Source organism: Haliotis rubra, unplaced genomic scaffold, assembly GCF_003918875.1.
Source record: "Haliotis rubra isolate DU_JTF1 unplaced genomic scaffold, ASM391887v1 Scf472, whole genome shotgun sequence".
Lineage (NCBI taxonomy): Eukaryota > Metazoa > Mollusca > Gastropoda > Lepetellida > Haliotidae > Haliotis > Haliotis rubra.
The window spans coordinates 111,310-396,925 of NW_025767160.1; the positions used below are offsets into that span (position 1 = coordinate 111,310).

The 285,616-nt window shown below is 39.6% G+C and overlaps 3 protein-coding genes and 1 long non-coding RNA gene across 5 annotated transcripts; 2 read left to right on the forward strand and 2 right to left on the reverse strand.

Annotated features, from left to right (window-relative positions):
- Window positions 1–3,781: 3,781 nt before the first annotated feature.
- On the reverse strand, window positions 3,782–4,600 carry LOC124290740 (G patch domain and ankyrin repeat-containing protein 1-like). The gene has a single exon (XM_046727545.1). The coding sequence runs from the start codon at window positions 4,590–4,592 to the stop codon at window positions 3,813–3,815; it is 780 nt and encodes a 259-aa protein (XP_046583501.1). The 5' UTR covers window positions 4,593–4,600; the 3' UTR covers window positions 3,782–3,812.
- A 1,907-nt stretch (window positions 4,601–6,507) lies between these two features.
- On the forward strand, window positions 6,508–32,357 carry LOC124290739 (testis-expressed protein 47-like). 2 transcript variants are annotated; one of them, XM_046727544.1, is made up of 8 exons: window positions 6,508–6,638; window positions 24,882–24,954; window positions 28,087–28,190; window positions 28,583–28,687; window positions 29,424–29,582; window positions 30,055–30,118; window positions 31,463–31,564; window positions 32,190–32,357. In XM_046727544.1, the coding sequence occupies exons 1-8, from the start codon at window positions 6,540–6,542 to the stop codon at window positions 32,231–32,233; spliced, it is 750 nt and encodes a 249-aa protein (XP_046583500.1). In that variant the 5' UTR covers window positions 6,508–6,539; the 3' UTR covers window positions 32,234–32,357. The 2 variants fall into 2 exon arrangements, with proteins under 2 accessions (XP_046583500.1, XP_046583499.1); XM_046727543.1 differs by lacking the exon at window positions 6,508–6,638 and adding an exon at window positions 24,386–24,613.
- Window positions 32,358–33,751: 1,394 nt separating this feature from the next.
- LOC124290743 lies at window positions 33,752–34,598 on the forward strand. Its single transcript, XR_006902022.1, has 2 exons — window positions 33,752–33,805; window positions 34,431–34,598. It is a non-coding gene; the product is annotated as an uncharacterized LOC124290743 (long non-coding RNA).
- A 43,701-nt stretch (window positions 34,599–78,299) lies between these two features.
- LOC124290738 lies at window positions 78,300–180,111 on the reverse strand. Its single transcript, XM_046727542.1, has 2 exons — window positions 179,788–180,111; window positions 78,300–80,463 (listed from the first exon to the last, which is right to left on the reverse strand). The coding sequence occupies exon 2, from the start codon at window positions 80,423–80,425 to the stop codon at window positions 79,472–79,474; it is 954 nt and encodes a 317-aa protein (XP_046583498.1). The 5' UTR covers window positions 80,426–80,463; window positions 179,788–180,111; the 3' UTR covers window positions 78,300–79,471.
- Window positions 180,112–285,616: the final 105,505 nt, after the last annotated feature.

The following is a 285,616-nucleotide window of genomic DNA, read 5'->3' on the forward strand; positions in this document are numbered from 1 at the left end:
TAATGATGATAGTTTGTTAAACAACTTTTTCTGTGATGCATGACAATTCCTGAAATAACTGAAAAGGTGTTTGGGTATAGGTTATTCATGACCATCTTACCTCAAAATATTTATTAACTACCTTTCTAAACTGATATATTTAGCAATTCATTGGGACACTTTCGAGTCAAACAGACTGTAATCATGGGTAAATGTTCATGTTTGCAGCGTAAACTGATCAACATGCAGTTGAATGATGGGCATCTAGAAGTTGGACTGACTGACTGACTGAGTTTGGTTTTACGCTGCTTTTAGCAATATTCCAGCAATATCACGGCGGGGACCACCAGAAACCGGCTTCACACATTGTGCCCATGTGTGTATTCGAACCCGGGTCTTCAGCGTGATGAGCCAACGCTTTAACCATTAGGCTCTAGAAGTTGGAAGGTAACATAAAAACGTTTGGTATGGATTTACAACTTCTTTATTATTTACAACACAACGTTTCTGTGCTGCTTCTTGTCCCATTACCTGACGAATGGGCATGATGTAGCCCAGAAATGTCGTGTATTTATGATATTGAATATCTGCTTGATTTTATGTAGTATGGAAAGGCAAATCTAAGTACATTGTACTTACGGTTGCTTGTGCGATCTTTTAATTAGCATGATTATTTTCTCCAATTATATATGGGGTAATGGAAATAGAGGAGAGATGAGAGGTATCTGTTCAAGGCGTTAATACCTCCAAATAACCTGCAGGGTTGCTTGCAATACTAAACTGGGCTCGATTTGAAGACATGAAACCTACTTGCACCCAGTGCAACCTTAGGTAGAAACCTTGTTGCATCAGATAAAACAGGTTGCACCTGCTGCTCAGTATAAAATCTTCTATAAAATAGGATGCTTGAGGTTTGGTAATGATAGTTTAGAACATCATAACAAAAGAAATCTGGGACTGATAAGATTAGTTAGAGTCACTCTTCCAAGTCAGTTCCTCATCATTCTGTATTCCAGCTGAAGTCTCAAAAATACTTTGTAATATTGGGTTGCACCAGTGCAAGTAACAAAGCACTAAATCGAGCCCTGCTAAATCAATACATTTGAAAACAAGCTTACCTCAAAGAACTTTGAAAAGTAAAACAAGTACCTGTGAGTTATGCAGCTTTAAGCAGGTTCCCATCATAAGTATTTTACAGATGTTTTGTTATTGACTGAAAGCATGAATAATGAATCAAGAACTGCATTGTATAATGCATGGATGCGAAACATGTCACAGTTTACAACCAATAAACATGATAAACGAGGAGAGAGTAATAAGAGATTGCATAGCCTAAACAACTATCAAACCTGACAATGGGTTGAAGTGAAGTGATTAAGCTGATGAACTTATGAAACCTGTCTGTTTGCATAACAATGTTTTGCTTAGCCAGGTATGGTATGGGCCTTGATTTCAAACGCTTCAGCATATGTGTATAACACAATGTGAACCAAGTTTTTCTGTGACCAATTTGTTTTAGTACTGGTAACATGAGTATATAAAAAGTGTTCAAATACCTACCGAAATATCCAGAATAATACACAAGCTTTTAAGCCATGAAAACATTTGAAAATTTACAAGTTTACAAATGTTTCCCCAACTAAGGAAATATTTATATTTCGAACCCAAGTAAACTTAATACCCTGTTCGCATGCACATGATTTACATATGTGAGTATATTTACACATATGTAAATACACGCACACGTGTTGATGTAAATTTACTATGTTTTCGCATGCTGATTAAGCAAGGTGCGTAAATAGGGTATGTAAATATTGGTATCCTCCTATTTGTTACACACCCCAATACACATAAGGTCACAGACCACTGCACACACCTATTACCTATTAGTGAAGAATGGGATAGTACATACTCGTTACAGACATAGAAAGAGAACGCAACACAATTGATAAGCACTACATATCATTTTATTGCATTTGTTTGCAAATCCATGTATATGAAGTTAATCATTCTTCGATGTCTTTTATCATTTATTTCTAAACCACTGATTCAACTCAGCACACAGATTTCACATAACAAGAGTCTCGACCAAGCTTAATCAAATGTCCGTGACATCAAGGAAGTCAAGTGGTGTCCTGGTACCCTGGTGAAGCTGGTCCTTCAGTCTCTGGATTCTGTTCTCCAACTCCCTGTACACTCGCTTTCTGGACCCGATCTTGCGGATCACGATCTAGCTCTTTTCCTAAGACTGCTGATAAACTTAGCCCTAGTGACATTTTCTGGTGGATGACTGTGGTCAGAAACATTCCTGACAAGATCTCCAACTGTTGTGCATTTGCCCTTGTAGGTCTTAACAAGATAAAAACAACTGAATGTAAATATTAAATGTAAACTATAAAAACATCTTTAATCAAACAAACATTTCTTGAGTAAAAAACCCATCAAAACTGCTTGCTCTTAATCCCTTTGATACATTTGACAGTTAAGCTGCTTTACTATAGCAACTTCCTAGTAACATTACACTACTAGTATTTTAAAACTACACTGTTACACCAACTATAGCTGTTAGTAATTTATTATCTAATTTTAACTTTCTGTTTTTAAATGCAATATAGAATCTCATAGGCTGTGGCCGGATGTTGTACTCTATTTTATGATGCTTTTATGATGTACAACTTGTGACACTTTAATAAACAATCTTCTTCTTAAAAAACTATAAATCCTTCTACTGAGCAGTTTGGGCTAGTCCATTATTGTTGTAGGTATAGCAGTAATGACCCCCCAACCTGACTGTGTAACAACTGGCAATATCAGAGTGTGCAACAACTGGCATGTGTAACAAATGGGAGACAACAGTAAATATTATTTTCATTTAAGTATTAATTCATGATCTAGTCATAAGCTTGATGTTATAGTGGACAGACTGCAGTGGTATCGGAGAGAAAAGTTCCCTACCAAGACAGGTAATCGCCATGGTGGGATGATATGATTAGATCAGACGACAAAGATCGGTATGACAATTTCAAAATGATTAAAGATAGATTTGAGTTGGTTCATACCAAAGTGGAAGAGTGTCCCAAAAGAAATCTATGTACTTTTTCCGTTGGATACAAGAAAAAGGTTGCTATTAATTTGTATTGGCTTGCCTCAACCGCAGAATACAGAATAGTTGGATCATGGCTTCTATATTCTCTAATATTGTAGAATTGGTCCTCAGCAACCTGTTCTTGTCAAAAAGGGGACTAATGGGATCGGGTGGTCAGGCTTGCCGAATTGGTGTTCAGAGAAGGTTTCATGGGGGGTTTGTCACATTCCACAAATCACTTCTCAACAATGAGTGTAACTCATTGTCAGTGGGCCACTTCTACTTGTGGTTTGCCTGTCATCTCTTTAAAGGAGGAATCATTTCACTCTCATCACGGTTTTACACAACGCACAACAACAAATGTAGAGAATGAACTCAGAAAGCCCAAAATACAGCGTCTAGGGAGACACAAAACTACTGAGAGCGTACCGACAGTGTATCAAGAGATGTTATGTGTGTGTCTGTTATTTCCCCAATCAGTCCTGACCACTGTCTTCATGATCACTGATTCATTCCAAGCAATGAAGTCATTATCTGAGCATACAGTACACTACATCATTTCAATACTTTACAGGACCCTCGTACTACCAGCAAGGACCCTTAAAATCTATTGATGGGGTTCCCTTGACCCCTCTCTTTTGTAAGTCAAGGTAAAACCCTGCTTTCACTTCATTCAAAAATAACATCACACACCACACACCATAGAGAAAACAGAAACAGGGACAAGGGGAGTTTTTATCGAGACCAGTTAATCAGAGTTCATATAACGCCTTAAGTTTCTCTCCCACTCTTTATCTTTCCTTTCTTTCCTCTTGATGGCTCGGCGTGACTGTGACCTCAACGACTCTCTCCTCTCCCCCCTCGGCTTCACAGTTGCAACAGCTCGAACATCACGGGGTGGGAAGTGAGTCACTCTAGGTGTGCTCTTTCGTTCACCCCCAAGGCCCTCTCGATTCCTCTTCAACACAGTTTTTACTGGGTACTTTTGTCCCTCTTCTTGAGGTCCAAGACCCCGATCTGCATTCCAGCCACTCCTTAGCATCATCTGATATCCAATATTGGACTCCGAAATCAGGTAGCTAGTTTGCTTAGGTTTTAATTGGCAGTTGAACAAATGGACAGTGGAGGTTCTGTGAGAGAGTTCTGTCCCTTCAGAAAAATGTCTTTTACAAATTTCACAGAAGAAACTTTCCTCATTTGTGACTTGTTGGTTGGAACTTGATCCATCATTGGAAGACTGTAAATGAGCTATGGTAGCATCAATGAGCTTCACAATACTGCCATGACCAACCTTAGAAGCCAGATCCCTGGCAGTCCTCCCCTTCCTCTCACACAGATCCCAGTCTGCTCCAAGGCCAAGGAGGGTCTGAACAACACCCACGTGACCAGCATAGGCAGAACACATAAGAGGCATCCACCCATACAGGTCCTGAACATTGACATCAGCCCCGGATATTACAGCCTTTTCCACACTCTGTAAATCACCTTCCTGACTCCTGTGCAACAGCTGCATCTCTAGCTGTCTCATCTTCTTGTGATCATTTCGAGATGTTTGAGATGGATGTGTGTTGAACATGAGAGACTGAATGGGTCTCCCTAACATTACATTGGTCATCAGATGTCTCCCAAGAATCACCATTTGCTTCAGAATGGCTCTTAGTATTTGTCAGCTTAGCTTTTGAATTGCACATTTTTCCTCTCTTAGCCTTCTCTGATGATGTCTGTGGGGCACTAGCAGTCGTCTCAGAAATGAGAGTTTCATAAAAGCCTCGCACATCCTCCCCACGCAATGGTTTGTATCTCTCTCTCATCTTGGCTCTTCTACTCCAGTCTCTGGGTGAAGCGTCTCTCTCATTACTATTCACAAACTCAATAAGAGGCTCAAATCTTGGTTTTGCCATGTTGCAGTAAAGATGATTCTGTAAAAGTACCAGTAATATACATGTTTTTGATATCATGTTGATGATCAAGAAGATTGTACGTGAGAAATTACCATAGAGTTATACAGGGTTACAGGGCATAAAATAAATCATATTGCCAAGGGTGACCAAGAAATGTTGTGCTGTTTTGATTAATGAAACTAATGAAAATTGAACTGTATGTCAAACATAACTGATATACTCAAGGAATGAATACACAATGCAATCTAGAAAGTGGTCAAATGTAACACATCTTATATTTGAGATTACACTTTCTCATTAAGGAACAGATTCTAGTACTTTTGTTGGGTTGAGTTCCATCCGGATTCAGAGTCAGGCACCAAATTGCCAGCACACAAAGTTTGTCAATCAAACAATAAAATTCCTATAAGGAGTGGGATAAAGACTTCATATGAAATTGAGAATGATATGATATTCAGTCACATTCTTGAAAATGGGCCCCCTAAGGCTAAAAACACCCTGAGCATCCATGCTATACCTGGTCAACAGTAGTTCATACCTACATCGAGCACACCTTGGTATAGTGCAAAGTCGTCTAGTTATATGCTTGACAAGGTCAACAGCTGAGCAGGACATGGTTATAGGACACAATAAGGGGTTAAATGTGCAAAGTAAATGGATCAAATGGTGATATGACTCTATGACGCTGAGTTTCAAAATGTATACTCTGAGTTGTCTTGACCTGCTTACAGCAATAGTTCAAATACACAAATTGCCCCCCACATGCCCTAAAGAAGAGAACTACCTATATCAATTCAATGGAATCTGTAGTCGTTATTCAGTAGTCTGTATATTTCAGTTTAGTGAGAACATGGTATGAGTTCCGCCCGTAACCCCCGCTTGGAATGTATTCTGTTTATTATGATTATTTCAAGGGGTTAGGGTTTAGGTTTAGGGTTCAGATTCAGCATTATGTTAGGTTTAGGGTTACGGTAGGCTTTCTATAAAAAAAGCATCTATTCTTACTATAAATCTTTGGCATAGAATGATAAAAAAAACCGGGGTTACGGGCGGAAATCTTTCCGGTATGTTATATTAACCTTATACGATACACCGTCATCCACGTGATCTAGGTACACTTAAACTATTACAGAGCGAAAGACCCGAGAGTTCGAATAATCGATCTTTGTGTAGTGTACATCATCATACCAAACGGTTTCGAGAAATATGTTATGTCACCGTCTTCTCGGACCACTCGATGATAGCGACAACCGATGATAGGTATTCGTCTTTTGACTGGGCTCCTAGTTCAAGTAACCGCGGGAACCAGCGTACTATGCGAAAGTTTAAGCGCTGAGTTTGTGGCGCTTACCTACAACACAACTAGTATAATGCGTTTGAAATAATATGAGTTACCCCCCTTTTCAAAATATAAACTTTTTGGCAATTGTTTTTATATGCATATACTAGTTATGTTTATTAAAACATTTTGAAACCTCAGGGAAACGTTATATATAGGGGCACATATAATTTTTCATTATAATTTGAACTTCATTTCAGGGGTAAGCGAGCGTCACTATGGTGATCATAACAAGATGGCGTCCGAGATAGACGAACGTGAGGATTCGATGCTCGATAATCACAGAACATCTCTTTTAGATTATATAGAAGAGAGAAATAGAACTCTTAATAAGGTAAAAGTTTGTCTTTTTATACTTTTTATCATTTTCGTGTGAAATCTGTCAGAACAGACAACTTGAAAATCGATAGATTGTTTGAGCAGCTTGCAGGCTAACAGTGTTGATGCTGAGTGAATAGGGGCTGCTTCACCCAAAACCTATTCTTACAAAGTAACAGGTATACACAGTTTGCACAGCTTGTAGATGTGGACAAAATACTGGGTCAATTTAAAGTTTTGTGTAAAAATTAAGTTTGGATATTATGAGCATAGAGCGGTGTTGGGTATTACCGAACAGCTAACTAAAGGTGCTCCCGGCTAATTAAAGGTGAGGTGAAATTGGGTTGCCGAGTTTTTTTCAGGCGCATATTTTCTTAAAGAACCACTAAACTTTGTTTTTTGTTACTCTTTTAACCATTACATATGAAAGATTTGTGGTTAGTCTTATGCGGAACACCAAATTTATTCTTTAAAAACTTGTGGTTAATTAATACCGAGCGATTAAAAGTGGCCAAAAAGTCGCCTGCTTCCCTCTCGCCCGCCAACGAAACCACAGACAGGTTACGTAACTCTGTCGCCAGAGCACTGCAGTGACGTCATATGAGGAACGATTTTCAGTTACTTGTATAGAAAGTGTGTAGCACGCTCATCATTTTGATGATTTCGACATGAACGGCGACATGCCGAATCGTTGCTTTGTCGTCAATTGCTCCTAGGGGTCGGGTGATGGTGTCACCATGCACAGATTTCCACAGGACCCCGCAGTTAGTGCTAAATGGGTTATGTTTGTGAGTGCGAGAAGCGTTGTGGAAGCCTGAAAGCGATATCTTACTTGTGTTCAGATCGCTTCACTGAAGTTAAAGAATCAAAACTACTTACTAGTTATAGTAAAATATGTATATGATTGATGACCGTAAAGATTTTCCATAACACAACTTGTAACATAGCGATTTCTTCCTCGAAGTGAGGTTGTGGTCGAGTAACAATAATATTGTAAGTAGTATTATATTGACACCCACCTCGCTGCCAGGAGAGAAATTGTTATGTTATACATATGTCATGCAAAATCCTATTGGCCATCAATAAAATACATATTTTACTACCAGTAGAAAGTAGTTTTGATTTTCTAATTCGGTGAAAACAAACCTAAATAGCATTTCTCCACAGACTTGCGGATGTTCCGACAGAGGCATTCGCCATTTTGAAAATCAGTAAAGTCTGTTAGAATTAATGAGATTATAGTTTGTTTTCATCAAGTTAGAAAATCAAAACTACTTTCTACACTGTGAGTTAAATATGTATTGGAATCATAACCAAAAGGATTTTGCATGACACAACTTATAACATAGCGATTTCTTCCCGCAGGCGAGGTGGGGGTCGAGAAGTCACAATACTTGCGATAAATTTCTTTGCTACATTCACATGGTTAATGTCCACTCACCAGTATGTAGATACTAGTCAATGTGCGTCTTTATATTTGGTCTTATAATCATAATTAGTTTATTATCATACTTTTATGCATTTTGAAACTAAATAAAAAGCTGACGATCTGCTGATACTTATAGTGAATTTATAACAGAACTGTAATATCTAGACATTTTATAGTTTGCCAATGTGAATCATAATTCACACATACCCTAGTGTATGTTGTCTGTCTCATTACACTTCAAAAGCGAAAACAATGATTCTGTTGAATGCTACACGACAAATGAATAAAAAACAAAATGCAAATATTAAAATTAAAACAGATTAAAGTTATAGGAACAATATCAGGCCATTACCTTGTTTGAGGAATGTATCCATCAATATCCACAAAACTGTTCCAAATGATGTGTCTTTTTAACAGTTTAATATACTAAAAAGGTGATAAATCTTTTCAGGTATTGGTGTATAGTCTCACTGGTCACCCAAGATAGCACACCTGGCAACTAATTGCATAATGTCCGCCTTTCATAAAAAAAAAAAACAGTAATTTAGTTAGCCAATAATGGGCAATCAATCAATGTATTGCCGGTTAATCCTTTGAAAGAAGGGCGTTGTTTTTACGCGAACGTACCGACACGGCAGAGTGTATTCAGTATAGATTAGTAGATCTACATACATAAACACTACCTTTTGACAAATCCGGCTGTGTAAGATAAAAGTAATTAATCAATCAGCGTGTTATCGGTTAATCCTTTGATCGATGTTTATAATGTTGAATATTTACTCCAGACACAAGAAATGCCAAATGGGAACCTTTGTCGGGGGTAATCTAAGTGTGTTACCACTAATTATACCTGTTACAAATTCATTAACTGACCATCAAGTGAATGATGACAAATAACATGTGTAGGTTTATACCACCTAACACGGGTTACAACAAGGGAGTATTAATTGCTGTATTGCATGTGAAAACTTATGAGCCGACACTGTTTTGAGAATACAAACAGATTTTTACATGACATGATTAAATATCGAGGTAAAAACACAGAAATGGGATCAATTTGGATCAGTCATTATACAAATAGGGCCTAACGACACCAATCAATTGTGACAGAAGCGTCTATGAAAACAAGTTGTAACTTCGGAAACTAGGCAAAGCAGGAGACAAAAGTAAATGCCAGTAGATTGTGAGAACATATAGCTTTCATTTTCCACAACAATTGTCCGCGATTTCAGGTTTATACAAGCCTGTAAACAAGATAATATACCCCTAAAATGTAGATGAATTCTGCATCGGCCCTCAAAGCTATTCCTCATATGACGTCACAGAATCGCGCCGCTCTGATTGGTTGAAATTTCGTTCGCTGGTGAGAATTGTGCACTGTTGTCAAAAAGGTCGATTTAAGTCAATTAAAGGTCGAAATGAGTAGTTTTAATGACGGGGTTTCATTTATAAGGATGCCAGTTAGTGATTTATGTATTTTTACCCCCTAGGGTTTATGTGACCTTTAAGGTTTGAAAAGTGAGAGAATGCGAGAATTGCGCTCACGTGATGCAGGATCTGCATATGGCTATAAAATTACACAGAAATGTAGAATATTACATTTCCTATCCGTTGGTATAAATATAAGAGCAAATACCATGGCGGTTTGAGAAATAGACATTGCTAAATGTTGTCCAAAATTTTGTTTTGCATTAAAAAACAGTAAATTTCTCCGCTTTATATCGTGCACCGATATATTACAGAATACCGGATACCTTCTGCCATCTTTGAAAGCATGCGAGTTTACTTTTGGTTTGGGTTAGGTTAGGGTTAACATTAGCGTTAGGGTCAGGGTGACGTGACACTAAACAATATGGCTGGTAGGTATCCGGTATTCTGTAGGTGTACCAAAAACTGTGCAACGATTTTTGTTATTTGGTATCTTTACGTAAAGTGTGAGCGAAGAAAAAACAGCCTGATACCTGAACGACGTAAGTATATATGAAATGGGTTTGTGTGCTTATGCATAAAATTATATGCTCAATCTTACAAATGACTTGCAATAAATGTCGAAAAATGAATGTTCTTCTATGACATCAAACGACGACAGAGAGGTCATACACATATAAAGGTAAGGGGGCTTAACTCTGCTATGATTAACTTTAGATTAATGTAACTGAGATCACTTGGAGAGAATTTGTTGTGGATGCGGACACTATATTATGTTTTGTTCACGGTGAACCAAACTATTCCAATACAAAGTTCCCCAATGTGAGCAGATATGTTTTGGTAGTTTCACAATTTATAAGAAAAGATGACTATGTGCTACATGAGAAAGCATGTATTAGCAATTTGGATGGCCATATCCAATATGTAAATTAGTCCTTAGATTCCCATATTCTCCTGTTTGTGTAAGATGTATTTTGACTAATCTTGCATCATTATTAACAGAGTACTAGCCATATTTTCAAATGTAATGAAATTGCTTAAAAAAATTCAAAATTTTAGCTGACATCATTGCTTGTTTTATGTATTTTGCGACGTTGGAAAAAGACGACATATGTATGCTGATTAGTATATATCTCACCTAATTTCCATTAATTGTATAAAAGGTCTTGGCTTCTATGTCAGATTTAACACTCTTCAGACAAAACATAAAATGACTGACATCACCATTTGAATAGTGTCCTGAATATATCAACAATTTGATGGTTGACTGTGTATCTTATTATGAGCAGCACGTGCACCTGTTTGGCTGGCATCAATTTAACGTAAATGAAACATAATATTTCACAACATCCGAATATTTTTTTTTAGGATGAAAATTTTCTTTGTTTATGATTATGTACTAGTTTCTCTTCATAAGTATGCAATGAAAGATGCAAAAAGAAAGCTTTTGGTATGGAACTATTAGAATATGGATGTCTGGTTTGTCCAAATAAAGATATGACATGGTTTATATATTCTTAAACAATTTTTGTTGAAGTATAGTTACAGTTTGATATCCTGTCATCACAATATTTTTTAATCAAATATGAATTGATTATATTATGGAAAACAATGATAGTGAATCATAAAACATTTCTGACAAACACGCACCTGGTCAATCAATATTCATCATTGTTTTGTATATATAACGACACAAACATATTCATTGAACAAGACAATTCCTTTAAACATGTGTGCATATACATTTTATACAATGTAATAATAATTTTCATGAATATTATCAGTTTTACTTATAAGGTTTAATTAAATATACATCATAATTCTGCAAGTGTTATCAGATTGATAGGGCGATTGTGTTTACTCTTGTTCAACCGACCGTCACCTCAAAGAAATTGCCTAATATGTACAACAATGTTGACGGATGACATGGCTACCAATGACTGATTTCTTATAAAATGGCGGCTTCACTGACAAGGGAACACAGGATTTTGCGAGGACCTTTCCCTTGATTCAGGGATTGTTTGTACATAAATATGAGATGTAAGTAATCAGAATGATTCTGACTATATGTGTATTGTTGTTTTTATTGTTTTCATTGTCACTAAGAGAAGAAGCCAGAAATGCAGATAACTGCCGTTGTCGTTTTGCGTGATTTTGCGTCAGTCATGGCGTCACACTGCACGGAAACTTTGGCAATTTTCTTATAAATTATCAAACCTTGCAATGGATCTATTTTTAATTTCCTATTTCTTGCTACAAAACTCTTTCCATGCATATTCTAAAGGTATTGAGCCATTGCAAGCAATGAATAGATGACTGGATGTCGGAAAAGTTAAGAAAATGGAGCCTACGCAGTGTAAAATTTTTCTTTGTTTACATTTCAAACAAGCGCAGTCTTTTCAGCACAGTGTTCATTTTCACACCCAATATCTTTCGATTCATTTTATCTAGACCGTTGGTATAAGTGACAAAGAACATTGAAATTTGGTTCTAAAATGTATGGGGAATTCAGTAATGCATTTGTCGCCAGCTGAATATGAAATAGATGTGATGTAATTGGCATCTCAATACCGGCCTTTGTGAAATTTGTTTTGTAAACACTATTCAATATTGCGAAAACGCACTTCAGCGTTTGTTTAACTGTATTTTCAGAAACATCCCAGCCAATTCTAGGTTCATCGGCAAAGTTTTAGAATTATAAGTGATTTAACGAAAAACTGATATCAGTGATCATTAATATGCTATTTTTGCAATTCAGTACTCTTAGTAATTATCAGATTTTCACATTTCAAAACATACAGCAAATAACGCTGTGAATCGCGATTTCGTATTGTGTCAAAAATGGCGACATTTACGATGAAGCCAATTTTTACGGTTTTTTTAAGCACTTTAGCTTTATCTGAGATAATTCTGAATGGTATCAAGCAACAAGGAATTTCCCGCAGAATTCGGAACTGAAGTGTATTTGTGTGTGTGATATATTTAGGAGATAAACATCATGTGTTGGCGAATTTCCGGGTGTTATTTGAAGCACGGGAGTATTTGAAGCACGGAGGAATTCATTTGGAACCAAATATGGCATCAGCCGGAGGTTTCAAATGAAATATTCCGCGCGTCAGCTTCAAATACAAATAACACCCGTCAAATACTCAAAATTCGCCAACACATGATGTTTATCGACATTGTAAACACAAAAGTAAACCGAAAGGCCCACGCACGTTTTTTGCTGCTCTCATTGACATCGAGTACGGGTACAGCAGTGAAATGTCATCAGCCGGCCGTTTCAGCTGTCTCCCATGGTAGCATCTGGAACTGCTCATTTGTGACGTCATTCGGACTTTACGTCACAATATGATTTTAATGACGTCATCACAGCTGACGACGTAACAATACAATGGTGTGAGCGATGTTTGTATGTATTAATACCAGAGCTACAGATAACTTTTTGGGCCATTGAGTTTTGTGCTCACTTGTGTTCATCTCAATTGGGTGTCCTAATTTGCCTTTGAATAACCAAATATATTGCACTCACCTCACTCAAACTCAAATGGGTATTTTGCCATTTTCCATGAGTTTTGAAAATATAATAAAGTTTCAATCTTAGTGTTTGTTATTTATAATTGATCTGTAATATGAAAAACGATAAGAAAGACTGCAAGTTGTCAAGTTCATGTCCTGAAATAGAATATCTCAGTATACCTCAGTTATTTTGTCTATCCACCGGTACGCAAGCTACGATTTGACAGTTTTGAGTGTATGCATGTAAGATCACATTTATTGAGTATTTACAAAAATTCAAGCGTACTTGTACGCAATAGACTTAATAGAAATATAGTTTTCACATAAATATTTGCGTAATTTACGCAGATACGCAGCTTATCTGTACCTCTGAATACGCAGAGAATTTCCAGGAATCAAATACCATTTGATCACGTTTTTCAACCAATCAGATTAAAGAACACAGTGACTTTTGGTTTACAATTAGAATTTTATTGGCCTTCAAAGTGAAGGTTGAATAGGAAGGACATATATGTCCCTCTGGCACCCAGGGGGTTAACGTCATACTTAAGATCATTTCACTCATGACAGCGTGCATGTGTGTGTATGTGTGTGTGTGGCTGCTTGTACTAGCTGCAGTATGCATGACTATTCCACTCAGACACATTATACTGACTCTGAGCCGACCAGTCCTTGTTGTACCCATTAACGCCAAGTGCCAGGCAGGGACCAACAAGTACCATATTTTAACGTCTTTTGGTATGACACGACCGGCGGACACGATTGGACCGGCGACCTTCCACTCTCCCGGTGGACGCTCTAAGCACTACACCATCGAGGCGGTTCGGGTAATTAAAAATTCCTGCTGTGTTTTATCAGTTGAAACAATTTTTTATACAACAACCCTTTCAATTGGAATGGTATTCACGTATAATAACGAGTTACTCTCGTACAGCAAACCATTTGGAGATATTTGTCATCTTTACTGTCTTATATTATTCATTTTAGTACAGTTACAGAATACCGGATACCTACCAGCCATATATAGTGTCACATGCACTTCTTTTATTGGGAAGCATGAGCTATAAATTTCAAAAATAGAAAATAACCATAAAAATTGGATTATTTGGGACGACTTCCGGCTAGTAAAACTACCCAACGATTTTGAAAATGAAAGGTGAGTTATCACAAATAAAAAATATATGCGTTTTTGAAAAATAGGAACTACGGAATTCTGGGAGTTGGAGCGAATGAGCATGGGAAAGTTGCCTAACCCTAACCATATTCGTTAAACTAAACCTAAAGAAGATAGTAATGGGTATCCAAGGGCTAAAACAAGATAGTAACAGGTATCCAAGGGCTACAAGAAGATAGTAATGGGTATCCAAGGGCTACAAGAAGATAGTAACGGGTATCCAAGGGCTAAAAGAAGATAGTAACGGGTATCCAAGGGCTACAAGAAGATAGCAACGGGTATCCACGGGCTACAAGAAGATAGTAACAGGTATCCAAGGGCTAAAAGAAGATAGTAACGGGTATCCAAGGGCTACTAGAAGATAGTAACGGGTATCCGAGGGCTACAAGAAGATAGTAATGGGTACCCAGGGGCTACAAAAGATAGTAATGGGTATCCAAGGGCTACAAGAAGATAGTAACGGGTATCCAAGGGCTAAAAGAAGATAGTAACGGGTATCCAAGGTCTACAAGAAGATAGTAACGGGTATCCAGGGGCTACAAGAAGATAGTAACTTTTATTACCCACGTGGTCAACGTATGGGTAGTTGCATATTAATCTCAGACGTGACACACGAAAGTGTCGTGTCAGTAACGCTGACCTGAGATTCTAACGATTTGATTGGATAACCGATGACCTCTCAGTGAGGTCAAATTCTGACGTAACTATTTTTTCATTCTTAACAAACACGTGAATTCATTCATTCTACAACTTAAATGCATTGTGGGAATGTAAACATTGCGAACGTTGCCGTGTCGCTGTTTAATTGTGAGTCGAACTGAGACATTATATCCGCCGAAAAACATAAACGCAATGTTTCCACCAGTGATGTTAGCCTAATGAAGCAACTGGAAACCAAGAAACGAGGTGCAACGGAGTAGTTTACTGTAGGAGGCTGTACGAGGCGATGACAACTGACATGCATCGCGGACGCCGGTTACTATGGCAGTGACGCCATTAGTGTGACGCCATGCAAATATTGTACTACAGTACAAAACTCTTCCGCGAACCTCTTTATGAAACCGGTTTCGTTTGAAACCAAAAACATAACAAAAATACGCCTATTTTGTCAATTTAAATGCATGTAAGACGTCGGGTAATAAATAAATACACATCAGTTCATATACATACGAATTATACGAACTGCGGATCTTTCTATCTATCTTATTCGACTTCTCGCTTAAACGGTCAGATACATATAGGAAGGACACTCGCTTTCGCATAATTCGTATGTAATGAGACCTCGGTAGTATTCTACGGGTATCCAAGGGCTAAAAAGAAGATAGTAACGGGTATCCATGGGCTACAAAAAGATAGTAATGGGTATCCAAGGGCTATAATAAGATAGTAATGGGTATCCAGGGGCTACAAGAAGATATTAACTGGTATCCACGGGCTACAAGAAGATAGTAACGGGTATCCATGGGCTACAAGAAGATAGTAACGGGTATCCAGGGGCTACAAGAACATAGTAATGGGTATCCAGGGTTACAAGAAGATAGTAACCGGTATCCAAGGGCTAAAAGAAGATAGTAACGGGTATCAAGGGCTACAAGAAGATAGTAACAGTTATCCAAGGGCTACAAGAAGATAGTAACGGGTATCCAAGGGCTACAAGAAGATAGTAACGGGTATCCAAGGGCTAAAAGAAGATAGTAACGGGTATCCAAGGGCTAAAAGAAGATAGTAACGGGTATCAAGGGCTACAAGAAGATAGTAACAGTTATCCAAGGGTTACAAGAAGATAGTAACGGGTATCCAAGGGCTAAAAGAAGATAGTAACGGGTATCAAGGGCTACAAGAAGATAGTAACAGTTATCCAAGGGCTACAAGAAGATAGTAACTGGTATCCAAGGGCTACAAGAAGATAGTAACTGGTATCCAAGGGCTAAAAGAAGATAGTAACGGGTATCCAAGGGCTAAAAGAAGATAGTAGCGGGTATCCAAGGGCTACAAGAAGATAGTAAACGGTTATCCAAGGGCTACAAGAAGATAGTAATGGGTATCCAAGGGCTACAAGAAGACAGTAACGGGTACCCAGGGGCTACAGAAGATAGTAATGGGTATCCAAGGGCTACAAGAAGATAGTAACAGGTATCCAAGGGCTACAATAAGATAGTAACGGGAATCCCAGGGCTACAAGAAGATAGTAACGGGTATCCAAGGTCTACAATAAGATAGTAACGGGTATCCAGGGGCTACAAGAAGATAGTAACGGGTATCCAAGGGCTACAAGAAGATAGTAACGGGTATCCAAGAGCAAAATAAGATAGTAACGGGTATCCAAGGGCTAAAAGAACATAGTAATGGGTATCCAAGGGCTAAAAGAACATAGTAACAGTTATCTAAGGGCTACAAGAAGATAGTAACGGGTATCCAAGGGCTAAAAGAAGATAGAAACGGCTATCCAAGGGCTACAAGAAGATAGTAATGGGTATCTAGGGCTACAAGAAGATAGTAATGGGTATCCAGGGGCTACAAGAAGATAGTAATGGGTATCCATTGTATAATAAGATGGTAACGGGTATCCAGGGGCTACAAGAAGATAGTAACGGGTATCCAAGGGCTACAAGAAGATAGTAACGGGTATCCAAGGGCTACAAGAAGATAGTAACGGGTATCCAAGGGCTACAAGAAGATATTAACGGGTATCCAAGGGCTGCAAGAAGATAGTAACGGGTATCCAAGGGCTACAAGAAGATAGTAACGGGTATCAAGGGCTACAAGAAGATAGTAACAGTTATCCAAGGGCTACAAGAAGATAGTAACGGGTATCCAAGGGCTACAAGAAGATAGTAACGGGTATCCAAGGGCTAAAAGAAGATAGTAACGGGTATCCAAGGGCTAAAAGAAGATAGTAACGGGTATCAAGGGCTACAAGAAGATAGTAACAGTTATCCAAGGGCTACAAGAAGATAGTAACGGGTATCCAAGGGCTAAAAGAAAATAGTAACGGGTATCAAGGGCTATAATAAGATAGTAAAAGGTATCCAAGGGCTACAAGAAAGATAGTAAAGGGTATCCAAGGGCTACAAGAAGATAGTAACGGGTATCCAGGGCTACAAGAAGATAGTAACGGGTATCCAAGGGCTAAAAGAAGATAGTAACGGGTATCAAGGGCTACAAGAAGATAGTAACGGTTATCCAAGGGCTACAAGAAGATAGTAACGGGTATCCAAGGGCTACAAGAAGATAGTAACGGGTATCCAAGGGCTAAAAGAAGATAGTAACGGGTATCCAAGGGCTAAAAGAAGATAGTAACGGGTATCAAGGGCTACAAGAAGATAGTAACAGTTATCCAAGGGTGACAAGAAGATAGTAACGGGTATCCAAGGGCTAAAAGAAGATAGTAACGGGTATCAAGGGCTACAAGAAGATAGTAACAGTTATCCAAGGGCTACAAGAAGATAGTAACGGGTATCCAAGGGCTACAAGAAGATAGTAACGGGTATCCAAGGGCTAAAAGAAGATAGTAACGGGTATCCAAGGGCTACAAGAAGATAGTAACGGGTATCCAAGGGCTAAAAGAAGATAGTAACGGGTATCCAAGGGCTAAAAGAACATAGTAATGGGTATCCAAGGGCTAAAAGAAGATAGTAACAGTTATCTAAGGGCTAAAAGAACATAGAAACGGCTATCCAAGGGCTACAAGAAGATAGTAATGGGTATCCAAGGGCTAAAAGAAGATAGTAACGGGTATCCAAGGGCTAAAAGAAGATAGTAACGGGTATCCAAGGGCTACAAGAAGATAGTAACGGGTATCCAAGAGCAAAATAAGATAGTAACGGGTATCCAAGGGCTAAAAGAACATAGTAATGGGTATCCAAGGGCTAAAAGAAGATAGTAACGGGTATCCAAGGGCTAAAAGAACATAGAATCGGCTATCCAAGGGCTACAAGAAGATAGTAATGGGTATCCAGGGGCTACAAGAAGATAGTAATGGGTATCCAGGGGCTACAATAAGATAGTAATGGGTATCCATTGTATAATAAGATGGAAAACGGTATCCAGGGGGCTACAAGAGAAGATGGTAACGGGCATCCAAGGGCTACAAGAAGATAGTAACGGGTATCCAAGGGCTACAAGAAGATAGTAACGGGTATCCAGGGGCTACAAGAAGATATTAACTGGTATCCAAGGGCTGCAAGACAATAGTAACGGGTATCCAGGGGCTACAAGAAGATAGTAACGGGTATCCAAGGGCTATAATAAGATAGTAAAAGGTATCCAAGGGCTACAAGAAAGATAGTAAAGGGTACCCAAGGGCTACAAAAGAAGATAGTAAGAGGGTATCCAAGGGCTAAAAAGAAGATAGTAACGGGTATCCAAGGGCTACAAGAAGATAGTAACAGTTTCCCAGGGCTACAAAGAAGATAGAAACGGGTATCCAAGGGCTACAAAGAAGATAGTAACGGGTATCCAAGGGCTAAAAGAAGATAGTAACGGGTATATCAAGGGCTAAAAGAAGATAAACGGTATCAAGGGCTACAAGAAGATAGTAACAGTTATCCAAGGGTTACAAGAAGATAGTAACGGGTATCCAAAGGCTAAAAGAAGATAGTAACGGGTATCAAGGGCTACAAGAAGATAGTAACAGGTATCCAAGGGCTACAAGAAGATAGTAACAGGGTCCCCAAGGGCTACAAGAAGATAGTACTAACGGGTATCCAAGGGCTAAAAGAAGATAGTAACGGGTATCCAAGGGCTAAAAGAAGATAGTAATGGGTATCCAAGGGCTACAAGAAGATAGTAACGGGTATCCAAGGGCTACAAGAAGATAGTAATGGGTATCCAAGGGCTACAAGAAGACAGTAACAGGTATCCAAGGGCTACAATAAGATAGTAACGGGAATCCCAGGGCTACAAGAAGATAGTAACGGTATCCAAGGGCTACAAGAAGATAGTAACGGGTATCCAAGGGCTAAAAGAAGATAGTAACGGGTATCCAAGGTCTACAATAAGATAGTAACGGGTATCCAGGGGCTACAAGAAGATAGTAACGGGTATCCAAGGGCTACAAGAAGATAGTAACGGGTATCCAAGAGCAAAATAAGATAGTAACGGGTATCCAAGGGCTAAAAGAACATAGTAATGGGTATCCAAGGGCTAAAAGAAGATAGTAACAGTTATCTAAGGGCTACAAGAAGATAGTAACGGGTATCGAAGGGCTAAAAGAAGATAGAAACGGCTATCCAAGGGCTACAAGAAGATAGTAATGGGTATCTAGGGCTACAAGAAGATAGTAATGGGTATCCAGGGGCTACAATAAGATAGTAATGGGTATCCATTGTATAATAAGATGGTAACGGGTATCCAGGGGCTACAAGAAGATGGTAACGGGTATCCAAGGGCTACAAGAAGATAGTAACGGGTATCCAAGGGCTACAAGAAGATAGTAACGGGTATCCAAGGGCTACAAGAAGATATTAACTGGTATCCAAGGGCTGCAAGACAATAGTAATGGGTATCCAGGGGCTACAAGAAGATAGTAACTGGTATCCAAGGGCTATAATAAGATAGTAAAAGGTATCCAAGGGCTACAAGAAAGATAGTAAAGGGTACCCAAAGGCTACAAGAAGATAGTAACGGGTATCCAAGGGCTAAAAGAAGATAGTAACGGGTATCCAACGGCTACAAGAAGATAGTAACGGGTATCCGAGGGCTACAAGAAGATAGTAATGGGTATCCAAGGGCTACAAGAAGATAGTAATGGGTAGCCAGGGGCTACAGAAGATAGTAATGGGTATCCAAGGGCTACAAGAAGATAGTAACGGGTATCCAAGGGTAAAAGAAGATAGTAACGGTTATCCAAGGGCTAAAAGAAGATAGTAACGGGTATCCAAGGTCTACAATAAGATAGTAACGGGTATCCAAGAGCAAAATAAGATAGTAACGGGTATCCAAGGGCTAAAATAAGATAGTAACGGGTATCCAAGGGCTAAAAGAAGATAGTAACGGGTATCCAAGGGCTAAAAGAAGATAGTAACGAGTATCCAAGGGCTACAAGAAGATAGTAACGGGTATCCAAGGGCTAAAAGAAGATAGAAACGGCTATCCAAGGGCTACAAGAAGATAGTAACGGGTATCCAAGGGCTAAAAGAAGATAGAAACGGCTATCCAAGGGCTACAAGAAGATAGTAATGGGTATCCAGGGGCTACAATAAGATAGTAATGAGTATCCAAGGGCTATAATAAGATAGTAACGGGTATCCAGGGGCTACAAGAAGATGGTAACGGGTATCCAAGGGCTACAAGACGATAGTAACGGGTATCCAGGGGCTACAAGAAGATAGAAATGGGTATCCAAGGGCTATAATAAGATAGTATCAGGTATCCAAGGGCTACAAGAAAGATAGTAACGGGTATCCAAAGGCTACAAGAACATAGTAATGCGTATCCAGGGTTACAAAAAGATCAGGCAGGCAGGCAGACACACAGGTGTCAATAAAACAAGACATTGAGTTTTGTCTGTGACAACGACATATCTATATCACAGTTAGAAATTGTGTCAACGCTAAATAATGACATTGCTTTTAAGTATCGAACTGAGAAAGTGACTCGGTAAGAAGAACGTGTGGTGAAATAGACAAATGAAATTATATAAACAGTTTATTTACTGTCATAACATATAAAAAGCTCGCGCCTGTGAGATATCAACAAAACATTATGAAAATAGCTCACACCAAAGCCTTCACCGGAGTATTCACCAGACAGCCCGCTTCCAAGTTGCGAACCTATTTCACTGGCAAACAAATGTAGCCCAGTAATGTATTGAGTGATTTTATTGAAAAGATTGATTCAACACCTTTTTATCATCCTTGTTTTTCCCATTCACCCACAGGTTGTATCGCCAATCAAGATTAATGATAACAGCTCTAGGCAGCAAATAAGGTGACTGCAAAATCCCCCTGCTTGGAAATTATGAAAAGGTCATGTTTAAATGTTTAGTGAACTTTTGTTCCTTCAGGTTTGGGGACCCAAATATCATAATGCAGTCTACCAATGCTGGACTGTTCACCCTGATGAGCAGACAGAATAAACATATGTTTAGAACCATAAATATAAAATAGTCAGCTCATATATATATGTATAATACCAATTTGTAAAACTAGTAAATAGTTCTGGTATCAGTTGAGCAAAGAAGATACCATAACTTAGTGCTTCATCTGGTTTACAAGTTTCTTAAAATTAGTTCAGTTATATATTTTTCTATTTGTAGCTCCATGATATGCTGTGTTAATTGTTGTAAATGGTGATACAAGGGACAGAAAACAATGCCCTGTTATCATGGTAATGTCAGCCTCACAGCAAGTGTGCTGGTTCATCAACATGATCAAGTGTGCAGTAGCTCGTCTCAACAGTGTCATTATCCCCCAGCGCGTTTAGCGCGAAGCGGGGGATATAGTATTAAGCTCCGTCCATCCGTTCGTACGTACGAATTGGGATAACTTAAGAACCGTTGACTAGATTCTTTTCTTATTTGGTACCTAGGTTCACACAGTATAAGAAAGGTCCCTGTTAGGTTTGGTGACCTTGACCTTCATTTCAAGGTCACAAGGGGACGTTAACGTTTTACTGTTGTCAGCGAGATATCTCAAGAACCGTTGACTAAATTTTCTTCATATTCTACACCAAGCTTTATCTAGGGAAGGCGCAGGGCCCAGTCGATTTTGGTGACCTTCATATAATTTTCAAGGTCTTGGTGACACTTTGAAGATTTCAGCATGTTAAATTGCATGTTAAGATAGTCAGCAAGATATCGCAAAAACCATTTGCTGGATTGTTTTCATATTTGACACCAAGCTTCATCTACTGTAGGGGCAGGTCCCAGTCAATTTTGGTGACCTTCATATAATTTTCAAGGTCATAGTGACACTTTGATGATTTCAGCATGTAAAATTGCATGTTAAGATAGTCAGCAAGATATCGCTAAAAACATTCACTGGATTGTTTTCATATTTGACACCAAGCTTCATCTAATGAAGGTGCAGGGCCCAATCAATTTTGGTGACTTTCACATAGTTTTCAAGGTAACTGCGACACTTTGAAGATGTTAACCTGAATTCACTGGATTTTCTTCATAGACTTTCAAGACTTCCCTTGAATGTTTTTCAATAAGCAATTTCTTTAGTACCACTTTTGCATATTTCAAACACTATGACATTCATGTCAAGGCCAAAATCAGTCTTGAAAATATTTGTGTGTTTGAACAACTAAAGAGCAAGATATCAAGAGAGGTTGACTGGTCATGTTTTTGTTGACATTTAACTTCATCTTAAACTTTCATTACTTTTTAAGTTTGATTTGATAATTTGCGGCGGGGGATTATGTCACCTTAAGTGACAATGCTTGTTGAATAATGTTTTGAATTTGTAGTATTTTTAAGTGAAAGTAGTTATGACAGTTCATAAGTATACACTGTAGTATAAAACAATCCATAAAACCAGCTTATTGTTATCACACAGTATTTTTTCTTCAACATGAAAGTAATAAATACAAATCTCGTTAAATGTGTCCATAAGTTGCCCATAGATATGCCAACACACATATGCCTAGGTCACATATAGCTAAAAGTCCCCGGCCGATGCGTGAGCATCGATGGATTTCTATCATGTTACGGCATGCGACAGATTTTTGCCACAAAACCAAGGATGATTGAAAGATAACCTTCCAGTCCACGTTGTTTAATGAAGTAGTTGTTTTGTTGAAAACAAAACTGGATAACTAACAACATAGCAGGAATGTGTAAAATGGATACACCAAAACTGAAGCATCACAGATAATTGCTCACGAACCCTAGAATTGTATGAATCTTTTATAGAATTACCTAATAAACCCCTTTGTCCCCTCACACTGAGCAGAACTACTACAGATAGAACACATATAGTTATTCAGAATGTCATATTAACACAGACACATTTAGACGAAAAACAAAATGCTTGCTCAACAGAAATTCACTTGTTCCACCTTGTAATGTTTCACTATTTATTGTGTGTGGTTTCTTCCCCTAATGAGTTCAATTACATTGTCGGAATCCCATCAAATTAGTACAGTAGTAGACCATTCTGGTTCTCCATTTCATTATTGTGGCAAATTTCCCAACACAATAAATTTAGGGATTTTTATACAAATTAATGTGAACAACTAATAACACAGTAGTAATGTAACACACTCCAGAACTGAATTGTCAGAGACAGTGGTACAAAAGATTTGATATGCATAAATGTCCTATAAATCCCATGTGCCCAAACACCTTTTACAGTACACTATTACAAATAGAACACAGTGGATGATGCTGTATGATGAATTGTTTCGAAAGCTTTTGTCTTATCTGTTTTGGCTAAATCAACTGCATGGTGTGAGCATCTGATTATGCCATTGGCAGTCTGATACAAGGAATTTGCAGCTGGGGATGGTAGCATTCATATTTACTAAAGTGTTTTGCCTAAGTCAGTAACCATCTTTGTAACAGTCAGTTTGCTTGCATACATATATGTAACTTACCATGTTTAGCATGGCTCCTGTTTTGCCATTATATTGGTAGACTATCACCTCAGTGGTCTGGCTTTCATAATCACCACCTTACACTAACATTGCTGTGTTGAGAACTGTTGTTGAGTGTAGATCTGGGACTGTTGTGGAGTGTCGTGTCTTGACTGTTGTGTGGCTCCATCAGACCCTCCATGGTCACCTGGCTCTGCCTGGAGCGTTACCCTTATCTCTCTCATTCCCTACATGGTTGCTGGGAAAGGGCTGAACATGAGGGTACTGGAACATACATGACTGTGTTTAGAGAAGGGGGGAGGCCTACAGTGGGGGAGGGGTGTGTAATCTGAGAGGGGGGGGAACAGAAGTGAGCAAAGGGCAGGAGCCACAGTATTTGGTGGGGTGGGGGGAGGTGCCCTGCTATTGTGTGACAATCAATCAGCACCTGCCAGGACAATTTGATCGCTATGTTGATCTAGCAGGTGATAGCTTTGTTTAGAAAGCAATAGTCCTGTCACTGCCACTAACAACACATACTTAAATGGTGAGAAATTATCCTAGTTCCAGTTGCAACTAAATACCAGTAAGTAGCTAGCCAGGGGGTATGTTCCTACAGGTGAGTGGTAGTTGCTATGGGAGTTACAGTGACCCCCCCCAGCAGTAGCATTACACCATTAGGTTACAGGACCTTCTACAGATTGCTATGTCTGGCGTGAAGAAGGATGACGGGGTACAGGAAGGGGCTGACCTACCTCAGCCCTGGGATCAGGAAAATGCTGATGGTAGTGCTAGGGCTAATCCAGCTCTGAGTGACAAGAAAAAAAGGAAGGGCAAGAAGACTGAACGGGTGTTTGACTGGCCTAAGAAAAATTACTTTGAAGTTACACGACATGATTCAACAGACACAGAGAGAATGGTGATTTGCTTTAACGCTAGTTGCTAGCTAGCAAGGTTTTGTTCTCACTTTGTCCTGAAAGGTACTAATCATGCTAATGTCATGGTTGTGGATTATAAAGGGTGTCAGGCACATTTACCTCCTCAGTATTATGCGCACTGGCTTTTTGTCATATCCTTGCATGATTACTGCATCCACGATATTATGTGCACCTACCTTTTCCAAATTCCGGATTAGTCTCTACAATGTGACATTTTACGTCTAAATATAACTGTCTCTCTTGTTACAGAAAAGCCTAATCCATCGTGTTGTCTACATTTCCAAACTACGAGATGAGGACATTGACCGGGTGGAGGCTGGAAGTGAGTACAGGACACTGTGTCGTGTTATGAGAGATAGTGATCATCATGAACATATTCAGTAGTAATGTCACTATTATTGTTTTGAGTTTGCACTAATGTCTCATATAAAACTCCATTATTAATCCTGTTTATAACCTATTTGGTTCTATGACAAATGCGAGATAGCACTGATTTTCAACACATTTTCCCTGAATTATTAAAACAGTGAACATAACACATTTGTCTCTTGTAATTTTCTCATACAGAAGGGGCGGTGGGGTAGCCTATCGGTTAAAGCTTTCGCTTTTCATGGGTTTGATTCCTCAATGGATACATTGTGTGAAGCCCATTTCTGGTGTGCCAGGATATTTGTGGAATATTGCTTGAAGCAGTGTAAAACCATACGCTCATTCAATCACTCTTAGTCTTATACAGAACACCAGATATGACTTGACTTGGTGAGTGTGTTTGATGGGGGCTGATGGTCAGTTCTCTTTTCTCTGGTAATCCTTATCTATAAACAAAATGACTTAGATTAACTGTTACCAGATATTTGGTGACCCGAGTATCAAGATACATGTGGTACCATGACCTCAGTAACATCCCCAATATTCAGCTTGTGTATTTACCTAATTACCTCACTGGTAGTAGACATTACTTATATGTATTTTTACATCTTTTGTTTGGAGCTGTACATCTTGAACATTCCTTTACAGGGTATGATTTCACTATTTAAAACCTGTCCTGGTGCATGTTAAAAATGGCTGGTGCAGGTTACCTTTAAAGTACTCGCGAAATAGAAATATAATGTTTTTTGGCGTTTATTTGTTTATTACTTCATTACAATAGGTAGTTTTAACAAATATTAAGATAACTATGTTTTTCCCAACTATGCCTTTTAATTTGGTCCTCTAATCATCATCCAAAATAACATTTTACAGGTAAAAATAACAACAATTTGTATAGTATCAACAAATTTAGAAACATATCATAACTTACGTCACAATCAACAATGGGTGGTAGCAGCTACCTGCAGCACTGTTTAGACGGTAAGATGCATTTGCACGTGTGTTGCCATAGCGATTGTACAATTGACAATCAAAGCTATGAATGAACTCGTAAAAATAGTAAACTTTCAGCAAGAGAAAATCCCTAAATCAATTATTTTGTATATCAATTGGGATAAAAGAAATAAAGGATGAATGGCATATGACGTTTTTCATAAAATATATTATTTAACCACGTGGTCAACATATGGGTAGTTGCATATTAATCTAGTAAGTCACACGAGTGTCGTATCGCATTGACCTGTGTCGTAACGACTTGACCTGAGATTCTAACGATTTGATTGGATAACCGATGACCTCTCAGTTAGGTCATGTTGTGGCGGAACTACATTCATAACAAACACGAGAATTCATTCATTCTACAACTTATATGCATTGTGGGAATGTAAACATTGCGATTGTTGCCGTATCGCTGTTTAATTGTGAGTCGAATTGAGACCTTATATCCGTCGAAAAACATAAACGCAATGTTTCCACCAGTGATGTTAGCCGAGTGAAGCAATTGCAAACCAAGAAACGGGGTGCTACGGAGTAGTTTACTGTAGGAAGATGTACGAGGCGATGACAACTGACATGCATCGTGACGTCGGTTACCAAAGGTGTGATGTCATGCAAAAGTGTACTACAGAACAAAATTCTTCCGCAACCTCTTTATGAAACAGGTTTCGGGTTGAAAGCCTGAAAATAACAAAAACTACGCTATTTTGTCAACTTTATGCAGGTGAGAGGTGGGTAATAAATAAAATACCACACTCGGTCTCATTACATTACATTTGGCTCTGTCAGATACCATAGGAAGGACACTTGTTTCGTATAATTCGTATGTAATGAGACCTCATGTAGTATTCTCTATTTATGTACCGATGGAGAGTACATCTAATTTGCATACTATGATGCAATTTGAACGGGTAAAAATGACAATTTGCTCTCCTGTAAACTCATCTATATTGGATGATTTTACAAAGGTGTTAAAAATAAACGTTGGGAAAAACGATAGTCATAGAATATTTAACAATCAAACTTTAGTTATGTTCAAAACTACGAAACAAACACCAAAACCATTTTATTTCTATTTCCGTGAGTACTTTAGTAATGGGTTACACACGGTGCAGGTAACAATAAATCCTCCAACATCTTGGAGCTGGCATCGTGTGTCTTAATTGGGAAGTAAGGAACTGCAAGTAATACGTTTCTCTACGCATGACTTGTTACAAGCAGAAACATTTGTGCACTCATCAATCAGTTATGTAGTCGTAATCATATAATTGAGATTCAGAATCATCCATAATTTATCATCATTGGGTCAGATTCTGTTGAATGTATCTCATACTTAGTACTTGTTATGAAAATTGCTAAACAAGTATTTATGTTACTGTTTAGAACCAGTGACATTATTTAATGGTGCAACCCAAATTTTGATGGTGCAGCCAAACCTACAAGCCAAGTTGCACTCAGTGCAGGTACTGAAAAAAAACCCCGAAACCACACCCTGCTTTGAATAGTGTCTAAAACAAATGCCATATTTATAATATTTTCTTACAAATTATTTCTGAAAAAGAAAACTTAAAAATACATATGAAATAAATGGTAATTTAGCATGATCAGTGCAGACAGTATGTAAGCCTCCATCCTTGCGACATGTTCAGTTCAACATATCACTGTGCATCCAAACTGTGTTTGTGTGTGTCTGTGTATATGAGTATATGTCATTTCTCTGACATATAGCATTCAGCTTTTTGTGCAACATGATTATATGACTGTCAATTTCATAGGCACTTTTACCATGTCTGCAGGCATGAAACTTTATGTTTACACATTTCTGTTGAATTTCTCAAAGACTTGGGTAATTGTTATACCCTGAGAGGTCTGGATTAAGGTCTAGGTCTTGGAGTAATGTTTTTGAACTGGAAATATATTGTGGTGCATTAAGGCTTTACGGTTTTGTCTTTGTCAACAAATGCAAACACCTCCAGTTATATCATCTGTGATTTGATAGTTTCTTCAAAGATGAGGTCACAGATGTGGACATATTCTGTCAATCTGAACTCATCTGTTGTGAGATTGACAGTGATAATGTATTTTTCAGATTACTATGAGAGACAGCTGAAGAACCTTCAGAATGTCCACCAGAGTGAGTCAGTGACTGGCTTGATGCTGATATACATGAAGCACATCGTACATGTAGTGGAGGTGAGCTACAAACTACAGATATATCATGATAAATGGAAACATTTGGAACTGACATAATATGAGTCCTTTTCATTTTTATGTCTGTGTTTATTTGACCAGCCTGACTTTTGTATGTATTTGTTTACCTTTAATCTCTATATGGAGCTTCCTCATTAAGGAGACTCTGTGTGTTTGCTTGAGTTTTACTACAACTTCTCTTCACGAGACAGATGTTAGACAATTCATAGAAGGTAGAATATTTCAATAAAGAAGAATATTTGTCATGATTGGATAGATTATGCACCTGCAAGAGATATGACAGTTGTACTGTGATGGAACTTCAATACTGGTCATGGCAGCAGTAAGCCCAAGTGTCATATTGATACAGAATGAACTGATATTGGCTGTTGCAGACTTCCTCAGACATGTTGCTAGAGATAGTGAAGGAGTTGCATCACAGTGAAACGTCAGATGAGGGATTCATCTCCAAGGCCAAGATACTTGTCATCTCTCATGATATATCCTTTTGTTTGAAGCCAGGTGGTTAATACACCAGAACTGGTGCTAGCAATATGACAATAGAATATTACACCATCCAGATGTTCAATAACAACAGCATTGTGACATTAAAGACAGCTTGGTAATATAGCTGAATGTTGTGTCATTGGTTTGGGAGAGTGTCTTGTGAAGTTCATTGATGATATCATGTGTTTTTGTCCAAAATGTAACCACAAGTTAACATAGTCTGTTTTTGCTGTAGAGCCATGTTACCTGTAGACAAGTTTAATTTGGAATCTGACATAATTTCTGTCCGAAATATATTGGAACATATGCTTTAGGACTTTTTCGAGGAACAAACATTTGCCATCCAGTGACCTACATGTACAAATATTATTTTGAAACTGAGAAGTAATTTCCCCATTTCTGATACCTCTGATTAATTTCACTCATAACGCAACTGACTAATTTCACTCATAATGCAACTGACAAATCCTCACAGATAATCAGAGGCTGGAGTTTTGAAGCCATGTAATAAACAATCAGAATTAAGTATTCTGCAAGGCCGTGATTGATAATGTTTTGATCTACTCACAATGTTATAGTTTTGTCTCTTGTCTGGCAACATTTATCTGATGGTACTGTGGAAGATGGTCATGTAACTGACTTGGTGTCTGTGTTCTGATGATCTGGGAAAGGAAGAGTTCTGATTCCAGACTGTATGGTACGGTGATGTTTTCCTTAATGTTCCGCCACATTCCCCAGCGCCTTTATCAGCAATGGTCATTCCGGACACTGGACATAGAAGCTCACCGTCTGGAGGCTTTTGAGCCGTCAGAAACCACAGACAAACTCATTGTTGATGTCCTCACCCAACTGCTAAAACTGGGCAAGTTTATCAGCAAAACTCCCAAGGTTGGTGCAAAACCTGAGCCATGGAACATTTCAGTATTTAACTTATCCTAATTTTCAGTGCACTCATAATGAAGTCATCTGACTCTCATGGAATAGTTAGTACCACAATTAATTATAGCAGCTGCTCTTTATGGGAGTATTTTGAAATACACACTTGCAGTTTGGGCAATTTCAAGCCAGAGCAAATATGATATTGACTTGAAACAGCCTGTTCCTCAAGGCCTGGAATGATACATAATCTGTCACAAAGTTACAGCTTACTTGTGGTGTTGGTTTCACACCAAGTTCTCTTACACACTAATTCCCAGTTAACATTTTAGTTTTCAACTTGGGAATTAACACTAACAAAGTAAATTTAGAGAAACAGGACACAAAAATAATTTATGAATATAACAAATCAAGATGCACTGCCCAACAGTCAATGTATATGATGTTTGTGTAAAGATCTTCAGTTGATTGTGTCTTCTTTCAGCTCAATTTCAAGAATGCCATGGACTCTCTGCACCAGAATGTGCCTGAGTTTCTACCACAACAAGGTAATATATTAAAGATACATAAATCACTGTAGATTAAAAAAGACGTTACAAAGACTTTTGGTAGAGTATGTCAAATGTACTTGATTATGTGCTGCTAGTCTCTTGGATAACCTCCCTTGGAGTAGTGCTCCCAGAAGATTCAGCACCAATCTGATTGTCACACAATTCTCAAATAAGGATTGTTGTGATTGTATGAACCACCACTGGCGACTAGGGGTGGGTATTGCAGAGAATTTTCATATTGCGATATATTGCGATGCGGAAGCACATATTGCGATATGTATTGCAATATATTGCAAGGATTATTTTTTTAACAAAAACTACTTATAATCAAGTTAATGCTTGATTATAAAGCAAAAACACAACAAAATCACTATGATTGATTAACCTTTTATAAAAACTTTTAATCATGACAAAATAAAAATGTAAGTAACATTTGGCACTAATGAAACCGGGAAAAGAACAATTAAAAAAACGGAAATATCCAAAGATTTCCGAATGTTGCGAAGTTTTCCGAATGCATGTCAAAATACCGGTTTTCGATCAGCGTATCGCAATACGTATCATTTTCATGTCTGAACCGGTAAATACCGGTAAACCGGTTGTATTGCGCAGCCCTACTGGCGATCCCAGTCTCCTTCATACTAGTAATCAAGCGTAGAATTCTAAACATGGGAATCCTCAGGTATACCTCATGGAGTGCCTGCATCACCTGCACATCTTCAACTGGGCCTAGATTTTCGATGCTCTCTTAGCACTAAGATAGTCGTAAGTTAATGTTAATGTATGGTACTTACAACTATCTTGGCTCTAAGAGAGCTTCGAAAATCTAGGTCCTGGGTGCCGTTGTACAAAGCAACCTTAGAGCTAAGAGTACCTTAAGTCTATGTTAAGGTATGGGAGTTAAGGTCACCTTAGCGCTAAAATCGTTTTGTACAACGGCGCTCTGGAGGATATGACTTGAGGCAAATGTATGATGTTGGTCCATGTTGACATTACCTGCTGACTCCCCTGTGCAATGGCAGTCGAACATTGCTGTCCTTAATCAAGTCATTCATTACTTCTCGTCTGATGTTTCAGTGGTTTTATATTCCAGGTTGTTGTTGGAGGCTGTTCTAAGTGTTACAGAATGTTGTTGTCTCCATGTGACTGTGTGATTACTCGTTGCGCCAAACAGGCTGCATCAGTTGAATATTCCCCAGGGAGTTGAGTTGGTTAAAACAATGCCAGAAAAAAAAGATATCCTTTGATAAAGGGAACATGTACTAGTTGTGTGGATATGTGCGCTATATAAATATCCTATAATAATAATAAATAATATTTATGAATGGTGTCTGGCTGCAGCTGCAATCCACTACCTCCTGGAGGAGGACGACAACTGTATGATGCTACCCCGTGAGTACATCAACACCTACACCAAGCCCTTCGACACAGCACTGGACAGTGGTGAGTTGACCCTTTCAGCAAGGAGGTATCACACAAGTGCCATGTTTTTGTGAAGATATTGTGATTATTAGCAGGCAGGTCATAAGATTTAAGCAAAACAATTGAACAAAATGACGGGTCATGTTGTGAAGATTTTAGATCTTTGAAACTGAAAGTTGTAATCTAGTTTTGAATCTTATTGTAATTTTTGAAACAAAACATATGGCTCCTATATATTAGTGATATGTATCCAGACGCATAATGTACCTGTAAGTATTCATCACTCATTCAGATTTCAGGCATGTTAAATAGTCTGATGAATCACTGATTAATCACTATCAATCATCGTACAGTATATTGCTAGTCTGCATAATTCATAAACATTTGCAGTAAGCTTGTGCTTGCACACACAGATCCAGTTGAAACCTGCTGGCAGCTGGTAGTAGCACACCTCTGAACACTCAGTAATAGTACACCATATATCAGCTATCCCTAGGATGACAAGCCCAGCCATTTGGGAGTCTTCCTCCCACATGAAGCCGACATGCTATAATCTAAATAGATTAGGTGTCAAACACATTTAAATAACAGATATGGGAGCAATCTTATCTCAGTTGTTGTCTTAAATTAGCCCTTCTCCTTGCAGACAAAGTGTGGCCTCTACCTACTCGACTCTTTCCCTACAACTGATGCTCAGCCCAGAACATAGAAACAGACAGATTCCCACAGCAACAGCTGCAGTCACCTGGAATACTGACAGCCAGGGTGAACCATGTACATATGTATGTTTACAAATAAACTGTGATATCTATTATAGTGCAGTTACTGTTTTATATCTTTGCATCATTTCATAAGTATAGTGAGAGAGTGAGTGTAGTTTCACGCTGCACTCAGCAATGTTCCAGCTTGTGCTGCTAGTCTCTTGGATAACCTCCCTTGGAGTAGTGCTCCCAGAAGATTCAGCACCAATCTGATTGTCACACAATTCTCAAATAAAGGATTGTTGTGATTGTATGAACCACCACTGGCGACTAGGGGTGGGTATTGCAGAGAATTTTCATATTGCGATATATTGCGATCGGAAGCACATATTGCGATATGTATTGCAATATATTGCAAAGGATTATTTTTAACAAAACTACTTATAATCAAGTTAATGCTTGATTATAAAGCAAAAAACACAACAAAATCACTATGATTGATTAACCTTTTATAAAACTTTTAATCATGACAAAATAAAAATGTAAGTAACATTTGGCACTAATGAAACCGAGGAAAAGAACAATTAAAAACGGAAATATCCGAAGATTTCCGAATGTTCTGAAGTTTTCGAATGCATGTCAAAATACGGTTTCGATCCAGTATGCGCAATGCGTATCGTTTTCATGTCTGAACGGTAAATACCGGTAAACCGGTTGTATTGCGCAGCCCTACTGGCGATCAGTCTCCTTCATACTAGTAATCAAGCGTGGAATTCTAAACATGGGAATCCTCAGGTATACCTCATGGAGTGCCTGCATCACCTGCACATCTTCAACTGGGCCTAGATTTTCGATGCTCTCTAAAGCTAAGATAAGTAAGTAAAGTTAATGTTAATGTATGGTACTTACAACTATCTTGGCTCTAAGAAAGAAACGAAATCTAGGTCTAAGGCTACCGTTAATACAAAGCAACCTTAAGCTAAAGAGTACCTTAAGTCTATGTTAAGGTATGGGAGTTAAAGGTCACCTTAAGCTAAAATCGTTTTGTACAAGCTGACGCTCTGGAAGAGATATGACTTGAGGCAAATGTATGATGTTGGTCCATGTTGACATTACCTGCTGACTCCCTGTGCAATGGCAGTCGAACATTGCTGTCCTTAATCAAGTCATTCATTACTTCTCGTCTGATGTTTCAGTGGTTTTATATTCCAGGTTGTTGTTGGAGGCTGTTCTAAGTGTTACAGAATGTTGTTGTCTCCATGTGACTGTGTGATTACTCGTTGCGCCAAACAGGCTGCATCAGTTGAATATTCCCCAGGGAGTTGAGTTGGTTAAAACAATGCCAGAAAAAAAAGATATCCTTTGATAAAGGGAACATGTACTAGTTGTGTTGATATGTGCGCTATATAAATATCCTATAATAATAATAAATAATATTTATGAATGGTGTCTGGCTGCAGCTGCAATCCACTACCTCCTGGAGGAGGACGACAACTGTATGATGCTACCCGTGAGTACATCAACACCTACACCAAGCCCTTCGACACAGCACTGGACAGTGGTGAGTTGACCCTTTCAGCAAGGAGGTATCACACAAGTGCCATGTTTTTGTGAAGATATTGTGATTATTAGCAGGCAGGTCATAAGATTTAAGCAAAACAATTGAACAAAATGACGGGTCATGTTGTGAAGATTTTAGATCTTTGAAACTGAAAGTTGTAATCTAGTTTTGAATCTTATTGTAATTTTTGAAACAAAACATATGGCTCCTATATATTAGTGATATGTATCCAGACGCATAATGTACCTGTAAGTATTCATCACTCATTCAGATTTCAGGCATGTTAAATAGTCTGATGAATCACTGATTAATCACTATCAATCATCGTACAGTATATTGCTAGTCTGCATAATTCATAAACATTTGCAGTAAGCTTGTGCTTACACACACAGATCCAGTTGAAACCTGCTGGCAGCTGGTAGTAGCACACCTCTGAACACTCAGTAATAGTACACCATATATCAGCTATCCCTAGGATGACAAGCCCAGCCATTTGGGAGTCTTCCTCCCACATGAAGCCGACATGCTATAATCTAAATAGATTAGGTGTCAAACACATTTAAATAACAGATATGGGAGCAATCTTATCTCAGTTGTTGTCTTAAATTAGCCCTTCTCCTTGCAGACAAAGTGTGGCCTCTACCTACTCGACTCTTTCCCTACAACTGATGCTCAGCCCAGAACATAGAAACAGACAGATTCCCACAGCAACAGCTGCAGTCACCTGGAATACTGACAGCCAGGGTGAACCATGTACATATGTATGTTTACAAATAAACTGTGATATCTATTATAGTGCAGTTACTGTTTTATATCTTTGCATCATTTCATAAGTATAGTGAGAGAGTGAGTGTAGTTTTACGCGCACTCAGCAATGTTCCAGCTATATGGCGGCGGTCTGTAAATAATCAAGTCTGACCAGACAATCCAGTGATCAACAACATGAGCATTGGTCTACGCATTTGGGAACCGATGACATGCGTCAACCAAGTCAGCGAGTCTGACCACCTGATCCTTTTAGTCGCCTCTTATGACAAGCATGGCTTATAAAGATCAATTCTAACCCAGATCTTCACGGGTTCATAAATATAGACATAATGATTTAGTGACATAGTGACTGACACTGTTCTTTGTGGTGTTAAACCCAAATCACTTGCTATAAGGGAAGGTTATGAATGCATTATCATACTGGTACACTTCATGTAATATGAGTAATATAGAGCGATATAAAGGGACACCTGTCTAAAACAAGTACATAGAGCGATATAAAGGAACACCTGTCTAAAACAAGTACATAGAGAGATATAAAGGGACACCTGTCTAAAACAAGTACATAGAGAGATATAAAGGGACACCTGTCTAAAACAAGTACATAGAACTAGTATAGTACTAGTATAAAAACACGTACAAATAGAGGCATTATGGGACATCTGCTTAATGTGTCCTTTGTTCGACTAGTATAAACCTGCATTACAAATAGTGGGATGATGGGACATCTGTCTAATGTGTCCTTTGTTCAACTAGTATAAAAACACTTACAAATAGTGGGATGATGGGACATCTGTCTAATGTGTCCTTTGTTCGACTAGTATAAAAACACGTACAAATAGTGGGATGATGGGACATCTGTCTAATGTGTCCTTTGTTCAACTAGTATAAAAACACGTACAAATAGTGGGATGATGGGACATCTGTCTAATGTGTCCTTTGTTCGACTAGTATAAAAACACGTACAAATAGTGGGATGATGGGACATCTGTCTAATGTGTCCTTTGTTGGAGCTAGTATAAAAACACATTACAAATAGTGGGATGATGGGACATCTGTCTAATGTGTCCTTTGTTGGATTAGTATAAAAACGCATTACAAATAGTGGGATGATGGGACATCTGTCTAATGTGTCCTTTGTTCAACTAGTATAAAAATGTGTCCCTTTGCATTACAAATAGTGGGATGATGGGACATCTGTCTAATGTGTCCTTTGTTGGATTAGTTTAGAAACACGCATTACAAATTGTGGGATGATGGGACATCTGTCTAATGTGTCCTTTGTTCGACTAGTATAAAACTGTCTAATCGTGTCCTTTGCACGTACAAATAGTGGGATGATGGGACATCTGTCTAATGTGTCCTTTGTTAGAGTATAAAAACATTACTAGTATAAAAACACTTACAAATAGTGGGATGATGGGACATCTGTCTAATGTGTCCTTTGTTCGACTAGTATAAAAACACGTACAAATAGTGGGATGATGGGACATCTGTCTAATGTGTCCTTTGTTGGATTAGTTTAGAAACACGTACAAATAGTGGGATGATGGGACATCTGTCTAATGTGTCCTTTGTTCGACTAGTATAAAAACACGTACAAATAGTGGGATGATGGGACATCTGTCTAATGTGTCCTTTGTTGGATTAGTATAAAAACACGTACAAATAGTGGGATGATGGGACATCTGTCTAATGTGTCCTTTGTTGGATATGTATAAAAACACGTACAAATAGTGGGATGATGGGACATCTGTCTAATGTGTCCTTTGTTGGATTAGTTTAGGAACAAACTGAGTGGGGTCAGAGACCATATTATATGGTCTCTGGTGGGGTGCATATGTAGTTGTGTAAATGTTTCCTTTGTAGAATTATCATAAAAACAAGGACACAGGGGGTGACGGAAGGAAACTAAAGGAAGGGACCCTTGTACCGTCAGTAGAAATGCACGGATTGCATGCTAATCTTTGACGCATGAAAGAAATAGACAATAGACGTGTTTGTGGGCAGAAATTATCCCCGTGTCATTAGGTCGTTAGCGACAATGATCCAGTTGCAAGGTTATTGACAGATGATGGACCCAGGAGTCTGCTAATTGTTCTCAAGCACAACTAAGTAATGACCAGCACGTTGCCATGGCGATGAACGGCATGAGAAATAGCATGCAGCGACTCTTCATAACGTCAGCCATCTAAGACACGGACGGAAGCACCTTTTACGACTGGCTACAAATGCTGTAAAATGTTGATCTGCGTGCACTGGGTGTAGACAAGATCACTTTACTTGCTGAAGATGTTAATGGAAGAGGAACGTTGTACGAGGTATACCAACTGACGAGAGCGAGCGGACAGGAACGTCATCACCACAGCATCGTACATGACCAGCCTTGCAAGACACAGTCGGTAAGTACAATGGTGCCAGACGATAACAATGTTGGTGTTAACTCATATGATGTAAGGATTATGTTGCCATTAGCAATGTTCCAGACATACCATGGCGGGGACCCCAAACCATTGGTAGGAACATTCGGCCTTACGTTGTATCAAGGTTTGTTACTAAATTGCGGCGGTCTGTAAATAATCGAGTCTGGAACAGACAATCCTGTGATCAGCAGCATGAGCATCAGTCTACGCAGATGGGATTCAATGACATGTGTCATCCAAGTCAAACCCCTGACCATCCGATCCCGTTATTACTTCAAGCATGGGTTGCTGAAGACCAATTCTAACCGGATCGTCACGGGCCGTTGTATCAAGATACACAACAGCAAAATTAATATTGTCAAAATAATCTCCCAAACATCAAACCAACCTCATCCTGATTATTAGACAGATACTTCAACTCCACCATTGAATATCATGGACGACGAATGATGCATTTTAAATGTGGGAATGAGATTTGAAAGGTGATAATCGGAAGATAACACCCAATAATACTTGGTTATGTAAGTTCCAAACAATGGTTCTCTTTCGATCTCAAATGACGCCGTTTGCAAGGTTCCGCTCAGGAACAATCAAAACAATAGGTGTGACCAAGCATGATGTAACACGTATATTTCCCAGTGATCAAGTCACGCACGAATGTCTGTATAAGTCCTAGTTGAATACCGTGAATGAGGCCATGTGCTGACTTCTGAATTCCAGGAATTGCAAATAAACTGTGTCTTCCAGTAGGTATTCGTACAGCGAATTGTGATTAATTGTGACAGAACGAAATATCGTATTTAGATTATATGCTTTCTACGTTTAACATGTGCTATCAAAATAACTTTAACCGGTATTGGGACATTTCAGACAGAGCTGTCTTCACGTCAAACACAGAACGTTATCTGCTGCATTGGTGTCTTATGGAAGTCGATAAGGACGTGAAGAAGGACTAACGCTGGATGAACCTTGACTGAAACTGAAGGCGGTTCCCGCTGTACCGTCTGGAGGCTGGTATCCATCTTCGGTCGTGGTACTGTCATATCGGAACACACATGGGTTGCAGTGCCAGCACGCCCATCAGACCTCAGACCACACAGCCGGGAAGCAGCGGTGAGTCGTTTGGTCCGAGTCGTCTACTGTCTGAGCTCATTCACATCCATTCGTCCCTTATTCTGTCCGAGACGCCGCCCACAGTGGCAGGGGGGAGGAAGGATAGAAATCTGTACTTCCGCTTAGGGACCCATGTTGGGGCTGACGTTGTGAACGACGAGAATCCCAAGCATTCAACGACATCCTGAGGTACTTCCGATGAGGCTCGCAGAGGGAGGGGGCTTCTCGATCTCTAAAATGTTTGCAAGCACCAATAAGAAAGGAAATTCTCAAGTCAACTGTCATCACCTGGTCTACGTCTCTTCATTGGCACTTGCACTGTCACGTGGATTATTTACATTAAATCAGGTTTAATACATACACATAACTAAGAGCTCCACCCAGACCACAGCCATGCGACCACACATCATGTCAGTTTACTAAATGAAACATCAAAAGGACAAAATAGGAGATTGTTACAGTCCCAGGATAGAGTCGGCTTGAGGTTGACAACCAGACGCTTCAGAACATGACGACTAGCTGGCGAGAGCGCCCTCTGGGTAACTGCAACACTCGTGTTGTCCGAATGTTTTGAAATTTTGAGTTTACGGAAAGAAAATGTGACTATTGCAATCAGAACTATTTCTTATATGAAGTAGTTGTGAACAACGCATTTTTCTGTATACAGAAATGTACCCTAGCCAAAATCAGAATACAGAAACGTACCCTTTGACGATTCCATTCTGCATTGTGGAGTTTTCTCCATCGGAACGGTCATACTGTTGTATTAGATGCATTTGATATCGTTATATAAGAGCATACACAGTAACAAATATGTCACGGTGCACAACGTACACCACTCGCAATCAGCTGAACGGGAACAACTACATACGGTTTTGGTTTTTTGGTTGCGGAATATGGACTCGTCCGTCGTTTAGGGTACCGGGTACGTTTCTGTAGTTTGTCTTCGTTTAAGGTACATGTCTGTATACAGAAACGTACCTGGGGTACATATTTGTAGTACCTGTGCCGAAAGTATTTTGATATCTCTTTGAAATTATTGAAAAATCACCAGCTCAAATTCGTTGGTTTCACATTACTTTTCAACTCGCTGTGCGCATGCGAAGAGCGTGTGAAAACTATCCACTGTCATGCTTCCGGTTTGGTCGTATTTTTATCGATTGCGTAAACACCCCTAGGGAAACACCTGTTATAAATGTTAATATTGACCCATGTGACTGGGTCAAACATTTTTCCTCTCTGTTGACTTGTAATCAAGACTTACAGTTATCTTCATGTGACACTCCAGGTGCAGTGTGTGATACTTTGTGTGATGATGACTAAAATGATGTCATAACTGAACGCGAGGTGAACTGTAACATTGACAAGCAATGAACAGTTGTCACAACGTAAATAATTTTCATAATAACTTTTATTTAGCGTGCATTTACACTATCGATAAACATACGACCAAACCGGAAGCATGACAGTGGATAGTTTTCACACGCTCTGCGCATGCGCACAGCGAGTTGAAAAGTAATGTGAAACCAACGAATGTGCTTTGTTATCAATATTTGATAATTATCTGATGTGATTTTACACGTTTGTATATGTGTTATTTATTTATCTGTCTAAATTATGTGCTTAAATTTGAATACATCTTTAATAAAGGAATAAAGAATTATTGTTTATTTGGGTACGAGTTCGTTTTGGGTACGAATTCGGAATGGAGACGAGTACGTATATAACCATATAACGTGGAGTGGTCACTCCTCGAAAAGCCTCGGCTCGTCACGTGACCAGTGTAGCCAATATGGCGGCGGCGTAGTTTTTAAGATTGAGCCCGGTTTATTTTCAACAGCTGATTACATTCGCTGAGTGTTGTGACAACTGTAGAAGATAAGTTACCTATTCTGTCACTTCATTTTAAGTCAAATAATTGTTATTAGTGTCAGTATTAGTACAGTAGATTTGTAGTAAAGTTTCAAGTCGCCATGTTGCAGCTCACTGGCTTCAATTCTCGGTACCTTTAATTTTTATGAGGGGAATATACCATCAGGTGAAAGGTGATTGCGAGTAATACTGATAGTTTTATAGTTAAATCAAATGTTAGGGTGTATTCGAGGTGTGTGAAAAATATGACACATCGCCGATCTGTTCTGATCCGCCGCCATTGATGCTTGTGATGCTTGAGTGTTATAGTTCTAAAACTTCTTTCTTTCTTGTTGATCTTAGTATTTGACAAAACTGGAAAGGTGTTTACAACGCTTTGTGATAGTTCTAAACTTTCTGTTTTTGAGGGGTGTGTGACAGTGTCAGTTAACATTCTTTCAATGTCCATGCCATTCCACTCATGCAATAAGATATCTGAATCAATTACTAATGTAAAAAATGTCTCAAAGTAGATTTTTTTTTAAAAGGACAGCTGATGTGGTTTAAACATATTTTGTTCTATTCAAGAAGAAAGAAAAGGATTGGCAAACAAGCCTAAATGGCTTATATTAATGCCGCTCCATAATACATGTGGAGGTTCACATTTGTGCAAAATACATATATATTTTTGTTTGAGTGTTTCTAGTTATTGTTCTAAAACATCTTTCACATACACCTTTATTTTTAATGAGGGGAATATACCATCAGGTCAAAGGTGTTTGCAAGTAATAGTGATAGTTTTGTAATTTAAAAAAATTGTTAGGGTGTATTTGAGGTGTGTGAAAAATATGACATATCGCCGATCTGCCATTAAAATACTACAGGGCGTTGTTTGAGTGTTTCTAGTTATTGTTCTAAAACATCTTTCACATACACCTTTAATTTTTATGAGGGGAATATACTATCAGGTGAAAGGTGTTTGCAAGTAATAGTGATAGTTTTATAATATAATTTTTTTTGTTAGGGTGTATTTGAGGTGTGTAAAAAATATGACATATCCTCGATCTGTTCTGATCCGCCATTGATGCTTGTGATGCTAGTTTTAAAACTGCTTTCTTTCTTGTTGATCTTAGTATTTGACAAAACTGGAAAGGTGTTTACAACGCTTTGTGATAGTTCTAAACTTTCTGTTTTGAGGGGTGTGTGACAGTGTCACTTAATATTCTGTCAATATCCATGCCATTCCACACATGCAATAAGATATCTGAATTCATTATTAATGAAAAAAAATGTCTCAAAGTAGATTTTTTTTAAAAAGGACAGGTGATGTTAACACATGTGTTCCAGCGATAGTTTTGCGTTCTTTAACATGTTTGGGGAGGGATTCATTCACATATGTATTTGTTTGTTTTGTTGTTTTTCTTTCTTTATTTCTTTCATTCATTCACATATAACTCTTGCTCTTAATTAATTCATTTATTCATTGTAAAATTCCGACTGATACAATAAACTGGCTGAAGTACTGTTAAACGCAGCCGAAGTTGCGCAGGCAGACAGACAGACAGACAGATATTTTATTTAAGTCTCACCTCATGTAAAAGTACAGATATATACAGACATATACATGTACAAAAATGAGCCACCCTTTAAGGGTTATGAGAGACTATTACATAGAAGTGACATATGTGATAAAAGTAACAATATGAAATTAGCCGTATAAAAGATGTTTTCTTCTTTGAAGTATATAAAAGCAGGTTTTGGCTGTAAAATAAACATGTTCTTTAAATAGTAAAATCATTTTTTCATTATCACATAAATCTAGGAAGTTGGGACAGCTGAAACACATATGGCCATATAAACTTTCACGTAGATCATCGCACAGCGGACATTCCAACAGTACATGACGGTCATCCTCAATCTTATCACTACATTGAAAACACACCCTTTCATTTACATTCATATTTGAATATCTGCCTGTTTCCAACTTTAGAGGTGCAATACCGGATCTAAACTTGGAAAGGGCAGATCGATAGGAGCGCGGCATTTGCATACTTACATAGCTTTCGCAACCATACACATTTTTAAACATTCTATACGTCCGCAACTTATTGCTACCCACTCTGCCTTCTTGTTTATACAATGCTTCATACCACTCAGACATATACTTTCCCATACAAGTAATCTGTACCCGCTCACATACATTCTTCACACTCACACCCTCTTCCATGTTCAGGCCCCATTCTTTCAGTTTGGCTTTCACACGGTAGTTCTAATTTTTCATGTCCACCCGCGCACTCATCCGACCATATAAAAACATATTTATTTAATCTACATTGCATTTTGTTAAAGCGGCAGTATTGCCTAATAATACATACCCACTGTCTGACAAACGGAGGAATCCAGCGCATGTTTCCATTAACCGCAACATTTGGAGCTTATTTACCCACCCCTAACAAAAACCTCAAAGCACGATGGTGGACGGCATTTACACATGAAATATCTCCCTGACCCCAAATGGAAGCCCCATAACTCAGAACCGACCAGACCATCGTATCGTACAGTTTTGTATAAGTAGAGTACTGCATACCTCCGACTGCCTTATATTTGCAAATAAGAAGTCCTAATGCTCTACTAGCAGACTTAGCCGCTGCCTTCGCCATAGCGTAATAATCTAAATGTTCAGCGAGCAATAGGCCCAAATTATTACAACAATCCACAACATCTAAAAAGGAACTCCCAACATTAAAAACAGCACACGTTCTGTTGACACTTGCGTTCCTAAAATGTACAATTTTAGATTTTTCATTATTTATACAAATGCCATTATCTATACACCAGGCATTTAAAACCTCTAATAGACTGTTCAGATCATCTGTAGAATCTGCAAGTAAAACTAAATCATCAGCATACGCTAAAGCTGCAATCACTGTGTCCTTGACATGAATACCAATCCCCACTTCTCCAAGTTTATCAAGTAGATCATTAATAAAAAAGTTAAACAGAATTGGAGAAACTAAACAACCTTGCTTCAGGCCCCGATTTACACCAAACCACGGGGTTAAAATACCATTAATACAAACACTACATTTTACATTCGTATACAAAGATTGAAGAGCTAAAAACATTTTACCATTTACACCAATATTTCTCACTTTGTCCCATAGCACACCTTATTAATACAATCATACGCCTTCTTAAATCTATAAAAACAGCAAAAGTTTCCTTTTTAGTACATTTTCTTGTTTTGATGATGGAACAAATAGAATGAATATGATCTGTAGTACATCTCTGTTTACGAAACCCGTTTTGCATATCGTTAATAACACCATTTGCATCAGCCCATGGCTGCAATAGCTTATTTAAAACATTACAATATAGTTTATACATGGTATTGGTTATAGTTAATCCTCTATATGACATAGGATCCATAGGATCTAGAGTGGAACACTTGGGTATGGGGTTAATGATGCCCTTAGACCAAATTGCAGGGATGGTCCCTGTATTAAAACAAACATTGAAAATATAATGCATAGCAGTGACAATGCTTTTTGATTTAAGACATTCAACGGGAATGCCATCAACACCCGAAGCCTTACCAACGTGGCTTCTATCCAGAGCTGCAGTTATCTCAAAAAGAGTAACGTTAGCGTCAAACAACACATGTACGTCACCAGGCATGCTCTCCCCTTCAACGTCACCATTCAGCACTTCACAGTAATCAGTCTTCCATTTCTCTAACACATCACTCCAGTTATCAGACACACTTCCATCCATTAAGACCACTTTCATAGGAATCTGTTTTCGTCTCTCTCCCCCCACACCAATCTTACCGATCTTCTTCCAAGTCATTCCTTTCACTCATTTCATCCAAACGCTTACTTTCTTCCAAACGCGCAGGGAACGAATCAAGTCACTGTGCGCGTTGGAGCATGACGAGGCACACGCTAATTAGTACAAATGGTAAAGAAAGCAAGCGAGTGACCTATCCCTGTTGTAGATTATCCCTGATCGTAGGCACTTTGATAGGGTATGGGTTTATCAGGGAAATATAGACACGTTTGTATATTCTCTGAGTTAAGTTAAAGTTGTGTTATCTAAATCACAGTGCTGACAATATAAATGAAATATCATCATACATGAAACGATTAATGTATACAATAACCTAGACAGTGATATTACGCTACAGGAAATATGTTATGCAATTTATGATATGCAGTGTGGCAAATCTCCAGGATACTCTGGAATGCCGATACTTTATTTAATTTGATCCTGTCAACTGGTTTTTACCCGAAAGAATGGACTTTGGGAGTAATTATTCCAGTTTACAAAAAGGGTAGTGCAGCGGATCCTACTAACTACAGACCTATATCTCTATTAGAGGTTTCTGGTAAGATTTTTTCCAAAATATTGTGTAGAAGGTTAAATGATTGGGCATCGGAAGAACAGTTCCTATCACCTGAACAAGCTGGATTTCGGAAGGGTTTTCGTACAAGTGATAACTTATATACTATAAATGTCTTGATTGAAAAATATTTTTTATTACACAAATCCCGTTTTTACTGTGCATTTATAGACTTAAAGTCAGCATTCGACTCGGTGTGTCGAGATAGTCTCTTGTTCAAACTTTGACAGGGAACGTTAAAGGTAGAATATTTAGGATTCTAAAGAATATGTATGAAGATGTCAAAGCTTGTATTTCTCTTAATTATGGGTATACTCCATTATTTGAGTGTTCATCAGGTGTTCGCCAAGGCTGCCAGTTGTCTCCCTTTCTGTTTTCTTTTTTTGATTAACGATATTGTCGATTTCATGGGTTCAGATGGTCAGCCATGTGTCAACTTAGGTGTCATAGAGTTGTTTATTTTGCTTTTTGCGGATGATATCGCTCTATTCGATATGACTGTCAACGGGTTACAGAAACATCCTGATAAACTATTTTTATATTGTAATAGATGGAAACTTAAAATAAACACTGACAAAAGTAAGATAATTGTGTTCAGGAAGGCCGGGCGACTTCGTAAATATGAACGTTTCAGTTTAGATGGTTCACCTCTTGACATTGTACCCACTTATAAATATCTTGGTATTCATTTGTCATCATCTGGAAGCTAGTTTGTAACCTTAAAAGATTTTGTCGCAGCAAGCTTTGAAAACTTTGTTTTCTTTAAAAAGTGGAATCAATATGTTTACTAATTTGCCATTAGATGTGCTATTAAAACTTTTCGATGTTAAGATATTACCTATATTGATGTATGCTACGGAAATTTGGGGGTTCCATCCTTCTCAAGATATTCTTAATGTACATGATAAATTCTTAAAGGAAATATTGCATCTTCCAAGAAGAGTTCCAAATATTTTAGCTCGTGGTGAATTAGGTCGTTATTCAGTGAAAGTACGGGTACGGTTGATTCAACAGAATGACAATATAATCTTATCAAATGCTTATCTTTATCAATATAGACTAGCAGAAATTGGAATACCTTGTTTGGCGTTACAAGTAAAACAGCTATTAGACAAGTATGGTTTTGGATATGTATGGAAAAACCAACTAGACTTAGACCTTTCATCTTTTATAGGAATCTTTAGAAAAAGATGTATTGATATAGATACACAAACTTGGTTTACACGTATTCATTCCTATCCTAAACTGAATTTATATTGTGACATTAAACTTTCTTTTGAGAGAGAGGTGTATTTAACTTGTCTGGATGTACCAGCTTATCGTAAGGCTCTTAGTATATTTCGCTGTTCAGGCCACCAGTTAATGATAGCGTCTGGAAGAAAATCTGGTCTGACAAGAAATTCTAGATTATGTCCATTTTGTGTTATACCTGTAATTGAGACAGAATATCACATGTGTTTGGAATGTCCTTTTTACTCTAATCTCAGACATACAATTTTGCCTGAGTTCTATTGTACTCATCCTTCTTATGATAAACTGGTATTACTTTGCACATTACACGATTCAGGTACTTTAAATCGTTCAGCGAAGTTTTTGTTCCTTGCATTCAAACAACGTAACAATTACCTTAACAAAACTATTACAACCCATTAAGTGTATGTTTATTGATGTATCTTGTACAGTGCTATGGCGCTCCAGATTTTCCACTTTCATGATATGACTCATGTAACTGTATAATGGGCCTGTGGCCCCTTTATTAAATAAACCAATTACTTAAAGGTCACATGCAACCAAAAAATCAAACATAATTAAAACACAATTATCACTTATTCATGACATATAATATACATTGCTGGTTATGAAAAAACATATAAACAAAATTATAAGCGTACAATCGCAAATCAAAAGTGCAATATTGTGTACTTCGGTTTACTTCCCAAGAAACGAAGCAGCCGGGATACCGAACCCAGTCAGAGCGGGTGGGTGTTCACTCAAGTGTAACGGCTGGTTCATTTGCAGATGCCCTCACGGCTAATTGTGTGTGTATATATAGAGATGTTGGGTTTTGTAAATACATGCTCATTTTTTGTGTATAAGATTTTGCAATCAACAGACATCATAACATGTGATGTGTTCAAGTATCACGCCTGCCTGTCTGTGTAATTACATAATGTGACAGAGACCGAACTCGGGCCATAAATCAATGCATTTTGTTTATGGTGTATAGCCTGATTGGTGTTAAGTTCAAATTGCATGTGGTCAGTGATAGCAGCTGTGTATTGAATATTGTCATTAGCAGACAGGCAGGCAGACACACAGGTGTCAATAAAACAAGACATTGAGTTTAGTCTGTGACAACGACATATCTATATCACAGTTGGAAATTCTGTCAACGCTAAATAATGACATTGCTTTTAAGTATCGAACTGAGAAAGTGACTCGGTAAGAAGAACGTGTGGTGAAATAGACAAATGAAATTATATAAACAGTTAGTTTACTGTCATAACATATAAAAAGTTCGCGCCTGTGAGATATCAAGAAAATATTAGAAAAATAGCTCACACCAAAGCCTTCACCGAGTATTCACCGGACAACCGCTTCCAAGCTGCGCGAACCTACTTCACTGCGCACGTGCTATAAGCGCAGCCCAGCTGTTGAAACCCGTTTTCCCCAGAAAAGTCTGGGGAAAATTAGTGAAACGTTTGAACTCCGATTTCGCGCGGTTTTTTTCATCGCGTTATTTTTCAACTTTATAAGTTGAATTTGCATTTTTGACGATTTGTTTCGGTAAGTCCATACCGAAAGGTATCAGAATCTGCAAAGTTGTGTTTTGCGTTGCATGTGACCTTTAATTACTTAAATCAGCTTATTATCATGACCATCAGCACAGCCATGTACAGGTCAGCTGCCTGCGTGTAATTAACCCTAATTAACCTTAGGGTATATGGCCGGTTGGCCACGGAAGTTTAACATTGTGGACGAGATGCTTGCTGGAAACTGCAGGTTGACCATACATGTATCGTAATACGATGCAGGGCAGCCTGACAGTCAGTAGTATATAGACAATGAATTCTTAATGTGACGGGACTTGACCCTCGGACAGCGGCTAGGCAGGTGGGCTGACGATCGCCTCTGTGATGCTGCCTGGCCGTTGCTGCACTATCATGTAATTGCATACTTAGCAGACGAATAAAGTGTTGTGGACTCACTGATGGACTTATGTGTTTGAAGAGACAGATATCACCAAAACTCTACGTAAATCTTTCAAGAAGACTTTTAACAGCAAACGAAGAGCATACTTCGATGTACAAAAAGAGAAACTTATTGCAGCAAGAGACAACCCAAAGGAATTCTGGAAAACATTAAAGCAATCAGGTTCAACCTCAACATGTGACACTACGTACGATATAAGCTGTGAAGACTGGTTCAGTTACTTCTCAGGGCTTCTAACTGAGAATTCTGGTAATGAGTATGACAGTGATATCAATTCAGAGTCCATCAAGGATGAAGAGCTAAAAACATTAAATTGTGACATTACTGAAAACGAAGTCTTACTTCACATTGATAAACTGGCAAAAAACAAGTCTCCTAGACCAGATGGTATTGCAATTAACTTTATTAAAGCTTCTAAGACTTTTATCAGCAATTATTTTACAGTGTTGTTTAACAAGATTTTCCAAGACAGTATTTTTCCGGTGCTTTGGGGTAAAAGCATTATCTGTCCTTTTTACAAATCTGGTGTAAAAAGTAACCCCAATAATTATAGAGGTATCTCTCTTATTGATTCTGTGTGTAAAATATTCACTTCCATTCTCAACAGTAGGTTACAGGTTTGGTGTGAGGAGAAGAATATTATTCATGAAGCTCAGGCAGGATTCAGGAGTAATTATTCTACTACTGACCACATTTTCTCACTTCAAGCCAAGGTACAGAAATATTCATGTAAGAAGAAAGGAAGGTTCTATTGTCTGTTTATAGATTTCTCAAAGGCCTTTGATACAGTTAATCATAAAATTCTTCTGTCAAGTCTAAAAAAAGTTGGTGTTGGTGGTAAATTCTATAACATCCTTGAATCAATGTATGGTAGGTTGTCAGTTTGTGTCAGAACATCTCAAGGTCTTTCAAGCTATTTTGATTGTAGTATAGGTACTAGGCAGGGTTGCATCCTCAGTCCCCAATTGTTTATTATCTTTATTAATCAGCTTATGGAAAGTATGGAGCAATTTGGTGGCCGTGGTATATTTATTACACCTGATGTTAATAATCTATATGCTCTAATGTTTGCTGATGATGTTTCCTCAGTCTCGGATACTGCTCTCCAGCTTCAGAAGAAGATTCATGGGCTTGAAAATTTTTTGTCATCTCACCGGTGTGATGGTCAATATTAATAAGACTAAAGTTATTGTTTTCAGGAATAGCGGGCCCCTTAGACAGTATGAAAAGTGGTTTCTTAATGGGCAAAGGCTGGAAGTTGTCTCATACTACAGGTACTTGGGTATTGTGTTCACTCCTAGGCTAGTTTGGACTAAAGCTCACACTACTCTTGCTTCTCAAGCCAATAAAGCCCTTATGGCTATCTATAGATATAAAAAAAGAGTAGGTTATCTGTCATGTGCGGATCTTTTTTAAAGTATTTGATGCTATGGTTAAACCTATTCTTTGTTACGGTTCAGAAATTTGGGGTGTTACCCATTGTAAAATCATTGAACAAATCCAGATAAAGACATGTAAATATTTCTTAAAAGTTGGTAAAAATACATGCAACAATATGGTTCTTGGTGAATGAGGCAGATTCCCTCTTCAACTTACTTATATGTCAAGGGCAGTTAAATATTGGTGTAGACTTTTAACTCTTCCAAGTTGTAGATTACCTCATCAGTTTTATTTAATGCTTAAGTCTTTGGATGAATCTGGACGGACGACATGGGCATCTCATATCAAGAATATTTTATTTAGATTTGGCTTTGGCTTTGCTTGGATTTCACAGGATATTGGAGATATTGATGGTTTCATTTCTGTTTTTAAGCAAAGATTGTCTGATAATCTTTCACAAGATTGGTACTCATCCCTACATAGTACAACCAAGTGTTCTAATTATATTCTTTTCAAGTCCCTCCTGAATGTTGAAACTTATCTCAGTTTAGGTATTGCCCCATATTTAAGAAATTGTTTAACAAAATTTAGATGCGGTAAATTTAAACTTAGCTCTGAGACCGGTAGATATAACAATGTCCCTTATTATTCAAGATTCTGTCATTTTTGCTACAAAAATAATCTTAATTTAATTGAAGATGAAATACATGTTTTACTTTATTGTAAAGCCTACCTAGATATAAGGAATAAGTTTCTGGGTAAATATTTGAAACATTCTATTGCACAACACAGTTTTATAAACATAATGACTTCAAAAAACATAAATGTTATAAATAATTTGTGCCTATTTTTATATAATGTTGGGAAAATAAGAGATTCTGATGTTTTTATGTAAAACCAGGGAAAATCTACAACATTATATAGTCTCCCTGGTAAAACGCATGTAACTTTTTATTATATTTATGAATGTATTTTGGGCCAGTGGCCTATTACTGAATAAATATCTGTCTGTCTGTCTGATATCACCAAAACGCTCTAAACAGCCCGGGATACATGTATTATCGCGAATGTATTCTTGTAGTTCTTGCCAAGTAAATGCATAATGTGGAAGTCATGTTATTATTCCTGAGGATGTGCATGGGTATGCGTAGGGTTGATTGCCACACTCGAGCCCACACCAAGGATTGACATCACACGTGCAAAGTAGGAATCGCTTTCACCGTTACGCTACCAGTCAGCCTCACATTCTGAAGACGTTTCCAAAACTTTCTTGGTGATTCAGAACGTGTACTTTGAAATGCTACTATGGTAAGCTGGGGGATAAGTAAGTGCGTGGCCATGGGTTCATACCTCTTTCAGAAACATTCCACCAATATCAGCGTTGGTCACACCAGAAATATGTTCACAAATTGTAGCTCTATGAGATATCGAACGCACAAGCTTTGACTACTAGGCTCCTCTAAGGCAACATAAACATGTAATAGCCATGGTGTTAGAAATTAGGAAATTGAACCTGGGTCTGCTGCATGACAATTCAACGCTTTAACCACAAGCTGCCCATCAGCCCTTATTTACACCATGTTACCTATGTTGACTTACTGTTATATGTAACCAATGTAGGTGTAGGCGAAAACTGCATTTTTCAACCGCAGTCTTGAACATTTAGACATTCCCACTCACATGAATATAATTCGGCAAATGGGTCTGATCGGCATACATTGGCGACAGCTGCACTGGTCTCTTCTTGTGACTTGAGATAAGAGTCAGACCCCCTACACTAAGGCACATCATTCTGGAATCATCTTTCAAGATCTTTCAGATTATTTGAACAGCAAGCAAGCAAAAGCCTGTGCCACAAAAATAGAAACATCCATGAAATGTATTGTCTTTACTGTCCCGTAGGCGCGCGAATTCCTATATTCGTCGGTTCGTTTCAGGAATTTGGGAATATGAGCAACACATCCGCCCTTTTCAGATTGAGCCAGATCTGTCTTTTCAGATTGACCTGTAGCATGTGCTTCCCACAAGCGGACTGTTCACAGCGGATTAACACATCTGAATAACGTTCACAATAGCGTTGTTGGGATACATGTTGCCTCTTTATAAGTGAATATTAATTATTTTACATAAATTAATCAGGTAATACTCTATCAAATATGTCACAGTTTTAATACTCCAATATTATGACGGTCAGTAACTCTGTCCGGGAAGGCGCCCTCTACAGACAGACAGTTTTATTCAGTAAAAGGCCACTGACCCATAATACAGTCAAATGCGTGATCACACATCACATTACACCATGGTTGGTCACTTTGTCCGGGCAGGCGCCTGTTGTGACCTTAAATGTAGAATGGGCTTAAGTGTAGGAAAAAGTTTGTAGTGCCCTGGGTACCGTTCCACTAACCGATCTTATCTTAGCAAGTTACGCCAATTTTAAAATCGTCTTAGCTAAAAGTTACACCCGTTCCACTACCCGATCTTAGGCCGATCGTCGCCGGTCCCGATCTCACGATCCGATCCAAGTTTAGATCGAGACTCTTTCGTGCGAGAGATAGAGGGATGCGAGGCACGAGTTATCTCTCTTCGCATAGTCTGGCAAATGATGGAAGTAGTTTACGAACCAACTGAGTGAGTGAGTGAGTTTAGATTTACGCCGCACTCAGCAATAGTCCAGCTACTGGCGGCGGTCTGTAAATAATCGAGTCTGGACCAGACAATCCAGTGATCAACAGCATGAGCATCGATCTGCGCAGTTGGGAACCGTTGACATGTGTCAACCAAGTCAGCGAGCCTGACCCCCCGATCCCGTTAGTGGCCTCTTACGACAAGCATGGGTTATTGAAGTTCAATATTCTAACCCGGGCCTTCATGGGTAGTTTTCCAACCAAGTGTAAACGTGGAGAAAAAACCTAGAGCAAAATATTAGGGTAGTGAGCACCTTGGTTTCAATTGCAAGTGCGTGTGAACGCTGGGTATCAGGCATAATATAATAATAATAAATGCATAGTTATAGTGCGCCTATTCCACATCCTGGGGCATGCTCAAAGCGCTATGTACAGATAATTTACACGAGAGTATTTACAGCCGAGATTATATGTAATATACTGAGAACAGGTTTTAGTCTGGAATTTAAAAATGTCAATTGTGTCAGAGCTTTCAATATGTGCCTGAACCTTGTCAATCAGAATAACGTATGTAGAATCTGTCAGTGGTCTTGAATAACACGCGGCCTGCCTTTAAAATCCTCCACCAAATAAGCACGTGAAATCAAACATATTTGTATCTTTTTGTTTCAGAACATTATTCACTTCATGACCCGTCCTTATACTTAACCATGACGTTGCAATATTGTTGTACAAATGTGTTACACCGACTCGCTCGGTTGTGTTCCCATGACGACAGTGGTCAGACTGGCTTGACATTTGTAAGGCTTCAGTGCAGTGTTTGTTTACATCACAGAAATATACAAATTCATTTCAAGGGGGATTTTAGGGGACGCTCACAGTGAAATGCTCGCTCTTATTTTTCACATAGAATAGGAAAGCCACCATTTTGGTTTCTCTACGATTGGTTTTAGCTATCCTAAGTTGGTCATGAGCAACTTTGACTTTGAATCTTAACTTTACGATTGACTTAGGTAAGATTGGTTAGTGGAACGGTATGCCGATCGTAACGTCACGTTAAGATTGGGAGTTTAGGGGTTTACGATTGGCGTAGGGCTAAGATCGGTAAGTGGAACGGCACCCTGAGAGCCAGAGGGTAGCATTACTTTGGCCTGAGTAAACTTTCCTACACTCTAGGCGCACTATTAGAATTGACCCACTTTTTACGTACGGTGAACTTAATTACATTTGGCAGTATGTATGTAAATATGTATTGCTTACGTATTTAGTTGGTTGACAAGAGATGTTACTGTGTTTGGTCGGATTGCTATACAAAGTTACGCTTGAGCAAAGGCATGTCAATGTTTTGATAGCAGCGCTACCAAACAGTACTGCAGTACCTCTCCGAAATTGCATCTCAAACGTCAGTACAGCACATTAAATAGGATAAACGGCACAAATACTACATGTTTACATATACCTCATATGCATGTTGTGGCTGAGACATTGTGTCAGGCAATGAAAGTCGATGAGGCGTGTTGTTTGGACCTGCATATCCTTTCGCTTGTTCTCCGGAAGATACTTGGCCGTGTATGTTACGTAGCAAATTAGCTCCGCCCACTGATGAATATTCATGATTATTCTACACTAAGCCCATTCTACATTTAAGGTCACAACAAACGTTGCCGTGTCGCTGAAAACTTGTGAGTCGAATTGAGACATTTTAACCGTCGGAAAACAAAAACGCAATGAATCCACCAGTGATGTTATCTGCGTGAAGCAGCTGCATACCAAGAAACGGGATGCAACGGAGTAGTTTACTGTAGGAGGCCGTACGAGGCGATGACAACTGACATCTATCGTGACGTCGCTTATATTGTGACGTAATGCAAAAGTGTTCGATTACGAGGGGGCAGACTAGAATGGCGCAGTGACGCCGATACATTGTGACGTAATGCAAAAAGTTCACATTATTTAAGGATTGACTGTGTATTTCTTTCGTTGCATTGAGGTATGAAACTAAAAACCAATGTGCAAACTGTATGAATCTGCGTAGCGGATTCTTACAAAAGTTTGCACATTGGTTTTTAGTTTCATACCTCAATGCAACGAAAGTAATACACAGTCAATCCTTATAATTAAATTCAACAACAAATACTATAGGCTTTCAACAATATTTTATTTAAACACAATCAAATTCATCGAAACAGATATCTTTGTTACCACCGATTTACGGATTAACATTTTCGGTGTAAGAATTCGGTAATGGCGTGACATGACTCAGGTGACTTATTTACATAAAATGACACGCCTACCAAACCATTAGCCAATCAGTATAGAGCACCCCCCAAACAGCTGTCAATCAACCAAGCTAACATCGGGGTTGCGAATCAGAGCGGAACAAGACAACGTGACGCATGCCGGTAACGGCAAAGTTTCAAGTTCAAACATTTGAATTATTACCAGCGAACTGAAAGACACAGTTTGAAAAGTGAGAATTGGAAATGAAGCCCGATGACATGAAGTTAGTGGAACTGAGATTGTTAGTGGCAGCAGTATTTGCGCAAGTGGAAAGGGGCTGTGATGTGACTGGGATTGCGATGCCATGAACTGATGTTCCAACGTGCGCATGCTCTTGTCGAGGCGTTACAATGGCGGAAAGCGTCTCGCTAATTCTTAGGTTTTGAGTAGTCGTTGTGTGGCGACTATAACTACGCACGGAACTTTCATTCCTATGGCCACTCATAAACATTATGTGACGAAGTTCAAAGCCAGCGTCACTCATGGCTTGGATTGCTGTGGCGCGAAGGCAATGAGCAGTGTATGACTGACTACATTGGGCATTGCGACATATGTCAGACATGAAACGAGTGAACTGGTATTTTTTTGACTGGGGTTGCTGTATACCAAATGTTGTGTGCGTCTGGAAAACTAAGTGCATCTTTATTACAGTGCGAAAAAAGTGATCCGGCATTTGGGTCACTTTTGTCAAGGAGCTGGCGAAGTGCATTGACGGGACATTGGTTTATATCATTCGTCGCGTACATTCGTTTGTCGCTTTGCGCTTCATCGCTGCTGAGACCACCCTGGATGTTTTTTTTTTTGTTTCGTTTCGTGGGACAGTGGGACATATTCAACATTGCTATCATCTACCGCAAATTCAAAGAATGTGGGCGTAAGCTGCTGGTGAAATTCAATACCACGACTTACAAAATGGATGGCCAAGTCGTACCATACTTTGTACCGGAGGATAACAGGATTGGATGCCGAATGCAGCACAGGGGTTTGTATTGCTGAAAATAATACGTCCTGGGTCCTACAAGCGTACACTGATATCCATATACATATAAAGAAGGAAAGGGATGTAACGCACACAAACTTGTCAAACACCCCCCTCTCGTAAATGGGCGAAATCTGGTTGGGAAATTGTGAAATACACAGCCGGGATTCTTACTGAAATAAAGCCAGATGAATTCCCTTTCGATTAAATCCAAAATTATCAAAATCGGTGCACTATTGACCGAGTAACTTTGCTTGGAACTCGGGAAAAGACAACTTTTTCATTTGTACGCCAAAAAACCTGCCTACTGTGGTGATCGGAGCTGTCAGCCGGAAGTTGGGGACCCGACGGAAAGTGCCGGAGACAGCCGATCGCCACAGCGAGTTCGTGGAAGCCATTTTGTAAGTATGAATTGCCTGTTTCAAGGGTCTACCCTAAACCGTAGATTTGGGCGCTAATACTTGCAAGGTGCGAGCCACGGCTTACTCCACGGTGGTCTAGTATCGTAGTGGACACGGTGATCACTACAGTGGTGCTGCGAACAGGATTCTGAGTGAGGAATTCCATTTTTCTCGCTCGGGGCATCGCTCGCTACTGTTCTGTTTCCCGCGCTTGGGAGACCGCATGGTCTTCCACCCAAAGTGGGTGTAACAGGAATTCAGTGGGGTGTAGTATAGATATAAGGGTTTTCTAGTATCTCCGTATCTATATCGGAGAGGGGAGGAATAGTTATCGTCCTAAAAGTAGCTTAGTGGAGCTTTTTAGGGTAGTTTAGGTTACCCGCGTGGGGGAGCACGCGGGCCCGGGGGGGGGGGGGACTTACTGGTCACCCAGCTTTCTCAGCTCGGCACTGTGGTGGGGTTGCAGTGCGGGCGAGATTGCATAGCGTAGATAGAATTTATTTAGGGGTTTTCGGTGCTAGGTAGGGTAATTTGAGGGATTTAGTGTGTTTTGGTGTATTTCCAATGTTATGCTCTGTGCCGCCTGAGGGTTACCACTGCGCATGACCGGGGGGAAATTCAGTGTTTACTTCCGGAGGCTGTGTTGACATTTGACTTGGGACAATTCGCAGTGAACTTGTTTCGCGAAGGACGGTGTTTTGCCGCAGACTGTGTTTATTCATGGATATATTCGTGTGTGAGATGATTCATGGATTGTGTATTTCTATGGAGGACTATTCATGGAATTTTCTTGGGAGAAAAGTCACGGTAAGTGATGTGGAACTCATAACTTCCAAGTAGGATAGATGTCAGTGAACTTTGTAGCATGCATGGATGGAACTGAACATATATATTATATAACGCATGTGTTGTTGCTAGGAAAGGGGTATTACTGTAATTGGGGATAAATGACTCAACACCCCCTCCACCAGTACTAGTACGGTGGGATAGTGACATTGATATCTAATCTCAACCGCTACTCGGTGGGATAGTGACATTTATCCATAAGCCCAGCCGCTACTCGGTGGGATAGTGACATTGATACCTAATCTCAACCGCTACTCGGTGAGATAGTGACATGGATATCTAATCTCAACCGCTACTCGGTGGGATAGTGACATTGATACCTAATCTCAACCGCTACTCGGTGAGATAGTGACATTGATATCTAATCTCAACCGCTACTCGGTGGGATAGTGACATTTATCCATAAGCTCAACCGCTACTCGGTGGGATAGTGACATTGATACCTAATCTCAACCGCTACTCGGTGAGATAGTGACACTGATATCTAATCTCAACCGCTACTCGGTGGGATAGTGACGTTTATCCATAAGCTCAACCGCTACTCGGTGGGATAGTGACATTGATATCTAATCTCAACCGCTACTCGGGGGGATAGTGACATTGATACCTAACCTCAACCGCTACTCGGTGGGATAGTGGCATTTGCCTAGCATTCTGACCGCGGCTCGGGAGGGATTTGGACTCTGCTATCCCCGATCTCTACTAGAGGGGAGAATAGCGACAGCTATCGGAGACACTTTGAGGTGAGGGGACCGTTCTGTGCGTTGACTTTTCATCATGGCTGCCAATGTGGTACACGTGAACTTTGTGAACCCCACAGAGTTAAAACATATTGGGCTCTCCAGAGACCAGGTGGATAGGCTCATGTCAATTAGGAGCCAGGGGTATAACATCACCAGGGAAGAGGTGGAGAATATGGAGCAGTTCCGTATGGACGAGGACGCTATGTCATTACTCTCATTTACATTCAATGGGTTATTGAAGGGAGTGGCCCCACCGCCAAATGAGGACGGGGAAAATCACGAGGTAGCCAGTGCGCTCAATGTTGAGGGTTCGACTCAGGGTGGCGACTCCGGAGGCGAGAGTGACCCCCCAGAGGAAGCCCAAGCGGGGACTGATGGTACTGGCCGGGACACGGGAGTGTCAATGGATGAGCTCAGGCAGTTGATGAGCCAGATGATGTACACCCTGGAGGGAATAACCCGAAAGAGTGCTGCTAGGAATGAGGAGAGTGCGCAAAAAATGATGCGCACCCTGGAGGGAATAAGCCAAAAGAGTGCACACGAAATGATACAGGCTCTAGAGGGGGTGAACCAGAGGAGTGCACACGAAATGATACAGGCTCTAGAGGGGGTGAACCAGAGGAGTGCACACGAAATGATACAGGCTCTGGAAGAAGTACACCAGAGGAGTGCCATTCGAAATGAGGATAATGCCTCAAAAATATTGTGGACAGTGACCGAGATAGACAAAAAATCCGAAGACAGGCTGGATAGGGTGTTAGGCCGTATGGACAACTTTGGGACCCCGGAGGGACACCTTAGAGGTGGGCCATATGACACGGCCTCACCTAGGGCTTCCATGGAGGGGAGAGAGGACATGTTTAGGAGAGATAATATGCCTTGTTGGGGACACCAAGAGTTGAAGCGGGAGCCTATAACACCCGTTCGAGTGGAGGATGGTCACTGGGGAGTGACAACCACTCCGGATCGAGATAAAGCAACACCACTTGATGTCCGCCCGAAGAGTGGTGCGGGGCACACTAATGTGCAGCGCTATGAGATGGGCAACATCAGCGAGATGGTGGATGAGAAGAATGCCAAGAGGTCAGCTTCTTATACACCTCCGGCAGGGACCCCGGAGCCAGAGGCGGGTCTGCCCCACCGGGATATGAAACAGGAGCAGACGCCCCGAAAAGGGGAGCACGGGGAAACGCCAGGTTCCGTGCAAAACCCCAGACGACGGGAGCCCCAGCCTGTAAGGGGACGAGTACCACAGGAGGAGAGAGATCAAGGTCCACCTAGGGGTAGACGGAACCAAGGCCCAAGGGCCAACGACCATACAGGACCTCGCGTTGTCACAACCCTGGTTAGCTACGACGGGAAGGAGGCGTGGGCGCCGTTCAAGCTCAAGTTCGAGAAGCTGGCAGATAGAGAGGGATGGACGGAGGAGGACAAACTCTTTCAGTTATGCTTTTGCATGCGTGGGGAAGCGAGTTCCTTCTTTACCACGTGTCAAATGAGGGACCTGTACATGCCATATGAGCAAATGATGGAGAAATTCCAAAAGAGGTTTGGCATCGTGGAACCTGCCCAGGCGGCAAGAATGCGTTCCCGTCCTTGAAACAGGAGCCCGGGGAGACACTGGAGGCCTGGGCTGAACGTCTGGTGGCAACCTCGTCACGAGCATATCCAGGTCTGCCAGAGGACTTTGTGGAGCAAGAGACCATAACCAGGTTTTGCATGGGCTGTGAGAACCGGGATGCGGGGAACCTGGTGTACAATCTGAAACCAACTTCCCTGGAAAGAGCCATGGATGCCGTGAGGCACTACCAACACAACTCGCACTTGCAGTACAGTAGGCCGAGGCGGGAGTTGCGGGCAATGACAGTGAGTGATACCGAGGAGCAACCGAGGGAAGTGCGAGCCTCCTCGAAGATAGAGGCGAACCCAATAAATCGTTCACCCTCGGTCACTGATCTGGCGAGAAGGATGACCCTGATGGAGACTGACCTAGGAACAGTACAGAAAGAGGTCAAAGGCATCAGGTCGGAGGTGACACAACTAGTACGTTCAGTGCAAGAACTCACCGAAACAGTAAAGAAATTGGGAAACACGAGGTCGAGGTCCCGCTCACCCAGCCCTGGGAGGTCGTCGGGGTGTTTCCACTGTGGAGACCTTAACCATTTCAAGGCGGCATGCCCGAAACTGGCAGGTAATGCCCCTGCAGCTAAAAGTGTTTCCTTTGAGATGGGATCCACAGAGAAGCCTTTAAACAGCCAGGGGGCGGGTTTGTAGACCCGCAGGCTCGTCCCCTGCTTGCTGAGGAGACTGTCAAGGGTCTACCGCAATGGCCGCCAGATAATCCGATTGGTATAGACTGTCGGAAGAGTACCGTGTCAGCGACTGCGCCTCACAATAACTCTGGGTTAGATATCCAGGGTTTGCCCCCATGGCCGCCTGATAACTGCATAGACTGTCGGATGGGCGCAGTGTTGGAGACTGCGTCTCACAACAACTCTGGATTGGATAACCAGGGTTTGCCGCCATGGCCACCAGACGGTAGAGACCAGAGTAGCACTAACGGGAGTGCTACATGGCCAGGTGGTGGGGAAGAGGGAGAGATGGATAGAGAGACGGGATTGCCCATAGTAACCATTAATGCTCTGGATGAAGGAACCTCCTACTTGATACCGGTGACTTTCCAAGGAACAGAGACCCAGGGGGTAGTGGATACAGCGGCCCAGAACACTATTGTGTCTGACATCTTCTTTGAACAACTGCGTGATAAGTTGCCCATATCCAGACCGGTGATAGTGAACAATGCAGGTCGGGATATGAGAATGAAGGGATGGATAACAGACATGGCCCGTATTCGAATTAATGGAGTGACATACCGACAAGAAGTGTTGGTAGCCCCAATAAATGACCAACTCATCCTGGGCCTGGACTTTATAGACAGACATTGTACCAATATCAATGTGCAGCAAAGAACCATCACCATCGGCGGATGTGAGGTTCCCATGACGTTGAAGCTCAAGAAGTCTGGGACATGCAAGGTGACAGTAGCTCAAACACGGTCGTTAGCACCTCACACTGCCACCCGGGTATCCTGCTGTATCGGATGGAACTTAAACCAATATTTAGTAGAGCCAGTGCAGGGAGTACAGCGATATGCTCTTATGCCGAGGACTTTACACAAGGGACAAGAATCCCCGGTGGTGTGTCTGGTGAACACGTCCGACCACACTGTGAAGTTGCACAAGGGACAACACATCGGCAATGCGTCCGAGGCAGAAGTAGTAGACCCTGGCCGAGGGAGAAACGAGGCTGCTGGAAACCCCGAATGCAGGGCGTCTTCCACTGAAGGGGTGGGAGAAGACGACCTGGAGATTCAAGTTCCGGATCACCTGAAGGGACTATTCACCAGGTCGAAACGGGAACTAGGACCAACAGACCAAAATGAACTGGCTAAATTGTTAGTCGAATTTCAGGATGTCTTCGCACGACATGACTTGGACTTAGGGGACTTCACAGCCATTGAACATACTATCGTCACTGGCGGGGAGCCACCAGTTAAACAACGTATGCGTAGAACGCCGCTGGGGTTTGCAGAGGAGGAGGAAGCTCACTTAAAGAAAATGTTGGAGGCTGGGGTGATTAGACCTTCGGTGTCGGAATGGGCGTCAGCTCCGGTGCTGATACGCATGGGTGACGGAGGGGTACGCTATTGTGTGGACTACCGAGCGGTGAACGAAAAATGTCAGAAGGACGTTTTCCCCCTACCCTTGATAGATGAGTGTTTGGACACCTTGGCCGCGAGCCGGTGGTTCTCCAAATTAGATGCCAACTCCGCGTACTGGCAAGTCCGCATCAGGGAGGAGGATTGTAAGAAAACGGCCTTTGTTACCCGATATGGACTCTTTGAACATGTAAGAATGGCGTTTGGTTTGTGCAACGCCCCAGCAACGTACGCTAGAGTAATGTCTCTTATACTCGCGGGCCTCAGCTGGGAGATTGCTCTCGCATTCTTGGATGATGCCGTGGTAACTGGCCTGGCCGTTCCGGACCATTTTCAGAACCTACGTGCAGTTCTGCAGCGGTTCAGGAAATACAATTTGAAGCTGAAGCCCAGAAAATGTGAACTGTTTCAGCGGGAGATTGAATTCCTTGGGAGGGTAGTCAGCGGCGAGGGGATCCGCGTGAACCCAACTAGCTTGGGACCAGTAGAGAACTGGCCCAGACCAACCACTACACGCGAGGTGGAAAGGTTCCTGGGTTTCGCCAACTACCACCGGGGCTTTATCAAAGACTACGCCAAGACGGCAGCACCCTTGTATGCTATTACGGGGAAAAAACCATATGAGTGGGGTGAGGAGCAGGAGCAAGGTTTCCTGGACTTGAAACAGGCGTTGTTGACAACACCGGTGTTGGGCATGCCAAACAAGGAGGACATGTTCGTCGTGGACACAGATGCCTCAGACGTGGCCATAGGGGCTGAACTCCTGCAGATACAAAAAGGTCGGGAGCGAGTGATCAGCTACGGCAGCTTCGCCTTGACTCCAGAACAACGGCGGTACTGTACAACCCGCAAGGAGCTTTTGGCAGTGGTACGTTTCACAAGGCAGTACCGCCACTATCTTCTGGGGAGGCATTTCCGGGTACGGACGGACCATAACAGCTTAAGATGGCTAATGAATTTCAGGGCACCTGAAGGGCAGCTGGCTCGCTGGTTAGAGGAACTGAGCCAATACGACTTAAGGGTGGAGCACCGTCCAGGAGCCAAACACCAGAATGCAGACGGCTTGTCCCGGCTGGCCGACGAAGTGGAGTGTGACAACTACCGGCGATTCGTGGAGCTCCAGGAACTCCCATGTGGGGGGTGCCGATACTGCCAGAAGGCACACCAACAGTGGGGACAGTTCCATGAAGAGGTAGACTATGTGATCCCATTGGCGGGCCGACCTAGGACGGTCAGGGCTTTGACAGTGGTGGAAGAGAGCAACCACCTGACAGAGGTCCCCACCGGAGAGGATGCCGGTGGAGAGGGCGGGAGTCGGACAGAGAATCAGGCACATACCCTCGAAGTGAGTAGGGCCGAGACAACCTTCTCAGTAAGGACTCTCACAGTACCAGAGTGCCCACAGAAGGGGGACAGGGACTCTTGGGACGGCTCCCTGACTGCACTGAAGGTCGCTCAAGAGGAGGATAGCGACCTCAGGCACCTACATAGATGGGTGGACGGGGGTGAAGCACCATCAGACTCAGAACTATATTTGTCTAGCCCGGCCGCCAAGTCTTATTGGGTGGATAGAGAACTATTCGAACGAAATGAGGAGGGAGTACTGGTGAGGAAGGGAATTCCAGCAGTGAATGACACCGAAAAACTGCTGATACCCAGGACTCTACAGCGAATGGTGCTTTATCAGATGCATGACATCCCATCAAGCGGACACCTGGGAGTGACTAAAACCAAGGAGAGGATAAAGGAGAGATACCATTGGTACCGGTGCGGGCAAGACACCAGGGACTACGTATCGGAATGCTCCGCTTGCAACCGGAATAAGAAACCATCACGGAAGGCCCGGTCAAGGATGACCCCATTCCATGCGGGAGCTCCAATGGAGAGGGTGCACCTGGACTTTGTTGGCCCATTGCCCACAAGCAGAGAAGGGAATCAGTATATTCTCATGATGGTTGACCAGTTCACCAAATGGGTGGAGTGTGTGCCTCTCCCGAGCCAAAAGGCAGAAGTGACAGCAAGGGCAGCGGTGAATGAATTCTTTGCACGGTTTGGGTTTCCACTTCAAATCCATACGGACCAAGGCAGGAACTTTGAGAGTCGACTGTTCCATGAAATCTGCCAGCTATTGCAGATAACAAAGACGAGGACGACCCCATACCGTCCCTCTTCAAATGGACAGGTAGAGAGATTCAACCGGACACTGATGCAGATGATCCGCTGTTATCTATCCAAATCTCAAACCACGTGGGATGAATACCTGCCCCAGCTGGCGGGAGCCATGAGGTCCGCAGTAAACCGCCATACCGGATACACGGCCAACCGCCTGATGCTTGGCCGGGAAGTAAATGTTCCGGCTGACTTGATGTTCGGGGGGTCAGAGACTTCCCCGCAAGAAGGTGACACCAGTGAGTACGTGGCCGGGCTTCGAGCAGCGATGGAGAGTGCCCATGCAGCAGCTCGGAAGAATCTACAAACTTCAGTGGAAAGGATGAAGAGGGATTACGATCTGCGTGCTCGATCTCAGCGTTTGGACCAAGGACAACCTGTGTATGTGTTAGACTTAGGGGCCACACCAGGGCGGTGCAAAAAGCTGTGCCCCGTGTGGAAGGGACCTTACCTTATTGAGAAAAGGCTCTCTTCTACCCTGTTTGTGGTGGCTGGGCAGCGGAGGAAGTTCACAGCCCATCATGACCGGATGAAGTTGTGCCGGGATCGGACCGTACCTCGCTGGATGGAGAGAAGGAAGAAACGGGAGGAGGTCCCCGCTCTAGAGGGGGAGTGGGATCTCACGACAAAGACAGAGGACGGGGAGGAAACAGAGCCCGTCTACTGCCACTGCCGTCAGCCGGATGACGGGGGTTTTATGATTGCCTGTGATGGCTGCGATGAGTGGTTCCATGGAGCCTGTGTGGGTGTGACAGAGACCATGGCGGAGGCCATGGAGGAATACCACTGTCCCACCTGTGGGTCAGGAGCAGTGGGACTCTCAGGCATCACAGAGGCGTCTTGATCTTTTGGGGCAGTTCGGTAATATGTTCTCTGTTCTTGTTTGCAGGAATCCGCAAAATACTCACCTTGAATTGATGGAGAGAACGAATCGAGCTGAGAAGGAGGGGGGTTGGAGAGAGAGACCCAACCCAGGAGCTGCTATTAGGCAGTGTTTGATGGAGGAGAGGGAAGTGACGGTGCGCTCGGGTGGGACCCGGGTGATGGTGCGCCGAGAGTGCACGGAGAGGAGGGAGGAGACTAGAGCGGTGGAGCGCCCGGAAGTGATTCGGGTGACGAGGCGCCCGGATGAGATCCGGGTGACAAGGCGCCCCGAGGAGAGAAGGTTGGAGCGTCCTTCACGGAAAAGGCGCAGGAGTGGAGAGGAACTAGAGGTGCTCCGACCCACGGTGGAGGGTATGCCGGCGACCGTGGTGGTTAGACGCCGTCATCGGACGCCCAGCCCATGGTCCCCTCCAAGACGACGACAGGCAGGAGCAGTTCGGTCAGTGCCGCAGCTCCAACCAGGTCGTGGGAGGATGACGCGACTCAAGAGGGATTTCCCCCGGGAAGGAGACTGGGGTGGGCGTGGGATCAAGCGACCCAGGGAGGAGAGCCGTCCCGTGGACTGGGGCCGCCTGGGACGTGTGGAAACCGGGAGGGGAAGGTACTTGGAGGAGGCCGCAGCTAGAGCCCCTTCCCGACCGGGACCATCCGCAACAATTACCTCGGCAACAGTTCAATCGACAACTTTTACACCAGGGTCAAGGAAAATCCATTCAAGACCGGGACCCTCGGCAACAGAAACCTCAACGGAAGTGAGACGGGCTCATAGGGGGAAGAAGAGCCGAGGCTCTTTATGTCCAGTGAAGGGGTGTGGCACCGTGACTAGGAAGCTACAGGATCACGCCTTCCTGGCGCATCTCCCACGTTATTTTGGGGCGAGATACCCCCAGGGGAAGTCCCCCGAACAGGAAGTTTTGGAGAAGGTGGACCAGGGACTACGTCGGCTGGCGACGTGGATTCTGGGACCTGGGGCCACCTTGGAGGATCTGTACCATTTTTTCAATAGGAAGGTGAGGTTGTCAAGCGACTGTACCATTCACGAGAGTGCGATAGCGGGAATGCGGCATTTGTGTCGGGCCCAGGGCTGGCAGATGCCAGCGAAGTTTGCTCTGAGACCACTTAATTCCCCGGCCTGCTTGAAGCCTGGAGGGTGCTGCTGCACCTCCTGAACTTTGTGACTCCGGACAGGCAAAGGGAGTTCCGGCTGTTCCTGGTGGCTGTGCCGTCCCACCCGCGCTGGACTGCCCAAAGCCAGGCCCCTCAGGAATGGGACCGGGACCTCTTGGAGGTGGACGCTCCGGAGGCTATGTGGTTGCCCGAGGATCGGGAGCCCCCTCAGGGAGGAAGGGAGCTGACGTGGGAGCCAGAGACAGACCAGGAGCCAAGGGACCAGAGAGTCGTCGTGGAGGCGGAGCAGTGGCCACAAGAGGGCGCCGTTGGAGGGGAGGTATCGGCAGAGGGGCCGATGCGAGAAGGGATCGTCCAGGAGCCCACCCAGTTGGACCACCTGTTCGACGCTCACTTTCATTTGGATCGTACCTGGGCGGCCATGTTTGGCAGGGCACCGCAAGGAACCACCCCGGACCTGTTGGAGACAGGTCAGGAAGTTGACCACCCCTTGGGACAATTGCCAGTGTGGGGGGTGGAAGTGTACTGCGATCCCCCCACCTATCCGGACCAGGTCAGCGCCGACACCAGGTACCCCACAGCCGTGGGGCTCCACCCCAAGAAAGCCTCTTGTCTGTGTGACAAGGTCTTCCGGCAGCTGCTGGGGTTGTGGGGAGATGCCAAGTGTCTAGTGGGGGAGGTTGGCTTGGACCATTCCGTACCGGCCTGGGAGTGGAGGAAACAGGAGCTAGTCTTGAAGGAGTTGCTGCCACACGTTCCCGCGGGGAGGGCAGTGATAATCCACGTCAGGGGGCCCGCAGGAGATGTAGAGGCCAGTTCGACCCACGCTCGTCTCATCCAGATACTACGGGGGTTCCTGCCTCAAGACCAGCCCATTCATGTGCATTGCTTCTCCGGGGGGGAGGAGGTGGTGGAGGAGTGGCTGGGGGCGTTCCCAGGAGCTTACTTCGGTTTCACGGGGCGTGTCAAGGGATTCAACCCGGAACAAGTGGCGGGATTGAAGGCAGTACCCTGGGATAGGATACTGCTTGAGACTGACTCCCCGTACATGCCACCCGAGGGGTACCGGGTGAACTCCCCGGCCTTGTTGTGTTATGTGGCTGACCTGGTGGCAGTGGCCAGAGGGGTCACCACTGAAGAGCTGCTCGTGTCCACCAACGACAATGCAGCTCGGCTGTTCTTCCGGTAGTGGGGCCGGAACACCGCTCCTCGACGACGAGGAAGCGGCATAAACATTGGAACGTAGTGGGTTCCGCCTAATAGGAAGGCGGGAAGGGAAGTCCCTAGTTAGGGGTTTGGAGGGTTCCGCCTCAGGGAGGGGGTGGAAGACCGGACACTTATGGGAAATCCTGGGTGCCCCATCTTATAGGAAGATAAAAAAAAAAGATATACACGAAAAATTGAAGTGCAAGGGACTGCCTGACCACCGGAGGCGCGGGCGGAAAATAACTTTAGTGAGCAAGGAATTGTTGGCCCCAAAGAACTGTGTGATGCGGGGTCTGACTCTGGGATTTGGGGGAATAGGAAGTGTTTCCCCCAAATTGGACATTCATTAAGGAACCCCTCAGTGAAGAATCCTACGAGAGAGGGGTGATGGCATTCATTCCGCGGGAAGGAGCCTATAAAACAGGGAGGGATGTGGTGATCGGAGCTGTCAGCCGGAAGTTGGGGACCCGACGGAAAGTGCCGGAGACAGCCGATCGCCACAGCGAGTTCGTGGAAGCCATTTTGTAAGTATGAATTGCCTGTTTCAAGGGTCTACCCTAAACCGTAGATTTGGACGCTAATACTTGCAAGGTGCGAGCCACGGCTTACTCCACGGTGGTCTAGTATCGTAGTGGACACGGTGATCACTACACTACGGAAATCATCGCCTCTCGGCGAAGAAATTCTAAGTATTTCAATGGAAAACACGCAATCGGTGAAAAGACATAACCTTTTCGTAATCGCTAGATATTCCGCTTTCGCATGACAACATCTCAAATGAAATGAGTTACTGATTTTACCTGCCATACACGACTTTATTGGAAAATTAGCTGTATCGAGTGATCGAGGCCACCATGTTTGTCCTTCACTTCAAAGACTCGCACCAACGACGAGCTACACTCTGATTGGTTAAAAATACAATACCAGTATTATTTTTATTTCGTGGCGCGATATTTAGGAAATAAAGTTCGCCCTCGTGCTTTAATTATAATAGTTAAGGGCAAAACTATACTTTATTACAAAACACATTGGGGTAGAGAGAACTTTATTTCCTACATAGAGTAGCTCGTCGTTGGTGCGAGTCTATTGAAGGTGAAGGACAAACATGGTGGCCTCGATCACTCGATACCGCTAGTTTTCCAATAAAGTCGTGTATGGCAGGTAAAATCAGTAACTCATTTCATTTGAGATGTTGTCATGCGAAAGCGGAATATCTAGCGATTACGAAAAGGTTATGTCTTTTCACCGATTGCGTGTTTTCCATTGAAATACTTAGAATTTCTTCGCCGAGAGGCGATGATTTCCGTAGGCAGGTTTTTGGCGTACAAATGAAAAAGTTGTCTTTTCCCAAGTTCCAAGCAAAGTTACTCGGTCAATAGTGCACCGATTTTGATAATTTTGGATTTAATCGAAAGGGAATTCATCTGGCTTTATTTCAGTAAGAATCCCGGCTGTGTATTTCACAATTTCCCACCCAGATTTCGCCCATTTACGAGAGGGGGGTGTTTGACAAGTTTGTGTGCGTTACATCCCTTTCCTTCTTTATATGTATATGGATATCCGTGTACGCTTGTAGGACCCAGGACGTATTATTTTCAGCAATACAAGCCCCTGTGGAATGCAGATAAGTGCTAATTTTCATCAGATCACTTGTTTCAATGATTGATTTATGTTGTGTGGGACGTGACAAGCCATGTTGTACATTGTACTTTAATTTGGCATCAAGCATATCATTTGCAGACTTAAACTGCTTATCTCTTACAATGTCAATATCTCTCCCGATATCATTTAAGTGTCTTTTCAGGGCAGAACGAACATTTTTTAAAGTGTTCTTGTGATACTCGGCAGCATGTGCAGCCGGCATATTTTCACATCTTGTTTCCTGGTTTTTAGGCTGTGCCTCAGTGTAGAAAAATCTCAACTTTGTGTTAAGTTCCTCTGGTGTAATTGTTGAAAAATCCACAGTCCTCCCCTCGCTCTCGAACGACCAATCTAAATAAACAGAACGAAAACAATATCTAGAAACCTGACTATGACAGACCCAACTATGTAAACTTTGAACTAGGTAACTTTATAGCAAATCATTTTTCTCGGTTAGATCTACATAATTTAATCTCATTCTGATAATTGTTCCATTTTTAAAAATACAACTTTGTGCTGATGAACGGTCTTTCGTTTTGAGCAAATATACGTAGGATGGAATTTGAAAATAATATTTATATGAATTGTGTATATCTACCTTGGAATAGTTTAACACCCCATTTTGTGTTTCTTTTTGTGGATGTTGATTGTCTGTAGTCGTCCATTCGAAGTAAATCATTATTTGATAAACGTTTGAAACGATGTGTTTGGGATGGCTTATCATCGACTTGCATTGCACTAGTCATCATCGTGATTTGCCGATGTTTTGTAGATCTGGTTGATGCTGTTATCTCTAACAAACTTTCAATTTCTTCCAGGTCTAAATCATCCGGAAAATCAATGTTATCCGTGCTAAGAGTTGCAACGTTTCCGGTAGATTGATCTTCGAAAATCGACTCAAAATTCCCCAGATCGAAACTTCCGTACTTGGAATCGGCCATCTTGTTGGAATGTAAACAAGACAAGTTGCAGACGACCGTTCGCTGACTGCACGTGGTAACCACAGTAACCAGTAAAATAATGTATTATGACAAACACTTTTTATTAAATAAACACTTTATTAACGTTCACGGATAATTTTGAGTTATTTGTTTATGTTAACCACAATGTATCACCTCAATGTTTATCCAAAGTTCATTAAGGTACCCGAGTGCAAGGGAATTCCCTCGCTGTGTAAAGGTATTCCCCGACATTCCTCAGGTCCGAAAGTGTTCCGGTTCGGTGGGCGTGGCTTATTTTTTTTTAGATTCATTGGGAAATGAAATCAAAAGAAATGTTCCCAGTTAACCAATCAGATTGCCAGAATTTTAATGAACACAATAAAAATTTAATTATTGTCTCATAAGTACTGTCGGCGCCTTTGATCTTTCACCGAAGCATCTTAGAATTCGTTTTAACCCCCCTGGATGCCACAGGGTTCCCCTTCAACCCTCAATTTGAAGTCGAATAAAAATCAAAATATCCCACGCACACAAATACACTTCACAGTTTCGAATTCTGCGGGAAATTCCCTGTTTCTTGATACCATCCACTATTATTTTAAACAAAGCTCAAGTGCTGAAAATGACCTTACAAAATAGGCTTCATCGAAAATGGCGACATTTTTTACACAGTATGAAATCGCGATTCACAGCGTTATTTGCTGTATGTTTTGAAATGTGAAAATCGGATAATTACTGTGAGTATTGAATTTCAAAAATAACATATTTATGATCACTGATATCAGTTTTACATGACCTCACTAATTATAATTCTGAAACGTTGCCGATGAATCTAGAATCGGTTGGGATGTTTTCGAAAATGCACTTACACGAACGCCGTAGAGCGCTTTCCGCCATATTGGATAGTGTTTACAAAATCACGTTTCGCGAAGGCCGGTATTGAGACGCCTATTACATCACGTATATTTCATATTCAGCTTCGAAAAATGCATCACTGAATTCCCCATACATTTAAGAATCAATTTGAAACTGGTCTGTGTCACCAATAATAACTGTCTAGATAAAATGAGACGAAACATATTGGGTGTGAAAACGAACGCTGTGCTTGAAAGACTGCGTTTGTGTGAAATGTAAACAAAGACAAATTCCGATTTTACACTGCGTAGCATTTTCTGAAATTTTTTCAACATTCATCCGTCTATTCATTGCTTGCGATTGGCTCAATACCTTTAGATTATACATGGAAAGAGTATCGTAACAAGAAATAGGAAATTATAAATAGATACAATGCAATGATTTGATAATTCATAAGAAATTGTCAAAGTTTCCGTGCAGCGTGACGCCATGACTGACGCCAAATCACGCAGAACGACAACGGTAATTATCTGCATTTCTGTCCTTTTCTCTTACGTATAGTGAAAAAGATAAAAACATATAACAATACACAGATAGTCAGAATCATTCTGATTACTTACATCTCATATTTATGTACAAACGATCCCTGAATCAGTGGAAGGGTCCTCGCAAAATCCTGTGTACCCTTGTCAGCAAAGCCGCCATTTTGTAAGAAATCGGTCAGCGGTAGTGATGTCATACGTCAACATTGTTGTACATATTAGGCAATTTCTTTGAGGTGAAGGTCGGTTGAACAAGAGTAAACACAATCGTCATATCCTTCCGATTACACTGTCAGTATTATGATGTATATTTTGCGCATAGTTCGGATACTTTTCATGAAACTGACTTCAGTATCTACATTTAGCCTTGTTCAATATCATATCATACATGCATATAGGGTTTACGGTGTTTTATTCTTTGAAAGTTTTTGATTGTTTGAATCATATTTACATAAGAAAGTGACATATTTATTGCAATACACCATATTTTAAACCTTTACACAAGTGTTAGAAGATCAAACGTAGCCATAACTGCAATTACTTTAGTTCCTATGATGTACAATATTCAATTTATTTGGACTAATATTGCAATTTCATATGAACAGGTTAATGAACGGTGATATGATTCAACCTTATACGCAAAACTGATAATATTATTGACAATTATTTATATATGGTATGAAATGTACATGCACACATATTTAAAGGAATTGTCTTGCTCATTGCATAATTTTGTGTCGTTTTATAGACAAAAGAATGATGCATATAGATCGGCAAGGTGCGCGTTTGTTGGCAACGTTTTATGATTCTCTATCATTGTTTTCGATAATATATTCAATTCATATTCGATTAAATAATATTGTGATGACAGGATATCAAACTCTAACTACTCATAGGAAAATTGTTGAAAAATATATATACCATCTCATGTGTTAATTCGGACAAATCTTATATCCATATTCTAATATATAGTTCCATATATCAAAAGCTATCTTTATGCATCTGTCATTGCATACGTATGAAGAGAAATAGCTTCATAATCATAAACAAACAAAATTCTTATCCCAAACAAAATGTTCGGGTGTTGTGAAATATTATTTTATTTACGTTAAATTGATGCCAAACAGGTGCGCGTGTTGGTCACAATAAGATACACTGTCAAACTGTCTAATTGTTGATATATTCAGGACACTATTTAAATGGAAAAATCAGTCATTTTATGTTTTGTCTAAAGAGTGTAAAATTCTGAAATAGAAGTCTAGACCTTTATACAATTAATGGAAATTAAGTGAGATATATACTAATCAGCATACCAATGTCGTCGTTTTCCGACGTCGCAAAATGCATAAAACAAGCGATGACGTCAAGTAAAATGTTGTATTATTTTCAGCAATTTCGTTACATTTGAAGATATGGCTAGTACTCTGGTAATAACGATGCAAAATTAGTCAAATTACATCTACACAAACAGGAGAATATGGGAATCTAAGAACTAACTTATATATCGGATAGGGCCATTCAAATCGCTATTACGTGCTTTCAAATGTAATACGTTGTCATCTTTTCTTATAAATTGTGAAACTACCAAAGCGCATCCGTTCTCATTGGGGAACTTTGAATTGGAATAGTGAGGTTCACCAGAATATAAAATAACGAAAATATAGCGTCCGTATCCACAACACATTTTCTCCAAGTGATCTGAGTTACATTGACCTAGTGTTACGCATAACGGAGTTATGCCCCCTTATCATTATACGTGTATGACCTCTCTTTCGTCGTTTGACGTCATAGAAGAAAATACATTTTTGACATTTGGGGAAGGCTACCGGTAAAGGGACCACATGGTCGATCACAGATTCAGAGATACTGACAGAAACGTGAACCGATGAATAAAACTCTTAAATTTCACGATCTTTGTTTTTGTGTTTTAATGGTTTAAAAACCCTCATTTGTTACGTGTTGACTGTTGGAATTACAGATTGTTTACAATAAAAGCCTCAAAACTTAAAATATTAAGAGGTTCCATAAAAGGTACCACATGGTCGGCGCAACCTTTTATGCAGTATAAAACTTTCAAACGAGGCAGAGAAAGGCTTCACTAGGCAATATTTTACGTGCGCTTCTTTGGACACCTTTCATTTAAACCTCACAGCGTAACCCAGTTCTTGATCGCAACTAATTTGACTGGCATTTGACCTGACCCTGCTTCCGGTGGAGGGTACGTTTACACGAGCCCGCGTTTGAACATTGATAATACAATATGATTTATAGCTACATGGTTGCAAAGTTGTATTTTACATTGGTAAATTATACAAAGAAGGTGTGACTACTCAATTATTGTCCAAAATTGTCTTAATTATATTTTTTTCGTAGACATATTGTTTAGCTAAAAATCAACGTGCTTATTACGACCACCTGGTCCTTTATTTATAAAGATGTTTTGGTTATTTTTTTGGTGTATCTCCTAGAAAAGATCCTCTTCAGTAAACAACTATTATGAACTGAATTCAAAATATTGAAAACAAAATGTAAGTGAAATTTAGTAGATTAATTTTTCCTTTCAGGTTTCAAAATCCTGACGGTAGTAATGTACATTCACTATGGACAGTAGACTATACAAACCCGTTAAACCCTAATATTTTGGTGGCTTGAAACCACAAAGCTCGAATTCAATGAATTACTTTAGACTTATATAACTTTGTACCAAGAAATGAAGGTACATATGGATGGGAAACGTACCAATATGACCTTGATCATTTTGATTTGTGCACTGAGCCTTTGCACAACTCTCACATTCACCTTATACATTTGCAGTCAGAACCAGACTTACGTTTTACACAGGGCCTGCGTTACCCACCAATTCCCTGTGTGATGATCATTGTCTCGGTCTTTTTTCCCATCATAACTTTGTCGATTTCATTCACCATACCACGACATGTTATTCCAGAAAAGAATTATCATCCACAATTTGCCAAATATGTGGCGAATCATTTGATAATCATCCTTATCAGCATATGGAATTATGGGAAATGACACCTCCGATTATCAAAGTGTAGAGGGTAGGAGCAATCAATATCCCTATCCCGTCATCAATTGAAAGTTTGTCAACCTATTCAAATAAAAGACTAGATTTGTTGAAGAATCTACAAGCAGTAGTTCTGATCAGGCTGAGATTGAAATCATCAATAAAGAGGTATGTTAAATGTATTAATAGAAGGGCCATCGGTTCAAGAATGTACGTAGAATCAGGGGTTTTGCGATGTTTGTATATGGTTTTTTTTGCAGCGATTTTTTTTTACTTTTTTATACATGTATCCCAAAATGACCTTTGAAGAAATACTGAACACTTGTAAGTGTTCTCTTTGGAAGGTATATCTTGCTTTTTTCAGAATGTCTGCTCCCCCAAACAGTCCAGCAAGTGACAGTTCTGTCGAGGCAGAAATATGGGTCTGCTACGAGTGTCAGCTATCAGCTATTGACCCCTCAAAACTCTGAAACAGAACTAGTTTGTAGTGATAACACTGTTTTGACTGACGCAGATCTGGAACACTCTGGCTATACTGTGCATCATGCCACAGACAGTTCCATTTATTCTGTGTTGAAATCTGTCAGATAGTACAACCGTCCATGACAAATTCTGATGGTGGTTTTACTGAATTGTTCGCACTGTGGTTTGGTATAAGTAACTGAGCAATATGGCCGAGGAACAGTTGTTAGATTTTGGCAAAGAGCATTGCCGATGTACCAAGCACTGGATGTTATTTCTGAATACCTTTTTTGTACTGATGATAATAATGCAAGCAATAATGAGTGTACTTCGAAGACTTTGCTGGAAACATGCATAGATTCTAGCCTCTGTACACCACAGAATACGAGAGGATACTGTTAATGTGTCTAATTAGATGTTGACCGCGATGTTGTTGAAAAGTGACTCTTACTCTGTCTATACCCTTATCCCATTCTGATTGTGAACTGGAGGTGCAATCCTTTATTGAAAGTGCGGTGTTGTGCATGGAATTGCAAACAGTTTCCACTTGATATGATTCAGGAGTCAAGACTGGATTGTTTAATTTGATTTTTATTGTGCAGTTGTTAATCAACAGATCCTCGGGGCAGAAAACCGCCGGATGAACCAGCATAACTGCGAAGGTCATTAAACTCCTGTGAAAGGAGACCAGAACAACGTACATGTTCAGAGGTGTCACAGTTTGGTCGAGAATTTTTCATGTTTGTTTATTGGGTCGGGTATAAAAGCGTCTTAAAAACGTCAAAGAGCATATGTTGGTTTTCTGGAATAAATGCCAAGAAACATGGCAGGGCAGATAAAACCAATCAATCAACATGTCTCACATTAGAACAGCGAAAAAGGCTGTACAGTTCATCGAAAACTATGGTGAGCAGAGATGCCTTGTAGTGATGCCTGCAATCGCATTTCGGGAAGGAAAAACACTGACTTAAAACTTTTGCCTTCTCACATGACCAAAAAGCTTACGGAAAATACGAAGGTGCGTGTCATTTACTGACGAGGAACCCGTGTCAGTTCACACATGGTATGTAACATGGAAACGTTCTACACATTGTTATCCAAGACCAAGAACAGATCTGTGTGCTGTTTGTCAGCAGAACAGTATGACCATGTCGAAACTCACCAAGACTTTCTGCGACAATAAAAACGAGAACTTGCCAAAGAGTTGTAGAACATATTGACCAAGTGACGTCTGAACGTGGATTCTACATTTCGATAATTGACGAATGTCGTCAAGACGTTGAACTGTTGACACCCGAACTGACCCTTTCGCCCCATCAGCTACTGACATACAAAGGTAAAATGCATCAGAGTTTTGATTTTGCTCCAGCAAGTGTTTTGCCACAGGATTCTCAACAAGTTGGACCTTTATACTTTCTATGTGGCTACAAGGTTGGACTCTTTGGAATTGCCGTAGAACCACTCAGGAAATTTGTCCTTTACATTATACCTGGAAGCAGCTCATTGTGGGAAAGGATCAAATGTGGTTATCTCACTTCTTCACCACTTCTACACAAACTTTAGTGTAGGAGAAACCGACTCGCTGTGTCATGCTGACAATTGCTGTGGTCAGAACAAGAACAATTTCATGATGCAATACTGTCTTTGGCGTACAGCTACAGGTCAGAACCAGTCATTTCCAGATCGGCTTTATGCCTGTTGGACACACCAAGTTTTGGCCAGATCTGTTGTTTTGATTGTTTAAGAAGCGATGGCGACGTGAACAGGCTTCATCAGTGGCAGATGTACAGAGAATACCAAGAGAGTGTTGCCCAGGGAACGTCTTTCCCTGTTGCTGTCGGGGATGAAGCTGGCCACACACTTTTCGTGCCGATCTATGAGCTGGCAGTCTAAGTTCAAGGCACATGGATTCCACAAAATATTTGACCGTACCTGTCAGAGGATGTTCCTGGACTCAAAGAACCGTGTGATCATATGTACCACCTGAATCAACTGACCACTGTCTCTCCCAAAGTCTTTGTAACCTCAAACACCAGAATGCATGTAATCAAAGACAATCAAATTAATATAACTGGACCTGTTTTGCATTCTAGGTCGTTTGACGTCATAGAAGAAAATAACCATTTCATGTTTTACGGTGTTTTAACGGTTTCATGACTCGTTATCTACCAGGTGTATTCGAGTCTGGACCGCAGACAATAAATAAAATATTCATGCAATAATCATAAAACTTAAGCTACTGAAAAATTCCTAACCCGGATCGTCATGGGTAAATTCAGTGGGAAGGCTTGACCACCTGCTTCGACCATTACGCATGCGCGCGCGTTTGATCAAAAATTTGTAACAGATGAAAATAAAATTATAACTTTGTTTTTTTAGGCTTTATCAACCCTTATCAGATGAAAATAAAATTCGTTTTTATCAACCTTATCTGTTAACAACACACATTTTTGACATTTATTGCGAGTCATTTTAATGTTGAGCGTATAACGCTATGCACAAGCACATTAACCCAATTCATATACACTTATGTCGTTCAGATATCAGGCTGTATTTCCTTCGCTCACACTTTCCGTAAAGATGGCCCATTAAAAAATTCGTAGCACAGTGCTTTTATCGGTGCGCGATAAAAAGCGGAGAAATTTACTGTTTTTTAACGCATAACAAAAATTTGGACAACATTTAGCAAGGTCTATTTCTCAAACCGCCAAGGTAGTTGCACTTATATTTATACCAACGGATAGGAAATTTAATATTCTACATTTCTGTGTAATTTTATAGCCTTACGTAGATCCAGGACCACGCGAGAGCAATTCTCGCACAACGTTCACTTTTCAAACTGTATGAAAATGTGCGCCTGAAAAAAAACTCGGCAGCCAGGGGGTTAAGAAAGGGTCGAGAAAATAACTTATCTTTAAAATGTCAGTTACATCTTTTCGATGTTATGGTAGTACCAGTTCTATTGTATGGCTGTGAAATATGGGGTCTTGAAAACCTTAATATGATAGAAAATGTACACTTACTCTTTCTTAGAAAACTTTTACCTTTAAAGAAATCCACTCCATCATACATGATATATGGTGAGTTGAGACGAAAACCGCTGTACATATCGGTATATACACGAATGGTTAAGTTTTGGGCATGAACGTCTTCTGACTGGTAAAGAAAACAAATTATCTGTTGCGTTTTTTCAACTCATGTATGCTGATCATTACTTGAGAATTCATCCACATAAATTGATAAAATGTCTGGATTCTATTTTCACAGAGACAGGTTGTTTGTACATATGGTATAACCAGGACCATGTTTCATTGTCATTTCTTACAAACATTATCAGAGCAAGGCTAGAGGTTCAGTATATACAGACTTGGTTCTCAGATATGTTTAATTCCCCAAAGACCAAAACTTACCGGATCTTTAAGACACAGTTTGGATTTGAAAATTATTTAAGCAATTTACCACAACACAGCTGGATTAAACTGCTGCTTTGTCGTACATCTAATCACCGTCTACCAGTTGAGGTCGGCCGTTGGAAATGTGTACCTCTACACGAGCGTATATGTACTCTCTGTTATACCGCTATCGGTGATGAATACCATGCAATTTTAGAATGTCCCTTTTTTGTTGATTCGAGAACCAATTTATTAAACCTTACTTTTACAAAAGTCCAAACTCTGTTAAATTCTGTCAATTGTTCCAAAATGAAAAAGTTGACGAACTACGAAAACTTTGTACTTTTTGTAACACTGTCATGTCCGGGTACAAGTCACTGGGAAAATGATTTTTTTCTGTAAAATTTATGTGAAAATCTAGATGTAAGTCCTCTGTGTATAAGGAAGTACATGTACTATGTACTACTATTTATTATGTGTAGCTTATATGCCTCATACTCAGACTACCAGTCCTGTCACCAAAATGTATACATTTGTATAATCACTGTGATCTTCATATACAGTGAGACCTCGGATACCCGGATCCCAGATATCCGGAAACCTCGCCTTCCGGTCAATTTTTAGACAAAACCATTCTCTTACGTTATAAACGTGACTGTCTATAACGGATATTCGGTTTCCGTTTCCGGACGGTACATTTTACAAACAAACCGGCTAAATCAACACAAAATTGACTCACCTATCCGCACGAAGCTTTGATCTACCGCTAACCGTGTGAAGGGAAGTGCGAGAGTCCCACGTGTTTTGACACGAGACGTGGTGTCATATATATTATTGTGTCTACTCACGTACCGTTGTCTCACGGCCTGAAAAGCAATAAAGTTCTGTTCTGTGCGGTGTGTGATGTGCGGTGTGCGGTGTGTAAGGAATTAATGGTTAGGTTTGTGTTCTGTAGTGTATATGGGGTTATTCTACATAGCTGTGGTGTGTGGTGTGGAGGGGGTTAATGCTCAGGGCTGTGTTCTGTAGTGTATATGGGGTTAATGTACATAGCTGTGGTGTGTGTGGGAATCAAGTCACAAAGCACGTGGATTCCGTGCAGTTAACATTAAAGAACCTCTGCAGTGTCGTGTTTTGGTGCACCCGTAAAACGTTAACTTGTGTTTCTCTTTACACCCTTTTCACTACGTTATGAAATTCATATCTCCGGTCATGAGCAGCTTTAATGAAAATACTCGGGTGATGCGTTTCTAAAGTAGTTCAGTATATATATATAAAAAAGAAGGGGACATTTTGGGCTGATATTATTTAGGAACCACTTTGTATTATTGTAAATGGATATTTCAAGATATGGTGAGGGTTAAGTTCATAATGTACAGTGAAACGTGTCAATGATAGTTGTTCTGCTATTGTATTGAACACAATTCATAAAACGTTTTTAGCATGCCTGTGACGGCAGGTACCTCTACGTGCAACTGGCATGTTCGAAGTTGGAACAAGACAGGGCATTGAGATATTCTTTATTCCCTTGTTGAATGAAAATTACAATATGCAGTCATACTATAATATAATTTTAAGTTATATTATATGATTAACATGGATTATTGACATATAGTTAAGAATGTTCATATACATGTATATACATACAAGCGTCTTAGCAGGTATCGCCATTTCCTTATAATATGGCTTACGTTAATAATTCCTTTTGTCCACACATCTCTTTCTAGTTCTATAAATACATTCTTTTGGACATCGACCAAGTAAAATGCAAGAATAACATTATCACTCTCCCAGAACTTAACAAAAGTATTTACATCCAGAGTATCACATGTGGTATTGAAGAGTACATGTTGGTCATTCATATTGATCAAACAAACATAAACACGTGCTTACAATGTTATTGACAACAGTTTGACAATACAGTTCTCTGGAAACAATTTCAGCTGATCCATAGAATACAAATCGTGCAATATCAGTTAACTGGTACTTCTTCTCTGCCGCTAGCATCGAGAGATAGTGTTCATTACTGGATCTTATACTGACATATCTTGACAGAAGTCATGAAATAAGATGAACATAGAATAAATTGTCTCGATGAGATTAATAGCATCATTTACGGCCTTGGACCAGCATTTCTTAATAAGACAATTGTTGACATAGTTATACTGGCTAAGGTTATACTGATGTACAAGTTGCAGCATATCATATATCGGATCTTCTACTACATACGTTGTATGTAGAAGTATCTGTACACATAGATGACCCAGGCGAACTAGAAACATTACTTTATACTTTCGTTTAACGTTTCACAGTCAATAATAAGGAGAGTACAATCACAATATCGAAAGACAAATACCGTCGATCTGGTCAACCAAAGGCGATAACTGGCGAACACGACCGTTTCAGAACGAAACCATGGTCAAAGTGCCTTTCAAAATGGAGATGAGCTTCACAGATCTAGGGGTGTTGGAGTTGGTGGACACAAGCTACATAGATGGAACCTGGTTAAGGGTATTATTATGATGGAGATTTGATCATTTATATCAATATTTAATTATCTTAGCATACATATTTATTTTCTATGAATGCCTTTAAATTCGGTACAGACCTACCAAGATGCATACATTCTTTACAAAATTCCATGGGCAGTTTAGATAAGAGATGATTGGGTGCTGGTGCTCAAACGTTTACTTTTTTCCAAAGGACATCAAGATATTTCCAGTTTTGGAATCGATCAAGGTCGAGTTTCTTGCCTCCAATAGTTGGTTCGTATGCAGAATAACCCCAATTTGATAATAAAGCTACTAGGTGTTTACCATTGACATCGTTTTTCTTGAATACCCATTCCATTAGAATCGCAGGCACCTCTATCTCCTCGAAAAACTTTCCAGCACCTTTGAGAACAAAATATTCATAATTTTCTACGTCAATTTTTAGAACAGCTTTTTTAAATGGCAGGTAGGGTAATGTATTGTCAAGGGTTATCGTATACGTGTCGGTGGGTTCATGGCATGGTGACGGAGAAGAAGACCCAGACGATGCCACCACCTTTGTACCTCCCAAATTACCTTCTTCTGGGCGTTCAAAATTCACCAGGGAATGGTTTGCACCAAGAGGATTAAAAAAGATTGTCATCCTGTCCGTGAAACCCCCTTTCTGGATCGACTTACATAGCCTCAGGACATTCTCTACGAGAGGATCCACAGACACGACCTTCCTCCCGAACTTGGCCACAGACAAGGAGAAGGCGCCAACATGAGCCCCTACATCCATGAACCCAAGTTCAGGGTCTTTCTTTAATTCGGATAAGACAAGGTCGATGTTTTCAGATTCCCATGTTCCTTTCAGTTTAATGTCCTTAGACACCGAATGGTCAATCACAATGTCATGTATGTGAATTGGCGTCTTTCCGGACGCGGTCTTCAGAAGAACACAATCAGTGCGGACTGTCCAAGTACAAAACTCATGAAGTTGCTGCATCTGCCTTCCATTGAATCTGTATACTCTTGTCTTGCCAAGACTCGGACTGGACTGAGATAAGGTCGAGGTAAAGTAAGGCAAAACGATGCGGTCAAATGTGAACATGATCAAGGCACCGGTGGCTAGTGAATGGTATCGACGCAAGGATCTCATGGTGGGTGGTGACGTCACCTGAGGTTTCAAGGATAAATCTGAAACATGGACATAGACATCGTATCATCATATTGCCACACATGTATGCAGCCTCGCATCAATTTACAAATCATTGATTCTCCTAAATTCTGAATAATGCGCTCATGTTTGAGACGACATTTTATGCTAACATCTTTGTTCCTGATACTTAAATAGAAGCAACAAAACCCTTTCCGCATCCACAAGAAATCCCTGCTGAAAGCAGAGTCGATTGTACAATTGTGACTTTATCATGAGTAAATATTTCTTTCAACAGTATTACAGCTGTACGATGTTGTTTGTAAACAAATCGAGTCTGGACCAGACAATCCAGTGAGTGTCACCATGCGATACGATGACAGAGCCTACACTGTTTCACCATCTGTATGAAATGACTCCGAACATGAATCAACCGTGACCAAGGCCTCATACCTCCTGCAAACTATCAACCCATCAAAGATCCACATCAGGCATGATTCCTTTGTTTATAATGCAGGCTTCACTATTCCATTGTTTATACCACAGGCTTCACTATCCCTTTGTTAATACCACAGGCTTCACTATCCCTTGGTTTATACCACAGGCTTCACTATCCCATTGTTTATACCACAGGATTCACTATCCCATTGTTTATACCACAGGATTCACTATCCCTTTGTTTATACCACAGGCTTCACTATCTTTTTGTTTATACCACAGGCTTCACTATCTCTTTGTTTTTACCACAGGCTTCACTATCCCATTGTTTTTACCACAGGCTTCACTATCCCATTGTTTATACCACAGGCTTCACTATCCCATTGTTTATACCACAGGCTTCACTATCCCATTGTTTATACCACAGGCTTCATTATCCCATTGTTTATACCACAGGCTTCACGTGTTAACAACGCTTCTGTCTATAAGGCCGGGTGGGACAACTTGGGAATGGCCAGCGAGTCCTAACTTGACACATAGAAGGAAGCGAGCTACAAATGGGATCAAGAGCGTTCTCTGCTGCAGCCCCCTATCTCTGGAACATTCTACCACTCACCCTAAAAGAAATAGAATCTGCTGATGCTTTCAAAACTGCCCTCAAAACTCATCTGTTCAAACTCTCTTTTCCATAGACATTGTCTACAATCTTTTCTCTTCATAGCGCCATTGAGCAATATCTTTTGGAAATAGGCGCTCTATAAATCAATTATTATTATTATTATTATTAAGACTACAGCAACCAGTTCAACACATTGCTTAAGATACTAGAAGGCCGGGTGGGACAACTTAGGAATGGCCAGCGAGTCCTAACTTGACACACAGAAGGAAGCGAGCTACAAAGACATAATTTATATCATTGGAAAGATCTCGAGGAGATGAACTCAAAAAGTTCATGTGCCAGTGCTCGCACGTGTTCATAAGCTCACAAATGGGCTCTGAAAATACATTTCTGCAGAAATTACTGGCAGAATTAATTTTTTCCGCAGAAATTTCTGGCAGATTTTTTTTTTACCGCAGAAATTTCTGGCAGAATTTTTTTTTCCGCAGAAATTTCTGGCAGAATTTTTTATTTCACTACCAGAATTATCTTAATTGAAAAATATTAGACACCATTTTAGGATAATTCAATATGGACTTTATTTAAATGATGTTACTTTCTCCTGTAAACAACTTCAAGTTGGAGGGGATAATGGTTCCCAGAAGTAGATCGCCGCACAAATCTTACAAGGCATATTTTAACATCTTATCAAGACGAAATGAAAATAAAAATAATATGGTGATTTTTTTATACATCTTTTATTCACGTTCTGTATAACATGAGTTTCACTGGATGAAGTTACAGTCATTTCATGTTAGACATGAGCCCTGTTGCCAAATGTTTCAGAGATAGATCCTCTCGGAGAAATATGTGTCCTATATATATATATAAATATTTGTCAGGGTTGAGATTGCGATCTGATCGGAGATTCTACCAGTAGAGACTTCGCAGTCTTTACCAGTATCCTACTAGTAGAGATTGAAATCGGATCCTACCTGTCAGATCCGATTCTACCAGTACAATTTCCAATTCAACTGGTAGAAACCCTGATTGTTCTGTAGGCAAACAACACTTTATTTGCTGAACAATAATATTCATTTGTTATGCATGTTATTTTAATATGTGAAAAATGTAAAGAAATTCAAATAATTCCATATCAATGTATCTCACTTTAATACAAATTGCATTAATTGATAATGTCCTAATCATGACCATTTTGTTGATACAAACTATGGTTTCACATATGAAAAAATCATATGTAGGATCAGAATGGAGCTTCCACTGGTAGAGATTGCAATTGCATAGGTTATTCTATATAATAAGTTTCTACCAGTACAGACTCCGCTTGCAATCTCTACCCTGGCATATATATCATCTCTCTATATATACATTGTATATAGTTTAGGTGAATTAATTCATGTATTCAAATCATTGAACGCTTATTATTAGCATATATTCTGAACAACATGTGAAAAATGTAAAGAAATTCAAATAATTCCATATCAATGTATCTCACTTTAATACAAATTGCATTAATTGATAATGTCCTAATCATGACCATTTTGTTGATACAAACTATGGTTTCACATATAAAAAAAATCATATGTAGGATCAGAATGGAGCTTCCACTGGTAGAGATTGCAATTGCATAGGTTATTCCTACCAGTACAGACTCGCTTGCAATCTCTACCCTGGCATATATATCATCTCTCTATATATACATTGTATATAGTTTAGGTGAATTAATTCATGTATTCAAATCATTGAACGCTTATTATTAGCATATATTCTGAACAACATGTGAAAAATGTAAAGAAATTCAAATAATTCCATATCAATGTATCTCACTTTAATACAAATTGCATTAATTGATAATGTCCTAATCATGACCATTTTGTTGATACAAACTATGGTTTCACATATGAAAAAATCATATGTAGGATCAGAATGGAGCTTCCACTGGTAGAGATTGCAATTGCATAGGTTATTCTATATAATAAGTTTCTACCAGTACAGACTCCGCTTGCAATCTCTACCCTGGCATATATATCATCTCTCTATATATACATTGTATATAGTTTAGGTGAATTAATTCATGTATTCAAATCATTGAACGCTTATTATTAGCATATATTCTGAACAACATGAAAAACCCTCAGTCTTTTCCTATAAATATAAATGCATTCAATATGTTTGGACACATACTAGATACATAATAACAATATTTGATCATTTACATATTCCTAGAAATGCCTCCATCAACACGCTCAACATGACCAGCGTACCGAACTGAGATGATAAACAATACCTAAGCGACAATGTATCACTGTTCAAAGTGACAATACCCGAGAAAATCTAATTGTTTTCACACCTGATAATTTGTTGTTTATGGGGATGTCCCTACAAGCGGCCACCGTCCCGGTTCGGTTGTCCCTGGTGTCCACAGCAATTAACAATTGCGTAATCCAGAGAGCGGCCACTCAGGGGAAAACACCAAAACAATGTCGGGTGGTGCCGCATGGACAATACACGTCTTTTGGGTTCTATCCAGTAGGTTTTATCGGTTCAGTTAAACACCAGATGATGATATTTTGTTGATTGTAGGAAGACATTAACAGAGAACTTTGTAATGAAACATACATTTGGTCCGCACAATTAAATTTCACAAGATATAACTTTATAAATATTCTCTTTCATGTATTCAAAATACTTTTTTTCTAAACGATGCATAGTTTGATAGTTTATGCATGTATATTGTGGTATTACACAAATATGATATTAAGCAGCATGCGCAAACATATTTAAGTCATATGTCTGCACCCCCAAGTACTTACAATGTCGTATCGGAAATATTCATTGTCCTGCAGCAACAACAGGTGTGCACGGTCTGCCGATTTCAAATAACAATATCAACCGGCATACCATGCAGATTTTATGTGGTACAGGAAAAGGTAGGCAACGGCTCAGTGTCCAAGCAAACATATGTTGCTGGGTAATCTACGATAAGGGTAACTATAATTCATTGCAAATGACAAAACTCTATTAGAGAGGGGGTAATCATAATTATCAAAAGGAGCAGGTGCCCACTCTTTGCACAGATCAGACTTTACAGGGAATAAGTAAAACAACATGTAGGCGTGCATCAAAGGGATTAACAGCAACAACTATAGGATAGGGTAATAAAGCAGTGACAACAGGGGGAAGTCAAATGTGCAAGAGGTAGAAAATATACATGGCTGGAATGCTCTGCTAAGTTGTTGCTATCAGTTCATTGTATGCAGATGGGATGAGATATCCTTCATCTCTGTTGATGGAGGGCTTGTGTCCGCGGATTTGAACTGCTTAATCCATGTTGATGTATATATAAGTCTGCTACAGCACCTCAGTCTCGCTTGACAACGGTATAATAATCCAGACTGAAACGCCGCATCCTATATAATATAGACGTTGTCATCCATGAAGCGAAAATGTGTTGAAGGAATGATATGAATGTAAGTCACTAACGTGAGGCTCTAAAATCATATGGTGGTGTGCAAATCATATGCGTTTAATTCGTGATTGGTATATTTTCTCATGATATTATTGTATGAATAATCGTTTCCTTTCACACTCGTATTACAACACAAATCATAAAATAGATAAGATCTATATATTATGATCTCGGTAGCAACAGCATGGAGCGTGTTGTTCAGCCACAAAACAATGTGAAAATTCATCGAGGAGATACTTTGTCCTTAACCACCTCAGCATATATACTATACTTCACGGCAATGACGATTTATCTCCTTTAGACAATGAAAACCTTATAAAATCCGTTCAGAATTATATAACTGAAACTAACCGCTTTACGGAATTCAAGTAACAACCTATAAACATAAAATGCACTTAATAATATAATAATAATAATAACGAACTATATGCGGAGAAGCATTGACATAGGCCATATGGCCTGTTTGCTAATCCTATTTTCATTTTGTTATGTCGTGTATTATGAAAAATGTAAACATTAATGGAAATTTTTAAAAATACTGTTTAAATCACAATACTGTATAAATCTCGAACAACCTCTGCGTTTGCAGGTATATATCGTAGCTCTTTCCAAACGTATTCATCAAGTTTCATTCACCATTTTATCCAAGAAAATTTTGATACCTTTTCGATAGAACGTAGACATTATAGCTTGTTGGACCACTGACTTCAAAATACTGACTTTATGCATTTCATTTGTGCAATGGTACATTATGTTTAGCACTATCTATGTGCACAAACCAGCCGTTTCAACACATTACCTGAAGAGATATTTTCATAAGCAAGTTTTGCTCTTTTACTGATCCAATGTATAGGTTGTTTATTGCAACGGCAGTGTTAGGTAAACAAGAGATGTGGATGAATGAATCATTAGGACTGGTATATTTTCAAACAATTTAACACGATATTTTGTAGGAATCCTGGGTGACTAACATCATTTAAAAAAATCAGTGGTGACTCGACATTCACAATTGTCTCTAATTTCCCAGGAATGCGACAGCAAAATTTCTAATAAAAGCATACGGTCTTTTTGATAGCAACTTCTTGTTAATTGCATAGAGCAACGTTTCTGTGTAGGTTCTCACACCATGTTCAAGCTAACGGTGACAAAAACCAAGTGATTAGAATGATCGAATGCTGTGACAAACATCGTGTACTTGAATAACAAGGGGTAGATAATTGGACGAGGCCAGGTGGGAAGTAAGAACAATAAATAGCACAGCCATGAAGCCGATAAGCAGGACGGATTAAGTTGTAAAAACAGTCATAAAAAAACGGGTGCTGATTGAAGTCTATAGCTTGGTCAGCTCTTGGTAGGCTATGGTATGTAGTACCCTTCGTCAGTCACTACATTCACAGCGCTCGTCACACGTTGCTTTATGCAAAGAACAAGAAGTTGCTATTAAGAAGCCGCATGCTAGAATGCTAATGAAACATACAATCATAATTGCTGTTCATGACGTTGTTGTATAATTTGTATATATATATACAACCTACTTTATCTGACCTCGTACACCTGAAACATAGTGTATCGAATAGGTCCAACACAGAACTGAACCAAAACATCTAATGTCATGATGATATGAATTGCTTAAATTCCTCAAACCGGTCTTTGAGGTAATAACAGAAGTGTATATACTTTTAGTTTCCTGATCATGAATCAGTTATTGTCATTCTGATGCAAATACCCCAAACCCAACAAGATCAGATCCAGATCAGTTGATCACTATGTTTAGCACTATCTATGTGCACAAACCAGCCGTTTCAACACATTACCTGAAGAGATATTTTCATAAGCAAGTTTTGCTCTTTTACTGATCCAATGTATAGGTTGTTTATTGCAACGGCAGTGTTAGGTAAACAAGAGATGTGGATGAATGAATCATTAGGACTGGTATATTTTCAAACAATTTAACACGATATTTTGTAGGAATCCTGGGTGACTAACATCATTTCAAAAAATCAGTGGTGACTCGACATTCACAATTGTCTCTAATTTCCCAGGAATGCGACAGCAAAATTTCTAATAAAAGCATACGGTCTTTTTGATAGCAACTTCTTGTTAATTGCATAGAGCAACGTTTCTGTGTAGGTTCTCACACCATGTTCAAGCTAACGGTGACAAAAACCAAGTGATTAGAATGATCGAATGCTGTGACAAACATCGTGTACTTGAATAACAAGGGGTAGATAATTGGACGAGGCCAGGTGGGAAGTAAGAACAATAAATAGCACAGCCATGAAGCCGATAAGCAGGACGGATTAAGTTGTAAAAACAGTCATAAAAAACGGGTGCTGATTGAAGTCTATAGCTTGGTCAGCTCTTCGTAGGCTATGGTATGTAGTACCCTTCGTCAGTCACTACATTCACAGCGCTCGTCACACGTTGCTTTATGCAAAGAACAAGAAGTTGCTATTAAGAAGCCGCATGCTAGAATGCCAATGAAACATACAATCATAATTGCTGTTCATGACGTTGTTGTATAATTTGTATATATATATACAACCTACTTTATCTGACCTCGTACACCTGAAACATAGTGTATCGAATAGGTCCAACACAGAACTGAACCAAAACATCTAATGTCATGATGATATGAATTGCTTAAATTCCTCAAACCGGTCTTTGAGGTAATAACAGAAGTGTATATAGTTTTAGTTTCCTGATCATGAATCAGTTATTGTCATTCTGATGCAAATACCCCAAACCCAACAAGATCAGATCCAGATCAGTTGATCACACTGATTGCTAATTACCTAGAATAAACAAGAAGTGGCCCACACGCAGGTGTCTCATAAATTATCTGATACAGGTGAAAGGACGGTCAAATACACACTCTCCCAAATAATTAGCCATTACGAGTATTTACTTCTGGGAACCATTTCCCCTCCCACTTGAAGTTGTTTACAGGAGAAAACAACATCATTTGAAGAAAGTCCATATTGAATTATCCAAAGATGGTGTCTAATCATTTTCAATGAAGACATTTCTGGTAGTGAAATGAAAATTTCTGCCAGAAATTTCTGCGGGAAAAAAAAATTCTGCCAGAAATTTCTGCGGTAAAAAAAAAATCTGCCAGAAATTTCTGCGGATCTTTCCAAAAAAATTAATTCTGCCAGTAATTTCTGCAGAAATGCATTTTCAGAGCCCATTTGTGAGCTTATGAACACGTGAGCGCACTGGCACATGAACTTTTTGGGTTCATCTCCTCGAGATCTTTCCAATGATATAAATTATGTCTTTGTAGCTCGCTTCCTTCTGTGTGTCAAGTTAGGACTCGCTGGCCATTCCTAAGTTGTCCCACCCGGCCTTATTGAATTATGCTTGATACAGGAAGCCAGTGAAGAGTTTGGAGGATAGGTGTCACAGTTTGGTAGCGTGGTGCACGGGCAACAACACGGGCGGCTGAATTCTGAATCCGTTGGAGTTGTGAAAGGAGCTGTTGAGGAATGTTGTAACAGAGGGAGTTGCAGTAATCAAGTTTAGAGAGAACAAGGCTGGTCGTTAGAAGCTGGGCGGTGTTGAAGTCTAAGAGGGTTCGGATCTTGCTAATATTGAAGATATGGTAGAAACATCCTTTGCTGAGTGATTTGATTTGATACCAGTGTACTGTGCAAACACTCCCTCACACTTATTTTTGCCACTTGAACCTCATTTAGTTCATAACTTACTTGGCAACTTTGTTAGCGCCAACACCGAAACGTCGCTGTCACTGTATGAAAGAGGTTATTAATCAGTATATTGACATCCCCCCCTTCACACTTTAATAGATATTCTAATAATTTAATTGTTTATAAATAGTTTCGATCAGCAATCTATACATATTTGAGAGTTACTCACAATCAAAATGAAGATACGTAATCAGGACTACCTGTTGTCCAACTGGGAATTTGATTTAAACATATTCTATTCACATATGTGAGAGGGACTGGGGACATGTTATCCAACTACAAATACCCGCTCCCCTAATATTTACATACATGCATTTTCAATTTAGTGCAAACATATACTATCCCAAAATAGAAACGCATAGGCGACAGGCAGACCTCGAGTTACCACTGCAGCCCAAGATCGGTACACCCGGGTACTACATTTGCATGATCGTACTGTCACGGATGAGAGCACAGCAGCTAGGATGCCTGGACTTCGGAGGATAGCCGTTCAACTGTACGGAACAGGTTGAGAAAGATTGGGCTGAGAGCCAGAAGACCCGACGTCGTGACCGTGCTACGCCGTCACCATCGCGCTCAACCTCTCGGTTATCTAAAGTTATCCACTTGGTTGTATAGGCATTTACTTCTTCTAAACTGATGTAACAATTCATGTACTAAAGTCTATTTGCGGACGAGTTATACATCTTGGAAAATACAACATTTTCGCAACAGATTTCTAGGTTATGCGTTTCTTTTTTGGAATAGTATATTTTATTCAAAACAAATTGAACAAGGATTGGTAAACAAGCCGTAACGGGTTACTTAAATACCTCTCCATTACATTAATACATGAATGCAACAAATATTAATTAATATACAGCATGATAGAACAGAACAGAACAGAACAGAATTTTATTTCAGTAACAGGCCTCCGGCCCAAAATACATGTACATAAATTGATGATAAGTAGAGCACATATATATTTCATTTAGATTTGTGTTTCATGTCAACAAAGTATAAAAATAGACATACATCCTTGATAATATTAACATTTTTACTCTGTAATATTGATATAAGATTAATAATTGATGGACATTTACTAAAATATTTTGATATGTACTTATTTCTGATATGAGAATATGCATCACAGATATAAAACACATGCCATTCATCTTCAACAACAAAGATACCATTTAATTTACGAAACAGGCAATGCCTTTCATTATATGCAACATCAGTGTATCTGCCCGTTTCAACTGCTAGTTTAAAATTACAGCACCGAAATCGGGCATATATAGTTTTTAAATATTGAGGGATATCATTATTTATCAAGTAGCTCTCAACATTTAACAAAGATTTGAATTGCTTATAGTAAAGACATTTACGGTTACTGTCCAAAGATGAATGCCAAGATTAAAAAAAATTTATCACGTAGTCTCTGTTTAAATGATTCCATAAATATTTTGTGATCACCAATTACCTGACTTATCCAAACAAATCCAAAGCCAAATTGAAAAAGAATATTTTTAATTCTAGTTGCCCATGAGTTTCGTCCTACCCTGTCTAAAGATAATAGCATAAAATAACATTGTTTTGGTAATCTATAGTCAGGCATGTTTAGAAGTCTGCACCAGTATTTCACTGCATTGGTTGTATAAGTAAACTGTAAAGGCACTCTTCCACATTCACCCAAGACCATATTGTTACAGGTGGATTTCCCAAGTTTCAAGATATATTTACAGAATTTAATATGGACAGATTCAATGGTATTACAGTAGGATGTGCCCCAGATTTCAGACCCATAACAGAGAATGGGTGATATCATACAATCAAAGATTTTAAAGAAATCTTTACAATTAATGCTGCCAAGTTTCCTTTGGAAATTTTTAACAGAGAATATTGCCTTACTAGCTTGTGATGCAAGGCAAGATGTAGCTTTACTCCAGGATAATTTAGGAGTGAACATAATTCCAAGGTGCTTGTAAAAAGATACAGTGTCAATAACATTGCCATTATAAAACCAAGTTTCATATGAGCGCAAGGGACCACCATTTCTAAAAACAATAATCTTAGTTTTCTTTAGATTTACGCTCATACCAGTTTGCTCACAAAATTAAGCATGTACATTGATCTTTTTTTGCAGCTGTGCACAAGTGTCAGCTATTGCTGACACATCATCAGCAAACATAAGAGAGCAGAGATTGCTAATAGAAGAAGAAACTGTAATACCTTGACCTCCTTCCAACTCCATAAGACTGCATAGCTTATTTATGAAGATAATAAAAATCTGAGGGCTCAAAACACAGCCTTGGCGAGTACCGATGTTACAATAAAAACTATTTGATATACCCTTAGATGTCCTGACTGAAGCTGATAAAGAACTATACATAGAAGTTAACAGCATAAGAAATTTACCTCGTATACCAGCTTCATAAAGTGACTTTAGAAGAACATCATGCCTTAGAGTATCAAAAGCCTTGGCAAAATCTACAAAGAGACAATAAAATCTACCCCTTTTTTTGCTAATATATTTTTGAATTAACGACTGCAATGAAAATATTTGGTCAATTGTTGAATAATCAGCCCTGAAACCGGCCTGTGATTCACTGATAATATCATGAACTTCACACCATCGCTGGAGGCGGCGATTAAGAATTGACATAAACACTTTACAAGTGGAATCTGTGAGAGAAATTCCTCTGTAATTATTAGTATCATCTCTACAACCAGACTTATGAACAGGACAAAGAATGCTTTTACCCCAACAAGATGGAAATTTACCACTATCAAGAATATGATTAAAAAGCTGAGTAAGATATGGTACAATGAGATGACTAGAAGCCTTTAAGAATTCAGCAGCAACACCATTAGTCTCTCGTACAGACCCTGAAGCAAATATATCCAAGAAAGCCCACACAAGTCTAGAAAATGTGGCAAGTCTAGATTTCCTCAGCTGAAAATGAAGAAGGTCTCAGGGCTCCTTTTCATTATATTTTATATTTTTTTACTATGAACTTTTTTCAGTAAAATATGTTCATTTCAGAGACTAGTTGTTAGTCTACAACACCATCTGGCTCTGGAGATATACAGCATGATAGGAAAACAAGCAACCTGCGAATTGAACATCATTAATCATTTATGAAATTTATGCGGATTTATTGTAAAAGTATTGACAGATTTTAGTATAAAAGAATTTATAAGTTTATCCTTTTTTTCAATTTTCAATTTTTATCTCTTTTAAGAAGGGATAGAGAGAAAGTATAGGGAAGTTAAAGAGAGAAGATAGAAAGGGACACAACTTATGTGATTACTCAAAATGTTTTGATTGATAAATAAAAGTTTGCACTCATTTGAAAACGAGTTCATTCTGTTGAATAGTCATATCTAGACTTCCAAGTAACATTAATGACAGTGTGCCTGGAGAGTCACGTTTTATAGTACTTTTCAAATCTAACATGAATGTCTCTCTTTGAATGTTGTACAATTTACATTCTGAAAGGAAGTGATGTACATTTTCACAAGCATTTCCACAGTGACAAGAAGCAGAATCTTTCATGTTGAAAGGATACAGATCATAATATAGTTGACTAGTCATATATCTCAACTTTGTGTGTACAATATTGAATTTTCTTATTCCATAAGAGTAATATGATAGAGCTACAGGCTGCTCACACTTTAAGTATGATTTGAAACTTTGTAATGAAGGCCAATTTCTTTCGGCATCAGAAATACCATTCCTTAATCTTGTCATAGAGTAAACCATTTCAATAAGTTTCCGTAAAACTTCATATATTCAAACAACATAATTGTTTCCATATAAATCCAAAGTGCACCGAAATTCTATCCCCTTTGTCTGTTTAATGTATTCAGCAATCATTCGGTGTAGCCCTTTTATCATAAACCCTCCTCAGGGCAGGACCCTTAATTCTCAATGCCATCAGTAAATGTCAATTAACATCTCCCCACGTCGGCGGATCTCATATATGTACATGTGCATAGGTCAGTGACCTTGCACAAGGTGGCGTAATGTCCCTATGCATAAAACCGGACTCACATGGTCAAGCAGGGAGACCAAGCAGGGAGACAAGTCAGAGACGAGGCGAGGAAACGGGCCCAGATCATCCACGAAGCGGACGGACTGTGCGGCTAGTCGGGGCGTCGGCCAAGGCCGTCGCCTCACCAACGACTACGTCGACGATGAAGAATCGCCGTCCGAATTCTGAATGTGTGTAAGTGACAGAGCGGGTCTCCACATCGGGAACATTGGCCACTCGATCCCGATGTGCGTTTTGTCACGTGATTTCCATCTTATGTACCATTTCTACCATTATTATCCAACCATAATAAACATGGCTGCTGCTGTCTTCAACTATACTGCTGACTTTTGTCTTCCGCCTCTTGAACTACCATCCGAGAGTAACACCAACGAACGCTCTTGGACAATCTTATAGTTGATGGAAAATATTAATCATACGAAAGTCTTAACCTTGCAGAAGGTAAGATAATATTGCTAGCATTCTGAAGGTTATTAGGTCTTGATCTCACACTATCTGGAGTTATATCTTTTAAGTATACAGGAGCTAAATCATTTTGAATTTTATAAAATAGACAAAGCTTTCTTATTTTTTCAAGTCTCATAATATAGAATGTGTCGTGAGGTGTATCTAGGAACTATTCTAGCAGCTTGTAACTGAAGTTTCTCTATGTTTTCCTTCTGTTGTACGGTACAACCGCCCCAAAGTTCACAAGCATATTCAAAGCGCGGTCTGACAAATATCTTATAAATACTGTTGATTGTATTTCTATTCAGTAAATATTCAAATTTTCTCATTGGTGAAATCATTTTAGAGCAAGACTTGATAATGTGAGTAGTGTGATAAGACCATTTGCCGTTAGCTTCAAACGTTATTCCCAGATATTTATGATTGTTTACCGATTTGATTTGCTTTCCGTCAAAAAATAATTTCAATTCTTCAGTTTCATCAAACATTGAAAACAAAGCTGCTTCAGTTTTGTCAGGATTATATGAGACCAACCAGTCTTTGCTCAAGCTATATAAAAATTCTAGATTGACATTAAGAGAAATTTCGATTTCATTAATACATTTCGATGATTTTCCAAGCGAAGTGTCATCAGGAAAAAATCTTGTTACACAATCTAATTTATTAGCAACATCGTTAACATAGACCACGAATCAAAAGGGTCCAAATATTGACGCCAGCTGTTAAATATCTGGGCTTGGATATACCTCCATTTACAAAGACTCGTTGACTGCGATCACTTATGTAAGTCGATATCCATTGTAAAAGCTGGCCTCTAACACCATACATCTCTAGTTTACGTATAAGCCCTTTGTGCTACACACGATCATAAGCTTTGGATACATGGCAAAATATCTTACAATACTTTTCTTTACTGTCGGGAGATATACACATGTTATGATAAAATTCAATTAATTGATGGAATTACCTGCTTGAAAGCCTGATTGTTACTTATATGATAACTTGTTTGAGTGGCATTTAGAAGCTGGTGTGATGAACAACGAGGATATACAACTTGTTTAATATAATCATCATTTGCTTGATAACGGTGTTAGCAGCTACACCGAAACGTCACTCATATTATATAAAGAAGTTGTATATCCATATCACTTATATGGTTTGTTAACATGGAAATGGTTATACAAGTGTTTATATGCAACTCTTTCAAATAGTTTTCCTGTGCAACTTAAAAGAGAAATAGGTCTATAATTGGAAACAATAGAGTGATCTCCTTTTTCATACTTACACGAAACGACTTTGAGAAATAAATATAAAGAACCATGCAGAAAATATAAGAGCAAAACAAGAGATCTCCGACTGAAAAAATTAAGCACTTTCATTCAACATTCTGGTAAATTTTGGCGAGAGATTTGTTCATTGAAAATTAAAGATAATGTAGCTTATAATATAACAGCAGATCAGTGGTCAGCACACTTCCGTTCTGTCTTTTCACATTCTTATGAAGATCTTGAATGTAATGATACAGCTAGGTTGCTGGAAACTAAGGCTAGTTTGGAGACCAGTGGTTATACAGAACTTGATGCCGAAATCCTTCATTCAATATAACCGAAACCGAAATTGTCGATGCCATAGGAAATCTTAAAAGCGGAAAATCACCGGGACCGGACAAGACTTTAATGAGTGAAGATGTTAAAAGCTTCCAAAGACCTTATATTGCCATTTTTTGTATAAATGTTTTAACTATGTTTTTAATACTGGAAATTTTCCAAGAACATGGGCGCAGTCTATTATAGTACCTCTACACAAGAAGGGTGGCATAAATAACCCTGATAGTTACAGAGGCATATCTCTGTAGTATTGGTAAATTGTTTACATCTATCCTCAACAAAAGAATAAACATGTGATCAAATATTAGAGATAAAATTCCTGAATCACAAGCTGGCTTCAGGAAAGGTTATTCTACATCTGACCATATTTTTACATTGTATGCAATTGTGCAAAACATACTTAATGAGAAGAACACGTAAATTATATGTAGCATTTATTGACTTTAGGAAAGCCTTTGACTCTGTAAATCGACAAAAATGATGGTCTTTAAGAAAATGCTATTTATGTTACAAGGTATTTATGCCAGCGTAAAGGCTTGTGTGCGCAGCAATGGCGGATTCACTGACTATTTTGAGTGCCCATTGGGTGTGAAGCAAGGGTGTTTATTAAGCCCCATTCTGTTTTCCTTCTTCATTAGCGAATTAGAAAATGAAATAATTCATAAAGGCAAACGTGGTGTACAACTAAATCCTGATATTTTGGAGATTTTAATGTTACTGTTTGCTGACGACGTGCCATTAGTATCAGACTCAGTGGTAGGTCTACAGAACCAATTGGACATTTTGGAGAACTACTCGAAAGAATGGAAATTAGATCGGAACCTTGATACGTCAAATATTGTTGTACTTTGAAGGGGTGGACCACTCGCTAATGGCAAAAAATGGTCTTATTATGGCATTTCAATGCTAATAGTTTCTGAATACAAATGTCTTGGAGTACTTTTTAATTATACATTGAATATGGGTAAAACTGCTGTTGTCAGCAAAAGCGAAAAAAACCAACAACACAAAACTCTGGTGTATTTACTTTTATCACTCTATCCATTAGCGCCAATAACACCTAAGATGTGGTTTTTTAACTTTTCGATGCACAGATTCAACCAATGCTTTTGTAAAGGACAGAACTATGGGGTTTTCAGACTTTTGAACCGATAGAAAAAATGCATCTATTGACCTGTAAGAAGTTCTTGAATGTTAACGTTACAACACCAAACTATATGGTATATGGAGAATGTGGAAGAAACCCACTTTATATTAACTCTCACCTTCGTTGCATGAAATATTGGTACAAAATGCAGTATCTACCCAAAAAGTCTTATAACATGCTGCTTAATTTAGATAATCTTTGTTATGTGACATGGGCATCAAATATAAAATATCTGGGTTTTTTTCGTATGGATTTGGATATGTATGGTGTTGGTAACGAGTGGTTGTTTATGAACGAATTTCGTCAAAGAGCCGTTGATGTGTTTCGTCAGAATTGGATGGATACCCTAAGATTAAGTTCTAGATTTGATGTATATAGATCCTTTAAAACAATGATTGAACCTGAGAGATACCTATCAAACATTACAAGCTAGAAACTTAGAAATACAGTTATTAGATTTAGACTTGGCTAGACAGATATAATGATCGATACTGGCCGTAAACAATCATTGGCCAAACATCTAAGATTTTGCCCTGTTTGTATGGCGGATATCGAAGACGAATATCATCTGTTATTTATATGTGGTGCTTATGCTGATAAAAGAAAGGAGTATATTCCACAGAAATATTTGTGTCACCCTACAAGGGAAACACTGTAAAAATTTTATCATCAGAAGACGAATCTGTCCATGTAAAATTAGCCCTGCTTTTAACACATTCGCTGTCGTGTTTAATTTCTCCGGTCAACTAATTTAACAATGTTATGATGCTTTCCACTATTTACAATGTCCATAATTTGCCTGTCATTACAACACTATGTATACGGGCCAGAGGCCTTATGTACAATAAACAATCTTGATCTTGATCTATACAGGGGCATGACATGTGCACCTTTCCACATACATGATTTGGATACACACTAGATTGCAATGATAAGTTGGAACAGTAAACATAGGGGCTCAGATATGGAATCAACAGTGTACTTTAATACCTTATGACTTATTCTATCCGGCCCTGGGGCTTTGTTTAGATGCAAACATGCATATGTTATGATATTTCCTTTCTGAAAATTACAATTTTATCTAACTGCGTGTTGGCCCTTGAAGGTAAATATGGTACATCTTCATCATTCAAACGAGATATTGATTCGAAATATATATTAAGTTTTTCAGCTGTTTCCTAAATCAGAAAATAGCGTTGGAAATTCATCATCAATATTCTGTTTGAGAGGAGGAATGTGCGAAGTAGAACCCGAGTTTTTAACAATATATCGTAATAATTTCCATTATGAAGATTTATTTTCAGCATATAATTCCAAAAGTAGGCCATCAATATTCAAATAAAGTTTTCTTTCGCATAATATTTCATGTTGTTTACTCCATTTATCTGATGTTTAAAAGCCTCTTTATCGCTATCTTTATTAGTTTTCTTGGCTTTTCTCTGTAATATGTCTCTTTTTCGGGATTCCCTCCTCATGTTGGATAAGATATTTTAAATATCAAAGGACCAATAATAGACGACATATCAAGAGCTCTTTCAACGCTATTATCTAAGCGAGCCGAAAAATCCAATGAATTATACTCTGGACGGTATACAGTACATAGCAACAGTGAATTTTGCGGTAAGTATATCTGAATCGAGATTGTTTCATCATAGCTGTTTTCAAGTTCTGGAATTCTCTTAAAAGACAAGCTTTTATTAACATAAATTAGTAAATCATCTCCAAATATATTTCTGTCCTTGCGTACTCCTGGCTCGTGAACATTTTCCCAGATTTCCAGCGTTTCAGGTTTAAAACTGTCCGTAAACCAGATATTGTAATCTGATAAGAATTCACTCAATAGGAAAGCTTGTTACGTATGCTTCTAGTATTTAGATGGAAAATGGACATCGAATGGTCACATGCAGTGTTGACATGAGTCAGTGGCCCTGGGTTGGGTTGCACGTCGACAGCAATGAACAATAACAATAGTAACACAATGATTACGTCAACATTACCATGTGATTGAAGACTACAAACACTAAAAAACACTGTTCATGCTTTCCATTCCTTACAGAAAATCTTAATTCACGTACAAAGAAAGTTGCACTATCATATGAAAGACGTGCATGAAGGGCGTTCTGAAAGTCAACCTGTATTCTAAAGTTACACAATTAAATACTCCAGTCACCACACGATGTTACATGATATCATTACCCCTTTAAAAGTTGGGAGTATAGTATATACTCAGACAATATTAGATGAAGATATGACATTATGAGAGTAAATAACCATTGTGTTATTGTTTCATGTTGCCGTGGTCACAACAAATCGAATTTGAGTGTGGTCACAACATAGGAAAACAGAACGAATATAAATAGGAAAAGAAAGAATATAAATAGAGATGTCAGAGAACAAAGAAACTTGTACAGTTTGATAGGCTGTAGGGACCTGATCAAATATAATTTATCTTGTTAGTTTTCTTGAGCGAACAAGTTAACATCTTGAGCGCACGAGTTAGTATGTTGAGTGCACAAGTTAATATATTGAGCGCACGAGTTAGTATGTTGAGTGCACAAGTTAATATCTTGAGCGCACAAGTTAGTATGTTAGTTAGTATGTTGAGTGCACAAGTTAATATATTGAGCGCGAGTTAGTATGTTGAGTGCACAAGTTAATATCTTGAGCGCACAAGTTAGTTTTCTTGAGCGCACAAGTTAACATCTTGAGCGCACAAGTTAGTATGTTGAGTGCACAGAAGTTAATATCTTGAGCGCACAAGTTAAATATCTTGAGCGCACAAAAGTTAGTTGTTGAGTGCACAAGTTAATATCTTGAGCGCACAAGTTAGTATGTTAATATCTTATGTTGAGCGCACAATGTTGAGCGCACAAGTTAATATCTTGAGCGCACGAGTTAGTATGTTGAGTGCACAAGTTAATATGAGCGCACAAGTTAGTATGTTGAGCGCACAAGTTAATATCTTGAGCGCGCACAAGTTAGTATGTTGAGCGCACAAGTTAATATCTTGAGCGCACGAGTTAGTATGTTGAGTGCACAAGTTAATATCGCTTGAGCGCACAAGTTAGTATCTTGAGCGCACAAGTTAATATCTTGAGCGCACAAGTTAGTATCTTGAGCGCACAAGTTAATATCTTGAGCGCACAAGTTAACATCTTGAGCGCACGAGTTAGTATGTTGAGTGCACAAGTTAGTATGTTGAGTGCACCTAGTATGTTGAGTGCACGAGTTAACATATTGAGCGCTCAACTTAGCTTTTCTTGAGCGCACAATTTAATATATTGAGCGAGTTAGGAGATAAACCAGTGTGGAAAATCAGAGACGCATGCTTTACTGAATTGATGGCGACTAAATTTCAATTGAAATATTAAGTCGCCATCAATTCAATTAAGCATATCTCTGAGCATGTCTCAAACTTACACTGGAATTATCTCCATTCTACCATGGCCCATTTAAAATCGAACTTCCTCGCTTTGCGGAAGACACTGCGTAATCCGGCATGGGACGAGAGGCGAATTGAACTCGTCTGTGAAGGCAGCGGTAGGTGCCGTTCGTATTTTTTTAACATTACAACATAACAATATTCTGTCCAAAGAAATCAAACTACTGTTTATTCAATGCAATTATGTAATACCCGAGATCTTGGGGTTTTTTTCATCCCAACTCCACACGACTAAAACCAGCCTATTGTTTTGTGTTCCGTGAAACGGTACCCCCCTGGCCTGGCCACACTATAATGGAATCGTCTGACCTACTTATTTTCTTCGAAGTAGACAGTTACGCAACAGTTTGAAATGACGGACGAGCCAGTGTTTACATTTTGCGAAAGGTTGAAATTTGAAGGACAGTGGACAATACTTGACTGACTGTTGAATCTGAACCCTGCAGAATCGAAGAATAGATTCTTTCCTGATCAACCTACGACCTGTAAATCATCAAAGACTGTTGATTTTTATGACCGGCCGATCATGATTTCACGTACTGCCTCCACCCCGGCATGCGACAAAAGGGTGACAGTGCTGCTGCTTAGTGCTTAGTGTACATGCCACTAACTTGTGATTCCTTGGAACTTTGTTTTCATCGTTTGGGACTGGACTGTGTCCAAGCGTTTTCAAAGTAGATGAACATAACAGTGACAACCTTGCGGGGAAGCTGGCAGAGAGCAGAATTATTTTGTGAAACTGCCACAACTTTAACGCGCACGGTTGGTGAGTTGTATTTTTTGCTTGTCGCTTGATTTCAATATTGTTTATTTGACTTGCTTAGCTATGGCTGTAAGGAGAATGGTGTATGATGATTTGTATGAGTTGTGTAGAGATGAGAGAAAGTTGATGGATTGGTTGGAAGGCGTTTGGTTTGATTGGAAATTTCAGTGGGAAGTGTGTGAAGTGTGACAGTGGGAGTATAGGAAAGCGCAAGGATTCGAGTCGGAGTGAGGGTTATGTGTGGCGTTGTTCAAATAAAAATGCAATCATAAAATTGTAGCAAGGCGTGATTCTTGGTTTTTAAGTCTCATTTGTCCGTTAGTTGAAATTATGAAATTGACATTTTATTGGGTTTATCAAGTGAGAGAGAATTTTGTGAGGGAAGTGCAGTTGCGTCAGGGTCTGATCACACTTTGGTTGACTGGTTTAATTATTGCAGAGATGTGTATTTTGTTTGTGATGGAAGAGGAGAATATGAGATGATAGGTGGGCCAGGGATTGAAGTTGAGATTGATGAGAGTAAGTTTGGGAAGCGTAAGTTTCACCGAGGAAGGCGAGTGGATGGTGTGTGGGTGTTTGGGGGTATCGAGGAAGAAATTAATAGGATGTTTTTGGAAGTTGTGGAGAAGCGTGATGCAGATACCCTTTTGAGTGTGCTGAGAAAGTGGGTGCGACCGGGATCGATAATTCATTCTGATTGTTGGAAGGCGTATGCTAGGCTGAATGAGATGGGATACGAGCATGTGACAGTGAATCATAGTAAGGAATTTGTGAATGCAGAGAATGGTGCGTGCACTAATAAAATTGAGAGTACGTGGAGAGCGGTGAAAGCGTCCCTGCCCAGGTATGGAACTACGAAAGGATTGTATGATAGTTATTTTGTGGAGTACATTGTGAGGAAGAAATATTTACGTTGTTCTGATGATCCTTTCGTTACATTTCTTACTTTTATCCGCCGTGTATTTGACCCCCAAAAAACCCATCAATATTTTAAAATGGTTGAAACTGAAAATAAAAGAAAATGCCATCCAAAATGAAAACACAGATGATGAATTTAATTCAAGTGCGGATTTGTTCTTGTGAGGTAAGTCAATTCAATTCAGGCGCAGATTTGTTCTTGTAATATAAGGTAAGTGAAGCGTTTCGATATTTGTTTTCTTGCTGTGCTACACATCATGTAAACTTACCTGTTTTGTTTATTGTAAATGAAAATGGAAAAAGAAGGATACATTGAAGCATCTAAGGGCTAAAATGTTTCATTTCAACGAAACAATACATTAACGGGGTATTTTTATGTCAGCGTCTTCTTAAAATATGAATAAACATTGCAATTGACAAAACCCAGAAAAAATACAAACCGTAAAAACATTGTTGAGGAACGAAGGGCTAGAGAAGATTATCGATTAGTATCCAAGGGTAATTTAATGGGCCCAAACAAGGCCAAAACAGCGATGTTGTTATTCGCTGGAGCAAACAAAAAATGGCGTCAGCGTTAGTGCTCGCTTCGATGTAAATATGGCTTCTGCGCATGTCTGTAGCGAAACTTCCGGGGACCCGTAAAGTGCAGTCTACCCGATCTATCTTGCAAATTTCCCATTCTAAACGGAATTAACTATACCATTTACCAGGTAGGTAAATGTTTGCTGATGTTTTGCTGCATATTTTGTATAGATAGGGATGTATTTTTTACAGAGCTTTCTGATTTATATGTTAGATATTGTTTTGTTTATGTTTGGGGCTGTGTATTGTAATTGAGTTTGAATATTTTTATAATAGAAGGTAATATGATAGTGAGGTTCCCTCATTATTGTGTGGGGGAAATCATATAATTGTATTTTCGAGTTTAAATAAATGTTTTATCAGCATTTCCATCACGTCTGTTGTGTTGATATTAGTCATGTTGGTGGTCAAGCTGAAGTAGTGCGGCAGTGTTCTATACGTGCGCAGTGAAGCGCAATGAAATCAAACGCATTTGTTTTAATCCAAAAATTTCCAATTGCCTATGTGGAAAATTCGAAAGTCAGCGTCAAAATCCATGGAGTTGTTGTTATGATCCGCCATCATTGTGGTCAAACGGAAGTAGTTCTCACAATAAGATTTGTTAATGCGCGGTGAAGCGGCCTTACAATCAGATGAGCGTCAATCCACAATTGATGCCGTCTGATTTTTCTGAACAACCAATCAGAATCTAGTATTTTCTTGATTCATGGTAGAATTAATTATATTGAGCGCACAAGTTAACATCTTGAGTGTTAGTTCAATCTTTAAGAATGTAATTTTTTTCTGTATGTGGTAGCGTAATGGATGTACATAGATAATCTTTCTGAGAATACTTTTACTTGAATTGGTTAAAGGGATATGAATTTATATGCGTCAGGATGTACAAAGTAATAGCTCTTACTATACTTATTTGTCAACATAGACTTGACATATACAAAGAAAATGATAATCGTCTCCAATTACATTCAGATTACACATTTTACATATCCTATGTTCTTTTATTTAGCCTAAATATCCACCAGTTTCTATTAGCAAATCATGAGATGAACAGCAGAATTGAGCAAGTCTTATTTTGAAATTTCTTACATTGAACACAGACAGATACTGTTCTTTGTGGATAGATTGTTTAATCATTTTGTAAAAACATTTGCCAGAAAGAAAGTTTTCATTCCAGTTTTGCATGTACATATCTTTAAGTCGTTCTTTAACAGACAACGGGAATAATGAGTGAGATTTTATATGCTGTCTATTTACATACACCCGCTTCGGGGCATATATTCAAATTGTGACAAGGGCTAAGAACCACTTTAATGTTTGCACTGACAATTCAGAGACCATTTAATCCTTTAATCTAATGAATCAATTGATTACCTTGCCGCTGTAATACTGGTCTTTATTTGCTGCTCTGAAACACTTTTGCAGGGATTGATATAGTGAAACTTTGACATGGCACAGATGAAATATTTTTCAATGTGCCACTAAAATGTTAAGATAATACCAACGGTATTTCATGGAAAATGTGATAAATTTGACCAACTCAAATGCTTCAAAACCTCTTTTGCACCCAGTTTATCTGTTTAACGTTTTATCCATGGGCATGGATATTTTGTAAGAGTTTTGGAAGACATTAAAGAAAGTTATACGTGGAAATGTTTTCAAGTTATTCGATGTCTCCTGATACTTGGTACGATTATTTCAATAATTTGTTAAATCCGAATGACAATGTTGCTTTAGAAATTAAGACATATTATAAGTATTTAGGATTAGTTATATCTTTTAGATTATCATGGTCAGTATCTTGTAAACAATTAGCATGTCAAGCCTCTAAAGCTGTCATTCCAGTTTATACATTTTTCAAAAAACTTGTAAATGTTCCGTTTTCCACAGCATGTTCTATTTTTGATGGTAAAATTGCGCCGATTTTGTTATATGGGGCAGAGATATGGGGCACAAAATATAATGAGGCAATAGAGAAAATCCAATCATCTTATTTTAAATGCTTTTTTACGGGTTGGGAAGTTTGCTTCAAATAAGGCCATTTTAGGCGATACAGGGCGTTATACTCTTTTTATTCTCAGCAAAGTTAGAGTGGTTAAATATTGGTGTAAATTACTAAAGATGGAACGACAACGATATCCTTATCAATGCTATAATTTGTTAAAAACTCTTGAAGACCAGTTGTAACTGTTATAGATCTTTGCTGTTTACTTGTAGGTATTCTTTTGTTTGGATTGCGCAAGATTTTGGTGATGAAGAGTTATTTCTATTTTCATTAAAACAAAGATTACAAGATATGTATTATCAAACCTGGCACAATAGTATTTCATCTTCATCCTTTTTATGTCATTATAATTCGATTAAGTCAGCTATAGAACCAGAGAAGTATTTAACATCATTAGAAAATAAGGATATGATAAGAGCCATGTGTAAATTTAGACTTTCCCTACACAATTTTAATGTCAATTTTTCGAGAAGGTATAAACAAGACAATATTGACCTAATTAAATGTGCAAACTGTAAATTGGGTTTTTTATTGAAGATGAATTCCATGTATTATTAGTTTGTGATAAATATAAAGATTTGAGAGAAATATCTTCCACACATTAAACATGTCCATAAAAACAATATGTTAATGGTAAATTTATTAAACTCTCACAATCCTCTTGTTATACATGCAGTTGCAACATTGTTAAAACATATTTATTGCTAGATAACTATTTCAATTTGTGCTCACGTGACATTAAAAATACATTATATATTAACTGTAAAATGGGCCATAAGGCCTTATATTACTGAATAAAGTGTCTGTCTGTCTGTCTGATATTTTGAATGCCAAAGTGCATAATGCATAACGGGAAGTCCCGCTTTGGATGATATCAGTTTGTGGGTCCCGGACAATAACATGATTAATTTGATACATGTCTACAGTAAATTTAGTCTTTATTCATTCCGAATCACTTTGCGATGTGAGGAGGTTTGCAAATAGCAAAGCATTAAATACTTTGTCACAACAGAAGGGTATTTTTGCATCAGTGACTGGCCTATGAGAAGGACTCACACAGTCCTGTGACCAGTACACACGCTCATACTAACACAGCCAAGCACTAAAACGTCAATGGGTGGCCTTTTCTGTAGCAGCACCAGCTCTATGGAACAATCTTCCAGTCACCCTGGGACGAACTGAGTCCCAGTCATCTTTTAAGAACCTACTTCTTCAAGATAGCTTTTGAATATAACTCTCATTCTTACTCTTACTGTCTTTTTACTATGTATTCAGCGCCGTTGAGTATCTGGCCTGGAAACAAGGTGCAATACAAGCCAATTATTATGTATTACAGATTAAAGATAGTATGCAACAGAGAGGGTTAGGGTGATCCTGGCACATTCAGGTTGGTAACCCACCAAGAAGTTTCCGGAGAATAAGAAGGCTCCCCAACACTACAGCCTTTTGCATTACCCAGAGAGTCAGAAGGGCTGTGCTCGGAGGACCTGGACACTCTCCTGATCTGCGCCAAGAGATCAGGAGGTACCAAACCAAGGGCACCCAGAACAATGGGAGCCTGACGACAGTGTACTTTGGGATGAACGCAGAGACATTTCAAAGGCGAGGTCCGCATATTTAGCATGCTTTTCCTGAATCTTGCCAATCATGTTGCTGTCAAAGGGACAGAAAATTCAATGATATAGATAAATTCATTGGCGTTATCAAAAAGTGAGTGAGTGAGTTTAGTTTTACGCCGCATTCAGCAATATTCCAGCTATATGGCGGCGGTCTGTAAATAATCGAGTCTGAACCAGACAGTCCAGTGATCAACAGCATGAGCATCGATCTGCGCAGTGGGAACCGATGACATGTGTCAACCACGTCCAGCGAGCCTGACTACCCGATCCGTTAGTCGCCTCTTACGACAAGCATAGTCGCCTTTTGTGGCAAGCATGGGTTGCTGAAGACCTATTCTACCCCGGATCTTCACGGGTCGTTATCAAAAAGGACAAGATCAGGTTTGTTGGTTGAATTCTTCTGGGGCTATATATGGGCCTATTCCAAACGTATCCTTTTCCATAGTGTCCTGTACATGTTCAGGGTCGAGCCATGGCATCATGTCTTTTAAGATATGCAGTTTGTGCCAAGGAAGGGCATGCACTGACAAGATATTGGACAGTCTCTCTAAATCCATTGCAATTTCGACATTTTATATTGATATTTTCTTTAAGAATCACATTTTGGTGATTTCGATTGGGAAGTGAGTAGTCCTGAGCTACAAAACGGCTGGCTTCAGTTTCACATTTAAGACCAGCCGACTTCATCAAGGCGAAGGAGTCGGTGGATTGCTATTCTGTTCCACACACTGCATGTACACACGATGCAATGGCTTCTCAGAACGTTCTCCACAAATTACCGAATTTGGATAGACTTGGTGAAGGACTTCCCTGGTTTGCTCCCAACACTGTACTGTCCAGAAGTACATCGTCAAAACGAAATCCACCTCAAGTTTCAGATTCCGTCAAACCACCCTGGTTCGCTTAAAATAGCTGTAGAATTCCTTGCTTTCATCATGAGTCTTGACATGCATCACCAGAGGATCATATGATAAATAAATATGTGCAAAAGTACACAATACAATTCTGTAATGAAGAGCCACCACATTAATCAAACCCCAACCTCCCGAACTGATTGGCATATATAAACGATTAAGAGAGGAACGAGGGTGGTGGGCTCTGTTATCAGACATGATCCTTCTGGTCAGACGGATATCTTGTTTTGTCCAAGGAATAGGAAAGGACTTGCACAGCAAAAGTATTGGTGGCTTTAACCTTGTTTCGAGCATTTAGTCCTGAGATCCAGATTTTATACTCGGCCCGAAGTTTGTCTTGAATCTTGGCATTCTGGAGCTTGTCTCGAACTTGCATTCCAAGATAGGTGTAGGCCTGATCTTCCACAAGATGCTCAATAGCTCCTCCCCTTGTAACTTGACCGATCAAAAAATTAATTATCGTGCCACGTTTCAAATGAAGAGTATGACATTTGTCGAGTCCAAATGTCATCCTATTATTATTATTAGCAATGCCATGTGATCGTGCAGCTTTATTTCTTTTGAAGGATTTAGAATTTTAGAGAGACATTTAGAGAATGGCTTTACCATGAACACCATGAACCAAAGGATTCAGAACTTGGAACAGTAAACTTTTGTGTGTATATGTTACCATCAATAAGGAAACTCCGTCAGTAGCGTTACTGGCTACTCAACAAGGTACTGCCTAGTCAGTAGCGTTACTGACTAAAACGACTAGACAGTAAGTTTACTGACTGAAATATATTTTCATTTTTCCGCTTATAGCCTAAGTCAGTAGTGTTACTGACTACAACATTTCCAAAATATTGAGATTTAAATAGATATTTCTTTATTTCTCCATTGATGGTGTAAGAGTGAAATACAGTGAACAAAATAAAGGTTTAAAGTTATATTAGTACCGACATTCAATGTGACAATGCACAGCGCACAGGTTGATAATTGATAGGCGAATCACTACTCACTCATGATGAGTCGGCTGGTGATTGTCAGCTGTGAGCTGAGTGTGCAAGCCAGCTTGAATAACCAAGATTATACAATTGTAATTAGCAGAGTTTGCTTTTCAGTTAGTTTTAAGTTCCTATTTGAGTGAGTGAGTAAGTGAGTTTAGTTTTACGCCGATTTTAGCCATATTCCAGCAATATCACGGCGGGGACACCAGAAATGGGCTTCACACACTGTACCCATGTGGGGAATCGAACCCAGGTATTTGGCGTGACGAGCGAACGCTTTAACCACTAGGCTACCCCACCAACCCAGTTCCTATTGAAAAGATGTCTGAAATTGAGAGAAAATTTACACAGGATATTTTGTCAAAGACCTATGAAGGAAAAACAAGAAGACTGTTTAACCGGGACCAGTTCAACAAAATCATTCAAGAACTTAAACTCAACAGCCAGAGAAGAAATCAACATACAGATTGAAGAAGAAGTTCAGAAGATCTGCAGAAGGCTTTAGATACAGTCAGTGAATACAGTTCAGTGTCAGATGTTGTAGTAGTATACACTGGTGGTACTGCCGCAATACCGAAATAAGCGTTATTTACATAAAATAATGCCCCCACCGATGGTTGAAAAATACAAAAAACAGCGTCGACCATCGTTCGATGTCCCCTATATTTTTATGTATTTTTTCTAATTTTATTGGGAGTCTTAAAATCTTTTGGGGCACCGTTGAGTTTCAACAAGCAAGATAGAGACAAAAACACGCATGCAAACATACATACGAAAACACATACATTTGTTCGAGTCCATGTAGAAGGGGCGCCCAGGGTTGGCCGTAAAAACTGGTTTGGGCGTTTCTGTCTTCTCGTCGGCCTGTCTGTCGACTGGTGTGTCGGCCGGTGTGTCGGCCTGTCTGTCGGACGGTGTGCAGTGTTTCCAGGTCGTGTGGACGACCTTCCAGACAAACACGGTGGCTAGCGAAAGGTAGGTCCACTTTTGGGCAGATGTTAGAATCAGCCCCTTCCTCTGGATATCCAGACGGGTCTCTTCTTGTTCCTCCTCTACACTTTCTATTTCCTCCTGGAGTTCATCGAGAGTAGCATCATTGTCGTCGTTTTCTAGGTTAGACAAGATGTCGACCAACATAGCCGTGGTTTTCTCCGCACGAGCCAACAACATTATAAGAATCTCATTTTCGCTAATGCAACCCATTTTTCAGCAACCACAAACCCCATTTTCGACCCGATACCAAGACAGGTATACGAAAAAATGGCACCAAGGTTGCTCGAACTTCAATTAGGCATATGTTGTTGCTACAGTATACAGGATACACTCCGACAACAACAACTATGGCAAAGCAAATCGGAGCAACTTTGCAAGAACAGGGTATTCGGTGCAGCAAATCGATCGCACACCACCGTCTACTGGAAAGCATGCACGACAACAACCTCGTGTCCGATATCTCGATAGTAGATTAGTTCGTAGTTTCTGCCTAGTTTGCCTAGTTTCTGCCTAGTTTGCCTAGTTTCTGCCTAGTTTGCCTAGTTTCTGCTTAGTTTGCCTAGTTTGCACCTAGTTTGTTCTATCTATGTCGAAACGCCGCCTATATAGAATAAAGAAGTTGTATATCCATAAAAATAGTCCTCATTCTTCATCTGCCCAACTTCTAGAATTCCAATCAAAGAAACCAGCAAGCTGGTGCTGATATTTACTCATGTTTATTTTGTTACATATGTATTTGTCACTCTCAGCGAGGAATACAGTCAGTTCCATGATTTTGAATGTGTTTTGGGGAGCATGTGTACGAAGACCTACAATAAAACGCTGAAGTTTTCTCAAAAGTCTATCACATCAAAAATAAATTCTTTGAGGATACGCTACATAAAAGGTATAATGCCAGTTAACCCCCCAAGGTGGTACCGACCACCCTACATGGCCCATGGACTAATAGACGGGAATAGTCACCTGACTGCAGCACCGGCCAAGTTTCCCAACTGGGCGGCGTATCCAGAGTAAGAATGATCACAATTGCTGGTCTTCCTGTGACTTGAAATGTGATGTGAAATGAGTGGCAAATGTTAGTTCCCGAGAAAAAGACTCCAGAGACTCGCTAGTTCAGAATATACCGGAAGGCCCCATGGGGTTGTACCTTCCTGCAGACGTTTGTGTAAACAGAGCACACCGCTGACTATCAACATGTGCAATGTATTACACCTGGTGCACAATGAATAATACCGCCACATATCTGCGTGCACTGCTGACATGCATATACACGTAACAGTCTCCTAGCCTTACACCACATGGCGCACGAGTAACTTATTTGGATGGAAAGCTATATACGGAACGCAAATATGTTTTACTATGACACATAGGATAAATAATAAACAAAAATGATTATTAAATTATTATATGGTGAAACATATTTTGTGCTCCATGCTGCCTTCCATCGTAATGGAGGCACCTATTTCTACAAATTGTGTCACAAGTTCGAGTGGAGTTAGGCACCTATTTCTACAAATTGTGTCACAAGTTCGAGTGGAGTTAGGCACCTATTTCTACTAATTGTGTGGCAAGTCTGGGCGGAGTTAGGCACCTATTTCTACTAATTGTGTGACGAGTTCGGATGGGGTCAGGCACCTATTTCTACTAATTGTGTGGCAAGACTGGGCGGAGTTAGGCACCTATTTCTACTAATTGTGTGACGAGTTCGAGTGGAGTTAGGCACCTATTTCTACTAATCGTCTGACAAGTCCGGGCGGAGTTAGGCACCTATTTCTACTAATTGTGTGACAAGTTCGAGTGGAGTTAGGCACCTATTTCTACTAATTGTGTGACAAGTTCGAGTGGTGTTAGGCACTTATTTCTACTAATTGTGTGACAAGTCTGGGCGGAATACAGTGCAGGACATATCTATCCTTTTCGTGTAGGACCGCCTCCGTGGTGTAGTGGTTAAAGCGTCCGTCCAGAGAGCGTAAGGTAGCGGGTTCGATCCCCGGCCGCATCATACCTAAAGACGTTAAAATATGGTACTTGTTGGTTCCTGCCTGGCGCTCGGCATGAATGGGTACAACAAGGACTGGTCGGCTCGGAGTCAGTATACTGTGTCTGAGTGGGGTATTCATGCTTCACTGCGGCATGGCACTATAAAACCAAGTCTAGGCTAGTACAAGCAGCACACATACACACGCATGCACGTCGTCATATTAGCGAAATATTCTTAAGTGCGACGTTAAACCCCACTTCACCTCACCTTTTCGTGAACACCCGGTGTCGGCACTTATACAGTTTGGTGTCGTACTGACGCATCGTGTCATCACGTGTAGTTGACAGGGTGGGAGTAGATACTCCTTTTGGGAGACCAGGGAGAGCAAAGATTGAAAAAATACGAGAACTGATGAATATGGTAATGGATGCAGGACACCACAGGTCAGCAAGATAAATCAACTCGTAGTTGTTCGAGTGCACGCTTTAAGGAAACCTTTCATGAATCGAAAACAAAGCACAGTTGATATGATGCGCGCAATGACGAGGTAGTCATGTCACCCTGAATTGTATATAACGCTGAATGCACCCGGATTTTTATAAAAACCGCGCTCGCCAGAGCGTGCGACACACATTTTGGAATAAAGATAACTTTCTATTCAAAATGTCAATGGAGGGTGCTGCGACTTGAAAGTTTATAATAGCGCAATGTTGACTAAAGTACGGAACCGTAGAAGGGACATTGAATACGAATCCATCCAACCATCCATCCATCCCATTCTCTTCCCACAGAGGTTACTTCTCATATCTTCCTACGTAACCTCTGTTCTAATACGGCCATTTCATGGTGTGAGCGTTCAAGACTCGTGATTGGAGGCAATCAGATTTAGTTGTGCAATCAGCGACGCTGTTTCAAAAGTGATCATTCGCAAGGCCTCGGTAATTTCCGTATGCTTCGAGAAAACTAAACCTCTTCCCTGCGCGATGCGCAGACGTTTCTTCTAGACAGAACTCCAGTCATGTTATGGCGGATCAGTGGCGTCTCCATCGCCCTCGTTGACAACGGACAAGCTAGCCATTAAACGTCTTGTGTGTAACATCAACACAAGTCCCCGGCAGATGGGGGATATTTGTGGCCCCACATTTGCTTGTGTTAGTCAAGTTGAATCTAAGTCGATGTAACACGTGTTCTGATTGGATAGAAAGAAGGGAGATAATTCGTGTTGCGATCTTTTGCCGCTAGGGATTTTACGAGAACCGGGAAAAGTGGCCGTATTAGAACAGAGGTTACGTATGAAGATATGAAGTAACCTCTGAGGGGAAAAATGCCATCCCATCCATCCCATCCATCCCATCCAACCATCCCTCCATCCCATCCCATCCCATCCCATCCCATCCATCCATCCCATCCCATCCCATCCATCCCATCCATCCCATCCATCCATCCATCCATCCATCCATCCATCCATCCATCCCATCCCATCCCATCCATCCATCCATCCATCCATCCATCCATCCATCCATCCATCCATCCCATCCCATCCCATCCCATCCCATCCATCCATCCCATCCATCCATCCATCCATCCATCCATCCAATCCATCCATCCATCCTAATCCATCCATCCATCCATCCAATGCATCCATCCATCCATCCAATCCAATCCTTTTTATTATACATCTTATGGATGCATCTTGCCAATTCAGATTGGATGCATTCAGTGACCATCATCCATTTATATACTCTCCCAAAAACGCATCATGAAAATAGCAATTTCATGTAGCAATGAATTAAAACGTGATTCATTTTTTCAAAGGTTTTGCTCTGTTTATGAGTCCTATGGTGTTTATGTTTTGAAACATCACAACAAAACGCACCATCCGTAATATACCCGTATTCAACAGCATGATTTTCAATTTCGGCGTGTAGTGTCACAGAATACACAATTCACATGCAATACACGTGAAAGTTGGGGATCAGATAGTCTCAATGATGGGTATAAAGATTGATCGCTGTCTGTCGATTATTCACTGTATTTGGAATATTGTTGACAAACGCCAAATGCCACGTCTAAGTGAAGCCAACCGTCATATCGCCATAGGTTTGCTTGAAGCTGGCCAGTCTCAACGTGCAGTTGCCCGACGCATGAATGTTCACCAAAGCACCATTTCACGGCTCTGGGGAGAGATATCGCCGGCAGAATGCGGTAGCAGATGTCCCTCGTAGTGGACGACCTCGAGCGACCACCTGCCGTAGGAGAAGTGATTTGGTGATGATCCAGGGCAACCTGACAGCTCAACGGTACTGTGACGAAATCCTACGCCCATACCTCCTTCCAATCATTGATCGCCAGGACAATGCCAGGCCCCACACTGCACGTCACACTAAAGACTTCCTCCAGAACAACAACATCAATGTGCTCCCTTGGCCCTTAAGATCACCGGACTTAAACCCGATCGAACATCTGCGGGATGCCCTGGACAGACGGGTGCGACGCCGTAACCCTCAGCCCCAGACACTTCAGCAACTCGCACAGGCACTACAGGCAGAGTGGGCTGCGATTGGGCAACACGAGATTCTGAGACTTATTCGTTCGATGCCGAGGCGATTCCGTGCACTTCTGGATGACCACGGTGGTCACACGAGGTATTGACTTCAGCGCCACCACACGTCTCTATGTGACACTCAAACTGACTTTCCTCGAGTTGGTGCCAAAGACGGATAAGTCTGCATTCCCAGTGTGCAATTTCGCTATATTTCATTGACTCGTAACGCCTACAAGATGTTTCAAAATAAACATAAATATACAGTTGAAATTCCTATATGCGTTTCTCTTTTGGGAGAGTATATTTATCCATCACGGATAATCCACAAAAATTGGGGAAATGAGTATTACATATATCAAATGAATAATTCCTTAAATCATTATAAAATTCACATAGTACTACAAAATGCACTTCATCTTCTATCATCTGTTTATTACAAAGTTGACAGAGTCTATCTTCTAAGGGGGTCACAGGCTTGGTATATCTGCCACTCTCTATACCGAGGGGAAGGTTTTCACAGTGCAGTGATGCTAAAAGGCTTCTTTGTTGTCTCGGGAGAGACATTTTCACATAGTGAGATGTTTGGATGTCGTGCTTATGTGTCCTATATGTTCTTAGTTTGTTTCCATTTTGGTTACCTTAATCGTTGAACATATTAGAGTGCCACTTTTGCCTGTCTCTAATATCCAACACTTCAAAGGCATGACTTGAGAAGTTCAACACGGTTAGTGTGGGCACAATAATCTAAAACTTCCTTATTTCCATGAATATTTAATCTTTCAACAAATTCACACACCCAATAATCCCATGAGGATTTCCTTTTATATGACCACTATGAACTATGGAACACACAGATGTCTCATTGAGGTGAGGATTTTATGGAAACTTCGAAGAACTTCAATTTTTATCTTCGTGTCTTGGTTTCTCCACCCCATTTCTCCTCTTACAGCCGGATTAGACGCATTTCTTCTCACCCTAAGAAGAATCTGGACGCGTTATTCTGGATATAACTTATTTCTTTATACATATTAATACCCCACACACTTGCACTATAGTTATGAACTGGTTGCCCATAACTTTCAAAGGGTTTTGTGTACACTGCATGACTCAAACCTCCAAGATGATTAAATTTGCTGAGAATAACTCCAAGTGCTCTGCTCGCTGCTTTAAATTTTCTTTCACTGTTTTCTTGTAGTCGCAAAATTCGAACCAGTCAGTTTTTTTCGGTATTTACTTTGACAAAGCATTGCACATCCTGATACAGAGACTGAATTGCTTTAAAAATATATCCTTTGATTCCAAACAGATGCTGTAGTTTATACCATAACATATTTCTTTGTATAGAGTCAAATGCCTTACGCATGTCCACAAAACAAACATAAGTAGATAGTTTTGACATCTTTCGGTTGTATAATATTTTGGTAAACTATATTTTGGTAAGTGTCTCCAGGTGATCCTGGCATGATCTTCCTTTCGAAATCCATTCTGGAAAGGTGTAAGGTGATTATTGGTCTCCAAGCAGCTACTGATTCTGTTGTTGAGAACTTTGGCACATGCTTTGTATGTGACTCATAGAATAGTAATAGATTACACTGTCACTTGTGATACTGTCATTTGTCACACTTTAGAACATCACAGCCGATTACGCTGTCACTTGTGATACTGTCATTTGTCGCACTTAAGAACATCACAACCGATTACGCTGTCACTTGTGATACTGTCATTTGTCACACTTTAGAACATCACAGCCGATTACACTGTCACTTGTGATACTGTCATTTGTCACACTTTAGAACATCACAGCCGATTACACTGTCACTTGTGATACTGTCATTTGTCACACTTGGGTCACACTGGTTGTCTACACAAGGATTATATATATCTCTAAAATCATTCTTCCACTTGTTCATTACCTGTGCATGGTCTGTACTGGTTTCATTGCTATCAGGATAACTTCCTTTGGGATGATCGGCTTGCGTTCATTTTGTACTCCTAATTTTCAATATCTTTCCAAAATATTGAAGTGTTCGTAAGTGATTCAGTGAGCTTATCCTGCTTAAACTTTTGGTGCATTCGCCTATGTCGTCTATGAAGTCGATCAAACTGTTTTCTAGCATCACAGAATTGCTTCTTTAATTTTCTCCTTTCTTGTCTGGAGCTGTTTCTGCTTTTAATCCACAATCGTCCCCTATCTTCCTAGGCTTTCTTCTGGGGTTATCATTTCTCCTGTAGGAGTGTTGTTGACAAGTTTATGAGGTAAGGTGTTCTTCATTTCATCCTTCACCTGCCCAACAAAAGTGTCATACATTTCATCTAACTCTGTTGTAACATTTCATGTTCTACACTTTTGATCAATCATTCAGCACTGTTAGGTTTTCATTACACACTAAAAACTATGGTGGGATAGTTGATGCATCATATATTGTGCTGTATCGTGGTTGCTGGGTTGAGAGATGGTTTGACTTTTGTAATCTCTTTCATAGTCTAAGAAGTGCAAGTCGACATCAATGACACATGTTACAACAGAGTGGTCAGGTATACTACTTGGTACTTTCAGGTTGTTCACGTTGATCAACTCAGTCATCCGGTGTACATGGAAATCCCTCACAAATGGTAGTTGTTCATGTGGTGTCACAATGTAGTCAATCACAGATGTGCCAAAGATTGCTGATATATGTATGATCATGTTTACCTATTCCATGAATTAACATGCACAATTCACAGGCAGACAAGAAAGCCTATGAAAGATTCTCCATTATTATTGATGTCATCACTGTCTACTACTTGTCTCAGCTGTACTTCATCACCACCCTCGATGATATCCTGGAGAAGACCGCATTGTGCATTGAAGTCCCCACAGAGATATATTAAGCCTTTACTTTGATAGGTGTAGATGGTGTTTCTGAAATTCAGAGAAGAAGAGCTCACTGTCAATCATTCTGCTATTTCCATCTGGTGGGAGATACCACACACATAAATATATGTCCTCAATCTGTTTGCGGTTTATTCTTATCCATAAAAGGAGCCTTCATGGTTAAAATCTTCCAATTTATCCCACACGTGGGGGAGTAATTGGTTTTAATAAAATCCTATTCCTCCAGATCCTCATTTGGCCTTTTTTATGTAGATTTGATCTGGTTTCCAAACCATTTGTAGTTTCTATGTTTATTGTATCATCTTTATGTAAAAAAGTCTCACTTACAATCCTAAAATATCACAATCAAAATATCAACAACATCCATCTAAAATTAAAATTGTCTCTGTTTTGTCATTTTTCTTTTTAACCTCTCGAATTCCATACACCAAGCCGAAGGCCCCTATCTATGTTTTAACTGTTTTTACCCTCATTTGCTGTTCCTAAGCTTTCAATTTCTGGTTAGTCTAAGATGATCTCCTTATCCAGTGTTTTGCAACATCAGTCTGAATTGACATCTTTTGACAATCTGTCCTCCGAGTCTCCTATCTGTTCAATAATCTCTGCTTTCATGTCCTCCTAGTTCCCTACTGGGAGGCCCAGGGTTTAGTTCTACGTCTCCGGCTCTTAATAACCTTGAGGAAAATCACAAACTCACTAGGTAGAGTACTTTACGTTCATGTTGTGACGACTGTCCCTGTTTTCGAAATGTAAACATTGTCACTGACGTCACAGATGTTGAGAGAACATCCACAAAAATTATCTGTAGCACAGGCTGAAGCCGGCGGAGTAGTGGTGAGGGTTTGAATCCTTGATATAACCACCTCTAGGATTATCCCAGCGCTCAAAAATAGCAAGTATGGGGATCCACATAGGAGGAGTCGATATGCTAAGTGTCCATACCTGGCGTCCATTTACATGTCGGCTGGTAGGGTAGCACGTTTTCAATCTGATTTACACAATGAACAATAACAATAGTAACACAATGATTACGTCAACATTACCATGTGATTGAAGACTACAAACACTAAAAAACACTGTGCATGCTTTCCATTCCTTACAGAAAATATTAATTCACGTACAAAGAAAGTTGCACTATCATATGAAAGACGTGCATGAAGGGCGTTCTGAAAGTCAACCTGTATTCTAAATTTTACACAATTAAATACTCCAATCACCACACGGTGTTACAAGATATCATTACCCCTTTAAAAGTTGGGAGTATAGTATATACTCAGACAATATTAGATGAAGATATGACATTATGAGAGTAAATAACCATTGTGTTATTGTTTCATGTTGCCGTGAACAAATGTCGAATTTGAGTGTGGTCACAACATAGGGAAATCAGAACGAATATAAATAGGAAAAGAAAGAATATAAATAGAGATGTCAGAGAACAAAGAAACTTGTACAGTTTGATAGTACTGAAGTACGGAAGCGCTGTAGGGACCTGATCAAATATAATTTATCTTGAGTGCACAAGTTAATATATTAAGCGCACAAGTTAGTTTTCTTGAGCGAACAAGTTAACATCTTGAGCGCACAAGTTAGTATGTTGAGTGCACAAGTTAATATCTTGAGCGCACGAGTTAGTATGTTGAGCGCACAAGTTAACATCTTGAGCGCACAAGTTAGTATGTTGAGTGCACAAGTTAATATCTTGAGCGCACAAGTTAGTATGTTGAGCGCACAAGTTAATATCTTGAGCGCACGAGTTAGTATGTTGAGTGCACAAGTTAACATATTGAGCGCTCAACTTAGTTTTCTTGAGCGTACAATTTAATATATTGAGCGTTCAAGTTAGGAGATAAACCTAGTGTGTTTGAAAATCAGAGACATGCTTTACTGAATTGATGGCGACTAAATTTCAATTGGAACCGAACGCGTAGCTCGAGGTTTTAATTGAAATATTTAGTCGCCATCAATTCAGTAAAGCATGTCTCTGATTTTCAAACACACTTGGGTTATCTCCATTCTACCATGGCCCATTTAAAATCGAACTTCCTCGCTTTGCGGAAGACACTGCGTAATCCGGCATGGGACGAGAGGCGAATTGAACTCGTCTGTGAAGGCAGCGGTAGGTGCCGTTCGTATTTTTTTAACATTACAACATAACAATATTCTGTCCAAAGAAATCAAACTACTGTTTATTCAATGCAATTATGTAATACCCGAGATCTTGGGGTTTTTTCCATCCCAACTCCACACGACTAAAACCAGCCTATTGTTTTGTGTTCCGTGAAACGGTACCCCCCTGGCCTGGCCACACTATAATGGAATCGTCTGACCTACTTATTTTCTTCGAAGTAGACAGTTACGCAACAGTTTGAAATGACGGACGAGCCAGTGTTTACATTTTGCGAAAGGACAGTGGACAATACTTGACTGACTGTTGAATCTGAACCCTGCAGAATCGAAGAATAGATTCTTTCCTGATCAACCTACGACCTGTAAATCATCAAAGACTGTTGATTTTTATGACCGGCCGATCATGATTTCACGTACTGCCTCCACCCCGGCATGCGACAAAAGGGTGACAGTGCTGCTGCTTAGTCACTTAGTGTACATGCCACTAACTTGTGATTCCTTGGAACTTTGTTTTCATCGTTTGGGACTGGACTGTGTCCAAGCGTTTTTCAAAGTAGATGAACATAACAGTGACAACCTTGCGGGGAAGCTGGCAGAGTGCAGAATTATTTTGTGAACGATGCAACGGGATATGATGGAGTGTGTGGTGTTTCGCCAGACCGTTCGATCTATCTTGCAAATTTCCCATTCTAAACGGAATTAAATATACCATTTACCAGGTAGGTAAATGTTTACTGATGTTTTGCTGCATATTTTGTATAGATAGGGATGTATTTTTACAAGGCTTTCTGATTTATATGTTAGATATTGTTTTGTTTATGTTTGGGGCTGTGTATTGTAATTGAGTTTGAATATTTTTATAATAGAAGGTAATACGATAGTGAGGTTCCCTCATTATTGTGTGTGGGAAATCATATAATTGTATTTTTCGAGTTTAAATAAATGTTTTATCAGCATTTCCATCACGTCTGTTGTGTTGATATTAGTCATGTTGGTGGTCAAGCTGAAGTAGTGCGGCAGTGTTCTATACGTGCGCAGTGAAGCGCAATGAAATCAAACGCATTTGTTTTAATCCAAAAATTTCCAATTGCCTATGTGGAAAATTCGAAAGTCAGCGTCAAAATCCATGGAGTTGTTGTTATGATCCGCCATCATTGTGGTCAAACGGCAGTAGTTCTCACAATAAGATTTGTTAATGCGCGGTGAAGCGGCCTTACAATCAGATGAGCGTCAATCCACAATATTGATGCCGTCTGATTTTTCTGAACAACCAATCAGAATCTAGTATTTTCTTGATTCATGGTAGAATTAATTATATTGAGCGCACAAGTTAACATCTTGAGTGTTAGTTTAATCTTTAAGAATGTAATTTTTCTGTATGTGGTAGCGTAATAGATGTACATAGATAATCTTTCTGAGAATACTTTACTTGAATTGGTTAAAAGGGATATGAATTTATATGCGTCAGGATGTACAAAGTAGTAGCTCTTAATATACTTATTTGTCAACATAGACTGGACATATACAAAGAAAATGATAATCGTCTCCAATTACATTCAGATTACACATTTTACATATCCTATGTTCTTTTATTTAGCCTAAATACCCACCAGTTTCTATTAGCAAATCATGAGATGAACAGCAGAATTGAGCAAGTCTTATTTTGAAATTTCTTACATTGAACACAGACAGATACTGTTCTTTGTGGATAGATTGTTTAATCATTTTGTAAAAACATTTGCCAGAAAGAGAAAGTTTTCATTCCAGTTTTGCATGTACATATCTTTAAGTCGTTGTTTAACAGACAACGGGAATAATGAGTGAGATTTTATATCATATTGTATATGCTGTCTATTTACATACACCCGCTTCAGGGGCATATATTCAAATTGTGACAAGGGCTAAGAACCACTTTAATGTTTGCATTGACAATTCAGAGACCATTTAATCCTTTAATCTAATGAATCAATTGATTACCTTGCCGCTGTAATACTGGTCTTTATTTGCTCTGAATCACTTTGCAGGGATTGATATAGTGAAACTTTGACATGGCACAGATGAAATATTTTAGATATAAATGATCTTTTATCAGAATGTCAAGCCGGTTTCCGCCAAAATTACTCAACAGTTGATAATCTATTCATATTGCAAGCATTGTGTTCAAAATATTTATGTAAGCCGAAAGGTAGATTCTATTGTGCTTTTATCGATTTTACAAAAAGCTTTTGATTACGTTGATAGAAAGAAATTGTTGTATGTACTGCTTACTAAAGGTTGTCATGGAAACTTGTTTAACGTCATTCGTAATATGTACTCTTCTGTAAAGGCTTGTATTAAAACTTCATCTGGTAGAACAGAAGAGTTTTCCACTTCTAGTGGTGTGAGACAGGGTTGCATATTAAGCCCAGCTTTAGTTGTCTTCTTCATTAATGAACTTGTAACAGGAGTATATAAAGAGTGTAGTTATGGTGTATTTGTGACACAGGATATTGTTGATTTAAAGGTCACATGCAACGTAAAACACAACTTTGCAGATTCTGATACCTTTCAGTATGGACGTACCGAAACAAATCATCAAAAATGCAAATTCAAGTTATAAAGTTGAAAAATAACGCGATGAGAAAAACCACGCGAAATCGGAGTTCAAACGATTCACTAATTTTCCCCCCGAAAATTTCTGGGGGAAAACGGGTTTCAACAGCTGGGCTGCGCTCATAGCATGTGCGCAGTGAAATAGGTTCGCGCAACTTGGAAGCGGGCTGTCTGGTGAATACTCGGTGAAGGCTTTGGTGTGAGCTATTTTCATAATGTTTTGTTGATATCTCACAGGCGCGAGCTTTTTATATGTTATGACAGTAAATAAACTGTTTATATAATTTCATTTGTCTATTTCACCACACGTTCTTCTTACCCAGTCACTTTCTCAGTTCGATACTTAAAAGCTATGTCATTATTTAGCGTTGACAGAATTTCTAACTGTGATATAGATATGTCGTTGTCACAGACAAAACTTAATGTCTTGTTTTATTGACACCTGTGTGTCTGCCTGCCTGTCTGCTAATGGCAATATTCAATACACAACTTCGATCACTGACCACATGCAATTTGAACTTAACACATCAGGCTATACACCATAAACAAAACGCATTGATTTATGGCCCGAGTTCTGTCTCTGTCACATTATGTAATTACACAGACAGGCAGGTGTGATACTTGTACACATGACATGTTATGATGTCTGTTGATTGCAAAATGTTATACACAAAAAATTAGCATGTATTTACAAAACCCAACATCTCTATATATACACACACAATGAGCTGTGAGGGCGGCATCTGCAAATGAACCAGCCGTTACACTTGAGTGCACACCCACCCACTCTGACTGGGTTCGGTATCCCGGCTGCTTCGTTTCGAGGGAGGTAAACCCAAGTACAAAATATTGCACTTTTGATTTGCGATTATACGCTTATAGTTTTGTTTATTTGTTTTTTCATAATCAGCAATGCATATTATATGTCATGAAGAAGTGATAATTGTGTTTTAATTATGTTTGATTTTTTGGTTGCATGTGACCTTTAATGTTACTTCTTTTTGCTGATGATGTTGTCATGTTTTCATATACTGTTAATGGCCTGCAGAAACAATTAAATGTACTGTCTTCCTTTTGTAAGAAATGGGGTTTAGAAGTCAACTTACAAAAAACAAATGTCATTGTATTCAGAAATGGAGGTAAAATTGCTAAGCATGAACACTGGGCACATGACAATGTTGCTTTAGAAATCAAGACATATTATAAGTATTTAGGATTAGTTATATCTTTTAGATTATCATGGTCAGTATCTTGTAAACAATTAGCATGTCAAGCCTCTAAAGCTGTTATTCCAGTTTATACATTTTTCAAAAAACTTGTAAATGTTCCGTTTTCCACAGCATGTTCTATTTTTCATGGTAAAATTGCGCCGATTTTGTTATATGGGGCAGAGATATGGGGCACAAAATATAATGAGGCAATAGAGAAAATCCAATCATCTTATTTTAAATGCTTTTTACGGGTTGGGAAGTTTGCTTCAAATAAGGCCATTTTAGGCGATACAGGGCGTTATACTCTTTTTATTCTCAGCAAAGTTAGAGTGGTTAAATATTGGTGTAAATTACTAAAGATGGAACGACAACGATATCCTTATCAATGCTATAATTTGTTAAAAACTCTTGAAGACCAGTTGTAACTGTTATAGATCTTTGCTGTTTACTTGTAGGTATTCTTTGGTATTGGTATTGTAGGTATTGTTTGGATTGCGCAAGATTTTGGTGATGAAGAGTTATTTCTATTTTCATTAAAACAAAGATTACAAGATATGTATTATCAAACCTGGCACAATAGTATTTCATCTTCATCCTTTTTATGTCATTATAATTCGATTAAGTCAGCTATAGAACCAGAGAAGTATTTAACATCATTAGAAAATAAGGATATGATAAGAGCCATGTGTAAATTTAGACTTTCCCTACACAATTTTAATGTCAATTTTTCGAGAAGGTATAAACAAGACGATATTGACCTAATTAAATGTGCAAACTGTAAATTGGGTTTTATTGAAGATGAATTCCATGTATATTAGTTTGTGATAAATATAAAGATTTGAGAGAGAAATATCTTCCACACATTAAACATGTCCATAAAAACAATATGTTAATGGTAAATTTATTAAACTCTCACAATCCTCTTGTTATACATGCAGTTGCAACATTGTTAAAACATATTTATTGCTAGATAACTATTTCAATTTGTGCTCACGTGACATTAAAAAAATACATTATATATTAACTGTAAAAGGCCTTATATTACTGAATAAAGTGTCTGTCTGTCTGTCTGATATTTTGAATGCCAAAGTGCATAATGCATAACGGGAAGTCCCGCTTTGGATGATATCAGTTTGTGGGTCCCGGACAATAACATGATTAATTTGATACATGTCTACAGTAAATTTAGTCTTTATTCATTCCGAATCACTTTGCGATGTGAGGAGGTTTGCAAATAGCACAGCATTAAATACTTTGTCACAACAGAAGGGTATTTTGCATCAGTGACTGGCCTATGACTCACACAGTCCTGTGACCAGTACACACGCTCATACTAACACAGCCAAGCACTAAAACGTCAATGGGTGGCCTTTTCTGTAGCAGCACCAGCTCTATGGAACAATCTTCCAGTCACCCTGGGACGAACTGAGTCCCAGTCATCTTTTAAGAACCTACTTCTTCAAGATAGCTTTTGAATATAACTCTCATTCTTACTCTTACTGTCTTTTTACTATGTATTCAGCGCCGTTGAGTATCTGGCCTGGAAACAAGGTGCAATACAAGCCAATTATTATGTATTACAGATTAAAGATAGTATGCAACAGAGAGGGTTAGGGTGATCCTGGCACATTCAGGTTGGTAACCCACCAAGAAGTTTCCGGAGAATAAGAAGGCTCCCCAACACTACAGCCTTTTGCATTACCCAGAGAGTCAGAAGGGCTGTGCTCGGAGAACCCGGACACTCTCCTGATCTGCGCCAAGAGATCAGGAGGTACCAAACCAAGGGCACCGAGAACAATGGGGAGCCTGACGACAGTGTACTTGGGATGAACGCGAGACATTTCAAAGGCGAGGTCCGCATTTTTAGCATGCTTTTCCTGAATCTTGCCAATCATGTTGCTGTCAAAAGGGACAGAAAATTCAATGATATAGATAAATTCATTGGCGTTATCAAAAAGTGAGTGAGTGAGTTTAGTTTTACGCCGCATTCAGCAATATTCCAGCTATATGGCGGCGGTCTGTAAATAATCGAGTCTGAACCAGACATTCCAGTGATCAACAGCATGAGCATCGATCTGCGCAATTGGGAACCGATGACATGTGTCAACCACGTCAGCGAGCCTGACTACCCGATCCCGTTAGTCGCCTCTTACGACAAGCATAGTCGCCTTTTGTGGCATACATGGGTTGCTGAAGACCTATTCTACCCCGGATCTTCACGGGTCGTTATCAAAAAGGACAAGATCAGGTTTGTTGGTTGAATTCTTCTGGGGCTATATATGGGCCTATTCCAAACGTATCCTTTTCCATAGTGTCCTGTACATGTTCAGGGTCGAGCCATGGCATCATGTCTTTTAAGATATGCAGTTTGTGCCAAGGAAGGGCATGCACTGACAAGATATTGGACAGTCTCTCTAAATCCATTGCAATTTCGACATTTTATATTGATATTTTCTTTAAGAATCACATTTTGGTGATTTCGATTGGGAAGTGAGTAGTCCTGAGCTACAAAACGGCTGGCTTCAGTTTCACATTTAAGACCAGCCGACTTCATCAAGGCGAAGGAGTCGGTGGGATTGCTATTCTGCTCCACACACTGCATGTACACACGATGCAATGGCTTCTCAGAAAGTTCTCCACAAATTACCGAATTTGGATAGACTTGGTGAAGGACTTCCCCTGGTTTGCTCCCAACACTGTACTGTCCAGAAGTACATCGTCAAAAACGAAATCCACCTCAAGTTTCAGATTCCGTCAAACCACCCTGGTTCGCTTAAAATAGCTGTAGAATTCCTTGCTTTCATCATGAATCTTGTCATGCATCTCCAGAGTATCATATGATAAATAAATATGTGCAAAAGTACACAATACAATTCTGTAATGAAGAGCCACCACATTAATCAAACCCCAACCTCCCGAACTGATTGGCATATATAAACGATTAAGAGAGGAACGGGGGTGCTGGGCTCTGTTATCAGACATGATCCTTCTGGTCAGACGGATATCTTGTTTTGTCCAATCAACTACTCCAAAGGAATAGGAAAGGACTTACACAGCAAAAGTATTGGTGGCTTTAACCTTGTTTCGAGCATTTAGTCCTGAGATCCAGATTTTATACTCGGCCCGAAGTTTGTCTTGAATCTGGGCATTCTGGAGCTTGTCTCGAACTTGCATTCCAAGATAGGTGTAGGCCGGATCTTCCACAAGATGCTCAATAGCTCCTCCCCCTTGTAACTTGACCGATCAAAAATTAATTATCGTGCCACGTTTCAAATGAAGAGTATGACATTTGTCGAGTCCAAATGTCATCCTATTATTACTATTAGCAATGACATGTGATCGTGCAGCTTTATTTCTTTTGAAGGGATTTAGAATTTTAGAGAGACATTTAGAGAATGGCTTTACCATGAACACCATGAACAAAAGGATTCAGAACTTGGAACAGTAAACTTTTGTGTGTATATGTTACCATCAATAAGGAAACTCCGTCAGTAGCGTTACTGGCTAGTCAACAAGGTACTGCCTAGTCAGTAGCGTTACTGACTAAAACGACTAGACAGTAAGTTTACTGACTGAAATATATTTTCATTTTTCCGCTTATAGCCTAAGTCAGTAGTGTTACTGACTACAACATTTCCAAAATATTGAGATTTAAATAGATATTTCTTTATTTCTCCATTGATGGTGTAAGAGTGAAATACAGTGAACAAAATAAGTGTTTAAAGTTAGTACCGACATTCAATGTGACAATGCACAGCGCACAGGTTGATAATTGATAGGCGAATCACTACTCAATCATGATGAGTCGTCTGGTGATTGTCAGCTGTGAGCTGAGTGTGCAAACCAGCTTGGGTAATCAAGATTATAAAATTGTAATTAGCAGAGTTTGCTTTTCAGTTAGTTTTTAAGTTCCTATTTGAGTGAGTGAGTAAGTGAGTTTAGTTTTACGCCGCTTTTAGCCATATTCCAGCAATATCACGGCGGGGGACACCAGAAATGGGCTTCACACACTGTACCCATGTGGGGAATCGAACCCAGGTATTTGGCGTGACGAGCGAACGCTTTAACCACTAGGCTACCCCACCACCCCAGTTCCTATTTGAAAAGATGTCTGAAATTGAGAGAAAATTTACACAGGATATTTTGTCAAAGACCTATGAAGGAAAAACAAGAAGACTGTTTAACCGGGACAAGTACAACAAAATCATTCAAGAACTTAAAGTCAACAGCCAGTCTGAGAGAAGAAATCAACATACAGATTGAAGAAGAAGTTCAGAAGACCTGCAGAAGGCTTTAGATACAGGCAGTGAATCCAGTTCAGTGTGAGATGTTGTCGTAGTATACACTGGTGGTACTGCCGCAATACCGAAATAAGCGTTATTTACATAAAATAATGCCCCCACCGATGGTTGAAAAATACAAAAAACAGCGTCGACCATCGTTCGATGTCCCCTATATTTTTATGTATTTTTTCTAATTTTATTGGGAGTCTTAAAATCTTTTGGGGCACCGTTGAGTTTCAACAAGCAAGATAGAGACAAAAACACGCATGCAAACATACATACGAAAACACATACATTTGTTCGAGTCCATGTAGAAGGGGCGCCCAGGGTTGGCCGTAAAAACTGGTTTGGGCGTTTCTGTCTTCTCGTCGGCCTGTCTGTCGACTGGTGTGTCGGCCGGTGTGTCGGCCTGTCTGTCGACTGGTGTGTCGGCCGGTGTGTCGGCCTGTCTGTCGACTGGTATGTCGGCCGGTGTGTCGGCCTGTCTGTCGACTGGTGTGTCGGCCGGAGTGTCGGCCGGTGTGTCGGACGGTGTGTCGGCTGGTGTGTCGGCCTGTCTGTCGGACGGTGTGCAGTGTTTCCAGGTCGTGTGGACGACCTTCCAGACAAACACGGTGGCTAGCGAAAGGTAGGTCCACTTTTGGGCAGACGCTAGAATCAGCCCCTTCCTCTGGATATTCATACGGGTCTCTTCTTGTTCCTCCTCTACACTTTCTATTTCCTCCTGGAGTTCATCGAGAGTAGCATCATTGTCGTCGTTGTCTAGGTTAGACAAGATGTCGACCAACATAGCCGTGGTTTTCTCCGCACGAGCCAACAACATTATAAGAATCTCATTTTCGCTAATGCAACCCATTTTTTCAGCAACCACAAACCCCATTTTTCGACCCGATACCAAGACAGGTATACGAAAAAACTGGCACCAAGGTTGCTCGAACTTACAATTAGACATATGTAGTTGCTACAGTATACAGGATACACTCCGACAACAACAACTATGGCAAAGCAAATCGGAGCAACTTTGCAAGAACAGGGTATTCGGTGCAGCAAATCGATCGCACACCACCGTCTACTGGAAAGCATGCACGACAACAACCTCGTGTCCGATATCTCGATAGTAGATTAGTTCGTAGTTTCTGCCTAGTTTGCCTAGTTTCTGCCTAGTTTGCCTAGTTTCTGCCTAGTTTGCCTAGTTTCTGCTTAGTTTGCCTAGTTTGCACCTAGTTTGTTCTATCTATGTCGAAACGCCGCCTATATAGAATAAAGAAGTTGTATATCCATCAAAATAGTCCTCATTCTTCATCTGCCCAACTTCTAGAATTCCAATCAAAGAAACCAGCAAGCTGGTATTTACTCATGTTTATTTTGTTACATATGTATTTGTCACTCTCAGCGAGGAATACAGTCAGTTCCATGATTTTGAATGTGGGGAGCATGTGTACGAAGACCTACAATAAAACGCTGAAGTTTTCTCAAAAGTCTATCACATCAAAAATAAATTCTTTGAGGATACGCTACATAAAAGGTATAATATAATGCCAGTTAACCCCCCAAGGTGGTACCGACCACCCTACATGGCCCATGGACTAATAGACAGGAATAGTCACCTGACTGCAGCACCGGCCAAGTTTCCCAACTGGGCGGCGTATCCAGAGTAAGAATGATCACAATTGCTGGTCTTCCTGTGACTTGAAATGTGATGTGAAATGAGTGGCAAATGTTAGTTCCCGAGAAAAAGACTCCAGAGTATTCAGACTCGCTAGTTCAGAATATACCGGAAGGCCCCATGGGGTTGTACCTTCCTGCAGACGTTTGTGTAAACAGAGCACACCGCTGCTCCTCGCTGACTATCAACATGTGCAATGTATTACACCTGGTGCACAATGAATAATACCGCCACATATCTGCGTGCACTGCTGACATGCATATACACGTAACAGTCTCCTAGCCTTACACCACATGGCGCACGAGTAACTTATTTGGATGGAAAGCTATATACGGAACGCAAATATGTTTTACTATGACACATAGGATAAATAATAAACAAAAATGATTATTAAATTATTATATGGTGAAACATATTTTGTGCTCCATGCTGCCTTCCATCGTAATGGAGGCACCTATTTCTACAAATTGTGTCACAAGTTCGAGTGGAGTTAGGCACCTATTTCTACAAATTGTGTCACAAGTTCTAATTATGTGACGAGTTCGGAGTTAGGCACCTATTTCTACAAATTGTGTCACAAGTTCGAGTGGAGTTAGGCACCTATTTCTACTAATTGTGTGGCAAGTCTGGGCGGAGTTAGGCACCTATTTCTACTAATTGTGTGACGAGTTCGGATGGGGTCAGGCACCTATTTCTACTAATTGTGTGGCAAGACTGGGCGGAGTTAGGCACCTATTTCTACTAATTGTGTGACGAGTTCGAGTGGAGTTAGGCACCTATTTCTACTAATCGTCTGACAAGTCCGGGCGGAGTTAGGCACCTATTTCTACTAATTGTGTGACAAGTTCGAGTGGTGTTAGGCACTTATTTCTACTAACTGTGTGACAAGTCTGGGCGGAATACAGTGCAGGACATATCTATCCTTTTCGTGTAGGACCGCCTCCGTGGTGTAGTGGTTAAAGCGTCCGTCCAGAGAGCGTAAGGTAGCGGGTTCGATCCCCGGCCGCATCATACCTAAAGACGTTAAAATATGGTACTTGTTGGTTCCTGCCTGGCGCTCGGCATGAATGGGTACAACAAGGACTGGTCGGCTCGGAGTCAGTATACTGTGTCTGAGTGGGGTATTCATGCTTCACTGCGGCATGGCACTATAAAACCAAGTCTAGGCTAGTACAAGCAGCCACACATACACACGCATGCACGTCGTCATATTAGCGAAATATTCTTAAGTGCGACGTTAAACCCCACTTCACCTCACCTTTTCGTGAACACCCGGTGTCGGCACTTATACAGTTTGGTGTCGTACTGACGCATCGTGTCATCACGTGTAGTTGACTGGGTGGGAGTAGATACTCCTTTTGGGAGACCAGGGAGAGCAAAGATTGAAAAATACACGAGAACTGATGAATATGGTAATGGATGCAGGACACCACAGGTCAGCAAGATAAATCAACTCGTAGTTGTTCGAGTGCACGCTTTAAGGAAACCTTTCATGAATCGAAAACAAAGCACCGTTGATATGATGCGCGCAATGACGAGGTAGTCATGTCACCCTGAATTGTATATAACGCTGAATGCACCCGGATTTTTAAAAAAACCGCGCTCGCCAGAGCGTGCGACACACATTTTGGAATAAAGATAACTTTCTATTCAAAATGTCAATGGAGGGTGCTGCGACTTGAAAGTTTATAATAGCGCAATGTTGACTAAAGTACGGAACCGTAGAAGGGACATTGAATACGAATCCATCCAACCATCCATCCATCCCATTCTCTTCCCACAGAGGTTACTTCTCATATCTTCCTACGTAACCTCTGTTCTAATACGGCCATTTCATGGTGTGAGCGTTCAAGACTCGTGATTGGAGGCAATCAGATTTAGTTGTGCAATCAGCGACGCTGTTTCAAAAGTGATCATTCGCAAGGCCTCGGTAATTTCCGTATGCTTCGAGAAAACTAAACCTCTTCCCCTGCGCGATGCGCAGACGTTTCTTCTAGACAGAACTCAGTCATGTTATGGCGGATCAGTGGCGTCTCCATCGCCCTCGTTGACAAGCTAGCCATTAAACGTCTTGTGTGTAACATCAACACAAGTCCCCGGCAGATGGGGGGTATTTGTGGCCCCACATTTGCTTGTGTTAGTCAAGTTGAATCTAAGTCGATGTAACACGTGTTCTGATTGGATAGAAAGAAGGGAGATAATTCGTGTTGCGATCTTTTGCCGCTAGGGGATTTTACGAGAACCGGGAAAAGTGGCCGTATTAGAACAGAGGTTACGTATGAAGATATGAGAAGTAACCTCTGAGGGAAGAAAATGCCATCCATCCATCCCATCCATCCCATCCATCCCATCCAACCATCCCTCCATCCATCCCTCCATCCATCCATCCATCCCATCCCATCCATCCATCCATCCATCCATCCCATCCATCCATCCATCCATCCCATCCATCCATCCATCCATCCATCCATCCATCCATCCATCCATCCATCCATCCATCCATCCATCCATCCATCCATCCATCCATCCATCCATCCATCCATCCATCCATCCATCCCATCCCATCCATCCCATCCATCCATCCATCCATCCATCCATCCATCCATCCATCCATCCATCCATCCATCCATCCATCCCATCCCATCCATCCATCCATCCATCCATCCATCCATCCCATCCCATCCATCCATCCATCCATCCATCCATCCATCCATCCATCCATCCATCCATCCATCCATCCATCCATCCATCCATCCATCCATCCATCCATCCATCCATCCAATCCATCCATCCATCCATCCATCTAATCCATCCATCCATCCATCCAATGCATCCATCCATCCATCCAATCCAATCCTTTTATTATACATCTTATGGATGCATCTTGCCAATTCAGATTGGATGCATTCAGTGACCATCATCCATTTATATACTCTCCCAAAAAAGAAACGCATCATGAAAATAGCAATTTCATGTAGCAATGAATTAAAACGTGATTCATTTTTCAAAAGGTTTTGCTCTGTTTATGAGTCCTATGGTGTTTATGTTTTGAAACATCACAACATAACGCACCATCCGTAATATACCCGTATTTAACAGCATGATTTTCAATTTCGGCGTGTAGTGTCACAGAATACACAATTCACATGCAATACACGTGAAAGTTGGGGATCAGATAGTCTCAATGATGGGTATAAAAGATTGATCGCTGTCTGTCGATTATTCACTGTATTTGGAATATTGTTGACAAACGCAAAATGCCACGTCTAAGTGAAGCCAACCGTCATATCGCCATAGGTTTGCTTGAAGCTGGCCAGTCTCAACGTGCAGTTGCCCGACGCATGAATGTTCACCAAAGCACCATTTCACGGCTCTGGGAGAGATATCGCCGGCAGAATGCGGTAGCAGATGTCCCTCGTAGTGGACGACCTCGAGCGACCACCTGCCGTAGGAGAAGTGATTTGGTGATGATCCAGGGCAACCTGACAGCTCAACGGTACTGTGACGAAATCCTACGCCCATACCTCCTTCCAATCATTGATCGCCAGAGGGAGTTGTTTCAACACACACTGCACGTCACACTAGAGACTTCCTCCAGAACCACAACATCAATGTGCTCCCTTGGCCCTTAAGATCACCGGACTTAAACCCGATCGAACATCTGCGGGATGCCCTGGACAGACGGGTGCGACGCCGTAACCCTCAGCCCCAGACACTTCAGCAACTCGCACAGGCACTACAGGCAGAGTGGGCTGCGATTGGGCAACACGAGATTCTGAGACTTATTCGTTCGATGCCGATGCGATTCCGTGCAGTTCTGGATGCCCACGGTGGTCACACGAGGTATTGACTTCAGCGCCACCACACGTCTCCATGTGACACTCAAACTGACTTTCCTCGAGTTGGTGCCAAAGACGGATAAGTCTGCATTCCCAGTGTGCAATTTCGCTATATTTCATTGACTCGTAACGCCTACAAGATGTTTCAAAATAAACATAAATATACAGTTGAAATTCCTATATGCGTTTCTCTTTTGGGAGAGTATATTTATCCATCACGGATAATCCACAAAAATTGGGGAAATGAGTATTACATATATCAAATGAATAATTCCTTAAATCATTATAAAATTCACATAGTACTACAAAATGCACTTCATCTTCTATCATCTGTTTATTACAAAGTTGACAGAGTCTATCTTCTAAGGGGGTCACAGGCTTGGTATATCTGCCACTCTCTATACCGAGGGGAAGGTTTTCACAGTGCAGTGATGCTAAAAGGCTTCTTTGTTGTCTCGGGAGAGACATTTTCACATAGTGAGATGTTTGGATGTCGTGCTTATGTGTCCTATATGTTCTTAGTTTGTTTCCATTTTGGTTACCTTAATCGTTGAACATATTAGAGTGCCACTTTTGCCTGTCTCTAATATCCAACACTTCAAGGCATGACTTGAGAAGTTCAACACGGTTAGTGTGGGCACAATAATCTAAAACTTCCTTATTTCCATGAATATTTAATCTTTCAACAAATTCACACACCCAATAATCCCATGAGGATTTCCTTTTATATGACCACTATGAACTATGGAACACACAGATGTCTCACTGGAGCTGAGGATTTTATGGAAACTTCGAAGAACTTCAATTTTTATCTTCGTGTCTTGGTTTCTCCACCCCATTTCTCCTCTTACAGCCGGATTGGACGCATTTCTTCTCACTCCTAAGAAGAATCTGGACGCGTTATTCTGGATATAACTTATTTCTTCATACATATTAATACCACACACACTTGCACTATAGTTATGAACTGGTTGCCCATAACTTTCAAAGAGTTTTGTGTACACTGCATGGCTCAAACCTCCAAGATGATTAAATTTGCTGAGAATAACTCCAAGTGCTCTGCTCGCTGCTTTACATATTTCTTTCACTGTTTTCTTGTAGTCGCAAAATTCGAACCAGTCAGTTTTGTCGGTATTTACTTTGACAAAGCATTGCACATCCTGATACAGAGACTGAATTGCTTTAAAAATATATCCTTTGATTCCAAACAGATGCTGTAGTTTATACCATAACATATTTCTTTGTATAGAGTCAAATGCCTTACGCATGTCCACAAAACAAACATAAGTAGATAGTTTTGACATCTTTCGGTTGTATAATATTTTGGTAAACTATATTTTGGTAAGTGTCTCCAGGTGATCCTGGCATGATCTTCCTTTCCGAAATCCATTCTGGAAAGGTGTAAGGTGATTATTGGTCTCCAAGCAGCTACTGATTCTGTTGTTGAGAACTTTGGCACATGTTTTGTATGTGACTCATAGAATAGTAATAGATTACACTGTCACTTGTGATACTGTCATTTGTCACACTTTAGAACATCACAGCCGATTACGCTGTCACTTGTGATACTGTCATTTGTCGCACTTTAGAACATCACAACCGATTACGCTGTCACTTGTGATACTGTCATTTGTCACACTTTAGAACATCACAGCCGATTACGCTGTCACTTGTGATACTGTCATTTGTCACACTTTAGAACATCACAGCCGATTACGCTGTCACTTGTGATACTGTCATTTGTCACACTTTAGAACATCACAGCCGATTACACTGTCACTTGTGATACTGTCATTTGTCACACTTTAGAACATCACAGCCGATTACACTGTCACTTGTGATACTGTCATTTGTCACACTTGGGTCACACTGGTTGTCTACACAAGGATTATATATATCTCTAAAATCATTCTTCCACTTGTTCATTACCTGTGCATGGTCTGTACTGGTTTCATTGCTATCCAGGATAACTTCCTTTGGGATGATCGGCTTGCGTTCATTTTGTACTCCTAATTTTCAATATCTTTCCAAAATATTGAAGTGTTCGTAAGTGATTCAGTGAGCTTATCCTGCTTAAACTTTTGGTGCATTCGCCTATGTCGTCTATGAAGTCGATCAAACTGTTTTCTAGCATCACAGAATTGCTTCTTTAATTTTCTCCTTTCTTGTCTGGAGCTGTTTCTGCTTTTAATCCACAATCGTCCCCTATCTTCCTAGGCTTTCTTCTGGGGTTATCATTTCTCCTGTAGGGAGTGTTGGTGACAAGTTTATGAGGTAAGGTGTTCTTCATTTCATCCTTCACCTGCCCAACAAAAGTGTCATACATTTCATCTAACTCTGTTGTAACATTTCATGTTCTACACTTTGGATCCAATCATTCAGCACTGTTAGGTTTTCATTACACACTAAAAACTATGGTGGGATAGTTGATGCATCATATATTGTGCTGTATCGTGGTTGCTGGGTTGAGAGATGGTTTGACTTTGTGTCTCTTTCATAGTCTAAGTGCAAGTCGACATCAATGACACATGTTACAACAGAGTGGTCAGGTATACTACTTGGTACTTTCAGGTTGTTCACGTTGATCAACTCAGTCATCCGGTGTACATGGAAATCCCTCACAAATGGTGGTTGTTCATGTGGTGTCACAATGTAGTCAATCACAGATGTGCCAAGATTGCTGACATATGTATGATCATGTTTACCTATTCGCCCATTTAACATGCACAATTCACAGGCAGACAGAAAGCCTATGAAAGATTCTCCATTATTATTGATGTCACTGTCTACTACTTGTTTCAGCTGTACTTCATCACCACCCTCGATGATATCCTGGAGAAGACCGCATTGTGCATTGAAGTCCCCACAGAGATATATTAAGCCTTTACTTTGATAGGTGTAGAATTGTTTCTGAAATTCAGAGAAGAAGAGCTCACTGTCAATCATTCTGCTATTTCCATCTGGTGGGAGATACCACACACATAAATATATGTCCTCAATCTGTTTGCGGTTTATTCTTATCCATAAAAGGCCTTCATGGTTAAAATCTTCCAATTTATCCACACGTGGGAGTAATTGGTTTTTAACTTAAAATCCTATTCCTCCAGATCCTCATTTGGCCTTTTTTTATGTAGATTTGATCTGGTTTCCAAACCATTTGTAGTTTTCTATGTTTATTGTATCATCTTTATGTAAAAAGTCTCACACAATCCTAAAATATCACAATCCAAAATATCAACAACATCCCATCTAAAATTAAAATTGTCTCTGTTTTTGTCATTTTTCTTTTAACCTCTCGAATTCCATACACCAAGCCGAAGGCCCTATCTATGTTTTAACTGTTTTTACCTCATTTGCTGTTCTAAGCTTTCCATTTCTGGTTAGTCTAAGATGATCTCCTTATCTAGTGTTTTCAACATCAGTCGAATTGACATCTTTTGACAATCTGTCCTCCGAGTCTCTTATCTGTTTAATAATCTCTGCTTTCATGTCCTCTAGTTCCCTACTGGGAGGCCCAGGGTTTAGTTCTACGTCTCCGGCTCTTAACAACCTTGAGAAAATCACAAATCCACTAGGTAGAGTACTTACGTTCATGTTGTGACGACTGTCCTGTTTTCGAAATGTAAACATTGTCACTGACGTCACAGATGTTGAGAGAACATCACAAAAATTATCTGTAGCACAGGCTGAAGCCGGCGGAGTAATGGTGAGGTTTGAATCCTTGATATAACCCTCTAGGATTATCCCAGCGCTCAAAATAGCAAGTATGAGGGATCCACATAGGAGGAGTCGATATGCTATGTCCATACCTGGCGTCCATTTACATGTCGGCTGGTAGGGTAGCACGTTTTCAATCTGATTTACACCTCTAGGATGCACACACTTTCCGATTCTTGCACGCCACAGCTCTATAGATATCCCCATAAAGGAGTATATCTAGCTCCCAAACAATTTTGGTGTTGTTTTGAGGGATAATTATATATTTTTCTGACGAGCCAAATGAGTGCGACTTGACTACTCAAGGGCGATAATCTACTTCTATAAGAAAATGTTAAAGTGTGTGTAAAAGGAATCAGCATGAATTATCTGAACCTTTCATTAGCGAACTAGGTGTTAGACAAGGCTGTATTTTAAGCCCTTTCCTTTTACGTTTTTCATTAATGAATTAGCAATACAAATATGTGACACATGTACGAATGGGATTCAACTACACCCAGATACAATACAACTATTTCTGCTACTCTTTGCCGATGATATTGTACTATTCTCTAGTACTGTTAGCGGTTTACAGAAACAAATAGATGAATTAGACAAATTTTCTAACCAATATAAATTGTGTGTAAACAGAGACAAAACCAAAATTATCGTCTTTTAAGAAGGTGGAAAGCTCTCTAAATTAGAAAAATGGTATTATAAAGGGCAACTACTCAAAACTACCAGTGTTTATAAGTATCTTGGTGTATATTTTTGTAATAGCCTTTCCTGGTCCAAACACACAAAACAAGCGTCAGCACAAGCCTTGAAAATCTTAATCGGTGTTTGTAAAAATATGAGATCGTTGGGTGAAATGTCCTTTAACACATTCTTTAAAATATTCGATATGAAAATAAGTCCAATACTTCTATATGACTCTGAAATATGGGGATTACAACAATATGACAGTATTGAAAGAGTTCATTTATATGCATGCAAAAAGTTTCTTGGTGTAAAACCGAACACATGTAATGGTTTACGGAGAATTAGGTAGATTCCCCTTGTTTATATACTCTTCCATTAAAGCCATAAAGTATTGGGTAAGATTACTGCATATGCCATGCCATAGGTTTCTGAAATATGTTATGATATGATGAAATTGTATGACGAAAATGGGAAAAGAAATTGAGTGAGTGATATTAGGGAGTTGTTGTACAAAAGTGGTTATGGTTATGTGTGGTGTGATCACAATGTTCAGTTGCATACCAATTTTATCATATCATTTACACAAAGAATGAAAGATATCTTTTTCCAGTCTTGGTCGGAATCACTACTTCTATCCACAAAATGTTTATACTATAATCAATGGAAATCGGACATACGTTTTGAAGACTATTTAGCAAAAATCGGCGTAAAGAAGTTCCGTATATCTCTCTCTCGTTTTTGTTGCTCTTCCCATGAATTATTTATTGAAACTGGCAGGTATGCAGGTATACAAAGAGAAAACAGAATATGTCAGTTATGTATTATGAATACTGTTGAGGATGAACTACATTTCCTTCTAATCTGTCCTGTTAATACGACTCTACGAACGAACTACTTAAAGCCATAATATTATAAGCATCCAAGTGTCAGAACATTAGTTTCACTATTAACAGATACTACCACATCACTATTACAGAATCTGGCAATTCACATCTATTTAGCTATGAGATTAAGAAAAAGTATTGTTGCAGAAAAGAATTTATAAATGACTTCTATCTACTCATGTGAACTCTAAATGTACTACAGGCTTGTGGCCTTTTTAAGTACCGAAATAAACGTTGATTGATTGAACATCAGTCTCATATTGCTTTCTATTTTCAATGCCTCCATTGATTTAAAGGGGTCAATGTAGACTTTGTTCATATTTTTATGGTTTTAGTTTTTGTTTGGTTTTCAGGACTTTGACCTTTTGTTCCCAATTTTCTACTTCACACATGATATGCCCAGGGAATACCGCCCAGGATTGTCACCTCTGGGGTCATCTTTCCTGCTGCATTCACAACTTCACGCCCTTTGAGTCAAGTGTCTTGTGAATGAGGTCTTCTTCTTGCATTAGCTATTGTTGTGTTTCACTTGCCTCCGCAGGTTTTAATCCTTTTATGACAATGGCATTACTTTCGTTCACTTACCCATGTTTCTTCACGTTTTCTGCATACGACTTTTCAATGTTATCAATTCTCCCTTGTATCTTGTCAAAGTCTCTTTTGAATTCTTCTGTAACTTTCAATAGTGTTAACCGTCTCCGTGGTGTAGTGGTTAGAGCGTCCGCCCGGAGAGCGGAAGGTCGCGGGTTCGATCCCCGACCGCGTCATACCAAAAGACGTTAAAATATGGTACTTGTTGGTCCCTGCCTGGCGCTCGGCATTATTGGGTACAACAAGGACTGGTCGGCTCGGAGTCAGTATACTGTGTCTGAGTGGGATATTCATGCTTCACTGCGGCATGGTATCTCAGTGAGCTAGCACTATAAAACCAGCTTCAGTCTGGGCTAGTACAAGCAGCCGCACCTACACATACACACGCATGCACGTCGTCATATGAGCGAAATATTCTCAAGCACGACGTTAAGCCCAATTTCACCTCACCTCAATAGTGTTACTTATCAGAGTCACCAACCCTTGTTTCCAGGTTAATTTCAAGATCATCCATACGGTAGTTGAGAGAATGAACTGCCCCTTTAAAGTCTTTCGATAGTTCAGCAACAGTATTTAATATCAGAAGTTCATTATTCTGCTTTGAGTTGTTCACTGTTGAGAGATTTAGGCACCTATTTCAATCTGAAGTCTAGGCGGAGTTAGGCACCTATTTCTACCTGAAGTCCAGGCGGAGTTAAGCACCTATTTCTATTAACTGTGTGACAAGTCCAGGCGGAGTTAGGCACCTATTTCTACTTACTGTGTGACAAGTCCAGGCGGAGTTAGGCACCTATTTCTACTTACTGTGTGACAAGTCCGGCGGACTTAGGCGGAGTTAGGTCCACCGGGAGTTTCTATTTCTGACTGTGTGACAACGGAGTTAGCAGTCCCAGTGGAGTTAGGCACCTATTTCTTTCTACAAGTCCAGAGTGGAGTTAGTGACATTACTGTGTGACAAGTCCAGAGTGGAGTTAGGCACCTATTTCTACTAGGCGGAGTTTCTACTTACTGTGTGACAAGTCTAACTGTTAACTGTGTGACAAGTCCAGACGGAGTTAGGCACCTATTTTTCTACTACTGTGTGACAAGTCCAGGCGGAGTTAGGCACCTATTTCTACTATTTCTACTTACTGTGTGACAAATCCAGGCGGAGTTAGGCACCTATTTATTTACTTACTGTGTGACAAGTCCAGGCGGAGTTAGGCACCTATTTCTACTTACTGTGTGACGAGTCCAGGCGGAGTTAGGCACCTATTTCTACTTACTGTGTGACAAGTCCGAGTGGAGTTAGGCACCTATTTCTACTACTTACTGTGTGACAAGTCCCGAGTGGAGTTAGCCACCTATTTCTATTTACTGTGTGACAAGTCCAGGCCGAGTTAGGCACCTATTTTACTTAGGCACCTATTTCTAGTGGGACAAGTCGAAGTGGAGTCAGAGGCGGCACCTATTTCTACTCTACTGTGTGACAAGTCCGAGTGGAGTTGGGCATCTATTTCTACTTACAGACGGAGTTGTGACAAGTCCAGGCGGAGTTAGGCACCTATTTCTACTTACTGTGTGACAAGTCCAGGCGGAGTTAGGCACCTATTTCTACTTACTGTGTGACAAGTCCGAGTGGAGTTAGGCACCTATTTCTACTTACTGTGTGACAAGTCCGAGTGGAGTTAGGCACCTATTTCTACTTACTGTGTGACAAGTCCGAGGCCTGTGTGAGTTAGGCAGCTGTGACAAGTCCAGGCCTATTTTTGACAACTTACTGTGTTGACAAGTCCAGGCGGAGTTATTACTACACCTATTTCTACCTAACTGTGTGACAAGTCCAGGAGGAGTTAGGCACCTATTTCTACTAACTGTGTGACAAGTCCAGGCGGAGTTAGGCACCTATGAGATAATAAGGCATGGTAATGAGTTAAGTCACAGATTTTGATGGAGGATTTCAAGCAGAGTGTTCATTCTGATCTCAAGACTTATTTGGATGAACATAAGGTTGATGACCAACATGAGCCAGCGATGTACGCAGATGATTATTGTTTGACTCACAAGAGTTATATTAGGTCTCCGGGTAATACAACGTTTTCTGGCCAAAAGGGCTTTTCCGGGTAAGACTTTAGGACGTGCAGTTTACAATGGTGTTAGAACAGATTCAAATTCTTGTGACAAGCAGTCACATTCTTTTCAGTCTAAGCCTAAGACTTCTGATCCTGTTTGTGCATATTGTAAGAAGCCAGGTCATCTGATTTCTGCATGTTACAAACTCCAGTTTAAAAACCAGGCTGCAGGTTCCCCAAATGCTTTTGTGTCTATTGCACCTAAACCGTTCTTTCCAGTTGGTTCTGAGGAGAGTTTTATTTGTGAGAGTAAGTGCCCAGAATTTGTGAGAGTAAGTCCCCAGATTCTGTAGTTTGGAAGGAGTTTTGCCCTTTGTTTCTAAGGGTTCTGTGTCGCTTATGGGAGATAATTCTACCCCACGGCCCATTATTATCTTGAGGGATACTGGAGCTTTCAATCTCTGAGTTTGAAGGATAGTTTGCATTTTTCTGATGAGTCTTCAGCGAACTCAAATGTTTTGCTTCAGGGTATAGGTGTCAATTCTTCTGCTAATCTCCATTTTGTGAATTTGACTTCAGATCTGATTTCTGATAAGGTAAAAGTTGGAGTTCTTGACTCTCTCCCAGTTCCGGGTGTCGATTTGTTGATCGGTAATGATCTTACGGGGGCCAAAGTTGGTGCTGATCCCATTGTCACTGTTTCTCCGGAGAGTTCAGTTAGTACAGAAAAGTATGAGGATGAATTTCCGGGTATTTTTCCATCTTGTGCAGTCGAGAGGCATTTCTTCCAAGACTTCTTTGCCGAATAATACCATTTATGATTTGTCAGGCACTTTCATGGATCACTCTTTTTGTGAGGTAAAGGGTGGTGACTTATCATCAAAGAGTAGTAACTCTTCAGGTCTTCTTGATAAGTCCGATCGTTTGTCAGGTGGTGATTACATTCTTTCCAGAGAGCAGCTTGTTAGTGCACAGGGTGAGGATGTTGAATTGCAGAAGTTGGCTAGTAATGCTGGTTCTTTTAGGAGGTTGGCAAGGTTCCAGTTTCTTATTACTTAAAGGATGGTGTTCTGATGAGGAAATATAGGTCGCTGGACGTTCCCGCGGAGGATGAATGGAAATTGTATCATCAAATTAGGGTAGCAAAATTTTTCGAAAGCATGTCCCATGGCAGCTCATCTGGGTGTAAACAAAACTTGTGAGAAAATATTTGGCACATTTCTTTTGGCCCAGTTTGAGACAAGATGTGGCTGAATTTTGCAAAATCTGTCATGCATGCAAGTTGTTGGGAAACCAAATCAGAAAATTCCTGCCGCTCCTTTAAAACCTATACTGGCGTTTGAGGAACCATTCCGTAGAGTTATTATTGACTGAGGAGTGAGTGAGTGAGTGAGTTAAGATTTAAAGTCACATCTGCTATATTTCAGCCATATCGTGACTAAAACTAGTTCTAAATTCATAATACATACATGTAATATATAAAACCCTGTCAACGAAGGACAGTAAAACCACTAGAGTATCACAGATTGAATTAAAACTAGCTAGCATATATCCTTAAAAGTAGAAAATTATATTTGGACAATACAATGTAAAAATGGGCTATTTATCGCCAACAACTGAAGGTAGAACACCATACTAGGTCCATGGGGACTTACATTACTTTTGCTACCTGCATGGACCCTAGCTGAATTGACATCATCCCTTCAGCCATTGGCGTGTGTGCTGAGATTTAGCCATACATTAAAATGACAAAAATACTACTGTTAAAAACCTAGTAGACTTAAATTTAGATCAAATGTTTTGGGACTTACGTACCCTCTCAGGAGGACAATAATTTTACGATACTTCAACCCCCTTTAAGGGTACAGCCACTAACAAATTGAGTTACTAATTTAAACTTACAAATCATTTTACAAATCTAATTCTTTTAAAAATGCAATAATTAAATGAGAACTGATATTATTGAAAAGATCCTTCAAAGTAAGTGATTTAAAATAGTTACCCCTTGTGATGGAGTATTCAACACAGTCAAGCAAGACATGCTTGATCGTGATTCTTTCATCACAAGGGATACAAAACGGAGGATCCTCACCTTTCAATAGGTATTCATGAGTAATCTTGTGTGACCAATACGACCTCATCGCATGTTGACCTCTTCAAATCTGGACTGACAACCCAAGTAGGTGTAACCAATATAGGGTTTTATTTCATGTAATTTATTAATACCTACTTGAGTGTCCCATTTCTTCTGCATCAGTTTACGGATGTAAGTTCTAATGCTAGCTTTGTAATCAGAGTAAGGAAGAAAAAGTGGTGTCACAGATTTGTTGACTGCTGCCTTGGCAGCAAGATCGGCCATTGTATTCCCATAAATGCCAACGTGGCTGGGTAACCAACAGAGGACGATGTCGTATTGGCCAGTTGCAAGATCATTATATAATTCTGTAATTTCTATTGAAAGTTGATGTTTGCAAGAAAGATTGTTAAGAGCCTGAAGGCAAGAAAGAGAGTCGGAAAAGATTATATATTGTTTATATTTAGGGTGTCTATTTATATATTTAAGAGTATTGCGTTTGCTTCTGCTGTGAAAATTGAACTGTCATTGGGTAATCTGGAAGAAATTGTTTTGGACCCAGTGACAGTGGCACAAGCCACTGCGCCACCATCCTTGGACCCATCTGTAAATAAGGATTTAAATGTATAATATTTACTTTTTAACTGATTATATTCTTGTTTATATTGTAAGTCATTAGTTTCTGATTTTTGAAATATAGTTAATGTTAGGTCGACTTGTGGCCTAACCAATTGCCAAGGAGGAGAAGAAAGAAGTCGGCAAGGAGCTATATTTTCCAGCTCAATGCCGGCAGCAGCAATAAATGTCTTAATTCTGAGCCTAAGAGGCCGAACATGAGAAGATTTTTTGTTATACAAGTCCTCATGAAGAAGATTAAAGACACGGGTAAATGCAGGATTAGTCTCGTTAGAATATAATTTTGTAATATATTGAAAAGATAGTTTTATACGGCGTTGGTTAAGAGAAGGTTCATCGGCCTCGACGTAAAGACTGTCAACAGGAGAAGTTCTGAAGGACCCAAGACAAAGTCTCAGACCTTGATGGTGGACTGAATCTAATAGGTTTAGGCTGCTTTTACAGGCTAAGCCATATACGATGGAGCCATAATCAAGCTTCGAGCGGTGTAGGAGTAGGAGAGTAGCTTGATCCCCTCCCCACTTTGAATTAGACACGACTTTCAATAAATCGAGTGCCTTCAGGCATTTAGTTTTAGGGATTTGATATGCAGAAGAAAAGTTAAATGGGAGTCGAAAATGAAACCTAAGAACTTGGCCTCCTTGACAACTTTGATTGGGGTGCCATTTAAAAACAGTTCTGGGTCTTTATGAAGCTTATATTTTCTACAGAAGTGTAGACAATTAATTTTTTATTTAGAAAACTTAAAGCCGTTTTCAAGACACCATTTATTTATTTTGTTTAAACACAACTGCAGTTGCGGTTCAATAGTATGCATATTCTTACCGCGACAAGAAATATTAAAATCATCCACAAAAAGTGATCCATCAATTGAATCGTTTAAAACCTTTGATAAACTGTTGATCTTTATGCTAAATAAAGTGACAGTGTGGGACACTCTGATCCTGATTGTAATGGTCAGACAGGGTTGAAAACACTCGGACTTGAAATTGCCTGTTTGATAAAAACTGTGATATAAAAAGAGGTAAACGACCCCTCAAACCAAAATCATGTAAATCCTTTAATATGCCATGCTTCCAGGTGGTATTGTATGCTTTCTCGAGATCAAAGAATATCGATACATCATGTTTTTTTTTTACTATAGCATTTTTAACAAAGGATTCTAAACGTACCAAATGATCAATGGTACTACGATTTTTCCTGAAACCACATTGAATATTTGTTATAAGGTTATTGGTTTCAAGATACCATGTTAATCTATTGTTTACCATTCGTTCCATGGTTTTACAGACACAACTCGTTAAAGAGATTGGTCTGTAAGTAGACGGATCAGTAAGATCCCGGCCAGGCTTTGGAATAGGGACTACAATGGCATTACGCCACAAAGTTGGTAAATTCCCTGAAGTCCATATTGTAGCAAAAATATTTAGAAGAGTTTCCAAACATGATTCTGGTAAATGCTTCAAGAAGAGCTGATAGTGTAATAACAATGGAATGAAGTCTGATAAATGTTGTTTCAGAGAACTGGCTTAAATTGGTCACTTCCTCTTATGTTTGATTTCGTTGGGCAGGTACTCATTGTGGTATGTCAATGAACATGGTGTTTATTAAGATGGTCTATTAAGATGGTCAGCGCTATTATTATTTAAATAAATTGCTGATTTCCTGCTACCTTCTTTAAAGTTTGGAATCCAGCGGCCGGCTATTGGTGGCGGTGTTCCCAGCAATCGCTTTTGACTGGTATAGGACACAATATTAGATTGGTATGAACTGTAGCACAAGTATCAACTGCACAACTGCATTATGTGCATGGTGATTTACATTTGTGAAGTATGTGCTATTCCCTCGCGTCATGGGTTTCCGTGGTATTAAGAAATTTACGACTATGAATATGATCGCTCATATTGCCAAGTCATATAAACATAATATAGTGTTAGACGACATACCTTTGTATCATTTAATGTCAATAAAACCCTTTTTGTCATTCTGAAGTTCATTGTTGTCCGTATCGGACGACAGGCGGCCATTGTACACAACTTAGTGACGTCATATGTTTCCGTGGTATTTCCTTCAGATCAAATTACGGGCGCACAGTACATGTCACAATCTTACACATTGTCAACAGCCGATCCGGGAGCGTCAATGTAGGTTTACAGTAATATCGAAGTTGTTAAATTGTAATACAGTAAAGGATTTTGTAGAATTAACACAATAGTCACATTTCTTCAGCATAAATAGACATAAAGTTGCATTAGGTTTAATAGTAGATGACTGTACGTACGCAAATTGATGAAAGTCTGAACATATTTTGCTCAGAGCTGTGCCGATCAACTGATGAACGTAAACAATCGATAGGTGGCGCGATTTGGCGAGTGGCTCGTGAGAAATTATGTCATTAGAAAATATCACGGAAACCGAAGTACCACGGAATCATATGACGGCATGGTTACATATGCTATTTAATGTTATAAAATACATTGTATTGATGTGGGAATAAAAAAAAGATTTGTTGGTATTCTATTACATCTCTTCATTGAGGACCTTTTGTCCTACCCATTGAGGGCTTTTTGTCATGGGGGCATTTAGCCTAGGGGTGTTTTGTCTGAGGGTGTTATGTCCTTGAGGGCCTATTGTCCTACCACCCGTATTACAACACAAATCATAAAATAGATAAGATCTATATTATGATCTCGGTAGCAACAGCATGGAGAGTGTTGTTCAGTGACAAAACAATGTGAAAATACATCGAGGACACTTACGCAATGGATTGATAATATATCTAAACGATATCAAATACAGAACATCATATAACATATAGTGTAGTAGTTATGTACTAAGCATGTGTTTCAAGAGGAGGTGCTGCTTAAAAACTAAATCCATGTCTACATCTATTAGCCATTGTCAGACAGGCTTTGTCGCCACTGTAGTAGTCAGGCTGTCGAAGACGAAGTCCATTTCTTAGTTAGCTGTCCTTATTATTCTGATCTTCGGTATGATCTGTTTAGAAAAACTAGTATCTTGTACCCAAATTTTGCTCAGTTATCAAACACTGAACAAGTTACACTCCTCTTACAAACAGAAATTATTGTTAATCCACTGGCCGCTTTAGTTAGCCGTATGTACCGGCGTAAGCTATCATCCCTATAAATTTCTTTCTTTTTCCTTAGGTCTTTCATATGAGTGATACTCCTTAATGTTTTAATCTTATATTTTATACATTTTATGCACATATTGTCTAGTGTGTCTCATTGGCCATCTGGCCTGGTGTCCGTATTTTTCTATGTCTTTTTACCGTTGCCATTTTTTTGACATGTACATTCACGTGACACAAAAATAAACTATTTTGTCTTGCCTGTCTATAAATATTTTAACTACCAGTCCTACGTTCATTGAAATATATTTGGACTTTGGACCGTAGCCTGGGATGTTGATACGCTTTACAACAGATTACGTGAACACCCAGTGGGGCGTGGAGGGAGGTGTGGGTGGTCGTGTACACCATTGTGTTTGTTTTGCAACGCCAATAACCTTTCTCAAAAAGATGTGCAAAAATGGTGTGTGTATGGTGTAGTGTGCAGGTTAGCCAAGAAGAACGCGTTGTTCATCCTGCAAGACCGTTCAGGCAGACGGTGAAAATATCTCTATTCGTTAAGTCGGCAAATCACAGATACATGTTATTTCGAGTACTTGATAACTGAAGCAACGTTTCTGTGTAGGTTCTCACACCATGTTCGAGCTAACGATGACAAAAACCAAGTGATTAGAATGATCGAATGCTGTGACAAACATCGTGTACTTGAATAGCAGGGGGTAGATAATTGGACGAGGCCAGGTGGGAAGTAAGAACAATAAATAGCACAGCCATGAAGCCGATAAGCAGGACGGATTAAGTTGTAAAAAGAGTCATAGAAAACGGGTGCTGATTGATAAAGTCTATAGTGTGGTCAGCCATTCGTAGACTATGGTATGTAGTACCCTTCGTCAGTCACTACATTCGCAGCGCTCGTCACACGTTGCTTTATGCAATGAACAAGAAGTTGCTATTAACAACATGATTAAGAAGCCGCATGCTAGAATGCCAATGAAACATACAATCATAATTGCTGTTCATAACGTTGTTGTATAATTTGTATATATATACAACCTACTTTAACCGACCTTGTACACCTGAAACATAGTGTATCGAATATATCTAACACAGAACTGAACCAAAACATATAATGTATTGTCTAGTGTCATGATGATATGAATTGTTTAAATTCCTCAAACCGGCCTTAACAGAAGTGTATATAGTTTTAGTTTCCTGATCATGAATCAGTTATTGTCATTCGGATGCAAATACCCCAAGCCCAACAAGATCAGATCCAGATCAGTTGATCACACTGATTGCTAATTACCTAAAATAAACAAGAAGTGGCCCACACGCAGGTGTCTCATAAGTTATCTGATACAGGTGAAAGGACGGTCAAATACACACTCTCCCAAATAATGAGTCATTACGAGTATTTACACAGGATGGTATTTGTTGGGATAGTTTATTACTACTGTCTAGAACACATATTTTCTACCCGCATTACGTTATTACACAAACTTTTCACAACATAATGCAGGATTTGAAGAAGTGAAACATTTCAAGTTTTATACAATATGTATATACATGCATCCCTGTCTCAATTCACAACATAATAATATTGTAATCAGAACCCTTGACCTGAACACTCACCACTTGCCTACTACCTATGGAAGATTCGTTCTGTTAGTTCATTCCCGGGAAGACGACAACTGTGATGTTTGAAACAACAAATCAGTGGAGCATGCAAGGATTTTCAAGTCGACTGTCTCTGGAGAACAACGGAGGTTCTGTGTGATTTTATGTACATGGATGATTCTAAATTGTTAACCGGTAAATAAATGAAATACTCCCTCGAACCATTATTTACACCCCCTTAAAATACATATGACATTTTTATCCGTGACCATTTTATCGATAACAAATAATTTATATACATTTGAATGTCATTATTCAACTGTAGAAATATATAGTTTAAGTGCAGTTCTTATCTAGGCACATCCATGATATCCGCGATGCAGCATTGCGTTTGTGACTCACTCTAAGCATGTATCCATCTATACAGAGATACCTTCCTCCACGTGAGGTTGGAATGAACTTGTACTCTAACTGCTGATTTGCCATTTCGAAAGTAATGCATTGGATTGCGCGGATAAGCAGGATATATACCCATGATAATTAGTGAGTGAATATCAACAAATAATTAGTGAATTAAAATCAGTGTCAAAGGCAATCAGTAGTAGTGAATCAATGTCAATCAGTTAGTCATTTTTTTGAAATAAATCAATGTCAATTAATAAGCAGAGAGCTGAAATCATGTTCATATTACAATGTGAGTTGATATCATGAAAATGAACACCGATTTCGTTATGCAGTTCAGTTTATAGTATAACCCACCTCACTAATCCATTAAAACAACATGAGTCTACCTCGGCGAAACATTTTCACTGTAATACCAAATGTCGTCTTAAGGGGAAGACACCTAATCCTGATTCGATTATTGTAAGACTGTTTGAAAAATAGCTTCATTGTGGTTTCTAGAGTACACATCTGCCATATACAATGCAGTGTTCCATTGTACAGTTCGAGTGACTATACAAACAATAGAGATACATAAACCATTCCAAAGGGACAACGGGACTCATGTCAGAGATGAAATGAATGCAACTTAGCCCAATGAAACTCATGTAATACAGAGTGTGAATAAACGATGTATAAAGAAATCATCAAATTATTATTATTTTCATTTCGTCTTGATAATATGTTAAAACATGCCTTATAAGATTTGTGCGGCGATCTACTTCTGGGAACCATTATCCCCTCCCACTTGAAGTTGTTTACAAGAGAAAACAACATCATTTGAAGAAAGTCCATACTGAATTATCCAAAGATGGTGTCTAATGTTTTTCAATTAAGATAATTCTGGTAGTGAAATAAAAAATTCTGCCAGAAATTTCTGTGGGAAAAACTATTTCTGCCAGAAATATCTGCGGTAAAAAAAAATTCTGCCAGAAATTTCTGCGGAAAAAATAAATTCTGCCAGAAGCCAATTTGTGAGCATATGAACACGTGAGCGCACTGGCACATGAACCTTTTGGGTTCATCTCCTCGAGATCTTTTCAATGATATAGATTATGTCTTTGTAGCTCGCTTCCTTCAGTGTGTCAAGTTAGGACTCGCTGGCCATTCCTAAGTTGTCCCACCCGGCCTTACACACTATCAGCTCTTCTTGAAGCATTTACCAGAATCATGTTTGGAAACTCTTCTAAATATTTTTGCTACAATATGGACTTCAGGGAATTTACCAACTTTGTGGCGTAATGCCATTGTAGTCCCTATTCCAAAGCCTGGCCGGGATCATACTGATCCGTCTACTTACAGACCAATCTCTTTAACGAGTTGTGTCTGTAAAGCCATGGAACGAATGGTAAACAATAGATTAACATGGTATCTTGAAACCAATAACCTTATAACAAATATTCAATGTGGTTTCAGGAAAATCGTAGTACCATTGATCATTTGGTACGTTTAGAATCCTTTGTTAAAAATGCTATAGTGAAAAAACAACATGCTGTATCGATATTCTTTGATCTCGAGAAAGCATACGATACCACCTGAAAGCATGGCATTTTAAAGGATTTACATGATTTTGGTTTGAGGGGTCGTTTACCTCTTTTTATATCACAGTTTTTATCAAACAGGCAATTTCAAGTCCGAGTGTTTTCAACCCTGTCTGACCATTACAATCAGGATCAGAGTGTCCCACACTGTCACTTTATTTAGCATAAAGATCAACAGTTTATCAAAGGTTTTAAACGATTCAATTGATGGATCACTTTTTGTGGATGATTTTAATATTTCTTGTCGCGGTAAGAATATGCATACTATTGAACCGCAACTGCAGTTGTGTTTAAACAAAATAAATAAATGGTGTCTTGAAAACGGCTTTAAGTTTTCTAAATAAAAAATTAATTGTCTACACTTCTGTAGAAAATATAAGCTTCATAAAGACCCAGAACTGTTTTTAAATGGCACCCCAATCAAAGTTGTCAAGGAGGCCAAGTTCTTAGGTTTCATTTTCGACTCCCATTTAACTTTTCTTCTGCATATCAAATCCCTAAAAACTAAATGCCTGAAGGCACTCGATTTATTGAAAGTCGTGTCTAATTCAAAGTGGGAGGGGATCAAGCTGCTCTCCTACTCCTACACCGCTCGAAGCTTGATTATGGCTCCATCGTATATGGCTTTGCCTGTAAAAGCAGCCTAAACCTATTAGATTCAGTCCACCATCAAGGTCTGAGACTTTGTCTTGGGTCCTTCAGAACTTCTCCTGTTGACAGTCTTTACGTCGAGGCCGATGAACCTTCTCTTAACCAACGCCGTATAAAACTATCTTTTCAATATATTACAAAATTATATTCTAACGAGACTAATCCTGCATTTACCCGTGTCTTTAATCATCTTCATGAGGACTTGTATAACAAAAAATCTTCTCATGTTCGGCCTCTTTAATCATCTTCATGAGGACTTGTATAACAAAAAATCTTCTCATGTTCGGCCTCTTGGGCTCAGAATTAAGACATTTATTGCTGCTGCCGGCATTGAGCTGGAAAATATAGCTCCTTCCCGACTTCTTTCTTCTCCTCCTTGGCAATTGGTTAGGCCACAAGTAGACCTAACATTAACTATATTTCAAAAATCAGAAACTAATGACTTACAATATAAACAAGAATATAATCAGTTAAAAAGTAAATATTATACATTTAAATCCTTATTTACAGATGGGTCCAAGGATGGTGGCGCAGTGGCTTGTGCCACTGTCACTGGGTCCAAAACAATTTCTTCCAGATTACCCAATGACAGTTCAATTTTCACAGCAGAAGCAAACGCAATACTCTCTTAAATATATAAATAACAAGATCAACTTTCCTAAATATAAACAATATATAATCTTTTCCGACTACTCTTTCTTGCCTTCAGGCTCTTAACAATCTTTCTTGCAAACATCAACTTTCAATAGAAATTACAGAATTATATATTATATTATATTTTATACAGTTCTCATTTAATTATTGCATTTTTAAAAGAATTAGATTTGTAAAATAATTTGTAAGTTTAAATTAGTAACTCAATTTGTTAGTGGCTGTACCCTTAAAGGGGGTTAAAGTATCGTAAAATTATTGTCCTCCTGAGAGGGTACGTAAGTCCCAAAACATTTGATCTAAATTTAAGTCTACCAGGTTTTAAACAGTAGTATTTTTGTCATTTTAATGTATGGTTAAATCTCAGCACAAACGCCAATGGCTGAAGGGATGGTGTGAATTCAGCTAGGGTCCATGCAGGTAGCAAAAGTAATGTAAGTCCCCATGGACCTAGTATGGTGTTCTACCTTCAGTTGTTGGCGATAAATAGCCCATTTTTACATTGTATTGTCCAAATATAATTTTCTACTTTTAAGGATATATCCTAGGTAGTTTTAACTCAATCTGTGATACTCTAGTGGTTTTACTGTCCTTCGTTGACAGGGTTTTATATATTACATGTATGTATTATGAATTTAGAACTAGTTTTAGTCACGATATGGCTGAAATATAGCAGATGTGACTTTAAATCTTAACTCACTCACTCACTCACTCACTCACTCCCTCAGTCAATAATAACTCTACGGAATGGTTCCTCAAACGCCAGTATAGGTTTTAAAGGAGCGGCAGGAATTTTCTGATTTGGTTTCCCAACAACTTGCATGCATGACAGATTTTGCAAAATTCAGCCACATCTTGTCTCAAACTTGGCCAAAAGAAATGTGCCAAATATTTTCTCACAAGTTTTGTTTACACCCAGATGAGCTGACATGGGACATGGTTTTGAAAAATTTTGCTACCCTAATTTGATGATACAATTTCCATTCATCCTCCGCGGGAACGTCCAGCGACCTATATTTCCTCATCAGAACACCATCCTTTAAGTAATAAGAAACTGGAACCTTGCTAACCTCCTAAAAGAACCAGCATTACTAGCCAACTTCTGCAATTCAACATCCTCACCCTGTGCACTAACAAGCTGCTCTCTGGAAAGAATGTAATCACCACCTGACAAACGATCGGACTTATCAAGAAGACCTGAAGAGTTACTACTCTTTGAAGGTAAGTCACCACCCTTTTCTCACAACTTTTGTTTACACCCAGATGAGCTGCCATGGGACATGCTTTTGAAAAATTTTGCTACCCTAATTTGATGATACAATTTCCATTCATCCTCCGCGGGAACGTCCAGCAACCTATATTTCCTCATCAGAACACCATCCTTTAAGTAATAAGAAAAATACCCGGAAATTCATCCTCCAACTTTTCCGTACTAACTGAACTCTCCGGAGAAACAGTGACAATGGGATCAGCACCAACTTTGGCCCCCGTAAGATCATTACCGATCAACAAATCGACACCCGGAACTGGGAGAGAGTCAGGAACTCCAACTTTTACCTTATCAGAAATCAGATCTGAAGTCAAATTCACAAAATGGAGATTAGCAGAAGAATTGACACCTATACCCTGAAGCAAAACATTTGAGTTCGCTGAAGACTCATCAGAAAAATGCAAACTATCCTTCAAACTCAGAGATTGAAGAGCTCCAGTATCCCTCAAGATAATAACGGGCCGTGGGGTAGAATTATCTCCCATAAGCGACACAGAACCCTTAGAAACAAAGGGCAAAACTCCTTCCAAACTACAGAATCTGGGGACTTACTCTCACAAATTCTGGGCACTTACTCTCACAAATAAAACTCTCCCCAGAACCAACAGGAAAGAACGGTTTAGGTGCAATAGACACAAAAGCATTTGGGGAACCTGCAGCCTGGTTTTAAACTGGAGTTTGTAACATGCAGAAATCAGATGACCTGGCTTCTTACAATATGCACAAACAGGATCAGAAGTCTTAGGCTTAGACTGAAAAGAATGTGACTGCTTGTCACAAGAATTTGAATCTGTTCTAACACCATTGTAAACTGCACGTCCTAAAGTCTTACCCGGAAGAGCCCTTTTGGCCAGAAAACGTTGAATTACCCGGAGACCTAATATAACTCTTGTGAGTCAAACAATAATCATCTGCGTACATCGCTGGCTCATGTTGGTCATCAACCTTATGTTGATCCAAATAAGTCTTGAGATCAGAATGAACACTCTGCTTGAAATCCTCCATCAAAACTAACTGCCTCAAACCATCAAAATCTGTGACTTAACTCATTACCATGCCTTATTATCTCATAGGTGCCTAACTCCGCCTGGACTTGTCACACAGTAAGTAGAAATAGGTGCCTAACTCCGCCTGGACTCGTCACACAGTAAGTAGAAATAGGTGCCTAACTCCACTCGGACTTGTCACACAGTAAGTAGAAATAGGTGCCTAACTCCACTCGGACTTGTCACACAGTAAGTAGAAATAGATGCCTAACTCCACTCGGACTTGTCACACAGTAAGTAGAAATAGGTGCCTAACTCCGCCTGGACTCGTCACACAGTAAATAGAAATAGGTGCCTAACTCCGCCTGGACTCGTCACACAGTAAGTAGAAATAGGTGCCTAACTCCACTCGGACGTGTCACGCAGTAAGTAGAAATAGGCGCCTGACTCCGCATGGACTTGTCACACAGTAAGTAGAAATAGGTGCCTAACTCCGCCTGGACTTGTCACACAGTTAGTAGAAATAGGTGCCTAACTCCGCCTGGACTTGTCACACAGTTAGTAGAAATAGGTGCCTAACTCCGCCTGGACTTGTCACACAGTTAGTAGAAATAGGTGCCTAACTCCGCCTGGATTTGTCACACAGTAAGTAGAAATAGGTGCCTAACTCGGCCCTGACTTGTCACACAGTAAGTAGAAATAGGTGCCTAACCACACTCGGACTTGTCACACAGTAAGTAGAAATAGGTGCCTAACTCGGCCTGGACTTGTCACACAGTAAGTAGAAATAGGTGCCTAACTCGGCCTGGACTTGTCACACAGTAAGTAGAAATAGGTGCCTAACTCCGCCTGGACTTGTCACACAGTTAGTAGAAATAGGTGCTTAACTCCGCCTGGACTTCAGATTGAAATAGGTGCCTAACTCCGCCTAGACTTCAGATAGAAATAGGTGCCTAAATCTCTCTTCAACAGTGAACAACTCAAAGCAGAATAATGAACTTCTGATATTAAATACTATTGCTGAACTATCGAAAGACTTTAAAGTGGCAGTTCATTCTCTCAACTACCGTATGGATGATCTTGAAATTAACCTGGAAACAAGGGTTGGTGACTCTGATAAGTAACACTATTGAAAGTTACAGAAGAATTCAAAAGAGACTTTGACAAGATACAAGGGAGAATTGATAACATTGAAAAGTCGTATGCAGAAAACGTGAAGAAACATGGGTAAGTGAACGAAAGTAATGCCATTGTCATAAAAGGATTAAAACCTGCGGAGGCAAGTGAAACACAACAATAGCTAATGCAAGAAGAAGACCTCATTCACAAGACATTTGACTCAAAGGGCGTGAAGTTGTGAATGCAGCAGGAAAGATGACCCCAGAGGTGACAATCCTGGGCGGTATTCCCTGGGCATATCATGTGTGAAGTAGAAAATTGGGAACAAAAGGTCAAAGTCCTGAAAACCAAACAAAAACTAAAAACCATAAAAAATATGAACAAAGTCTACATTGACCCCTTTAAATCAATGGAGGCATTGAAAATAGAAAGCAATATGAGACTGATGTTCAATCAATCAACGTTTATTTCGGTACTTAAAAAGGCCACAAGCCTGTAGTACATTTAGAGTTCACATGAGTAGATAGAAGTCATTTATAAATTCTTTTCTGCAACAATACTTTTTCTTAATCTCATAGCTAAATAGATGTGAATTGCCAGATTCTGTAATATTGATGTGGTAGTATCTGTTAATAGTGAAACTAATGTTCTGACACTTGGATGCTTATAATATTATGGCTTTAAGTAGTTCGTTCGTAGAGTCGTATTAACAGGACAGATTAGAAGGAAATGTAGTTCATCCTCAACAGTATTCATAATACATAACTGACATATTCTGTTTTCTCTTTGTATACCTGCATACCTGCCAGTTTCAATAAATAATTCATGGGAAGAGCAACAAAAACGAGAGAGAGATATACGGAACTTCTTTACGCCGATTTTTGCTAAATAGTGTTCAAAACGTATGTCCGATTTCCATTGATTATAGTATAAACATTTTGTGGATAGAAGTAGTGATTCCGACCAAGACTGGAAAAAGATATCTTTCATTCTTTGTGTAAATGATATGATAAAATTGGTATGCAACTGAACATTGTGATCACACCACACATAACCATAACCACTTTTTGTACAACAACTCCCTAATATCACTCACTCAATTTCTTTTCCCATTTTCGTCATACAATTTCATCATATCATAACATATTTCAGAAACCTATGGCATGGCATATGCAGTAATCTTACCCAATACTTTATGGCTTTAATGGAAGAGTATATAAACAAGGGGAATCTACCTAATTCTCCGTAAACCATTACATGTGTTCGGTTTTACACCAAGAAACTTTTTGCATGCATATATCAATCAATCTTTATTCAGAACTGAAGGCCACAGGCCCATAGTACAGGTATATACAAAGTTCAAAAGCAGAGTGGGTTTCTCTTCAATATCGCATGGTATATGAACAAAGCAATATTTTCAATCAATATACGATTAGAAGTTGACAACAGTTTGATAAATTTATGTTTTGACGGTTGTTTCGTAAAGTAACTGGGTATATATTTGCTTCTAATGTTTCTATAATAGTCACAAATTAGCAGTACATGGTATTCATCTTCCAAGACATTCATTTTACAATATCTGCACACAGTAGATTTCTTGTGAAATTTTCCCTTATAACAACTTAAATCATAATAAACAGAACGAAACTGTGATAAGGCTTGTCTTACTTTCTTGATATTGATACAACGTACATATGGTTCACACAAGAAGTCTTCTTTTAATAGGGAATAAGTAAATGTACAGGGACTATTTTGGAGTTTTGCATGCCACTCCTGTATAAAGCAATCTTTGCTTCTTCTTACAAGTAAATTTAAGAATTGGTGCTTATTTCCAACTCCCTGCCATATCCACGCATAACCTAGTCCAAATCTAAATAAAACTGTTTTTACATGCGTAGCCCAATTAAACCTATTACGCTCGGCGCTTGCGTTTAAATCTAGATTACATAACATTTTGTAAGCTTTAAATGGGTAGCGTGAACAGGGCATGGAGAGGAGCTTAAGCCAGTAAGCAATACAGCGTTTTAGCGTGTACACATGAATAGGATATCTACCAGTTTCTCCAAGGACAATTGTATTTGGTGTAGACATTCGCACACCAAGGAATCGTTTACATGCATAAAGCAATACCCTTTCCAGACAATCATGTTTGTGAAAGCCCCATAATTCTGACCCATACAATAATATGGGTAGTATCTTACAGTCGAATATTTTGAAATAGACATCATATGACAAGTCTTTAAAGCTACAAAGGCATTTTGTAATACACACTAAAGCTTTCTTTGCCTTAAGTGAAATGTGTTTGGCAGAGAGGGACCAATTTAGAGTTCTATTAAATGATACTCCAAGGTACTGGTACGATGTAACGACTTCAAGCATAGCTGATTTATATGTCCATTTTTCTGATTTTGATAGTTTAGGTCCTTTTTTTAAAAATCATAATTTTAGTTTTATCAAGGTTAACATTTAAGGACCATTTATTACAGTAGGTTTCTAAAGCATTAATTTGCCTCTGTAGACCAATCACTGACTCTGAGAAAAACACCACATCATCGGCAAACATCAACATAAATATTTCAATAAGATCTGGATATAATTGGACGCCAGTGGAACATGAATGGTTAATCTCAGACACTAGATCGTTGATAAAAAAACGAAAATAGGAAAGGGCTTAGGACACAACCTTGCCTAACACCAACAGGACAGTCAAATACGTCTGTAAGAACATTGTTGTTTGTGCGGACACAGGCTTTAACATTTTCATAAATACTTTTTAGTGTTTTATCCATTTTTGAATGGAGACCGTGTTTATTAAAGACATACCATAATTTGTGTCTCTGTACTGAATCAAATGCCTTGGAAAAATCTACAAAACATGCATACAGTTTGCCACCTTTCTTAGAGACATATTTACAAATTATTGATTGGAAAACAAATATATTATCTGTTGTAGTATAGCCTGCTCTAAAACCTGCTTGTTCTTCATTTATCATATCCAAACTGTCTGACCAGAATACCAGGCGGTTATTTAAAATGTTTGTATATATTTTACCAAAAATACTTAAAAGGGAAATGGCGCGATAATTTTCCGGATTGTTAATATCGCCTTTTTTATGTATTGGCACAATTATTGCTTTTGCCCATTTTATAGGGAATGATCCATTATCAAACAATGTGTTAAATATGATTTCGAGGTAAGGTATGATGATATGACAAGACGACTTAAAGAACTCGCAAATTACGAGGTCTTCCCCAGCAGTTTTATTATTTATAAGTTTGTTAATACTTGACTGGATTTCCTCACGGCTAATGGGTGCACTGAATATATCGTTAGTTATGTCATGTGCCTGGCTTTCAGGTATAAATATGCTGTCACCATCATCTACGAAGTCACTAGGAATCACACTGGAGTCCCAATCAAAGAGATTCTTAAAGTAGTCGTGCCAGGAATTTACTGTGATGGTATTTTCAATTTTTTGCGAACATGAAATGTACTTTAGCTTTCGCCAAAATAATTGGGGATTGGTAATTGAGTCCGAAAGCTCACCCATATTTCTGTTTTCAAATTTACGCTTCGCATCTCTACACGCAGTTTTGTAGATATTTCTTGACGAAATATATAAATCCCGAGAAAGCGTGTCCTTATGCTTTCTAAATCTGTTAAGGTAATGACATCGCTGATGTTTAAGTCCTTGACATGTGTTGTTAAACCAATCTGGGTTTCGTTTGGACGATGTAATTGTCCGCTTCATGCACTCCGCTGACTTAACTATTACATCACTAAACATTTGTATACCAAGCTCACAATCGGAACACATTACTTCTGTTGCATTCTCCAACTCGCTTGACAAGCTCAAGAGGTTTGAAACAAATTCGCCTTCCTTTTCGGGTTTCCAAATGTACTTAACAATAGGTATATTTATAGACATTTCATTTATAGCTAGCTGTTTGCCATGTTTCGACAACAGAGCAAACGATATCGGAAGATGTTGTGATTCACAACGGGAGATAATATCAAATCTTGACATCTGATTAAGTACTGTAGCTGACCCGATCACATAGTCAATCACACTACATCCTGCCTGACTTATAAAAGTAAAATCACCTTTACCCTTGTCTGTACCATATCTTCCATTTACAATGTGGATGTTAAGCAGGCGACACATTTCTAAAAGACTTTTCCCAAATGTATTTATATGGGTATCGCAAGATATTCGTGTAGATGAGAATCCATCGTTTATAAAGTCATTCAAATCTTCGCAATCATCCGATATGTACTCATAGTTGTCATTGCTAAAATCTGCTTGTTGGCCAGTTCTCTCATTTAAATCACCCACCAGAATGACATCACTGAGCGCAACATTCGCAGAGTAATCGCAATAGTCATTGAATAGTATATCGATACCATTATTGGAATAGATGCGTGAAGAATACCAGTTTGATCTTTCTGGTTGTATGTAAGCAAATATGAACATTCTATCGTTTACAGTGGAAAACATACTTTTGTCAAACAGGGCAAATATCGCATTTACTCCTTTATGAATGTGTTTAACATATGACTGGTAACATTCTTTGACACAAAGCAGGATACCTCCAGATAATCTGCCTGACTCTGACAGTCGTACACCTGGGATATGGTAACACTTGTATAAAGGAAACGATGACACTATAGTACTGAGATCACAATCAGCAACCCATGTCTCTGTTAAATGAACAATGCCATATCCTTTAAGAAAGTTCATAAAGTCATGGTCATGTAATTTATTGGACAGTCCAGATACGTTCCATGTTATGATTGAAACGTCACTACCTGCATCAGTCAATTTCTCTGACAGATCCTCATGGGTATGGGTTGCTTTGACTTGGGCCCGGCCGCACCCCTATCTGTACTCCCGATCCTTTCTCGTACGCCTCCTAGAGCTAGCCTGTATGGTGCTGGATCTGGGTGCTTTGCGTCTAGCCTCTTGGGGTCCGTCGATCTCGTGGCTGCTAGGGGCACTGGCACTGGCTACGACAATAAGTTTACCGTTTTTGTAGTATCCTTTCTTTCCCGTATCTGATAGCTCCTTTAGTCTCTCTCTCTGTTTAATGGTTAGATCGTTTGCTATACCAATTTTATTTTCCTTAAGTTGATTTCGTTTTTTCAGAGCCCATATTTTGATTTCGGTATCCCAAAATGCAACTATAAGGGGTCTAGGTTTCCTGGCCTGTTCACCACCAATCCGGTGGGCACGTTTAATGTCGCTGGGTTGTATGCAGTCCTCAGGCTCATTACAGACAGAGTTCAACACCTGCACTGCCTTGTCTCTGCAGTCACTATACGAATCATGTTGTTCAGTCTCAGGGATCCCAAATAACACAATATTGTCTCTACGGCTGAATATTTCCAGTCGTTCCAGTCTGTTTTCAAACTGGTCAAATTGATCACTTTGGGATGCATACTTATCTTCAATATTGTCGTTAAGAGAGTCAATATCTAATCGCAGGACATGCAGATCCTCACTCAACCTACTAACATCACTCTTCAGCTCAGTTATTGAATTCGTAAGAGACTTCACGTGTTCCTGCATATGTAAAACTTCTTGTTTTATTTGCATGACGTCGCCTTGAATAACATTCTTCATCTCGGTGAGGGCAGATAATAAGTCAGCTTTCATACTGTCAAGGGCTGCTTGAGTGACTGGGCCAGGGTTTTGTTCTACGTCACCACAACACAATAGCGCTTTACACCGAGCTTCCCCTAACAGTATATTACGCACGATAAGTTGCTCGTGCTTGTGGTTGATACAACTTGTCATTGACACATAGCCATGATCTACAGATATACTTTCGTACTTCAAATCAAATCCAAGTAACCCCCTTGTTACTGAAAAGGCAAAGTTCAAAACGACTGTGTGGTGAATACTACCGAGCAGGCATGCAACAGCAAGAAGGCTCACCATTCTGTAGTTGTACTCGGTTGTTGTTGACCAATTTGTTTCTGGGTTATACACAGTTGCCATCTTGTCAATCTGGCTCCAGCCTGGTCGATGTGTGTACCTTCCGATACGTTGTCTCCACGTTGTTATATCCACCATTGTAGTCGACAGAACTCAAAGCACCTATGTCTGGTGCGTGTTTGAACTATTTGTACGTCGTGTCTGTCTTCAATTTGCTAATTTAGAACGTTTCAAATGAGAGAAGATGTTATGGTCAACCACTCCACTTGACGCATGCGCATGTGCCATGTGTTAAAGGACATTTCACCCAACGATCTCATATTTTTACAAAAACCAATTAAGATTTTCAAGGCTTGTGCTGACGCTTGTTTTGTGTGTTTGGACCAGGAAAGGCTATTACAAAAATATACACCAAGATACTTATAAACACTGGTAGTTTTGAGTAGTTGCCCTTCATAATACCATTGTTCTAATTTAGAGAGCTTTCCACCTTTCTTAAAGACGATAATTTTGGTTTTGTCTCTGTTTACACACAATTTATATTGGTCAGAAAATTTGTCTAATTCATCTATTTGTTTCTGTAAACCGCTAACAGTACTAGAGAATAGTACAGTATCATCGGCAAAGAGTAGCAGAAATAGTTGTATTGTATCTGGGTGTAGTTGAATCCCATTCGTACATGTGTCACATATTTGTATTGCTAATTCATTAATGAAAAACGTAAAAAGGAAAGGGCTTAAAATACAGCCTTGTCTAACACCTAGTTCGCTAATGAAAGGTTCAGATAATTCATGCTGATTCCTTACACACACTTTAACATTTTCTTATAGAAGTAGATTATCGCCCTTGAGTAGTCAAGTCGCACTCATTTGGCTCGTCAGAAAAATATATAATTATCCCTCAAAACAACACCAAAATTGTTTGGGAGCTAGATATACTCCTTTATGGGGGTATCTATAGAGCTGTGGCGTGCAAGAATCGGAAAGTTTGTGCCTCCTAGAGGTGTAAATCAGATTGAAAACGTGCTACCCTACCAGTCGACATGTAAATGGACGCCAGGTATGGACATAGCATATCGACTCCTCCTATGTGGATCCCTCATACTTGCTATTTTGAGCGCTGGGATAATCCTAGAGGATTTGTGATTTTCTCAAGGTTGTTAAGAGCCGGAGACGTAGAACTAAACCCTGGGCCTCCCAGTAGGGAACTAGAGGACATGAAAGCAGAGATTATTAAACAGATAAGAGACTCGGAGGACAGATTGTCAAAAGATGTCAATTCGACTGATGTTGAAAACACTAGATAAGGAGATCATCTTAGACTAACCAGAAATGGAAAGCTTAGAACAGCAAATGAGGTAAAAACAGTTAAAACATAGATAGGGCCTTCGGCTTGGTGTATGGAATTCGAGAGGTTAAAAGAAAAATGACAAAAACAGAGACAATTTTAATTTTAGATGGGATGTTGTTGATATTTTGGATTGTGATATTTTAGGATTGTGTGAGACTTTTTACATAAAGATGATACAATAAACATAGAAAACTACAAATGGTTTGGAAAACCAGATCAAATCTACATAAAAAAAAGGCCAAATGAGGATCTGGAGGAATAGGATTTTAAGTTAAAAACCAATTACTCCCACGTGTGGATAAATTGGAAGATTTTAACCATGAAGGCCTTTTATGGATAAGAATAAACCGCAAACAGATTGAGGACATATATTTATGTGTGTGGTATCTCCCACCAGATGGAAATAGCAGAATGATTGACAGTGAGCTCTTCTTCTCTGAATTTCAGAAACAATTCTACACCTATCATAGTAAAGGCTTAATATATCTCTGTGGGGACTTCAATGCACAATGCGGTCTTCTCGAGGATATCATCGAGGGTGGTGATAAAGTACAGCTGAGACAAGTAGTAGACAGCGTCATCAATAATAATGGAGAATCTTTCATAGGCTTTCTGTCTGCCTGTGAATTGTGCATGTTAAATGGGCGAATAGGTAAACATGATCATACATATGTCAGCAATCTTGGCACATCTGTGATTGACTACATTGTGACACCACATGAACAACCACCATTTGTGAGGGATTTCCATGTACACCGGATGACTGAGTTGATCAACGTGAACAACCTGAAAGTACCAAGTAGTATACCTGACTACTCTGTTGTAACATGTGTCATTGATGTCGACTTGCACTTAGACTATGAAAGTCAAACCATCTCTCAACCCAGCAACCACGATACAGCACAATAGATGATGCATCAACTATCCCACCATAGATGATGCATCAACTATCCCACAATAGATGATGCATCAACTATCCCACCATAGATGATGCATCAACTATCCCACCATAGATGATGCATCAACTATCCCACCATAGATGATGCATCAACTATCCCACCATAGATGATGCATCAACTATCCTACCTTAGTTTTTAGTGTGTAATGAAAACCTAACAGTGCTGAATGATTGGATCCAAAGTGTAGAACATGAAATGTTACAACAGAGTTAGATGAAATGTATGACACTTTTGTTGGGCAGGTGAAGGATGAAATGAAGAACACCTTACCTCGTAAACTTGTCACCAACAATCCCTACAGGAGAAATAATAACTCCAGAAGAAAGCCTAGGAAGATAGGGGACGATTGTGGATTAAAAGCAGAAACAGTTCCAGACAAGAAAGGAGAAAATTAAGGGAGCAATTTTGTGATGCTAGAAAACAGTTTGATCGACTTCATAGACGACATAGGCGAATGCACCAAAAGTTTAAGCAGGATAAGCTCACTGAATCACTTACGAACACTTCAATATTTTGGAAAGATATTGGAAAATTAGGAATGCAAAATGAACTCAAGCCGATCATCCCAAAGGAAGTTATCCTGGATAGCAATGAAACCAGTACAGACCATGCACAGGTAATGAACAAGTGGAAGAATGATTTTAGAGATATAAACTGAGTCAAAAAAGAAACTTCACATTCTTTCACCAGGGCACTATAAAGAAACAAGAGATGGTAAGATGGTTAAATTGGTATTATTTCATTGCTGAGATCTGTGTGATGTACTCGATACACTGACAGTGCCATAATAAGTTCCATTCGGCTACACCGCCGTTCCAAAACATGGGTATACAGAATGTCAAGTCACAATAAAAATGCGAAATTTCTCAGTTCAATATCGTGTATGGCCGCCCCGCACATTCACCACTGCCAAACACCGTCTCCTCATCGACTGCCTGATGCTTGTGAACACGTGGTTGGGGATTTTGCGCCATTGCTCTTGCAAGGCAGCGCCAAGTTCCTGCAAATTCTGAGGTTGGTTCCAAGACCACGAAGCCTTCTCCCAAGTGCATGCCAAACGTGCTCTATTGGATTAAGGTCAGGGGACCTCGATGGCCAGTCCATGACGTTGATTCCAGCGTTTTGAAGGAAATTTCGTGTCAACATCGCGGTATGCGGCCGAGCATTATCATGCTGGAACTGTGGACCTGGGCCATGAGCCGCCATGAAAAGAACGAGTTCAGGGGTGAGCACCTGGTCGCGGTAAGGAGCAGCTGTGAGGTTTCCACGGATGACCAGAAGTCGGGAACGGTTGTTCCCACGGAAAGCACACCACACCATGCAACTTCCGCCCCCGAATCTGTCGACTTCCTGTACACAACATTGGGCATACCGTTCACGGCGTCCTCTCCAGACTCTATGCCTGCCGTCCGCGAATCTGAGGGTAAACCTGGATTCATCGCTAAAGACGACTCGATTCCAGTCTCTCTGGGTCCATCGGAGGTGACGTTGGGCCCACAGCAGACGTTGACGTTGATGAAACGGCGTCAATATTGGCCCACGATATGGACGTCGAGAATGGAGATTGGCAGCCCGCAACCGATTTCGAATGGTCTGTGAGGACAGTCGACCTCTAAACATCTCAGCCCTGGTTCGTGTAGCCAGCAGAAATCTGTCACGTAGGTGACGTAGGACGATTTGACGGTCTTCTGCTCGTGACGTCACACGTGGACGACCCGACCTTGGACGATCAAAAGTGGTGCCAGTTTGTTGTAGACGACCTCGCAAGTCATACACAGTACGACGGCTGCATCCCATTGCTCTTGCGACGTCAATAACTGATCTTCCCGCTTGCAACATGCCAACGGCACGTTCACGTTGCACATTTGACAATCGTGTCCTTTCAAGTACCGTTAGAACTGTGCTTTAAAAGTGTTTTTTCAATTCTTGAGGCCAATGCAAACACGTGCATATGAAGAAAACTTCGATGCGAAGATCACGTGATCGACTGCACATGCAAAACCTGATTTGGCACTAATGTAATTTGCACGAGGAATGGATGGGTTTGAGTGGGTTTTGCTAACGTTTTTCTAGAGTCGAAAGATAGGGATCCCATTTCGGATACATAGATGTATCATCAGAGAAAAAAATTATTCATTATTTTTCAAATTACATTTTGTGAAGTTTCTTTTTTGACTCAGTATATATAATCCTTGTGTGGACAACCAGTGTGTCCCAAGTGTGACAAATGACAATAACACAAATGACAGTGTAATCGGCTGTGATGTTCTAAAGTGTGACAAATGACAATAACACAAATGACAGTGTAATCGGCTGTGATGTTCTAAAGTGTGACAAATGACAGTATCACAAGTGACAGTGTAACCGGCTGTGATGTTCTAAAGGGTGACAAATGACAGTAACACAAGTGACAGTGTAACCGGCTGTGATGTTCTAAAGTGTGACAAATGACAGTATCACAAATGACAGTGTAATCGGCTGTGATGTTCTAAAGTGTGACAAATGACAATATCACAAATGACAGTGTAATCGGCTGTGATGTTCTAAAGTGTGACAAATGACAATATCACAAATGACAGTGTAATCGGCTGTGATGTTCTAAAGTGTGACAAATGACAATATCACAAATGACAGTGTAATCGGCTGTGATGTTCTAAAGTGTGACAAATGACAGTATCACAAGTGACAGTGTAATCGGCTGTGATGTTCTAAAGTGTGACAAATGACAATATCACAAATGACAGTGTAATCGGCTGTGATGTTCTAAAGTGTGACAAATGACAGTATCACAAGTGACAGTGTAACCGGCTGTGATGTTCTAAAGTGTGACAAATGACAATATCACAAATGACAGTGTAATCGGCTGTGATGTTCTAAAGTGTGACAAATGACAGTATCACAAGTGACAGTGTAACCGGCTGTGATGTTCTAAAGTGTGACAAATGACAGTAACACGATTGACAGTGTAATCGGCTGTGATGTTCTAAACCCACCTGTAAGCAGACTTGAAGTCAGCAAGGTTGTAAATTCACTGAAACTAAACAAAGCAGCTGGAATAGACTGTATTCCATCTGAGGTGTTAAAGAACCAGCCATCTGGAGACATTTTAACGTGTTTGTTTAATGCGATCTTTAACTCAGGACTGGTCCCCAACATGTGGAAGAAAGGAATCATTAATCCAATTCCCAAATCTGGTGAAGGTGACCCAAGACTACCAACTAATTATAGAGGTATTTCTATTCTATGTGTCACATACAAGCATGTGCCAAATTCTCAACAACAGAATCAGTAGCTGCTTGGAGACCAATAATCACCTTACACCTTTCCAGTATGGATTTCGCAAAGGAAGATCATGCCAGGATAACCTGGAGACACTTACCAAAATATTATACAACCGAAAGATGTCAAAACTATCTACTTATGTTTGTTTTGTGGACATGCGTAAGGCATTTGTCTCTATACAAAGAAAATTTAATGGTATAAACTGCAGCAACTGTTTGGAATCAAAGGATATATTTTGAAAGCAATTCAGTCTCTGTATCAGGATGTGCAATGCTTTGTCAAAGTAAATACCGAAAAAACTGACTGGTTCGAATTTTGCGACTACAAGAAACCAGTGAAAGAAATATGTAAAGTAGCGAGCAGAGCACATGGAGTTATTCTCAGCAAATTTACAAAAAACTTACACTTTATAATCATCTTGGAGGTTTGAGTCATGCAGTGTACACAAAACTCTTTGATAGTTATGGGCAACCAGTTCTTAACTATAGTGCAAGTGTGTGGGGTATTAATATGTATAAAGAAATAAATTATTTCCAGAATAACGCGTCCAGATTCTTCTTAGGAGTAAAAAAGAAATGCGTCCAATCCGGCTGTAAGAGGAGAAATGGGGTGGAGAAACCAAGACACGACGATGACAATTGAAGTTCTTCGAAGTTTCCATAACATCCTCAGCTCCAGTGAGACATGTGTGTGTTCCATATTTCATAGTGGTCATATAAAAGGAAATCCTCATGGGATTATTGGGTGTGTGAATTTGTTGAAAGATTAAATATTCATGGAAATAAGGAAGTTTTAGATTATTGTGCCCACACTAACCGTGTTGAACTTCTCAAGTCATGCCTTGAAGTGTTGGATATTAGAGACAGGCAAAAGTGGCACTCTGATATGATCAACGATTAAGGTAACCAAAATGGAAACAAACTAAGAACATATAGGACACATAAGCACGACATCCAAACATCTCACTATGTGAAAATGTCTCTCCCGAGATTACAAAGAAGCTTTTTAGCATCACTGCACTGTGCAAACCTTCCCCTCGGTATAGAGAGCGGCAGATATACCAAGCCTGTGACCCCCTTAGAAGATAGACTCTGTCAACTTTGTAATAAACAGATGATAGAAGATGAAGTGCATTTTGTAGTACTCTGTGAATTACATAATGATTTAAGGAATTATTCATCTGATATATGTAATACTCATTTCACTAATTTTTGTGGATTATCTGTGATGGATAAATATACTCTCCCCAAAAATAAACGTATATAGGAATTTCAACTGTATATTTATGTTTATTTTGAAACATCTTGTAGGCGTTATGAGTCAATGAAATATAGTGAAATTGCACACTGGGAATGCAGACTTATCCGTCTTTGGCACCAACTCGAGGAAAGTCAGTTTGAGTGTCACATGGAGACATGTGGTGGCGCTGAAGTCAATACCTCGTGTGACCACCGTGGGCATCCAGAACTGCACGGAATAAGTCTCAGAATCTCGTGTTGCCCAATCGCAGCCCACTCTGCCTGTAGTGCCTTAGTCTGTCTTACAGTCCCTGAACCACATTATTTTCCCTACTGCCAAGCCCTCTCTGCAGTGCTAAAGCCCTAAATAAAGCAAGTCTAGATTTCCTCAGGTCTGAATCTCTGGTCTCCCTAGGGCTCCTTTTCAATATAAATGGGCTAGTTTGTTACTATCAAAATTATATATATTCAGAGACTAAGCCTTAGTCTAGTAGTGCCTGTGCGAGTTGCTGAAATGTCTGGGGCTGAGGGTTACTACGTCGCACCCGTCTGTCCAGGGCATCCCACAGATGTTCGATCGGTCTTAAGTCCGGTGATCTTAAGGGCCAGGGGAGCACATTGATGTTGTGGTTCTGGAGGAAGCCTCTAGTGTGACGTGCTGTGTCAATGATTGGAAGGAGCTGAACGCCCCCCCTCCTGCGCCGCAGTGGTCGCTCGAGGTCGCCCACTACGAGGGTCATCTGCTACCGAATTCTGCCGGCGATATCTCTCCCATAGCCGTGAAATGGTGCTTTGGTGAACATTCATGCGTCGGGCAACTGCACGATGAGACTGGCCAGCTTCAAGCAAACCAATGGCGATATGACGGTTGGCTTCACTTAGACGTGGCATTTTGCGTTTGTCAACAATATTCCAAATACAGTGAATCGACAGACAGCGATCAATCTTTTATACCCATCTTTGAGACTATCTGATCCCCAACTTTCACGTGTATTGCATGTGAATTGTGTATTCTGTGACACTACACGCCGAAATTGAAAATCATGCTGTTAGATACGGGTATATTACGGATGGTGCGTTTTGTTGTGATGTTTCAAAACATAAACACCATAGGACTCATAAACAGAGCAAAACCTTTTGAAAAATGAATCACGTTTTAATTCATTGCTACATGAAATTGTTATTTTTATGATGCGTTTCTTTCCTGGGAGACTATATAATGTATGATGGTCACTGAATGAATCCAGTCTGAATTGGCAAGATGCATCCATAAGATGCATAATAAAAGGATTGGATTGGATGGATGGATGGATGGATGGATGCATTGGACGGATGGATTGGATGGATGGATGGGATTGATGAATGGGATGGGATGGGATGGTATAGATGGATTGATGGATGGGATGGATGGAAGGATGATGGATGGGGTGGATGGATGGATGGGATGGATGGATGGATGGGATTGATGAGTGGGATGGATTGGATGGATTGATGGGATGGGATAGGATGGGATGGGATGGATGGATGGGATGGATGGGATGGGATGGGATGGGATGGGAAGGATGGATGGAGAGATCGGATGGGATGGGATGGGATGGATCGGACGGATGGATGGATGGATGGGATGGATGGATGGGATGGATGGATGGATGGATGGATGGATGGATGGATGGGATGATGGATGGATGGTGGATGGATGGATGGATGGGATGGATGGATGGATGGGATGGATGGATGGATGGATGGGATGGATGGATGGATGGGATGGGATGGGATGGGATGGATGGATGGGATGGATGGATGGATGGATGGGATGGGATGGGATGGGATGGGGATGGGATGGATGGATGGATGGATGGGATGGGATGGATGGGATGGATGGATGGATGGATGGGATGGATGGATGGATGGATGGATGGAATGATGGATGGATGGATGGATGGATGGATGGATGGATAGGAAGGGATGGATGGATGGATGGATGGATGGATGGATGGATGGATGGATGGGATGGGATGGATGGATGGATGGATGGATGGATGGGATGGATGGATGGATGGATTGGATGGATGATTAGGTTGGGATGTGATGGATGGATGGATGGATGGATGGATGGATGGATGGATGGGATGGGATGGGATGGGATGGGATGGATGAATGGATTTGATGGGTTGGATGGATGGATTCGTATTCAATGTCCCTTCTGCAGTTCCGTACTTTAGTCAACATTGCGCTATTATAAACTTTCAAGTCGCACCCCTCCATTGACATTTTGAATATAAAGTTATCTTTATTCCAAAATGTGTTTCCCCCGCTCTGGCGAGCACGGGTTTTTTCAAAAATCCGTGTGCATTCAGCGTTATATACAATTCAGAGTGACATGACTCCCTCTTTATTTCGCGCATCATATCAAATGGCCTTGTTTTGAATCATGAAAGGTTTCCTTAAAGCGTGCACTCGAACAACTACGAGTTGATTTATCTTGCTGACCTGTGGTGTCCTGCATCCATTACCATATTCATCAGTTCTCGTATTTTTTCAATCTTTGATCTCCCTGGTATCCCAAAAGGAGTATCTACTCCCACCCTGTCAACTACACGTGATGACACGATGACAATACGACACCAAACTGTATAAGTGCCGACACCGGGTGTTCACGAAAAGGTGAAGTGAAGTGGGTTTTAACGTCGTTCTTAAGAATATTTCAATAATATGACGACGTGCATGCGTGTGTATGTGTGGCTGCTTGTACTAGCTTAAACTTGGTTTATAGTGCCATGACGCAGTGAAGCATGAATACCTCACTCAGACACATTATACTGACTCCGAGCCGACCAGTCCTTGTTGTACCCATTGATGCCGAGCGCCAGGCAGGAACCAACAAGTACCGTATTTTAACATCTTGATATACGAAAAAGTGATAAATCTTTTCAGGTATTGGTGTATAGTCTCATTGGTCACCCAAGATAGCACACCTGGCAACTAATTGCATGATGTCCGCCTTTCTTTAAAAACAGTAAATTAGTTAGCCAATAATGGGCAATCAATCAATGTATTGCCGGTTAATCCTTTGAAAGAAGGACGTTGTTTTTACGCAGACACCGACACGACAGAGTGTATTCAGTATAGATTAGTAAATCTACATACATAAACACTACCTTTTGACAATTCCGCTGTATAAGATAAAAGTAATTTATCAATCGGCGTGTTATCGGTTAATCCTTTGATCGATGTTTATAATGTTGAATATTTACTCCAGACACAAGAAATGCCAAATGGGAACCTTTGTCGGGTAATCTAAGTGTGTTACCACTAATTATACCTGTTATAAATTCATTAACTGACCATCAAGTGAATGATGACAAATAACATGTGTAGGTTTATACCACGTAACACGGGTTACAACAAGGGAGTATTAATTGCTGTATTGCATGTGAAAACTTATGGGCCGACACTGTTTTGAGAATACAAACAGATTTTTACATGACATGATTAAATATCGAGGTAAAAAAACACAGAAATGGGATCAATTTGGATCAGTCATTATACAAATAGGGCCTAACGACACCAATCGATTTTGACAGAATCGTCTATGAAAACAAGTTGTAACTCGGAAACTAGGCAAAGCAGGAGACAAAATTAAATGACAGTAGATTGTGAGGACATATAGCTTTCATTTTCCACAACAATTGTCACGATTTCAGGTTTATACAAGTCTGTAAACTAGATAATTTACCCCCTAAAATGTAGATGAATTCTGCATCGGCCCTCAAAGCTATTCCTCATATGACGTCACAGAGACGCGCCGCTCTGATTGGTTGAAATTTCGTTCGCGGGTGAGAATTGTGCACTGTTGTCAAAAAGGTCGATTTAAGTCAATTAAAGGTCGAAATGAGTAGTCATCGGTTATCCAATCAAATCGTTAGAATCTCAGGTAAAGTCGTTACCACACAGCACTCTCCTACCCAGAGTTCCATGCGGCAAGCCAGCATAGTATGTTATGTAAGTCATCGCTGTGCCGGAGTGTGACGACACAGGTCAACGCGATACGACACTCGTGTGACGTACGAGATTAGTATGCAACTACCCATACGTTGACCACGTGGGTAATAAAAGCTTTTAGGAGGCATTTACATGCGCTTTCCGTGGGGATGCATTTGATGGGTTTTATTAAATCGCCAAAGACTGAGTTGCTGTGCCGGAAGTGTACAAAACTAGGTCGTCAGCGCAATCAAATTGGTTAATAAAACAACAAATGCACGTGCGAAAATGAGAGGGAAACTCAAACGTCTATCATCCAAGATGTCACTATCTGATGTTTTATCTTGGTAACAATAATTTTAAAAACGAGTACAAATATTTTTTATATGCCTCCTACATACATCGGAGATATGGACAAAAGTTTTTGATACTTGTGAGACCTTTAAAATACGATATATTCAGTGACATGTGCGTAATTGTCCGGTTTTCGATAATGTCACCGTATTTCTGTGATGAACCTTTATATATTATATAGTAGGTGGTGTTGATACTAAACCGGGGCATAGTTTATCGATTTTCTGACCCGCAGTAGGGGCCTGTGGTGAGATGTCTTTCTACAAGAGCTTGTTAACATAACTAACGGGGATGGCTCTTTCACAACGACACAACTCCGTTGAGGCTGCAAGTTCCTTTTTATTACTGTAGTTTGTATATAATAATACAAGTCTGAAACAATGTATATGAATATATAACACACCATCAAAATACCTATTTGATCACATTCATTTCATTGCACATTGTTCAGATAATTAACAATCACAGCTCTACCACTGAACTAAAAAAGAACTCAAAACGAATTGACATCACAAAATCAATGGTTCAGTTTCATATTAAGATCCTTAGGAATTATGGAACACATTTGGCATCTTCAAAACAATGAAACATCAACGTGTCTTACCATCTATGGGACAACTTGATTCAAACTGGCCACATGTCGTGAAGCACCAACAAAACACCAAGGACCTAAAATATGTATGTTTTAATTAGCATGGAAATGCTAATTCTCACCAGTAAAGTAAACGTACAATCTGTTTGGACTCAAACATTAATCTGAATCAATTGTTAGTGAAATTATTGACACCAACAATTTCTAACCATAGGTCAAAATATACCTCCACCAAATGCATAAATTCAGTTACAATTAATACTGAATTAACCTTTCAACAATTAAACATATTTTTGTAGTTTATTCCTTTTATATAAAACCAAATGTAACTAACCTGTAATTCACCAAAGTCAAAATCCTCCATCCATGACTTTCAAACCACCTTGCCAGGTTGGGAGAAAGACAGCAAGTGAACAAACTTCACACTTTCCAAATGCAACTAAATTCAACATCCAATCAAGATGCTGCACATCTTCAGCCAATAAAAACCAAGGACAAGACAGCAGACCTGACCTCATTAAGACTTTGCTAATTTGCATAGGAACTACTTTTGACCCATGACCCAGTGGTGACTATAAATACATCATGGATTTTTGAAAATGTAAACCTTTTCACTGACAATTGTATTATTGTTTAAGGTGTTATAAACTGATTCCAAACAGGAACATAAGACAAGACATATTAAAATAGATTGCTTTTCCAGAACGTTTTACTATTTGTATATTTTGTACTTGTTACACACTTGTTTTGTACTTGTTACATAACTTAAGCTATTTATTTAACTAATCCCGGCCTCTGTTTCATAAATCAACTGGGATCAGTTGTATTCGACATAAAAGGATATATTTGTTTTGATATTTGTTTGCTTTGGATTGTTTACGCTATCAATAAAAATACGACCAAACCGGAAGCATTCAGTGGAAAGTTTTCACATGCTCTGCGCATGCGCACAGCCAGTTGAAAAGTAATGTGAAACCAACCAATAGCCATGGTGTCAGAAATTAGGAAATTGAACCTGGGTCTGCTGCATGACAAGTCAACGCTGTAACCACAAACATACCCATCAGCCCTTATTTACACAATGTTACCTATGTTGACTCACTGTTATATGTAACCAGTGTAGGTGTAGGCGAAAACAGCATTTTTCAACCGCAGTCTTGAACATTTAGACATGCCCACTCACATGTATATAATTCGGCAAATGGGTCTGATCGGCATACATTGGCGACAGCTGCACTGGTCTCTTCTTGTGACTTGAGATAAGAGTCAGACCCCCTACACTAAGGCACATCATTCTGGAATCATCTTTCAAGATCTTTCAGATTATTTGAACAGCAAGCAAGCAAAAGCCTGTGCCACAAAAATAGAAACATCCATGAAATGTATTGTCTTTACTGTCCCGTAGGCGCGCGAAGTCCTATATTCGTCGGTTCGTTTCAGGAATTTGGGAATATGAGCAACACATCCGCCCTTTTCAGATTGAGCCAGATCTGTCTTTTCAGATTGACCTGTAGCATGTGCTTCCCACAAGCGGACTGTTCACAGCGGAGTTACACATCCCAATAACGTTCACAAATAGCGTTGTTGGGATACATGTTGCCTTTTCATAACTGAATATTTATTTTTTTCCATAAATTACTCAGGTAATACTGTATCAAATATGTCACAGTTTTAAAACTCCAATATTATGACGGTCAGTCACTTTGTCCGGGAAGGAGCCCTCTACATTACACCATGGTTGGTCACTTTGTCCGGACAGGCGCTTGTTGTGACCTTAAATGTAGAATGGGCTTAAGTGTACTAGAAAAAACGTTTGTAGTGCCCTGAGAGCCAGAGGGTAGCATTACTTTGGCCTGGGTAACCTTCCCCACACTCTAGGCGCACTATTAGAATTGACCCACTTTTTACGTACGGTGAACTTAATTACATTTGGCAGTATGTATGTAAATATGTATTGCATATTTATTTAGTTGGTTGACAAGAGATGGTACTGTGTTTGGTCGGATTGCTATAAAAAGTTCCGATTGAGCAAAGACATGTCAAGAAACGGGATGCAACGGAGTAGTTTACCGTAGGAGGCCGTACGAGGCGATGACAACTGACATCCATCGTGACGTCGCTTACATTGTGACGTAATGCAAAAGTGTTCGATTACGAGGGGGCAGACTAGAATGGCGCAGTGACGCCAATACATTGTGACGTAATGCAAAAAGTGCACATTATCGTCTCATTAAGTACTGTCGGCGCATTTGATCTTTCACCGAAGCATCTTAGAATTCGTTTTAAGAAAGGGTCGAGAAAATAACTTATCTTTAAAATGTCAGTTACATATTTTCGATGTTATGGTAGTGCCAGTTCTATTGTATGGCTGTGAAATATAGGGTCATGAAAACCTTAATATGATAGAAAATGTACATCTACTCTTTCTTAGAAAACTTTTACCTTTAAAGAAATCCACTCCATCATACATGATATATGGTGAGTTGAGACGAAAACCGCTGTACATATCGGTATATACACGAATGGTAAAGTTTTGAGCATGTACGTCTTCTGACAGGTAAAGAAAACAAATTATCTGTTGCGTTTTTTCAACTCATGTATGCTGATCATTACTTGAGAAATCATCCAAATAAATGGATAAAATGTCTGGAGTCTATTTTCACAGAGACAGGTTGTTTGTACATATTGTATGACCAGGACAATGTTTCATTGTCATTTCTTACAAACATTATCAGAGCAAGGCTAGAGGTTCAGTATATACAGACTTGGTTCTCAGATATGTTTAATTCCCCAAAGACCAAAACTTACCGGATCTTTAAGACAGTTTGGATTTGAAAATTATTTAAGCAATTTACCACAACACAGCTGGATTAAACTGCTGCTTTGTCGTATATCTAATCACCGTCTATCAGTTGAAGTCGGCCGTTGGAATGGTGTACCTCTACACGAGCGTATATTTACTCTCTGTAATACCTCTGTCGGTGAGGAATACCGTGCAATTTTAGAATGTCCCTATTTTGTTGATTCGAGAACCAATTTATTAAACCTTACTTTTACAAAAGTCCAAACTCTGTTAAATTCTGTCAATTGTTCCAAAATGAAAAAGTTGGTGAACTACGAAAACTTTGTACTTTTTGTAACACTGTCATGTCCAGGTACAAGTCACTGGGAAAATGATTTTTTTCTGTAAAATTTATGTGAAAATCTAGATGTAAGCAAGTCCTCTGTGTAAAAGGAAGTACTATGTACTACTATTTATTATTTGTAGCTTATATGCCTCATACTCAGACTACCAGCCCTGTCACCAAAATGTATACATTTGTATAATCACTGTGATCTTCATATATACCGTTGTCTATACCACAGACTTCATTATCCCATTGTTTATACCACAGACTTAATTATCCCATTGTTTATACCACAGGCTTCACTATCCCATTGTTTATACCACAGGCTTCACTATCCCATTGTTTATACCACAGGCTTCACTATCCCATTGTTTATACCACAGGCTTCATTATCCCATTGTTTATACCACAGGCTTCACGTGTTAACCCTTCTGTCTATCCTAAGCAATGTGTTTAACTGGCTGCCGCAGTCTTAAGTACCAGTGTACTGTGTAAACACCCCCTCACACATTTTTTTGCCACTTGAACCTCATTTTGTTCATAACTTGCTTGGCAACTTTGTTCGAGCCAACACGGATAGTCGCTGTCACTGTATGAAGATACGTAATCAAGACTATCTGTTGTCCAACTGGGACTTTGATTTAAACATATTCTATTCACATATGTGAGAAGGACTGGGGACATGTTATCCAACTAAAAATACCCGCTCCCTAATATTTACATACATACATTTTCAATTTAGTGCAAACATATATTCCCAAAATAGAAACTCGTTTTGTATATTTTAAAATTATCAATTACCTATTGTTTTCAAAATATGTAACGAAACTGTTGATTTTACACAAATGCACAGGTACAAAATCGACTTTCCCTGAAAAATGTTGATTTTGATGAGATTTCTTACAAGGATTAAAAAATCATCGCCACATTGCAACAGAAATCACCTTCCAGTTGGAAATTATGCAGCAAAGAGCATGCACTGTCTTGCTATAACAATCCTGATTACTTTCGGAAATCGGATTCGTTTTGAAGGAGTTTCAAGGTCAAATCACTACGGCATGTTTTGAACCTGCGACACGGAACATCGCCATTGAAAGAATGGACGCTGGAGATTACCAATCTTCTGTTGCCAGGCGTCTGTATGTTAGTCTGAGCACGATATTTCTGCTTGCAACTCGTTACAACCAAACAGGTATAACAAATGACCTTCCCCGACAGGTAGACCTCGAGTCACCACTGCAGCCCAAGATCGGTACATCCGGGTACTACATTTGCATGATCGTACTGTCACGGGTGAGAGCACAGCAGCCAGGGTGCCTGGACTTCGGAGGATAGCCGTTCAAACTGTACGGAACAGGTCGAGAAAGATTGGGCTGAGAGCCAGAAGACCCGACGTCGGAACCGAGCTACGTCGTCACCATCGCGCTCAACCTCTATCTAAAGTTATCCACTTGGTTGTATAGGCATTTACTTCTTCTAAACTGATGTAACAATTCATGTACTAAAGTCTATTTGCGGACGAGTTATACATCTTTGAAAATACAACATTTTCGCAACAGATTTCTGGGTTATAATAATAATAATAATAATGCACATTTATAATGCGCCTTTTCCACGCCCTTGGGTATGCTCAAAGCGCTACAAAGATGAAGATTGGTGAAGTTATGAGAAGTATACTGAGAAAAAGGTGGGTTTTCAGTTTTGCTTTAAAACTATCAAAACTGTCAGAGTCTTTGATGTCATATGGAAGAACATTCCAGAGGGCCGGTGCTGTGTAGGAGAAGCTGCGGTGTCCGAAAGATTTCAGTTTGTAGGAGGGTATCACAAGAAGATTCTGAGAGTTGGAACGGAGACTGCGGGCAGGTACATATGGGTGAAGCAGGTCAGAGAGGTAGGAAGGGGCCAAGCCATGGAGACATTTGTACGTCAGGGAGAGAATTTTTGAAATCGATTCTTGCCTTGACTGGAAGCCAGTGGAGTTCTTTAAGGACAGGAGTGATGTGGACACGTTTAGAAGTTCTACTGATAATGCGGGCAGAGGTGTTTTGAATCCTCTGCAGTTTATCAATCAGATTGGAGTTGATGCCAGAAAGAACACTGTTACAATAGTCGAGCCTGGATGTTACTAGAGCTCGAACAAGGGCTTGAGTTGCTGCAGAAGTCAAGTACTGGCGAATGTTGCTGATCGACCTGAGATGGAAGAAGCATGTTTTGCTCACTTGGTTAACATGGGCATTTAACGTCAAAGAAGAATCAATGTGAACGCCAAGATTCCTCACAACATCTGATGGACGGATATCCGCATCTGCAACTTTGAGGGTGACAGCATCCACCTTGCTTAGTTGTTGTCTTGTGCCCACAAGGAGTGCTTCGGTTTTCGTGTCATTCAGCTTGTTATGCGTTTCTTTTTTGGAATAGTATATTTTATTCAAAACAAATTGAACAAGGATTGGTAAACGGGTTACTTGAATACCTCTCCATTACACGGGTTACTTGAATACCTCCCGATTACATTAATACATGAATACAACAAATATTAAATAATATTCAGCATGATAGGAACAAGCAACCTGCGAATTAAACATCATTAATCATTTATCAAATTTATGCGGATTTATTGTAAAAGTATTGACAGATTTTAGTATAAAAGAATTTATAAGTTTATTCTTGTTTTCAATTTTCAATTTTATACATTTTGAGAAGGGATAGAGAGAAAGTATAGGGAAGTTAAAGAGAGAAGATCGAAAGGGACACAACTTAAGTGATGACTCAAAATGTTTTGATTGATAAATAAAAGTTTGCACACATTTGAAAACGAGTTCATTCTGTTGAATAGTCATATCTAGACTTCCAAGTAACATTAATGACAGTGTGCCTGGAGAGTCACGTTTTATAGTACTTTTCAAATCTAACATGAATGTCTCTCTTTGAATGTTGTTCTAAAAGGAAGTGATGTACTTTTTCACAAGCATTTCCACAGTGACAAGAAGCAGAATCTTTCATGTTGAAAGGATACAGATCATAATATACAGTCCGTTTGAGTCAGAAACGGACCAATTAATTGCAAATTTTAGTCATTGTACAAAATTGCCACAGAAATATAAATAGTACACATGATTAGTAAGAGGAGTACAAAGGGATGGCACGATCATTTTGATAAATCTGTTACCTATTTTGTCTGGTCCACTGGCTTTGGAAATATCAACTGATAATAGTATGTCTCTTACTTCTTGTGTAGTCAATACAATAGACGCAAGTGGAGTCTTTACTTTACATTCAAGTGTAGAAGTCTCCTTATCAGGATAGTCAACTTGGGCGTGGTCAGCAAAATATTCACTAAATATATTTGCTTTATCTTTGCTATCATTGAACATATTATCGTTATGAATAATCGAAGGAAATTTCTTATAATCTCCATTTTTCGATTATATATACTTATTCACTAAAGCCCACCAAAATTTAAAATTACTTCCCTGATTGATCTTATCATCTAAATCAGAAATATATTTCAATTTGGCGGCTCTCACTGCTGCTGTTACTTTGTTCCGTAAAAGCCTACATTTTTGCCTGTCTGTTGACTGGCGTGTCGGCCAAAATGTCGGCCTGTCTGTTGACTGGTGTGTCGGCCGGTGTGTCGGCCTGTCTGTTGACTGGCGTGTCTGCCTGTGTGTCGGCTGGTGTGTCGGCCTGTCTGTCGGACGGTGTGCAGTGCTTCCAGACAAACACGGTGGCTAGCGAAAGGTAGGTCCACTTTTGGGCAGACGCTAGAATCAGCCCCTTCCTCTGGATATCCAGACGGGTCTCTTCTTGTTCCTCCTCTACACTTTCTAATTCTTCCTGGAGTTCATCGAGAGTAGCATCATTATCGTCGTTGTCTAGTTTAGACAAGATGTCGACCAACATAGCCGTGGTTTTCTCCGCACGAGCTAACAACGTTATAAGAATGTCATTTTCGCTAGGACAACCCATTTTTTCAGCAACCACAAACCCCATTTTTCGACCCAATACCAAGACAGGTGTACGAAAAAACTGGCACCAAGGTTGTTCGAACTTCCAATTAGGCATATGTAGTTGCTACAGTATACAGCATACACTCCGAAACAACAACTATAGCAAAGCAAATCGGAGCAACTTTCCAAGTATTCGGTGGGTATTCGGTGCAGCAAATCGATCGCACACCACCGTCTACTGGAATGCATGCACGACAACAACCTCGTGTCCGATATCTCGATAGTAGACTATAGTACTGTCGGAAATAGAAAAAAACTGTATTTTCTCATTTATCTCTACAATTTATGGAGTTGATATGTGCAAGTGTGAAATATCTCTTAAACTAAGTTCAGCCTAACTACAGTCTCAATGGTAGGGACACAAGAAACGTAGAAAAGGACTTTACTGAGGAGAGATTAGTGCAGAAATGTGCAATGCGATTTTTTTCTAAGTCCAAAACGAATTATTTGGAACAGACCATGGCTGTAGGCAAATTAGTGTGCGACGATATTGTATTATAAAGGACACTTTTTAAGTGACTAATTTGAAATTAGACGTAGCTTCATTATAAACGATAGCTGGCGTAAAAATAATAACTTTCATGCTGAAACTATTAAGGATGTAGCTACCATGGAGTCTCACTGTCACTAAAAAAAGAAACAGATAGGTGGGTTCATCTCAAAAGCAAAACCTGGGGTCGGGTGTCGCAGACGATCGTTGGGGTCGAGCTTGGGGATAGAGATATCAGCTAAGATACAATAGGGCAATTATACTTGGGAAGTACACGGCATGTCATAACAATTTACAAATAATATCCAGTCCTGTCGATCTTCGCGATCGGGTTGTCATGCCACGTATATATTTTGAGACATTTAATACGATGCGTTTCTATGGTTATAAGGTATCAAACTCTTTTACATATCTCAACATAAACTTTATGAAAGAAAGACACTTATGCTGTTAATCAATAGATGAGGCATGGTCAACACACATGAAAAAGCACCAAATATCTTTGAGATGACCCCTTGGGCGCCTGTAGGCAGCACATGCATTTCATGCCAGGTGAGTCGACGGTCCGTCGTCATACCTGGCTGAGCGACCTAATTGCGATCTATAGTCTGATCTATTGTTTTCAGCAGCTATTCGCATTTTTTCTAAGTTTTGCCCGATTTTACGAGTAAAAATGCTTTTCTGGATATCCTATTACGCATCCCACTGAATGCCAAGTTAGGCCGAAGTGGGTTATTTCGACATATGCTAATTGCAGTTGTGTAAATTTTAGGGATACAGAGTAAGAGCCGAAAAACAGTTTTTTTCTATTTCCGACAGTACTATAGTTCGTAGTTTCTGCCTAGTTTGCCTAGTTTCTGCCTAGTTTGCCTAGTTTCTGCCTAGTTTGCCTAGTTTGCGCCTAGTTTGTTCTATGTCGAAACGCCGCCTATATAGAATAAAGAAGTTGTATATCCATAACAATAGTCCTCATTCTTCATCTACCTACCTTCTAGAATTCCAATCAAAGAAACCAGCAAGTTGGTGCTGATATTTACTCATTTTTATTTTGTTACATATGTATTTGTCACTCTCAGCGAGGAATATAGTCAATTCCATGATTTTGAATGTGTTTTGGGGAGCATGTGTACGAAGACCTACAATAAAACGCTGAAGTTTTCTCAAAAGTCTATCACATGAAAAAAACATTCTTTGAGGATACGTTACATAAAAGGTATAGTCACCTGACTGCAGCACAGGCCAAGTTTCCCAACAGGGCGGAGTATCCAGAGTAAGAATGAACGATCACAATTGCTGGTCTTCCTGTGACTTGAAATGTGATGTGAAATGAGAGGCAAATGTTAGTTCCCGAGACAAAAAAAGACTCCAGAGCATTCAGACTCGCTAGTTCAGAATATACTGGAAGGCCCCATAGGGTTGTACCTTTCTGCAGAAGGTAAACAGAGCACACCGCTGCTCCTCGCTGACTATCAACATGTGCAATGCATTACACCTGGTGCACGATGAATAATACCGCCACGTTTCTGCGTGCACTGCTGACATGCATATACACGTGACAGTGTCTCCTAGCCTTACACCACATGGCGCACGAGTAACTTATTTGGATGGAAAGCTATACACGGAACGCAAATATGTTTTACTATGCCACATAGGATAAATAATGAAGAAAAATGATTATTAAATTATCATATGGCGAAACATATTTTGTGTTCCATGCTGCCTTCCATCGTAATGGAGGCACCTATTTCTACAAATTATGTGACGAGTCTGGGCGGAGTTAGGCACCTATTTCTGCTGTTTGTGTGGCAAGTCTGGGCGGAGTTAGGCACCTATTTCTACTAATTGTGTGGCAAGTCTGGGCGGAGTTAGGCACCTATTTCTGCTGTTTGTGTGGCAAGTCCGGGCGGAGTTAGGCACCTATTTCTACTAATTGTGTGGCAAGTCTGGGCGGAGTTAGGCACCTATTTCTACTAATTGTGTGGCAAGTCTGGGCGGAGTTAGGCACCTATTTCTGCTGTTTGTGTGACAAGTCCGGGCGGAGTTAGGCACCTATTTCTACTAATTGTGTGGCAAGTCTGGGCGGAGTTAGGCACCTATTTCTACTAATTGTGTGACGAGTTCCGGTGGAGTTAGGCACCTATTTCTACTAATTGTGTGACAGGTGCGAGTGGAGTTAGGCACTTATTTCTACTAATTGTGTGGCAAGTCTGGGCGGAGTTAGGCACCTATTTCTACTAATTGTGTGACGAGTTCCGGTGGAGTTAGGCACCTATTTCTACTAATTGTGTGACAGGTGCGAGTGGAGTTAGGCACTTATTTCGACTAATTGTGTGACAAGTCTGGGCGGAATACATTGCAGGACTTATCTATCCTTTTCGTGTAGGACCGCCTCCGTGGTGTAGTGGTTACAACGTCCGCCCAGAGAGCGGAAGGTAGCGGGTTCGATCCCCTGCCGCATCATACCTAAAGACGTTAAAATAAGGTACTTGTTGGTTCCTGCCTGGCGCTAGGCATGAATGGGTACAAGAAGGACTGGTCGGCTCGGAGTCAGTATACTGTGTCTGAGTGGGGTATTCATGCTTAACTGCGGCATGGCACTATAAAACCAAGTCTAGGCTAGTACAAGCAGCCACAAATACACACGCATGCACGTCGTCATATTAGCGAAATATTCTTAAGTGCAACGTTAAATCCCACTTCACCACACCTTTTCCTAAACACCTGGTGTCGGCACTTATACAGTTTGGTGTCGTACTGACGCATCCACTACAAAAATAAGTTGGTTTCCGGAACACTGAAACTGAGAAGAAACGACATGGAAACCACCATTTCCAGTTGGTTTCCATGTAGTTCCCTATAGTTTCATTGTGGTTTCCATGAAAACTGAAACTGAATTTTGCACCATTTCCGGCTGGTTTCCAGTGCGATTCATTACCCACTCCTCCAAGCAGGATCCAGCTGGTTTCCGTTTTTTCGTTTATTGTAGGTTTCAACCTGGTTTCCATGTTTCCGTTTATTGTAGGTTTCAACCTGGTTTCCATGTTTTAGTTTGTTGGAGGTTTCAACCTCGTTTCCATGTTTAGTTTGTTGTAGGTTTCAACCTGGTTTCCAAGTTATAACCTAGTTTCCATTAAAACTGAAACTACATTTTGCACCAGTATCTGGATGGTATCCATGTCGGGACTTTACCCACTCGTCCATGGAGGCTCTTGTTGGTGCTTAGTTCATTGTTGTTTCCAACCTAGTTCCCAGCTTATAACCTGGTTTCCATGAAACTGAATCTGTTGTGCCGGCCCCTTCCAGGCTCCTCCAAAGTGAGTGAGTTAGAATACATAAACAAAACAAAATAATTGCTAAATAATCAGTCATCGAAGGACTGTAAAATAACTAGAGTATCTCAGATGGAGTGTAAAACTAGCATGAACATGTAAAACTATTTTATTTACGAAGACAATACAATATAAAAACGGGCTATAGATCGCCAACAACTGAAGGTAGATCATCATACTAGGAACCATGCGCTCCTCCAGAAAAGAGGTTGTGTTTCATGCAACACACATACAAAATCAGGTATTTTATACAATTGCACGATGGTAAAACCGTCAGGATGACAAGTAAATAACAGAATAAAACACGAAGTCATGATAGGTTTATTTACATTCAACAATTTGCTGATAAACAAATGATATTTGGAATGTTCACATTAATAAATTCACATTTTCAAAATGCATAAATATACTCATGCCAATAATGGTTGTCACCCCCTTTAATTTTTTTTAATTGGAGGGTGGGTGGGGTGGGGGGGGTGGGGAGGGGGTGACAACCATTATTGGCATGCGTATAATTAAAAGCAATATGGGAATAAATAGCAGTGAGTATGGAATGTTTTCCTTAAACTCATCAATGTAGATGAATCTATATTATTTGGTTTTCCAATTTGAGAAATGTTAGCTCTTTCCCCAAGAGAGAAGAACTTTCTGCTTCTTCTTCTCCGGCCAGTCAATCGTTGTCGGGACATTCTTCCTGCTTTCCAGCTTCTGAAATTTAGGAAACAATAAACAATCAGTACAAACAAGCATTCGTCAACAATTTCGCTAGCTTGAGAAAGGAAAACTGTCCAATGTTCCTTAAGCTTGAGGAAAAATAAACTGTAACCACTGTCCAATCAGCACGAAGTTCAATAAATCAAAACTGATCATTTGACCTGAAAAGTGATAAAAGTTTCAATCGCAGAAGAACTTAGTGAAATTTGTAAGAGTAGAGAAACAAGCGAGAGAAGGACATATTTCCATAGCTTGGGTTGGACATTTGATGACTGACAAAAAAAGGTTTTCTTTCACTAAATAACAGTTGTGACTTATAAAAAAACATTGACATTGAATTAATAACATCTCTTAGGAATGCACACTAAATTCATACTATCATTGCATATTTTTCCGAGAAATTCTCATGTGAAAGCTATAACTTATTTTCTGAATGTTACACATTATGCTTTGATATCATATGTATAGAACTACGAATTATCCATTATTTTGAAAATAATGTGAAAAGAAATTTTTGGGTTTAAAAAATAATGTGGGGTCATTCTGGCAGACAAGAAATTGAATGGGGTCAAAGGCGGACCTCCATAACTAATATCTCATACTGCTATTGACAATGTGTTTGCAGCTACTATTTAGTGGGGTGTTGTTAATAAATTGTTAATTGATGTGTGCAAGGTGAAATATGTCCAGACCAAAACATAATGTACAATGGCGCTTTACTATATACTATTTGAAACTCTTCTAGCTGCATATTGCTAATTATACATTGCACGTATTAAACAGTGTTTATTTTGAAAGCTCTTTGGAATATCAGTTTACATTTTCATGAAATTACATTAAAGATCACATATACTCTAGGGGGGTACAATAAATAAATCACTAACTGGCATCGCTATAAATGAAACCCCGTCATTAAAACGACTCACTTCGATCTTTAATTAACTTAAATCGACCTTTTTGACAACAGTGCACAATTCTCACCCGCGAACGAAATTTCAACCAATCAGAGCGGGGCGTCTCTGTGACGTCATATGATGAATAGATATGAGGGCCGATGCAGAATTCATCTACATTTCAGGGGGTAAATTATCTTGTTTACAGGTTTGTATAAACCTGAAATCGTGACAACTGTTGTGGAAAATGAAAGCTATATGTTCTCACAATCTTCTGTCATATAATTTTGTCTCCTGCTTTGCCTAGTTTCCGAGTTACAACTTGTTTTCATAGACGATTCTGTCAAAATCGCTTGGTGTCGTTAGGCCTTATTTGTATAATGACTGATCCAAATTGATCCCATTTCTGTGTTTTTTTACCTCGATATTTAATCATGTCATGTAAAAATATGACGCCTATTACGTGTGATATTAAAAAATGATATTTGATTTATTTGAATCGGTAAACTAAACAACCCTATTTTGCCATTGCTAGAAGAATCTGAAATTTTACTTAGGTAAATAGGTACATACAGTTTTAGCACACAGCAAATGCTTATATGTATTTCTTATGCAACAATGAAGTTCTGTTTGTATTCTCAAAACAGTTTCGGCCCATAAGTTTTCACATGCAATTAAAATTGCATGCAATACAGCAATTAATACTCCCTCGTTGTAACCCGTGTTAGGTGGTATAAACCTACACATGTTATTTGTCATCATTCACTTGATGGTCAGTTAATGAATTTATAACAGGTATAATTAGTGGTAACACCACTTAGATTACCCGACAAAGGTTCTCATTTGGCATTTCTTGTGTCTGGAGTAAATATTCAACATTATAAACATCGATCAAAGGATTAACCGAGAACACGCTGATTGATTGATTACTTTTATCTTACACAGCGGATTTGTCAAAAGGTAGTGTTTATGTATGTAGATTTATTAATCTATACTGAATACACTCTGTCGTGGCTGTGTCTGCGTAAAAACAAAGGATTAACCGCCAATACAGTGATTGATTGCTCATTATTGGCTAACTAAATTACCGTTTTTAAAGAATGGTGGACATTATGCAATCAGTTGCCAGGTGTGCTGTCTTGGGTGACCAATGAGACTATACACCAATGTGACATACCTGAAACTATATATCATATATATATAAGACACATCACTTGGAACAGCTGCAGATGAATGGCATATCACTCGGGTTTTTTTTATATTGATGGATACATTCCTCGAACAAGGTAATAGCCTGACATTGTTCCTATAAATTTAATCTGTTTTAATTTTAATATTTGCATTTTGTTTTTATTCATTTGTCGTAGCATTCAACAGAATTGTTGTTTTCGCCATGAAGTGTAATGAGACATACTAGGGCGTGTGTGCGAATTATGATTCACATTGGCAAACTATAAAATGTCCATATATTACAGTCCTGTTATAAATGCACTATAAGTATCAGCAGATCGTCTGCTTTTTATTTAGTTTCAAAATGCATACAAGTATGATAATAAACTAATTAGGATTATAAGACCAAATATAAAGACGTACATTGACTAGTATATACATATTGGTGAGTGGACGTTAACCACGTGAATGTAGCAAGAAAGTTATCGCGCAGTATTGTCACTTCGACCCCCCACCTCGCTTCCGTGGAAGAAATCGTTATGTTATAAGTTGTGTCATGCAAAATTCTTTTGATTATGATTCAAATTACATATTTAACTACGAGTAGAAAGTAGTTTTGATTTTCTAATTTGATGAAAAGAAACCATAATCTCATTAATTCTAACAGACTTTAGCCCGTGACTTCACGATTTTCAAAAATGGCGGCGCCCTGTCGAGAACATCCGCCAATCTGAGTATAAATGCTATTTAGATTAGTTTTCACCGAGTTACGAAATCAAAACTTCTTTCTACTGGTAGTAAAATATGTATTTGATTGATGGTCAATAGGATTTTGCATGACACAGCTTATAGCATAACAATTTCTCTCGTGGAAGCGAGGTGGGTGTCAATATAATACTACTTACAGTATTATTGTTACTTCGACCACAAACTCGCTTCTGAGGCAGAAATCGTTATGTTACAAGTTGTGTCATGGAAAATCTTTATGGTCATCAAGCATAAACATATTTTACTACGACTAGTAAGTAGTTTTGATTCTTTAACTTCCGTGAAGCAATCTGAACACAAGTAAGATATCGTTTCAGGCTTCCACAACGCTCGCTTCGCACTCACAAACATAACCCATTTTGCACGAACTGCGGGGTCCTGTGGAAATCTGTGCATGGCGACACCATCGCCCGACCTCTAGGAGCAATTGACGACAACGCCACGATTTGACATGTCTTCGTTTTCAAGCCACAGAAGTAAAATAAAGGGACATTCAAAATGTTCAAACAGCAGGAACATTGTCTCTAAAACATTAAAGTGAAAAACAGAACATTAAAATCTTCCCTGGTATACCCTTGTTAAGAAAATTGAGTAAAACATCACTACTTTGACTAGTAGCTGAAGATTGTGAACTGTCTCTGACATCACAGGTTTGAAAGTTTTATGGTGTCCATTCAAACTGTGACAGATCATTTATCAGCTTCAATACTTTGGCACTGACACCTGATGTGCGCTTTCTCCTTTTTGTTTTGCAACCTCGGTCTGGATTAATTCCAACAAAGCATCTGAAATTTAAAAATATTATATACAATATATTTTCCTCAAATACATGTTGTTTAAGTACAACCTGGTAAAAATGTGAAAGAAATAAACAATTGAGTAAAACATATCCACATGGAATGATTATTGGGGTAAACTTGAGTTTATGTCCCAACATTTTCTATAGCATATATATTTCTAAGATACTTAATGCTACAGTTGTCTTTGAATCTGTACAATAAAAATCAGGATATAAAGCTTTTGCTGCACAGTACATTGTAAGGGAAAGTATACTGTTAACATCTGTTTCCAAAACATGAAGATACAAATGTCATTAAAAACTGTTTATGTATTATACACATCTGGGGTAGTCAGTTGTTGTTGGTTATTGAGATAAATCTCTGTAACTTACTGCTTTTTTTACCTACCTCTGAATGAACTCCAGTAAAGGTCCTGCTTCAGCTGGGTACTCTATGTTGAAGACATAGTAGGAAGCGAATAATACAGTGAGAGCCAAGCCAAACCCAGATATCCGATCTGTCACAACAGTCCCATCCACGATGAGAGAGTAGCTGGTAGAAGCAAGAATAGTTGGACCTGAAAGCACAGTCTTTATTATTCTTTAGTGATATACCATAATTTGTTGTCTTTTCTACATATGTTTTTAACTTAAAAGGCAGGATACGGGGTGAATTGTGGTTTCACTTACTTGGTGCACCTTCTATGTACATGTTATTTCCCCATTCATTAGAAAACTCGACACCAACTGATATACAATTGCTGTTAACCTGAGCATAAAATATGTTTACCATAAACGGCAAGATGTGGATAATCCTTCTGGCAAGCTGCCTCAGTTTCCTTCTTGTTAGTAGTGTCCTATAGTAAGAAGGAAATATGTCATTCATACTTCGTCATGGCTGCAATACCATCCTTTCACATCAGCATGATATCTTGCAAAAAAAGGTGGAAGTAAAATAACGGTAGCGTATGCTTTTTAACACTTTACAATGGAATAAACTCATTCTAGCTCGGTCTGTTTGATGTTTGAATTATCTTTCAATTTTCAGGTGCGTATCTCAATTTGTCCTATTATTTAAAATTTTAACACAAAGTCTTTAGTCACATGATACCACAATCATATTGCTTATCCAATATAGGAAACATTAAACTTACATCATATACTTGAAAGAGTGCGGTTTCTTCTATTCCATAATAGTGTCCCACACACAGAATAACAGAAATAAGCCATGCTTTCACATTGTCTTTTTGCTCTGACGGTCGGCTTCTTGGAACAATGCTTCTGCTTTGTCTCTGGTTGATGATAATGCACTCCGGAAAAAAACACTTTAAACGGGGAGCTTTATCCAAAAGGGCATTGTAGACTGCATCCTTAACGTTGAAACCTAAAAGTTCATTGACATGAACAAACATGCCTCTGACTTCAAAGAGAAAGGGCCACATCTCCAATAACTCCGTGACAGGCCTCCCATCGTTGATAGTTGCCCTCTGTAACGGATACGATTTGAGGATAAGGACTTCGATGGTATCCCAAGACCAACTGCCAGGGTCCTCTTTGTGAATGAGTTTCAGATCATCTCTAGCCTTTTCAGCAGATTTAGCATCTGTTATAGGAGGCGACCAGTTGGCACACCCATATGCATCCTTGGGATAATTCTTCTGTTTGTCAGTTAAAGTTCCTTCACTTTGGTCAGTGTCTGAACCTGACGATTTCCTTTTGCTTGTCTGCGACAGACAAAGGTTTTGAGAATTTCTGTTTAAATTGTCATTTCTGTTGACAAATTGCATCATCAGTGAGTCGTACCCTGTCCCAACAATAACAGTTTCAATCTTATCTTGGAGACTTTCAGGATACATAGCCACAATTCTTTGAGCAACAATTCCCAAATGTCTCTTTGTTGGACGATGGTTAATTTGACGAACTTGGTCAACAATTCCTCTAACAAATCGCAGTCTAATTCCTCCTGTTAAACGCTGATGGTTCCTTAAACATCCTAAAATATCACCGGGGAGACGATCCCACTGAATTTGAAACTTCGATGCCCAGGTTGGGTCTCTATTCCCAGCTTCAATAAGGATGGGACTTGGAGGTGGTGAGGTAGTGGAGCAGGTTGAGGACGATGCACTGATACTCGACTCGGATGTTCCTAGAAATAGGTGCCTAACTCCGCCTGAACTTCAGATAGAAATAGGTGCCTAACTCTCTCTTCAACAGTGAACAACTCAAAGCAGAATAATGAACTTCTGATATTAAATACTGTTGCTGAACTATCGAAAGACTTTAAAGGGGCAGTTCATTCTCTCAACAAACCACAAGAAAAAAATGGTGATTTCCAAAAATTTCCAATTTGGAATATCATATTTCGTAAAAATTTCCAAAATTGGAAACTTGATGTTTCCAAGGCTTGGAAATTTTTGGAAATTTAGGAAGGATTTTACCACTACTTCTTTCAGTTTCTCCTTTTCCCAAGGATCCCCGTGAGTGTATAGACTGCGTATTCGTCCTCCTAGGAGTGTATTCGTCCTCCTATGGGATCAACTAGGAACCAGTTCTATATTTAGTATAACCAGGGAGACTATAAGACATTGCAGATTATCCCTGGTATAACTTCACTCGTCTGCATCCTTGTTGTTCTAGGTGTTAAAAATTGATATTGACTGTCATATTTGCCCTGATATGGCTAGCATTTTCCAAAATACCGTTTTAAGTGTATGTTATACTTATTATCCACAGAAGCGCAAATAGTTTTGACCTGTCACGTTTTGCATAAACATAAATTACATAAACCTACGTTACATCATTGATTAAATAAAAGTTTACCGGACCCACTGACTAACTTGACAGGGTTTATTACATGTCATAAAACTGAACCCTTGCCAGGGAATAATAGGTTTATTGTAGTAGAATACATTCTTTAATGGTACCCTCTAATTAACACCTGTCACAAGGGATGGACCGTTTGGGTGGTTTATCATTGCGAAATCAACAGTCAAGACTGTTGTTTTAAGACTGTAGGCGAATAGAGAACAACCCATTTGGGTTTGTGGTCAGAGACGGTGTTATGCAGTTGGTGTATTCACGAAATATCATGAACTTGATAATAGATAATTGGTTATATTGTCCACACACGGGCGGACTGAGGCAAAAAGAACCCAAATGAATTCCTTCTTAAAATCTTCATAGTGTAACTATTAATTTGGTCATATACAATAAAAGGTGACTAAATGTTTAATTTTAGATAACGTTAAATAATTTCTAAAGAAATCACTACATAAGTTCATATCACAGATGATTCCAGAGACAAATAGTTTATGAGATTCTAGTTTATGAAAAGCATTAAATTCCAAACAAGCCAATCTGTTCTCTAATACTCAGGAATTATTACCACTTACACGAAAATAGTTTGAGATGTCGACTCAGGAAGCCGACCTTTCAATTTGTATAAGGCTAAGGACGTTGACAAGGGGTAGGCTTTGAAGTTTGTGTGTTATTTTAGCACATGGTTAATCTCATGTGACGTGTTATTATAAGCTGGTGGTTGATGGAAGTGAACACATCGCACGCGGAAGTCGACGGTGTAAAAACATGATTAAAACAATCATATGATGAACACATTTAACAAGGCACTGATCCAGAGCAATTTCCACGCACTGGTTGTTGCTTTTGTTATTGTTTTTCTCCCCTGAGCACCCGGATGATATCCCAGTATTTTCAATGGGTTCGTGACCTTTGCTGCGCCACCCGCATGCGCAGTTGATCGTATAGGTATAGATTGATCAACAAAATGAAATCTCTTTTACTCGATAATATTTCCATCTTCATTTTTATTATAACAAATGAAAACAGTTTGAAGTTTAATCATCTGCCAGTGGTAAAACATCATGACTGAAAAATAAGGAAGTCAATGTATGTCTTTATATTGTCTTATAATCCTAATTATTTTATTGCCATATTTGTATGCATTTTGAAACTTAATAAAAAGCATACGATCTACTTATACTTATAGCGTATTTATAACATGACTGTAATATCTAGACATATTATAGACTGCCAACATGAATCATATTTCCCACACGCCCTAGGTATGACCTAGTGTATGTTGTCTGATCCATTACGCTACACGGCGAAAACAAATTATTCTGTTGAATGCTACCACAAATGAATAAAAACAAAATGCAGATATTAGAAAAAAAAACAGACTAAAGTCTGCAACAATGTCAGGTTATTACCTTGTTCGAGTAATGTATCCATCAATATCCACATAGGTTTAGTCCCGATTTTGACAGCCTCAACTTTGACAGTGAAATTTCTCACTTCTGTAATTTATCTAGCCAGTTATCCCAATTTTGACAATGAACTTTGGTACCCTTGTCAGCTCTTCTCGTGCCCGTTTTTTACAGTACTGGTAAGGATATAGGAAATAATAGAGCTTTGGTCTGGATGTGTATGCTGTTTGTCCCCTCTTCTGACAACAGTCCCCATTCTGCTGTTGTAGTGACTGAGGCTGTTTTCAGGCACTGACATCTCCATATAATGGTACCATTCCTGTTGGCAGTTCATCTCAGATACCTATATCCATCCAGCAACAATTCTCCACCTGGTCTCCTACCATCTAACTTTGTACCTTTCTCAGCCATGATGAAATATGATAAGGAAATGTGATGTATATGTGGGCATATATACTTTGCAAGTAATTGGTAAAGCTACTTCTCCCATCCTGCTCATGACGTAACCTTTTTTTAAATATTGCATTCATACATCTCAACGGATAATGCTGCTTCTCGCATCCTTTTCCCTCGGCACCCGTGAAGGGCCACCTCCTCGTGGTGGGTGCTGGGTCACGCTAAGCGCCCTTCAACCCCCCGTTGTGGACCCGGGGGGATATTAGGTCCACCAACCCGTTTGCTGTGGGTTGCGCCCCTGTGTCGGTGGAGGACGGGATTCTGGTGGTTGAGGGCAAGGTCTCCAGGAACAGCGTTCCTTTGCCCAATACACCACTTCGACCCTTACTTCACCTAGACGGGTGGTAGAACTGGCCCGGTTCTATCAATCGGCTGGTCACGCCAAGCCCTGTGCATGGTACATATATTATTTGCACACATACTTATTTTGGGGCTTTTGATATTTTGGTCTTCCATTTACAAATTATTCTCATGTTGAATTGCCTAGAGTCCTATGCCAGAAGGCGGTGGCTCATGGGCCAATCTGGCAATAGAGACCTCTGAATTCTGTTCTTCTTCAGAAAGGTGTCAAGGGCGAACCAGCCTGCCATTTGTTCTGTTAGATTCGACAGCTATTCAAGTGTTTATGTGCTGGAGTATAACATCTCTGTAACCCTGGTGAAGCATGCTGGATTCCGCTGTAACACCGTCCTTGTTGACACTCCATGGTGGGTGGGGAGCAGGGATGTTGAACACTTTTCCTTTACCATGGCTTTTCCTCTTCCTTCTGGTTCATCGAAGCATAAACGTAGATTTGTAGAATCTACATCGTCGGATGAAGGATCTTCTGACACTGTTGACTCGTGGCCGAGGTTCATTGTTATCTCCTCTATAGAAGACACTCCTTTACAACTGAACCCCTTCGCAATCTCCAAGGGCATTTATGGTGTCTGTGGAGAAGTGAAGGACGTTACACGTCTCCGAAATGGCTCGCTCTTAGTGGAATGTGCCCGTAGACAACAATCGGTCAATCTGTTGAAACTAAAACAGTTTGTGAATACACCTGTTGTTGTCTCGGCGCACAGAACTCTGAACTCCTGCAGAGGTATAGTCAGAGACAGGGCCCGTTGCCTTTCTGATATGGATGAGAACGATATTGTTCATGAACTAGAAAACCAGGGCGTAACAGGAGTAAAGCGTTTTTCGAAAAAGAAAGATGATGGCACAATTGTCAAGTTGAATACGTACTTGTTTACGTTCTCCTTTCCACGCTTCAAAAGTATAAAAGCTGGGTACTTTAACATCGGAGTTGAGGTATATGTACCAACTCCGCTCCGATGTTTCAAATGCCAAAAGTTTGGTCATGGGGCCAGGTTCTGCCGTAATACCATGGTATGTTCCCGTTGTGGTGGTGCACATGAACTCTCTGAGTGCACGAATAGCATCAAGTGTGCTAACTGCGATGGAGAACACTTGGCCTCATCAAAATCATGCCTGGTCTTCGAACGTGAGACTAAAATTCAAAAGATAAAACACACCAGCAACATTTCTTATGCTGAAGCTAAAAAGCAGGTAACTGTATCATCCAATTCTACTATTTCATATTCAACTGTAGTTTCCTCTCGTGGCAATACCTCCAGACCTCCCATGACATCAACGTCGTGTCAGACATCCATATCCTGGGTGAACAAACAATTTACAATAGATGATAAAATCAGACCTCTCAAATTGGTATCTCTTGTATTTCGACATCGGCCTCTCAGACGGAGACTGTCACATCGCTGCCATCAGCAGATCCTGCTTCTGAGCCTGAATGTGCCTCAAATGCATCCCAGCAAATTAAACCATCCAAAAATGAAAAAAAGGAAAAGAAAAAATCGAGGAAGGACCAGGGCCCTTCAACATTTGGAGGTGCCTTCCTCTCAGTCGTCCCTAATACAGGTTCAAAATCAATTAGAACCTTTGGAGATGGAGGTCAATCCCTCTGTCCCAGTCCATGGGAGTAGACCTCACTCCAATCCGCGTTCTCAATTGATCCTCCATGAGTGGCTCAAATAACATTGTTCAGTGGAATTGTAGAGGACTGGAGAAATAATTTTAATGATTTACAATTACTAATACAAGATTTCACACCATCAGCATTTTGTTTACAGGAGACGTACCTAAAACCACAGATCAATTTGATATCCGGCAGTATACTTCATATAACTTCTTTTTCTCCTCCGGGACTCGAGCTACTGGAGGTTCTTCAATTTGGTGCGACAGGGTGCTATACATAGCCCTGTTCCCCTAAAACAACACTTCAGGCTGTTGCCGTCAGGTTGACTTTACACATTGCCTTTACATTATGCTCCCTTTATGTGCCGCCATCTTCCACTCTTCACCAAACTGATCTTCAGGCTCTTTATGACCAGCTCCCCAAACCGTGTATCATTATGGGTGACTTGAACGGTCATAATCCTCTTTGGGGTAGTTCTCATACAAACAGAAATGGGACAGTACTAGAAGATTTTATTTCAAACAACGATCTGTGTATATTTAACGATAATTCGAAGACATACCTACATCCTGGCACAGGCACATATTCTTCTCTTGATTTATCACTCACTCACACACAGATCTGTTAAATGAATTTGAATGGTCAGTCCATAACGACCTGTGTGGCAGCGACCATTTTCCAACCATTCTTAAAACAATAACTCCTGCTGATGTTGCTCCATCATCAAGATGGAACTTCAACAAAGCAAACTGGCCTTTGTTTGAATTACTCTGTATTGACAAACTAACTCCTGCTCGTTTTATTGATGCTCTTGATTCAGTGCAATTATTCTCTGATGACCTACACAAAATAGCTGATGAGTGTATTCCTAGGTCCTCTACAAATCCACATATACGTAAACCATGGTTTAATAATGACTGCAAACAAGCTAGAAAGGCACGGAAAAAAGCTGAACACTATTTTCGTCGCCACCCAATGGTGCATAATTTAGATAAATTTAAAATTTTAAACGCTAGAGCACGTCGAACATTTAAGCTTAATAAGCGCCAGTCGTGGCAAAATTACGTTTCGAAAATAAATTCACGGACGCCGATGTCCAAGGTATGGAACATGATCCAGAGAATTAAAGGTAAGGGTACCAAATCAAGCATTAATCATCTCAAAATTGGGGACCAATTGTTAACAGATAAATCTGACATCGCAAATAAACTGGGTGAGACACTTGCAAAAACATTCTTCCTCGTCAAACTATGTTCCCGAATTTCCAAAATTCCAAAAAATTGCAAGAAAAGAAACAAGTCAATTTTCATTCGGATAATGGGGAAGACTATAATGAAATCTTTTCTATCCACGAGCTTCATACTGCTCTTGAACAAGCTCACAATACTGCAACAGGAGCTGATAACATTCATTATCAACTCCTGCAACACTTACCGGAATCTTGTTTAGAAACACTATTAAATATTTTTGATGACATTTGGACATCTCGTAACTTTCCTTCATCTTGGCGTAATGCCATTGTTGTACCCATACCTAAACCTGGACGTGATCATACCGATCCCTCAAATTATAGGCCCATTTCCTTGACTAGTTGCGTTTGCAAAACCATGGAACGCATGGTCAATAACAGATTAACTTGGTACTTAGAGTCCAATAATTTAATCACAAATATTCAATGTGGTTTTCGTAAAAATCGCAGTACCATTGACCATTTAGTTCGATTGGAGTCATTCGTTAAAAATGCCATTCTTAACAAGCAGCATGCAGTGTCAATATTTTTCGATTTAGAGAAAGCCTATGACACGACATGGAAGCACGGCATTTTACAAGATTTACATGCTTTTGGTTTGAGAGGCCGTTTGCCTCAGTTTATATCCGAGTTTTAACTGATAGGCAATTTCAAGTCCGCGTGGGTTCTACCCTGTCTGACCATTATAAGCAGGATCAGGGTGTCCCACAAGGTAGTATTTTGTCTGTCACATTGTTTAGTGTTAAGATCAATAGTTTATCAAAGGTCTTAAGTGATTCAATCGATGGGTCACTATTCGTGGATGATTTTAATATTTCTTGTCGTGGTAAAAATATGCATACTATTGAACGGCAACTGCAGTTGTGTTTAAACAAAATAGATAAATGGTGTCTTGAGAATGGATTTAAATTTTCTAAATCCAAAACTAATTGTATCCATTTTGTAGAAAATATAAAACCATAAAGACCGGAACTGTTTCTAAATGGCTCTCCTATCAAAGTTGTTAAGGAAGCCAAGTTCTTGGGTTTAATTTTTGACTCGCATCTAACTTTTCTTCCCCATATCAAGGCCCTTAAAACTAAATGCATGAAAGCACTTGACTTGCTGAAAGTCGTTTCCAATTCTAAGTGGGGAGGGGATCAAGCTACCCTACTACAATTATATCGATCATTGGTTCGTTCCAAACTTGACTATGGCTCCATCGTGTATGGTGGAGCCTGCAAAAGCAACCTAAAACTTTTAGATTCTGTCCACCACCAAGGTCTAAGACTATGTCTTGGTTCCTTTAGAACTTCACCTGTTGACAGCCTCTACATCGAGGCTGATGAGCCATCTCTTACACAACGCCGTATAAAATTAACTTTACAGTATATAACAAAACTTTATTCCAATAAGTCAAACCCTGCATATGACTGTGTCTTTAATCCAATATATGAAGATCTGTATAACAAGAAGCCTTCTCTTGTTCCACCTCTTGGTATAAGAGTGAAACCTTTCCTTTCTGCTGCTGGCATTGAGCTAGAACATATAGCTCCTTCCCGTCTTATTTCTTCTCCTCCTTGGCAATTGGTGAGGCCACAGGTTGACCTTACACTGACAACATTTAAAAATCAGAAACAAATGAATTACAATATAAACAAGAATTTAATCAATTAAAAACTAAATATACTACATACACATCTTTATTTACAGATGGGTCCAAGGATGGTGGTGCGGTTGCTTGTGCCACCGTCATTGGATCCAGAACAATCTCTTCTCGATTACCCAATAACAGCTCTATTTTCACAGCAGAAGCAGACGCCATATTAACAGCTCTTAAATATATTGAAAGACATCCTAAACATAAACAATATATAATATTTTCTGACTCTCTTTCTTGCCTTCAGGCTATTAAAAATATATCTTGCAAACATCCACTTTTAATTGAAATAATCGAATTATATAATGAGCTTGCTACTGGCCAATGCGACATCGTCTTTTGTTGGTTACCCAGCCACGTTGGCATTTCTGGGAATACCATGGCTGATCTTGCTGCTAAGGCAGCCCTCAACAAATCTGTGACACCACTTCTTATCCCATACTCTGATTATAAAGCCAGCATTAGAACATACATCCGTGATCTGATGCAAAGAAGTGGGACACCCAAGTAGGTATCAATAAATTACAAGCAATTAAACCAACTATCGGTTACACCTACTTGGGTTGTCAGTCCAGATTTGAAGAGGTCATCATACGACGTTGTCGTATTGGCTACACAAGATATACTCATGAGTACCTATTGAAAGGTGAGGATCCTCCGTTTTGTATCCTTGTGATGAAAGAATCACGGTCAAGCATGTCCTGCTTGACTGTGTTGAATATTCCATCACAAGGGATAAATATTTTAATGTCAAAACATTGAAGGATCTTTTTTATAATGTTAATTATCATTTAATAGTTGAATTTTTAAGAGAATTAGATTTGTTAACTGATTTGTAAATAGATAAATATTTTATTATTGGTAGTTTATATTAGTTACTGAGATTGTTAGTGGCTGTACCCTCAAAGGGGGTTGAAGTAGTGTAAAATTATTGTCCTCCTGAGGGGGTACGTAAGTCCCAAAACTTTCAAAGTCAATTTAAACTTACCAGGATTTTTAGACGTAGCATTTGTGTTATTTTAATTGTTATTTTAATTGTAGCTAACATTTCTTAAATAAGGATTTGTGAGTATTATAATTATTTTTTAATTGATTATATTCTTGTTTATATTGTAAGTCATTAGTTACAGATTTCTTAAACTTTGTCAGAGTTAGGTCATCTTCAGGCCTAACCAGTTGCCAAGGAGGAGAAGAAAGAAGGCGGGAAGGAGCTATATTTTCCAGCTCAATGCCGACAGCAGAAATGAAGGGCTTAATTTCTGTGCCCAAGAGGCGGAACAAGAGAAGGTTTTTTGGTGTATAAATCCTCATAGAGGGGATTGAAAACACAGTTAAATGCAGGGTTAGACTCGCTAGAATATAGTTTAGTAATGTATTGTAAAGATAATTTTATACGACGTTGTGAAAGAGAAGGCTCATCTGCTTCAACATATAGACTATCAATAGGAGAGGTTCTAAAGGACCCAAGACAAAGTCTTAAGCCTTGGTGGTGGACAGAATCAAGTAGTTTTAGGTTGCTTTTGCAGGCTCCACCATATACGATGGAGCCATAATCAAGTTTGGAGCGTACCAATGATCGATATAGGTGGAGGAGGGTAGCTTGATCCCCTTCCCACTTTGAGTTGGAAACAACTTTCAACAAATCGAGTGCCTTCAGGCATTTGTCTTTAAGTGATTTAATATGCGGCAAAAAAGTTAAATGGGAGTCGAAAATTAGACCTAAGAATTTGGCCTCCTTAACAACTTTGATGGGAGTGCCATTTAAAGATAGTTCTGGATCTTTATGCGGCTTATATTTTCTACAAAGTGTGGACAATTAGTTTTGGACTTGGAAAATTTAAAGCCGTTTTCAAGACACCATTTATTTATTTTATTTAAACACAACTGCAATTGCGGTTCAATAGTATGCATATTTTTACGACAAGAAATATTAAAATCATCCACAAAAAGTGATCCATCGATTGAATCGTTTAAAACCTTGGATAAACTGTTGATCTTGATACTAAATAAAGTGACGACAATAAAATACTGCCTTGAGGGACACCCTGATCCTGATTGTAATGATGAGACAGGGTTGAACCCTCGGACCTGAAATTCTCTGTCTTTTAAAAACTGTGATATAAAAGAGGCAAACGACCCCTTAAAGCAAAAATCATGTAAATCCTTTTAAAATGCCATGCTTCCAGGTGGTATCGTATGACTTTCGCGAGATCAAAGAATATCGATATGGCATGTTGTTTATTTATGATTGCATTTTTTAACAAAGGATTCTAATCGTACCAAATGATCAATGGTACTACGATTTTCCTGAAACCACATTGAATATCTGTAATAAGGTTATTGGCTTTCCAAGATACCAAGATTAATCTATTATTCACCATACGTTCCATGGTTTTACAGACACAGCTAGTTAGAGATATCTGTCTGTAATTAGACGGATCTGTATGATCCTTGCCAGGTTTTGGTATTAAGGACTACAATGGCATTACGCCATGAAGGAGGAAATTCTCCGAACGTCCATATTTGGTCAAATATATCTAAAAGTGTCATCAGACATGGTTCAGGTAAGTGTTTCAGTAGCTGGTAATGTATATTGTCATCAACCCGCTGCAGTGTCATGAGCTTGCTCAAGAGCAGTATGTAGCTCATGTAATGAAAACACTTCATTATAATCTTCACCGTTATGAGATGCAAAATTAAGTTTGTCTTTTCCTGTTGCTTCTGATATCTCTGAAACTCAGGGGACATAATTTGCCGATGATGAATTTTTTGGCAGAAGTTTCGCCAATTTTATCTGCAATTTTAGATTTGTCAGTTATTAAATTATCGCCATCTTTAAGATGGTGTACAGCTGATTTTGAACCTTTGCCTTTTATTCGCTGAACCATGTTCCAAACCTTAGACATTAGCGTGCGTGAATTAATTTTTGAGCATTTATAATTTCACCAAGATTGTCGTTTGTTTTGTTTAAAGATACGACACGCCTTTTGCATTGAGTATTTTAAATTTATTTAAGTTATGGACAGTTGGATGATGGCGGAAATAACGCTCTGCCTTTTCCTCGCTTTTCTGGCTTGTCTACAATCTGTGATAAACCATGGTTTCGTACATGTGGAGTCGTAGAGGATTTGGTATACACTCATCAGCTATTTGATTTAAAACGTCAGAAAAAGTTTGAATGGGATCAGTTATATCACTGAAAAAATCAGGTCGCAATTTCGATTTACAATTATATTGAAATGAAGACCAGTTAGCCTTCGAAAGTTCCATCTTGTGTACGATGGAGAATCAGATGGAGTTATTTCTGAAAGGATAGTTGGGAAGTGGTCACTTCACACGGAGTCATTATGAACAGACCAATCAAATTCATTCAGGAGGTTAGAATCTGCAAGAGACAAATCCAGAGAGGAATAAGTGCCAGTTGCAGGATGCAGATAGGTGCTTGAATAATCATTAAATATGCACAGGTCATTATTGGAAACGGGGAAGTCTTCAGTTATTTTGCCTTTAGTATTAATGTTAGTACTGCCCCAGAGTGGATTGTGACCGTTTAGGTCACCCATGATAACACATGGCTTCGGGAGTTGATCATAGAGTGATTGAAGATCAGTCAGATGAAGTGTCGATGAAAGCGCCGAATATACAGAAAGCATAACATCGTAAATGCTACACCCAGAGTAAGTCGCACTGCAACAGCTTGGAGATTAGTGTTAAGAGTAACAGGGCTGTGAATAACATTCTGTCGATATAAGGATAGTAGAACCTCAGTGGCTCTATCACCTGGAGAGGAAAATAATGATACAGTTCAAACTGGACGAAAAAGTTAAAATTATCTGTCTGTTTCAGATCGTCTCTTGCAGACAAGAAACGCTGATGGTGTTAAATCCTGGATTAATAGCTGTATTTCATTAAAAATTTGTCCGAGTCCTCTACAGTTCCACTGCACGATATTGGTAGATATACCTATCTTTTAGGAAGGATTTTACCACTACTTCTTTCAGTTTCTCCCTTTTCCCAAGGATCCCCGTGAGTGTATAGACTGCGTATTCGTCCTCCTAGGAGTGTATTCGTCCTCCTATGGGATCAACTAGGAACCAGTTCTATATTTAGAATATAACCAGGGAGACTATAAGACATTGCAGATTATCCCTGGTATAACTTCACTACCGTCTGCATCCTTGTTGTTCTAGGTGTTAAAAATTGATATTGACTGTCATATTTGCCCTGATATGGCTAGCATTTTCCAAAATACCGTTTTAAGTGTATGTTATACTTATTATCCACAGAAGCGCAAATAGTTTTGACCCTATCACGTTTTGCATAAAACATAAATTGCACATAGACCTACGTTACATCATTGATTAAAAAAAGTTTACCGCACCCACTGACTAACTTGACAGGGTTTATTACATGTCATAAAACTGAACCCTTGCCAGGAATAATAGGTTTATTGTAGTAAGAATACATTCTTTAATGGTACCCTCTAATTAACACCTGTCACAAGGGATGGACCGTTTGGGTGGTTTTATCATTGCGAAATCAACAGTCAAGACTGTTGTTTTAAGACTGTAGGCGAATAGAGAACAAACCCATTTGGGTTTGTGGTCAGAGACAGTGTTATGCAGTTGGTGTATTCAATGAAATATCATAGACTTGATAATAGATATTTGGTTATATTGTCAACACACGGGCGGACTGAGGCAAAAAGACCCCAAATGAATTCCTTCTTAAAATCTTCATAGTGTAACTATTAATTTGGTCATATACAATAAAAGGTGACTAAATGTTTAATTTTAGATAACGTTAAATAATTTCTAAAGAAATCACTACATAAGTTCATATCACAGATGATTCCAGAGACAAATAGTTTATGAGATTCTAGTTTATGAAAAGCATTAAATTCCAGACAAGCCAATCTGTTCTCTAATACTCAGAAATTATTACCACTTACCACGAACACGAAAATAGTTTGAGATGTCGACTCCAGGAAGCCGACCTTTCAATTTTATAAGGCTAAGGACGTTGACAAGGGGTAGGCTTTGAAGTTTGTGTGTTATTTTAGCACTGGCTGGCTAATCTCATGTGACGTGTTATTATAAGCTGGTGGTTGATGGAAGTGAACACATCGCACACGGAAATCGACGGTGTAAAACATGATTAAAACAATCATATGATGAAACACATTTAACAAGGCACCGATCCAGAGCAATTTCACGCACTGGTTGTTGCTTTACGTTTTATTGTTTTTTCTCCCTGAGCAACCCGGATGATATCCCAGTATTTTCAATGGGTTCGTGACCTTTGTTGCGCCACCCGCATGCGCAATTGATCGTATAGGTATAGATTGATCAACAAAATGAAAAATCTCTTTTACTCGATAATATTTCCATCTTCATTTTATTATAACAAATGAAAACAGTTTGAAGTTTAATCATCTGCCAGTGGTAAAACATCATGACTGAAAAATAAGGAAGTCAATGTATGTCTTTATATTTTTGTCTTATAATCCTAATTATTTTATTGCCATATTTGTATGCATTTTGGAAACTTAATAAAAAGCATACCATCTACTATATACTTATAGCGTATTTATAACATGACTGTAATATCTAGACATATTATAGAATGCCAGCATGAATCATATTTCCTTACACGCCCTAGGTATGACCTAGTGTATGTTGTCTGATCCATTACGCTACACGGCGAAAACAAATTATTCTGTTGAATGCTACCACGAATGAATAAAACAAAATGCAGATATTAGAAAAAAAACAGACTAAAGTCTGCAACAATGTCAGGTTATTACCTTGTTCGAGTAATGTATCCATCAATATCCACATAGGTTTAGTCCCGATTTTGACAGCCTCAACTTTGACAGTGAAATTTCTCACTTCTGTAATTTATCTAGCCAGTTATCCCAATTTTGACAATGAACTTTGGTACCCTTTGTCAGCTCTTCTCGTGCCCGTTTTTACAGTACTGGTAAGGATATAGGAAATAATAGAGCTTTGGTCTGATGTGTATGCTGTTTGTCCCTCTTCTGACAACAGTCCCATCTGCTGTTGTAGTGACTGAGGCTGTTTTCAGGCACTGACATCTCCATATAATGGTACCATTCCTGTTGGCAGTTCATCTAAGATACCTATATCCATCCAGCAACAATTCTCCACCTGGTCTCCTACCATCTAACTTTGTACCTTTCTCAGCCATGATGAAATATGATAAGGAAATGTGATGTATATGTGGGCATATATACTTTGCAAGTAATTGGTAAAGCCTACTTCTCCCATCCTGCTCATGACGTAACCTTTTTTAAATATTGCATTCATACATCTCAACGGATAATGCTGCTTCTCGCATCCTTTTCCCTCAGTTGATTGTGATATTAGTGTTCAAGAATGTTACTTGTTCTGTACTTCTCTCGGGTGATTGCATTTACTAGTACATAACTACCCTTAATTGGTGCAGCTAGTTATCCCAGGTTTGAGAGCGAAACTTCGCGAATCAGTGACCAAGACGCTGTCAATAATGGGACACTACCTCCACATAAAGGAGTGAGTGAGTGAGTTAATATTTAACGTCACATCGACAATATTTCAGCCATATCGTGACGAGAACATTTTACATTGTAATGGAATATGTATAGATTATAAAACCTGTCATCGAAGGACAGTAAAACAACTAAAATATCACAATTAGATTTAAAACTAGTGTGGAAGGTTAAAACTAATAGCACTATTAGGACAATACAAGATAAAAACAGGCTATAGATCGCCAACAACTGGAGGTCGATCACCATACTAGGGACCATGGGGACTTACAGTACTTTGGCTACCTGCATGGACCCTAGTTGGATTTACACCACCCCTTCAGCTGCTGGCTATTGTAAGAAATGTTAGCTACAATTAAAATAACACAAATGCTACGTTTAAAAATCCTGGCAAGTTTAAATTGACTTTGAAAGTTTTCAGACTTACGTACCCTCTCAGGAGGACAATAATTTTACGCTACGTCAACCCCCTTTAAGGGTACAGACACTAACAATCTCAGTTACTAATAGAAACTACCAACAATATAATATTTAACTATTTACAGATCAGTCCACAAATCTAATTCTTTTAAAAATTCAACTATTAAATGATAATTAACAGTATAAAAAAAATCCTTCAATGTCTTGACATTAAAATACTTATCCCTTGTGATGGAATATTCAACACAGTCAAGCAGGACATGCTTGACTGTGTGATTCTTTCATCACAAGGGATGCAAAATGGAGGATCTTCGCCTTTCAGTAAATATTGGTGAGTATATATCTAGTGTGGCCAATGCGACATCGTCGCATAATGACCACTTCAAATCTGGACTGACAACCCAAGTAAGTGTAACCAATGTAGGGTTTTATTGCATGTAGTTTATTAATACCTACTTGGGTGTCCCACTTCTTCTGCATTCGCGGATGTATGTTCTAATGCTGGCTTTATAATCAGAGTATGGGATAAGAAGTGGTGTCACAGATTTGTTGAGTGCTGCTTTAGCAGCAATATCAGCCATTGTGTTCCCAGAAATGCCAACGTGGCTGGGTAACCAACAAAGACGATGTCGCATTGGCCAGTAGCAAGATCATTATATAATTCAATAATTTCTAATAAAAGTGGATGTTTACAAAGAAATATTTTAAATAGCCTGGAAGGCAAGAAAGTGAGTCAGAAAAGATGATATATTGTAGATATTTAGGGTGATTTTTAATATATTTTAAGGCTGTTAATATGGCGTTTGCTTCTGCTGTAAAAATAGAACTGTTATCTGGTAATCGAGAGGAGATTGTTCTGGATCCAATGACAGTGGCACAAGCCACCGCGCCACCATCCTTGGACCCATCTGTAAATAAGGATTTGTGAGTATTATAATTATTTTTTAATTGATTATATTCTTGTTTATATTGTAAGTCATTAGTTACAGATTTCTTAAACTTTGTCAGAGTTAGGTCATCTTCAGGCCTAACCAGTTGCCAAGGAGGAGAAGAAAGAAGGCGGGAAGGAGCTATATTTTCCAGCTCAATGCCGGCAGCAGAAATGAAGGGCTTAATTCTGTGCCCAAGAGGCGGAACAAGAGAAGGTTTTTTGGTGTATAAATCCTCATAGAGGGGATTGAAAACACAGTTAAATGCAGGGTTAGACTCGCTAGAATATAGTTTAGTAATGTATTGTAAAGATAATTTTATACGACGTTGTGAAAGAGAAGGCTCATCTGCTTCAACATATAGACTATCAATAGGAGAGGTTCTAAAGGACCCAAGACAAAGTCTTAAGCCTTGGTGGTGGACAGAATCAAGTAGTTTTAGGTTGCTTTTGCAGGCTCCACCATATACGATGGAGCCATAATCAAGTTTGGAGCGTACCAATGATCGATATAGGTGGAGGAGGGTAGCTTGATCCCCTCCCCACTTTGAGTTGGAAACAACTTTCAACAAATCGAGTGCCTTCAGGCATTTGTCTTTAAGTGATTTAATATGCGGCAAAAAAGTTAAATGGGAGTCGAAAATTAGACCTAAGAATTTGGCCTCCTTAACAACTTTGATGGGAGTGCCATTTAAAGATAGTTCTGGATCTTTATGCGGCTTATATTTTCTACAAAAGTGTGGACAATTAGTTTTGGACTTGGAAAATTTAAAGCCGTTTTCAAGACACCATTTATTTATTTTATTTAAACACAACTGCAATTGCGGTTCAATAGTATGCATATTTTTACCACGACAAGAAATATTAAAATCATCCACAAAAAGTGATCCATCGATTGAATCGTTTAAAACCTTGGATAAACTGTTGATCTTGATACTAAATAAAGTGACAGACAAAATACTGCCTTGAGGGACACCCTGATCCTGATTGTAATGATCAGACAGGGTTGAACCCACTCGGACCTGAAATTCTCTGTCTTTTAAAAACTGTGATATAAAAAGAGGCAAACGGCCCCTTAAACCAAAATCATGTAAATCCTTTAAAATGCCATGCTTCCAGGTGGTATCGTATGCTTTCGCGAGATCAAAGAATATCGATACGGCATGTTGTTTATTTATGATTGCATTTTTAACAAAGGATTCTAATCGTACCAAATGATCAATGGTACTTCGATTTTTCCTGAAACCACATTGAATATCTGTAATAAGGTTATTGGTTTCAAGATACCAAGTTAATCTATTATTCACCATACGTTCCATGGTTTTACAGACACAGCTAGTTAGAGATATCTGTCTGTAATTAGACGGATCTGTATGATCCTTGCCAGGTTTTGGTATTGGGACTACAATGGCATTACGCCATGAAGGAGGAAATTCTCCAGACGTCCATATTTGGTCAAATATATCTAAAAGTGTCATCAGACATGGTTCCGGTAAGTGTTTCAGTAGCTGGTAATGTATATTGTCATCACCCGCTGCAGTGTCATGAGCTTGCTCAAGAGCAGTATGTAGCTCATGTAATGAAAACACTTCATTATAATCTTCACCGTTATGAGATGCAAAATTAAGTTTTGTCTTTTCCTGTTGCTTCTGATATCTCTGAAACTCAGGGACATAATTTGCCGATGATGAATTTTTGGCAAGAGTTTCGCCAATTTTATCTGCAATTTTAGATTTGTCAGTTATTAAATTATCGCCATCTTTAAGATGGTGTACAGCTGATTTTGAACCTTTGCCTTTTATTCGCTGAACCATGTTCCAAACCTTAGACATTGGCGTGCGTGAATTAATTTTTGAGACATAATTTCTCCAAGATTGTCGTTTGTTTTGTTTAAAGGTACGACACGCCTTTGCATTGAGTATTTTAAATTTATTTAAGTTATGGACAGTTGGATGATGGCGGAAATAACGCTCTGCCTTTTTCCTCGCTTTTCTGGCTTGTCTACAATCTGTATTAAACCATGGTTTTCGTACATGTGGAGTCGTAGAGGATTTGGTATACACTCATCAGCTATTTGATTTAAAACGTCAGAAAAAGTTTGAATGGGATCAGTTATATCACTGAAAAAATCAGGTCGCAATTTCGATTTACAATTATATTGAAATGAAGACCAGTTAGCCTTCGAAAAGTTCCATCTTGTGTACGATGGAGAATCAGATGGAGTTATTTCTGAAAGGATAGTTGGGAAGTGGTCACTTCCACACAGGTCATTATGAACAGACCAATCAAATTCATTCAGGAGGTTAGAATCTGCAAGAGACAAATCCAGAGAGGAATAAGTGCCAGTTGCAGGATGCAGATAGGTGCTTGAATAATCATTAAATATGCACAGGTCATTATTGGAAACGAAGTCTTCAGTTATTTTGCCTTTAGTATTAATGTTAGTACTGCCCCAGAGTGGATTGTGACCGTTTAGGTCACCCATGATAACACATGGCTTCGGGAGTTGATCATAGAGTGATTGAAGATCAGTCAGATGAAGTGTCGATGAAGGCGGAATATACAGAGAGCATAACGTAAATGCTACACCCAGAGTAAGTCGCACTGCAACAGCTTGGAGATTAGTGTTAAGAGTAACAGGGCTGTGAATAACATTCTGTCGTATAAGGATAGTAGAACCTCCAGTGGCTCTATCACCTGGAGGGGGAAAATAATGATACGGTTCAAACTGACGTAAGTTAAAATTATCTGTCTGTTTCAGATACGTCTCTTGCAGACAAAACGCTGATGGTGTTAAATCCTGGATTAATAGCTGTATTTCATTAAAATTTGTCCGGAGTCCTCTACAGTTCCACTGCACGATATTGGTAGATATACCTATCTTTTAGGCGGATTAATTGGGGATCTACTCCTCACCGTTTTCGAGGGCGACAAGCTATGTGCCCTAGAATGGACGTTTTCAGACACGTCCATGTCCTCAAGTGATCCGTATTTGTTAAATAACTTGATTTTATCATCTGACCCCTTGGGGGCTCTGCCACTTTGTTTCTTTGAATCTGGCTTCAGTTTGCCTTTGTTTTTAACGATTGGTTGAACGTTTGGCGTTGATTGAGATCTTTGAGTTGACTGAGAAGTGTCACGGTCATAAGATGGTTCTGATTGGATTTTGGGCGTACCAAGAAGTGGTTCTGCAGTTTGTGTAGATATTGCAGGTGAGAATATCAGAGGAGAATCAGATTTAACCCAGGTCAAGTTTGTCTGACAGCATGCAGATGATTTTGTTATTCTAGTTGTCGCTTCTGACGGTGTTCTGGTGATAGAAGCATAGCTCTCTTTAGGCTCGGAGCTTTGAACTAGTTTTTTTTTGCATCTGCAAAACTAATGTTTTGGGTGAATTTGATTTGATTTATCTCCATTTGACGTTTCCAAACAGGACAGCTTTTAGAGTAAACGGAATGATCCCCTGCACAGTTTGTACATTTTTTGACAGTCCTGTTACAATCTTCTGTTGCATGTGTCTTCTCACCACAGTGAGCACATACAACAGACAATGTGCAAGTATTTACGCCATGACCGAACTTTTGACATTTGAAGCACCTGAGAGGGTTTGGAATGTACGTGTCAACATTGATGTTACAATATCCTGCCTTTAGAGATTTTGGAGCATTTGGTGTACAAAATGAAAACAGGTAGGTATTTGTTGTTATAACAGTATCGTTTTTCCTGGTTGTGAAACGTTTGACATAGAGTACGCCTTGATCTTTCATCTCAGAGACGATGTCAAGTTCTGACATGTCAGCAAACAATCGATCCCGATCTCTAATAATTCCTTTGCTCATGTTGAGTGTTTTGTGAGCTGAGACCGTGACTGGAATGCCGACAAAAGAATCAATACTCATAAGGTTGGTGGCTTGGTGCCTCTTTGCACACTCAACCAGCAGAGCACCGGAACGTAATCGTTTAATGTTCTTAACGTCACCAGCTATGCCTTGTATACCTTTAGCTACAGCAAAAGGATTCAACTTCAAAGGTGTCTTGTCAATAGTTTCAAGCACAAGAAAACGTGGCCAGTAATCAATTGAGTTGGGTAGTCTGAGGTCAGTTTCAACGGGTTCAGTGTCAAGTTGACGCTTGGTCTTTTTTTTTTTTTGTTTTTGGGGGTAGGTAAGCCATGGTTAGTTAGTAAGATTTCATCATCCGAGCTCCCCACCTACCATGGAGTATCACAAGGACAATGCTAAAAACAAGTGGATTTCCAACTTGAAGCACCAAGGATACCCGGATGATATACTCCAGCAGAAGAATTAAAAGATTAATAATTCCACCAGATTGGCCCATGAGCCACCGCCTTCTGGGCATAAGACTCTAGGCAAAGTTCATAACAGTATATTTCAAAGTTACAAACGTTTAAGATAAACAAGTAGGCCAAGACCGAAATTAAAACAATTCCAAATCAAATCGGTGCAATGGCATATATATATATATAGTCTATACACAGGGCTTGGCGTGACCAGCCGATTAGAAGAACCGGGCCAGTTCTACCACCTGTCTAGGTGAAGTAAGGGCCGAAGTGGTGTGTTGGGCAAAGGAACACTGTTCCTGGAATCAGTGCCCTCAACCACCAGAATCCCGTCCTCCACCGACACAGGGGCGCAACCCACGGCAAATTGTACGAAGCAGCCGGGATACCGGACCAAGTCAGAGCGGGTGGGTGTGCACTCAAGTGTAACGGCTGGTTCATTTGCAGATGCCTCACGTCTCTGTGTGTGTGTATATATATAGATGTTGGGTTTTGTAAAAACATGCTCCTTTCTTGTGTAAACATTTTACAATCAACAGACATCATAACATGTCATGTGTACAAGTATCACCTGCCTGTCTGTGTAATTACATAATGTGACAGAGACGGGGCGCGGGCCATAAATCGATGCTTTTTGCTTATGGTGTGTAGCCTGATTGGTGTTAAGTTCAATTTGCATGTGGTCAGTGATCGAAGTTGTGTATTGAACATTGTCATTAGCAGACAGGCAGGCAGACACATAGGTGTCAATAAAACAGACATTGAGTTTTGTCTGTGACAACGACATATCTATATCACAGTTAGACATTGTTGCTAAATAATCACATTGCTTTTAAGTATCAAACTGAGAAAGTGTTGAGTTGAGTTGAGTTGAGTTGGGCTTTACGTCACATCGAGCCATATAGTGACGAGAACAAGTCTGCATTAATATACATTGTAAGTACAAAGTGGTTTCGTTTCAAAGACATACATTCATTACATTGTCATTTTAGAACAGAGAATGTCATAGCACTAAATTGAAAAGCAGGTAAATTCGTTAAGTGACATTACACAGTTACATTTTATGATATAGATCAACTTCCCTCAGGTAGTTCAGTATCAGATGAGCGCTCACGCGGGAGAACAGATCTTTCAGATTGGTTGCGTGATAATGCGAGTCCCTTGCAGATGTAAAATCCACACAGTCAAGCAGAATATGCTTTACGGTGAAAGCCTCATCGCAGGAGTGACATATGGGGGGTCCATCCCCATCCGTTTTTAGCAGATAGTCATGTGTAAACCGACTGTGGCAAATACAACATCGTCGTAAAATTACTTCATCACGTCTTGACTGGCAACCCAAGTAGGTATAACCGATTGTTGGCTTCAATTCATGGGGGGTTTGTTTCTTCCTACTTGAGTGTCCCACCTTTTTTGCATCAGGTCCCGAGTATAGCTTCTGATAGTGGGTTTGAAATCACTGTACGGGATTAGCAGTGGAGATAGGGGCTTTTCAAGAGCTGCTTTTGCTGCAGCATCGGCCTTAGTGTTACCTGCTATGCCGACGTGACCCGGCAACCAGCAGAGGATGATGTCATATTGGCCAGTAGAAAGGTCGTTGTACAGTTCTAATATGTCCAGGATGATTGGGTGACTTGAAGTCACGTTTAGAAGTGCTTGAAGGCAGGATAATGAATCTGTAAATACGATGAAGTTTTTGGACTGATTTTGCTGTTGAATGTAGGTCAAAGCTGTGAAGATAGCTTTGGCTTCAGCGGTGAAAATGGAACTGTTGTCGGGGATCCTAGAGGAGACAGTCTTGGCTCCAATGACTGTAGCGCTGGCAACTTGGCCATCGTCTTTGGATCCGTCTGTGAAAATGGATCTGTGAGTGTTATACTTCGAACGTAACTGGTTGTATTCCTGTTGGAACACCAAGGGATTTGTTTCAGACTTTTTGAGAAAGTGACTCGGTAAGAAGAACGTGTGGTGAAATAGACAAATGAAATTATATAAACAGTTATATCGGTAATCTACTGTCATAACATATAAAATGCTCGCACCTGTGAAATATCAACAACACATTAGAAATATAGCTTACACCAAAGCCTTCACCGAGTATTCACCGGACAACCCGCTTCCAAGCTGCGCTAACCTATTTCACAGCCCAACTGTTGAAACCACTTTTCCCCAAAGCGCTGGGAAAAAATTATGGAATCGTTTGAACTCCGATTTCGCGCGGGTATTTTCATCGCGGTATTTTTTATAAGTTGAATTTGCATTTTTGATGATTTGTTTCGGTAAGTCCATACCGAAAGGTATCAGAATCTGCAAAGTTGTGTTTTACGTTGCATGTGACCTTTAAATAAACAACTTGCCCGACTAGCAAAAGAGGAACTCCCCCATCAACTTACTGGCGGTTAATACATTAAGGGAAAGATGTTGTTTTTACACAGGTACTTTACGACAGGGTGTAATCAGTATAGATTAGTAAATCTACATACATACACACTACCTTTTGACAAATCCGCTGTGCAAGATAAAAGTAATTTATCAACCAGCGTGTTATCGGTTAATCCTTTGATCAATGTTTGTTTTGTATTTCAGCTGATAATTCGTCTTGCTGCACTTCCATGAGCATATTATATAAAATGTAATACATTTGGCACATCAGACCTTAATTCATAATGCTGAGTATTTACACAAGAAATGCGAAATGGTAACCTCTGTCGGGTAATCTGAGTGGTTTTACCATCATACCAGTTATAAATTCAAACTGGAAAAAAAATCCACAGTTACAAGCTTGGAAATGTCTTGGAAAGATGATGTTTCCAAGACAATTTTGAAAATGATGTTTCCAAGACATTTCCAATTTTGGAAAGATGAGATTTCAATTTTGGAAATATCCGCAAGGGGAGATAACTGGTGGGTGATGGTAAATGATTGTTCTGCATGGGCTAATAGCGGCATGGGGTGGCATGAGTGTTTCATGGGGCGTTAAGGCGACTGGCGGTAGTCTTTGATGTTTGGTGTTGTTTTAGTAATGATTGTTTAAGGGATTAACGAAAGCATTATCGACTTGACTAGTCGAAATTGCAGTGGTGAACACATTTTAAATGTTCAATGTTTAACTGACCATCAAGTCAATTATGACATATAACATGTGTAGGTTTATACCACCAAATACTGGTTACAGCAAAGGGGGTAGTAATCGCTGAATTGCATGCAATGTTAATTGACCCCTGAAAAAACTTATGGGCCGACACTGTTTGGAGGATACGAACGGAACTTCATTGTTGCATAAGAAATACATATAAGCATTTGATGTGTACTGAAGTTAAAATTGCAGATACCTAAGTAAATTTTCATTTGTCATAAATATAATATGGAATAGACATCATATGTTTACGTGGCATGATTAAATATCGAGGTAAAAAAACACAGAAATAAGATCAAATTGGATCAGTCACTATGCCATCTATGCATTAGAAAATCCGCAAAGCATACACTGCTGGTATACTTTATTGCAATCAGACAGGAACTGCCGGGGGTATTCTCAAATAACAGCATCTGATGAGCATCCACCCTTCCTAATGTCCCGCTGTTTGGGTTGAAGAAATTTTGTCAAGGTGGCCAGAAGCCCAGTCCCTGTGTCCGTCACGGTCGAGGGAGCAGATACCGGCAAGCTTGCACTTTGGTTTGGAAATTAGACTGGCGAGAAACATTAATCGCTCTGGATCAGTTCCCCACTAATTACATGGGGATATATAATGAGAAGAAGCATGAAAGTGTACATTCGACTTCGAAATGGCTAATGCTCAACGTGAACAGAAGTTCATTCCTACACCTCGTTGGTGCAATATGCCGGAGGCCAAAGACAACCCACGAAGAAGAAATACCGATACCTGGAACGTCGTCTTCAAGAACTGAGACACCAGTTTCAAAATGGAATTTTAACTGTTAGACAGTTTGCTGATTCAGCGTCTCTTCTTTCTCATCTTTAATATATTTATAATGTACTTATAAATGTGTATGTATATTTAAAATGTTGTAATATTTTGAAACATTTCATAATATGATGTAATATAACTATTTATAATTCCTGTAAAATGTAGCATGTTGTAACATGATTAAATAAAATATGTCCATATAGTCTCCCGTTACCACTCGTGGCTTACGCCTTCTATGTTTTTTATGTGTTATAAATTTCAATGTATATATGCTAAGTGAAATGAGACTGAAATAAAACACTATCTTTATACATATATTTGGCTCGTTTTCTCATTAGGTGTGCTCTCATTCGCATAATCCGGAATATCCTCTTCTATCAACACGTAGGCCTTTCATTGTCTCTATAATCCAATGTTAATTTGCTAACAGACGGGCGTCAACATTTCTCTTAATTCAACCGTTTGGACCAAAGGTCGATAGAGTGGAGTTTCCATGTATATTCTCACGCCGTTATCAAGATAAAAGTTACTACAACCAGGTGAATAGAAGTATATATGCATAGTGACAAGCAGCAAATTAACAACAGGTAATTCAGCAAGTAGCACGTCGTTGGGGCCAACAGGAGAGTAAGATCAACAAGTCGAAATCCACTCCATTGTCCAAGTGATGGAATCAATCAACATTCAATCAGCTTGTTTATCCTGAACGTTGTACATCGAAATGCCGCTCTATGCAATAAACAGGGAGTTGTTATCACGTAAGTGGTATGTTTCGTTGTGTATCCCCATACTGTTTACTGCAGTATAAGTGAGATCTGCTTCACTTTGCGAATGATCAATCTTTTGAAGTTGATTTAAGTTCTACTTTAGTAAACTGCTACCTAACAGATTGATCTCAGATTAAAACATCTCATCCCAAATTCGTGTTTTATATTTCAGGAACTAAGAAATACTGAAGTTTTACGTATTAGATATACATCTATCGGTACCAGTTTGACGTGTCTGGTCATGAGTTAACTAACATAGTGATTATATATTTTGACCATTACATGTGTCATTCACACGTCATTTATGCCATGATAATGTTCTCTGATCCATTTCATCATACAGCATTAATTCATTCAATGTTTTGAAGCTCATATGAAAACATGAGAAATGTTACTGTTCCAGTTCCTTTTGAAGAGTGAAATTATTTTTGTTCCTCAAGTGTTCCAACCAATATAGTCATTATGGTTACAAACGACCTGGGTCCCGTTCCACTAACCGATCATAGCCCTATGCCAATCGTAAACCCCTAAAATCCCAATCTTAGCGGGACGTTACGATCGGCATACCGTTCCACTAACCAATCTTACCTAAGTCAATCGTAAAGTTAAGATTCAAAGTCTAAGTTGCTCATGACCAACTTAGAATAGCTAAAATCAATCGTAGAGAAACCAAAATGGTGGTTTTCCTATTCTATGTGAAAAATAAGAGCGAGCATTTCACCGTGAGCGTCCCCTAAAGTTCCCCATGAAATGAATTTGTATATTTCTGTGATGTAAACAAACACTGCACTGAAGCTTTACAAATGTCAGGCCAGTCTGACCACTGTCGTCATGGGATCACAACCGAGCGAGTCGGTGTAACACATTTGTACAACAATATTGCAACGTCATTGTTAAGAATAGGGACAGCCTTGAAGTGAACAATGTTCTGAAGCAAAAAGATACAAATGTGCTTGATTTCACTGCGCATATTTGGTGGTGAATTCTTAAGGCAGACCGCGTGTTATTCAAGACCACTGACAGATTCTACCCAGCGGGCACACAACGTTGAATCAACGTTGAATCAACGTTGAATTTTGGTTGTTTGGTTAATCAACCCTTTCATAAACGTTGATTCAACGTTTATCATGCGACCAAAGAAAGTTAGTCGAGATTCGTTTAGTTGTCAACGTTGTTTCAACGTAAGGAACCAACAAAATGTCAACTAATTGTTTCCTTGGCAAATTTGATACATAATTCGTATTGGTAATAGGTATCCAACTTAGCAACTATTATTTCGGAACATTAATTTCATAAAAGATCAAGATCGAGCTAGTGACACATATAATCTTATATATTGTTTGATTGTGCATCGATCAACGGACGGAAATATTACGTAAATCGCAATTGAAAATGAAAACATCAATGATTTTCGGTATAAAGTCATCAGTTATCCGAATTGCATTACATTTGATATTTTCCCACAAAACTGTCAAAATTGTATAATTCCCGACAATTTGCTTTCAAACACATGCCAGATCGCCTCGTTTGGCCATATCCGGACATGCGCACAATTATCGCGCGCGCAAAGGCAGCTGATCGTTGTCAGTTTACTTTGGCGAAGTTCAACGCAATATCGTTCTATTTTCAACATCTTCACGGCATGCTGGTGTTTATTTGGTAAGTATGTCCTTCATGTATAATGAAAACGTAGGAATGTTGTTTAAATCTAGCAGGTCAATGTAGCTAGAAACTCCGAATTAGGGCTCATGTTTGATCTCACAAGTGTACCGGTATGTCACGTACATGTTTCTCAAAATTCAGTGGAAGCCCGTGTTTTCCATGAACTTGTTTTGTTATTTTTCAATATATTTGCATGCATATATTTGGCATTTTATTATATAATCGAATAAGATTTCCTTTCGTACCCATTAGTCCATGAGGTACATAACTTTTGATGCCCACATAGGGTGACCAAGGTTTGAGGTGTTTAAAATGTAGATACATGACTAATATCAACATTAAAGCATGATAGCAATCACATATTAGCAGCTATTGACTTTTATGGCAGTTATAAAAACTATCCTGACGCTGCTTCCCTAAAAATAGATATGTAATTAGTTGTTAGGTAATATCATGTGTAATCCAATATGGCCGCACTTCCTGTTTACACTGTTGCTACAGAAGATGATGTCATTGATGACCTCAAAGAGCATTTCAAGCTGCAAAAGTGGTAAGTATTAATTAAAAACGGTTTGAAAGTGTTCCAGAGAAATTATATCATATGAAAAGCAATTCAAATCACATCATTTCATTCATTATTTTAATGCAAATGAAGTTATAAATTTCCTAATGTCAAGACATGTTTAGCACCAAAGGCTTCATGCACTGTCTAATTCTTTGGAAAACAAATCATAGAAATGTTCACATATTAATATTTAATGTCTAACACTTGTAAGATGTTGATTTTAGTTGATAAATATACGCAAATTGATGATTTTTGTAAAATATTTTCATATAGAGAAGGCACCAAAACTGTCAATCAAATGTCTTAGATACTATTCACCTTCAACTTTTTATATATAATTTTTCTAAGCAAGTTTGATGGTTGATAAACTTTTAAAAGTATGATTCTGTTAATTCAAATTCAATAAATCTGAAAATAATAATGATGAAATTGTTCCATTTATTTAGATGTACTTTCATAGCTGTAGACCCTTTTTGAATTTTTTCATCATACATCAAATACAAGTATATCCTTATTTTCCCTTTCTCCAAGACAATTTGTCTGGCACTTTCTTCTACTTATTCATATTAATTTGTAATGTTCATTATGTAAAGAAATTGTTAATCTTTACAATTATTTGTGTGGATTAATGTATAAAAATACAGTCAATTCAATCTGAATATGAAAATTCTGGAAACAAGTGTTAAAAAGGGAAATTTAAATGTAAAAAAGTTGTTTGTTTTTTTATTTTTTGTTAAACAAATTTTGATTTATAAATATATTACAACCTGATATGGTGCATGCTGTACACTTTTCATTTACACTTTTTTCTGGAAAGTTGGGGCAAGGTTCAGGAAAGTGTATGATTTATATAAAGAGATATTTTAATAAACTTCTGAACAACCTAAAATAAACTGCTGTTTAGTTTTCAGTGATAATGTCTGATATTATAACAATATTTCTGCCAACTGATGTGCAAGCTACATTCAACAGTGAACAAAATATAATATCCTAGTGTTTCATGTTAACAAAATTATAATTTATAAGATATTATAACTGTGTCTCAAAAATAACCTTACAATCATGATATTTTCCAGATGTTACATTATCATCATGACAACCCCGGAGTGCATAATTCATACTGGCACAGAAGATCCCTCATCCAATCTCGTGTCACCAAGAGATCTTGAGTCATGGACTACGCTTCACAGGGCAGCCAAGTTGAAAGGACACAAGGCACTCCTTGATTTATGCGAACATTTGCCAGAAGGTAGTATACCTAATGTTTACTACCACAGAAAATGTAGACAGGTATTTACCATGAAGAGGGATTTAGTGAAAGATGAAAAAGAAAATGAGTCCATGGCAAAATCCCCCCAGGAAATCAGCTCGTGACAAGGATAAGAGACCAACCAACATACTTGACAAGGCTTGTATATTCTGCCCTCCTGGAAGATCCAACAAGTACCTGAAGTCCTCAAACTCAAGGGAGCCGCTCACACAGTGTCTGGAACTACAAGCTGATAACACCATTAGAAAAGCTGTACTTGAGAAAGAAGACAAGAGGCTCTTACCCCTTGTAACCACGAAAGACCTTGTTGCTGCAGAGGCCTGGTACCACAAGTCCTGCTACAAGAAGTACACTAAAGGTACAACCAAAAACAAAGCATGAAGGTAGAACACCAGAGAAGTTTGAAGATCAGGAAGATAAGAATTACAGAGAAGCTGAAGAAACGGCCCTGGATTTTTTATTCCACTTCATCAGGACAGATTTGTTTGAATCTCCTAGAGTCATCCGTCTTACAGATATGACAGATGTTGTCTCAAGCAAGATGACGGATTTAGGTGTTCTACATATCAGACAATCGACAAGAAAGCACATCAAGCGCAAGCTCCAACAAGAATTTGAGTCAGCCCTGCAGTTCACCACCTCTAACAGAGGAAAAGTACTAGTTTTTCCAGATAAACTGAGTAGAGAAGAACTTGTCAGAGAAAATCAAAACTTGACAGAAGAGCTGGAGATCACAAAGCTTTCTTCAGAAAACTCAGACTCACTGTTGGTAAAAGCAGCTAACTATCTGAGAAATGCGATAAAACAGTATCATTCACCAAATGTGTGGCCTTTCATTCCTCACAAAATAAAAGAAATGTTCAAGATCCCATCACCTGTGAAAACATTCTTGTGCTCAGTCATCACTGGAGAACCATCACCAAGTTCCATGTCTCAACGATCAGAGTGGCTCGTTGATTCATTCAGTCAAGACATGGTATATGCTGTAAGCCGTGGAGCAATAACCCCACCTAAACACATCCTGCTTCCAAATGCTGTGAAGTCTCTGACAGGCAATGTTGAAATCATCCGTGCATTGAATAGGCTTGGGCATGGGATTTCCTATACCACCATGGAGGAGAATGAAACAGAGCTAGCACTCACAAAACTTTCAGAGGAATCACAGAGAATGGGACTTTCGGAAGCCATGAAGCCACATGTCTTTACTACTTTGTCTTGGGACAATATTGACCGATTAGAAGAAACATTGACTGGTGCTGGTACCACTCACCGTGTGAATGGCATTAGTATACAACCCTTGGTGCTAGGACCTGAGATCTTAACCTCTCCTACTACAACAAAATCAAAATCAGGAAGAAGAAGTATTGACATCCCTGAGCAACAACTACCAGTCTACAATGCTGGCAGGCGACAGGGCCCTGTTGTTCTGCAGGGTGAAGACAACAGAAGAGACGAGGCTTCCAGGGAAGCACTGGACAAGACATTAATCTGGATGATATCGAGGCTTGGAGATGCATCTAATCAGGTTGTCACAGGCTGGACTGGCTTCAACATCATGACAAGGAATGAACAGCCTGTTGTCCCTGATAAAATCACCTACCTACCAACAATTAACGCCCCTGCCACAGACTTGTCAACAGTGAATGAGATACTCTCCTGCTCCCTGGCCATCAAAGATTGTCTCCACCTTCAAAACATTGTTATTGTATTTGATCAGGCTTTGTATGCAAAGGCAACTGAGATAGTTTGGAAGAACAAAGAGAAGTTCAAGCATGTCATATTACGAATGGGAACCTTTCATACAATCATGAACTTTCTATCCATACTTGGTAAACGCTTTCAAGATGCTGGCTTAAAAGATATCCTCATAGAAGCTGGAACACTTGCACAAGGCTCTGTGTCAACCACCATGGATGGACGCCATTACAACAGAGGTGTCAGAGTTCACAAATATATGGTGGAAGCACTTCTTCGTCTTGCTTGGAAAGGCTTTATTCCTTGGCTCAACGCAAACTATCAGGAAAGGATACCCATCACACTCACTGGTCTTGATGTTTTAAACCATCTAAGGGAAAGTGTTGATCAAGAGTCTTTCAGTGCAACAATGCAAGATGGTTCTGTGACTCAACTCCTTGAAGATTTCAACAAGTACTTGTCATTTCTGAGGGAGGGGAATGGTAATCTGTCTGCGTTTTGGATGAGCTACGTGGATATGGTCGCAGGTGTCATGCTGGGTCTGATTCGAGCATGTCGAGAAGGTGACTGGGAGTTGCACATGTCTTCAATTCGGAAAATGATCCCATGGTGTTTCTCTTATGACAGGATCAACTATGCCAGATACCTGACTGCCTACTTCGCTGAAATGTCGCTGTTGCCATCAATGCATCCTGATGTCTACAATCAGTTCAAAGAAGGAAGATTTGCTGTGCAATTAGGAGACAAGAACACCTTTGGAAGAATTCCTGTGGATCAAACAACTGAAGAAACAGTGAACAAAGACACTCAAACTGCAGGAGGTACTTGTCGCTTTAGCACCAAGTCAGGAACAGTCAACCGATTTTACCTTACAGCGGAGCATAGGAGTGAATATATGCACCTGTTCAGAGGTATGCTTGCACTTACATCAAGATCATTCAGTCATGCAGAGTTGCAGAAAACAAGAATTCAAAAGGATGAACAGGCAGTTTCGAAACTGGTGAATGTCATTGAAGAGATGGTAAATCCTTTTGATGTACATCAAGACTTTGGGCTAATCAACATCGCCAGTGCAACTTTGGCTCCATCTGATGTCACAAAGGATCTTATGAGAGCACAAAAGTCAGGGGAAGATGCTTATGATGATTTCAAGAAAGAGAGAATGTCAGAAACAAACTCATCAAAATTCTTTGACAAGCTTTCAAAGCAAAACTTGAAAACTTTCTCGAGTATCTACAAACCAAGAAAAATGAAAACAAATGGAAGAGAAGTTATGCTGAAGACAACCGCAAACATTTTTGGCACAATGCTTATGATGGCTCAGACAAGAAAGCTGGACCTAAAAGAAGTTCTGAAGCATCCTCTAGGACCCTTTCCCTGGTCTTTAGCAACATCAGATGGTACACTGCGCAAGACAACAAAGGTAACACTAGCTAAGGAACTACAGAAGACCATTCCAGTTGTTGAAGAAATTCCTCAAGATCACCAAGCTTGCATACTTGATGGCATGGCCATAGTCCAAAAGATGAAGGGTGATGGGAAGACTTTTGGTGAGTTGGCATCTTTAATCCTATCTGTGGCACTATGCGAGGCACGAACAGCTGAAAGAATAGACATTGTCTTCGATGTTTACAACCAGACCTCGATAAAGAATGCGGAGAGGCAGCTGCGGGGAATGTCAAATGAAGACATTGTACAGTACAAGGGGATTTCATCAAAGCAGACTATCACTCAATGGAGACAGTTTCTTTTGAAAACAAACAATAAAACAGAACTGATAAAATTTCTTGTAGATGAATGGCAGCAGTCTCAACTCAGAGACATGTTGGGTAACAGAGTGCTTTATGTTACCAGGGATAAGGAGTGTTTCATGATCAGTAAAGACAGCTCTGTCCGAGCTGAGGATCTCCAGTCAAGTCAGGAGGAAGCAGACACAAGGCTACTTCTACACAGTGCTCATGCTGCAGACCAAGGTTTTCGGAACATTCTGATGGTTTCTGATGACACGGATGTATTTGTGATGTGCTTGATGTATAGCTGGAAAATCAAAGCAAAGATCTTCATGAAGACTGGATCAAGACTGAGAGTACAGTACATCAACATTCACGCTATTTCAGCTTCTCATGGTAAGTCTGTCTGTGAGGCTTTGCCTGGGCTACATGCCTTCACTGGATGTGACTCAGTTAGCGCATTTGCTGGCCAAGGAAAACTGTCGGCACTGAAACTCTTAAGAAGTGACCTGCTGTGGCAAGGCACATTCAAAGAACTTGGAAGTGATATGCAGGTATCAGATACTCTTCAGAGTAAGCTGGAGGAGTTCACTTGCCTCTTGTATTCTACCAAAACTAACACAAAGAAGGTGAACAAGCTCAGATATGAAATGTTTGCTAGTAGAAAAAGGAAAGATTGAGCCTCATCAACTGCCGCCATGTGCTGATGCCCTTCAGAAACACATTCAGAGGGCCAACTACCAAAGCGCCATATGGAGGAACAGTCTTGTACAGATGCCAGAAATACCATTACCTACTGGTCATGGATGGAAACTTGAAAACGAAAATCTTATCTTTGATTGGATGGATGGCAGCCCCGCACCTGAGAGTGTCCTGGAACTGATTTCATGCCCGTGTCGCAAGAACTGTACTCTGCCTCAGGGCATTTGCCTTGTGAACAAGATGAAGTGTTCAGAGTTATGTAGGCGAACAGACTGTTCAAATCAACCAGATAATGAAGAAGATGATGAAGGTGATGAGGAGTTTGTCCAGTAACAGAACTGTCTCTAAAATTGTGAGTGGATGTGTAAGTGCTAGTGCAGCCCCACTATGATGCTAGGTGATCTACTTTCATATCAATATGTGTTATCATTCTCCCTGAAAATAAACTAGTTTTAATAAAAATCATCATAAGGTTACAGATTAGTCTCATTAATTGAATTTCTGTACATTGAAATAAAAAAAATGGCAGCAATCTTAATATTCAATATTCACATAATGTAATTAAAATGGTTTTGTTACCAGCCCTATATAGCTTTAATGTTAAGTAAGCAAGAACCATATTTTCTCTAATAAGGGGTAAAGTAGCCGTAGGGTCTCTAATATTATATTATGTAAAAAGTATTCTCCATGATCCCAAAATAGGTTTATTAAGGACTGGTCTCGTTTACACTTTGACTTAACGCTCACGAACAATTAATTACACCTAATAAGCGCATTATTTTTGTGCCGGGTCTCCAATAAGTGCTGGACCTGGAAGTCCGCTGAAAGACTAGGCGCCCGGGTGCTTATTAGAGGAAATACGGTATATTTTTTAAGTCTAAATATCATTAATAACTAGGTTTACTTAATATCTGTTATATATTTCTTAGATTATTAAAAAGGATTTCTGAATAACTACTGCTTGGGAATTCTATTGATTGCAGTGCAGTGACAAGCGTGCAGCGGATGAGGTTTTCCGTTTTGGGGGTACCTATATTCAAGTAGCCAGGGAAGGGTTGAGCTGTGTCACCCAGTTTGCTATCATGGTTTTTATTAAACTAGATGTGTTGAGCCTCCATAAAAATACAACAAACCTTGGTCACCTCAAATGGTACCGATGACCCAATTTTCCAGCCGTACCTCATGGACTACATCACCTGATTTGAATTTTGCAAATCTACATTTTCAAATAATCAATGAAGTACATCAATATAAGGGACCATTCATAATTATATGGCTGCGGGTGGGGGTGATGATTGTAAGGGGTGTGTGTGTGTGGGGGTGTCACCCATTTTGTTCAGGGAGCTAAGGGGTCAGCATTTTTGTACACACGCACTATGTTTAATATGATGCTTAGAAATTATGGGAAGGGGAGAGGGCGTCATAGATATTGTACATGACATGCAGGGTGGGGCGTCACTTATTTCGTACATACACTTTACGGGGGAGGGGGGAGGGTAATTCACATTGTACATGCTTCTACATAAAAATCATCATCACCCCCAAGCCATACATTATGAACGGTCCCTAAGGGCAGCTATACAAAATCGAATAGAATTTATCAACATTTTATATTGCATCACATTATTATGAACATTTGTTCGTTTGAATAAGTCTATCAGTAAATTATGCATTGAGCACGCTCTGAACCCTGTCAACATATGCATATTTTTGGGGGGAGGGGGGTTGGGGGTGGAGAATGGCGAAAGGAAATCTTTCTCAGATCATGCAACGAAAATTCACATCAAAATGTCTTGTGCAAGTCTTTGTTAAGGATGAAATTGCATATAATTTATTTGAACTTTTATTTATTTACAAAATGTGTAACTTCACTAATGATTCTTTGATGGGACAATTAACAAAACTGCACTCACAGACATTCTTACACTTGTTTGGAAAGGATGTGATGATTCATCTATAGCAAATAATATATGACTGTAAAGCATCGTCTAATTCATCCTAATTCATAGTCTAATTGAATAATCAACTTGCAGTTGAGGATTTTCTTTGAAAATGTTTAAGAAAATTTCCATTCCTTTAGTTGAAAATATAAATTGTTTACATTTTTCGTCACATTTTGTATTGATGCTGTTCATATGTTCACATGGCAAGTTACAGCAGTGAAATGAACCTTTCAAGTGATTGATTAAACAAATACTTGAATCATTTAAGACAATATATCTTCCATATAAAATTATTCATGTATTTAAATATAAAATTTCAGAATGTGTCTTATCTCATGGGAATGAGATGGGAATGCATCCGAAGCAAATTTCAAGAAAGAGTTAGGAACGTTTCTGAAGTATCCACCTGACCGCCAGGCAGGGAGTGGCAGAAAGAAGAGAAGCTGTATGACAGTTTAATGCTATATGCAGATGATATTGTGTTATTATCAAAACAGAGATCACCTACAGACTATGTCATGTGTGATGTTTTACATTATGCTTTAAACCACGTTTCTCTGTGTGCGTTTGTGTTCATAAAGATTTCATAAAAAGTGACTGGTTTTATGTGCTGTCTTCAGGTATAGTTCCTGTTCATCTTGGATCCCTTTCATGGTGAAAGTAATTGCATTGTGTTTATTCAGGGGTCTGTCTAATAGCTGAAATTCAGACAAAATGTCTTCTCGGGACAATTTCCACCTTTTCAAGATAACAATACAACAGTAAATAGTTTTTCTTAATTTGGAATACTCTTTTCTTCTTACTGGAATTATACGTCCAACTGACATAAAACTTAAATGAACATGATATTGAATGTGGAATTTTAACCAAGTATTTTATCAGGTAAATATTTTACTGCAATTTTATGTTTGAACACTGTTTATTGCAGGTAGCTTTTGGGTATTTTAGCTGGATGCATGAGTTTGGTGCTACTTTAGTGTAGTTTAAAGATGAAGTGCGAGTCTATTAACAGGAAAGCGTAATACCTCCCATACACAAACACGGAACGACCCATTTTCAACGTTAATAATATGTCAAACTTCAACGTTGATTCCACGTCGGATATCTACGTCTAAAAACTTTCATATACGGAACAACCCATTTTCAACGTTAATAATAGGTCAAACTTCAACGTTGATTCCACGTTGGATATCTACGTCTAAAAAACTTTCATATACAACCTTTTTTCAACGTTGATAATAGGTCAAACTTCAACGTTGATTCCACGTCGGATATCTACGTCTAAAAAACTTTCATATACAACCTATTTTCAATCTAATTTCAACGTTTAGGACCAACCTATTCTCAACGTTGAAACAACGTTGATGTGCCTGCTGGGTACATACGCTATAGCCTCGTCACGCTTTGTTTATTCTTATTGACGAGGTTCAGGCACATATTAAAAGCTCTGACACAATTGACATTTTTAAAGTCCAGACTTAAAACCTGTTCTCAGTATATTACTTATAATCTCGGCTGTAATTATTCTCGTGTAAATTATCTGTACACAGCGCTTTGAGGGGATGGCCTAAAAGTCGGGCCGGGCCGGGCCAAGGCGGGCCAAATCTATTATTGGCTAATAAACCCATTAACGAAAACCATGCCTACAATTAATCAATGCAACATACACTCATGACAATAATGATCAATCGGAAGCCACAAACGCGTACCATAACAACTTTATTACGAGTAAATCGGCTAAAATCCAGGAAGACGAGAAGCCTGTGAACTGGCTGTCCGTGGTTACGTCTAAAAGTGGAATCGTTAAACGAAACGGGATTTAAAACGTATAAATACTTAAGCCAATTCCGATACACATTTCCGTCGGCCCGAAAATGTTTTTACATCTATATCCAATCACATACCACCCGAAAAATTCACTATTCATAGTATTTAAAGCACGCCCATATTTAAACGATACGATCTCTTCCCCACACTCTCAACATTATCTCGGCCACAATTTTCCGTCCGGCTTGGCTCGAGCCGTCAAAAGCAACTTAAACGTAACACACGTATCTTGAATCGTGTTTAATTCCATAGACTGGTATTATATCTACCTAAATATCGCTTTGTAGTGTTATAAAATGCAACATGTAAAGATAACTGCTCCGTTTAAGTGAGGCTATGTTGTGAATGGAGAGAGAAAAGGGCTTCACTTTAACGAACCAGTTATCTTTACATGTGACATTTTGTAACATCACACGGTGATATTTAGGTAGTTATAATACTAATCTATGGAATTAAACACAAATCAGGACATATGTGTGGGCCAAGCCGGACCGAAAGCATGACTGTGATTCTGTGTGGTTGTTGAGAATGTATAGAAAATAGGGCATCACTGTTAAGCAACGTGTTTGCTTCAAATACAACGCTTTGAGACTCTATGAAGACGTACTTTGTTAGATATAACTCTATTCTAGAGATATAGACAGAAATCAGGATTCATGTGTGATGTTTAGGGTGTTTTTGACAGCACGGGCCATGTCTGGCTGAACGGTGGGCCCCCGTTGTGGACCCGGGGGGATATTTGGTCCACCAACCCGTTTGCCGTGGGTTGCGCCCCTGTGTCGGTGGAGGAAGGGATTCTGGTGGTTGAGGGCACTGGTTCCAGGAACAGTGTTCATTTGCCCAACACACCACTTCGGCCCTGACTTCACCTAGACGGGTGGTAGAACTGGCCCGGTTCTATCAATCGGCTGGTCATGCCAAGCCCTGTGTATGTATATTTTGATACACACGTTTTAGACACTTTGGAAAATGTTTTCTGAAATGACTTGGCTTCATGTTTATGTTTTTGAATTTGTAAATATTTCACTTTTGTAATTTGCCTAGAGTACTATACCCAGAAGGCGGTGGCTCATGGGCCAATCTGGTGGAAAAATTAATCTTTTAGTTTTTCTGTTTGAGTATATCATCCGAGTATCCTTGGTGCTACAAGTTGGAGATCCACTTGTGTTGAGCATTGTCCTTGTGATACTCCATGGTGGGTGGGGAGCTCGGATGATGAACCATTAAAAACTAACCATGGCTTATCAAACTCCAAACAAAAAAACCAAACGTCCTCTTGACAATGACCCTGTTGACAACGAACTTAGACTGCCCAAACCAACTGATTACTGGCCACGTTTTGTTGTAATTCAGACCAAAGATGATACACCATTAAAATTTAATCCTTTTGCTATGTCTAAAGGTATCCAAGGCATTGCTGGCGATGTGAAGAATGTTAAAAGATTACGTTCTGGTGCGTTGTTAATTGAGTGTGGCAAGAGGCACCAATCAAACAACCTACTGAACATTGAAACTTTTGTCGGCATTCCCGTCACCGTTACGGCTCACAAGACCCTTAACACGAGCAAGGGAATCGTAAGAGATCGTGAGCGATTGCTGGCTGACATGTCGGAACTAGATATCGTTTCCGAAATGAAGGATCAGGGTGTACTCTATGTTAAACGTTTTTCTACACGTAAAAACGATACAACCATCAAAACCAATACTTATCTGTTTTCTTTTTCTTTACCCATTGCTCCAAAATCTCTCAAGGCAGGTTATTGTAACCTCAATGTGGAGACTTACATTCCAAACCCTCTCAGGTGCTTTAAATGTCAGAAGTTTGGCCACGGCGTAAATACTTGTACATTGTCTGTTGTGTGTGCTCACTGTGGTGAAAAGACACACACAACAGAAGATTGTAACAGTACTGTCAAAAAGTGCATCAAATGTGCAGGGAACCACCCAGCTTAGTCTAAGGACTGTCCTGTATGGAAACAACAAATGGCAATCAATCAAATAAAATTCACGCAAAACATTAGTTTTGCAGATGCCAGGAAACTAGTCCACGGCTCAGAACAGACAGACAGTTATGCTTCCATTGCCAGAACAACGGCTGAGGCAACATCTAGAGTAACTAAAGTATCTGCTAGTTGTCAGACAGACTTAACCTGGGTCAAATCAGAATCTCCTAAACCTGTCTCGCCTGCTACATCTACACAAACTGTAAACTCACTTCCCAGTACATCTCGAATCCAATCAGAGACATCCCCTGATCATGAACCATCTTCTCAGTTGTCCACAAAGTCTCAGCAAGGTCTCGTTAAAACCAAAACTAAAAAGCCAGATGTTTCCAAAAAAACTCAGTGGCAGAGCCCCAAAGGGGTCAGAAAATCAAATTCAATTATTCAACAAATATGGATCTCTTGAGGATATGGACGTGTCTGAAAACGTCCGTAGTAGGGCACATAGCTTGTCGCCCACCAAACAAGTGCGGGGAAGATCCCCAATAAATCCCCCTAAAAGATAGGTTATCAGAATAATATCCTACAGTGGAATTGCAGAGGACTAAGGACTAATTTCAATGAATTGCAGCTTTTAGTCCAGGATTTAACACCATCAGCGTTCTGTCTGCAGGAGACCTACTTAAAACAGACAGATGATATTGTCCTGCGTTCTTTCAATGCATACTATTGTTTTTCGCCTCCGGGTGACAGGGCCACGGGCGGATCTTCAATCTTAGTCAAACAGAATGTTATCCATAGCCCAGTTTCACTAACTACTCATCTGCAGGCTGTTGCAGTGCGAATTACTTTACATGTTGCATTTACATTGTGTTCTGTATATCTCTCTCCGTCTTCAACGTTTCACAAAACTGATCTTCAAGCTCTATGTGACCAACTCCCGAAGCCCTGTATTATTATGGGAGATTTAAATGGGCACAACCCACTCTGGGGTAGTGTAAATACAAACGCTAAAGGTAAACTACTGGAGGAGGATTTGTTCAGACAATGATTTGTGTATTTATAATGATGGTTCCAACACGTATTTACACCCTGGTACAGGAACCTATTCTGCTCTCGACTTATCAATCACGAATTCAGAATTACTAAATGAATTTGAATGGTCAGTCCATGATGACCTGTGTGGAAGTGACCATTTTCCTACTATACTAAAACCTGTAAACCCAACTGATATTACTCCATATTCGAGATGGAACTTTAAAAAAGCTAACTGGCCTTTGTATCAATCTCTGTGTTGTAGCAGACTTAAACCCGAACTCTTTATAGAATGTACTGATCCCATAAAGGATTTCTCTGATGAACTAATTAATATTGCTGATGAGTGTATCCCCAAATCCTCTGCAATTCCACACATACGAAAACCATGGTGCAACCATGAGTGCAAACAGGCTAGGAAGGCACGGAAGAAAGCTGAGAAGTATTTCCGTCGCCATCCTATGGTCCATAATTTGAATACATTTAAAATTTTAAATGCTAAGGCACGCCGTGCCTTCAAGCAAAATAAACGTCAATCCTGGCGAAATTACGTATAAAAAATAAATTCACGAACGCCGATATCAAAAAGTATGGAATATGATCCAGAATATAAAAGGTAAGGGTTCTAAATCTAGCATTAAGCATCTTAAAGATGGAGACGAATTATTAACTAGTAAATCTGATATTGCAAATAAACTTGGAGAAACTTTGGCCAAACACTCTTCCTCATCGAATTATTTATATTCCAAAATTATAAAAGCAACAGGAAAAGAAAACTATTAATTTCATTTCAGATAATGGGAAGATTACAATGAACTATTTTCTATTCATGAGCTTCATACTGCTCTTGATCAAGCTCATGATACGGCTACAGGTGCTGATAACATGCATTATCAGCTTCTGAAACACTTACCGGATTCATGCTTAGAAACCCTTTTAAACATTTTTGATGATATTTGGACTTCTGGACAATTTCCTTCTTCATGGCGCGATGCTATTATTGTACCCATCCCTAAACCTGGACGTGATCATACTGATCCTTCGAATTATCGACCAATCTCATTAACTAGCTGCGTTTGCAAGACCATGGAGCACATGATAAATAATCGACTTGTGTGGTACTTGGAAACTAATACCCTTATAACAGACATTCAATGTGGTTTCCGTAAAAACAGAAGTACTATCGATCATTTAGTGCGTTTAGAATCCTTTATTAAAAATGCCATTATTAAAAACAACATGCAGTGTCGATCTTTTTCGATTTAGAAAAAGCATATGACACCACATGGAAACATGGTATTTTAAGAGATTTACACGATTTTGGATTGAGAGGCCGTTTGCCTCTTTTTATATCACAGTTTTTAACGGACAGGCAATTTCAAGTTCGCGTGGGTTCTACCCTGTCTGATCATTACAATCAGGATCAGGTTGTCCCACAAGGCAGTATTTTATCTGTCACACTCTTTAGTATTAAAATAAATAGTCTGTCAAAGGTTTTAAGTGATTCAATCGATGATCTCTTTTCGTGGATGATTTTAATATTTCTTGCCGTGGTAAAAACATGCGAACTATTGAGAGACAATTACAAATTTGTCTCAACAAAATTCATAAATGGTGTCTTGAAAACGGGTTTAAATTTTCGAAATCCAAAACCAATTGTCTACATTTTTGTAGGAAATACAAACCCCATAAAGATCCTGAATTATCATTAAATGGCACACCCATCAAAGTTGTCAAGGAAGCTAAATTCCTTGGTCTCATCTTTGACTCGCATCTAACTTTTCTTCCCCATATCAAGTCCCTAAAAACTAAATGCTTGAAGGCACTTGACTTGTTGAAAGTCGTTTCCAGTACAAAGTGGGGAGGGGACCAAACCACCCTCCTTCATTTGTATAGATCACTGGTCCGATCGAAACTTGATTACGGCTCTATCGTGTATGGTGGGGCCTGTAAAAGCAACCTCAAACTACTTGATTCTATCCATCACCAGGGTCTAAGACTTTGTATTGGGTCTTTCAGAACCTCTCCCATTGACAGTCTCTACGTTGAGGCCGATGAGCCATCTTTAAAACTTCTCCGTATCAAATTGTCCCTACAATATATCACAAAGTTATATTCTAATGAATCCAATCCTGCTCACACTTGCGTTTTTAATCCTCTTTATGAGGACTTGTATAATAAAAAACCTTCACTTGTTCCGCCTCTTGGTTTAAGAATTAAACCATTTCTTTCTGCTGCCGGCATTGAGCTGGAAAATATATCTCCTTCCCGTCTTCTTTCTTCTCCTCCTTGGCAACTGGTGAGGCCTGAAGTTGACCTAACTCTGACAAAGTTTAAGAAATCTGAAACTAATGAATTACAGTATAAACAAGAATATAATCAATTAAAAATCAAATATAATACATACAAATCCTTATTTACAGATGGGTCTATATTTACAGCAGAAGCAAACGCCATCTTAACAGCTCTTAAATATATTCAAAGACATCCCAAACATAAACAATATCTAACATTTTCTGACTCTCTTTCTTGCCTTCAGGCTATTAAAAATCTTTCTTGCAAACATCCACTTTTAATTGAAATAATCGAATTATATAATGATCTTGCTACTGGCCAATGCGACATCGTCTTCTGTTGGTTACCCAGCCACGTTGGCATTTTTGGGAATACAATGGCCGATCTTGCTGTCAAGGCAGCACTCAACAAATCTGTGACACCACTTCTTATTCCATATTCTGATTATAAAGCTGGCATTAGAACTTACATCCGTGATCTGATGCAGAAGAAGTGGGACAACCAAGTAGGTATTAATAAACTACATGCAATAAAACCTTATATTGGTTACACCTACTTGGGTTGTCAGTCCAGATTTGAAGAGGTCATTATGCGACGATGTCGCATTGGCCATACGCGCTATACTCACAAATACCTATTGAAAGGTGAGGATCCTCCGTTTTGTATCCCTTTGTGATGAGAGAACCACGGTCAAGCATGTCCTGCTTGACTGTGTTGAATTCTCCATCATAAGGGATAAATATTTCAATGTAAAACAATGAAGGATCTTTTTACAAATGTTAGTTATCATTTAATTATTGGTTTTTAAAAGAAATTGATTTCTTTGATGAATCTTGATTAATGTGGTTTATAAATAGATATATTTTAAAGATTGGTAATTTAGATTAGTACCTTAGATTGTTAGTGGCTGTACCCTCAAAGGAGGTTAAAGTACTGTAAAATTATTGTCCTCCTGAGAGAGTACGTAAGTCCCAAAACTTTCAAAGTGGACTTTTCACATACCAAGTCTTTAAACGTAGTATTTTTGTTCATTTAGATTTCGGCTAAATTGTCCTACAATCACCAGCGGCTGAAGGGATGGTGTAAATCCAACTAGGGTCCATGCAGGTAGCAAGGTACTGTAAGTCCCCATGGACCCTAGCATGGTGACCTACTTTCAGTTGTTGGTGATCTATAGCCCATTTTTATATTGTGTTGTCCCCTGTGGTTAAAATGTTTTAGACTCTATTACTAGTTTTATCTGTATATGTGATATTCTAGTTGTTTTACTGCCCTTCGTTGGCAAGTTTTTTTATAATATTCATATATTTCATTTCAATATCAAATGTTCTCGCCACGATATGGCTGAAATATTGCCGATGTGACGTTAAATATTAACTCACTCACTCACTCACTGAACGGTGGGCGGACAATAAGCTCACTGGGATAAAAAGCCCTCGGACAAATCACCCCTAGGCTAAATGTCACTAGGACAAAAAGCCCTTGCAAATTTCAACCCATAGGATAAAACACCCTCGGTGTATATTTTGAGTTGACAGGTGATAACATGATGTTTTCTAAAGCAATTCCTCCCACTGCTGATAGTTGTCACAGGCTCCTCAGTGACGACGTTGTTATTTTAACAATGGAATGAAGTCTGCTAAATGTTGTTTCAGAGAACTGGCTTAAATTGGTCACTTCCTCTTATGTTTGATTTTGTTGGGCAGGTACTCATTGTTAATTGTTTACATTTTTCGTCACATTTTGTATTGATGCTGTTCATATGTTCACATGGCAAGTTACAGCAGTGAAATGAACCTTTCAAGTGATTGATTAAACAAATGCTTGAATCATTTAAGACAATATATCTTCCATATAAAATTATTCATGTATTTAAATATAAAATTTCAGAATGTGTCCTATCTCATGGGAATGAGATGGGAATGCATCGAAGCAAATTTCAAGAAAGAGTTAGGAACGTTTCTGAAGTATCCACCCTGACCGCCAGGCAGGGAGTGGCAGAAAGAAGAGAAGCTGTATGTCAGTTTAATGCTATATGCAGATGATATTGTGTTATTATCACAACAGAGATCACCTACAGACTATGTCATGTGTGATGTTTTACATTATGCTTTAAACCACGTTTCTCTGTGTGCGTTTGTGTTCATAAAGATTTCATAAAAAGTGACTGGTTTTATGTGCTGTCTTCAGGTATAGTTCCTGTTCATCTTGGATCCCTTTCATGGTGAAAGTAATTGCATTGTGTTTATTCAGGGGTCTGTCTAATAGCTGAAATTCAGACAAAATGTCTTCTCGGGACAATTTCCACCTTTTCAAGATAACAATACAACAGTAAATAGTTTTTCTTAATTTGGAATACTCTTTTCTTCTTACTGGAATTATACGTCCAACTGACATAAAACTTAAATGAACATTATATTGAATGTGGAATTTTAACCAAGTATTTTATCAGGTAAATATTTTTACTGCAATTTTATGTTTGAACACTGTTTATTGCAGGTAGCTTTTGGGTATTTTAGCTGGATGCATGAGTTTGGTGCTACTTTAGTGTAGTTTAAAGATGAAGTGCGAGTCTATTTACAGGAAAGCGTAATACCTCCCAGACACAACCACGGAACAACCCATTTTCAACGTTAATAATATGTCAAACTTCAACGTTGATTCCACGTCGGATATCTACGTCTAAAAAACTTTCATATACAACCACGGAACAACCCATTTTCAACGTTAATAATATGTCAAACTTCAACGTTGATTCCACGTCGGATATCTACGTCTAAAAACTTTCATATACAACCTTTTTCAACGTTGATAATAGGTCAAACTTCAACGTTGATTCCACGTCGGATATCTACGTCTAAAAAACTTTCATATACAACCTTTTTCAACGTTGATAATAGGTCAAACTTCAACGTTGATTCCACGTCGGACATCTACGTCTAAAAACTTTCATATACAACCTATTTTCAATCTAATTTCAACGTTGAGGACCAACCTATTCTCAACGTTGAAACAACGTTGAATGTTTTACATCTATATCCAATCACATACCACCCGAAAATTCACTATTCATAGTATTTAAAGCACGCCCATATTTAAATGATACGATCTCTTCCCCACACTCTCAACATTATCTCGGCCACAATTTTCCGTCCGGCTTGGCTCGAGCCGTCAAAAGCAACTTAAAACGTAACACACGTATCTTGAATTGTGTTTAATTCCATAGACTGGTATTAGCATCTACCTAAATATCGCTTTGTAGTGTTATAAAATGCAACATAAAGATAACTGCTCCGTTTAAGTGAGGCTATGTTGTGAATGGAGAGAGAAAAAGGGCTTCACTTTAACGAACCAGTTATCTTTACATGTGACATTTTGTAACATCACACGGTGATATTTAGGTAGTTATAATACTAATCTATGGAATTAAACACAAATCAGACATATGTGGGCCAAGCCGGACCGAAAGCATGACTGTGATTCTGTGTGGTTGTTGAGAATGTATAGAAAATAGGGCATCACTGTTAAGCAACGTGTTTGCTTCAAATACAACGCTTTGAGACTCTATGAAGACGTACTTTGTTAGATATAACTCTATTCTAGAGATATAGACAGAAATCAGGATTCATGTGTGATGTTTAGGGTGTTTTGACAGCACGGGCCATGTCTGGCTGAACGGTGGGCCCCGTTGCATGGACCGGGGGGGGATATTTGGTCCACCAACCCGTTTGCCAGCTGGGTTGCGCCCCTGTGTCGGTGGAGGAAGGGATTCTGGTGGTTGAGGCACTGGTTCCAGGAACAGTGTTCATTTGCCCAACACACCACTTCGGCCCTGACTTCACCTAGACGGGTGGTAGAACTGGCCCGGTTCTATCAATCGGCTGGTCATGCCAAGCCCTGTGTATGTATATTTTGATACACACGTTTTAGACACTTTGGAAAATGTTTTCTAGAAATGACTTGGCTTCATGTTTATGTTTTTGAATTTGTAAATATTTCACTTTTGTAATTTGTCTAGAGTACTATACCCAGAAGGCGGTGGCTCATGAGCCAATCTGGTGGAAAAATTAATCTTTTAGTTTTTCTGTTTGAGTATATCATCCGAGTATCCTTGGTGCTACAAGTTGGAGATCCACTTGTGTTGAGCATTGTCCTTGTGATACTCCATGGTGGGTGGGGAGCTCGGATGATGAACCATTAAAAACTAACCATGGCTTATCAAACTCCAAACAAAAAACCCAAACGTCCTCTTGACAATGACCCTGTTGACAACGAACTTAGACTGCCCAAACCAACTGATTACTGGCCACGTTTTGTTGTAATTCAGACCAAAGATGATACACCATTAAAATTTAATCCTTTTGCTATGTCTAAAGGTATCCAAGGCATTGCTGGCGATGTGAAGAATGTTAAAAGATTACGTTCTGGTGCGTTGTTAATTGAGTGTGGCAAGAGGCACCAATCAAACAACCTACTGAACGTTGAAACTTTTGTCGGCATTCCCGTCACCGTTACGGCTCACAAGACCCTTAACACGAGCAAGGGAATCGTAAGAGATCGTGAGCGATTGCTGGCTGACATGTCGGAACTAGATATCGTTTCCGAAATGAAGGATCAGGGTGTACTCTATGTTAAACGTTTTTCTACACGTAAAAACGATACAACCATCAAAACCAATACTTATCTGTTTTCTTTTTTCTTTACCCATTGCTCCAAAATCTCTCAAGGCAGGTTATTGTAACCTCAATGTGGAGACTTACATTCCAAACCCTTTCAGGTGCTTTTAAATGTCAGAAGTTTACACGGGCGTAAATATATTTCAGTACATTGTCTGTTGTGTGTGCTCACTGTGGTGAAAAGACACACACAACAGAAGATTGTAACAGTACTGTCAAAAAGTGCATCAAATGTGCAGGGAACCACCCAGCTTAGTCTAAGGACTGTCCCGTATGGAAACAACAAATGGCGATCAATCAAATAAAATTCACGCAAAACATTAGTTTTGCAGATGCCAAGAAACTAGTCCACGGCTCAGAACAGACAGACAGTTATGCTTCCATTGCCAGAACAACGGCTGAGGCAACATCTAGAGTAACTAAATTATCTGCTAGTTGTCAGACAGACTTAACCTGGGTCAAATCAGAATCTCCTAAACCTGTCTCGCCTGCTACATCTACACAAACTGTAAACTCACTTCCCAGTACATCTCGAATCCAATCAGAGACATCCCCTGGTCATGAACCATCTTCTCAGTTGTCCACAAAGTCTCAGCAAGGTCTCGTTAAAACCAAAACTAAAAAGCCAGATGTTTCCAAAAAACTCAGTGGCAGAGCCCCAAAGGGGTCGGAAAATCAAATTCAATTATTCAACAAATATGGATCTCTTGAGGATATGGACGTGTCTGAAAACGTCCGTAGTAGGGCACATAGCTTGTCGCCCACCAAACAAGTGCGGGAAGATCCCCAATAAATCCCCTAAAAAGATAGGTTATCAGAATAATATCCTACAGTGGAATTGCAGAGGACTAAGGACTAATTTCAATGAATTGCAGCTTTTAGTCCAGGATTTAACACCATCAGCGTTCTGTCTGCAGGAGACCTACTTAAAACAGACAGATGATATTGTCCTGCGTTCTTTCAATGCATACCATTGTTTTTCGCCTCCGGGTGACAGGGCCACGGGCGGATCTTCAATCTTAGTCAAACAGAATGTTATCCATAGCCCAGTTTCACTAACTACTCATCTGCAGGCTGTTGCAGTGCGAATTTACTTTTACATGTTGCATTTACATTGTGTTTCAATTGTTGTATATCTCTCTCCGTCTTCAACGTTTCACACAAAACTGATCTTCAAGCTCTATATGACCAACTCCCGAAGCCCTGTCGAATTATTATGGGAGATTTAAATGGGCACAACCCACTCTGGGGTAGTGTAAATACAAACGCTAAAGGTAAACTACTGGAGGAGGTTTGTTCAGACAATGATTTGTGTATTTATAATGATGGTTCCAACACGTATTTACACCCTGGTACAGGAACCTATTCTGCTCTCGACTTATCAATCACGAATTCAGAATTACTAAATGAATTTGAATGGTCAGTCCATGATGACCTGTGTGGAAGTGACCATTTTCCTACTATACTAAAACCTGTAAACCCAACTGATATTACTCCATATTCGAGATGGAACTTTAAAAAAGCTAACTGGCCTATGTATCAATCTCTGTGTTGTAGCAGACTTAAACCCGAACTCTTTATAGAATGTACTGATCCCATAAAGGATTTCTCTGATGAACTAATTAATATTGCTGATGAGTGTATCCCCAAATCCTCTGCAATTCCACACATACGAAAACCATGGTGCAACCAGGAGTGCAAACAGGCTAGGAAGGCACGGAAGAAAGCTGAGAAGTATTTCCGTCGCAATCCTATGGTCCATAATTTGAATACATTTAACATTTTAAATGCTAAGGCACGGCGTGCCTTCAAGCAAAATAAACGTCAATCCTGGCGAAATTACGTATAAAAAATAAATTCACGAACGCCGATATCAAAAGTATGGAATATGATCCAGAATATAAAAGGTAAGGGTTCTAAATCTAGCATTAAGCATCTTAAAGATGGAGACGAATTATTAACTAGTAAATCTGATATTGCAAATAAACTTGGAGAAACTTTGGCCAAACACTCTTCCTCATCGAATTATTTATATTCCAAAATTATAAAAAGCAACAGGAAAAGAAAACTATTAATTTCATTTCAGATAATGGGGAAGATTACAATGAACTATTTTCTATTCATGAGCTTCATACTGCTCTTGATCAAGCTCATGATACGGCTACAGGTGCTGATAACATACATTATCAGCTTCTGAAACACTTACCGGATTCATGCTTAGAAACCCTTTTAAACATTTTTGATGATATTTGGACTTCTGGACAATTTCCTTCTTCATGGCGCGATGCTATTATTGTACCCATCCCTAAACCTGGACGTGATCATACTGATCCTTCGAATTATCGACCAATCTCATTAACTAGCTGCGTTTGCAAGACCATGGAGCACATGATAAATAATCGACTTGTGTGGTACTTGGAAACTAATACCCTTATAACAGACATTCAATGTGGTTTCCGTAAAAACAGAAGTACTATCGATCATTTAGTGCGTTTAGAATCCTTTATTAAAATGCCATTATTAAAAACAACATGCAGTGTCGATCTTTTTCGATTTAGAAAAAGCATATGACACCACATGGAAACATGGTATTTTAAAGAGATTTACACGATTTTTGGATTGAGAGGCCGTTTGCCTCTTTTTATATCACAGTTTTAACGGACAGGCAATTTCAAGTTCGCGTGGGTTCTACCCTGTCTGATCATTACAATCAGGATCAGGGTGTCCCACAAGGCAGTATTTTATCTGTCACACTCTTTAGTATTAAAATAAATAGTCTGTCAAAGGTTTTAAGTGATTCAATCGATGATCTCTTTTCGTGGATGATTTTAATATTTCTTGCCGTGGTAAAACATGCGAACTATTGAGAGACAATTACAAATTTGTCTCAACAAAATTCATAAATGGTGTCTTGAAAACGGGTTTAAATTTTCGAAATCCAAAACCAATTGTCTACATTTTTGTAGGAATACAAACCCTATAAAGATCCTGAATTATCATTAAATGGCACACCCATCAAAGTTGTCAAGGAAGCTAAATTCCTTGGTCTCATCTTTGACTCGCATCTAACTTTTTCTTCCCCATATCAAGTCCCTAAAACTAAATGCTTAGAAGGCACTTGACTTGTTGAAAGTCGTTTCCAGTACAAAGTGGGAGGGACCAAACCACCCTCCTTCATTTGTATAGATCACTGGTCCGATCGAAACTTGATTACGGCTCTATCGTGTATGGTGGGGCCTGTAAAAGCAACCTCAAACTACTTGATTCTATATCCATCACCAGGGTCTAAGACTTTGTCTTGGGTCTTTCAGAACCTCTCCCATTGACAGTCTCTACGTTGAGGCCGATGAGCCATCTTTAAAACTTCTCCGTATCAAATTGTCCCTACAATATATCACAAAGTTATATTCTAATGAATCCAATCCTGCTCACACTTGCGTTTTTAATCCTCTTTATGAGGACTTGTATAATAAAAAACCTTCACTTGTTCCGCCTCTTGGTTTAAGAATTAAACCATTTCTTTCTGCTGCCGGCATTGAGCTGGAAAATATATCTCCTTCCCGTCTTCTTTCTTCTCCTCCTTGGCAACTGGTGAGGCCTGAAGTTGACCTAACTCTGACAAAGTTTAAGAAATCTGAAACTAATGAATTACAGTATAAACAAGAATATAATCAATTAAAAATCAAATATAATACATACAAATCCTTATTTACAGATGGGTCTATATTTACAGCAGAAGCAAAACGCCATCTTAACAGCTCTTAAATATATTCAAAGACATCCCAAACATAAACAATATCTAACATTTTCTGACTCTCTTTCTTGCCTTCAGGCTATTAAAAATCTTTCTTGCAAACATCCACTTTTAATTGAAATAATCGAATTATATAATGATCTTGCTACTGGCCAATGCGACATCGTCTTCTGTTGGTTACCCAGCCACGTTGGCATTTTTGGGAATACAATGGCCGATCTTGCTGTCAAGGCAGCACTCAACAAATCTGTGACACCACTTCTTATTCCATATTCTGATTATAAAGCTGGCATTAGAACTTACATCCGTGATCTGATGCAGAAGAAGTGGGACAACCAAGTAGGTATTAATAAACTACATGCAATAAAACCTTATATTGGTTACACCTACTTGGGTTGTCAGTCCAGATTTGAAGAGGTCATTATGCGACGATGTCGCATTGGCCATACGCGCTATACTCACAAATACCTATTGAAAGGTGAGGATCCTCCGTTTTGTATCCCTTGTGATGAGAGAACCACGGTCAAGCATGTCCTGCTTGACTGTGTTGAATTCTCCATCATAAGGGATAAATATTTCAATGTAAAAACAATGAAGGATCTTTTTACAAATGTTAGTTATCATTTAATTATTGGTTTTTAAAAGAAATTGATTTCTTTGATGAATTCTGATTAATGTGGTTTATAAATAGATATATTTTAAAGATTGGTAATTTAGATTAGTACCTTAGATTGTTAGTGGCTGTACCCTCAAAGGAGGTTAAAGTACTGTAAAATTATTGTCCTCCTGAGAGAGTACGTAAGTCCCAAAACTTTCAAAGTGGACTTTTCACATACCAAGTCTTTAAACGTAGTATTTTTGTTCATTTAGATTTCGGCTAAATTGTCCTACAATCACCAGCGGCTGAAGGGATGGTGTAAATCCAACTAGGGTCCATGCAGGTAGCAAAGGTACTGTAAGTCCCCATGGACCCTAGCATGGTGACCTACTTTCAGTTGTTGGTGATCTATAGCCCATTTTTATATTGTGTTGTCCCCTGTGGTTAAAATGTTTTAGACTCTATTACTAGTTTTATCTGTATATGTGATATTCTAGTTGTTTTACTGCCCTTCGTTGGCAAGTTTTTTATAATATTCATATATTTCATTTCAATATCAAATGTTCTCGTCACGATATGGCTGAAATATTGCCGATGTGACGTTAAATATTAACTCACTCACTCACTCACTGAACGGTGGGCAGACAATAAGCTCACTGGGATAAAAAGCCCTCGGACAAAACCCCTAGGCTAAATGTCCCCAGGACAAAAAGCCCTTGCAAATTTCAACCCATAGGATAAAACACCCTCGGTGTATATTTTGAGTTGACAGGTGATAACATGATGTTTTCTAAGCAATTCCTCCCACTGCTGATAGTTGTCACAGGCTCCTCAGTGACGACGTTGTTATTTTAACAATGGAATGAAGTCTGCTAAATGTTGTTTCAGAGAACTGGCTTAAATTGGTCACTTCCTCTTATGTTTGATTTTGTTGGGCAGGTACTCATTGTTGTATGTCAATGAACATGGTGTTTATTAAGATGGTCTATTAAGATGGCCAGCGCTATTATTATTTAAATAAATTGCTGATTTCCTGCTACCTTCTTTAAAGTTTGGAATCCAGCGGCCGGCTATTGGTGACGGTGTTCCCAGCATTCGCTTTTGACTCGTATTGGACACAATATTAGACTGGTATGAACTGTAGTACAAGTATTAACTGCAGAACTGCATTATGTGCTTGGTGATTTACATTCGTGAAGTATGTGCTAGAAATTTACGACTATGAATATGATCGCTCATATTGCCAAGTCATATAAACATAATATAGTGTTAGACGACATACCTTTGTATCATTTAATGTCAATAATACACTTTTGTCATTCTGAAGTTCATTGTTGTCCATATCGGACGACAGGCAGCCATTGGGCACAACTTGGTGACGCCATATGTTTCCGTGGTATTTCCTTCAGATCAAATTACGGGCGCACAGCAGATGTCACAATCTTACACATTGTCAACAGCCAAGCCGGGAGTGTCAATGTAGGTTTACAGTAATATCGAAGTTGTTAAATTGTAATACAGTAAACGATTTTGTAGAATTAACACAATAGTCACATTTCTTCAGCATTAATAGACATAAAGTTCTATAGCTTTTAATAGTAGATGACTGTATGTACGCAAATTGATGAAAGTCTGAACATATTTTGCTCAGAGCTGTGCCGATCAACTGATGAACGTAAACAATCGATAGGTGGCGCGATTTGGCGAGTGGCTCGTGAGAAATTATGTCATTAGAAAATACCACGGAAACGTAGGTACCACGGAATCATATGATTACATGGTTACATATGCTATTTAATGTTATATTATATTGTATTCATGTGGGAATGAAAAAAAGATTTGTTGGTATTCTATTACATCTCTTCATTGAAGACCTTTTGTCCTACCCATTGAGGGCTTTTTGTCATGGAGGCATTTAGCCTAGGGTGTTTTGTCTGAGGGTGTTATGTCCTTGAGGGCCTATTGTCCTACCACCGGCCGAACAGAGATTAAACACTTTTGATTCAGACTATATTGTGAATGGAGAGACAAAAGGGCTTACTTTAACGAACCAGTTATCTCTAGATGTGGCATTTTGTAACATCACACATTGATATTTAGGTAGATATAATACTAATCTATGGATTTAAACGCAAATCAGGATAAATGTGTGAGGTTTAAGTTGTTTTTGAGAGCACGGGCCAAGCCGGGCCGAACAGCGACTAAACACTTTTGATTGAGGCTATGTTGTGAATGGAGAGAGAAAAGGGCTTGACTTTAACGAACCAGTTATCTTTACATGTGACATTTTGTAACATCACACATTGATATTTAGGTAGATATAATGCTAATCTATGGATTCAAACACAAATCAGGACATATGTTTGGGGTTTAAGTTGTTTTTGAGAGCACGGGCCAAGCCGGACCGAAAGCATGACTGTGATACTGTGTGGTTGTTGAGAATGTATAGAAAATAGGGCTTCACTTTAAGCAAGGTGTTTGCTTCAAATACAACGCTTTGAGACTCTATAAAGACGTACTTAGGTAGATATACCGGTAACTCTATTCTAGAGATATAGACAGCAATCAGGATACATGTGTGAGGTTTAAGGTGTTTTTGACAGCACGGACCAAGTCGGGCTGAACAGAGACTAAACACTTTTGATTGCGGATTTTGTTTTCCGAGGACTTTATTTTCCTAAATCGTTGGGAATGGAGAGAGAATGGGGCTTCATTTTTACTTTATTTTATGAAGTGGCATTTAGGTAGATATAATACCATTTTGTGTTTCATGTGTATTAGTAAATATAAGCATATGCATACGCACTGGCTATCTGATTTGGGCTGGTATTATTTACAATGAAAACACATAAGAATTTTTGTGTTTGTGAATGCATACTTTGTTTGATCCTTTATAACATATTACAAAATTTTGTGATTTCAAACATTTCTTTTAATATACATAATCATGTCGTATTTGCCCATTGACACTCGCCGATATCCACGTCTCTTTAACATAAACATCCTGTGCTGATTCAGCCTGAGACAATAAAGGTTAATTAGGGAACCCCAATATCTTAATTAAGGAAAGAAAAACACTGTCACTTCCTGCTCAGGACCCCCGGATGTCACGAGCTGAGAGAAGTAAGCAACCTTCCCCCATAGACATATCAAGGAAAACACAAATCAACAAGACTGTGTCTTTTCTACGGGAATCTCGGTATGTAGTCATTGTTGTTGTGTGGGTGTTTTCACCACTAACTATACATTTTCAATCAAACTATGCATTTGTGAAGGCAGGAAGTGTATCGACCCAAATGTGCAGGTTTCGTTTTAATATTCTGCAATCCATTTTTAGTATTACCCGGTGGCCCGGCCCGGCCCGACTTTTCTTGGCCCGACTTTTAGGCCATCCCCGCTTTGAGCATGCCCAAGGATGTGGAACAGGCGCACTATAATTATGCATTTATTATTATTATATTATGCTTGATACCCATCGTTCTCACGCACTTGCACCTGAAACCAAGGTGCTCACTACCCTAATATTTTGCTCTAGTTTTTTTCTGCAAAAATACCCATGATGGCCCGGGTTAGAATATTGAACTTCAATAACCCATGCCTGTCGTAAGAGGCCACTAACGGGATCGGATGGTCAGGCTCGCTGACTTGGTTGACACATGTCATCGGTTCCCAACTGCGCAGATCGATGCGCATGCTGTTGATCACTGCATTGTCTGGTCCAGACTCGATTATTTATAGCTAAGATACATAGCGTTCACTAACATGAACGCTTATGTTAGTGAACGCTATGCATCTTAGCTAGATTATTTACAGACCGCCGCCATATAGCTGGACTATTGCTGAGTGCGGCGTAAATCTAAACTCACTCACTCACTCACTCAGTTGGTTCGTAAACTACTTTCTATCATTTGCTAGACTATGCAAAGGGAGATAACTCGTGCCTCCCATTCCTCCATCTCTCGCACGAAAGAGTCTCGATCTAAGCTTGGATCGGATCGTAAGATCGGGACCGGCTATGATCGGCCTAAGATTGGTTGGTGGAATGGGTGTAATTTTTAGCTAAGACGATTGTAAAATTGGCGTAGCTTGCTAAGATTGATCTTAGATAAGATCGGTTAGTGGAACGGCACCCTGATTTTAATACCTATCAAGTTAGATGTTATACACGCGTGCATGCACACACACCCACACAAAACATCCGTAATTTGTGAATTCTGTTCGGACGATAAAGAAATATCTAATTTGGTCAGAATCAGTATATAAATTATCTTCTCTTACTATCAGAGAAGCATGGCATTATTCGTTCATTTTTTTAATAATTTTATCTGCATAAAAGAAGGTATTATCAAAATGTGAAACAAACTTTCGTATACTACCATATCACTAACATTGCGATATTGACCATGGAATAATGTTAAGCTTAGTCTGTTTTCAATGTCATAATATGTGAGGTTCCTCATTCACACATGCATACAAACTGACAGCATAACACAAAACAATATGCAACCAACCCAATGTAATACAATACAAGTTTCACCGCCTGTGCATACCACACTGTTGACGAATCTCTCAGGCGTGTTAGAGCGATAATCGCATCGCGACATGATTAACAAGCCTACAGCTCAGCAGATTTTAATAACTTACATTTTTAATAAGAAAAGCAAGATTTATGGATGTCAACTTCTTTATTGTGAATAACACGAAGTTTCGGAGCATATGCTTGCTCCTTCATCAGGTGAAAATCAGGTCACAGTAATGCATTCCACTTCTTAATGCCCATCAAAGATTTAACTCACTTCCAGGGGCTTCTTTAAGAGGCATAAAAACTTGTTAATTAACGAGGCAGTAGGCCTTGTTAATTGGTGACTATTAACTGCCTTGATTCACTCATCAATCAACAAGGGATTAGGTCCCGGGGCGTGCAAATAACAATAATTTACCATCACCCACCAGTTATCTCCCCTTCTGGACATTTCCAAAATTGTAAATTTTTGGAAACATCATCTTTCCAAAATTGGAAATGTCTTGGAAACATCATCTTTCCAAGACATTTCCAAGCTTGTAAACATGGACTTTTTTTCCAGTGAACGTATGGATGATCTTGAAATTTACCTGGAAACAAGGTTTGCGACTCTGATAAGGCACCTATGAGATAATAAGGCATGGTAATGAGTTAAGTCACAGATTTTGATGGTTTGAGGCAGTTAGTTTTGATGGAGGATTTCAAGCAGAGTGTTCATTCTGATCTCAAGACTTATTTGGATCAACATAAGGTTGATGACCGACATGAGCCAGCGATGTACGCAGATGATTATTGTTTGACTCACAAGAGTTATATTAGGTCTCCGGGTAATACAACGTTTTCTGGCCAAAACGGCTTTTCCCGGTAAGACTTTAGGACGTGCAGGTTACAATGATGTTAGAACAGGTTCAAATTCTTGTGACAAGCAGTCACATTCTTTTCAGTCTAAGCCTAAGACTTCTGATCCTGTTTGTGCATATTGTAAGAAGCCAGGTCATTTGATTTCTGCATGTTACAAACTCCAGTTTAAAAATCAGGCTGCAGGTTCCCCAAATGCCTTTGTGTCTATCGCACCTAAACCGTTCTTTCCAGTTTGTTCTGAGGAAAGTTTTATTTGTGAGAGTAAGTGCCCAGAATTTGTAAGAGTAAGTCCCCAGATTCTGTAGTTTGGAAGGAGTTTTGCTCTTTGTTTCCAAGGATTCTGTGTCGCTTATGGGAGATTATTCTACCCCACGGCCCGTTATTATCTTGAGGGATACTGGAGCTCTTCAATCTCTGAGTTTGAAGGATATTTTGCATTTTGTCTGATGAGTCTTCAGCGAACTCAGATGTTTTGCTTCAGGGTATAGGTGGCAATTCTTCTGCTCCTCTCCATTTTGTGAATTTGACTTCAGATCTGATTTCTGGTAAGGTAAAAGTTGGAGTTCTTGACTCTCTCCCAGTTCCGGGTGTCGATTTGTTGATCGGTAATGATCTTATGGGGGCCAAAGTTGGTGCTGATCCCATTGTCACTGTTTCTCCGGAGAGTTCAGTTAGTACATGCATGCCAAGTTGTTGGGAAACCAAATCAGAAAATTCCTGCCGCTCCTTTAAAACCTATACCGGCTTTTAAGGAACCTTTCCGTAGAGTTATTATTGATTGATTGATTGAGTGAGTGAGTTAAGATTTAAAGTCACATCTGCAATAGTTCAGCCATATCGTGACTAAAACTAGTTCTAAATTTATAATACATACATGTAATATGTAAAACCCTGTCAACGAAGGAAAGTAAAACCACTAGAGTATCACAGATTGTGTTAAAACTAGCTAGCATATATCCTTAAAAGTAGAAAATTATATTTGGACAATACAATGTGAAAATGGGCTATTTATCGCCAACAACTGAAGGTAGAACACCATCCTAGGTCCATGGGGACTTACATTACTTTTGCTACCTGCATGGACCCTAGCTGGATTTACACCATCCCTTCAGCCATTGGCGTTTGTGCTGAGATTTAGGCATACATTAAAATGACAAAAATACTACGGTTAAAAACCTTGTAGACTTAAATTTAGATCAAATGTTTTGGGACTTACGTACCCTCTCAGGAGGACAATAATCTGACGATACTTTAACCCCCTTTAAGGGTACAGCCACTAACAAATTGAGTTACTAATTGAAACTTACAAATCATTTTACAAATCTAATTCTTTTAAAAATGCAATAATTAAATGAGAACTGATATTATTGAAAAGATCCTTCAAAGTTTGTGATTTAAAATAGTTATCCCTTGTGACGGAGTATTCAACACAGTCAAGCAAGACATGCTTGACCGTGATTCTTTCATCACAAGGGATACAAAACGGAGGATCCTCACCTTTCAATAGGTATTCATGAGTAATCTTGTGTGACCAAAACGACATCATCGCATGATGACCTCTTCAAATCTGGACTGACAACCCAAGTAGGTGTAACCAATATCGGGTTTTATTTCATGTAATTTATTAATACCTACTCTGAGCCCAAGAGGCGGAGCATGAGAAGATTTTTTGTTGTACAAATCCTCATAAAGAGGATTAAAGACACAGGTAAATGCAGGATTAGACTCGTAAGAATATAATTTTGTAATATATTGTAAAGATAGTTTTATACGGCGTTGGTTAAGAGAAGGTTCATCGGCCTCGACGTAAAGACTGTCAACAGGAGAAGTTCTGAAGGACCCAAGACAAAGTCTCAAACTTGATGGTGGACTGAATCTAACAGCTTTAGGTTGCTTTTACAGGCTCCGCCATATACGATGGAGCCATAATCAAGCTTCGAGCGGACAAGTGATCTGTATAGGTGTAGGAGAGTAGCTTGATCCCCTCCCCACTTTCAATTAGACACGACTTTCAATAAATCGAGTGCCTTCAGGCATTTAGTTTTTAGGGATTTGATATGCAGAAGAAGTTAAATGGGAGTCGAAAATGAGACCCAGGAACTTGGCCTCCTTGACAACTTTGATGGGGGTGCCATTTAAAAACAGTTCTGGGTCTTTATGAAGCTTATATTTTCTACAAAAGTGTAGACAATTAATTTTTTATTTAGAAAATTTAAAGTCGTTTTCAAGACACCATTTATTTATTTTGTTTAAACACAACTGCAGTTGCGGTTCAATAGTATGCATATTCTTACCGTGACAAGGAATATTAAAATCATCCACAAAAAGTGATCCATCAATTGAATCGTTTAAAACCTTTGATAAACTGTTGATCTTTATGCTAAATAAAGTGACAGACAAAATACTTGATTGTGGGACACTCTGATCCTGATTGTAATGGTCAGACAGGGTTGAACCCACTCGGACTTGAAATTGCCTGTCTGATAAAAACTGTGATATAAAAAGAGGTAAACGACCCCTTAAACCCAAATCATGTAAATCCTTTAAAATGCCATGCTTCCAGGTGGTATCGTATGCTTTCTCGAGATCAAAGAATATCGATACATCATGTTGTTTATTTAATATAGCATTTTTAACAAAGGACTCCAAACGTACCAAATGATCAATGGTACTACGATTTTTCCTGAAACCACATTGAATATTTGTTATAAGGTTATTGGTTTCAAGATACCATGTTAATCTATTGTTTACCATTCGTTCCATGGTTTTACAGACACAACTCGTTAAAGAGATTGGTCTGTAAGTAGACGGATCAGTATGATCCCGGCCAGGCTTTGGAATAAAGGGACTACAATGGCATTACGCCACGAAGCTGGAAATTCCCTGAAGTCCATATTGTAGCATAAATATTTAGAAGAGTTTCCAAACATGATTCTGGTAAATGCTTCAAGAGCTGATAGTGTATGTTATCAGCTCTTGTTGCTGTATCATGAGCTTGCTTAGGGGCAGTGTGTAGCTCATGTAATGAAAATAATTCATTATAGTCTGCACCATTGTCTGAGTTAAAATTGATCCTCTTCTTCTCCTGTTGTTTCTGATATTGTTGAAATTCAGGGACGTAATTTGACGAAGAAGAGTGTTTGGCGAGAGTTTCATCAAGCTTATTGGCAAGGTCAGACTTACGAGTTAATATATTGTCACCACCCTTCAGATGGTGAACAGAACATTTAGAACCTTTGCCCTTAATTCTTTGGATCAGGTTCAACACCTTTGAAATTGGTGTACCATAATTTATCTTGGAAACCTATTTCCTCCAAGACTGACGCTTATTCTGCTTAAATGTGCGTCGAGCCTTGGCATTTAAATTTTTAACTTTATGTAAATTATGGACAGTAGGATGTTGGCGAAACTACTTTTCAGCTTTCTTCCTACTCTTTCTGGCCTGTTTACAGTCATTAGTAAACCATGGTTTACGAATATATGGAATGCAGAGGACTTTGGTATAGTTTGATCAGCAATATCACTGATGATATCAGAAAACAATTGTATAGGATCTTCACTGTTCAATACTTCATGTTTTAAGTGTTCAACACACAAAGCTTCATATAATGACCAATCAGCCCTTGCGAAGTTTCTTCTTGATGAAGGAGGATCATCACCAGGGTTAATTGTTTTGAAAATGGTGGGGAAGTGATCACTACCACATAGGTCATCATGAACCATCCATTCAAATTCACTATATAAGTTGGAATCGGCAAGTGACAGATTCAGGGAAGAATATGTTCCCGTAGCTGGATGTAAATAAGTCGCTGAATCGTCATTTAAAATACATAAATTATTATCAGAAATAAATTCTTCAAGAATTCTACCTTTGTTATTAATATGGGCACTTCCCCAAAGCAGGTTGTGTCCGTTAAAATCGCCCATGATGATACATGGCATCGGATGTTGATCATACAGATTTTGAAGATCCGATTGTTGAATATTTGAAGAGGGAGGTATATACAAACTGCACAATGTCAGAGCAATGTGCAGAGTCAGACGAACAGCAACAGATTGAATATCCGTATGTAAAGTGACAGGGCTGTGAATGACACTCTGGTGTACCAAAATAGAGCTGCGCCTCCAGTAGCTTTATCGCCTTGGGGGAGGGGAGAAGGAATGATAGTCACAAAACCGTCTTAAGTTGAAGGTATCAGTATTTTTAAGGTATGTCTCCTGAAGACATAATGCTGACGGTTGAAGATCTTGAATGAGTAATTGTATTTCATTGAAGTTATTCTTCAATCCTCTGCAATTCCACTGAATTATATGAGACAATTGACTCATGATGGTGGTTCAATTGGAGATCTCCCTCGTGAATGGGAGGAAGAGCTATTCCTCCGCTTGTCCTGTGAGGATAGTGTGACCTCCATGTCGAGAGGTCCAAAGGGGTTCTCCAGAGGGAGTTCTGAAGGTAAAGGGACGGAAGGTGTCTCTTTTCTGTTTAATTTTTTCCCTTTTGTTTTTGCTGAACTGGCTGAGTTAAGCTGTTTGCGTACTGGTTTTGACTGTATCTCAGGTTGACTAAAAGTCTGAGAAGAAGTAGTCTGTATGGCTTGTGACATAGGTTCAGAAACTGGGGGCACCCATGAAGGGCCACCTCCTCGTGGTGGGTGCTGGGTCACGCTAAGCGCCCTTCAACCCCCCGTTGTGGACCCGGGGGGATATTAGGTCCACCAACCCGTTTGCCGTGGGTTGCGCCCCTGTGTCGGTGGAGGACGGGATTCTGGTGGTTGAGGGCAAGGGCTCCAGGAACAGCGTTCCTTTGCCCAATACACCACTTCGACCCTTACTTCACCTAGACAGGTGGTTGAACTGGCCCGGTTCTACCAATCGGCTGGTCATGTCATACCCTGCGCATGGAAACATTCATTTTGAAATTGTGCAATTTCAACTCTATTGTGATTGATTAAACTGAATGTCATTAATAAAATGTTCTATTGAAATTTGCCTAGAGTCCTATGCCAGAAGGCGGTGGCTCATGGGCCAATCTGGCAATGGAGACCTCTGAATTCTGTGTTTCTCCAGAAAGGTGTCAAGGGCGAACCAGTCTGACATTTATTCTGTTAGATTCGACAGCTATTCAAGTATTTATTTGCTGGAGTATAACATCCCTGTAACCCTGGTGGAGCATGCTGGTTTCCGCTGTACCACCGTCCTTGTTGACACTCCATGGTGGGTGGGGAGCAGGGATGTCGAACACTTTTCCTACATTATGGCTCTTTCTCTTCCATCTGGTTCATCTAAACATAAACGTCGATATGTAGAATCTACATCGTCGGATGAAGGATCTTCTGACACTGTTGCATCGTGGCCGAGGTTTATTGTTATCTCCTCTGAAGACGATACGCCGTTACAACTTAACCCTTTCGCAATCTCCAAGGGCATTCATGGTGTCTGTGGGGAAGTGAAGGACGTTACACGGCTTCGAAATGGCTCACTCTTAGTGGAATGTACCCGTAAACAACAATCGGTCAATCTGTTGAAACTACACCAATTTGTGAATAAACCCGTTGTTGTGTCAGTGCACAGAACGTTGAATTCCTGCAGAGGTATAGTCAGAGACAGGGCCCGGTGCCTTTCTGATATGAATGAGGATGACATCGTCAATGAAGTTAAAAACCAGGGCGTAACCGCAGTAAAGCGTTTTTCGAAAAAGAATGATGATGGCACAATTGTCAAGTTGAATACATACTTGTTTACTTTCTCACTATCCGTCCTACCAAAAAGTATAAAAGCTGGGTACTTTAACATCGGAGTTGAGGTGTATGTTCCAACTCCGCTCCGATGTTTCAAATGCCAAAAGTTTGGTCATGGGGCCAGGTTCTGCCGTAACACCACTGTATGTTCCCGTTGTGGTGGTGCACATGAACTCTCTGAGTGCACTAATAGCATCAAGTGTGCTAACTGCTGCAGCGGAGACCACTTGGCCTCATCAAAATCATGCCCCTTCTATGAACGTGAGTCTACCATTCAAAGGATAAAACATACCAACAATATTTCTTATGCTGAAGCTAAAAAGCAGGTAACTGTTTCAACAAATTCAACAATTTCATATTCCACTGCAGTTTCTTCTCGTGTCAATACTTTCAGACCTCCCATGACATCAACGTCGTGTCAAACGTCAATATCCTGGGTTCATGAACAATTCACAATAGATGAGGCAAGTCAGACCTCTCAAATGGGCACCTCTAGTGTTTTGACATCGGCATCCCAGACGGAGACTGTCACATCGCTGCATTCAGCAGATCCTGCGTCTGAACCAGAATGTGCCACAAATTCATCGCAGCACAATAAATCATCAAAAAATGAGAAAAAGGAAAAGAAAAAATCGAGAGGAAGGACCAGGGCCCTTCAACATTTGGAGATGCCTTCCTCTCAGTCGTCCCCTGTACAGGTTCAAAATAAATTTGAACCTTTGGAGATGGAGGTCAATCCCTCTTTCCCAGTCCCTGGGAGTAGACCTCCCTCCAATCCACGTTCTCCAATTGATCCTCCATAAGTGGCTCAAATAACATTGTTCAGTGGAATTGTAGAGGACTAAGAAATAATTTTAATGATTTACAACTACTAATACAAGATTTCACACCATCGGCATTTTGTTTACAGGAAACTTATCTTAAAACCACAGATCAATCTGATATACGGCAGTATAATTCATATAACTTCTTTTCTCCTCCGGGACTCCGAGCTACTGGAGGTTCTTCAATTTTGGTTCGACAGGGTATTATACACAGCCCTATTCCCCTAAATACGACACTTCAGGCTGTTGCAGTCAGGTTAACTTTACACATTGCCTTTACATTATGCTCCCTTTATGTGCCGCCATCTTCCACTCTTCACCAAACTGATCTTCAGGCTCTTTATGACCAGCTCCCCAAACCGTGTATCATTATGGGTGACTTGAATGGTCATAATCCTCTTTGGGGTAGTTCTGATACAAACAGAAATGGGACAGTCCTAGAAGATTTTATTTCAAACAACGATCTGTGTATATTTAATGATAATTCGAAAACATACCTGCATCCTGGCACAGGCACATATTCTTCTCTTGATTTATCACTTTCTCACACCGATCTGTTAAATGAATTTGAATGGTCAGTCCATAGCGATCTGTGTGGCAGCGACCATTTTCCGACCATTCTTAAAACAATAACTCCTGCTGATGTTGCTCCATCATCAAGATGGAACTTCAACAAAGCAAACTGGCCTTTGTTTGAATTACTCTGTATTGACAAATTAAATCCTGCTCGTTTTATTGATGCTCTTGATTCAGTGCAATTATTCTCTGATGAACTACACAAAATAGCTGTTGAGTGTATTCCTAGGTCCTCTACAAATCCACATATACGTAAACCATGGTTTAATAATGACTGCAAACAAGCTAGAAAGGCACGGAAAAAAGCTGAACACTATTTCCGTCGCCACCCAATGGTGCATAATTTAGATAAATTTAAAATTTTAAACGCTAGAGCACGTCGAACCTTTAAGCTAAATAAGCGCCAGTCGTGGCAAAATTACGTTTCGAAAATAAATTCACGGACGCCGATGTCCAAGGTGTGGAACATGATCCAGAGAATTAAAGGTAAGGGTACCAAATCAAGCATTAATCATCTCAAAACTGGGGACCAATTGTTAACAGATAAATCTGACATCGCAAATAAACTGGGTGAAACACTTGCAAAACATTCTTCCTCGTCTTACTATGTTGCTAAATTTCAAAAATACAAAACATTGCAAGAAAAGAAACAAATCAATTTTCATTCGGATAATGGGGAAGACTATAATGAAATCTTCATACTGCTCTTGAACAAGCTCACAATACTGCAACAGGAGCTGATAACATTCATTATCAACTCCTGCAACACTTACCGGAATCTTGTTTAGAAACACTATTAAATATTTTTGATGACATTTGGACATCTCGTAACTTTCCTTCATCTTGGCGTGATGCCATTGTTGTACCCATACCTAAACCTGGACGTGATCATACCGATCCCTCAAATTATAGGCCCATTTCCTTGACTAGTTGCGTTTGCAAAACCATGGAACGCATGGTCAATAACAGATTAACTTGGTACTTAGAGTCCAATAATTTAATCACAAATATTCAATGTGGTTTTCGTAAAAATCGCAGTACCATTGACCATTTAGTTCGATTGGAGTCATTCGTTAAAAATGCCATTCTTAACAAGCAGCATGCAGTGTCAATATTTTTCGATTTAGAGAAAGCCTATGACACGACATGGAAGCACGGCATTTTACAAGATTTACATGATTTTGGTTTGAGAGGCCGTTTGCCTCAGTCTATATCCGGGTTTTTAACTGATAGGCAATTTCAAGTCCGCGTGGGTTCTACCCTGTCTGACCATTATAAGCAGGATCAGGGTGTCCCACAAGGTAGTATTTTGTCTGTCACATTGTTTAGTGTTAAGATCAATAGTTTATCAAAGGTCTTAAGTGATTCAATCGATGGGTCACTATTTGTGGATGATTTTAATATTTCTTGTCGTGGTAAAAATATGCATACTATTGAACGGCAACTGCAGTTGTGTTTAAACAAAATAGATAAATGGTGTCTTGAGAATGGATTTAAATTTTCTAAATCCAAAACTAATTGCATCCATTTTTGTAGAAAATATAAACCGCATAAAGACCCTGAACTGTTTCTAAATGGCTCTCCCATCAAAGTTGTTAAGGAAGCCAAGTTCTTGGGTTTAATTTTTGACTCGCATCTAACTTTTCTTCCACATATCAAGGCCCTTAAAACTAAATGCATGAAAGCACTTGACTTGTTGAAAGTCGTTTCCAATTCTAAGTGGGGAGGGGATCAAGCTACCCTACTACAATTGTATCGATCATTGGTTCGTTCCAAACTTGATTATGGCTCCATCGTATATGGTGGAGCCTGCAAAAGCAACCTAAAACTTTTAGATTCTGTCCACCACCAAGGTCTAAGACTTTGTCTTGGTTCCTTTAGAACTTCACCTGTTGACAGCCTCTACGTCGAGGCTGATGAGCCATCTCTTACACAACGTCGTATAAAATTAACTTTACGGTATATAACAAAACTTTATTCCAATAAGTCAAACCCTGCATATAACTGTGTCTTTAATCCAGTATATGAAGATCTGTATAACAAGAAGCCTTCTCTTGTTCCGCCTCTTGGTATAAGAGTGAAACCTTTCCTTTCTGCTGCTGGCATTGAGCTAGAACATATAGCTCCTTCCCGTCTTATTTCTTCTCCTCCTTGGCAATTGGTGAGGCCACAGGTTGACCTTACACTGACAACATTTAAAAAATCAGAAACAAATGAATTACAATATAAACAAGAATTTAATCAATTAAAAACTAAATATACTACATACACATCCTTATTTACAGATGGGTCCAAGGATGTTGGTGCGGTTGCTTGTGCCACCGTCATTGGATCCAGAACAATCTCTTCTCGATTACCCAATAACAGCTCTATTTTCACAGCCGAAGCAAACGCCATATTAACAGCTCTTAAATATATTCAAAGACATCCCAAACATAAACAATACATAATATTTTCTGACTCTCTTTCTTGCCTTCAGGCTATTAAAAATATCTCTTGCAAACATCCACTTTTAATTGAAATAAACGAATTATATAATGAGCTTGCTACTGGCCAATGCGACATCGTCTTTTGTTGGTTACCCAGCCATGTTGGCATTTCTGGGAACACGATGGCTGATATTGCTGCTAAGGCAGCCCTCAACAAGTCTGTGACACCACGTCTTATCCCATACTCTGATTATAAAGCCAGCATTAGAACATACATCCGCGATCTAATGCAAAAGAAGTGGGACACCCAAGTAGGTATTAATAAATTACATGCAATAAAACCCTACATTGGTCCAGATTTGAAGAGGTCATTATGCGACGATGTCGCATTGGCCATACCAGATATACTCATGAATATTTATTGAAAGGCGAAGATCCTCCGTTTTGTATCCCTTGTGATGAAAGGATCACAGTCAAGCATGTCTTGCTTGACTGCATTGAATATTCCATCACAAGGGATATTTATTTCAAATCCAAAACTCTGAAGGATCTTTTTACTAATGTCAGTTCTCATTTAATTATTGCTTTTTAAAAAAAATTAGATTTGTTGAGTGATTTGTAAATAGATATATTTTTTTATTGTTGGTAGTTTAGATTAGCAACTGAGATTGTTAGTGGCTGTATCCTCAAAGGGGGTTGAAGTATTGTAAAATTATTGTCCTCCTGAGAGGGTACGTAAGTCCCAAAACATTTAGTCAATCTAAGTGTACCTACTTTTTAATCGTAGAATAAGTGCGTTTTAATTTATGGCTAGATTTCTCTTCTGTCGCCAATGGCTGAAGGGATGGTGTAAATCCAACTAGGGTCCATGCAGGTAGCAAAAGTAATGTAAGTCCCCATGGTTCCTAGTATGGTGATCTACCTTCAGTTGTTGGCTATCTATAGCCCGTTTGTATATTGTATTGTCTTCATAAATAAAATAGTTTTACATGTTCATGCTAGTTTTAGAACCCATCTGTGATACTCTAGTTATTTTACAGTCCTTCACTGACTGATAATTTGGCAACTATAATTTATTGTTTATATAAAACACTTCTCGTCACTTTATGGCTGAAATATTGCCGATGTGACGTTAAATATTAACTCACTCACTCACTCAGAAACTGGGGACGTTTGTGGAGTGGCTGAAACAGGTTTGTCTGACCTGACCCACGTCAAGTCAGTCTGACAAGCAATAGAGGACGCTGCAGAACGAGTGAGTGCAGCAGAGTATGTAACTGGAGTTGAAACTTCAGTTACAAAAAGTTTTTTGGCCTCAAGGTAAGACATCTCACATTTTAGTCTCATTATTTTTTTTTACTCCTTTTGCCACACAGGGCATGATTTAGATGATGCACCATGTGGGCCATGACAGTTAGCGCATTTAAAACTCTTGTCACAGTCAGTGCTGTCGTGGCTCTCGCCACATCGATGACAAATCACAGAGCCATGACAAGAGTTTGACCCATGACCGAATTTTTGGCATTTTTAACACCGGAGTCCACTCCAATATTAAAGTATCCAGTATGAGGCAGGAGCAAACGTTAAGAGGTAAACATTTAAAAGAACAATGGCTCAATCACAGTCCTGACATCAATCTTTTAGACTATGTGTCTACATTTCGGGTCAGATTTTCAAAAGCAAGTGAGTTGGCCAGACAGAAAATTAAAGTTTCAAAAGCAAATATGAAACAAAACTAGGACAGAAAGTCAAAAGAGAGAAATTTCCTTCATGGTGAGTAAGAATTAGTCTAGCTTCCAATTGCTGGTCAACCACTGAGAGCTAGATATCAAAAAGGTTAGCGACACAGACTATGTCATCCTGACGCCTGGCCGTCGTAAGCAAAAGAGGTTGCGTCATGTAAACATGATTGTGAAATATCATGAGAGGCTAGAAACAAAACAAGTCAATTGTATTGCCACACTCTCTCCTGTTACTGATTGTACTAAAGACAATGGTGAACATGTTGACAGTATTGATGATGGTGTTAGCAATGTGAAGTTTGATGACCTTAGTGATAATGTTTCACCAAAGTTAAGTAATTCTGATGTGTTAGCTCACCTTGATGGGAAAATATCACATTTATCCCCTGAGCAGAAAGTTCAAATGTCAGATTTGATTCATGAGCTCTCTCACTTATTTCCTGGTGTGCCTGGTCGAACTAATGTTGTTAGCCATGATATAGATGTCGGTGATGCTGTGCCTGTAAAACAACGCCCATATCGTATGAATCCAGTGAAACGTGAGATTCTGCGGAAAGAAGTGAAATACATGCTGGACAATGACATTATTGAACCTAATGACAGTCCGTGGAGTTCACCATGTGTTCTTGTGCTGAAGAGTGGTGGAAGTGGTTGGCGGTGCTGTGCTGACATGAAAGCTGTCAATGCACTCCCGCGAACTGATTCTTATCCAATTCCGAGAGTGGACGATTGCATTGATTGCATTGGTCAAGCTAGATATATAAGTAAGTTTGACTTACTGAAGGACTTCTTGCCGATTTCACTCACAGACCGTGCAAAGAAAATATCGGCATTCGCTACACCAGATGGACTGTATCAATACAAAGCGATGCCATAAGTCTGAAGAATGCACCATCTACGTTACAGAGACTCGTCAACAATGTCACATCTAGTCTTGATAGTGTCGAAGCTTACATGGATGATGTCATCAATTACGACATGGAGTGGGAAGACCATCTGAAGAGAACTTGTGCTTTCTTTGTAAAGACTGTCTGAAGCAAAATCGACTGTGAATGTAGCAAAGTGTGAATTTGGGAAGGCACAAGTTGAATTTTAGGGCATGTTGTAGGGCACGGCCAGGTACAGCCAGTTCATGCTAAGGTTGAAGCAATTGTACATTTTCCAGTACCTCAGTCTAAGAGAGAACTCATGAGATTCTTGGATATGGCAGGTTATTATAGAAAGTTTTGTCAAAATTTCTCAGATGTTGTATCACCACTTACCAATCTTTTTGGGAAAAAGGTAAAATTCCAGTGGGATAGCAGTTGTCAGACTGCATTTGAAAAAGTCCAAGCCATACTCATGAATTCTCCAGTATTGCTGGCACCAAATTTTGAGAAAGCTTTTAAGTTATAAATTGATGCAAGTGATGTAGGTGCAAGTGCTGTCCTGATTCAAGAGGATGATTCAGGAATTGATCACCCAGTTTGTTATTTTTCAAAGAAGTTTGATAAGCATCAAAGAGAAAGAGGCATTAGGTCTTTTGCTAGCTTTGCAGCATTTTGAAGTGTACCTAGTACCACTACTTTGCCAATTGAAGTGTTTACTGATCACAATCCCTTGATTTTTCTTCATAAAATGAATCACAAGAATCAAAGACTTATGAGATGGAGCCTGACCTTGTGATTAGACATATTAAAGACAAAGACATTGTTTGTGTAAACTACCTTCAATTAGTATATCTGCTCTCATTGTAAATGTCAAGGCTCGTGGTGAGTTGATATTTTATATTTGTGGCCCATTACTTTAGATTTGTGACTCAATTGCATTGTACTAAATATCTGTATTGTCATTCATTGTAGCTTGCTCATTTTTTGCTCAATATATTATTCAATATTTTAGACTTGTCTGTGTTATATTTTGCTGGTTCAAAGGGGACTCTTAAACCTTTTGTCACGGCAATTTATTAAACATAACAATGATAATATAATAGTCAAAACGCAAGATACGCGTTTTGTGACGTTTTACATCAAAAGTTATGATTTATATCATTCAAATCGACACAATCAATCTTTACGGACAGAGAACAAAAAGATTAAATCGTCCATGCTCTATTTATCAAAAATCAAAACGGTTATTTAAAGCTGTGATGCAAATGGACATTTTCAGCGATGGATAGAAAACTGTGATAAAATGAAAACAGATCGAGTTCAGTCTCTATATTCACATGCTGCTGCAAGGAGTGGTAGAAAGATATACTTCGGATAGTTTATACTTCAACTGCTGTTTTATAAGTCCATTGTCGTATGGGAAACACAGTTCTCGGCATAAGCGTTGTATTTGAATTTTGAGTTCGCCTTTCCTGATTTACACATGCTCACTCATGTCAACTCTGGCTGCTCTCATCTAGTCTCATCTAGTCTGTCTTATCTTGTCATTCTATCTTCTATATAAGGTATGGTCAATTCTTATCCATTGATATTTTTTACAGATTTCCGTTCAGGGGGCACCCTGATTCTCCTCTGATATTCTCACCTTACTACACTAATCTCCAAGCTGTTAGATCTCAGTGCGACGTTTACTCTGGGTGTAGCATTTATGTTATGCTCTCTGTATATCCCGCCTTCATCGACACTTCATCTGACTGATCTTCAATCACTCTATGATCAACTCCCGAAGCAATGTGTTATCATGGGTGACCATGGGTGACCCTAAACAGTCACAATCCACTCTGGGGCAGTACTAACATTAATACTAAAGGTAAAATAATTGAAGACTTCATTTCCAATAATGACCTGTGCATATTTAATGATGATTCAAGCACCTATCTGCATCCTGCAACTGGCACTTATTCTTCTTTGGATTTATCTGTTGCAGATTCTAACCTCCTGAATGAATTTGATTGGTCTGTTCATAATGACCTTTGTGGAAGTGACCACTTCCCAACTATCCTTTCAGAAATAACTCCATCTGATTCTCCTTCGTACACAAGATGGAACTTTTCGAAGGCTAACTGGTTTTCATTTCAAACTAACTGTAAATCGAAACTGCGACCTGATTGTTTCAGTGATATAACTGATCCCATTCAAACCTTTTCTGATGTTTTAAATGAAATAGCTGATGAGTGTATACCCAAGACCTCTACGACTCCACATGTACGAAAACCATGGTTTAATACAGATTGTAGACAAGCCAGAAAAGCGAGGAAAAGGCAGAGAGTTATTTCCGCCATCATCCAACTGTCCATAACTTAAATAAATTTAAAATACTCAATGCAAAGGCGCGTCGTACCTTTAAACAAAACAAACGACAATCTTGGAGAAATTATGTCTCCAAAATTAATTCGCGCACGACAATGTCTAAGGTTTGGAACATGGTTCAGCGAATAAAAGGCAAAGGTTCAAAATCAGCTGTACACCATCTTAAAGATGGTGATAACTTGATAACTGATAAAACTGACATTGCAAATAAAATTGGCGAAACCCTTGCCAAAAATTCATCATCGGCAAATTATGTCCCTGAGTTTCAGAGATATCAGAAACAAAAGGAAAAGACAAAACTTAATTTCGAATCAAATAACGTTGAAGATTATAATGAAGTGTTTTCATTACATGAGCTACATACTGCTCTTGAGCAAGCTCATGACACTGCAGCGGGTGATGACAATATACATTACCAGCTACTGAAACACTTACCGGAACCATGTCTGATGACACTTTTAGATATATTTGACAAAATATGGACGTCTGGAGAATTTCCTCCTTCATGGCGTAATGCCATTGTAGTCCCAATACAAAACCTGGCAAGGATCATACAGATCCGTCTAATTACAGACCGATCTCTAACTAGCTGTGTTTGTAAAACCATGGAACGTATGGTGAATAATAGACTAACTTGGTATCTTGAAACCAATAACCTTATAACCAATATTCAATGTGGTTTCAGGAAAAATCGTAGTACCACTGATCATTTGGTACGCTTGGAATCCTTTGTTAAGAATGCTATAGTAAGTAAACAACATGCTGTATCAATTTTCTTTGATCTTGAGAAAGCTTATGATACGACCTGGAAGCATGGCATTTTGAGGGATTTACACGACTTTGGTTTGAGAGGCCGTTTGCCTCTTTTTATATCACGGTTTTTGAAAGACAGACAATTTCAAGTCCGAGTGGGTTCCACCCTGTCTGATCATTACAATCAGGATCAGGGTGTCCCTCAAGGCAGTATTTTGTCTGTCACTTTATTTAGTATCAAGATTAACAGTTTATCCAAGGTTTTAAACGATTCCATTGACGGATCACTTTTTGTGGATGATTTTAATATTTCTTGTCGTGGTAAAAATATGCATACCATTGAACGGCAATTGCAGTTGTGTTTAAATAAAATAAATAAATGGTGTCTTGAAAACGGTTTTAAATTTTCCAAATCCAAAACTAATTGTCTACACTTTTGTAGAAAATATAAACCGCATACAGATCCAGAACTATCTTTAAATGGCACTCCCATCAAAGTTGTTAAGGAGGCCAAATTCTTGGGTCTAATTTTCTTTTTTTAACTTTTTTGCCACATATTAAATCACTTAAAGCCAAATGCCTGAAGGCACTTGATTTGTTGAAAGTTGTTTCCAACTCAAAGTGGGGAGGGGATCAAGCTACTCTGCTCCACCTATATCGATCATTGGTCCGCTCGAAGCTTGATTACGGCTCCATCGTATATGGTGGAGCCTGCAAAAGCAACTTAAAACTTCTTGGTTCTGTCCACCACCAAGGCCTAAGACTTTGTCTTGGGTCCTTTACAACCTCTCCTATTGATAGTCTATATGTTGAAGCAGATGAGCCTTCTCTTACACAACGTCGGATAAAATTATCCTTACAATACATTACTAAACTATATTCTAGCGAGTCTAACCCTGCATTTAACTGTGTCTTTCATCCCGTCTATGAGGATTTATACAATAAAAACCTTCTCTTGTTCCCTCTTGGGCACAGAATTAAGCCTTTCATTTCTGCAGCCGGCATTGAGCTGGAAAATATAGCTCCTTCCCGTCTTCTTTCTTCTCCTCCTTGGCAACTGGTGAGGCCTGAAGTTGACCTAACTCTGACAAAGTTTAAGAAATCTCAAACTAATGACTTACAATATAAACAAGAATATAATCAATTAAAAAATAAATATAATACATACAAATCCTTATTTACAGATGGGTCCAAGGATGGTGGCGCGGTGGCATGTGCCACTGTCATTGGATCCAGAACAATCTCCTCTCGTTTACCAGATAACAGCTCTATTTTTACAGCTGAAGCAAACGCCATATTAACAGCCTTAAAATATATTAAAAAACACACTAAATATCAACAATATATCATCTTTTCTGACTCTCTTTCTTGCCTTCAGGCTATTAAAAATATTTCTTGTAAACATCCACTTTTATTAGAAATTATTGAATTATATAATGATCTTGCTACTGGCCAATGCGACATCGTCTTTTGTTAGTTACCCAGCCACGTTGGCATTTCTGGGAATACAATGGCCGATCTTGCTGCTAAGGCAGCACTCAACAAATCTGTGACACCACTTCTTATTCCTTACTCTGATTACAAAGCTGCTATAAGATCTTATATCCGTGATCTGATGCAAAAGAAGTGGGACACCCAAGTAGGTATTAATAAATTACATGCAATAAAACCCTACATTGGTTACACCTACTTGGGTTGTCAGTCCAGATTTGAGGAGGTCATTATGCGACGATGTCGCATTGGCCATACCAGATATACTCATGAATATTTATTAAAAGGCGAAGATCCTCCGTTTTGTATCCCTTGTGATGAAAGGATCACAGTCAAGCATGTCTTGCTTGACTGCATTGAATATTCCATCACAAGGGATATTTATTTCAAATCCAAAACTCTGAATGATCTTTTTAATAATGTCAGTTCTCATTTAGTTATTGCATTTTTAAAAAAATTAGATTTGTTGAGTGATTTGTAAATAGTTAAATATTTTATTGTTGGTAGTTTATATTAGTAACTGAGATTGTTAGTGGCTGTACCCTCAAAGGGGGTTGACGTAGCGTAAAATTATTGTCCTCCTGAGGGGGTACGTAAGTCCCAAAACTTTCAAAGTCAATTTAAGTGTACCAGGTTTTTAATCGTAGAATATATGTGCTTTTAATTTATGGCTAGATTTCTCTTCTGTCGCCAATGGCTGAAGGGATGGTGTAAATCCAACTAGGGTCCATGCAGGTAGCAAAAGTAATGTAAGTCCCCATGGTTCCTAGTATGGTGATCTACCTTCAGTTGTTGGCGATCTATAGCCCATTTTTACATTGTATTGTCTTCTTTAATTGGAATATTTTAGCTTTGTTCGCTAGTTTTATATTGATATCTGTGATATTCTAGTTGTTTTACTGCCCTTCGTCGGCAGGTTTTTTATAATATACATATATTTCATTCTAATATCGAATGTTCTCGTCACGATATGGCTGAAATATTGCCGATGTGACGTTAAATATTAACTCACTCACTCACTCACTCCGTTCATGGGGTCCCAGTTTCAGGACACCTTTAACATATATGGAAACTGGGCGTTTCTTCTTGTAATTCGAGCGTCTGAGTTTACGAGCTGTTTTCAAGATATGAATCAAGCTGGACGTGGGTTGAAATTGCATCTTCTCTCAACCGCAATATTCTGGAACTGATACAGAGATATCTTGAACATGGATATTTATTCCTGGTCGTTCTGCTCCTGATCATCACCATCCTCTTGAGTCGTGACAGATTCAGTGTCAATTTCTACTTTGGGCATGTCTATACGAGTCGAATGTCTTTCATTTTCGGCTTCAGAAAGACTTTGATTTTATGTTTGAGGATGGATTCATATCCCCCAGACTGTCCAGAATGGCTTGAAACAGAGGTGCCTGTTTAAAGTACTTGCTGTATTCCACCACACAGTTTAGACTATTAATAGCCAATTCATTTTCTCACAACTATTTCATTTTTCTATCGATCCATTCTTCTGTTCGTCCTGGTGTATTTCTGTATTATTTGCTGATGATGTATCAACTGTATCAGACACTGCTTTATAGCTCCAAAAGAAAATAAATATTGTCGAAAAATTCTGAGGATACAGGAATGAAAGTCAATCTGAACAAAACCAAAATTATTGTTTTTAGAAACAGTGGTCCTCTCCGTTCCTACGAGAAATGTTTTTTAAAGGGTGAATAAATAGAAGTTGTGAATATGTCCAGATCTTGGGATTGTGTTCACTCCTAAACTGTCATGGACTAAAGCCCAATCCTTTTTAGCAGCTCAAGCAAGTAAAGCTATATTCTCCATCTATAATTACCAAACACATTTTGGATGTATTAATGACAAGGACATTTTTAAGATATTTGACTCCATGATTACACCTATTCTGTGGTGTGGATCGGCACCCATGAAGGGCCACCTCCTCGTGGTGGGTGCTGGGTAACGCTAAGAGCCCTTCAACCCCCCGTTGTGGACCCGGGGGGATATTTGGTCCACCAACCCGTTTGCCGTGGGTTGCGCCCCTGTGTCGGTGGAGGAAGGTAGTCTGGTGGTTGAGGGCACTGGGAGCCTAGAACCGTGTTCCTTTTGCCCAACACACCACTTCGGCCCTAACTTCACCTAGACGGGTGGTAGAACTGGCCCGGTTCTATCAATCGGCTGGTCACGCCAAGCCCTGTGCATAGTGATTCTATTTGCACATTTTTATTATTGGGCCTTGGACATTTTGATTTTCAATGTACAATTTATTTATATATGAAATTGCCTAGAGTCCTATGCCAGAAGGCGGTGGCTCATGGGCCAATCTGGTGATGTTGACCTCTGAATAAAGTATGTCTTCAATTTCTTGTTCACTTTCTGAACCAGTTTGGCATTGAATTGGTAGACAAATACAGCTGTTCACGTCATGTTCTCTGGAGTATAACACCCCTGTATCCCTGGTGTCAGCATCTTGGAGATCCGGTGCATATTGACATCGTCCTTGTCGACACTCCGTGGTGGGTGGGGAGCAGGGGTGCTGAAACAAATTCCTTTCACCATGTCTCAACAACTACCTGGTTCATCTAGAAATGAAAAGAAGAGGCGTTATGAAACTGTGGACGAATCTTCAAGAACTATTTCCCCCAATGATGAGTCCTGGTCTCGTTTCCTTGTTATCGAGGCTGTTGACTTTCTCCCGATAAAATTAAATCCTTTTGCCATTTCTAAGGCTGTATCCGGCATTTGTGGTGAAGTTAAGAACGTCACTCGTCTCCGTAGGGGTTCACTATTGGTTGAATGTGCACGGAGACAGCAATCTCTCAATTTGTTATCTATCAAAACATTTGCCAATATTGAGGTTGCTGTGTCCGTGCACAGAACATTGAATTCATGCCGTGGCATCGTCCGCGACAGGGCGCGTTGTCTGTCAGACATGTCAGAAGAGGACATTGCAGCCGAGCTTCATGATCAGGCTGTGACAGCTGTAAAACGTTTCACTGTCAAGAAAGAAGGCATCATAGTGAAAACAAACACATATCTTTTGACGTTTTCTCGCTCATCCTTACCTCAATCCATTAAAGCAGGATACTTTAATATCGGAGTGGACGTGTATATCCCCAGTCCGCTCCGGTGTTATAAGTACCAGAAGTTTGGTCATGGGTCAAACTCTTGTCGTGGCTCTGTGATATGTCATCGATGTGGTGAGAGCCACGACAGCACAGACTGTGACAAGGAGTTTAAATGTGCTAACTGTCATGGCCCACATGGCGCTTCCTCAAAATCATGCCCTGTGTGGCAAAAAGAGACCTCAATAATGAGATTGAAATGCGAGAAAAACATTTCTTACCTTGATGCCAAGAAACTTTTCCAAAATCAGAGCTCAGCTCCGTTGAATGTTTCATATTCTACAGCAGTCACTCGCTCTGTGGCAACGTCCTCTGTTGCATGTCAGACAGACTTGACATGGGTCAAGTCTGGACAACCTAATGCTTCAACCTCAGTAATAAAACCTACTACTCCAGTCACTCAGGCTACGTCTGCCTCTCAGACTGAGAAACAGCCTGAGATACAATCTTAAACTGTAAACAAACAGCCAGCCTCAGGCAATACATCAAAAGGAAAAGGGAAAAAATTAAACAGAAAAGAGACACCTTCCGTCCCTTCACCTTCAGAGCTCCCTCTGGAGAACCCCTTTGGACCTCTTGACATGGAGGTCACACTGTCCTCACAGGACAAGCGGAGGAATAGCTCCTCCTCCAATTCACGAGTGAGATCTCCAATTGAGCCACCATAATGACTCAGTTGTCTAATATAATTCAGTGGAATTGCAGAGGACTGAAGAATAACTTCAATAAAATACAATTACTCATTCAAGATCTTCAACCATCAGCATTATGTCTTCAAGAGACATACCTTAAAAATACTGATACCTTTAATTTAAGACGGTTTAGTGACTATCATTCCTTCTCCCCTCCAGGCGATAAAGCTACTGGAGGCGCCTCTATTTTGGTACACTAGAGTGTCATTCACAGTCCTGTCACTTTACATACGGATCTTCAAACTATTGCTGTGCGTCTGACTCTGCACATTGCTCTGACATTGTGCAGTTTGTATATACCTCCCTCTTCAAATATTCAACAATCGGATCTTCAAAATCTGTATGATCAACTTCCGAAGCCATGTCTCATCATGGGCGATTTTAACGGACACAACCCGCTTTGGGGCAGTGTCCATACTAATAACAAAGGTAAAATCCTTGAAGAATTTATTTCTGATAATAATTTATGTATTTTAAATGACGATTCAGCCACTTATTTACATCCAGCTACGGGAACATATTCTTCCCTGAATCTGTCACTTACCGATTCCAACATATATAATGAATTTGAATGGATGGTTCATGATGACCTATGTGGTAGTGATCACTTCCCCACGATTCTCAAAACAATTAACCCTGGTGTTGACCCCCCTTCATCAAGAAGGAACTTCGCCAGGGCTGATTGGTTATCATATGAAGCTTTGTGTGCTGAACACTTAAAACATGAAGTATTTGCGAACAACGAAGATCCTATACAATTGTTTTGTGATCTCCTCAATGACATTGCTGATCAAACTATACCCAAGTCCTCTGCAATTCCACATATTCGTAAACCTTGGTTTACTAATGACTGTAAACTGGCCAGAAAGAGTAGGAAGAAGGCTGAGAAGTATTTTCGCCGACATCCTACTGTCCATAATTTGAATAAAGTTAAATTTTTAAATGCCAAGGCTCGACGTACATTTAAACAGAATAAGCGTCAGTCTTGGAGGAAATATGTTTCCAAGATAAATTCCCGTACACCAATTTCAAAGGTGTTGAACCTGATCCAAAGAATTAAGGGCAAAGGTTCCAAATCTACTGTTCACCATCTGAAGGATGGTGACAATATATTAACTGGTAGGTCTGACATTGCCAATAAGCTTGGTGCAACTCTCGCCAAACACTCTTCTTCGTCTAATTACGTCCCTGAATTTCAACAATATCAGAAACAACAGGAGAAGAAGAGAATAAATTTTAACTCAGACAATGGCGAAGACTATAATGAATTATTTTCGATACATGAGCTACATACTGCCCCTAAGCAAGCTCATGATACAGCAACAGGAGCTGATAACATACACTATCAGCTCTTGAAGCATTTACCGGAAACATGTTTGGAAACTCTTCTGAATATTTTTGATACAATATGGACTTCAGGGAATTTCCCACCTTCGTGGCGTAATGCCATTGTAGTCCCTTTACCAAAGCCTGGCCGGGATCATACTGATCCGTCTAATTACAGACCAATCTCTTTAACGAGTTGCGTCTGTAAAACCATGGAACGAATAGTAAATAATCGATTAACATGGTATCTTGAAACCAATAATCTCATTACAAATATTCAATGTGGTTTCAGGAAAAATCGTAGTACCATTGATCATTTGGTACGTTTAGAATCCTTTATCAAAAATGCAATAGTAAATAAACAACATGCAGTATCGATATTCTTTGATCTCGAGAAAGCATACGATACCACCTGGAAGCATGGCATTTTAAAGGATTTACATGATTTTGGTTTAAGGGGTCGTTTACCTCTTTTTATATCACAGTTTTTATCAGACAGGCAATTTCAAGTCCGAGTGGACTCAACCCTGTCTGACCATTATAATCAGGATCAGGGTGTCCCACAAGGCCAGTATTTTGTCTGTCACTTTATTTAGCATTAAGATCAACAGCTTATCCAAGGTTTTAAATGATTCAATTGATGGATCACTTTTTGTGGATGATTTTAACATTTCTTGTCGCGGTAAGAATATGCATACTATAGAACGGCAACTGCAGTTGTGTTTAAATAAAATACATAAATGGTGTCTTGAAAACGGCTTTAAATTTTCTAAATCAAAAACTAATTGCATACACTTCTGCCATAAATATAAACCACATAAAGACCCAGAACTGTTTTTAAATGGCACTCCCATCAAGGTTGTAAAAGAGGCCAAGTTCTTAGGTCTCATTTTCGACTCCCATTTAACTTTTCTTCCACATATCAAATCCCTAAAATCTAAATGCCTGAAGGCACTCGATTTATTAAAAGTCGTGTCTAATTCAAGGTGGGGGGCTACGCTCCTACACCTTTACAGATCACTTGTCCGCTCCAAGCTTGATTATGGCTCCATCGTATATGGTGGAGCCTGTAAAAGCAACCTAAAACTCTTAGATTCAGTCCACCATCAAGGTCTGAGACTTTGTCTTGGGTCCTTCAGAACTTCTCCTGTTGACAGTCTTTACGTCGAGGCAGATGAACCTTCTCTTAACCAACGCCGTTTAAAATTATCTTTACAATATATTACAAAATTATATTCTAACGAGTCTAATCCTGCATTTCACTGTGTCTTTAATCCTCCTTATGAGGATTTGTATAACAAAATATCTTCTCTTGTTCCGCCTCTTGGGCTCAGAATTAAGCCATTTATAACTGCTGTCGGCATTGAACTGGAAAATATAGCTCCTTCCCGTCTTCTTTCTTCTCCTCCTTGGCAACTGGTTAGGCCTGAAGTTGACCTAACTCTGACAAAGTTTAAAAATCGGAAACTAATGACTTACAATATAAACAAGAATATAATCAACTAAAAACTAAATATAATACACACAAATCCTTATTTACAGATGGGTCCAAGGATGGTGGCGCGGTGGCATGTGCCACTGTCCGACATCGTCTTTTGTTGGTTACCCAGCCACGTTGGTATTTCTGGGAATACAATGGCCGATCTTGGCCACCTCAACTCTGTGTGGTGTGGTGCCACCTCCTCGTGGTGGGTGGGTCACGCTAAGCGCCCTTCAACCCCCCGTTGTGGACCCGGGGGATATTTGGTCCACCAACCCGTTTGCCGTGGGTTGCGCCCCTGTGTCGGTGGAGGACGGGATTCTGGTGGTTGAGGGCACTGGTTCCAGGAACAGTGTTCCTTTGCCCAACACACCACTTCGGCCCTTACTTCACCTAGACGGGTGGTAGAACTGGCCCGGTTCTATCAATCGGCTGGTCATGCCAAGCCCTGTGTATGTATATTTTGATACACACGTTTTAGACACTTTGGAAAATGTTTTCTGAAATGACTTGGCTTATATGTTTATGTTTTTGAATTTGAAAATATTTCACTTTTGTAATTTGCCTAGAGTACTTTACCCAGAAGGCGGTGGCTCATGGGCCAATCTGGTGGAATTATTAATCTTTTAATTTTTCTGCTGGAGTATATCATCCGAGTATCCTTGGTGCTGCAAGTCGGAGACCCGCTTGTTTTAGCATTGTCCTTGTGATACTCCATGGTGGGTGGGGAGCTCGGATGATGAACCATATAAACATTAACCATGGATTACCAAACCCCCAACAAAAAAAAACAAAACGTCCACTTGACATTGATCCTGATGAAACTGACCACAGATCTACCAAATCGATTGATTACTGGCCACGCTTTGTCGTCATTGAGACGCTGGATAAGACGCCACTGAAATTAAACCCTTTTGCGGTATCTAAGGGAATACAAGGAATTGCGGGCGAAGTCAAAAACATCAAACGCTTGCGTTCGGGTGCTCTACTTGTTGAATGTAGTAAAAAAACACCAAGCCGCGAACCTGATGGCGACTGACTCGTTTGTTAACATTCCTGTGTCGGTCTCAGCACACAGAACCCTTAACACCAGTAAAGGAATAGTGCGAGACCGTGATCACTTGTTTGCTGACATGACAGAATTCGATATTGTGTCAGAGATGAAGGATCAAGGTGTCACTTATGTTAAGCGATTCACAACTCGTAGAAACAATGAAACCCTTCAAACAAACACGTACCTGTTTTCCTTTTCACGTCCTACTGCTCCAAAATCAATAAAGGCTGGCTACTGTAACATCAGTGTGGATACTTACATCCCAAATCCTTTAAGATGCTTTAAATGCCAAAGATACGGCCATGGTGTCAATACATGCAAATTATCTGTTACGTGTGCTCACTGTGGTGAGAAAACTCACACGACAGATGACTGTAATAGCAATTTCAAAAAATGCACCAACTGCCAAGGAAATCACTCCTCTTTCTCAAAGACTGTCCCATTTGGAAACAGCAAATGGCAATCAATAAAATTAAATTTACGCAAGACATTAGTTTTGCAGAAGCCAAAAAACTAGTACAAACATCTGAACTACCTGAAACTTATGCTTCCAAATCTAGACCTCCTTCTGATACAGTCAATGTAACTACAACATCTGCAAGCTGTCAAACCAATTTGACATGGCTTAAAACTGATTCCCCTCAGACTCTCTCACCTGAAATATCCACTCAAACTGCAGAAGTTCTTCCGGAGTCAACCCGTGTTCAGGATGCATCTTTATGTAAGTCAACTCAATCTAAATCCATATCTGATTCTCAAACAAATGTCAAAGAAATCGCACATCTCAAAGTGAAATCAAGAAGTGAATCTTCACAAAAATGTCAAAGTGGCAGAGCCCCAAAAGGATCTACAAACAAAATTCAGCTTTTCAATAAATTTGGATCGTTGGAGGACATGGATGTGTCCGAAAACATCCCCAATAGGACACATAGCGTGTCGCCCTCTAGAAAGGCAAGGGGTAGATCCCCAATAAACCCCCCGAAGAAATAGTTTCTTCGAACATTATTCAGTGGAATTGTAGAGGCCTTAAAACTAATCTACATGAACTACATCTATTGGACCAGGAGTTTCAACCGTCAGCGATCTGCTTACAAGAAACGTATTTGAAGCAGACAGATTCTTTAAATTTTCGTCATTTCAACACATATCATTATTATTCTCCTACAGGTGATAGGGCCACTGGAGGATCATCCATTCTTGTAAGACATGGTGTTATCCACAGCCCCGTGACACTCAAAACAAATCTCCAAGCAGTTGCAGTGCGAATTACCTTGAACGTTGCACTTACTCTGTGTTCATTGTACATTCCGCCATCATCAACTCTTATGCAGGCTGATCTTCAAACACTTTATGATGATCTTCCCAAACCATGTGTACTCATGGGTGATTTGAATGGCCACAACCCACTCTGGGGCAGTGCGACCGCAAACACTAAAGGTAAAATTCTGGAGGAATTTATTTCAAATAATAATTTATGTATATATAATGATGGTACAGATACATATTTACATCCTGGTACAGGAACATATTCAGCCCTTGATTTGTCAATAACTGACTCCAACTTACTAAATGAATTTGAATGGTCAGTCCACGATGACCTTTGTGGAAGTGACCATTTTCCTACTATACTCAAACGTGTAACCCCATCTGATGCTCCTCCATCCTCAAGATGGAATTTTGAAAAAGCTAACTGGCCTTTATATGAAACGTTGTGTGCTGACAAACTTAAACCTGAATGTTTTATTGATGTTCCTGATGCTATCACATGTTTTTCTGATGAACTGACTACCATAGCTGAGGAGTGTATTCCAAAGTCCTCTGCAATTCCACACATTCGAAAACCATGGTTCAATGATGAGTGCAAACAAGCTCGGAAGGCACGGAAAAAAAAGCAGAACATTATTTCCGTCGCCACCCTATGGTGCATAATTTGAATAAATTTAAAATTTTAAATGCTAAAGCGCGGCGTGTCTTTAAACAGAATAAACGCCAATCTTGGCAAAATTATGTATCAAAATAAATTCTCGAACTCCCATGTCCAAAGTATGGAACATGGTCCAGAAAATTAAAGGTAAAGGTACTAAATCTAGTGTCCATCATCTTAAAATGGAGATCAATTACTTACCAATAAATCAGATATTGCGAATAAACTTGGTGAAACTCTCGCTAAACACTCTTCCTCTTCTAATTATGTGCCCAAATTCCAACAATATCAAAACAACAAGAAAAGAAAACTATTAACTTCAATTCAGATAATGGGGGAGATTATAATGAAACATTTTCTATTTATGAACTCCATACTGCTCTTGAGCAAGCTCATGATACTGCTACAGGTGCTGATAACATACATTATCAACTCCTGAAGCACTTACCAGAACCCTGCCTAGAAACTCTTTTAAATATTTTTGATGAAATTTGGACATCAGGTAAATTTCCTCCCTCATGGCGTGACGCTATAGTAGTACCAATACCTAAACCTGGACGTGATCATACAGATCCGTCCAATTATCGACCTATTTCACTAACTAGCTGTGTTTGCAAAACCATGGAACGAATGATCAATAATCGACTTGTTTGGTACTTGGAAACAAATAACCTCATACCAGATGTACAATGTGGTTTCCGTAAAAACAGAAGTACTGTCGATCACTTAGTGCGTTTGGAATCGTTTGTTAAAAACGCTCTAATTAATAAACAACACGCTGTGTCTATCTTTTTTTGATCTTGAGAAGGCATATGACACAACGTGGAAATATGGCATTTTAAGAGATTTACATGATTTTGGATTACGAGGCCGTTTGCCTCTATTTATATCCAACTTTTTAAATGATAGACAATTTCAAGTCCGAGTGGGTTCAACCCTGTCTGATCATTATAATCAGGATCAGGGTGTCCCACAAGGCAGTATTTTGTCTGTCACCCTGTTTTGTATTAAGATCAACAGTTTATCCAAGGTTTTAACTGATTCAATCGATGGATCATTATTTGTGGATGATTTTAATATTTCTTGTCGTGGGAAAAATATGCATACCATTGAACGGCAACTGCAGTTGTGTTTAAACAAAATACATAAATGGTGTCTTGAAAACGGATTTAAATTCTCTAAATCCAAAACTAATTGTATTCATTTCTGCCGTAAATACAAACCTCATAACGACCCAGAACTATCTTTAAATGGCACTCCCATCAAAGTTGTTAAGGAGGCCAAGTTCTTGGGTCTAATTTTTGACTCTCATTTAACATTTCTGCCGCATATTAAATCCCTAAAAACCAAATGCCTGAAGGCACTTGACTTGATGAAAGTCGTTTCAAATTCTAAGTGGGGAGGGGATCAAGCTACCCTCTTACATCTGTATCGATCATTGGTACGTTCCAAACTTGATTATGGCTCCATCATATATGGTGGAGCCTGCAAAAGCAACCTACAACTTTTAGATTCTGTCCACCACCAAGGTCTGAGACTTTGTCTTGGGTCCTTTCGAACTTCTCCTGTTGACAGTCTCTACGTCGAGGCAGATGAGCCATCTCTTGCACAACGCCGTATAAAATTATCTTTACAATATATTACTAAACTATTTTCTAATGAGTCTAACCCTGCATATAACTGTGTCTTTCATCCCCTCTATGAGGATTTCTACAACAAAAAACCTTCTCTTGTTCCGCCTCTTGGGCACAGAATTAAGCCCTTCCTGTCTGCTGCAGGCATTGAGCTTGAAAATATAGCTCCTTCCCGTCTTCTTTCTTCTCCTCCTTGGCAACTGGTTAGGCCCCAAGTTGACCTAACTTTGACCACATTTAAAAAATCAGAAACTAATGAATTACAGTATAAACAAGAATTTAGTCAGTTAAGAAATAAATATACTACATATAAATCCTTATTTACAGATGGATCCAAGGATGGTGGCGCTGTAGCTTGTGCCACTGTTATTGGGTCTAGAAAAATATCATCTCGATTGCCTGATAACAGCTCTATTTTCACGGCGGAAGCTAACGCCATATTAACAGCTTTAAAATATATTAACTCACACCGTAAATATCAACAATATATCATCTTTTCTGACTCTCTTTCTTGCCTTCAGGCAATTAGAAATCTTTCTTGCAAACATCCACTTTTATTAGAAATTATTGAATTGTACAATGAACTTGCTACTGGCCAAAGCGACATCGTCTTTTGTTGGTTACCCAGCCACGTTGGCATTTCTGGGAACACGATGGCTGATATTGCTGCTAAGGCAGCACTCAACAACTCTGTGACACCACTTCTTATCCCATACTCTGATTATAAAGCCAGCATTAGAACATACATCCGTGATCTAATGCAAAAGCAGTGGGACACCCAAGTAGGTATTAATAAATTACATGCAATAAAACCCTACATTGGTTACACCTACTTGGGTTGTGAGTCCAGATTTGAAGAGGTCATTATGCGACGATGTCGCATTGGCCATACCAGATATACTCATGAATATTTATTGAAAGGCGAAGATCCTCCGTTTTGTATCCCTTGTGATGAAAGGATCACAGTCAAGCATGTCTTGCTTGACTGCATTGAATATTCCATCACAAGGGATATCTATTTCAAATCCAAAACTCTGAAGGATCTTTTTAATAATGTTAGTTCTCATTTAATTATTGCATTTTTAAAAAAATTAGATTTGTTGACTGATTTGTAAATAGCTAAATATTTTATTGTTGGTAGTTTATATTAGTAACTGAGATTGTTAGTGGCTGTACCCTCAAAGGGGGTTGACGTAGCGTAAAATTATTGTCCTCCTGAGGGGGTACGTAAGTCCCAATACTTTCGAAGTCAATTTAAGTGTACCAGGTTTTTAATCGTAGAATATATGTGCTTTTAATTTATGGCTAGATTTCTCTTCTGCCGCCAATGGCTGAAGGGATGGTGTAAATCCAACTAGGGTCCATGCAGGTAGCAAAAGTAATGTAAGTCCCCATGGTTCCTAGTATGGTGATCTACCTTCAGTTGTTGGCGATGTATAGCCCGTTTTTATATTGTATTGTCTTCATAAATAAAATAGTTTTACCTGTTCATGCTAGTTTTAGAATCCATCTGTGATACTCTAGTTATTTTTACAGTCCTTCGATGACTGATTATTTAGCAACTTTAATTTATTGTTTATATAAAACATTTCTCGTCACTATATGGCTGAAATATTGCCGATGTGACGTTAAATATTAACTCACTCACTCACAAAGCAAGCATTCGAACCTACATCCATGATCTGATGCAGAAGAAGTGGGACACCCAAGTAGGTATAAATAAATTACATGAAATAAAACCCTATATTGGTTACACCTACTTGGGTTGTCAGTCCAGATTTGAAGAGGTCATCATACGACGATGTCGTATTGGCCACACTAGATATACTCATGAGTACCTATTAAAAGGTGAGGATCCTCCGTTTTGTATCCCTTGTGATGAAAGAATCACGGTCAAGCATGTCCTGCTTGACTGTGTTGAATATTCCATCACAAGGGATATTTATTTCAAAGTAAAAACTATGAAGGATCTTTTTAGTCATATAAGTTCTCATTTAATTATTGCATTTTAAAAAAAATTAGACTTGCTAACTGATTTGTAAATAGATATATATTTTATTACTGGTAGTTTAAATTAGTAACTGAGATTGTTAGTGGCTGTACCCTCAAAGGGGGTTGAAGTAGCGTAAAATTATTGTCCTCCTGAGAGGGTACGTAAGTCCCAAAACATTTAGTCAATTTAAGTGTACCAGGTTTTTAATCGTAGAATATGTGTACTTTTAATTTATGGCTAGGTTTCTCTTCTGTCGCCAATGGCTGAAGGGGCGGTGTAAATCCAGCTAGGGTCCATGCAGGAAGCAAATGTACTGTAAGTCCCCATGGTCCCTAGTATGGTGATCTACCTTCAGTTGTTGGTGATCAATAGCTTGTTTTTTATATTGTATCGTCTTGTATAGTTCAAATGTTTTAGATTTAGTTACTAGTTTTATACCTATATCTGTGATACTCTAGTTATTTTACTGTCCTTCGTCGGCAGAATTTTATAATTTCACTTAAATTGTTGATATATTTATAACTTGCTTTAGTCACGATATGGCTGAAATATTGCCGATGTGACTTAAAATCTTAACTCACTCACTCACTGTGGTGTGGATCAGGTATTGGGGAACCACTTATTGCAGACATATTGAAACTGTACATTTTAAGTTCTGTAAGACTTTTCTCAAAGTCAGCAAGTATATCAACAATGGCATGATGCTTGGAGAGTGTGGCAGACTCTCACTGCAATACCACCATACCTCAAGATCAATAATGTACTGGTGCAGACTGTTGCAGCTACAACACCATAGACTGCGTTATCGGGTCTTCCAAATCTTGTTGATTATGATAAATCTACCTGGGCTTCACACATAAGACAAATCCTTTTTCAGTATGGTATTGGGTTTGTATGTATCTCGCAAGAAATTGGCTGCATTAAAACATTTATATCTATCTTCAAGCAGTGCTTTTATGACTGCTTCCTTCACATTGGCGCTCCTCACTTGACTCTTCATCTAAATGTAAATATTATTCACAATTTAAATCTTTACTTAATGTTGAACACTACTTGTCCTGTGACCTCCTACCATATATACGGAAAGTTATAGCTATGTTCCGCTGTAACAACTTTAGATTAGCAGTGGAAACCGGTCGTCACACAAATACACCCTATGATCAACGTCTCTGCCTCTACTGCCACTCTGTTGGCCTAAACTATGTTGAAGACGAGCTCCATGTCCTACTTATCCGTGGTAAATATTCTGAAATAAGAAATAAATGTTTCACAACCCACAAGACCCACCCTCCAACAATTGAAACCTTTGTGCGTTTAATTACTTGCAACAACATAAATTATCTAAAACCATTAACTACATTCCTCTCCACTGTATTAAAACTAAGAAGTAAACCCACTACTACAACTAATTGACCCTGTATTCCAATCGTTATCCTACATCCAGCATGTATGTATTCTTTATATTTGCACTATGTTGTATTATGGGCCAATGGCCTACATTACTGAAATAAAATTTCTGTCTGTCAGTCTGTTCGTCCCTGCTGCTTGTTCTTTTTTCTCTTGAGTTTTATCTTGTGGTGATTCATGACGTTCACCCGCTTCCAGATGCGTTGTAAGCCCATGTTCTGCCACCCCTCGGCTTCCAGATGCGTTGTAAGCCCATGGTCTGCCACTCCTCGGCTTCCAGATACGTTGTAAGCCCATGTTCTGCCACTCCTCGGCTTCCAGATGCGTTGTAAGCCCATGTTCTGCCACTCCTCGGCTTCCAGATGCGTTGTAAGCCCCTCGGCTTCCAGATGCGTTGAAAGCCCATGGTCTGCCGCTCCTCGGCTTCCAGATGCGTTGTAAGCCCATGTTCTGCCGCTCCTCGGCTTCCAGATGCGTTGTAAGCCCATGTTCTGCCGCTCCTCGGCTTCCAGATGCGTTGTAAGCCCATGTTCTGCCGCTCCTCGGCTTCCAGATGCGTTGTAAGCCCATGTTCTGCCGCTCCTCGGCTTCCAGATGCGTTGTAAGCCCATGTTCTGCCGCTCCTCGGCTTCCAGATGCTGCCGCTCCTGCTTCCAGAAGCCCATGTTCTTCCGCTCCTCGGCTTCCAGATGCGTTGTCAGCCCATGTTCTGCCGCTCCTCGGCTTCCAGATGCGGTGTAAGCCCATGTTCTGCCGCTCCTCGGCTTCCAGATGCGCTGTAAGCCCATGTTCTGCCACTCCTCGGCTTCCAGATGCGTTGTAAGCCCATGTTCTGCCGCTCCTCGGCTTCCAGATGCGTTGTAAGCCCATGTTCTGCCGCTCCTCGGCTTCCAGATGCGTTGTAAGCCCATGTTCTGCCGCTCCTCGGCTTCCAGATACGTTGTAAGCCCCGCTCCTCGGCTTCCAGATGCGTTGTAAGCCCATGTTCTGCCGCTCCTCGGCTTCCAGATGCGTTGTAAGCCCATGTTCTGCCACTCCTCGGCTTCCAGATGCGTTGTAAGCCCATGTTCTGCCGCTCCTCGGCTTCCAGATACGTTGTAAGCCCATGTTCTGCCACTCCTCGGCTTCCAGATGCGTTGTAAGCCCATGTTCTGCCGCTCCTCGGCTTCCAGATGCTGTAAGCCCATGTTTGCCACTCCTCGGCTTCCAGATGCGTTGTAAGCCCATGTTCTGCCCACTCCTCGGCTTCCAGATGCGTTGTAAGCCCATGTTTGCCGCTCCTCGGCTTCCAGATGCGTTGTAAGCCCATGTTCTGCCGCTCCTCGGCTTCCAGATGCGTTGTAAGCCCATGTTCTGCCGCTCCTCGGCTTCCAGATGCGCTGTAAGCCCATGTTCTGCCACTCCTCGGCTTCCAGATGCGCTGTAAGCCCATGTTCTGCCGCTCCTCGGCTTCCAGATGCGTTGTAAGCCCATGTTCTGCCACTCCTCGGCTTCCAGATGCGCTGTAAGCCCATGTTCTGCCACTCCTCGGCTTCCAGATGCGCTGTAAGCCCATGTTCTGCCTCCTCGGCTTCCAGATGCGTTGTAAGCCCATGTTCTGCCACTCCTCGGCTTCCAGATGCGTTGTAAGCCCATGTTCTGCCACTCCTCGGCTTCCATGTCACTGAATGTTGGCTTCCCACGAGGATGTTTGAAGCAAGACCGCCACTTTTCTGGGAGGGTAAGTCACTGGCAACACCATCGGCACAAAAATAAGAATTACATCATCGGCACTGTCGTCCTCGCTCTCGTAACTGGCACGTTTTCTCCTTGGTTTCAGGGCATTTTTCGGACACTAAGTTTTGATATGTTGTAAGTCGTGCATGTTGTCTATGAGCATCCCGCGTTTGCACACCCTTGCGCTGTGGCCATAGTAAAGGATCCCTCACTACTCGTGTCCGAATCTGCGTCTCCTTCTCGAGTGAGTTGAAGATCGGAGGCGACCTCTGTTCTGTTGTTGTTGTTTCGAGAGAATATCGAGAGAACCTCTAGCGGCGAACTGGTCTTCTTTTATGAGGTTGATATGCAGTCGATCATTGACGTTCATGCGAGGCTTCAGATCGATGGCGAGTTGTCCAAAGGGTTTTCGGCAGCCTTTTGATACATGGCCATAAATTGATCTATATTTTCGGGGGGAAATTCTCCGGGCAAAGGCTTTGATTTGTTGTTTATCAATGGGGGAGTGACATAAGCTGACATAATGAGCGTTCAACGCAATGTCTCTCCATTCTTTCTTACATTCTTTCTTAGGATTGTAAGCAATGTTAGGATTGTGAGCATTCAACTTATACTTGTTTTATCGACCTTAGAAAAGCTTCCGATAATGTGGTCAGGAACTGCTTATGGTTGAAGCTGCTACGTGCAGGGATCAACGGGAAGATGTTCTCTACCATACAGTCTCTCTACCATAAAACCTCCAGTGCAGTACGTGGCAATAACCTTATATATGACGCCATTCTTTCAAGTGTCAACGGGGATGAAGCAAGGCTGCACCCTGTCCCCCACTCTGTTCTGCCTCTACATCAATGACCTGGCGGAGGAGATTACCAACCTCAATGACTGTGTAGCTGTAGACGAACTCTGTGTCTCCATATTACTGTAGGCAGACGATATAGTTCTTCTAGCCCCAAGTGAAGACAAACTTCAGCGGATGTTGGACGTGGTGACACGGTGGTGTGCTAGATGGCGTCTGAGTATTAACACGGATAAGACAAAGGTTGTGCACTTCAGACGGGTTAACAGTGATAGATCTAATTATCAGTTTAGATGCTGCAACATGACCTTATCATACAGTGACTGTCACAAGTACTTAGGACTGTGGTACGAGGAACACCTTGATAAAAAGTTCACAGTAAAGGAGATCGCAAAAAGTGCGAGCTGTGCTCTGTCTCTACCCATCACCAAATATAGACAGTGTGGAGATATGGCATATGATGTGTTCACAAAAGTATGAATCAACAGTGCAGCCTATCTTACTCTACTGTGCAACTATTTGGGGACTATATGGACATCGTGAAATAAGTAACATACAAAACAGAGCTGGGTGCCGTTCCACTAACCGATCTTATCTAAGATCAATCTTAGCATGTTACGCCAATTTTACAATCGTCTTAGCTAAAAGTTACACCCGTTCTACTAACCGATCTTAGGCCGATCGTAGCCGGTCCCGATCTTACGATCCGATCCAAGCTTAGATCGAGACTCTTTCGTGCGAGAGATAGAGGAATGCGAGGCACGAGTTATCTCCCTTTGCATAGTCTAGCAAATGATATAAAGTAGTTTACGAACCAACTGAGTGAGTGAGTGAGTTTAGATTTACGCCGCACTCAGCAATAGTCCAGCTATGGCGGCGGTCTGTAAATAATCTAGCTAAGATGCATAGCGTTCACTAACATGAGTGTTCATGTTAGTGAACGATATGTATCTTTGCTATAAATAATCGAGTCTGGACCAGACAATCCAGTGATAAACAGCATGCGCATTGATCTGCGCAGTTGGGAACCGATGACATGTGTGAACCAAGTCAGCGAGCCTGACCACCCGATCCCGTTAGTGGCCTCTTACGACAGGCATGGGTTATTGAAGTTCAATATTCTAACCCGGGCCTTCATGGGTAGTTTTCCAACCAAGTGTAAACGTGGAGAAAAAAACCTAGAACAAAATATTAGGGTAGTGAGCACCTTGGTTTCAGGTGCAAGTGCGTGAGAACGCTAGGTATCAAGCATAATATAATAATAATAAATGCATATTTATAGTACGCCTATTCCACATCCTTGGGCATGCTCAAAGCGCTGTGTACAGATAATTTACACGAGAATATTGACAGCCGAGATTATAAGTAATATACTGACAACAGGTTTTAAGTCTGGACTTTAAAAATGTCAATTGTGTCAGAGCTTTTAATATGTGCCGGAACCTTGTCAATCAGAATAAACAAGGCGTGACGAGGCTATAACGAATGTAGAATCTGTCCGTGGTCTTGAATAACACGCGGCCTGCCTTTAGAATCCCCCACCAAATATGCGCAGTGAAATCAAACATATTTGTATCTTTTTGCTTCAGAACATTGTTCACTTCACGGCTGTCCCTATTCTTAACCATGACGTTGCAATATTGTTGTACAAATGTGTTACACCGACCCGCCCGGTTGTGTTCAGACTGGCCTGACATTTGTGTTCAGTGGTCAGACTGGCCTGACATTTGTAAGGCTTCAGTGCAGTGTTTGTTTACATCACAGAAATATACAAATTCATTTCATGGGGGATTTTAGGGGACGCTCACGGTGAAATGCTCGCTCTTATTTTTCACATAGAATAGGAAAGCCACCATTTTGGTTTCTCTACGATTGAGTTTAGCTATCCTAAGTTGGTCATGAGCAACTTAGACTTTGAATCTTAACTTTACGATTGACTTGGGTAAGATTGGTTAGTGGAACGGTATGCCGATCGTAACGTCCCGCTAAGATTGGGATTTTAGGGGTTTACGATTGGCATAGGGCTAAGATCGGTTAGTGGAACGGCACCCTGGTCGTTACTTCCTGGGTGTGCCTCGTAATATGTCTAACGGTGCTCTTCAGGGTGGACTTGGTTGGAGGATGTGTCTCACTAAACAGCGGATAGAGAGTTTTCGTTGTTTTGTCAAGTTGTATCATATGTCAGAGGACAGGCTTACCAATAAGGTGTTTAGGTGGTCCTTGAATCGCAAAGGTTCCTTTGCTTTTAACCTTGTTAAATTGGGTAGACAGTGGCTGTTGTATGATACTTTGTTATCGCCGACTTCTGGTATCAATTCCAAAATATCAGTCATTAAACAACGTTTATGTAGATTAGATGAGGAAAAGTGGTTTTCAGAGCTTTGAGACGACGTAGGTAAGGCTAATGGTAATAAGTCACGCACTTACAGGTTGTTTAAAAAGCTTGTAGACCAGTGCCTAGATTTTCGGAGCTCTCTTAGCGCTAAGATAGTCGTAAGTGCCATACATTAACATTAACTTACGACTATCTTAGCGCTAAGAGAGCTTCGAAAATCAAGGCCTAGAACTGTATGTAAGATATATTATGTCCAGACATAGGCGAAGTAATCTAAGTAAATTACGCTGTGGTATCTTACCTCTTAATATTGAAATTGGACGTAACCACAACCCCCCGAACACACACACACACACACACACGCATAAATCAAAGATTATGCCCGTTTTGTGATTCTGTGGAGTCTGAAGCCCATTTTCTTTTAAATTGTGCTTTTTACCATGACCTTAAAAGTAACTTTATAGATGAATTTAGTTTTAGCCCAGTTGATAGTGATCATTTGAAATTTATTATGGTAGTGAATACAACTGAAATCAAGGTTCTCATACTTTTAGGTGATACTATTAACGATATGTTCTGTAGAAGGCAGTTACATTCTTACTATATTTTAACTATGTACTATTGTCATGAACACAATCGTCCAGATTGTATATTGTACATTTTTTATAGTGAATTTGTTTTAGTAGTGTCTCGTAAGCCCCTGTTATGGCTGGGTGATATATGTTATCTAGGCATTTGAAATACTAGTATTGCTTTACCTGTAACATATCATGTGACACTTTCATAAAATATTTCTGTCCGTCTGTCTTCTTTCTCAGAAACAGGTTTTGTAGCAGAAGAAAAATCACGACAGTTTTGTGATGGGAGGTTTGAGTAAACAGCCGCGAGATAAGCTTACCATGATTTGCTTCGGCCAGGAAATCATCCAACAACGCCACGTTACGTTGACAAGCATGAAAGTAATTCTCGTCTATCGTATATCGTATTGAATTCCTTTCACAAATGTCACATGAAACAGCTGCTCGCTGATGTGCTGATACAATGGCTGCCACTGAGTAAAACACCACAGTAGCCTCAGCTCGTCAATGTACTACAATCAACACATTTAGAGAATAACCTCTGTAATAGTTCTCGGTAGCTTAGTCTGTATAATACCAACAGTTTTCTTTGAAAACATACGTTCAAATGCGGTTTTCTTGATTTCAAAATGGAGAAATCAGCTCAATTTGAATAGAATACAGAATGTTTTCAGATCCTGATTAAGAATGTACTTATTGTTTGTTTTATACATGTGTGTCATCAACCCGTATCACCAGCTCTTACTTTATACATGTGTGTCATCAACCCGTATCACCAGCTCTTACTTTATACATGTGTGTCATCAACACGTATCACCAGCTCTTACTTTATACATGTGTGTCATCAACCCGTATCACCAGCTCTTACTTTATACTTTCATCAACCCGTATCACCAGCTCTTACTTTATACATGTGTGTCATCAACCCGTATCACCAGCTCTTACTTTATACATGTGTGTCATCAACCCGTATCACCAGCTCTTACTTTATACATGTGTGTCATCAACCCGTATCACCAGCTCTTACTTTATACATGTGTGTCATCAACCCGTATCACCAGCTCTTACTTTATACTCTTATGTGTCATCAACCCGTATCACCAGCTCTTACTTTATACATGTGTGTCATCAACCCGTATCACCAGCTCTTACTTTATACATGTGTGTCATCAACCCGTATCACCAGCTCTTACTTTATACATGTGTGTCATCAACCCGTATCACCAGCTCTTACTTTATACATGTGTGTCATCAACCCGTATCACCAGCTCTTACTTTATACATGTGTGTCATCAACCCGTATCACCAGCTCTTACTTTATACATGTGTGTCATCAACCCGTATCACCAGCTCTTACTTTATACATGTGTGTCATCAACCCGTATCACCAGCTCTTACTTTATACATGTGTGTCATCAACCCGTATCACCAGCTCTTACTTTATACATGTGTGTCATCAACCCGTATCACCAGCTCTTATTTTATACATGTGTGTCATCAACCCGTATCACCAGCTCTTACTTTATACATGTGTGTCATCAACCCGTATCACCAGCTCTTACTTTATACATGTGTCATCACCAGCGTATCACCAGCTCTTACTTTATACATGTGTGTCATCAACCCGTATCACCAGCTCTTACTTTATACATGTGTGTCATCAACCCGTATCACCAGCTCTTACTTTATACATGTGTGTCATCAACCCGTATCACCAGCTCTTACTTTATACATGTGTGTCATCAACCCGTATCACCAGCTCTTACTTTATACATGTGTGTCATCAACACGTATCACCAGCTCTTACTTTATACATGTGTGTCATCAACACGTATCACCAGCTCTTACTTATATTGCTAGTCCCGGTCATGTTAAGTGAAATCCTGTTTTAATCTTAGTTTACAGATTACACTTTCCTACAACTTATTACCTCCAAACCTTGAAGACCTTTGCTTCAGTCCGGCCTGTCGCCCATCAACTTCCTGGTCAAACTTGGGTCTTCAGCAACCGATGCTTGACGTAAGAGGCGACAAACGGGATCGGGAATCAAGGCTCAGTCACTCGCCTGGTTGATGCATGCCATCTTAAGCCCAAATTCGTAGATCGATACTCGTGATGTCAATCACTGGATTGTGTGGTCCAGATATACCACAGTCTAAGTAAACTTAGGCTTGTCGTAACTGGCTTTTGGGCTACAGTAAACCCTACCACAGTTACCTATTGTCGTAACTGGCGTTTGTGCGTTAGTAAACCCTACCACAGTTACCTATTGTCGTAACTGGCGTTTGTGCGTTAGTAAACCCTACTCCAGTTACCTATTAATTATGGTCGTTCCTCATTTTCCTGGGAGATGGTAGCTCTGGCGCTCCACTCGCTTGGTCCGTTGCAGGATGCTAAGTCAAGGAGTGAGGGGTCGGACGACCTGGACTCCTAACTAACCACATTGCATTCATGCACTGGCACACATACATTCATAGATAAACGCAACACCAAGTTATACTCACATACTTTTTACTCTGTCTCAGTCCATCTCTCTAACTACAACTTCAACAAGAGACAGGGCAGGTTAGTACCACACGGGGCAACTGAGTGACGTGGACTGGCTTCCGTCACTAAAAAGCGCGCACCACTCGCTCAGTGCCCAAAGTTCTTTTTATATGGTTCGAGCCTGGCCTAATTTTGATCACATGTTTCAACTAATCGTTTTGATTCGTTAATCCTGTATCCGACCTTGCACTCGTGAATACTACGATTAGAAAAGTACCGGTAAGAATCGTTCGGTCACTCTCCCCTTTTTATTGATTTGTTGTATGTTTCAGTATAAGATTAATCTGTTATGTCTTCCACAACCAATGTGTTCTGTCTCTCTTTCCATAGCCTACGGCTAAACGCCATTCTATGGAAACTTTCCGTCTCCATACCGTGCCTAACCGTAATGACTCATGAGCAAAACTGCACATCTAAATACGGACTCTGATGTAATTCTCTCATGGTTTTAGGAATGCATTTTTACCTTATAACACTATTGATTATGGTCGTTCCACATTGTCAGAGGAGATGGTAGCTCAGGATCTCCTATAGCTTGGTCAGCCCAAGGATGCTAAGTCAAGGAGTGAGGGGTCGGGCGACCGTAACTCCTAACTAACCGCTTTACATTCATGTACTGGCACACATACCTTCATGCATAAACGCAACACCACGTTCTATACTCACATAGGTTTACTCTGTCTCAGTCCATCTCTCTAAGTAGAACTGCAACACAAGACTGGGAAGGCTTGTACCACACGGGGCAACTGAGTGGCGTGGATTGACTTCCGAAATGTTGAGTTCTCTCCGCACTCTGAGCTCTTAGCGCCAAAGCGTCTTTAAATGAGACGAGTTCGTATAAGAAATAAACCAACCAAGATATCTGTAATATAAAATATAAATGTACAATTCAGCATAAGATTCATTGTACATTACTGGAGTTTTACAATATGGGAGGTAGCATCAGCGAAGTGTATAACGTCGATATCCTCCCTCAGTAGCCTGTCATTCAAGTTGCCGAGTCTTCCCTGGACGTCCTGGTACTTCTTTTTCTTGGGAGGGAGGCGCTGACCAGCGGCATACTGGACCAGATGGATCTCTATCTTCTTTTGTTCAGATGCCAGGAACCGGATGAGCTCGAAGACGTTTGGGTGGGCCTTGGTGACAGTCTTCTTAATGCGACCATGCCACCCCTCGAGGTGGTTGTTGGTACGGGGCCCCTCGGTGTCGTGGTGGTTGTTGGTACGGTGCCCCTCGGTGTCGTGGTGGTTGTTGGTACGGGGCCCCTCGGTTTCGAGGAGGTTGTTGGTACGGGGCCCCTCGGTGTCGTGGTGGTTGTTGGTACGGGGCCCCTCGGTGTTGTGGTGGCTGTTGAGTGCAGGGGCCCCTCGGTGTCGTGGTGGTTGTTGGTACGGGGGCCCCCGATGTTGTGGTGGCTGTTGGTGCGGGCCCCTCGGTGTCGTGGTGGCTGTTGGTACGGGCCCCTCGGTTTCGAGGAGGTTGTTGGTATGGGGCCCCTCGGTGTCGTGGTGGTTGTTGGTACGGGGCCCCTCGGTGTCGTGGTGGCTGTTGGTACGGGGCCCCTCGGTGTCGTGGTGGTTGTTGGTACGGGGCCCCTCGGTGTCATGGTGGTACCAGACTGCTGGTGTCAGGTCTCCTTCAATCCGCTGGGTGGTAACATAGTCCGCTAATTGTTCACACCTTCGATCTTGGGGCATATCTGCGAGAGTGCAGCCTTACGTCGTCAATGACGAGGAAGCGGTGGTCGGAATCTGTCGTCTAATAGGTGTCGGGAATGACAAGGTCTCTTCTATGGGATGGCAGACCTGGAAATGTCTTCTTCCTGGCACGGTAGAGGGAGTCTTTCTTGCTGTGGAACGTCGGCATAACTTCTACCAGGGATCGTGTCTCGCCTGTCCAGCCTCCATCTCTAAGGGTTGACACTTCTTCTTCATACAAGGCAGGCATCGGTGTGAGGGTCGTTGCAGCCTTGGTTTTGAGATTTTGAAGAGTCTCCTGCACCTAAAAAGTAAAAGAATAAACTATTGCATTTGAAATACACAAATCAACATAATCTCAATATGTATTTTTCTGATTTATTGATATGTGATCTGTGTATATATTATTTTACATGTCTCGTTTAAAATAAAATTATGTGTTGTTTAACTTACCTTTATGTCGTTGTGGACAGGAGGATGGTTATGGTTGTGCGCCTCCTTCGTCAGTGGAAACAGTGGCACTGCAGCCTTTGGTAGTGCATTTCCAGAAACCCAGTCCCCATTCTTTCTTTTACCAATTCTATACATAAAGTCAGCTACACATAAATACCTGCCACCACGTGCTGTTGGGAGAAACTTACAATCTACTTGAGTTCTTTAATACGACACTGAGTGAACATAATGAAGTGAATACACTTCATGTAATCTTTGAGTTGATCGGAATGAACACTGTTCGTTGCCAGTCAGGGCCTGTAGTCACTTTGAGATGACCCACTGACGG

What these genes read in the sequence shown, in the direction of transcription:
- LOC124290739 (XM_046727543.1), top strand. Translation starts at nt 24,401, where the DNA reads ATGTCTGGCGTGAAGAAGGATGACGGGGTACAGGAAGGGGCTGACCTA. An exon ending in TACTTGTCATCTCTCATGAT is followed by an intron (nt 28,688 to 29,423) that starts ATATCCTTTTGT and finishes ATGTTCCGCCAC; the next exon opens with ATTCCCCAGCGCCTTTATCA. An exon ending in TGAGTTTCTACCACAACAAG is followed by an intron (nt 30,119 to 31,462) that starts GTAATATATTAA and finishes GTCTGGCTGCAG; the next exon opens with CTGCAATCCACTACCTCCTG.
- LOC124290740 (XM_046727545.1), bottom strand. Translation starts at nt 4,592, where the DNA reads ATGAGACAGCTAGAGATGCAGCTGTTGCACAGGAGTCAGGAAGGTGAT.
- LOC124290738 (XM_046727542.1), bottom strand. Translation starts at nt 80,425, where the DNA reads ATGAGATCCTTGCGTCGATACCATTCACTAGCCACCGGTGCCTTGATC.